General features: G+C 38.0%; 8 protein-coding genes and 1 long non-coding RNA gene across 26 annotated transcripts in view; 6 read left to right on the top strand and 3 right to left on the bottom strand.

Annotated features, from left to right (window-relative positions):
• rxraa (retinoid X receptor, alpha a) overlaps positions 1-3,732 on the top strand; it is a 131,949-nt gene extending 128,217 nt beyond the window's left edge. For all 7 annotated transcript variants that reach the window (XM_043221653.1, XM_043221655.1, XM_043221650.1 and 4 more), the window contains 2 exons: positions 461-566; positions 770-3,732. In XM_043221653.1, the coding sequence (XP_043077588.1) occupies positions 461-566; positions 770-917 (254 nt within the window). In that variant the 3' untranslated portion in view covers positions 918-3,732. The remainder of the gene's footprint in view (positions 1-460; positions 567-769) is intronic.
• A 1,025-nt stretch (positions 3,733-4,757) lies between these two features.
• LOC122326258 lies at positions 4,758-6,744 on the top strand. Its single transcript, XR_006247456.1, has 3 exons — positions 4,758-4,793; positions 5,981-6,304; positions 6,612-6,744. It is a non-coding gene; the product is annotated as an uncharacterized LOC122326258 (long non-coding RNA).
• Positions 6,427-12,286, bottom strand: LOC122326699 (dynein axonemal intermediate chain 1-like). Its single transcript, XM_043221804.1, has 11 exons — positions 12,156-12,286; positions 11,925-12,042; positions 11,793-11,836; positions 11,468-11,715; positions 11,071-11,160; positions 10,908-10,989; positions 10,508-10,581; positions 9,626-9,771; positions 8,125-8,230; positions 7,392-7,574; positions 6,427-6,703 (listed from the first exon to the last, which is right to left on the bottom strand). The coding sequence occupies exons 1-11, from the start codon at positions 12,175-12,177 to the stop codon at positions 6,623-6,625; spliced, it is 1,194 nt and encodes a 397-aa protein (XP_043077739.1). The 5' UTR covers positions 12,178-12,286; the 3' UTR covers positions 6,427-6,622.
• Positions 12,287-15,445: 3,159 nt separating this feature from the next.
• On the bottom strand, positions 15,446-21,464 carry wdr5 (WD repeat domain 5). The gene is made up of 14 exons (XM_043221143.1): positions 21,270-21,464; positions 20,160-20,294; positions 19,846-19,954; positions 19,250-19,323; positions 19,068-19,157; positions 18,866-18,955; positions 18,698-18,781; positions 18,532-18,587; positions 18,363-18,409; positions 18,134-18,209; positions 17,979-18,012; positions 17,808-17,882; positions 17,608-17,695; positions 15,446-17,122 (listed from the first exon to the last, which is right to left on the bottom strand). The coding sequence occupies exons 2-14, from the start codon at positions 20,238-20,240 to the stop codon at positions 17,022-17,024; spliced, it is 1,005 nt and encodes a 334-aa protein (XP_043077078.1). The 5' UTR covers positions 20,241-20,294; positions 21,270-21,464; the 3' UTR covers positions 15,446-17,021.
• Positions 21,465-22,402: 938 nt separating this feature from the next.
• Positions 22,403-30,832, top strand: brd3a (bromodomain containing 3a). 3 transcript variants are annotated; one of them, XM_043221140.1, is made up of 13 exons: positions 22,403-22,508; positions 22,764-22,861; positions 24,390-24,765; positions 24,944-25,081; positions 25,187-25,322; positions 25,419-25,609; positions 25,712-26,083; positions 26,189-26,317; positions 26,417-26,623; positions 27,014-27,082; positions 27,961-28,178; positions 28,270-28,553; positions 28,669-30,832. In XM_043221140.1, the coding sequence occupies exons 3-13, from the start codon at positions 24,565-24,567 to the stop codon at positions 28,773-28,775; spliced, it is 2,052 nt and encodes a 683-aa protein (XP_043077075.1). In that variant the 5' UTR covers positions 22,403-22,508; positions 22,764-22,861; positions 24,390-24,564; the 3' UTR covers positions 28,776-30,832. The 3 variants fall into 3 exon arrangements, with proteins under 3 accessions (XP_043077075.1, XP_043077076.1, XP_043077077.1); XM_043221141.1 differs by lacking the exon at positions 27,014-27,082; XM_043221142.1 differs by lacking the exon at positions 27,014-27,082 and having other exon boundaries at positions 26,417-26,608.
• Positions 30,833-32,090: 1,258 nt separating this feature from the next.
• On the top strand, positions 32,091-159,444 carry vav2 (vav 2 guanine nucleotide exchange factor). Of its 10 annotated transcripts, none has more exons than XM_043221682.1 (30): positions 32,091-33,290; positions 66,891-67,007; positions 114,771-114,829; positions 122,930-122,998; positions 133,730-133,835; positions 133,982-133,996; positions 136,146-136,244; positions 138,395-138,463; positions 138,682-138,782; positions 145,116-145,215; positions 147,276-147,371; positions 148,077-148,145; positions 148,329-148,415; positions 149,574-149,659; positions 149,756-149,888; positions 150,283-150,297; positions 151,142-151,251; positions 151,343-151,444; positions 152,659-152,747; positions 152,860-152,873; positions 153,104-153,125; positions 153,413-153,540; positions 153,967-154,038; positions 154,186-154,247; positions 154,591-154,707; positions 154,811-154,898; positions 155,799-155,922; positions 157,002-157,088; positions 157,344-157,498; positions 157,588-159,444. In XM_043221682.1, the coding sequence occupies exons 1-30, from the start codon at positions 33,087-33,089 to the stop codon at positions 157,633-157,635; spliced, it is 2,643 nt and encodes an 880-aa protein (XP_043077617.1). In that variant the 5' UTR covers positions 32,091-33,086; the 3' UTR covers positions 157,636-159,444. The 10 variants fall into 10 exon arrangements, with proteins under 10 accessions (XP_043077617.1, XP_043077618.1, XP_043077619.1 ...); XM_043221683.1 differs by having other exon boundaries at positions 157,005-157,088; XM_043221684.1 differs by having other exon boundaries at positions 149,577-149,659.
• Positions 159,445-170,935: 11,491 nt separating this feature from the next.
• LOC122326143 (dynein axonemal intermediate chain 1-like) lies at positions 170,936-187,189 on the bottom strand. The gene is given in 19 exon segments (XM_043220835.1): positions 170,936-172,772; positions 176,081-176,263; positions 180,078-180,177; positions 181,389-181,537; positions 183,485-183,561; positions 184,084-184,165; positions 184,245-184,334; positions 184,613-184,674; positions 184,677-184,859; positions 184,948-184,991; positions 185,083-185,200; positions 185,325-185,409; positions 185,529-185,657; positions 185,744-185,803; positions 185,994-186,242; positions 186,351-186,431; positions 186,539-186,634; positions 186,707-186,775; positions 187,019-187,189. Coding segments are annotated over 19 exon segments (1,980 nt in total). The 5' UTR covers positions 187,061-187,189; the 3' UTR covers positions 170,936-172,691.
• A 741-nt stretch (positions 187,190-187,930) lies between these two features.
• Positions 187,931-191,177, top strand: stx2a (syntaxin 2a). The gene is made up of 9 exons (XM_043221735.1): positions 187,931-188,038; positions 188,281-188,346; positions 188,468-188,567; positions 188,720-188,794; positions 189,128-189,201; positions 189,289-189,397; positions 189,617-189,690; positions 189,771-189,905; positions 190,419-191,177. The coding sequence occupies exons 1-9, from the start codon at positions 188,009-188,011 to the stop codon at positions 190,581-190,583; spliced, it is 828 nt and encodes a 275-aa protein (XP_043077670.1). The 5' UTR covers positions 187,931-188,008; the 3' UTR covers positions 190,584-191,177.
• Positions 191,178-191,811: 634 nt separating this feature from the next.
• LOC122326660 overlaps positions 191,812-206,878 on the top strand; it is a 99,895-nt gene continuing 84,828 nt past the window's right edge. Inside the window, exons 1-3 of the mRNA XM_043221736.1 lie at positions 191,812-192,157; positions 193,843-193,971; positions 198,614-198,757. Of these exons, the coding sequence (XP_043077671.1) occupies positions 192,002-192,157; positions 193,843-193,971; positions 198,614-198,757 (429 nt within the window). The 5' untranslated portion in view covers positions 191,812-192,001. The remainder of the gene's footprint in view (positions 192,158-193,842; positions 193,972-198,613; positions 198,758-206,878) is intronic.

Genomic DNA, 206,878 nt, shown 5'->3' on the forward strand with positions numbered 1-206,878 from the left:
AGTCAGAAGTGTGTTTCTAATGATGAAAATCTATAGACGTATAGCTTTAGTTCTTGAAATCAATATTGTAGGCAAATTCTAATTGCCCGTGATGTTCTCCTGATCCCATGTCCAATGATTCCCTGTCAGTCTGATTTTTTTAAACACTGGCCTTTGTACCCCAGAGTAAACAATCCCCCCCCCAATAATGAGAAAGACAGGCCTCTCTTCTGTTCCCTTCACTTTATAGAGGGGGATAAAAGACAGCTCTCATTTGCCCAATTAGAGGCCCCTTCCAGAGTACCGGATTGAGTTGAGAAAGAATTAGTCTTAGGAATGTAATTCTGTATTTTGAAGATATCGGTTAGGTTCCATTAGTGTTTTCGAGTTTTATCGGCTGCATTGCTCTTCTGGGAGGCTGTTCTGGAGCGCAATAGTACAGTTTCTCCTCCAAAACTTTGTTATGCATCTTCTGTTTCAGACTCTAAAGGCCTGTCAAACCCAGGTGAGGTGGAGGCGCTCAGAGAAAAGGTCTATGCCTCTCTGGAAGCCTACTGCAAACAGAAGTACCCTGAACAACCTGGAAGGTACAAGAACCACTTACCTGCAGGGCCTGAATTATATATACTGAGATATGATCAAAAAGATATTTCTGAAGAACAGCTTCATACTTAGGTCTTGTCTGACTTCAAAGGCTGTCAGGTTGTCAGAGTTGTATCAAGCACAGATAAGAGCCATCGGTTTAATTGTGCATCCGTCATGTTTTGATCATGTGTGTTTTTGCGTGCAGGTTTGCTAAGCTGTTGCTGCGGCTCCCTGCCCTGCGTTCAATTGGATTGAAGTGTTTGGAGCATCTGTTCTTCTTCAAGCTCATAGGAGATACGCCCATCGATACCTTCCTCATGGAGATGTTAGAAGCGCCCCACCAAATGACATAATGACATAACGTCCTCCTGTCGCCGGGGGGGACACAAGGGTCTGCCACCCCAAAGGCCCCTTAGAAACTGAACACGTGACACCATTTGCCAGAGCAAATTAACTTTCAGAACCAATACAAAGTCATGGCGTCCATGGGTCTGTTTTATACTTTGTATAAAGATATAAATATATACACGCAAGAAAAAAAGATGACAATGGACTTCAAGCCCACAGACAACAGTGGACACGGGTGTATCAAACTATCCTTCACATATGAAAAAAAAAATACGATAGATTTAGTGGAGGTGCAGTAATTGCAGGAATCTTTTATGCAGGGTCGTGTACGTTGGGATATAATGGGTCTAATGGGAGGGATCCAAGGCTGTAATCAGCCTCATTCAGGATTGGATAGGGCCATCCTGGGCTGGCGTGTCTGGGCACATGAAGACTTATGGGAGATGATGATGATGATGATCGTGGAAATGCGGGTAATAATCTGGGTTTCTAACACAAACATTGTGTTTTCAGTCCCTGGTGGGAGTTTTTGCGATTACAATCCTGCTCGAATTGCCGTTTTTTTCCCCCTCAAGCGGGCTGTTCCTGATAGAATGTTCTTGTAATTACTGTCATTTAAGAAGCCAGTTTGCTCTGAACCAAGTGAGCATTATCTGTGGTGTGTGGGAGACGCAATAAGGACGTAACTTCAGGATCAGACAGGAACGGGCCGCCTGAGGTCGATGGGAGCAGATCCCAGCATCTAATGAGCCACCCTGAGCTTTGGATTATGATCATTCACACTTTTTCATTATGCACTCGAAACATGAGCTTTTAAAAAAATCAAATCTGCCTGTTCTCACAGAAACCCGCGATTATGATCAACGTAAACGAAGGACGCTTATAGCGGACATCCTGCCACCTGTGAGCCGCCCACATGTCCCACTGTGTCTCGTCTGTATACCAATACACCTCAAGTGGTTTTCCAAACGAGCTTGACACTTGTACAGTTTATTACAACCAATTCAGTATTGGTATCCTGTATTTTTTTGGAGGATTTTTCAAAATGCGTGACGTTACCTCTCTTTCGGTCACTTTTACTATGGTGTAGTCTTTTGTGTCCCCCATCCACTCCTGTGTCAGCCGTTCACACGAGCCGCCTCATGCATTCAGGTCTTGCAAATGTTTGTTATCATTAGGATGTTTCTAAGCACTTAACCTCATGTTTCAAGTCCCATTGTTGTGTTTCTGGGGCTGCCTTTTTATTATGAGGTATCATCTGTTTCCTGGGTCTGTAATTTGCCATCTTCCGCATTTTCTTTATTTTCTGTATGCTGCTGCTGCTAAACTATGCATTTAGCATTTTTCTTTTCCCAAAGACTGTCCATGGTGAGGTTGATTTTTTTTTTTCAAACTCTGGCAAGGAAAGACCACATGTGAACAAGGTTACACCGCCAGGACCAAGATTCGGGTCTCCAGCAGTATATAGAGAGCTATTAGGAGTGGAGCAGTACTGGTTGAGAATAATACTGAGGCAATGGGAGAGCTGAGACTTCCACCTAGTGGTGGAGATACAGCACTGCAACATTACTTGAATTTTGTACAAGTATTTAATTGGATAAAAATGGCACTTTTACGTGATGTTATCAATGTTTGTTTTTGTTTGAGTGCAGTCTCAAAGGGGTCTTCAGCAATAGCTTGATTTAAATCACTCGATTTGGTTTATCCAGAGGGAAGCCCAAGCAACTTCGGTCCATGCCGTTTCTTTAGGATGCGTCTCCATTTCTGAAAATCAGCTTTTCGTCCTCTTACCCTCATTTCCTTGCGTGGCAAATGAATTTTAATGGCTTCGCTAGACTTTTTAATGAATGAATATTTTGGATCACCGGTGACTTGAAGCCATATTCAGGTTTGAGATCAAAAACTTTTCTCCTGTTGGAAATGGAGCAATGCAGAAACGATAACCTAGATAGAATTAATACATACGCAAATGCTTTATAACGTAAAGCTATATTTTGTCTATATGTAAATGTGTGTATATTTCTAAATATGAAAGTATATAAATCCATTCTTTAAATGTTTCCGAAACGATGTTATTAAGGGAGCCAAGCGTTTTTTCTTAAATTGACTAAAACCAGGCCTAATTGCACTGTTGTATTCTCAAATGCTAGAAATGTTTTTAATTGCTGAAGCTTTTGTGTTCAGCCTTGAATTACACACACAGTTAAATTTTAGACTAATACCAGCAGTTGAGAGCCCTAAGAAAAGATCCTACACCAGCTCCTTGACTTATGAATCATTTTATGTTCGCAAAAACCTCAAACAAATGTCTCGTTGGTGGAAAGAAATCGAAAGGAACCCATCGCTTAGCCACTTTCCCCCCCGCAATCTAAACTAGAAAGGATAAACTTTGACCCTGACACAGTCACCGCTTCAGTCGTCACAGAGACAGGACCTTTTAAAAACGTTGAGAAAACTATAGGAAAAAAATCTATTTTTGTACAAATGTAATTTTATCCCTTGCTTATATATCCTCCCTTCCTTCCTCTTTCTGTGGGCTGTTGTATACATTGTGTAAGTGTTGATTTGAAGTGGGGAAAAATTCAAATCGGAGCATTTGAAAGTGGATTGTGTGAGGGATGATGTCAACTCCGACACCTTCACCCTTTTCACCTCCACTTTGCCTTTTGGTTTCCTTCTTTCGCCATCTCAGAGAGAAGGACTGTCCTCTCATCATATTTTGTCTTATTTTTACGGAAATGAAAAAGTCATCTGTTCTACTTTGTGGGTTGTTCTTTGATGTTTTGTCTTTCAATCAAATTAAACGTCTAATTCAAAATATGGTATGTGTTATGTCTTCACTAAACTTGCTGGACCTACACATTTTTTAATACATTTTTATTTCATTTTAGTTTCTTGCCACGTGGGATAGCAAATAATGCAAATACATGTTTTATTTGTCACAGGTTCGGCTGAATTTTCCCACTCTGATGTTAATCCAACCATATTTGTAACACTTTTTTTCCTAGTACAAATATTACCGACGTAACACTACATGAATACTAACTCTAAAGGAAGGTCTGCATGAGTAGAGGGATGCAGTGCCTCCTCGAACTCTTATTGGATGAGTACAAAGTACAAAAATAAAACTCAAAGGTATGGAAACATTTAGTGAGTGATCGGCTTGGTGAAATCCTCTTTATCTGTAACCACAATGACCTGCAGTGTTTACAGAGCACTGGTGATACAAAATGAAAGGGACTATAAAAGAGTGGCTTGACTTCTGTTCAGTAAAAATAACTGAACACAACTGAAATGTTCCGAAACATGCACACATGAGCATAATAAGCGTTGTATTCACTTGCATGCATGCATATGCCTTGTGATACTCTCTAAAGCCATAACCTGGGGGACAAGTAAAATTGAGTAAATTGTTATTTTTGTTTTCTTCGTGCTAATAACGTTTTTTTTTTCACATGGACTGTTTTACCAAGGCATTCACTACGTTTCTGGGAACATTTCAGTTGCATTGCCGTCTACGGAGACTCAGACAGCTCTCGGATTTCGACAAAAAAATGTGTTCAGAAGATGAACGAAGGTCTTACGGGTTTGGAACTACGTGAGGGTGAGTAATTTATGACAGAATTTACTTACAGGTCACGGGACTTGTGACATCCATTGTTGTTCCAATTATCCGACCTAATAAGCTTATGCATATCCTTAAACATCTGTAACGTTAGACAAATATTTGAAGGTGCGCTGTGTAAATGTTGGCAGCCTCTGGCGGTGAGATTGTGAATTGCAACAAACCCCTCCCTTTGAGGAAGCTACGGTGGCCGATACAGAAATATGTCGTCGTTCGAGAAAGCGGAGATGGCTAGCGATAAGGTTTCTTTACAAAGGTAAATTCATTCTTTATATTTACATAATTATTTGATCAATCGATATGTTATTGCAAATGTATTATTGTTACTTGTTCATCATTGTGTCAGTGTTGTATTCGCATGAACAACATAGTGACTAGACGCACTGTATTTGTCCTCTGTCGGTTACTGTACAAGCATAATGGCGACTTCCAGGTAAAGGGGACCCGCGGTACATGTAGATATAAATCGCTCTAAACAAAATTTTTTCAAAATTAAATTCAACCCATTTTTACAAAATAATAAAAAATAGACTGTTTCACGTCTAGATATTTTAACTTGAGACGATGAAAATTAAATAACTTGCCCTACACAATATTTTCTATGTCTATATTTACTGTATATTTTCTGTCTATAGTTTCTAGATGAAAACAATTTTTCTTGCTAAAGATTATTTTTACCTAAACACATATGCTATTCAATGCTAATCTGATCTGTGCATTAATTTGAGTAGTGACTGATATTATTGGAGTAATAAAAAATATATATAAAGCCTCTACAAACGCTAGATATCATGAATATAAATAATTGGGAATCATGTTAAAAAAATGAAATCAAATAATAATGATAGCCAATGTGGCGATTGACCACACATAATCCAGAGGTTAGAGAACCATTAACTGCCAATAATGCAAAGAAAATAGCTTTTTCATTACATGAGATTTCATACATAACAATATCTGTATGTCACACGGACCTACATGACTAATGAGCTCTCTTGTGAAAATGTACAGCACGCAGTGCTTGAATTTTTCTTTCACTAATTCATTCAGCAGATGCTCCAGTTCAGCCCTAGTGAAGACAAATAGCACAAACCTTTCAGCACAAAGTCTTTAGATTTAGACTTATTTATTTTAAAAGGTTGCAAACTTGGTGCACAAAAAGGAGAAGGAAATCTAAGTAAATGTAGTGCACAAAAAAAGGGAAAAGAAATGTTCTTGAAGAAGTCAGAAGCGGGCGGTTATGTAGTACAGATGTAGTTGTATGAAGTGTGTGTGTAACAATTGTGCTGAGAATCTTTGTATCCTTTTCCTAATACTTTATATATGAAGCCGTTTGTAGAGAGTCAGAGGAGAAACAGTACTTGCGTTTTTTTTTAATTTATAATAAATATCTAGGATAAGAAATGCACTAGGCATTTCTGATCATGGATATATATTTCACAGGTCACGGATCAGAGCGGTGTGTTCTGGGGCTGACAGCTGGTCTGAGGGAGGCCGTGTCTGTGTCAGCGATGCAGCTATGTGAATGGACTCCATCTCCACTACGGGACTGTCCACCGCCGCAGTGGTGGCCATTAGTGTATAGCTCATACTGGTTTTGATATTTCTCTCCAGCCAGGAGAGTGTGCCAGTGCCGGCTCTAAAGAACTCACATCAAAGGAACAAACAGAGGTTCTTGCTGACAGCGTGAGTGAGAAAAAATTGGAGACGGAATGCTGTTTATATTTTGTACTGCCTGCAGCGATCAATTGCAGACTGAGCAACAAGGTTTGTCATGAATTAATATTTTGAAAACATCATTTCATAAAAGTTTCTTTGCTGTTTATAAAGGCCTCCAAACGAAACACTAGAGGACAGTGAGTTTGCAGATGCAAAAACAGAACAGTGCCTGAGAGGAATTTAATGTTTTATTGTAATTTTTGGGCTTAAATCGTATTTATGATTATGAATCTTTAATAAATAAAGTGAAATATCTTTTTTTTTTTTACATTTTACAGGTGTGCTGTAAGACTAACTCATATTTCTAGACAAAAGATAGTTCAAATGTTTCAATAAAATTTTTGCTGTGCCTCAGTTCTTCCCAGGCTATCTCAGTGAGCTCAACAGTTGCTCCATCTTTGCTATTTCCACCTCCGAACTCATCGGCAAGTCCTGACCCTTCTTGTCCTGTGGAGCCAAAGAGAGAAATGAAGAGGCCGAGATGAGTCAGCTGCTGGTAGTGAGAGGACTGAAGCAGGGGTGCCACTAACAATCACAAACACTTCTCAGTGTGAAGCTCCCATTTAAACGTTTCCATCTCGACCGGCGGAGGTAATGAGAGAGGTGTTAGTGCGATGTTATTTCCTCCGTGTGCCGCGGCGGAACAAAACCGTCAGAGATTCACTCTAATCTCGCATGACATTTGTCTGATACGATTACAGTGACACATTGGTGAGGGAGAATAATCAAAGATCGCCATGGTTACTGTCCGTGCCATGATGAGGACCAGATGAACTTCTTCCTGCTTTAATGCTCTTGCTCTAATTAAATGCTATCCTGTTCCTGTCAATCATTAGGCAACATTTTAAGCAATTACAAGTCTAGCGATCACTCTGAGAACATCTGCTAAATGTGTTTAGCAGAATGCTAAAGTGCAGATACTCACAGAGTGGAGGGATCTTCAGTGAGCTCTAGTAAGCAGTTCAGAGTTACAGCTATTAATATAATCAATCAGATCCTAACTTGGGAGGGCTATTGAGTGAAATCAATTTGCTATATATTGCTATTTGGAGGATTATTCACATCACCTGACTGTCACAGATGCGGATACAGCATTTCAGCACATGTAGCATAGCACTGATCGATTAAGAATTACCTTAGGCTTCTTGCGGAGGTTGGGAGAGAGCTTGAGGCTAGTGACATGGCCGCGGTCATCGCCCACGATGATGATGGGATGGACAGGGTTGAATTCAATGTGCAAGAGCTTGGTCTTCTTGGACACCACTTTTTGCTGGCAGAGAGCCTCATATTCGTTAATGCTGAGGTCGAACACATGGACCTGAGAGAAATTGAGGAGGAGGCAGTTTTAGACTTTGCATTAATGTTGCATGAGTTTATGGTTTGATATTTTCAGTGTAATTAGCACCTCTATATTTTTTTTCTCTTGCAGTCATCCAGCAAAAGATAATGGATATTAAAATGAATAGTAATCTCATCGTCCACATTGGTATTTATGTATTATGCTGCCCTCCTAAGAACAGTCTCTGCTCTGGCTGGATCCAGTGACAGAGGATACATTCTAAAACACTTAATTTCTCAGACATTATTGTTAGTATAAGTGGTTTGGAAAATGAATGTATAGCTGATCATTTCATTTTTTTGTTATTATTATCAAAATAAAATTTGTCTTATGCTGATAATACATGAGTCAACTTTTTGAGCAATGTTTTTGGGTAATTTTAGCCAATGTTGCTGTCACCAGGCCAAAGACTGATCTAAGTTATAAAGACAGAAATTTAAGTAATTTTTCCATTCTCAATTGAAAAATTGCTCAAAAATTTGCCCTGTGTATCATCAGCCGTGTTAGAATGCAGAATTGTACTCTTTACCTTTCCATCAGTGGTGACAGCGGCAAAGACAGTAGAGGAGTATGGAGCCCAGGCCACATCTGTCACTGCAGCTCCAATTTCCAGTTCAAAGGTGAACACGGGAGACCTGTGAAGATACATTTATTGTTAATTTCATATCTACAGTTCAGTTCAAATAAAGCTCTAACAGAAACTATAGTGCCACCATTCTCAATTCAAATGTGGGCTGTTGGAGTAACTGATGTTTAATTGTCTAATTGTGAAAACTAACAGAGGCACGCCTGGGCTATGCTTTAATGGAGCACTCCAACTCCCCCAGAGTCAATAAATTGAGTTTTACCACTTTTTAATCCATTCAGCCGTTCTCTGCTATCTCCCGATAGCGCATAGCTTAGCATAGTTCATTGAATCCAATTAGACCAGTAATTGCGTGAAATCACTGCGCCTGCTGCGGCCATGATACGGCAGCAAACTTCCTTGATTATTACACCAGAATGGGAGTATAGTTCCTAATCAAATTAGCCTAGAAAATAGCAGCTTTTCACTTTCCGTCGGTCTTAGTACACAATATAACTACAGAAGGGTCAAATTTTAAATAGGAAAAAGTATACTGACACTCTTGTCTTTTTTAAAAGTGTTGCTACTGGTCTAATGGATTTAATGATCTATGCTAAGCTATGCTAAAAGTGTTATCGGCTGGGGGAGTTGGAGAAATTCTAATAAAAAGTATTCTGTTTAAAGAATCAACAACACTGTCACAATCAGTAAGAATAAGAGAGAATCAGCAGTACCACATAATCCCAATTATTAAAGGAGAGTGCTTAACACTCTTGAGGTAACGGATGAATTTATCCCCTGGCGTTTGTTTGTACACCAGATTTCATAATACTCTGTATATCACTGCCTGCCTGCCACTCACTAAGCTTGTGCCATAAGATTAAAGTAACACATATTTTTTAGCACGGGAGGATTAAAATACACCGCTATATAAAAGTTTAATGTCTGCAAGATTTTTTGGATGTTTTTGAAAGAAGTTTCTTACACTGACCATATCGCAGAATTAGAACTTAAATGAGAACTGAAGCCAAATTTAAATGGGCCAAAATGTAACACTGAAAAAAAATGTTTTGGACAAAAAGGGTACTAAAAATGCCTGCCAGTTATAGTCAGTACGCAGGATTATCTGTTGGTGCAAAATTTCATACAAAGCTAAACTGTATATCAACAACTAAAAACTGTATATGAGAAAGACAGTTCCTATGTCAACAGTTTAATGAACAGAAAATCCTTATATAACGTACAGTGGCCTAATAAAGAGTTAAGAGTTTTATCAATGCATCAGAATTATACACGCTGTGCTTGTATCGATTGTAAAGATACAAATAGATCAAACATTTGACTGATTTTACATTTAGGTAAAATAATTGTAAATGTAAAAAAAACAAATACATGTAAAATTCATATTATTCAAAATGGTGACAGACTAAAAAAGCGCTATCGACATAGCGGAATATACTAATACTTCATAGTTTGATCCCAAATTTTGACCATCCAGTCCCAGCCACAGGAGATGAAGACATCAGGATGGAAGGGATTCCACCTCACACGAGTGACATTCATGAAGTGGGCATCATATGACTCCACGAACCTATTATAGAGTTTGGAGATCTGCGAAACACAAACATACTTGTTAAATAACATTAGAAAAGCACAGCTCTCTTGCTCCTGTTATACTGCTAAATTATCCCCTGGTCCTTTTTAATAAGCAATAGTAGTAGTGAGAACATCTGCTGAAGTAGCAGTGACATTTAAAACATTCCTTAAGATGAGATTGACACCATTTGTTCTTGTATTAATCCTGCAGCATCTGTTAAACTTTAAGGGATGCTGACTTAACATTAGCATATATATTTATATAAAACGTGAATAAAACAAAACTGTCTGGTCTGGTGAATTGCATAATTTGTATGCTAGTCTACCCCTGGCTGGAAAAAATAAAGGAGAGACAGAGATAGAATGTTATCAGTCGGTGCAGAGACATTATAACCGAACAATTTATAATTCGCACTTAAGAGAATGTGCAGTTATCATTTTTCCTCATTTAGTCTCCCCAAAAGGGGTGTACTTGTTTTACTACTTAATTTAGTGGATAGTAATTATTTTTCTATCTTTACTTACTACTTAGTAATAATACTTCCTTGTTTGATGACAGGGATATTATAAACAGTGACTGATCAGCATTAGACGAACACAAAAAGCTTCTCCTGCCCGATTCAGAACAACACATGACTCCATATCTTCAGAGAGCAGGATGTTTACAGGGTATTTGTTAAAGTAAAATGTATACATAGACAAAACGTTTAGTTGATTAAGCGTATGATTGGCCTTGGTGATGGTAACTGACCTTGTGAATCTTTCCATACTCGGTGCCAACAAGAAAATTGTCCTTTTGTTTGTGAAAGTCCATTGATGTTCCAACTAGTCCCATAAAGAAAATGTCTTCCATGAGTAAGCTAATAATTAAAGCGCATATATATATATATATATATATATATATATATATATATATATATATATATATATATTTAGTTTGACATTATTCTGTTCTGTGAAAAAAACAAAGTTAAATGCAAATACCAACTGCGGCAAAATCATATTTACATCTGTATTACATTTAGGAAGGATGGGTAAAGTGATTGTGAATGTGACTAGTTGTGCAATGAAAGCTGCTAATAACGGAGCATTATTAAATACTTGTATTACACACTTGTAATTACTGACCAGTGCGGTAAGGTGGTTCATACCTGTAGAAAAGACATCCTTAAGGTTATCAGGAATTGTGTCTGGGACTGGGAGCTTGATCGTGTCTGTAAAGACTAGTTTGTGCTAAAATTCAAATGACTGCCATCAGACAGCATACAATAATGACTTTCTTTAGAATCAACCTTTAGATATTTCCTTCTGTACCTTTACGAGAGTCCAAGACACCACTCGTCCATCCGCAGCCACAGAGATGAAGTTATGATTACCATCCAAATCATCTTTCTGCCACTTCACCTGTAATGAAGACAATGACTGTCTCATCAACCGATCATCACCGGAGTGTATATTTATGTAAGTATTTTAAAGCAATAGTATAATATATAGTATATTTGTACTGTACTGAGAGATCACAGCATGCACATTTCGGTAGATAGTAGACACCGTAGACAGTACTGTAATTATTCCAAATTACAGTAGTAAGAGTATACTGGTACTTATTCTAAACATTGTATTAAACATACAGCTCCACTGTTATATTTTCAGTAGTGAAGGTTTACCAGCACTGTTTTAACTGAGTCCATTGTCACATCTTCATCCATACCTGTGTCACAGCACCTCTGTGTCTGCCAGGGCTGGCTCTGCTGTTCCAAAATGGCTCATCACGCTTTTTCTGTAGATTATAGACTGCGACACAGCCGTCAAACAAACCTACAGCCACTAGGTGGGACAGATGTTCATGGATATCTACACACGTTATGCCTGAGACCGTGTTAAAGATGAATTCTGGGTAATTGGGGTTCCCCAGGGTGTACAAGACAAGCATACCACCCCCCTGCTGAGTAAATTCATCTGAAAGGGAAAGATAAACATTTCTGAGCCATTTAGATTACAAATGATTGCTTGTGTACGGTAAATAGTAAACTTACCTGACCCAAAGGTGACAGCAAACAAATCATAGTGTTTTTGATCCCTAGAAATAAAAATAAAAAATACAAATGCCACTCAAAGTGATTTTTATTTAACTTATGACTGCCTTTTTAATACAGTGTAAAACTCACCAGCAGAGGGCAGTCACAGACAGACTTTTGCCTTTTTCGTACTCAAATTTCCACAAAGGGAGCAGAGTGCCCTTCTCTCCTCTGAATGCATCAGATGCATCCTCAAAGTACATGAAATCTGAGGTTTGGACATTTACATAAGAAAAAGACATGCTCTTTTTAATATCTGTCCATCTCTCTGTAATCCAAAAAAATGGGTGTAGTGTAATAATTATTTTATAAATAAATTACCATATAAAATGTCTGCAAACATCCTGTGAAAGACCTTACCCTCCAGGTACCTGGCTAGCCCAGCCAGATGGGTTATATCATAGATCTGTAACCACAAGAGGGGATTTTATAAAAGATCTTTTCTAGATGAAGGTATATGCACTTTGTTACAACACAACCTTCATTTGTGAATCTTCAAATTCCTCCTCTTTTATGGACTGATGGCTTGATTTGTCCCGGCTCTTAATTTCCTCTTGATAAAAATCATAGATTTCCCACTACAGAAAAAGCAGGGCACACTAACATTGCACATGTCCATATTCACTGTAATACATAATTCTGTTTCGCAAAATTTTGATCAAAATGATTAACCAGCAAATTAAACTATTTTCTCACCTGGCTGGCTGTAGCACTGAAGTTGGTGTACTCTGGTGGGCTGGTTTGAGTTGCTTTGTCCTGCAAAAGATTGATTTTAAAAAGCGAATAATGTTGTAATCATAATTAATAACAGTAAGAGCAGTCGTGTAACCCATAGGACCAAGACTCCGCTGCTGAAAAGAATCTGAAATCCCAATGTCCAGATTAAACTATAGATATCATGTTTTTTTTAAATCAAGGATGATGTGCAGACGATATGGCACTGGTTACACGTTTATGGAAAGGCTGTCAGTCATGAGTTGAGATGGAAGTAGATTTTGAAAGTTTAAAAGTTTTAAGGTATAATGCAAAGAGAGTCTCGGAATAATAATAAACAATAAATAAGTCAGTAGATCAGAATAATGAACAAAGTTATGTCTCGAGCAAGCCACGACTCTCAAACTCCAAATGTAAAAAAAATCACAATCAAAACAGATACACGTCTAGCTATTTGTTCTCAAGCCAACAAAAAGTCTGTTCTGTTCATAAAATTTTATTTGCTTTCATACCTGTTCAGATTTCACCGTCCCAGTTTTGCTTTCAACTTTTGCAGACATTTTTGCTTTCAACCGCTCCGTCTGCTTAACCGATCCGATCTCGGAAACTGCGTTGTCAGGGCAGCGGCATGTGGCTGTCATGACAATAACGCGCATGCGCATAATGAAGTGTTGCGACAACCTATACTATTACTGTATATTAACTGAAGTGGTGTGATGCTTTAAGTGCTCTTTGTATTTATCTCGATGTACGGAATCACTCGTGTTGAGAAGCTCGACTCATTCCTGCGAATCGGTTCTTTTGAATAACGCCAGTTCGTGGACGAAGAGGTTCAGAATCTGAAAGTTGACCCTCTGTATGGGAGACTCAACTGCGTTGCTTCAGGGCAGCGGCATCTGTCTGCCTGGACATTAACGCGCATGCGCATATTGTCCTTCACCTGCCACTCATGAAATGTAGAAGCAATCCTTTTATATAATTATCGACTGTAAAAAAAAAAAAAAGTTTAAAAGTAGCGGAAGATAAATGAACGCAAGGACCAATCAGAGGCGTCCAGATTAGTCATCTCTGAAATGCCAGAGTTTCAGTGCGCGTGCAAATTCTACAAACAAAAAATTCTATAAACATTGTTATAATTTTTTAAATTAGTCATTCCTGTTATGCAGTAACTTTTCTGTCTCTGTAATTTACTTACTCATATTTTCTATAAAATAGTCACATATTTATAGGAAATTTACTCACCTTTTTATTGATATATGTTAAATTTGATCATGTCCTCAGTTTAATGTAATCAATTTCCACTAGAAATATAAACCATGAAATTATAAAAACCTTAAAGATATCTTTTCCCTACAATTTTCTTCATTTGACTGTCCCACAGGAGCAGCCATGGCCTAATGGATAGAGAGTCGGGTCTGTTGTGTGTGTGTGTGTGTGTGTGTGTGTGTGTGTGTGCACCTTTGATGGGTTAAATGCATAGCACAAATTCCAAGGATAGCCCCTTTCTAAAGTCATTTTCCACTCTTTTAGGATGTACTTTCTCATCTTCCAAAATAGACTACAATTCCACTGAGATCCTTTTCAGGAAGTGAGATTGTTTATTTTTAGCTGCAATTTGACTCTCAACAACTCACTCCTACTTTTTTAAGTTTTGAGATGTTCTCCTGCTTGTCCCGCTCTTAAAGTTCCACCCTGTTAGGCTATTTTATGGAGAACGTTTGACTGGTCAAAAAAAAAAAAAGTCTCTTATTATGTTTACTATTATGTCTGAAAACTTATGTTCATCTGATAATTAGAAGATTAAAGAGCGAAAAACGAAATCTAATTTATCTCAAAATTTTCCACTCTCTGAAAATTCAAATAGAATGAATAGTATTTATCATATACTTCTTTTGGCATTTCGGAAGCAGTACTTACCACCTGATTAAGATCCACCAGCTTGAAATATGAATACTTGATGAATATGAATATAATGTTTCCCCTGGTCTGAAGATTTTGTTCATTATGGCGTAGTGTAGCATTATGGCGTATTGCTCGTTATTCTTTAACATTTACATTATTAAAATTTTGTGACAATTATGCATGTCATGATAACAACATGGGTTTTTTTTCTACCTTAGATGTTTTGACCCAGTGTTTGAAGAAGTGGCTATAAATCCTGTGATGAAACAGCCTCTGCTAAATCCATACACAATGTATATGCAAGAATGGTTTTGAAAAAGATTACATTCTCATTCTGGAGTATTCACGTCTTTGCAAGAGTTTGTGCGAATTCCTCAATGACAACATCAGGTAGTTATTATTATTTTTTTCTCTGAAAAGTAAGCACTGCTTGAGTTTTTCGTTAAATGTCCAGATCCTCCAAATCAGTCCCAGTAAGGCAAAATAGCACAAACCATCCGAGCTTATAGTTAAACAATAAGCAGCAAACCTGGGGCCTTATTTATAAAATGTTGTGCAGAAACCATCCTAAATTTGATCTCGCGATCATTTCTCCGATCGTGATTTAGCGCAAATGAAAGATTTCAGTTGCATGCCTTATTAATGACTCCTAATTAATGTCATTAATAAATAAAATATTAATCTAGAACAGCGAGCTGCAACAACAGCTTAAATTAAAACCGGCAGTACTCAATGAAAAGTGTGTACGTCTGCAAACTACTAAATTGTTAATTACTTTAAATTGTGAGCAGCCATGGCTCGACTAATTACACTTTGAAAGGAAACAAATAATGATTTCCACCTTATTTCAAAAGTCCTTATTTTCCTGTGGAACAATGTACGTTTGATAAAAAATAAATTATCTTTTCTATAAACCTATATACCAATGCGTCAAAACAACATTGTTTTTCAGAACTATATCGATTTAATAAGTTCATTGATTAAACTGTGCTGTGTACAGGTAAAAAAAATCTTTATTGAGTCACAGGTCATGTCCAAAGTGACTAAATGCAATACAGATAAGAGTTCCTCATGCGGCCCTTGTCATCACTGCAGTGCACTTGAAATCCGGTCAAGAACAAAGGAACAGAGAGAGAGTCCAGAGGCAGAGGATGGGTTGATGCCAAACCATCATCCACGTTGAGCAGGAAAAATAAAACACTCTTAAAGTACTATCACCTACTTGACACATAGTTAATAAGACCACAGAACAGAGGTAAACGTATCAAAGAACAGAGAAGCTGCAAGTATGTACAAAGTGTCAGATACAGAAACATCTCAAGGCCCTAAATACATCCAGACTGCTTTTGGTCACAAGATATAAGGTAATGGCATATTCACAGCAACACTCCTCCTTGCATAAGTTCTGTAATTAAAACCGCATAATTCGAAACTGAACGCGTTTTACCAGATTGTAGCTGGTAAAAATCTTTTTTTTGTATTTTAGAGTCAACATTTGCTGCTTGTGTAATCAGGTCTACTAGAAACCTTTTCTTTTAAGTGATACTTTCTCCGAAAGCTCGGACCAAACTGCTGTTCCATCCAGATATATTGTACAGTTTTATTTTTCATAAGCACCAAGACTGATATGAACAGGTAGTTACAGCTGCAGGAATAAAGAGAAGTTTTGGCATACATCATGTCTGCGACGGCTATAGGCTTACATAACAAAAGAGAGAGTTTGTTAGCGCTGCCTAGACGACATTGAGCCACTGAAAGCCACTGAAAACCATAAGCAATGTCTGACAACTAGCTTAGCAACTATAACACAATGAATTGCTTTTAATCGCTGATATAAGTTGCATTTTTGTGCTGTACAGAAATAAACAAAACAGCGGATGTTCGAAACACCCTTTTGCCAGACAACACGTTTCATACACAGAGGTTTGATTTTACGTTAGTAAGTCAAGGTAAGTGTTCGAGGCATTCACAACTGAGACGTTTTATGAAACCTCTTTTCGGCCAAATAATGGAGTGAAGCTGCAAACTGCTCGTATAAATGCCACAAATACAGGCAGAGAAATTTTAATACTCCAAACATTTGTTAAAATGGCCACTTAAAATGTGCCCAAGGCATTCTGCTGGCATCAGGAAGTGTGCAAACCACTGATAGCGGATAGATGTTATTCTACAAAACTTACAGAAAAAACAACAAGAAAACAAAAAGACAGGAACACTCTCTTTGTCCTAATAGGTCTGTGGAGTTCAAACAAAGCTGCCTAAATTTACAGACTGGTTAAACGTTTCGCTGGATGCTTAAACTGATGTACGAGAGCCGGCGGCAGGGTAGAGAGAGAAAAAAAAGTGACCGCTTTAGTTCACGTGAGCTGAGAAAGGTGTTAGGAGAGGGTGCTGTGTGTCAGGCTAGTGCTCTTTTGCCAGTCCTCTTGCTGAGCCTCGATTTCTGGGTGAGTGGTCTAGCTTGACCTTTCAAATGAAAAACAAACAAAAAAAAAGTCCCCCCACACAAAATGAATAGTACAAAATAAAAAATAAAATAAAAAAACTAATAAAGTAAAATAAGCTTGAGGCTTAGCAATCGCTCTTCCAAAGTTTGATGGTTTTGTCGTTTTCTAGTGCTGCTGATGCAATGATGTTTTCTGTGGGGTGACATGCGGTTGAGATCACCACATCTACAAAGCAAACAGGACAAAATTATTAGAAGTGAGCTTACACATATAGGTAAAAATGAATAAAGAGTTTAATAAATGAAGTGCTCATTCGTTCACGGTAATTAAGACAATAAATAACAACAGTTAACAAATGTCACCTTATTGTAAAGTTCTATTAAATAAATAAATGACAAATTATAACAAAATAAATGTCACATTTTGTACTGCACAGCTGGAACGATTTGCAGAAAGTGTTCAAATGGTCTGTGACATCACATGTTGTTTAATAATGTCCTAACTACATTTCTGTGCTTTGACCATGGTAGTAACCGTGCTGTCTATGGAGGGTCAGAGAGCTCTTGGATTTCATCAAGATGTTCAGAAGATTAACGAAGATCGTACAAGTTTGGAACGACATGAAGGTGAGTAGTTAAATGACAGAATCTTTTTTTTACATTTTGGATAACTAATCTTCCAAAGTTAAAAATTCAACTTCTTGTTCCTACCTGTGTGCCCCTGTAGTTTCTGTACGATCTCCTTGGTCTGTAGGTTCCAAATATAGACCATGTTGTCCTCTGAGCCGGAGACGATCCACTAAAAAGAAAGCAAATCTTTTAAAACCCTTTTTCACCAAAATGTAGACATTTCAGTGAACACTTGAGAAGGAAAATAACAAAAATAAAAAAAAAACTAAATCAAAAAATACCTTTCCACCAGTGACAGAGAAGTTAGCAAATATGCAGTACTTCTCGTTTTTATGGCCGGTATACGTTTTCAAACACTAAACAAGAAAAAAAGATACATTGTTATACACAGATTAAGCATTATTTTTATGAATTAAAACTATGCTCCAATTAAACAGAAAACTAAATCTTACCTTTCCTTTGCTGTAGTCCCAAAGCTTCAAAGTGCTAAAACACAAAGAGAATGCAAGTGTCTTTTCAAAGGCCATAGATGAATAGAAATGACTGAATTACTACTTTTCTTAAAGAATGAGCAACATAAAAGAATAATAAGGCGGCTCTGACTCACTTATCCAGAGTGGCAGCCAGAATATATTTGCCATTGGGGGAGAACTTCACAAACGACACAGGTGGGTTGTCATCATCTAATGAAAATTTGGACATTTAAAAGGTCATACATTTTGTTGCATTACAATTTTTTTTGTTCGGATAAATGATAAGGACAAGTTTCATATACACTTTTGCTTTTGCAACAGGTCTGAACAAGTAGTTTTGTGTAAATGACTGGTCAAACTTACCGATGAGTGTTTTAAGGCACTGCCCGGATGCTGTGTCCCATATACGGCTGTATAAAAAGTCACATATACATGTATGGTTATTAGTTACGTATCCCTGATATATTTATCCACCCTTTGTCTCAAAAAAATGTATAATAAATGAATAAAATCGCAATCAAAGGGTATTTACCAAAGTCCATCATAACTGCTGGAAACAATCAATGAGCCATCTCTGTTGAAATGAACCTAAAACAAAGCAGAAAGGAAAAGATAGTTTAAAATACATCACCCATTGTACACATTTTTTAAATAATCATTGCTTGATCATCCTATAGGTCAAGTATAAAAGCACTCACCGCAGAGACAGGGTCTGAGTGCGCTGGCAGCGTCTTGAGACATTTCCCTGTTTTAACATCCCAAATCCTCACACTCTCGTCAAACTGCCACAGAGAGAATAATTAGCATGCTTCTTTGCTTTGAATTACCAAAACGGTGGAACGACAGATGGTTGTGAATGTACTTACAGATCCAGATACGATGAGGTTGGACTGAGGGTTGAAGTTACAGCAGAATACATAGTTGCTGTGACCTTTCAGTGTCTTTAAACACTTCCCCTGGAGACACAAAAAAGTAGGAATAAGAAAAAGCCCTAAATATCATAAATTGTGCTGAAATATTTTCTCTATATTTCATATTCAGACGTTTTGGCTCGTGCTGTTGACTTACAGAGCTCACATCCCAAATTTTCAGTGTCTTGTCATCGGAAGCTGAGACCAAGAGGTTGGAGTCAGAGGACCAGGCCACGTCCGAGATGCCCTGCAGGTGAGGGATAAACCAGAACAACATCAGACACCTCAAGAAGTAAAAGCAGCGCTGCTCTGAAATTAGGGCTCTTTTCAGGAACTCACCAGTTTGTGTCCAGATATCGTCTTTTCAAACTTGCCATCATACGCACCCCATATTTTGATCAGCTTATCAGCAGCTAGATGAAAGAAAAAAAAGAAAAGAATCCGAAACGTATAGCTTACCCAAATATGACATTTCTGTCATAATCTACCCGTGAGACTTTGGTTAATCTTCATAAAACAAATGAAGACATTTTTAATGAATCCTGAGATATTTATGTCCCTCCACTGAAAGTCCAAGTAATTGATCCATGTCTTATGAACACATACCAATACTTTATGCAATGAACAGATTTAAATTTAAGCTTTTAATTCACATCCAAACATAGAGCAAATGAGAGATAGATGAAAGATGTAAAAAATAAATAAATAAAAATAATAATAATAAAAAATCAAATAAAGTAACTGGATTATGTTCCTGTGAGGATTCTTTAAGAAATCTTACTTTGTGTATCGAAGAATGAAGTAATATAGGTTTAAAACAACATCCGTATGAGTAAATAATTAAAGTTTTTCCCATTAAAATCTCAAGAGGTATTTTTTACATTTCGGAAAACCCCGTTTTATAACATAACTACTGTTCTAGTACAAGTACTTACATGAGCTCGCGAGCCACTCCCCACTCGGACTGAACTTGACAGAAGAGACTGCTTTTGTATGGCCAGCCAATGTGAATTTCAGGGTATAGTTTGGCTTCACTGGTGCTGACTGAGATAGAGCAGAACTCACATCATTAAAGACACAGTGAAAAGAGAAATAACATTGTCACAGATCATATTAGGTACATTTCTGTAGTAAGGCTGCTATACCATTTATACCACAATTATATCCGTTGCACGATACAAAAATCATCCCAAAAGCAAGCAAAAAAAACAAACCGCATCGCAGACGGGCGTTCCCAGTAATGTTTTACCTTGCTCTGGCTGGCAGAGGCAGCTGATGCCGGCTGTGTTTTAGTAGCCTCTGTGTCTGGTTTCTTCTCCTCAGTTGCCATGGCGACCAAGTTGGAGAGAATGGGTTTACAGAAGCAAGTTCAACGTCAACCCGACTGTCCAAAAGAGAAGCACTGATGAGTATTTGCATGATATTAGCCTTCAGATGACATAGAAAGCTTACATGTAAAACTAGTAACTAAGCAGTATTTGTCAGTTGTCACTACATCTTTTTAATGTAAATATCATGCTAATGTAGTTCTGCTATCTATAGTTGTGATCGCGTACAAGTCTCTGCTTTATTAAGGGTTGTTAATCTGCCCTCTGTAAAAAAAGCATCCAGGTGCAGCATTTCGCTTTCCCATCATGCTCTCTTTTAATTTAAGATCCCTTCCTTTACCACTCAGGACTCAAAGACGGCTATTAAGACTTAAAGGAGTCACTGATGCTGGAGGAAGCAACGCACAATATAAAGCATCAAGGGTATGAAAAGAAAAAATGATCATTCATTCATAATAATAAATCATTTTTATAATACTTTCAGAATATGGATAAGTTATGTAAACTGATAACGCACACCTGTACATTAGAACACACATATTTCGTATACGCCACGTGAAGCATACAATATGATATTAATATACAGTATACACATAAAAGAACAAATATATATATACTATTCTGATAAAACTGTTTCACCCGCACAACATTCACGAAAAGACTGACGGCAATTGGAAACTGACTAAAGTCTAAAAACATTTGGATAAATACCAACGCTAAAATCTAGATATCATTTACAGAGCTCGTGTCTGTCAGGAAGAACTGTAAAAACACCATCACTGTTAGCAGCTAGGCTACTCGAGAGACGCAGGGCCTCGGAGAAACGGAAGATCACCTGCAACGCATTTGTCCACGTAATTTACACATCTTTGTGTCAAAAGTCGTGGTTTACCGCGATCGTTTCAGGCATCCGTCTCATCTCCAATACATTAAATGCAGTAAAGATTGACGGATCTTTTCTCTGCACACATGCCTCTCTTACTCTCTCCCCATACATTCAGACAACAAAAGCAGCGAGTAAACTCACTCACCGGCGGCTGCTGAGGGGGTAATAGAAGCTGCTCTTAGCTTCTGGGACGAGTCCACTACTGGCTGTGTATAAAGATTTGTTCATGAATCGCGCAATAGGCCGTTTTGGTCATGCAGTGTGTTAGTGATCGTGCTAAATACGATGGTGGATCAGCGCCTCTCTACCGCAGGCTCAGGCGGTAATGTGGCAGTAACAACTACTCCGCATGCGCAGATCTCAACGGCGGACCAAGAGGGACATTTTTTCAAACGCTAAGACAGACTGTACCGTACACCATGTGGCAGCATCAGTTATTATAATGAGCCTTTTAGAAGGTCTTTTATATTTGTATTACTTATAAGCAGATGTACCAGATTCTTGTTTTCTTTTGTATTTTGTACATAATATTATATATATATATATATATATATATATATATATATATATATATATATATATATATATATATATATATATATATATATATATATACCTCTTATAATAATAACATTTTATATATTACATTAAACATAAACTTATTATTATTATTGTTCTAAACAATTATTAATTATTATTCTAAACATGGAGCTATATCATGACACCTTATACAAAAAGAGGCTAAAATATATATATATATATATATATATATATATATATATATATATATATATATATATATATATATATATATATATATATATATATATACCTCTTATAATAATAACATTTTATATATTACATTAAACAGAAACTTGTATAAGAAAATGAATAAATAATTCTGATATAATTTGTTCTTGTTGGTAGGAAATTGGCATGCTGATAACAGGCCTGGCTATGAGTCTAATTTAAAGTCTAGGATGTAAATTGTGTCTTTTACAAAAACCTGAAATAAAACTTAATAAAAAGAACAAATAAACAATGCATTTTCCTCCAGATATATATGGATTTCAAACTGGGAGTCGAGGGCGCCGCAAGAGGGTGCTAGGAAAACAAACGAAAAACTTCAAATGACTGAATGAATTGAATTGAAATAAATAAATAAAAATATCAAATTGTTCAAATGAAAATAATAATAAAAATAATAATAATAAAAAAGGTTAGACTAGTACTAAAGAGCAGATGGTTTGGCGTTGGACATAGCGCGCCAATGCGCATGCGCACAACACTCCGTGTACCTCATCTCTGTGCTGCTGCCCAGCCTCCAAACAAGCGACGAGCCACTGGGATCACCACACGCTATCCCTTCTTCTAAAGCCCCTGAGTGAGTAATGAGCTACGTTTTTATTTAAGCAACACATTTTAGCGTAGTAATACGGGTTTTATGTCAATATTTCAATAGAGTTCGCGTTCAATTAGTGAATCTCACGAGAAGCCGTTAGCGAGTGGCTAGTTGTTTTCAACAAAGCGACAGTACAACAAAGCCTCGTTGAAATAACATGGCCAAATTCACTTGTTTGCCCCCCACGCCCTTGTGTGCTACTTTATTTATTCGCAATCTTTATTTCTGTATATCAAGTTTGGGTGTGAGCGAATTCTATGGACTTGGAAAGGTGTTGAGACGGTCAGTGTGGATGCTAACTCGGTTAGCCAGCTACAGCTGCGCGCCATCTTTACGTGAGTGACTGACTGACTGTGCTAAAGCTAATCAGCTGCTCAGCTCAGCGCGCCCGCTTTAATTCCGTCCACCACATGTACAAATACAACACAAGACATTTATTTCACAAACATGCTATCTTATGGTTATATTTATGACCGGAGCCTGGAGCAATAAGAAGGCTGTGCTGGAAACAATTCAGTTTGATTAATTGCTCTCATAGTTGTGGTATATGTGCAGCAGTTAGATCCAGTGTAAGATATAGCCTTCTAGATTTTAATGCTTCAGCTTTTTAGTTTCTTTTTTATTTCTTTCTCTCTTTTAAAAAAAAGTGTAAACCGCTAATTTTATTTTGTAGTACGTGGAGCTAGTCCGGTGAAGCTCGATTGTTTACGCGGTAAATCTACTGCGGTTTCAAACTAAACGCCTGTGTTCTCATTAGCAAATGAAAATGTAGTTTAAATATGGACTAGACACTATCGTCATCATTTATTCATATCTAGGTGATCTAAACTCGTATGACTTTTTTTTTTCCTTCTCAGAAAAAAAAGTCTGAGTCACCATTTACTTTTGAATCTTTGTTTTCTCTGTATAATAAGTGAATGGTGACTAAGGCTGTCATTCTGCCTATGTTACTTTTGTTTTCTACAAATAAGTCATACAGGCTTGGAACAACCAAAAGATTGAATCACAACAGAATTTGAAATAAATGCATTCAGGGAAGGATCGGAAAATAAGGTGTAATTTGACATGTCAATAACAGAAGCCACCTGTGTTTCCAGCTCGGAATGAATTTTTGTTACTTGTGAGCTAATTTTTTAGTAGCTCTGTTTTTACACACAGGATTGTTTACAAATTGAGACCCAGCTGAAGAGCATGATCTGACATGAAAATACACCATACCCTTACAAATAGGCCAGTATCCATGCAAATGTTACTTTTCTCCCCAAAATATCATGCGTTGTTCTTCAGATGAAATTACACATTTATGCTATGGAATCGATTCATCTTAAAATCTGATTGGCTAGACTGTGTTTGCTCAGATATTGCCAGAAACGTGGAAGTGTTTTTTCTTATGTGCAGCCAGTTATGCATTTGCGCATTGTTGTTATTGTTGGTATTTATTCAGGATAATTGTGTTCAGGTGTTTTATTCTGTATTGATGGCATTGAGCATATAAAAAATTGCCTTGCAATTCATAAAAGTTCTGACAAAAAAATGTAAATTGAAAATGGGATTTATGGTGGATTTTACAGGCATTTTATTCTGCTTAAACCTTGTCCTTTTCACACATTCTGCCACAAGCTCACAATCAGATCCGTCTCCATCTAATCAACAACCTGTGGATAGGCCCGTGCTTTTTTTTTTTTTTTTTTTTTTTCTGGTAACTTTCACTTGAATGTACTTCGATAGATAAAATACACCGATGTAGCCGCTCACAATTCATTGTGAATTTTAGAATGATTTTAATGCAGTTGCAGTATTGTTGTGTCTTCAGCTTAAACGGCATAATGCATTTATGACTTATGTCATGTTTCTTGTTTTTAGGTCAAAGGTTGGGTCCTGCAATGGGATGTGGTCCCTCTCAGATGACTGACGAGCTTAAAGAAAGAGAAACTGAAAAGCATAAAGAGAAAGCACATTGAGAATCAAAAATAAGTCTGCCCGTGGATAATAATAAATATCCCTTCCCCATTAAGCTGTTTTCCCCCTTTTCTCAAAAATGTCGACTGTCACTTCAGCAACCCCAGAAGCTCCTGCGATCAGCAATCCTCCTCCCCCTGAGGTGAACAACTCTACGAAACCTGGCCGCAAGACTAACCAGCTCCAGTACATGCAAAATGTAGTTGTCAAGACACTGTGGAGGCATCAGTTTGCGTGGCCTTTCTACCAGCCTGTTGATGCCATTAAACTTGGTCTTCCGGTGAGTGGATGTGATTCAACGTAATATAGCTATTTTACATTCAATCATTTTGATTAAAATGAATAATTTGCCAATTTTGTTAATTTAACTTTCCTTTGAGAATGCGAGCTGTTGTTTTATTAATGTTTTATATTAGTATGTTGAAGCTTTGGTGTGTCTTATACTTTTTGGTATCTAGGACTATCACACGATCATAAAGAATCCAATGGACATGGGCACCATCAAGAAAAGACTGGAGAATGTGTATTACTGGAGTGCAAGCGAGTGTATGCAGGATTTCAACACAATGTTCACAAACTGTTATATTTACAACAAGGTATGGATTGGCACAATCTGGTTTGATACTCAACATCATTACACCGTACAGGAGAGGTACCTTTGGCAAATGCAATCCATGTTTATTCCTTGTTGGTTTTCTCAGCCAACAGATGACATTGTGTTGATGGCACAAGCGTTAGAGAAGATCTTTCTTCAGAAGGTGGCCCTGATGCCTCAGGAGGAGGTTGAGCTTCTTCCTCCTGCCCCAAAGGGGAAAGGCCGCAAACCAGCAGGGCCTGGTAAAATATAAATAGTTTGCATCACAAATTGATCAAGATATGCTATATTCATGCATTAGCAGAAAACAAATCATTATTTTTCTATTATGAATGCAGGTCAGCAGGATGGTGCAGTCTCTTCTGGCTCGCCCACTTCTGTTTTCCCTGCTGCCGCCTCACCAAGTTCACAGACAGCGGCGGTATCTCCAGCTCCAGTGCCCACCATCACTCCTAGCGTACCAGCTGTACAGAACACAACCACTGCCGCCGTAATACCCGGCATGCCTCCGTCGCAACCAACGATTAAAGTTAGTTGTAGGACCTCTCAGAATTTCACATAAATACAATGACATTGCCTCACTTTTGGCTTTTTGTGTCTCCCTGTGTATTTTGTTTTTTTTTTTTCCTAGAAGAAGGGGGTAAAAAGGAAAGCAGACACAACCACCCCTACTACCTCTGCCATCACCGCCAGCAGGAGCCAGTCGCCCACCCCTCTGTCAGAAGGCAAACAGGGCAAGGTGGCATCCAGGCGAGAGAGCACTGGTCGCCCTATAAAACCCCCTAAAAAGGATTTTGAGGATGGAGAACTAGGTGTACACGGAAGCAAAAAGGGCAGGCTTTCAGAGCAGCTCAAATACTGCGAGATCATCCTTAAAGAAATGCTTTCGAAAAAACACGCTGCTTACGCCTGGCCTTTTTACAAACCTGTCGACGCTGAGGCTCTTGAGCTACACGACTACCATGACATAATCAAACACCCCATGGACTTGAGCACAGTAAAAGTGCGTTGTGTTTGCACACAAAGTTGTAATGCCTTTTTTTTCATAACTTTCGTTGCAACTAGATGAACCACGGTTCCTTATCGAATCCATTTTTTTTTCTTGCAGAAAAAAATGGACAGTCGAGAGTATCAAGATGCACAGAGTTTTGCTGCAGATGTCAGATTAATGTTCTCAAATTGTTACAAGTACAACCCACCTGATCATGAGGTGGTTGCTATGGCCAGAAAGCTGCAGGTGTGACCCCCTGCCTCATGTTTCAATGTTTTCTTTATTAAAATTGAATTGTCCAATGACAACAGCATTGTCTCTCTCTCTTTCTCTCTCATCTCTCAGGATGTGTTTGAAATGCGTTTTGCGAAAATGCCAGATGAGCCGGTGGAGGTGCCCGGGGCAGGCGGCGTAGGCGGGGCCGGTGTGGTCAGTAAGAGTACTGTCAGCAGTGAGAGCAGTGGCGACTCCTCCACCTCTGACAGCTCCGACTCCGAGGAGGAGAGGGCCACCCGGCTCGCCGAGCTGCAGGAACAGGTGGGTGCGGAACAGGTGGGTTTCAAAACAAGGACCAAGTACTATTAACCTCTCCACGCTCAGAGATTTTTCTCTCAGCCCTCTCGATATGTGTCAGCCCTTCTGATTATCCTTTTCTCGCACCATACCCACATATGACTGCTTCAATCAATGTTCATGCTCTGAAGGACCTGGAGGGGCCTCCACTTAAAATAACCCCTCCTAATCTTTCACAGCAAGCACCTTTCTGTGTTCTTGTACGTAGAGCTGTGTTTTAGCCCTCTACCGCAACCAGCTAAATATACTGCTTTGCATTAAATCCCAGAATGCCTAAACGTAGATCTAGTAGCATTTTTTTTGTGGCTTTGTTTCTGTCTTATTGGAGCTCTATATCATACTTTCTTCCCTTGCCATTTTCTTTACCAGTGTATCTCTTTGGAGCACCCCAATGGTAGCAGACAGGGGATAAAAAACGGGTGCACCAAGAATAATCAGGTGATTTTACTTTTCATTTCCCTGTCCCTGCCTATGAACATTGTGTAATAGCTGTACAGTTGCTTTTTTATTATTTGTATTAGATGATCAAGCATATGATATGGATTGTGAGATCAGCGGTAGAGGGTTAAAAGCAGCAGAAAAATACTGACTTTGTTGGGTGGTGTTGGGAATCCAGCTGTGTATGTTTAGGATGGAAGTGCTGAAAGTTTTGGGAATGAATAGATAAGTGTTTGTGGAGCGTGTATGTGAACTTTCTTTGTTCATGTTGGCTTGCTTTGCATTTAGACAAACACTTGCAAGTTCCAGAAAATAGTGCACCGCTCTAAGTTTATCGACATTTCTTTTTAACATGCATTTGTAAGGACTGTTTTTATAGCATGAGACCCTAGTCTGGTGGTGTTCTTCAACGCTTACTGTTATTTGAGTGTAAAGGTCTGCTATTGTCACTGTTTTGGTTTGTTTTGTTCAGTTACACTGATATCTGCTTTTGTAAACTGGCAATAACAGCATTATAAGTTTAAATGGTTGAAATGTACTTTGAGCCATATTTATTAAATGGCATTGCTAGGCACATAATTTTTTTTGTAGTTTACTTCTAGTTGTGAAGGTCAGAATTCTTCTGTGCTTCTTAAACCTAATGTCCTCTTCTTGATGTTCTTTTCATTCTGACATGCACTCTGTTCTTCGAATTACAGATAACATTCATGCATGACTTTTGGTTGTCCAGATGTTGTAGTTGTTTTGTAGTAATTGAATACATTTCTTTGGCACTGGAAAACCAAAGTGAATTAAGTTCGACATCAAATGTAAATGTCATGTGCAATAAGTGATGACTTGGAGCAGATCGCTAACACCCCCTTCTTGGCTCTCCCCAGCTGAAAGCCGTCCACGAACAGTTAGCTGCTCTTTCTCAGGCCCCTGTAAGTAAACCAAAGAAAAAAAAGGAGAAGAAAGAAAAAGACAAGAAAAAGAAAGAGAACAAGCACAACAAACCCAAGCCAGAAGAGAAAGGCAAGCCAGGACAGCCACCGAAACCAGCACCGCAGAAAAAGGGTCCTGCCAGAAAGGCAAACAGCACTGTTCCAGGCAACAGGTAGGTTTTTTTTTTTTCCCCTCTGTATTCTGGATTTGTTTTATAGATTTGATCTGAAACAGTTTCTGCTGTATGGATGAAACCTTCACAGGCAACCAAAGAAGGGCGGCAGAGGGCCAGGCTACGAGTCTGACGAGGAGATGTCACTCCCAATGACGTACGATGAGAAACGGCAACTGAGCCTCGACATCAACCGGCTGCCTGGAGAGAAGTTGGGCAGGGTGGTCCACATCATTCAGTCCAGAGAGCCTTCGCTGCGGGATTCCAACCCTGACGAAATCGAAATAGATTTTGAGACGCTCAAACCTTCCACTTTGCGTGAGCTGGAGCGATATGTCAAGTCCTGTTTACAAAAGAAACAGAGAAAACCTCCACGTAAGTGAACTTCTTGACCCACGCGCGCATAAATGTATTGCTAATCGAGTTGCATTTTATGTCACGAATGACTTTGGTTCAATTGTGTAACCGCTGCGTCTCTCTTTGGTCTCAGAGAAAGGAGGCTCAGGCCCCTCTCGGCTCAGCGGAAGCAGCAGTTCCTCAGACTCGGGCAGCAGCAGCTCCAGTGGTTCCACTTCAGATAGCAGTGACTCCGACTGAACACTTTTTATTTACTTTTTTTAATTTTTTAAAAACATTGTATGCAGTCAAGGTTGTTTCCCCTCTGAGACTTTTTATAAGAAAGAGAAAGAAAAGAGACAATAAAAATGCATCATGTCAGAACTTTTTTTTTTTTTTTTTTTTTTTTTTTTTTTTTTTTGGAAATGTCATGAAGAAAATTTAGAGCTAAAAAGCAAACTAATAAATTGCTTTTTATTTCCACTGACTCTGAAAGGGATGTCCAAACTTAAAAAAAAATGCAAGGAGAGGAAGTCTTGAAGCATACTTTACAGTTCAAATTCTCTTCCCCCGGCATCCTGGTAATGTTGTATGTTACCATTGCAAACACAAGCCATCCCATCTCAACAGAGAGAGCGGAAAATTGGAAAGCTCACACTCTTCTCTCCAGATTTGATTTATGTACCAGTTTGTTGTATTTATTGTTTTTTTTTTTTTTTTCTTGCTGTGGCCTCATATTTTCCCCGTTGGACACTGTGCCATTTATTGATTTATTTCTTCTTTGTATTATTGTTCTCGTAAATTGAGAAGTGTCTATGAAAATCATGCCTTTCCCAATAATGTCACAACACTTAGGTAGTCTGGGGAACAGATGGCTTTAATTAGGCATAACAAGCTCTATTTTTAAGTTGCCCGTTATTATAACTGTAGAACAATATTAAAACAGAATCCTATACTCTTCAACTAATACATGTATGGTTTAGGAAAATATTTTGATGGGAATCAAGTAGATTTGGTGGTTTTGTACAGATGCTTTACAATGACGTGAACATGTAAATCAGTCAGCTGGATCACATGCAGATTTCCTGTCTTATTAAATGCCTTGGTCAGCAATAAATATACAGATTTCCAAATAGTCACACCAATGACTGACATTTGTACATCACATCATTTTAGATAAGGCCAGGATGCTGACACATGAAAGCAGTAAATGTCATTTTTATCTTGATCTATACTGCCATATTATAATAATGCTAATTATGCATTTCTTGATGGTAATTTCAATTGTTTTGACAATGGTAGTTAAATCACAGTCTTCCTCTTCTCACTCTCTTGCAAAATTGATTGATGAATGTAAGTCTACAACAGATCTCATGAATAGTACGCAGTCCCAATCAGATGGGGTTCAAACAAGTTGCTTTTCTTTACGGGGTTTCCCAGCCATTCCTTCTGTGGATTGCTTTACTGTCCCATATCTCTTAGAATAACTATGCGTTTGATTGATTGTTTTCTTAAGTGTTTGTAAGATATTGTAATGTCCTCTCTAATGATTTTATTTTATTTTTTTATTTTAAGAGAAAAGCTTGTAAGTGTTGTAAAGGGAACTGATATCTGTTGAATTTTCTGATGCATTTTGGTTTATGGACAGGTCTTTTGAAGACTTAATTGCAGGAACACTTTTTGTAATCATTTTGATAAAGCTAAAATTCTTGAGGGACATGTATCTTTCAGAATAATTAAAACACTAATAGGCATAGTCAGAACGTAATTATTTTAAGGTTAATCATGTTATTAATGATTTTGTTGTCTGTTGTTTGGGTGCGCACGACTACAAAGCTTCCCTAAGTCATTTTTGAGTGTCTGATACAAATATTGATCAAGTCCTATCTGATTTCTGCAAATGATTTCTTTTAGAGATGGACTGAAAAGAAGAAAAAGTATATGACTATATAGATAAAGTATATATATAGATATACAACGTAATTTCATTTTAGGCCCTGATTTGAAAAGAAAGTTCCTTTTATATTTAAAGCAAAAAGTTTACTTTTTATTTTGACATGCATGCTGATTTATTGTATTTTTCTTAAAAAAGAAAAAAAAAAAAAGATTTTGAGCTGTTTATAGTTATACTGTAAATGTCAGTCATGGAAACAACAAAATCAAGAATACAGTGTGAGTAGATTTAGGCTTGTTTATTGCGATACGGGCCGGTGGGTTGGGGCAGTGGTAGAGGCTAACATTTGATGTAATTGCCTACCTGGAATGTCTTGTACACCGGGTAATTTTTTTTCATAAAATAAATGACAAATTGCCTTTTATTTTTTGTTTACTTTCCGTTTTTGCTCATTTGTTTTATGTGGACCTGCCATCCTCTGCAGTTTACCATAAAAACGTATTCATAGTTCATAATTTGATTAGTTAAAACAATATATATATAAATAAAACAACATAAGAATGGTAATAAACTACATGCATTTATTTTGATATTTGGTAAAACTAGTCAATTCTTCCTATGCTGGAAGAGTCGTTTTGTGAGTATGGCGAAATACAATACCACCTTTAACCACTAGATGGTGTTAGTGTCCCATTCCTGCCAGAGCTGATTATGCCTAACAGGATTGCTAGTTTTTTTTAAATGTTACAGATTATAACAATCTTCCAAAAATAACTAGTGTTAGAGTCTTCTGTCTCTGGGTGTTATATAACCCCGGATGCATATCACATACATTTCAGTTCCTGTAAGGAAACAATTCTTAATAAATGCTGATTCTGGTTTGTAGGTTATAAGTGATACCGGCCCAGTCATTTATTCAGTTACAAGCGTATATTGTACATCCTAAGGGTTTATAATCACACTTTCTGAAGGGAGGAACATGTGACCTTGCTGTAGTGTTTAGAAGGTGGTCCCCACCAACACAATTCTGCAGAGAGACCAAGATGGATCAATGCTTTGAGTCTTGTGACAGCTGCTCACATCTGTCACAGAAAGCCATCTTTCATCCTAAATGTGCTTTAACCAGTTTTCATATTGGTCCCAGGGCAAAATAGTCAAACTGTAGCAAATTTTCCGCCAAGACAAGCAGAACATGCATGTCTCATGTATGCAAACGCTTTTACTGAGGGCCCTTGCTAAAATGGAGTAAGATTGTTACTATGTCTTAGGAATAATGTATTTGGACTGCATATGTGCTTTATAAATGACATTGCACACATATCAAGCTGACCAAGGCTGCATTACATGACTCCCAGGAAATCTTACCGAACCTATCCATATCAAAACAGCCCCGATTTCAGAGCAATAACACAAATATCATGTAAATTGTTACATATGTCAATATCGTTTAATTATTATGTAGTACTTCGAATTGTTTAATCTAAAAGGTGATTCAATCACGAATTAACGTATTTTTAAACGTTCGGTCATTTTTAGCAGTCACGTAAAAACACTGGAAAACATTTTAGATTTTCCTCACGCGTTCATATTTACTGTGACGTCTCCAGAATCGACTAATTATCAATAATAAAAAGGCTTTCGGGTAGTTATTTTAGCGAGACCGACCCTCTCCTCCTTCTCACACGTGGACGAGCGCGACCGGAACCCAGATGCAATCTCTCCGCCGCGCGCCCTTTCTCCTGCTCCGCGCGCGCTCACGCTTGCTCGCACTCACGGCTCACGCGAGCGGAGAAATCAAAACACTTGAACCATCTAACGTTACGCAGAGGTGAACTGAGAAACAACCGAGAAACCGTCGCGACTCGAGGCACGACTGTCCAGCACCAAGACCTCTCGGCGTTTCTCTTTCCGTGGAAGCGAAAGGAGCAGGGCGAACGACAGTTTTCGCGTTAAATACGCCAGAGTTTGTGCGTTTCACTGAACGCTGTGATATTTCCCTCAAGAAGTTTTTAAAACAAGTTTGGACCGGATTCTGTTTGGAGTTGGACGTTATTTAACGTTAACTCTGGTACACATCCCGCCTGGCGCGCGAGCGCTTGTGAGGAGCTTTCTGCCGAAGACTACAAAACATGGATTTATTCTTTATTTTAACGGTGAAACTTTGACAAACCGCCCGAAATTGCGTGCGACGGCTGCTCTGCGGTCTTTTCCAACGTTTATTGTTAAGGAACAAATCTATTGTAGTCCTGAGAGACACATTTTTTTACTGTGACAGGACGCGTTTACGGAGCCAAATATGTCAGTCCACGATGAAGAAGAGGAAACTCATTTGATTCTCTGAGGGGAAACTCATCTAAATAATATTTTAACACCGCGCTGCACGACATTTCTTCGAGTTCTCCTTTATTTTAAGCTTAGGAATTGGATTGTTTCGTTATACAAAGTCCAGAAGCGCTATATAGCGGATAGCACTCGGCTGGGCTTAATTCTTGAAAAAGTTGTTAAGCGTACATCTTCGTGAAGATCGTTCTCACGTAGTTGACCGCAGGGACCTTAGACACTTCAGTGCCCTTTGGACCAAAGGGGAACTGGGATATTTTCACATCGGCATTATCCTTGTACGTGCTGTCAGACATATAGTTTCATTTTTGCCAGCGTTCTGCATCTTTTGTGTCAATATGGAGGAGTGGAGACAGTGCGGTCGCTGGTTGATAGACTGTAAGGTTTTGCCCCCCAACCACCGGGTCGTTTGGCCCTCAGCGGTGGTGTTTGACCTGGCCCAGGCGCTCAGAGATGGGGTGCTTCTGTGCCAGATGCTGCACAATCTGTCTCCTGGATCCGTGGACCTAAAGCAGATCAACTTCCGGCCTCAGATGTCACAGGTAGGTTAACGTTCACGACTGTGCTTTTTAATGGTTGCGTTTTAAGTCTTGTCACATATATGCGGGGATGATAGATGATGGCATTGACAGCCGGAGAAAGTGCTGTGTTGTTTTAATAGGTTGCCACTCCGATCCGTGTCAACAGGGGCCGTTGTGGAGCATTAATGTCTGAGCAATTACAAACAGAAGTGTCATAATCGATTAATCGAGAATGTTATCTGATCTAAACCTTTTGATGTTTTGTAGAGTCGTTCTGGTTGTTTGAGATGTTGAAATCTTTCTCCTGAAAGCTTATTAAGTATCACCGAAGGGTCTCACAAACAGCAAGCAGTTGAATGCAAAGCGCACAGGTGCCTTTTTCAGTTTTCATTTGATAAAAGCATGCAAGTATACGTAAATCCGTATTACTCTGCATGCTGCATAGAGTGTGTATAAGTCTGATCATCTAAGAGTAAGTATGTAAGGTTGTGCAGGGCTTAAAGGTGAATGTAAAGAATGGGCCAAGGCTCTTATCTCTGTAAACAAACCAGGAAAAGCAGCAAGTTCTTTGCGGGTTTCAGGAATGTGGCTTTCAGCCAGTGCTCTTTGTGAAGGAATTTGTGGCAAAGGCAGTTCCTACCCGTAAATATGACGTGGCTGAGAAGGATGATGTAGCCATTTGTAAGTGTTGACTGTTCTGAGAGGTTTTAAACACACTTCTCACGGTGTCTCCTACCCCCTCTGCATGTCTTGTCAGTGTTGAATTACGATTTTTTTTCTTCCAGAAATTAAACCCTTATGTCACGTAGTCTACATAACTGTGTTTTGAGGATTGAAATTTGCATTGGTAGCTACTCTTAAAAACAAATAAATACTAAGATAAACATTTATCCTTATTTTATGCATTAGTTTTTGCTTCCAAATCTTTAGCATCATGAACCTTCGGTTTAAATTCTTGCAGTGCTTTTCAGATTTATGGGTGATTGACAAATACTTTTGAATGTTTAGACGGCATGCAGTATGACAAGTTATACTTGATTTGAAACTATTTGAAACCTCATTTTGTGAATTTTTAAAATGTTTTAAAGAGTTAGATTTTTTGCACTTTAACTTTTGTCTGTAGAATTGCAGTTTGGAGAGATTGGTTGAATGTATGACTGTATAATACAGTACTAATAAATAATAATAATTATAATCATTTTAAATATATGAAATATTTAAATTGCAATTCTATTTATAATTTTGATACTTAATTTATGGACACTTATCGTCAAAAGTTCGGGAATGTGCGTGGTGATATTTGATTCAAAGTCAGTGGATGTAGAGATGAGTTTGCAGGAAGTAGAATTTGCTGTGAGACGCTGACAAAAACAGATCAGGAGCTAATTGCGTGTAAATTAACACAGTGCTGCACTTCACTCTAAAACATGCAGCACATATATTTATTTAATTCAGTCGTAGCCTTTGTGATTTCATAATTATTAAGGGGTCCTTCAAACAGAACAAATTTTTGATTTGAAAAGAGCAAGATGCATTCAGTGAAATAGGATAAATACGCAAGCTTTCGAGATATTTTTAAATATCATGTGCGAGACTCTGACTGAAAAGACACAAAATGTATGCAATGGACAAATACATCCATCTAAGCATGTATTTACATAAAAAAAAAAAAGTTACACAGTGGAATGGAAAAAACGTGTTGTTTAAAAGCCATATCACGATTTTGGTTTTATTTTGGTTATTCGTGCAGCCCTATGAATGTTTAAAATGGTCATTTACATAGTGAACTCATCCCTTACAGAATAATATAAATCTTGACCTAAAATCTTAATGTTGATTTAAAAAAAGTTGACGCACACAGCCCTTTGCAGATACAAACCTTTCTTTTCGCAGGAAACTTGGACCAGATATATGCTAAGCACATAAAGAATTTTATGGCCTTCTTTTACTGACCGTGGCGTGATTACATGTAGATGTTGCCATATGACTGTATAACTGTTTCACCCAGCACTTACAGACTTTTGTTTTAGCTGTTATTTCTCGGGCAGTCATTGGGACCTTTGATCCTTCCACAACAGTAGCTTCCTCAGCATGGAAGGGTTTTGTGTGGTATTACGTTGTGACAAATTGGTTGAAAGGGAGATCTGGCAGCACAATGGAAGCTGTGATTTATACGCAGCAAAGGTCACTGTGTGCTTTGATACACAGTGGTTGTTAATTTACTACCTCCATTAAATCAGGATGAAGTGATTATGTGGGCTGTTTGTGGTAGATGTTCATCGATACTGAAGCTTCTGTTCTGTATGCTTCACATGCTCCTCGTTTTAGTTCAGCAGGCCTTTTTAATAATCGCATTCTTGTATTCTTATAGCCTGCTGATTGGCTGTAGTTTAAACACCGGTAAAGTCTGGAAGGACAGCCTCAGGTGTTAGTTAACAGACAAGTGTTTCCAAAAATAATTTTAGTGAGCAAACACTTAGGCTTTGTACATGCAAAGAATGTTGTAATAACAAGTAAGTCAAAGCCCACGTGCCAGTCCTGTTGGTATCAGCCACACAGAGAGATGCTTTTCTTCTCTCTCAGATAATAATTGCTTACATCACATGTCCATGAATGTTTTATTTGTCTGTGGAGTACAAGGGATTTGCTCCCTTTTCAGTGAAACAAGTACTCTGGAAATCAGTGCTTGTGTATTTTGAGAAGATGGATTCTGGTGTCTGACTGAAAGGTTGTTTCAATAAATTATCTCGCATAAAAATGAAAATGCTATCATATTTTTTTTGGTTGCTGTTCATGTTGTTCCAAACATGCAGTCAAACTTTAACTTTAAACTTTAACATGCAAAATAGCATGTCACATTAAATTAGGACACACCGTTTTGGCCTTCAAACAGCTGCTGTATAGAAAGAGCTCTGTTTAAAGATTCTTCAGGAATTGATCCTTTTTTTGAATTACATGAAGACTTGTAAATAATGACCCATTTTTTTAGTTGTGGGTGAATTATTCATTTAGAAAAGATATTAAATAAAAGTATTTAAATAAGAACATTACATAGGTATTATGTGGATTTTTACAATTTAGGCTGTATTATTTGTTAATAGTACTATTATGTTAAATGATTGTGTGTTATGATAAAGTATAGCCATCAACACAATGCGTTAAGGTGGATTTGAGGTCTTAAAAAGAGGGGCAGTTCATTTCCTCTGGCTCTGTCTGACAGACATAGCTTGGTGGACTTTGAATTTTTGAAGTCTGCATTGTTCTTATATTTCCCCCCGCTTTTATTTACCTCAGGTGGTTGGTAGCAACTAATACCTTAGAGATGATTCAGCCGCTAGTAGTGTGTGTGTACTTGCCTGCAATACCTGTGTGTTTAGTTTCCATCACCTCCGGCTTGGCCCGGGGACTGTCTTGGGACCTCAGTCTTAACAGTAAGGTCTGGCCCCTCTCTCTTTAGGGCTTTAGGGAATTCGCAATGTCTGTTGTTTCCTCTCAAGAAAATGCAGCCTGTTTTATAGCACGTACGCAGGACAGAGAGAAAGGGAGTCATTGCTCACTGTAGCATTTTTATGCATTTTATTGTACTCCCCATTTGCCTTTAACAGCCTATTCATTTTGGCTCTGTTTTTAGATACGTTTATTCTCATAACTCTTGTATTTCTGTAGCAAGGATAATGGGTTTCATCTTTGAGATTTCTTTCTGATTTATTACACAGAACCACCCCCACTCTCTCTCTCTTTCTTTCTCTCTCTCTCTTTCTCTCTCTTTCTCTCTCTCTCTCTCTCTCTCTCTCTCTCTCTCTCTCTCTCTCTCTCTCTCTTTCTCTCTCTCTCTCTCTCTCTCTCTCTCTCTCTCTCTCTCTCTCTCTCTCTCTCTCTCTCTCTCTCTCTCTCTCTCTCTCTCTCTCTCTCATACTTTTGTTTGCTCTTTTCAGCCAGTTACTTTTGTTTTCAGACATTGACCACACTTCCTGGTCTCTGGCATGTGTTGAAGATCTCTTTGTGCTGGATCCTGGTACTTTTCTGTGGATTTGAGTGGTTATTTAAACAAGCTGAAGGAGCAGTATAAAGATTAAATACACTAGCAGAAACAATCATCACAATAATCATGCATTCAAAATAGAGAATATGGGCTTTGATGGTCAAATTCGAGATGAAAGTGAATGGATTTGTAGCATAATGGTAGGGTGAGTGTTTGGAGGCATTGCTGTTAGCACTTAAATGAATGCTGAAAAGACCATTAGCTTGTCAGAATTAATTTGGAGGCACTTAATTGATGCTCAATTCACAAAACTGTATTACACTGATCAGAGCCTAGCATTTCACAAGGGAAGCTCCTAAATTCAGTATCAGTACCAGCCTTTTTGAGGCTGAGAGGTGAATGTAATGTGAGGTCAGCCTTTCTCTCACTAGGTTAATTTAATCTATAAGCGTGGCCTTTCTCTGAACTTTGACCCCTGGCAGCTGGGCGCAGGTAATTTAATCAATAGAGCTTGTTAGGAACACTTCCTGCTCTGTGCAGTTGTGACCAGCTGCATCACAGAAAGTGAATAGAATTGTAAAAGGGACAGAAATATGATACTACTCAATTAAATTGCAATGTACTCAAATCCAAGACGGGAGGTTAGACAAATACAGTGTTGATCTGTGATCGCCAGGGCTTGATCTTTCAAGTCTGTGTGCTTTTGTGATCCGTTGGGTCTGTTGGAATGTGTGGAACGGTTTACTCACTGCTGGTTCCTGTTCGTTCTTTAGGGAGACCCTTTATTAAGCAACAGAGAAAGCAGTTCACAAGATGAAGCAAGACCTCACACCATGACCAGACATGTTTAGGAGTCCAGGCTTCACTATATGTTTCAGCTTGATAAATTGAGCTCATGAGGTGATATTATTGTGATTCGCGGTAGCTCTGCTAAGCCAAATTGCTGTTGTTTAGAAAGCAGATCATGTTGAAAAGGGCGAGATATATGAAACCTTTCAAAGGAATTCATATCCAAGAGCACAGTGGGAGGAGATCGTGGCATGGCATCCAATCAACAGGATGTCTGCATAAGATTTATTTATTTTGTGTTTTGGTCAGTTGTGATATTGCAGTAATAAAATTCCATAACAATGTTATGCATATGCAATGGGTTGTCTAAAGAGTTATTGTTAATAGCTATAAAATTAGGGCCCTAAACAGTTGCATTATGTTTTAAACTCTTGCAGCAAATATGTTCTCATTTTAATGGCCAGATCATTCGCTGGCCTTCGGTCTCAATACTTCCAGGAGGAGATGGCATGCCTGCAGGGATTTTAGATCGCAACTCCATCATAAGTGGCATTCTGTTACAAAACGAGATATGAAGTAAAGAGAAACGCATACAGGGAGCTTATGTTCGTAAATGAGACCCCATCTGTGAGCAGTTTGTTGTGGAATATTAACACTGAGGAGCTGGGCAGTCAGTCCTGACTTTCAGAGCGCATTGAGCCGGGCATGAGTGCACAGGGCCCAGAGGCTTAGAAGGGCGGCAAGACCAACATATGGTTGTTGTGTTTTTTGACAGGCAGCATCTTCATACACCATAGTCGTCTGTATATACTTCTTGAAAACGTTTAGCCTGTCTTCTCGCATTGTCTCATCTTCTCAAGCTCCTAAGCATTCTTGATTCCTGCCTCAGGTTAAGGCATAGAAACTGTAGTTGTCAATGCTCAAAAGACTGTCTTTTTCACACTCTCACATTTCTCTCTTGTGCTTTTTTTTTTTTTTTTTTTTTTTAAACTCCTGTGGTATTTGCTGAGGATTGATTTTTAGCTTCTGACTGGGGTGGAGATGATAACCATCAGTATGGAGTGGAGAGGAGAAGCAAAAATTCTCCTGCTTCTCCAACAACACTTCCTCCAAACACTTCCTCCTGCCAGCTCCGCTCAGTGGGTATGATGATAAGCTTCTTTTTCTACTATCTCTACCAACAGCGTCAGAACTACGATTGTCTCTAGAGACCCTGTTCCTTTGCAGTCCTTGTTTAGGATGCACTGATTTTCCCCACCAACACAAAGCTAACCAATATCCCATTACTGACCAGAATTGATCATATCACATAAATGGCTTTGGAACGGGAGGAGCCGTACAGAGGTAGAAATTGCAACATTAGAGAGTCCTGTAAAAGGCTGCGGTGTATTGATCTTATCTCCAGCTGGCAAGCTCATTAATCATGCAAACAGGAAGTTGTGTATCGTTTCCACCCTTCCCCTTGTTGCTTCCCTGTGAGCAGATTCTGGATTAGTGGCTATCTGTTGTTAAACTGAGCTCAAAATAGAGAACTAGAAAATTTGAGTTTACATCCGCTAACTGTATTCTATACATTTCTAGCTCTGTTTTAATAAATTCAATAGGCACAAATGGAAAAGGAAAGGAAATTTTAAATGGGATCTTTTAGCAAACAGATTGTGGTAGGAAATGCTACTTTTCTTATGATTTGCCAGTAAGTAATTAGTGAGTAATGAAACATTGCAGCTCAAGCTGTGGGTGTTAAAGCATTTTTTTGTTAACAAGAATATGATTGAGTGGGGCATGGCTAACTTTATTAAAATTAAATAACATTCACTTTGATAATTATTTTCAATGTGTGCAATTTCTGTCAAATTAAAATGATATACTGGTAATGGTTAATTATTCTGTTGAGTTCCAGACAACGCTGGATCTTGTACAATAACGTTAGGATGCAATGATATTATCAATCTTGTGATATTGGCTATTATGCTTTGGCACAGTATCGGCCAAACAAACTAAAACTGAAATCAGCTCGTGATCTGGTGTTTTGTGTGCGTCAGAACAGCCCTGTTTACAGTGAATGGATGCAATGAACCTGTTTATTGTTACACGGTGCTGTGAGCTTTTGGGAATGCAACAGTCACCAGTTGCACTGACAAGCTACGCAATATCACTTTTATAATTGAAGATGATTTACATTCAATTATGAACGTGATGTTGCGTAGCTTATCAGTGAAATACAGCCCTGTGTAGTAAACGGTGCTCCATTAGAAAACAGGTGATGGACATTTACTACTAATCACAGAACCGGCTTTACTGATGAGACATGCATGACAATCGCATGCGATTTATAGTACAGCCCTAAATAAAATGACGCCGTTTTGGGTCTTACAGATTCTTAATATTTATTTATTTTTTGATTAATCGGGCAGCTGTTGTTTTTGGTTATGTCACGTGTGATTATAACTGTAGGTGTTTTCTTTTCCAAACAAAGCATGACGGAAACCTTTCTGGATCAGGAACTTTGTTGCGTGTCATCATCATCTGTTTTGTTATAAATATGGAAATACAGTACGAGTTTCATCTCTGCTCTCAGTCTGTTGTGTGTCAGTAGGCAAATGTTCCTCTTGCTGGCCAGCTGCTGGCAAAGGAAAAAGACTGTAAGATGCAAACATTTTTGTCAGAGAGAGACAGAGGTTATGCATATCAATAAGGATATAGGAGAATATTTTTATGAAAAAGAGTCCTAAACAGGCTTAAATTACAGATTGTACATAATAAAAACATCTTCAGAGTGTCTATAATAAACTACACTGTACTTGTCAGCTGCAGGTGATTGCATGTGATCACTATACTTTGTGCTTACAGTTACCTCACTCATGCAGGCTCTATTCAAAACAGTCATCACAGATACTAGTGCTTATATTCATTTTCTCTCACGGAAAAGGCCACGTAGCCCTGCACGAGATAATCACCTCTCTCCACAGTGCATGATGGGTTATCTGATCATGTAATCATGCACAGCGTCCGGTTTGATGGGCACAGCGTTCATTTCACTCGCAAATTGGATTCCCTGTAGACAAACGAAGGGAACGTCTTACTGAACAGAGCATGTTTAGTCACAGTTGTTCAATACTGATGTCTATCATTTTATACCATTTTGTGATGAATTAATAATGATTGAAAGAAGTTTTCCCAAGCATGCTTTTGTTGTTAAAGCGGACCATGTGTCCAATCTTGACGGATCGCACCTGCAAAAGCAATTTCCTGGGTATTGGAAGAAGACATTGTAACAGCGGGTATGATTATGGAGAGATTGTTTCCATTAAGGAGGAGAAAAGTTGAGAAATGTGGCAGCAATAAAGCAGGCTGGTAATGAAACCGACCGGCTGTGAAGCGATTAGAGCTGAAACAATTGAGAATCCTGCAGGAAGCAACTTGGATGGAAAAACAACAAAAAAAGCAAAAGAACTGGTGAAGATCTAATGTGATCTGAGGTGAAACTGTCTCAGAGTATTCAGAATGAAACCAAACTTTCCTCCTTGATCGGTTTTAAGGAGGTTTTTTTTTCCGGGGATCTCAGTGGTTTAGTAAAAAAAACATAAACAAAACACAGATCAGCACAAATCAGTAAGCCTGGACTTCTCAGGCCTCTGGTCTTCCGGCTTTTCTCTACACCCATGGAGAGGAGCTAGAGTTGTATAACCTCTCCTCCCTCCTCTCATCTAGACAACAAGAAACATCTGGAAGAAGAACAGAGAGTTCAGAACACACCCATCCCCACCCCTGAGGAGCTCCAAGATGAAGAATGCTCTGAAAAACTGGACACCATTGTGTCTGGAGGCTCCTTTCTCTAGCTTCTCTTTTTGGTGGAATCTGTCATAATAACTTTTTGTAGCCAGGAGGATTTAATCTTTTAGCTCAAGCTTAGATCTTTTTGCCACTGTCTCTTTCTCACTCTGTTACATATGTATGATTCCCAGACACAAGTAAAATGTCAGGGGTACTTCAGTGCTTTAGTGTGTTTTTTTTTCTTTTTTTTTTTTTTTTTTTTTTTTTTAAGTGTGTTTTTGATCTTTTAAGGTAAATGCATTGGTTCACAAACTCCTCATTACAAAATCTGTCTTATCTTAAGTGTCCCGTCTTAATCCTGTTTAATCTTGTATTTGCAATGTTTGCATTTGTAGGGTCATATGAAATAATTTTTTTTTTCCAAATTCCCCACGCTGAAAATACTCAAAAAACTATATCATGATCTGACTGAGGTGTACATACTTTTGATTAATTATGTGACATTTCGCGGTAAACTGTAAAATCTGTTTTTATGGCTGGATTCTGCGTTTTTTCTATGCATTTTCTGCATTGTGAAAACAAGCAAAACAATATATTCCTATCTGGTTGTGTTTGAAATTGAATACTAATAGGGTTGTGACAGTTAATCGACATGACAACACTGGTAATACCGGTATGACCGTCGTGGGGGGACGAATGAGTTTTCCATCTTTCCCTAACTTTCCTTTGCCTTTAAATAGCCTAGTTTAAAAAAAGAACAATGCACATTTTACTTTCACTTTTTATGGCAGTTCAACATCAATTGCTTGAATTCAGTTCAAGAAACAACAAAATACAATATAGAGCATAAAACACCATGCTATATGCCTTACATGAAATAACAAATAACTTACACAGTTTAAATAGGTATACAAATATTTTAACAGGTGTTTTTCTATTTAATTTCTTCCATCATTGTTTTGTCTTTTTTTAATTTCTTCCATCATTGTTTTGCCTCCTTGTCCAGCAGCTCGACTGATAAATGTTATTTTTATCGTTCGTTTTGTGTGCTGCATCAAGTAGCCACGTTCAGTTTTAATTGTCTGTTCTTTCACCTCACCTCACCTCACTAAATAATTATTATTTTTTAATAATAATAATAATAATAATAATTATTATTATTATTATTATTATTATTATTATTAAAAATCTAAACAACAGTGTGGGACGGTGGGTAAGTGACTTAACCGGTTTTGCGGCCTAACACCGGTGTCACTGTCAACATTGTTTATCTCAGCAAGCCTAAATACTTACATAGTACTTGCTGCATTATAGTTCACATATCAACTATAAACTGTTATTTTTTTAAAGAAATCATTACATCTTAACATAATTTTGCTTAAAAATGTCAAATCTGATGAACAAAGATACAGAATTTATGTGAAAAAAATTAAGCTCATTGTACTTGTACATGTTATTGAGTGCATTGCATTATGGAATATGAAATATTAGATTACTGTGCATACAGAAAATCGATGTACTGAGCACAACACTTTAGAAATGAGCAACAGTATTGTAATATACTGTACACATCCACTATCAAATTCATGCAAGAAATTTCCATCTTTGAACAAGTCTTTGAGTTTTCATGACATTTTATAATACAAGTTTTTGTAAATGCCAAGTGCACATTTCTGCAGGTGCAACAGCTTAAAATAGCTCTCTGAGAATGAGCAGTTCTGCTTTTAGTCTAGGAAACTAGTGTTTCTATCTTCAGTCATGTTTTGCCTTGTCCTTTTTCTTAGGGAGATTTCACTGCGGACTCTCTGGGTTAGACATTCATTATTCAGAAACTGCAGCACAGTGTAGTTCGGTGCCTTCATTTTATGACAAAATTATAAAGGTTTTGTTTTGGACAGAAAGCACTCATCGGGGAGGCTGGAGATTTAGACTTAGTGTATTTCTCCAAGTGAGAACAAAAGCATTTTATTTCCCTCCTTTTATTAGTGCTGGATAGCACCCAGTGGAGTATATTCCTGGTGAGTTTCTTCTGTACTATGTATCGTCCTTGGCAGTACACACCAATCTTTTCACCATAAAGATTCTCTGTGCCGAGGAAGATTTGTTTTCATTTCATAGGATTAGGTTGTCTTTGTGGTGTTTCTCAGCCCCCTATTATGTTACACCAAGTTCTATTTTTATATGGATAATATTCAGCTCTTGTTGTCCAAAGGAAGAGTTTGACACCCACATAAACAGTCAAAATAACAAGATAAGTCTCTTTTCTTAGTCCTGCAGCTAGACTGCAGACAGATTTTACTGAATTACGGTTCAGGTGTTTGATTTGTGTGCTTTTATGTCTTCACACAACAGAGTTGTTCATATAAACGGAAAGGGATTTTGATCAGTTGACAGGAATGCAAATTTTGGAAATGCTGAATGAAAACACCGCCTCCTAATTTGCTTGTAACCGCTCCATTCGTGTGTCCTCCGATGCATATTGTTTTTAGGAAATACAGTAGGCTATTTTAAGTGAAATATAGCATTTGAGTTTGTCCTTTTAGCATTGAGCCTTAGCATATAAACTTGTTCCATTAGTTCCGTTGAGCAAAAGTAAACATTTGTGATTGTACAGGATTGTCCTTGTCCCTCCGTTCTGTTTCATTTCACTGTTCTGCTCAGATTTCACACTATCATCTTTACTCTTTTCTTCTGTGACCTTGGCGACGGAGCATTGCTAGAGTCTGGAATAGCATTTAGCCCGACCAGTACTTCCAGACGGACTCCCGAGATGATGAACTGCGGAGCCTGGGCACATTAATCTTCCTCCCAATGCTTCATCTTTCTGCTAGACCTCACCCAGGCCCGCTGCCGCATGGCATTACAAACAGACACACTTGGCTAAACCAACATACGTCACCCTTATCCTGTATATCTCAGCTCATCCAGATCACTTCTGCAGAGCTCTCTCGATGATTCGCCGCATCGTGATCGGTCGCTTTCATACAATGGGTTTCTGTAATATGCAAAAGAATGTGGAAGTATCTGCTAAAAAAGTACACAAATATTTTTCATCACTACTTTAATTGGGTATGAGTACAAAGGACGCAAGTAATATTGTTTTAGAATTTGGCTTAAATGCAGCCTTATAAGCTAGAGTGATTACGTTGTCTTGTAACCTGTGTTGACTTAAAATGATGCTTTGATAGGCAACTCCATTGTGTTTTGGAACAGTGCAATTGTGGCTGCCTAACAGTACATAAAAATCATATCCATCATAGCTTGGGGAGTCATCAGCAGTGGTGTAGTGTGATGATTTCCCTTCATTCAAATACATTTTCCTGCATTTGTATGCATGTTATTGCGCACATGGAAATGAGGATTCAACATTCTCCAACACTAATGTCACTTTGTGCCACTGCTTCACAGGGATGTTTGCCATATCTCACTGATGTTTGATATGTTTGTTTAAATGTCAAGCACAAATGCCATGATGAGGTGGAGCTATTGACCGTTTCACACTGCTGCCTTGTTTCCATGCAAAGGCCAAAATTAGGCCCTAAATTTAACCCAAACATCCCATTGGAGCCTAAAAAGAAGCATTTTGATTAACTTTTGCTGCTTAAATTAGTCTGTAATCAACAGAACCTTTACAGGTCATTTAGCATCACCTGTGCTTAACTCCAGAGGAAAAAAGGAAAAGCATCCATATTCAAATCCCTCCTCACCTGGTTTAATGAAATTCATTTGGCCTGTGATGCATATCTCTCTAGCGAGGCCTCCTATTAAGAGTTCATTTCCCTACTGTGTGCATGCCCTTATTAATGGCTAGAATGAATCTAGTCCCTAGGCTAGAATTAGTCTTGTCGGTTCATTAAATCAGTGTGTTCTTTGTTAGCACGCCATTTTTGACTGATTATGGTATTGTGTTTTATTTTGTGTATAGGCAGACATGCCTCATACCATACAGGCTGCTTTGTCTGCAGGGGGGTGGGGTTTTCAGGGCTCTGGTTTACACCCAGTGTCCTAGCAAGATAATGTAATGAAGTGGCCTCTCAGACACAAAGCCTCAATGCAAGCTGACATCCAGATGTTAGAAATGCCTGACCCCAAACTTTTGCTGATACCCCTGTCTCTTCTCACTTGCACTTTTCAGTAATTAGACATAGCCAGGTTAAACTGAACCTGCAAGGTTTTCACAGATTTAGGACAAAATGTGCAGAAGTTCTGGGTTGTTTTATAGTAGTGTGTTAAACAAGCCAGAGATTTCTAGACTAATTGATCGATGAAAGCATAATCAATTCGAACAAAATACTTCTGACCGTCACATTGGTGCCAAAGTCTTGAACGAGCTGGAAGAGTGGGAACATCAGTTCTTTCACAGATCTGTATGCTGATCATTTGAAAGCATACTTATTCAAAAAGTGTGCTGAGAAAATTTTCACCAGGCATCACAATGCACATCAAATTAAGTATTTGCTTAAAGGAAAACAACTTTGCTTGTGCCAGTAGCTTCAATAGCTTAAAGTGTTTTTTTTTTTTTATGTTGTCCTTGTTAACTTTGTTGAATGAAAGCTTAAGGTATTTGTAGGATTTTGTCTGTTTCTGTGTGCTGCTTAAAAGCAAGTTTAGCCAAGATAATTAGGTAAGTTAATTTGTTACACTTTAATGGAAATGAATGAAATCCACAATCTCCTTAGAATAAAAAAAGACAAACAATGGTGGGAAAAATATATCTTTTAGTACAGTTTTAACCTTGAAATTCCTAATTAAAACCATGTCCACGGGGCTCTTTTAAGAAAGCATCTGAAACATTAAAACTGATCCAAACAGAAGATGAAGACAAAAATATTTTTACACTCTTTTTTTTTTTTTTTTTCTCCCATTATTCTGTTTCATAGCCTTGGGGAGAATGGTAATGAAGAGATTAAAATGAACGTTGCAACAAAGCGTTTGATAGGAAGCTGGTAAGAATTGCTCCTGGTTTCCCTGTGAGCTGATAAACTGGCCCAAGACATTCTCCGATGTTCCTTCTGGTTACTTTGTCAAAGTTAGCTCCTTCCAGTCAGTTTGTTAGCTCTTAGTCTAAGTATCAGAGAATCTTCAGTATATGGTCACAGCGAAACAAATTTTCTAAGACAACTCCTATTTTATTAATTGCAGAAAGATATTGGTTTGACTGCGAGGCCAGAGTTTTCTCTAAGTTAAAGCGAGTGAGTGATCGAGTAAGAGAGACAGCCAGGGGAAGAACAAACAGGTTTACATGATTTTGCTCTTCACTTTATGGCACAAGCTTATGAGTAATTCATTGAGCCAAAAATCATCATAGCAGCACATGCTTCTGTCCCTAATATTGAGCACTGACATGTGCATATACACCTGCCAGACAAACGTCCCTCAGGTTTAAACTAAGTCTTATAGTTGGAAAGAACCCAGAATTAAAAAGTAACAAGAAAGTTTGGTTTGATCAAATACGAGTCAAGAGTAAATTATGCTTACAAGCTCAGATTTTTTTAGATTCAGGTAAACTAAATTATTATTACTCATCTTGCACTTAAAGGAACTCTGATTAGCTCGTGTTTTGATCGCACAACCACACACACATACACGCACAAAGGTCTGTTTGCACTTGCACAAGGGATTGAGGTTTTCATTTGGTGAGTATTAAACCCATCTGTTAGTCTATGTATCCCTCAGGAAGCATCAGTGCTTTGTCTTGTTCATTGTCTTCTGTGTTTTCCAGTCATTAAAAACCATGTTAAGCAGCAAAGAGCCTTATTAGATTAGTGCTGGAGGCACACATGAAAACAAGCATTAAAACAGCCTCCGTACATCCAGTGAAGCTAGTGTAGGCGGACTTTTACTCTTCATCATCACCATCCTCATCTAATTTAAAACCATGTAACATGTACATAAGTCCTTGGAGATTTACAAGTTATATTATTAAAGTGCAAGGTGAAGTCACATTCTTGTAAGCCTATTAACCCTTAAGGATCTTTAACATGAGCTTCAGTGCACATCTGTGTCTTTTAAAAACATTGCAGTTATTATCACAGAAGTGTTCTTCATAGAAGTGTGCTTGGTGGAAAAAAGTGGTATTTTCTGTGTACAACACATGATAACCTTCTTTATTACGCATGTGTTTATTTCTGTTTCGCTGTTTCTGTCTTTATCAGTCAGAAGTTATACACAGTTCAACAAAACCTGTTCATATAGATAGATAGATGTTGGTGCACACAGGATCCCATATTGTTCGTGATGCCTTGGATATGCAAATTAGTGTAATGTTGTAGCTTAATATGTCTGAATATAGTCTTCAGCTCGTTGAGGAATGCTGACAGGAATCATGTGAAAAGATCTTACAAGGCTTTACACAATAACTTTCAACTTGCCATGCTGCGACCGTTTTGGTTGGTTGTCTAGTAATGACTGATGGCCTCTATATAGAGGGTTTTGATTGGTTGCTGCTAAAGGGGAGGAATGTTAGGAGGCTGATCATACAGTAATTATGGTGAGGGATTGATCGGGAACTGTCAGTTTGGCGGATGGGTTGTTGAGCACAGGACCCTAAAAATATATAATACATTATTTATGAGTAGGTGATGATTCAGCACAAAGCACTGCTTCCAGCTTGAATGATTTGTTTTCAAAGAATGAGAAATTACGTCAAATTGACTCCTTTAAATCGAACTGTCTACGTTTGTATGTTAACTTAATACTTTCCTCAGAAATTTGCAAATACTTTTGCTCAGACAGAGAGCCTAAAGTGGTTTGATTTTAACTGGTATGTTTAGGCTGGGACATTTTGTGTTGCATGATTTCAATGCATCCTTTCCAAGACAACAGCTTATGTAAGTTTTTTTTTTTTTGTGATACAGTCCCTTCCCTAAAAAAAAAAAAAAAAACGAGAAATCTCCACATTTCTTAAATCTTGCCTAATAAGCCGGGCCCTCATTCCTGACTCACAATGACTGAGCTTTAAAACACATTTAGAAAGCCTAACTGTTCTTCACAGACTTATAAATGCTCTGAGGCCGTGGAATTGAGAACGAAGGGCAAATAACGAGAGGAAAGGTGGCTTTTCCCCTGTTCCTCTCAACAGTTTCTCCCTCATTATGAGACAAATCATTTGTCACAGACTGCCATGTGGCCGGGATCTCTAACTCTTATATTAGCTTATATATTCTATTAAGCACAATAAATTATGGATCCTCACAATCCCTGGCTTTTGCGGAACTGGCTGTTAGAGCTTTCCCCTCTCTTCACTGCCGGCTCAGCCATTACTGGATACGGAAAGCCTTGCACCAGGTCTTGTTAATGGTCTAATTTAAGGCTAAAAATACTCCGAGATATGGAGAGAAGGAAATTGGTGGGGGAAGGCAGGGCAGAGAGCAGTGGACAGCATGACTCTGGTTCAGGGCAGTTGTTGCAAAGAACTAACAGCTGAGCCCAATAGAAGACTTGAATACACTGGGAGGGAAGGAAGTGCACTGATTGGGAAGATTGCCAAGAATTCTTGTGTCTACATTCTGCATGAAATACAGGATGTTAAAAGGTTTATTCTATTTAATACAGGGGAAGTTACTTTTTTCTTTTTATTCTTTTTAATCTATGCCCTAAAGTGGAGGGCGCAATCCTTATAGAGAATTTAAATCTGTCCCTGTATCTTTGGATAAAACTTGTGTGTCAGTGTATGACCTTTAAGCATTTTCAGAGCGTCTTTTGAAGGGTTCAGCAATAAGGATGACTCACTGGGTAGTGCTTTAATTCTCAAACATTTGTGTTTTTATGTGTTGTTACTAATTGAGTATCGTTGCAAATTGTGCTGAGTGTTTCCCACAAGATCTTATGAGATTTAAAGCAGCAGGTGACATCTCGAATATTAATTTTAAATCACATAAAGTTTGCGTTTAGACGAAATGTGGCATACACTAGATATGGTATCATACACACAACATGTTAGCAGATTAACAACAGCCAATGCTGCAAAAGATTTTGATGGAGTTACCCAGTGCTGGAAAAGCTCATTGTTTGTTGCAGCACTAAGATGGAAACTTAATCAGTTAGCATTATTCAGAATCTATTACTGCTACCATTTCCTCTCCATTAAGGCTTATTCTTAAGTGGTTTGATGAATAGTTCTACTATTCAGGTTGGGCCTGGTGAAGTGCTTAGAGCAGTCATTGGTCATATCCTACTCTGCATTTATTAACATGATGTAAGTGTGGTGCAGTTAAAGTTGCAAAGGCCGTCAAAAAGGACTCTTGGGATGGGGGAAATCTGTTGGCAGTTTAGGATTAAAACAGAAAACCCCTCCCCCTGCCAGTTTTAATCCCATCAATTCCTTGTATTGATGTAGGTCTCTGAGGGAAAGAACCAGACTGGCCCTCTGGGTGTGGTATAAAGCAACGGATGTAAAGAACATTGCTGCTTGTTACTGATTTGAAACCATAATAGTGTTTAAGATTTGGAATTTACGTCAGAAATCAGTTTAGAATAAAGTCTTTAGGCAAGCTTGGCTGCCACATGGAGAAACTATTATTTAGAAACCTATAGAATCACTTCTCACTTCCCCCACCAGATTTTTAGTTCTGCCCATTGTTATTGTGCATCCCATGCTAATCTTTAGTTCTGCATACTTGTTGCAGGTAGGGGTGTGCGATATTGACAAAAAATTATATCTTTATATTTTTTGGGATTTTATCGATAGCGATAATTAGAGAATATTTTGCTGAGTCTGTTATTGTGCTGGTACCTTAAGGACTACTGTGGACAGCTGGAGTCAGTTTTCGAGTCTTCGTATTCTGTGTGGTGGTCACTTTAAACTGATAGAAATTAAGCTTTTCTGATTTGTACAGATTTTTACATCTTATGGGCTTTTTACCTTTTATAAAGCCATTTTTTCTAAAAGTGTACATTTGTCTTTTGAATACTGATATTTGAAATTGTTTAAATAATAAAAGACACTCTGACTGTGAATTTAAAACTGCCAGTAGGTGGCAGAAAGTCACTGTAAATACGTGAGTCATCACGCTTGAACCAAATCATTTGCAATGATTCATTCAGGAACAAAACAAGGTCATGTTGCTCAGAGACACAAAATAATGCTGCGGTTGTGTTTGGAACTATATTTTTGTCGATATAGCGCAAAAACAGGAAATATGGCATGTAAAACCTAAGTCTCTTAATTAACTTAATACTGAACTGCCGTAAAAAATTAATATCATAACATTTAAAAAAAAATACCACTTTGGTGTGAAATTGATGAACTATACTACATGAAGTGGTATAAAAATATACATTTTCTGCCCCCATGTCTTAAATTTGGCATTTAAAGGCATTTCATTAGAATGAATCATGCAGTGAAAAAACACATTGCAAACGGGAACGAGCACTAGTCTAGACTTTACGTATTGTATGCTTGCACTCTGTAGAGGTGTTTTGAATGTTATTTGCAAAATACTCGATAATGTCAAATCACACATCATTAAAACAATTATTACGATATTATCACAGACAATATATGTCGCACACCCCTAGGTTTAGCTCGGTGTACTAATCGCTTTGAACCTTGAGATTAATGACTGTAAACACTCTTGACTTTAGACAAGATAAGCTGTCATTATGAACTGTTGCTTGTGGCTCACATATGCAAGAGCCATGGTTCTGTAACATTGAATTCCATAAAAAAACAGTTGAACACATTTTAGTTACAACATGCAAGTTTATGTGGGGCCAGGTGACATTAAAATGTAGTGTTCTGCAAGTATGTATGTTTGTTTGAAACTAGTGTTATATTGCTTATTTTGCCCGAATCATTGTTGTCATGAATAAAGTCACACTTGTTTCAACTAAGCTGTTATTTTTATGGATGCAAATGCAGCAAGTGTCGCTGTGTATTTTTACCATTGATCTAAAAAAGTTTGGTTAGTGAAGTTTGTAATGTGGTTTGAATAGTCCCATTTTACCTATGCGTATACTCCTCGGTCTGCAGTCCGTGCCAAATTTTAATTACATCCTTTTACTGTGCATGTCGCATATCGGTTTATAAAAATATATAGCATTCAAATGCACCTGTGAAGCAAAACCACAAGTTGCACTTGCCACTGTAAAATAACGTTTAGTCTAAATAAGATAAATACCTTAACGGCTTAGAGAAACGTTGATAGATTTTTAAAAAGTTTTTAGAGCAAACTTGACTCACTCAACCTCTCTGAGATGGCTGGCCTTCACAAGAGTCTCTTGCACTCTTTGTACCCTGCCGGTGTGCTGTAGTATTCTCCCAGACATCAATATTGAATGAGAAGTGAGTCTAATGCGTGTTTAATGACTTGGGTAGGGTAAAAAGTAAGTTGAGTCTGCAAAAAAAACCAAACAAATTTAGGCCTGAAACAACTCAAAATACTACTTCTAGAGTCAATCAATGGACAATTGATCATAGAGCGACTGGCTCTAGCCCTAGAGTCTTTGGGTGAGTTATTGATATCAGATTCTAAGCAGAACATTCCAACTGTGTTTAAAACGATCCTTTAATTGTTGGTTGAATAATTAAGTGGTCTGGTGGTTAGCTTCTCCTCTGTTACTTTTGCATTTAATTCCTGGTGTGTTTAAGACTCACTGTTGATTGTGAAAGCACTTTGCTAGCATGTGTTTAATGCTGACTCAAGTGCAGTTGAGTCATGGCTCTCCTGCTGGGAGGATTTGGGATGTTATAAGAGCTTATTAATGTAATCTGTCATATTTCTGTCAAGAGTTTTAGGCTTAATAGACATTAAGATTCCAGATTATTTCAGAAGTTTGTCTGAACAAAACAAGTTAATGTAACGTCAGAAGTGAGGTCAGGTCACCTTTTATTAGCACTCGTAAACGCATATTCATAGGGCAGGGACGGTTGTATGGCTGATGGGGCTCTTTTGTTTGACCACAATGACTCATTTCCTCCCATGCTGTACACATATAGATACCTGCATTAGAAACCCGTCTGAGAGAGAGAGAGAGGAGGTAAAAATTGTGAGAGTGTCACGGCCATGCACACAGCAATTTAAATTTTAATTGCCTAGATTTATCTTCCCAGCGCAGTGTGACGGACTGATAAGTGGAGCTGATAAGTTTCAAACTGTTTGTAAAGCTCTGCCACCAGTCAGATACGTGAGCTCAGAGGAGGAGGAAAGCACATATTGTTACCGTACTCTGCTTGCAGCCTGCAGCAACTGTAAATGACTCCCAAACCTGCTGTCTGTGAAGCTTATAACTGTACATTACTACATTTTGCGAATATAAATATCTTGGGTAGCTTTTCAAGAAAACTTTGCATTGTAGATGCTACGTGAACTTACTCATGTTTAGACGGAAGGGCTTTGTTTTTAGTCAGCGACTTACAGTACAATGTTCTATTTATTATTAATTTCGTAGAGCCTAATTTTTGACATTTAATTGCATAAAATACCTTTTTATGGTATTTTAATTCATTTAATTTTTTTCTGTCTGTCTTGGAGAGTGTTTTTCTGTCAAACTCTCATATTAATGGCAAAAATTATGAGATCTCATTTGTGACCTACATAAACCTCACACTGCAGATTGTCACTTATTAAATATTAAAATGACCAAGTTTTAAAGTGTACCAAATGTCTCCTACCTTAAATGACTGTGCCTTTCAGCTTCATGGCTAATATTTTAGTAATCAGCTGCCTCTTATACTGTCTGTGTTTTTCCCATGGACACATTGACTGCTCCGGCCTGCTATCGGTTTAGCACTGTGATAAGCTGAAATGAATATTAAGTGTGACAAAGCACTAGCCAGTGCATTCACTCTTCGCTTCTTGTGATAGCTGTCACTAGATTTCTTTCTTTCTTTTACTCACTTCCTCACCCTTCGCCTGCCAGTCAATATATCAGTACCGGATTTTTTTTTCAAAGTCTAGGCTGTGTTCCCACACTTTCTTTTTTTATTCACAGGGCTTCACTCAGCAGGCATTGAACCTCACACGGCTCTAATGAGAAAACCACAATGCAACCTCCTGAACACATGCTTCTAAAGTGCTAATTGAATGGTACACTTTGGGATGCAACCTGGAATGTCAGCACTGGAATACACAGAATTTCCCATTTCCTTTCCCCGTAGTGTTGCACATCAGCCATCGTCTCCTTCAGATCGCAGCATGTTCCTCCTCTGCCTCATTAGTACAATATTCACCGGCATGAGTGATGATGATGAATAGTTACAGTGTGATTTAGTATTTACACCCCCCTTCTCATTTTTTTGGCTTGCCACACAAATGGCAATTAATCTAGAAAAATGTACTTAATTAACCAGTACAATAAGAGCTTAACTATCTGTTATTGGGCGGTAAATGAAGCATGCTTGGATGCCAAAAACCCAACAAAAACTGACTACTGCATCAATTATCTTCACCCTCTGCTCATGGGAAGCATAGATATGGGTGGGAAATTATATTTAATGATAGAAGCCTACCCATTCTACTCCTTATTGCAGTTTTTTTGGATGCTTAATATGTTTTGTAACAGTAGGGTGCCTTTTGTGTGATTATTCAGATCACTATAAGTAATAAATAGATTGAGAGGAATGTTTTCCACTTGTCAGACTAATTAGATAGTTATGTCATGTATTTTTGTTTTCTGTATCTCTATATACTTGCATACATTTTTACTAATCGCATTATTTCTGACCCCAGCTGACTTCACAGTGTTTTTTGCATCTCATTTAGTCCTTGCTCTGCAAAACATGTTGTTCAGTTTTTTTTAAAGAACTAATTCTACTGCATCATTGCAATTTTTTATGTTCACATGGAATATATTTATAATTCACGCAAGCCCATAAAATCAGTGTTATTGCAGTGTTTTTCTCTAATGGAAGGAAATATGTTCTTTTAGTAGCTTGGAAGTGCTTTTATATGTATGTTCACGTCCGGCATCTACAAAATGATTGATGTACAGACAGACGGATGGATTGATGGGCGTTCTGCTTGCAGCCCTTACCCCCCCCTCTGAGTCCACATAATTATCTCTCTGTATTAATGGCCATATAATACAGCCTCTGCCGCCGCTTCTGTCTCTTTGAAATGCAGACCAGCAAAAAGTCACTTGGATAGCCTTTGAAATGGTATACAGCTTTGCTGAAAGTCACTCACTGTATTATTCATGTCCTGTAAATGTCAGGACACTTCAGAGGGGTTGTCACCTAGCCGTGCCATGGATTTGAGTTGAGTCCCATATGGACCCTTTTCAAGTGTGTGTAGCGTTGAGGTTTGAGTAAGCAGAGCAAGGTGTGGATTGGTTGTTGGATTAAGGGCTTGTGGAGTAGTTCAGATAGTGATCCATTTCATGGACTTTTAGTGCTAATATTACTGCAAGTCAGCAAGATGCCAGTTTTAGACTGTTTGTCTTCAACCTAATCTTTTCTCCAGCATGAAGTGAAGGAAAGTATGAAAACTCTGCACGTTTTGTTCTGAGTAGGAAGTACAGCTATTTTCATTGTGTCAATGTAAAGATAAATTATATATATATATATATATATATATATATATATATATATATATATATATATATATATATATATATATATAAAAAGACTTGTTTGTGCCAGGCTAGGAAGATGTCATCAGATGGCGACAGCCATAAAAAACTCACAGCACTTTGTTTTGTTAAGGCTTAGTGAGAAGTGTCTTATTATCATGGTAAATCATCAGATATTTTGTGAGTCATGCAAAATACAGATAAATATCACACAGCTTGTATTTATATTTTGCCTCAGAGGAAAGACCGCAAACCAGTGGAGGTGAGTTTTCCAGCTCAGCCCAGAGTATTTATAGGCTCTCCCGGGGCATTCCCACATACACTGCAATAAAACAGGTCAATTATATGATGAGCGATTCCAGTTCCTTTCACTTGCTAGATGGCAGGGAGAGAACCCTATTTTTTTTTTTTTATAATTTAAAGGGAAACAAAACTGTATTTGCTGTCATCTATATTGTTTGGTCTTAAATGGATGGGGTTTCCTTGCAATAGGAATACCTCAGGGCGTGAATCCTTTATAGTTTATTGTCAATCTTGAAGGGTGAGTAATGGCTGCGACCCAAAGAAAATGGATATAGAGGTATACGAGATTAGATCATCCAAGACTTTGGATAATACTGCACCATGCAGTGATTTTATTGGCGGCGGCATGTGTTTGCTTTGTTGGAGGAATCTCCACAAGTTCAGGCTGGAATAATATAGGAAAAGGTTTGTGAATTGTTGGGATTCTTAATGTCCTCTTTGTTCAAATTTCAAAGTGTAGGTGGAAATATGAGCAGGATATGCAACATCTCACAGGCATGCGCTTATTTATGTGCATATTTAAAGATCAGAGCTTTGAATTGCTCATTACTCAGTAGTGATAGAAGATAATGTACGGAGGCATTTGCTCATACGCTCTTTGTTCATATTGATCAAAAGTTTCATTAGGTTGCACACCAGTGTGTTATGAGTACAAGATAAAACATGTTCAAATAGTGTTACATTGCTAGTTATGTTCCAAATAAAGGACATGCTCCGTGGCCTCTAAGAGCTTGTGATGGATTTGAGAGGAAAGAACAGGGGCACACTGTTATCCTACTTTGCAAATCACTGGCACAGTCAACTCTTTTGTCACACCAGATGAATTTTAGTATAATAGAATCTTTATTTATCACCACATGACCAGAACTGGTGGAATTAACTTCCACAAAATTTTATGATGTCTCCAGAATGGTGCTGTGAATATATCAAGATATGAATGGGCTGAAGTGGGAATGAGATGGAAGTTATGGTGGGGGGGTGGGATTTTCAACAAATAAATTCTTGCTTCAATTTTGGTCTGCTCCTCTTACTGTCTGTCATTTTTGGAGCTTGATAGTGTCATTCTCCATTGGCTTTGCCGTCTGAACATTCTGCCAAATGTCTTCCTTTTGTTTTGATGACAGATTTTTTATTTTTGGATGAATTAACCCTTCAAGTACCCCACTGCGCAAGAAACAGACTTGAGAATGGCAACTGCTCCCTTCAAATTGGCTAAAGCTTGAAAGGCTTGTTTGCTGTTTTGTTCAGCATTTTGTCTCATTAGGATAATTCCCCACAATCCCTGAGAGGCAGCCTAAAATGTGCAAGTTGTGGCATAAAGTGAGCTGCATTTAGGCGATGACAACGCATTGAGGAAACACTCGGCAGATGTTGAAAACCTGTCCGCTTTTACAAGTTATTGTGTGTATGTGTAGATGAGATGCAATGTCCAGTAACACTTTAAAATAGGTAACACTTGTTAGCTATTAACTATGTCTATTCCAATAGTCAATAAATTCTTAATTTTCTGCTTATTAATTAGTTAGTAAGGTAGTTGTTAAGTTTAGGTATCGGGTAGGATTAGGGTTTTAGAATAAGGCACTATTTTGAGCTTAATTAGCACTAATAAATGGCTAATATTCTAGAGATATACATGCTAATAAGCAACTAATAGTTGTAACCGTAAAGGTGTTACCAAATTTCCTTCTTTATATTAAACCTTTTAGAATCGGGGAGCTCACTTGGCATGTTTGGGCTGGTTGAAGTGTGCCAATATTCTCCAAATTTCCAATGTCCTCTTACTCTTCCCTTTCTTTTCCTTTCTGGCCTGTAAGGTTCCTCCAGTATACCTCCATTCTCTTTAATCAAACTTGTTGCATTAGCATGTAATCTTCACTGACCAGTAACAATGTAACCTTGCTTGTGGTCATCATAAAATTATTTAGCTTAAATTGTATCAGCAGAACTAAAATCCATTCAGCACTGATCACATTTTTTCTCTCCTTTTATCTAAAGCATGCGTTTGCTTGTTTGGCGCTCTGCTCTGGCTTACTCTGGCTTAGGCAAAGCTTTTTTTTCCTCCTCTCTTCTTTTTTTACCATCTGCTTTGAAATTAATGGGCATGTTGGAAACTAGGCTAAATCTAGAGTGACATCTTTTTCCTTTTTCTCTCCACCCAGCCCCCCACCCCCCCATGCCCTTCCTTTTTCTTCTTTAAAGGCACGCCAGTGTGCTGGCGGCTCTGTCCGTCTAGTGACTGTGTGACTGCTCATTGCAGATAAATTCACACGCACCACCTCAAAGCACAATCCCTTGGACTTAGACTTACCCGGCACGCATGTGCCCTCAAAGTCATCGTAAGATCAACACCGATCCGCTTTACCAAGCCTACCATATTCCTCTCATCTCACTTCGAGTTCATGTGTTTTGGTACCATGTTGCATGTTTTCCTTTTTTGGCAGGGTGGGGTGCCTGTTTTAGCTATGTCACTTTGATTAGATCCAACATGTGCTGCGGTCTGTCGTCTCTGTTGTAGGATCACAACTAAAGGATTTGCACTTCAGTTTAACATTACGTCTCCTAAAGGCTTCGGATCATTAGCATTTCCAACCCTACCATCACAGCCTTTCACATTAAAACATTCTCTTTTAGTCTGGTTGCTTGTCCTAATTGAGCTTCAGTGTTAGAAGAGCAAAACACTCTCCTCTCGGGCTCCAGGCTCTCTGTCTGGGTCTGTATGTGTGACTGCAGCTCTGATCCTCCTCACCAGCCCCTGGCTGGATTTTCTGCCTTCTGATGAAAGTATGAACGCATCCGGTGAGCAGAAGCCAAAGCGAGACTGTGATCCCTACTCTCTCCCCCACCTCCTGCCTTTCTCAAGTGAGATCAGTGATAGGGAGTGCCTTTTTGATCCTGCTAGCTCATGCTCCTCTCTTCCATATCCCCCCTGACAAAGCCTTCTCTCTCTCCTACACTTGTTTTCTTTCAAGCGTCAAACACTTTCAGCTGCAGCATGTGGCTCTGGTCCAGACTCGTCGGATTTGCTCGTTATAACTAAAGAATATCAAAAAATTCTCAGGAGTTAATTAAATTACAGTGTGCCTTAATAAAAATGAGTGGAGCAGAGACATTTGTGTTTTGGCATTTTTTTATTTTTAAATTTTTTTTAGAAAAGATTGTTGTTGTCACGTAGAGAAAAGATAAACCTGCACCGCTGAGAGGTGTCTCAGGACCGCCCAGCCTATTGTAAAGTCTTTCCCTCGGCTGCTGGTATCTCCTGCTGTTAATTCCAGCGGCTGCTGCCAAAAATCTCTCAAACCAAATTCCACTGCATGTGTAAACAGGAAGTATGTCTTAAACAGGATATTGGGACCATGAATTTTGAGTGAGGGTAATTAATTATTTTTCATATGCGTATTTATAATTAATAATGATAACAAAATATGTTTTATCATATACTTTAGAATTATTATAAATATTATAATGCAATTTTAAAAATATATATTTATATAAATTCTATATTTCTTTTGTAATTAGTTATTGGCTTATATATGAAATGTAAATGGGTCACACATGTACTTTTGAAATAGTGAGCCAGAATGACTCAGTACTGAAAGGAACGTCCAAGAACTTAGGCAAGTGCTACAAAGTTGAGCTGCCCACACATGTGCATGGATTCATGCTAAATATATTAGTGTTTTTAGGATATAGGCAACCTTTCTAGATTTAAGAGTTTGCACTAAAATATTCACTGGGATCTCTATGAAGATGTATAATAAGGATAATCTTTCCTCTAAGCTTCTTTGCACAATTGTGAATATAGTTTTTGCAGTGTTTTAAATTCAGCGTTTTATGCAATATGAAATTCATTTTTTAAGAGTAAAAAAAGTTGTCAATCCTGTAAAACACAAACAATTATATTCTTCAGAGTTTAATGAAAAAAAGGGTGATATGGCCAGAAAAACCCCAAAACAATTATTATTATTTTTAATATCAATCGATACCGCTAATTATCACAATTTAAAATGGTTCTTTCTTTTAAGTTTAAAGGCAGATGTGTATATATACATAAATGATATAAAAGATGTATATATACATATACATAAATAAACAAATGTATGGAACAGTGTTTTCTTGTTGATTGCAACTGCCGTTTTTTTCTGCCAAACATTTGGTGCATACCTAGAAATATGACCACACAATCAAGCTGCTGTATCATTGATATCGCTATATGACGTTTTTTTATACCAAAATCTGTACTTTTGACAACACTAGTTGAAATAAATGCATGAAAGTTATAGCTTCATCTCACAAGAAAATACTATGATTATATTCCATTACTCCATTAACATGTCTACATGTAATAGAGTAAAATTCAAGAAATATCCCCCAGTTCAGCTACAATACCACGGTGCAGTTGTTACTACAGTAAATTCATGTTGATAAATGTTGGTGTATTGTAACATACAGTGTTTCTCCTGTTTCTCAGCACCAACTCATTTGTGTTCTTCGATGAATTAAAGGGCTTCACACTGGATCTCACAGTACTGTTAGTGATCATGTGACTGAGCAACATATCTGCTCTTCTGAGCTCGCTCTCACTACCTTTTGAACTTGGCCAGCGTAGCACATAGCATAGTAATAGAGTAACATGGTTTTGTTCCACTTTCGGCATGCAAACACTATATTAAACATTAGTCAAACTCATAGTTTTTCAAGGAAAATTGTATTATCATAATTACCATTATCGCTTTATCGCCCAGCCCTGTGATTGAATGTTAACAAAAATGAGCTAGAATTCGGCACAATGCATCTTGAAGCATCATATGTGAACACATAAAGATAAAAAGCAAGTTGCTTTTGAACAGCATTGTTTTAATTTTTGGGATTACATCAAGATTTACTTCAAATATTGACTCTTGTCCAAAATTAATTTGTATGTTATTCACTTTGTTTGTCTGGGTAAATATTCACGTCTGTGACTCTCGTTTTGCTTTTTTTCTTCTTATCTATAAACAGGCTGTTTGTCAGGTTATATAGATGTTGTCTCTGGTGATTGAGTGATGTCTTAGCCCGGGTGTGAAGATTATTATTTAAATGATGACATGCACAGAAGCCATGGAATCAACTGAGTGATTAAGAGGCCATTTTCTATGTTAATGACATTAGCTAGCTCTGAGATAATGGCAGCTAAGTGCTGAGAGCCAGCAGCTGCTCTTACAACCAGACATTAGCTTTGTCAAACACTCCTCATATTGCTCCTCTGAACTGATGCCTTTATTTCTGTAAAAATATTTAATTACAGTTTTACATGCAGTATATTTCTTGTTAGAAATGCAATGTGTTTTTTAGCAATGAGGGTAGTTGTGTTTGGCATTTAAAGTGTAAGTACTACCTTCAAGTTAGTTTCAGTGTCAGGTGTCTTGCCCAGTGACCGCTGACTGAATGTCTGATGCTTATGGCACTTCAGCAGATTTGAAGTTGTCCTCTGACTGGTTGAATTCCACAGGATGGTCTACCAGGAAACAACTAGGGGTGCACCGAATGTTCGGCAACCAAATTTATTTGGCCAAAAATAGCAAAAAAGCTCTTTCAGTGTTAAGTATGCTGATCGTCAGCTGCTAGGTAACATTTTCACGCATTTTAAAAGAAAAAAAGCACAATTTTATTTTATTTACTCAGTGGTTAAAAAAACGCCAAAATATATGGAGAAAAATGCAAAAACCTGTGTTTGGTATCAGCTTTCGTGGGAGTGTTTAATTTTGTTTGGCTTTGTTTGGCTGTCTGATCGAAGAAGAAAGTGATCACGTTTGCATAATTCATTCAACATTGAGCATTCATCAAGATTGCCAAAACACTGGATTCTATAGTATATGAGTTTCATGGCATAATATTGGTATTCATTCATTCATTCATGAATTTATTGGTTGCATGCCGTTCTGTTATTGTTGGGACATTTCCACACCCCTAAACATCACACTACCTAAAATTAAATGCGCCTTGTTGCTTTACCTGTCAGTCATATGGCCTCTTGGGGGACGGGGTCAATTGGCCATTCAAAGCAGCTACACAAGACAACTTATTATGCTGTCTTCAAGATAAGGGTTGGGAACTGAGAACCAGTTTTTATTAAAGGGGTCATATGATTTCTCTACAAGTTGCATAGATAAGTTCTAAAATCAAAGAGATATTCTTTATAAAACTTGTCCACGCCCTCCTATAATAATTTAATAAGAATTTTGCCGGAATTGGTGGTAGAAAAGCAACTTTTAAAATTCAAGATTTTAGTCCAAAGAATTTGTCTTGTAAGTCTAGAATAAGGTCTTATTTTTGTCTACCGCTGTCATTACAGATAACCAATATTTTTAGTTACCATCAACCTGACACACCCACTCAAACCATTTCATGGTTGTAGAATGATTTTGCCGCTGTAATTGGATTGGCTGTTTCTAAAGAGGCTTCTGTCGCTGATGGCACAGATGCGGTGGAGTGATGCTTTCTCTTTATGTGCGCCCTTCGGTTATGCATTTTTAAGGCGTGTAATAGGCAGCAAGCTGCACAGCATGGGAGGTACAAGATGATGTTTACAGAACACTTGCTCAGTTAAAAACGTTTGGCCTTGCTGCTTTGTATGATTATTTCAAATGAGCGTGTCCAATGCTAATGTCACTTTTCATATAAACAGAAGCATCCATTGCCTAAGTAAACAACACAAGAGAAACAGTACCTAGCTTCTTAGGTTGTGTTCAAGATGTCTTCTGTAAGAAGAATGAGAACCTACAATGGGGTCTAAATCACAGTTATGAGAAACCGCTGCCCAAAGAGAGAAATGGATGGCGGAAAATGAATGTGGCTCCCAACTCCCCACCCTGGCATCATAAATAACCTCACCATTGATCGGCTGTAGTCTGTGATTCTCCACAGCCCTTCTCTCCACATTCATCAGGCTTGCATCTGATGTGTTTGCCGGCTATTTAATCCTCCGATTACTCAGTTGGCCTTTGCCCAGTGTTTACAGCTCTACCTCTTGACTGTTTTTTTTTTTTTTTGCTGGGTACCCAGAATAGAGCATGTTATGAGGCTAATCTGTAATAAATCTAAAGTTATTCGAAAGTGGACAGCCCTGAAGTGATAAAGGGATTATACAGCAGCGTCTACTAACATTGCTCCCTTCTCCAGTTCAAGGATTAAAATTTTAAAAAGGTGTTCATACTCTAAAAAAAGTGCTGAATGTAGAATAAAAAAAAGAGTTGAGATCCTCTGGCGAGACTGTTTCATCCTAGTTTCAGAGTCTCTGTGTATTTCTACATTGTGAGAATTGAATTGATTTGAACAGGTTTCTCAGGCAATGTGTAGCCTGGCAACAACCAAAGTATATAAGAAAACAGATAGAAACAGGGGTAGCATGCATTTTTCATAAATGTTTGAGAGACAAAAAAAAAAATATTCTGGAATTTCAAATCAAGGTTTAGCAGAAATGAGGAATCAGGTCAGATTATGATAATAAAGATATTGACTTCCTTTGTTTTTGTGTCCGCATCTTCCACTAGATCAGACCGTCAACCATCCATTCATGCTCTTGCCTCAGTTGAAGGGAATCTGGACAAATGAGTCCAAATAGTGCTCTGGGGCACTGAAGAGCTCTCATTGTCTTCACACAGTGCTAACAGTAGACATGTTGATACACGGTTCTCTTTATCTTGCCAGGTCGGGCCATTTATTTTGTGAACGCTTCTAAATGTAAAGGGCTTGCCATTTTCCATTATCTGTGAGATGCTAGTCTTTGTCCCTCTGTGGAAGATTCCTCCGCTTCAGCTGGAAGAGGACCTTTTTTAGAAAGCCTGCTATGGTGAGGTCCCTGCCACTCAGTAGGGGTTTTGTGAATTGTTCTCGTTCGGTGGACTGGCCCAAAAAGTGGCTATTTGTTTTTGAATAGATTTTCATCATCACAAATGTAAATTAATATTTGTATAGAAGGAATCCTTGCAGAACACTTTAAAAGCAATCTTCTAGAGTTTTGAAGACAACTCAGCATTTTTCTGCTCTATTTTGCTTTTTTACACAGCAGATGGGGTTCCTATGAGGTACATTTTATTTGATTTGATCATGACTTAGAGAGGTTTCTGTGATAAATTGGGCCTTTTGGATAATCCTATCAGATTATCATTTGCATACCAGCATACATTATTCATTTAGTGTCTGCCTCTCCAATTAGTCGAAAGTCAGGTTTTTCTCCGGAGAGGTTTTAACATCTGTGCGACCCTAGAAATCCTGCAGGAGATTTGAGCTAATCAGCCACAGCCTCATCAGCTCTTCAGAGGTGTGTTTACTCTTTTTGCTTTTCATTCCCTCACTCTTTTTCGCTCTGTCTTGACCTGTGCTGGGCACCACGCTCCAGCGGGAGCTTTCTCTCTGTGAACGAGACAAAGGATCTGAGAGCTTGACAAAATGCCACTGTCATGCCTGTCAGTTAGGGCGGTGCCCCCTCACATCACCACGTGGCTCGGGATCGACCCTTTGCCAGTTTCCTTTTGAAAGCATGTTTGTTGCCCTTGCACCTGTATTCCACCCCCTTAACATCTTATCCGGCTCTCGGCGCAATGTATTGAAAACCATCCAGCCATTTATGTGATTTGTTGTTCTGACTGTTAGCTCTTATCTTTCATGCCTTTTTACTTCATGGCTCTCTGAAGACTTGCGCCGATTCATACCATAGATACAAAAGATTCTCTAACGGCTGTGTGACTACGTCTCGCCACAGTCTAGACTCCAGTGCTTCGCCCGCTGACTCGCTGTCTGCTTCTGTGCCTGCCTTCTTCCTGACTGACTGTCTTTTTGAGTCGCTGCTTCAAGGCTTAAAGCGCTTGACTGCTTGACAGATTGTTTGACTCTTTGACTTATTCTCTCATGTTTTTGAAGTGAATCATTGGCTGGATTGATCTGTGCTCCTCATGCCCCTATGGGGAGTGAAACTCCCTTGCCCCGGTCTCATTTTCTTTTTTTGCTTCTCTGACACAACAATCTTCCCCTAGGACTTCATTGCTTCCTTTAAACTTGTCTTTCTTTTATCTGTCTTGATTTATTTTCTGCTCATCTCTTACTTCATCAAAGGTTACATTTTTTGTTGATTTCGTTTATTAGTGGATGTTCTCACAGTTTGGAAGACACATCCTGCAAGGGTGGCGCACCTGAGGCGGAGAAGGGTTAATCTTTATTCCCTGAGTGTGTTCCTGTTCCTGAAGGATGAGAGCGTTAGGGAATGACAGCTCTTTGTAACCTAGTTTCTTCCTCTAGCTGTTTATCCAGGAGCTGTCTTTCCTCCTCCTGTTTGGTTTTTATTGAAAAAAGCAGAATTTGAGTGCTTGTGCTGAATGAGACAGGTGGTGCTATGATCTTTTTATGTAGTCATCACTTGAATCTTAATGCAAAGAGAGCAAGAGCCACATAAACATAGCCCGGGGTTGAGGTGTACACTCTGAGCATTAGATTTGCTCAAACTCCTGCTATGACACTGCACAGCCAAAAGTGATAGCTTTGCTCTTCCCATAAGCATTTGACTAAGGAAAGGCATGATTAGCATGAAGAAACAGTAGCCTATTCATCTGAGTTGGATGCAGCCAAACAGGGTGGAAAATTCATACTTTAAAAGCCAGTGTGTGTTTTTAACGGTTAGTGGGTAAAGAACAGACTGAACTTCTGGTCTCAGAGAGAGAGAAAAAAACTATGGGGAGAAAGAAATTACTGAAGCATCTCTTTTAAGAGACCGCTGTCTGCTCTAAAACAAGTTACTGCACATGTTATATGGGGACATTTTTCATATCACCTGGGAATAAAAAATGAGAACAATAAACCACATTTTTGTTGAGTATGCTATTTAGTGGTGTTTGCAAGGCACTTGTACCCAGTGGTCATTTTTAAGACAGTGTCGTAGCATTTTAGTTATTTTATTTGATCTTAAATAGCATCTGATTTAGATCAAAAAATTAATTTTAGTTAACTGAAGTGCAAGTGTATATTTTATATAATGAAATGATGTCCTTTTGTATGATTTTTGTTGTGTGATTCTCTTTTTTCCTTATCTTGGCATCATATTCTCAGTCATCCTCGGCCAAGCCATCTTTATCTGTTCTGATAAATGAACTGGTAGTCTCTTTGTGTGTCACGTACAATGCATAGCTACCCTCTTGTGTTTTCAGCATAATGCTGATCCTGACACGCTTGGGGTTGTCTTACAGCTCTCATTAAGGACTAGTTTTCCAAGTGTCATCATGGCTGTAAGAATTTAATCCGGCTTGTGTTCTAAGGGTGGTTATCTCCATTGTTCTGGCTTTAATGTGACAAATAGGCCTCCTCTGTCCCGTTTAGTATGAGAAACAGAGCTGTTAGTGGTGTGTTCACAATAGGGTTGTGATTCCTGCTGAATAATGGTGGCATGCTTGTAAATATCTCTAGTTTACTGCCCCCTTCGCTCCTGAATCATTACTAGTATGGAATGCGCTGTTCTCCTAAAGTGTACTGTCTCGAACACAGCTACCAGTATTTGTGGAGTTTCCACCGCTGTCTCCATAGAAATGCGAACCCATGCACATAATTGAATTATATCGAATACATGAATTAAACATGAGACATGATTCATTGACATTTGGTGGGTGGAAATAAACAATGACAAAGTTGTTATTGTTTTGTCCCTGTTTGTGTGGTTGTATTGGTTTCACCCAGCTCAAGTCAATTATATTAGACAAATTCTCATTACAAGGAACATTTATGCGTGAATTCTCTGAAACAAATAAGGAGCAGGAGCCAGCATTGTGTCATACTGGCATCAGTGTTACTAACAGTAATGACTGTGCAGTGATCAGGAAAGAAGGTTTGCTTTAGAGACTAGGTTTGTAGACTGGTAAGTGAACAGTGCCTGGGGTAAATCATGCCAGGGGCGATCCGTCAGACGCTCATTGGCTTATCTAAGCCAAGCCTGGGACTGAGGATCCAAATCGCTATGTGTGATAACTGTTTGCTTAATCACTGGTACAGGAAGAAGGAAATGAGCTGACTGTCAATAGGCTCCAGGAAATTAAACATGCTCCACACGCTGCAAATATGAGATGGTGTCAGAGTTCGCCATGCCTGTGAAGTGACAGTGTTTTAATGCTGTTGAATATGGAAATTTGTCCATAGTTTTGTAGTTATTTTCCAAAACGGCTTTTTCTATTTGTATTTAAAGGTTAAAATCAGAATCTTACTAAAATGATCTGACATTCTTTATTTGTCTCCTTCTTTTTCAGTTTCTGTGTCTGAAGAACATCCGAACATTCCTGAAAGTGTGCCATGATAAGTTTGGCCTGAGGAACAGCGAGCTGTTTGATCCCTTCGATCTCTTTGACGTGAGGGACTTTGGAAAGGTGAGAAACAGTGGTTTTGCTGAGCACAGAGGTTATCTAAGACTATTAATCATTTTGCACCATCATGTTTAAGTCTCTGCAGCTGAATGACATTAATGTTGTGTGCACTTTTATGGGAGATTAACACATAAGTGAAGCTATTATGCATAAGCTTTGTTCCACTACTTACAACACTCTTACACACAATCCATTAATGCTGGGGATATTATAAAAGTGTGTGCTATCCTTAATCGGCCCAGTGTGGATTTCTTCCCTCTAGTCTTATCGTCTTCACTCTGCGTCTGAATATTCACATGCACATTTGATCACACACCTCGGGGTCACAAGCATGCCTGTGTGTGCCAGTGCGTGCCAGTGCATATCTGTGTCACTACACGTGTGGTTTGCGTGTGTGTTTATGCATGTTACCAGGGATTTCAACAGTACTCGTTTTCGGTGACTGATGATCAGCTTTTCATGTGATTGAGTTGAGTGGGATAGATCTCATAACTGTTCACAGTACCATCCAGCCCAGGGTTTTTAAACTTTGGTGCCTGGGATCCACAAATGTGATACTCTCTTGCAGATGAAAAAAAAAAAAATTGACATCTTTCCCAGCTTTGTCCACACCCTTAAAAGGCACATTTCTCTAGTGTGTAAGCGCCCTTATGCTGACTTTGCTCTGACGGTCATCCAAGTATTGGAGAAAACGTGATGTCTTTAAGAACAACTGAACCCTGATCTTTATATCACTGTGACAGTTTAGTCAATGCACTGACCTCCATGATAGAAGCTCATTGTTAATTCTGTTTCTTAGCACTATTTCAGCTTAATGTCTACCGTTTATGTTGGGTATGAGTTCTTCCTTATCAGTATAGTTTTAATAGTTATTAGTGGGGAAAAAAGTGCTGTACAGATTACTGAATTAAAGAGAAGACAACTTCCTTGATATTGATCGTTCCGGTTGCATGAATTGATTGTACTTCATGAAGTATTTACAGGTGCAAAGCACTTGTTCGACCACTGAAACATTTCCAATCCAATAGTTCCAGTTAACTACAGCTCAGCAAGCATGTCTGGACATTTCCAGTGCCTCGGTCAGGAAAGAAAGGAGCGGCAAGACAAAAAGAGCGTTTTAAAGTCTCAAAGGGAGGACATAGACAGTGAGATTAAGCCTTTGCCAGACGGTGAGCTTTAATGGATAATGTGGAAGACGGTGAGTGAGAGTCAATGAGCACACGGAAAACAATATTAAAACCCTCTAGCAGTCAGAATCAATCACACACACCCTCCACATGTCAATGTGTAAATTGCGTTTGCGTCGACTCGAAGGTGACGGGCTTGTCCAGTCATTGATTCTCCATTAAGGGCAAGCAGCGCATTATAATATATTGAAGTAGGCAGCTCGATGTCAGTGTACCATACATGCAAATCGTCCACCTTCTTTTAAATGAAGAGAGATGGATGCTTTTGAAGCTGTAAAGCTGAAGGATATAGAAAGCATTTTTAATCTTTCAGTAGTGCATACATCGTTGAACTTTCACCTCGGGCAGTAATATATCTCTCTGGCCTGTCAAGCTCAGGGTGCCTTTAATTGGAATGGACAGTCGCAGTCCTTTGTGTCCTTGCAGTTGGTGGGACGTTTGATGTTTCTGTGGCCATTTTCGGGATTAGCCCTCCTAATCTTAAAAGAGACGAATCTTGAATGATTCGTTTCCAGCTTTGTTTTAGAAGAGAACACAAATCTGTCTGTTTAGCGTGAGTATTTAGTCTCTGCATGCCCTCTATTCATCAGCACTTCATTACTCTTTCCTGGGTTGAACAGCTATGAGACACCTGTCCCTCCTGATGCTTCAGGTAATTGCCTCTCATCCCTTTCTCCATCTTGCTGCTTTTAGGTCTTTTAAACAGATGGCTCACCCCCACATCACTCACTAAATTCGCCAGAGTGCTCCTGTCAGTACTCCGATGTTCCATGCCCTCCTCTATCCCATCAGCCCATGGGACGCACCCGTACAACAATCACAGATGGACCCAGATTCTCCTTACCATTCCATTTTCATCATTACTCATAAACACACAGCTCTCTGGGGTTCGCTTTTGGTTTAACGTGGCATTCAATCTGAACTGCTTCTGTTCTTTTCCCTCTAATTGGATCTGTATGTGCAGTTGTTATCATTTAAATGAACACCACAATCACTTTGGTTCACGTCTTTGCGACAATTAGCATGATGACACTCCACCTGTTCAAAGACTATTTATAGATTTGTGATTTGAATCAGACAGGTTGAAGATGATTTTGATTATCGTGGGGTAAATCACACTCAATTGACCCCATGCAGGCCAGTTTTTGACATGGCTGTTCTACAAAATTTTATTGACCTGGTCTCTTTTGTTTAGTGTTGTCGTAATTATCCCTCGTCTTTATTCAGAGTCAGGGCAACCTCCCAGTGGGCTCATGTGGGTGTGCTCTAAATTAACAGTCGGTTCATCTGGGGGCATGATCAGTAAAATAGCTTCTTGATTGACACCACTGGGGCCTTTTGGAGACCACTGGGAGTCAAATATTATTTCCATACGATTAAATAAGAACAAAGAATGACACTTTTTTTTTTTTTTTTTCATACATGCACAGATTCAGTTGTTTTTGTAGTAAAGTAATGTGTGTGGTCTGAAATTGACAAATCGGAATTTCTGTTAGTATTCATAGGACTTCCTAGGTCAGATCAGATATAATTATATGTCCAGAATAATCTGATTTAATAACTAACTATACATACGTTTTATTTGTTGTATTTTAATAAGCCCCATATTAGCATTTAAGGAAAAAAAACACATTTTTTGTTGAGTGCCCTCATGTTTTTTGAACGTGTTTTTTGTTGAGTGCCCTCTCCCTTTCAGGCTTCCTCTCTAGTTTCTCAGTATTGTGCTAAAACAGTCTGCAGCAGAAGTGCAGCAATTCTTTTGAATTCACAATTACAATTCAGTGACCTATTATGTTTGCAGTTACCATGTGCATACATTTCTCTGCTCAAGTATACTTGGGCTTCGCTCCTCTTCTGTCCTCTCTTCTCTAAACGTTGTCTCAAAATAGCTGGTTGCCAGGCGCTCTCTACTGCAGCAGAGTACTGCTCAAATACCTGTAACACACTGCTTTGAGAAAGTTGCTAAGGAACAATGGTAATATTAAAGAATAGACTCTGTAAAGGTTATTGCGGTGGTTTTAACGGCACGGAGCCAAGCTGAGACAGCACTAATGCATTCCAGAGTTGGCTGAGGTTTTATATCAGATGGACCTGCTTTTGTTTTTGTCAGTGGTGAGGTCAGTGCCCTTTTGACCTAATGAAGCGCGATACAGATTGACCGAACAAAACATCTACTGTATCTCCTGATGTTAAATGGTTTGAGAAATGTAAGGAGGAGGTTTTTGGCTGCTAGCTAAGAACATGATTCCTTTGCATCTATACAGAAAGGATCTTTTACAACATTTAAAAACTGTGAGAAAATGTGTCTCTTGACAAACTGCTTCATCTTAGTTTGGGCTTAACCCTAGGCCATAAAGTGCTTTCAGTAGCAAATAGCTTTTTCGGAATCAATCTTGTTTTGAAAGTTTCTGTTCAATCTCCGAAGGCATCCTGTTGTGAATTAAACGGTAGTGAGACAATAAAATTTATAGGCTATATTTGTGGTGAAAAGCCATTTTGCCTTGCTCGGATCATTAAAGTGAATGTTCTTGAATGCGAGGAGCTTTCCTCCTCCTCAAAGCAAGTGACATGTGCCTCTATATCTCTGTCACATGCCGTTCCCCAGTGACTACTGTCCATCAGGAGCAAGGCCGCATGTTTTAACATAAGCTGCCAACAAAATCAATTATTCATTCAAAACGCCTCTCTCTTGGTGATAATTCTCCTGCTATGAATAATTGAAGGGATGTACCTGCTTCACTTTGGACCTTCCCCTTGCCACTCTCTTCCTCAAAGTGCCTCATTAGGTCTTACCACATTGAGGTACCTGCTGAAACAGGTGGCTGTCAGGCATCATCTGTAAACTGAGCCAGCCATAATAATTAAATGTGTCATTCTCTTGTTCTTTCTCATAACAATTAACATTTCTATCATGTTTTTAGATTATATTCTAGAATATTTTAAGACAGGAAAGTAGTGTTTTGGCTTTATATTTATAATCTAATTATATTATTTATTTATAATAATTTTAATTAGCATTACTTTTGCATTAAATTTTAAATAACGCAATTAACACAGGGGTGGAGCGATGGTTGGCTACAACTCGTTGCTTCTGCCAAGCATGATCTCCCTCATCTGACAGACCTAATTCAACTTAATTGTGATTTCAGAAAAAATGTGCAATTGATTAGTTATTATTATTATTATTATTATTATTTATTTTTTTATTTGCTATGTGTCCATTTTTAATCAATGTGGTGAAAAGAGAAAAGCACTGTTGCAAACCAAACTCATATTTGCAGTGTCTTAGAGCATGTGCCCTTTTGTTCACATGCTCTTTTTTCCCCCCTCTGCAGTACAACAAAAACCTGCCTCCCTCAACACAACCACATCTGTATTCTACTGCTAGTTATTATGTCAACAATAAGTACAACATCAAATTTTAGTCAGCACCTGAGCTGCAGACATGTAATAAGTTCCGCTGTGTATCCAGCACAAAAGCAAAACGGGAGCAATATTTCATAAATCTGCCGAGACTGTTTTTCCAGAATCAGCTCTTTGTTTTTCTGGCGATTCTGTTCTCTGACAGGAGGTGATGACAGGCAGCAGCGTTTAATTCTGCAGGAAGGAAAGTGATGAACTGCTGAACACATTACACGCAGAGACCAAAAGCGCCCCGCACAATAAAATCTACATTGTGGAAATAATTGCTGCTCTTTTGTCTTCCTTTTGAGAGCTTAACACTGTGGCAGAACTACACAATGGCCACTGCCGGTTTTCTGTTTGAACATTTGCTGCACTTTGTCTCACCGCAGAGTCCAAAACACACTCAGCTGTAGTGTAAAGAGTGACAGAAAAAAGAAAGTGAGTTTTAATGCGCTTGCTGGTCTACATCATGCAGTTTGGTCTGTCTCCGGCGTGCCATGGCAGTAAAGAGGAGTCATCCAGAAGAGCAGCTCTCCTCCAGGAAGCACTTCCACATTCAGCTCCAGCCGTGAGCAGCGTGCAGAGCACTCTCATTATTTTTCTTTCTCTTTCTGTCCTGCTTGGTTTCTCTTGCCCTTTAGTTTACTGCAAACCTAAAGGAATTCCTCTGATAGACAGGTACAATTTTTTTGAGTTCGTGATCATGAATAACTAAACCTTGAAAGCGCATATAGCATATTTTTCCTGCTCCATGAACCTGAGATTCTGTAGCCTATAGGTGTATGTGCATGCTATGTTTTGCTTTTGGTGACCTCTCTGCCCTAAAGCTCAATGAAGGTGTAAACAGGAACACTGCAATCCGTGTTAATCCTTTAAAAATGACTCTGGCAGCGAATAGCCTGGCAATGACCCCACCTCATAGGGATTTCAGAGAACAGGATGCTACGTATTAAATTCTCAGAGGTCAGGGGCAACATTCAAGGTGAATTCTACTTTAGACTTATCCAAACTTGCTGCTAAATCAAAAGTGCACCAGGATTCAAGCTGTGACCTCAAGGTCATGAAAAGTGTCTGATCACACGGCGCATCATCTAATTCTGTTAATCCAACCAAAGCCAAGCCCAGATTTGAAGGGAAAATAACAAATATAGAGAACTGCATCTGAACATTTAAGGTGCCGCTTTCTATGCTCTCTTTGGTGGAAACTCTGTAAAGCAACCCTAGGAGTTTTGCTTGAAAAATGATCAACTCGTGTAAATGTCAGTGGGTGTGCATTAATTCCTCTGGTGCCCATTAAAAGCCACTATCTGCTCCTCACTTTCTCTTTCTCTCTTGCAGTCGAACTAATCAGGAACTCTGCTGTATAAAGCCTGCTGTGCCACTCTGGGTTTCAGGCTACTAAGAGCCATAAACGTTGACCACAAGTGGATCTAATCTGCTTTCATATTCCATATCAAAGACTTGTCATATGTAAATTGGAACTAATGCATTACATGTATATTTATTACTCCTTTGCATGTTTGTTACACGACGAAGACCGAAGCCTTGGCTTCTGTTTGCAGGAGTCATAGCACCTTTTAATGTAGAGAATTCATTAATCTGACATGCTGAAGTGTGTCAGCAAGGGGTTTTAACTACAAACCTTTCTTAGTTTATTATAGCATAAGAGCTCAACAGTGAACACCCACTCCCATAAAGTCCTGTAATATCCAACAAATGTAGTGCATTAGTGTCTTTCTATTTTTTCATTGGCTTCAGTTCTGGAAGTCTTTTTTTACATTCTGGGTTTTTTAAGAAAAGTGTTTGAGTTACAAGCCATGAACCAAATAAAACAATTAGGAGGTAAATCATAACTTTACAATTTTTGATTTGAAGAAAAAAGGTATTTTAAAATCAGTGGAAGATTTACCATCCCATGAATATTTGTAAATATGAAACTATATGTAATATTTAATACCTAATCAGTTTTATATTGTAGGATAAATCGGGTTTGATTTTATAGAATTTTTTGAGATTTTTTTTTTTCCTCAAGGTTTTCTCTACATGACACAAGGTAATTTGATACGGATGATAAATGCTAGTCCTCTCTTCTTCTGTCTCTTTCTCTTTGACTTATTGAATCTTGAAGATGCCCTTCCAGATGGTGTGAGACCTCATGCTGTGGGTGCTAAACTGTGTCCCACCTTCCTCCATCGCTGTTCATTTCTCACCCATAGGTTTGCTGCTGCTAGGTAGCAATAATAACCACCGACTGCTATGCTGTGTTAGCGAAAGATGGCACAAAGCACCGTGTAAGCACCTGTGTCCCACAGAGTGCTCCTCGCTAACTCTATCAGCTGCAGGCTTGAACCCTGTTGGTTGACAGCATCGATTCACAAGTTCACAGAAAAGTAATGATATTTGTTTTTAATGATCTCAGTTAAGCTCATGAATATAATATTTTGACCGAGGCAGATAAGTGATAATTACTTGTAAGTTGTGGTTTAATTCCAATAAATGGCCAATGTTATCCACTATATAATATTAGAAATGCACCAAATGTTTGGCAGCCAAATTTGTTTGGCCAAAAATAGCTGAAAAAAAAAGCTTGAAAATAACCGGAAAGACAGAATAAATAGTTTCAAGTGTTTCATTTTCTTCAGCTTTGGCAAACGATTTTCATATTTGATAAAATATATTATAACATAACCATATATTGTGTATCCCTCATTACAAAAGTTTGTAATAGATTTGCACAGAAAGCTAAACATTTTTGGCAAAATCTCAAAAACATTATCTTCTATTCTGTTATCGTAATCCATGAGCAGTGTGTTGACAGTTGATGCTGTGTTGCATAATTCCATTTTGCAAGTGGAAAGGCAAAATTATAGTTTGTTCTGTTCATTTCTTTCTGCTTTCAGTATATCAGAGATCCAGGATAATTGGTTGTTAACAGGCTAACTCATGATCACTGTTGTTTTGTTGTCCTACTGATTCTTTCCATTTTGCTTCTTGGTTGTAGATGACAGGGAGATGGAGAGAGCTGAGATACCAGAGAAGAAAATAACATAAATACAAGAAGAAAGATTAGAAGGACTTTCACAGTTTCAGTTTTGGACATGTTACGACTCCCTACTCTTTCATCAAAGAGAGTGGTCTTGGCCAAGGATGTCTGTGTGCATTGATGCCAGTGTATTGAGTAGTGAGGGTCTGACGGTTTGTCTCTGAACTCTCAATTACCTCAGCATGAGAATGAATGGACTGCCTCTTTTTACAGTGTGTGAGCAACATCAAAGACCATTGGAAAGTGGCGGGTGGCCATTGTGCCGCTTGAGAGGCTTGTTGTCCGTCAGAATGCTGGTGTAGCCAGAGGCACTGCAGAGTTTCTTTTCGATGCTGGATGATTCTTTTCTATTTTTGTGGATGTTAACCCTTCACAGGGCCCTTGAGACCAGTCACCGCTTTGTGATACCATGCCTAGTGAAAGCATATAGACGCCAACACCCTGTCCAGATGGTCAGGCCAGACTGTTTGCTTTTAAATTATTTGAATCTTGCAGAGTCATGGCTGATTCCCTTGATTAAATAATTATTTTTGGAAGGTTCCAATTTTGTCAAAATGAAATGAGACCATTACCTAAAAAGCCCCTTTATTGCAAATTAGTTCACTCAACTGCTGTCTTGGCAATGCCTCTGGACAGCTGATGTCCTTGCAAGCCCTCCTCTGATCGAATAGGCAAAGACTGAAATATTCAAATGTTCATTTAAATATTGGATGGTAGGCTGGGTAAAAATATGTTGATCTTTTAATTAAATTTTTGTGAATCAAGGACATACAGTATAACTAGCGTAGTCCGATTCACAAATAAATGAAATGGTTTATTTAAAAGGCTTAGTAAAATTCAGGACAGATAGGATATTTTATATGTACACTGTGTAATGTTTTATGTTGTGTTTTGGTTAGCTATTGTGTATGCATACTAAAGAGTGTGGTGTGTTGACCAATGAGAACATCCCCCTTTCTTTAACATTTTTTGCAGTACATTATGCAAGAGAAGCAGCTTAGGGAAATTTGGTTCCTCTGAAATACCATTTGTGTACATGTTGTGTTCTGAAAACACTCAGGGTATGGTTTATTGTTCTGATTTAAGCCTCCAGCCATGTGTTCTTGTATTTCTGCACTGATGTAGAATAATAAGATGTATTTTCTTTTTTACAGACCCGACTTGGTCTATTGGCTTTTTTTTTTTTTTTTTTTTTTTTTTACAATTTTTTACACTTTCTTATGCTTCTTTTTCTTTCTTAAGTCATTTTTTTTGTTGCCCTAATTAAGTTAGTACCCCTTAGCCAAACTTGCTCTGGTTGGTGAGCACATCCCTAAGATCAGCTTTCTTGTGTGGGTGGATTGGAATTAGCTATGTGGTGTGGGATTTAATAACCCATTTCTGGATTGCATTATTAGTATGTAGTCTAGTCCAAACTCTGCTGTGGAAGCATTATTTCCTGTTTTCATGCTGCATGCTATGCTCTGTCCCACATATGTATGTATTCACACCATCTTGTTCTGGTCTGCCCAAGGGATGCATTCTCCTTTCTCAGATTTCCCTACTTCTTTGACCTTCGTGGGCAGACGAGGCCTCAAATGCGATTGGTGTTATGCAAGCTCTGTGGCGTTCTTTACTCAGACTTTGTCCCTGTTTGACTCTCCAAGGGCTGCGGGAAGAAAGAAAGTTCAGCTAGTTTGAGAAGCATCCAAAAAATCTTCCAGAAAGAAGATCAAAATGCTCTCTTCATTTTTTTTTTATATTGGAGAGGGAAACTAACATTTATAAAAAGTAGGATGAAGTCACCCATCAGAAATGCAGATGGTAAACTCCTTTTACTAAACGAACCACACTGGGATCTTGAGGTTCCTTAAGTAACCGCTAAAGACCATCAGAGATGGAGAGCTTCTCAAAGAGGGCCTTAAAATCAAGCTTCATTCAAAGCTTACTGGTGTTCAGTGAGCTGTTTTTACCAAAGCACAATAATAACAGCCTCACTTCACTAGCATTACTCAGCTCTTTGATCTGAGAGCCATCTTGTTTTTGTTTTGGCTCTTGCCAGCGAGACACTGGGGAAGGAAAGTAAAGAGATTTCTGCTGCCAGAGGCAACAGAATGCTTTCAGGTACAGTAAACTTTTAACGCCTGGTTCAAAATGGATACCCGTCCCCATCAAAATATTCATTTTTTTCTCATTCTCTCAAATCCCTTTTAAAGGTGAAATGAATCAAAAGTCTAATTATATTAGATTTATTAAAACTTGTTTTGTGTCCCGTCATTTAGCTCCCTCTTTTAAGTGGCATCTCCTGCCAAAAAGTCAGTATTATTTCCGTTTCCTCGTGTGGCACAGGTGGAAATGGTGTATCGCCTGACCTAGACGCCAGCTCTTGTGTGTTTGCACAGCCGTCTGCTCACAAACATGTATCTCGCTGTCATTAATTCTGGCATCAGAACGATTCATTATGCAGTTTGATTGCAGCTGCCAGACCTTAGCCACTAATGCTACATAATCTGCAGTCTCCTCCCAGGAATCAGCCTGGGTAGCAGACCCCGCACACCTGCTGAAGGTCAACTCTGGATGTGGTCTGGAAAGTGTGGATGCGATCACCTGGCTGAGCTCCTCACCTGTGGTGATGCAAACAGCTCAGGTAGCTGCTTGCTTCTGTCACTCAACATTAATGCCACCTGAAGAGGGGATCTTTACAGAAATTGACATTTCCAAACCAAATGTTTTTACACACATGTAATTTTTGTAGAACAGCTTAACACTGACTTGTGCACAGGACTAAACCCTGTTGCACACCACTCTCATGCTCTCAGGTGAACACTGAGACTTGTTTAGACCCTAAGACCTGTACGCTTGAATTGTCTCCTCCAATCTTGGCTCTCTTAGCTTTTAGTAGCTTGTAAACCAATACTTAGCTATAGTACTTACAAATAATATTTATGTTTTAATGAGCTGTTCACCTTTAACCTTAAAGGTCAGTGGAGGCTGTGCTAATAATAATAATAATAATAATAATAATAATAATAATAATAATAATAATAATACATTTTATTTATAAAGAACTTTTACATTAACAAAATTCTACAAAAAAAACCCAAGAAATAAAGAAATAATATAACCCAAAAATAAAATTAAATACCAACCGAAAAAAAACACAAAAGTAAAATATTAGACATTAAAATGGGAGCATTGCCATAGATTCACTGATGTGTGAGGAGGGAGACTGTATTCAATGTGGGTATAACATGGAAAGCCATTGTAATGATTAAGGAATTTGCGTGATTTGTTCATATTTACGAACTCATCAGGATCCTAGCTGCACTATTTTGTATATGCTGGCGTTTCTGAATGCCGGAGGTTGAGATCCGGATGAGAAGAAAGTTACAGTAATCCAATCTGGAGGAGACAAATGCGTGAGTTTCTATAATTAAGTTAATATAGCAGATTTGTTTCAAGAGAGAGTAGATATAAAAGTAATACTAATGATATCTATATATAATGTGTGTGTGTTTGTGTAGATTAATAGTAGTAATAATACAAGAATGTTATACTATATTATTATTTTTACTCGTAGTTATTTATCCTCTACAGTTCTTAAAAGGAGTTTTCCATTATGGCAGAGGCTTTTCCAGCACCTTAGCATTAGGGGCCCGATCTCTCTCTCTCTCTCTCTCTCTACACTATATGCATTTATGAAACAGCGCCTTGCAGACATGCATTTCCTCCTTTTATCTTTACTCAGCTCACTGGAAGTGAATTAACGGTTAATCTCTCCAAATGTAAGTTATTGCAGACATAATATTATTTGAATTGAAATGGAATTTCAGTCACAGTCTGGGTGTTTCTCTTTGTGTGTTTGGGGGTGCAAAAATTGTTTCTTATCTTTTAAACCCCCCTTCCTCACTTGCTTGTCGCAGAGCACAGGCACAAAGCTCTTGAAAACCCACTAGAGCTCTCCCACCTTCAGATAGAGTCTCTCTGGATTTGTAAGTGACACAAATATATGCAAAGTCAACTGAATACTGAGCGGGTGTTTTCTGGTAACGGTGCTGCTCTCGACGTGTATTTTGGCATGTTTTAAATGTTGTTTTTCCGTTTTTTTAACTAACTCTACTCGTTGACAGTTCCATCTGCAGTATTCTCATTATGTTTTTGTAGACCTACATGTAGACGATTTGTTTTGTTTACCTTTTTTTGCTGAATCTGTAGGTCATCACTCCAAAATTCAGTGTGTTTACTGGAGTCCACGATGGTGTTTGTGGTTTTACCAAATCAGTGGGACACATCTGAAAAACCCTCCACTCAGAAACAGGCACGACCAGCTCTCAGCTAATAGACATCACAAATGATATGTTTACGGCCCTCCAATCATCGTACACATGATTTGCCCAATTGGCCCTAATCTGCTGTGAATGGAGCCTTTCCTCTTGGGAGCTGAAGCAGGCAGACCGTGGTGCCTGGTTGTAAATTGCAATGCTAATAGAGGGACTCTAAGCGGCCTGTGTCCCTGATAGAGGCCCTTTTAATGGAGATATTCAGGGGATGAGCATTTATCAGACTTTGACAGACAGACGGCTCTCATCCAGATGAAAGAGCGGCGAGGACCCACCCCCACCAGCTCAGAGGAAGTGAGGCGTGTCTACAGGATCTGTTCAGATCAGGTCTAAACAATCACATGCAGTATGCTACAGAATTGGCCCCAGAAGGATGAGTATAGCAACATTTCCTTAAGATAACTGAATTCATTTGCATGTGCTGCCACCCATGACAGCTCCACCTTTACATATGTTCGCTACATCTCTCACTTCTCCTTTATGTCAGAGATTTACTTTAGGATGCCAGTTTGTACATTAGAAAGCTCAAGTAGAAGGGGGATTTGCTGACACGTCTTCTTTAGGGTCAAAACAAATGTCTATTTTGTCCTCCTTGTTCGTCCTTTGACCCAGCTCGACCCGTAGAAGCTTGTTTGCCTCCTTTTGTCCGTCTTTCATTTTACAGCCATCCCTCGAGGCTCCATATTCACATCCGTCTTTCCTCTCCCCCTCTTTCTCTCTTCCAGGAACTGCTGATTTAATGAAGGCCCCTGTGGTCAACATTACAGTCATTGGTAACAGGAGCCCCTGGCTCCATTCGGAGCCTGTTTGTGTGTTCTCATATAAAAACGCATAACTATGATCCATGTTCTTTGCATCTGTGTTCATGTTGTGTACAAGTCTGCTGATTTATTTCAGTCTGTTGCCTTTTTGACCACAAGTTTATTACAAAACTCCTCAACATGATTCCTTAAGTCTGAGCTTCCTCTCACCGGACAAATACTAAGAAACAGAAGCTGCGGGAGCGTTTTTTTATAGGTCTGAGTCGAGCAGCCTGTGGAGCGCCTCATTAAAAAAGAAAACAGCTCTTTTTCTGTCGGATCAATCTATGTCTGATACTGTTCTTTGCCTTTGTGGGAGAAAAAGAAACAAAGAACGTTATAATTCCTCATAACTGTTGATTTTGTTGCTTTTTATATAATTTCAGGAAATCCGACAATTGATTCATAACCAGTGATTTTCTTCAAAGACTTTAAGGTTTTTCTCTGCAGAGCAGATGTTATCACTGCAGATCTGGGTTGTCATGGCACCAGTGGCAAATTTTAGTCTCTGAACATTACCCAAACATATCTGCTCTATTGTTTTATTTTAATAATGTCCTGCTTTGATTTTCTTTAGCTGGTTCAATCCTGCTGTTTGGATAATGCTTAATTATTGGAGCAATGCGACAGGCTAATGAGGTTCTCGGTGTTCAGAGAGGCAGGGCATAGCAGATGCATTTACCTTTGTGCCCATTTGACTCAGCGTATTAATTACCACGATACTGGTGCATCAGACGCTCCTTGTTATAGCTGCTGGTTGCGAGGCCCTGCCCTGCAGAGGAGCATGTGAAGGGGCTTTGCAACTGGATCTCATTAGCATTAGCTTTCTGATATAGAACTATCATCAAAGCTTCTGTTATATAAACAGCAGTTGTTTTGACAAATTGTTCTTCAAAAAGTTCTTCTTTTTCTCCGTATGCATTATGTGGTCGATAATTGTAACCATTATGTGTGTGTTTTTCAGTATTGATCCAATAATTAAAATTAGGTCAAATGATTGTGGAATCTATGTTTAAACAGAAAGAAAAGAACCTGTATTTTTTTTCTTCTCATCTTTTTTACATAGCACATAGGCATTCTGTTTCCTTGAGTGTTATTTGAAGTACACCGAGATCTTGATTTTGTAATTGTTTTGATTCTGATTAAACATATAAATAATTTCTCACTAAAATTGTTCACCATTTTTTGAGCTTGACAGTCACCTTGACAGTATGTATCAATGCTAATTTTTGATTTGTCAACACGTTACCCCTGTCCACCCATTAAATGTGAAATGTCATGTCCTACAGTCTGTAAGTGCAAAGATATGCTGACACTTGTCCCACCATGCACATCATTGGCTATATATTCTTTGACCTGTCACGTTTGGCCTGTTCTTGTGGAAAACAACATTTTTCTGTGTGAAACCAGCTATGCTTGGTCCTCATCAGGAAGGCTTCAGGTTCTCCCTGGCAGCCTCTCACGACTTTTTTGCCCTCCTAAATGCCCCAGGGATTTCATCCTAACTCTGACAATCCCTTTTTTAAAACATCCCAGATTCACCTGCTCATTCTATTGGCAAGTCTGACTGACAAAACCCTTTAGAAGGTTTAAAGTCAGCGCCCATTATTTTGCCCCTTCCTTTTTACGCAGCTGGTGTTATTGCCTTAGAGGCACCCACCAGTGTCTAGTGCCTTGACTTCTTTGCAGACAGACTGGGTGACGAGGCAGTCTTGTCAGCCAGAAATCATGCCTAATGCCCACAGGCAGAGAACTATGACTGCTGCCATTGGCCCCTGTGCTCCCGTCGCAGCTTTCAGACAGGAAGTGTCTTTCCAGCCAAAATTGCTGTAGGTCAGCACTCCAGCCAGATGTGTACAGCTGTGAATGTTGTCACCAATCTGGCGTACTATCCATCCTGCATACAATCTCCCATGTACACAAAATCATGTCTGTAAGAGTGACAATACAGCCATAACAGCATGTCTCAAAACATGTTTTCATGCTTCCTGCACATGCTAACAGTCATGTTTTTCAAATAAAATGTAATTTCATTTTTTTAAGAAGTGAGTCCTTGTTTTGGCATTAGCGCCGTGTGATGTATGTGCGCCCATGTCGGGTCAGATCACATCAAGCGTATTGAATTTTGTGTTTCTCTATTCCCAGCCTCTCACAGGCAGGACTCTAGCATAACCTTGTATGTGTAACTGCACAGTGCGTATTAAATCCATAATTTAAATGCTGATTAGATTAGACACCCAGAATTGCACCAACTGAGGCACTAAGATAGGCATTGATGGGGAGAAGGGAAAAAAATTGGTAAAAGAATGAGAATGAGATACTAATACCCCTCAGCGGGGTTTTCCCTCACACCGAACAGAAGGCCAGATTGTTACACCTCAAAAAAGGAAGCAATTGTTTCCACAGTGACTATTGAGCGGAAATCAATATCAGCTTCTAATTTGTTGCGTTTAGCAAAGATACGCATGAAATTGATTCTCCTGTCGTCAAGAGCTGTGGTTAAACCAGTGGGCAATTGTGTGTGACCAGGCATAGCAGTCTGCCACTTTCACCGGCTCAGCTGAGACCAATAAAACATTATGCACATCCCATTTCAGCACTGCAGTGTCATAGGTATTGTTAAAATTACTAGATGGATATCAAACCTACGTCCCAAATGTTTCCATGTTCATTCAGATGATGCTTTCAGTGTGACTCTTATAGGTCTTTGGGTTGTTGTCTGGCTCAGGTGAATCTGTTGAGCAGCTGGTGTTTGGTGGACCAGAAGCCTCCTGGCATCTTTAGGACAGGTCTGTGGACAGGGATCTCTCTAACTCAAACTGTTTTAAAGCTTTTACTGTCTTTCTCCTACTGAGAAAGGATCAGGCCATGGCTCTCATATGTCACAGCAGAGTCCCAGTGCAGTAATACAAACGCATGCACAATGAGTCTGAAGCCTGAGGCTTTTTAAATGTTTTCTCTTTTATTAGTCTGAACAAATGGTTTTATAGGCTTACATAAACCTTTAATTCAACATTGAGGTCTGAGCGGCATCAGCTAGTGTCATGGAGTCACTGTAGAGTTTACTGCTGTTTTGGCATGCACTTTATGAGGTCTCGTGTAACCACGAGTTGAAAATTGGTGGACAGAGTTCAATAAAGTTATGTCTATCTGTCAATCTAGCTGCTTATTACCTTTATGCATGAATCGAAAATGATCAGCGGGAAGATAATTTGGACAGACTAAAAGGTTTTTTACAGTGTGGTAACGTTGCAACCAAGGAAAGAAGCTAATATTCATATTTAATTGTACATGTTTATTTCTGACAATTTTACAGTTAGATTCTGAATTGCAATTTATTTTTAAACGTGAAGTTATTTGTCAGTCATTGTCCATAACAATGAAAATAATTCTCACATCACTGGCAATTATATGGCAATTTTAATACTGACACAGACCTACTAGGTCGACCCCCAGTGATATAATCATATATGGTAATATGACAGAATGTAAGGAAGAAAGGAGTGTTAATTTCTCTCTCTCTCTCTCTCTCTCTCTCTCTCTCTCTCTCTCTCTCTCTCTCTCTCTCTCTCTCTCTCTCTCTCTCTCTCTCTCTCTCTTTCACACACACTCACACACACACACACACACACACACACACTCAGTCACATGCACACATGCAAAAGGCATCATTTTTACATAAAAACAGGTTATGGGTTGTGTGCATTATGCTTGTTGACAGCTTTGTGCTGACTTAGTAAAACATGTTTTATTTAGAGTCTGGTGTAGAGGGTTAATGTATTGCTTCACAAGCTTACATTTCAATGCCAGAATCACTAAGGGAGGATGAACCTCCTATTAGCATGACTCTCAACCTGAAATCAGAGACATTGACATCTCCCAACACAAGTATGCCTTTAATTTCTTCTCAGTATGACACAGTCAATGAGACTCTCCACACTGCAACATTAATGGATCTTCTGAATGTGACAACATGCTCACATCTAATGAGAGGCAGAGATGGGGGGTGGCCATCTATAGATGTGCAGATGGTTTGGTAAGAGGGAAAATCCAAGGGGGTCTGGCACTTACTGAAGGCTATCATGAGATCCAGAACCTCAAAGCTATTAAGTCTAGGGCTGCAACCATTGGCTATTTTGATGATTAATTTCTCAATGATTTTTGGATTCAGTTCTGTGATTATTCAGACTAGAAGTATTTTTTTGTAGATTGCTGTTTGGCCTGTACCATTTTAATGTTTACATTTTTAATAATCTGTAGAATTTGTTTTACTTTTGTGAAATGTCTGATTGAAAAAAAATATTATCAGGTATTTAAGGGGTAATTGGATGATCCTTTTTTGAACATAAATGTGTGTTAAATAAATACAGTGTTTGTATACAGCTTGTGGAAATTTCACATCTGATGACCCTTTTAAGCAAAAAATTGTACCTGCATAATTGCACACATTATCTTTCTGTTTTTATATTGTACATATTCTGTGAGACTAAACTTTGTCAACCCTCTTATCATTTTCAAATTATATTCTGGTTTCAGTTTCATATTATTTTTTCATTTTAGTCTTTCTCTCTCTTTCCTCTCTCGTCTCTCATCAAAGTGAGGTTTATTGTAGATCAAGTACTCTCAAGTATAACATCAAACTCTTTTCTGCCCTTTATGTGTAATTAGCTATGAGGTTAATTGGACAAATTGTACTTTCTTTTGTTCTGGATCAACGACTCCACAGGAGACAAGTGCACTTGTAGATTGTGTGCGTGTGGGCGGACACCCTCCTGTGTTTGCCTTCAAGCGGAAAGCTGAAGTTGTTCTTTGTGGTATGTTTTACTACTTTTTGGGTTTATGTGGTAGTGGTTGTGCACAAAAATACTAGTGTTTCTATGTTTATGTGAAAACTAGCACAAGACTTCATTAACTTCATGTTGGCCTCAACAGCTCCAGAATCAGCAGGTCTTCTGGACACTTATAGGTGACCCAGTGGAACCACTGCGTTATTGCATTACTGCACATAAATTAGCTGTTATCGTCCAGAGTGTGCGTCTTTTTAAGTCTGTTATCGAATGCAATTGATTCCTTTCTGTTTGCTGTGTGCGTGGACCAGTGTTCTGTAGGTAGCCAGGATGAGCTCATTTATCTTTTCTTCTCTCTCAGGTGAGAGAAAAGATAACAGAATGAAGCAGAGGGACCGTTGTAGAGATGATGGAAGACAGCTGAGATGTGTAGGGTGAGAATAAGGTTAGCAGAAGAAGAAATGAAAGAGAACTTTGAGGTGAGATTGAGAGGACTTCAGCTGCACCACACGCTGCTGCTCGCACATGCTGGGGGTTTGTCCTCTGCTGCCTCCACCTGTGACGACCTTCAATTCTTCGTTCAAGCTAACAGCTAAAGAACCTGTATTTAAAAAAATTGCTAAATTTAAAAGGATAGGCCTAGTTCACCCAAAAATCTTATACAGAAAAATTTGCATTTTTGAGCTCATAAAAGTAGTTAATGCTAAGTTTCTCTTCTATAATAACACATCTTAATTAATTAGTAGTCATGCTATATTGTGAATATACTACAGTTCACAAGTTTAAAAGATGTTACCAGAAATTACTACTACAAATACTGATCTTTGAAATTTCATGTTCTAACCAGCACTACTGTTTTCACTGATAATAATAAGAAATATTTCTTGAACACCAAATGAACATATTACAATTATGAAGAATCACCTGACACTGAAGGCTAAAGTAATGATGTTCATTGATATTTCATGTTAACTGTCGCATTAACAGATGTTAAAGTATTGAACCTTAATATATGGTAGCTTTTTTAAGTTTTCTGTCAGAGTTCTGATTCAAATTTAAAGCTCATCTCTCTGTATTCTTTTCCTCCCACAGTCCTCCTCCCACTCATTCCGTATTTTTTGCCTCTTTATCTTTTTGTTTCTCGCCTTGTTCTCTAACACCTATTGTAGATGCATCGATCCATGTGAATGTGTGAGGTACAGTGAGTGCAGTCCTGTCAGTCTATGTTTGAGAGATGAATGTAAATCAATATGATCTGTGGTCAAGGGACACGTTAGAACCCTCTGCGTCATCCACCTTTATTAGCCATGCTGTATCGCACTCCTGCTCCGACAGTCCGTGAAACCCTCTGCTCTCTACGCTGAGCAATGACCAACGATTTGTCACTGTGGCTCTGGTGGTTTGAGCTAATAGGATTGGATTAGAGACGCTGGCTTTTCTTTCGATACAGTTCTATCAATTTGATCAAGGCTTCAGCTCTTGATTTCCCATGACTAACTGGATTTCTGACAAGGCTAGGTCTGATTAAAAATAAAAAAGAAACAACTTGGATAGTGCAGTCCCCAGGTGTCTCAGCAGTGTAGCCCACCTGGTGAACCACGGTTGATGTCAGGGAATGCCAAATTCAGTTTTACTCATTGCACTTTTCCGTCTGATTCACTCATGGTTTGCCAAAGCAATGTTCCACGCCAGAGAAAGTTAAATTATTTGGAAAGATCTGTGTGGACACAGAGCGAAAATGACAAAAAGGATTTCGCTGGAGATTCCTTTGAAAAATTTCACCGCGTCGGCTTCCACTGTTTCAGGATTTAATCTTAAGAATAGGAGATTTAAATGTTGGAGTGATCTTTTTTCAATGGAGAGATGAGACACGTGAAAGTCATTACCCAAATTGAACCAAGCTCCTCGCTTCACAGCCAGTGCCTCACTCATATTTTTCTTATTAAAGCAATTAATGGGAAATGAAGGGCATTTAATGAAATCATTTCAACGGATGATTTAACATCTGAAAAATTGGGGCTTGTGAAATCTAACATCATCCTTCACTCCTGTCTTTGTCACCAAGACTTGAAATGTGTGCTCTTCACCTTCACTCCCATTTTAAAATTGGCGAAGCTCTTTACAATGTCATTACAAGATTAGTTTGGCATCTCATCCAACATTTTCAGCAGATATCTGTCCTTCAGTCCTGGTTTAATGTCTCATGTGTTTAATTCAATGGCTTTTGTTATTTTAACACTCTATTTATAATTCTTTCTGTCATTCTAATATTCATCTGTTGTGCTGTCTGTCGTTCAGTTGCTATGTGTGTCTCATTGTCGTTCTGTCTGTCTTTCAAATCTTCTGTCTTCCAATGATTCTAGCTTTAAATTCGAATTCAAGTATTAAAGGGCATTTAAAAGGCATTCTCAATTGTAAATGGCACATAACCCTGTTTTGCACAGTTTTTTTTTTTTTTTTTTTTTTTTCCATTTTCACGAGCACTTTCTTTCATCTTTATTATAGCCTGCCCTATGATCTTCATCGAATGTCTAACATCCTTCTCTTTGTTGTAGTCCTCATTTACAAGTCCCAAAATATAATAGTGTTTAAAAAAAGAAGCTCAAATACACAATTTCACTTTTAGTTGATTTCATTACTTTTATTGTTGTGCACTTTCCGATTTCCTAGCTAGAAACCTTAGCTGTCTGTGGCATACACAACTCTTTTTCACATGGAGGTCACAACAGCATGTGATGTTTTTTTTTTGGAAAGTGCATTGACTGAACTATGCCACTGTCAATAACATCAGGGAGGTTATGTTATAGATTGTCAAACTGAACTATTCTTGCTCTCTTTCCCCCAACCCCATGATTATTCAAAGGTCATGTCCGACTTTTTAGCTGGGATAGAGTCAAGGGACAGGCATATGAGGCTTGTGGGTAAGTGGCAGCTCCACAGGGCTGCTGTGCCAAACAGAATCATCTGGGAACCGATTCCGAGACTGGCTGTGATTTATTTATTTATTTATTTTTATTTCTGATAGCTGTAATATCATATCAGATGACTGGATTGGCATCCCAGTTGTGTCTTGAAGAATGGACAGTTACAGAAAAACTGAGAAAGTTGCAGATGGCTGACTGAGATAACATGTAATTTTTCATACCTGTGCAGCTGCCTCTGTCAGGCACCATGTTTCTCCTTGGGCGTTTTCCAGGTTCGTCTTGAAAAGAGAGATTTTTTTTTGCAGGTACATGCTGTGATATTTCTCTGACTCTTACAAAATTGCAGTTATCCATTGTGAATCTAAGAGAAAAGGGTTGTTTTCAATAATATATCATATATCAAACCAATTTTCCTTTATATTTCCTTCCCTACTACATCGTGCATCGGTACATTGTGCACATGTGTGTACATTACCACTTATTATTCCTGTCATTCAAATTCTAATTCAGCTTCCTGTAGGTTGTGGCCTGATCACTGTCATCTGTTTGGATTAGGAAGGGCTCCAAAGGCTTTCACAGTGAAGATGCACAGATGTTAGCACACCAGCATCACAAATCTAGTGGACCGGCAAAAAATGGTAGAGCTCATTTACCATCATCACCACATCTGCACCATTTGAATCACGTGGGTAATGTGGCATGGGGAATATGTGGCTCTTATGGGTATGAGTCATATGTTTGCTAGTAAAAAGACTTGCTGCCTCTCTAGTGAAGAGGTTAATGTGATGGAGCCATGCTTCCCGCTTTCCTCCTGCTTGGTTGATTAGACTCTGAAGAATAGCTTTAACATGTGGCAATGTGTGATTTAATTCTGTTGGATTGGTTTTTATTTGAGTTATAATGCTCTCATATCTAATAATATTCTTTGTTTACTGATGCTTTAAATTATACATGGTTTCAGACTGATTCAAACTGCCATTGTCAATGCCTTTTAGTGTCATTAAATAGAAAATTCTTTTGTTGATGAATCAGACTAAAAGCTATTTGGTGGTGAATCCAAGTCATTTTTATGACTGGAACTATACAATTGAGTGAGTTCAGCAGAGTGACATGAGCCACTGAAAATAGGAAGACAGTAAAGGAATACACCTTGATTGTTCAAATGGTGATGAATCAAAAAAATACATAATCTTCGAGGACTTAGATATATACAGTTCTTCAAGGAAACAGGCTTTGCAGAGTACTACGCTAAGTACCTAATTGGTCCTTGAAGAAGCTTCAAATCTTCAGGAGGACTGGCATAAAAAAAAGACACAAGTGAGTTCTTCATAATCAGAGATGTTTTTTTTTCCTGAGGTAGTGAATGTAGTCTTATCTACTCTATGCCATCCTTTTGGCTTTTTATGTTCCTCAGGATATTAAAAAGGTGCTATGTCAATGTTCTCACCCCATCAGTGGAATTATACAGTGCACACAAACCCTTCTGTCGCTGCTGTGATGACAGTTTGAGAGATGGGAGCGGCAAAACTTGTAGAGGGACTGCATTAGCATTCACCACAGGTTTGGAGAAGGCTCTTGCCTCAGGGCTACACTTTTTCTGCCATGTGGAGCAGAGGCAGAGAGAGGGAGATGAAGAGAGATATGCTCGACAGGGTGGAGTCCTCGAACAGGGCCTCTAATCATTGCTCCGTAACCGCTTAGGGCCTGCCGGTTCTCTCCGGGCAGATCTAGGGAGAGTTCAAGGGTTGAATGCCTTTGGGCAACTGACAGTTCCAAATGGCAATCTGTAGATGCAGCATAGGCTTCAAGGGCCTCTGGCTTTCTTAACTGTGCTCTGTCCCCTGCAGACTGCTTGCTTAGTTGCTGTTAGATTAATGAATAACTAATACTAGCTTTTGTAACGATTAACTTACAGACTAAGCAGGAAAATGCAGGTTTGACACGTTTAGGATCACAGTCTCTCTGCTGTGTTTTCTTTTTAGCTCATTTTAGTCTCACAGCCTTTGTTTTATTAATGTTTTCTAAGGCAACTCACTTGTGGGATTTGAATGTTTCACTGTTCATTCTCTGGCTATGAATAATGTCAAATTCATTCCTAACCTAGCAAAAAGTTTTTTGTCTTTTTTCACCTGCAAAGACATTTTATTTTATTTTATTATTGTATTTTATAAGTTGGCTGTTTAAGGTTTTATATTTATTTATTTATTTATTTATTTATTTATTAAAAAGAGTTTTATTATATTCAACTTTCTTATCAAAACGAATCGCTCCCCATAGCTCGTACTGGACAATATATTGTTTTTATGCCACTCAAGCATCACAGCATTAAATTGACTTTGACAAAAACTATGGATTTTACATTTGAGCTTTTGTGAAGGTTTGTGCTTTTACTTGTTCCTTAGAAGGACATGTTCTTTAGGTTTTATTATGGAAGAATTAATATTTATTTGACTTTTTCTGATACTTATGCTGATTGAGTATTATCGTCTTGTCAGAAAAGTAGAAAAGCTAATTTCTATAATTAAAATGCTATTTTCATAGTATTTTAGTTTATATATATATATATATATATATATATATATATATATATATATATATATATATATATATATATATATATATATATATATATATATATATATATATATATATATATATATGTATATATATATATATATATATGTATATGTATATATATATATATATGTATATGTATATATATATATATATATATATATGTATATGTATATATATATATATATGTATATATATATATATGTATATATATATATATGTATATATGTATATATATATATATATGTATATATATATATATGTATATATATATATATATATATATATATATATATATATATATATGTAATTGATTTTAATGTGTTGATAGCTAGTAGAATAGGGATTAGGACATGTGCAAATCATACGAGACATTGAAGCTATTGGCATTTATTGGTAGATGGAGACAGAAGCACAGTACACCGATCAATCAGCTCTCTGGTTGAAAGCCCAGCTGTTCCAAGACACATTGTTGGCTCAAACCGAGATCATAATACATTGCCATGGGATCATATTTAATCAAATTGACCCCATCAGATTAAACCGCAGTTTAGGCACAATTGCTTTTTCCTGGGCATGCCATAGGGTTTGGGTAAATGAGATTATGGATTGATTGATTGATGTCTTTATGCGTTAAATCTGTAATTTTTGTGAATACTGTGCCCTTGAGCAAAGGTTTATGGCTATGTGCCATGCTGCTGTAGACACATCCATAATGATATGCTGACCTTCCCTTGCAAGAGATCGCTCAATTTTCTAAGTGCTGTTGTAATAATTGTTTGTATATATACTTTTTATTTTCATTTATTTAATTATTTTTTGCTTTCTACTGTTTTCCATCCTTTTCATGGTTCTTAGAATTGAACTGTTGTGAGACTATATGTAATTTTTTAATTATTGTGGTGATTGTAGGGATGTGGGTTTGTTCCCACATCCAACATTTTTCTTTGACCTTTCCATTCTTCAAAGAATACCAAAAAATTATGACCAAAAGTTCTGACCAAAGTATTAAACAGCACAACATTTAAAAACAAGGCAAGTTTCTTGAGCACCAAATCAGCATGCCGATTTCTAGATTTCTGAATGATTATTTTTAGATTTTTAGATTTTGATTTTGAAAAAATTTTTGCCTCGGGTAGCATAAGAGACTTTTTTTCAGAAACATTAAATATCTTAACCCAACCTTTTAAATGGTATAGCAATAATCCAGCCCATCACAGAACACATTTACATCACGCCATTTCAAAGGGTTTTTTCTATTCCTGCCTGATGATGTATTTTTATATGACCTAAAATATCTAATATATGTCTTTCTTTCTTTTCCACTCTATCTCTGTGTTTTTGTATATTTGAGCTTTAAAGTCACCTAAACCTAAAAAACTTACATCCTTACATTTACTCTTCGTGCCGTTCTGGAAACTGCCTGATTGATCCATTTACTTCCTTCCAAGTCCCAATCTAGTGCCTCCCCTTCATAATGAAATACCCAGCCTTTGTTATCAGAGACGGAGCAGATCCACAGAATCAATGAGCTCCAGTCCTCCACACTGGCTAATCACTGTTCTGCACAGCGGAAGGAGCCCTGCTCTGAGCTCAACCACCATCGATCAGAGCCTGATCTGAGCCCACCAGCACTCAGAGCCCATCGCCACAGATACCGCCCTCCCACGGGCTGTCCCTCTCCAACTCCTCATCGCCTAATGAGGAAGCTCATTTAAATCAGAGAAGCTGTGAATACATAATAAGGCGCAAGCTTGCTTTCAGCTGACTGTAGCACTGATACCAGAGTGGCGTATTGATCTGTTTACTCTGTGCTCTGCGTCCCGTTCTTAAATATCAGTGTTCAGAAGGAGGGCTGAGCTCTGAAGTAAACACCTGCAACAGGGAGTTGAGTCTACTGGATCAGTGCAGTAATCGAGTGCTTTGTCCAATGTTGCTCCAGCACTGTTTACAGATTTAGACGTATATACAATGCAATTTTTTTTTGTTTGTTTGTTTCTTCTTTTTTAGGAATGCCAGAAGATATTTATTTATTTATTTATTTTATTTTTTTCTAAATAAATGTTTTGGAATATAAAGTCAATGCTCATTATGTGCACATAAGATTTTTTTTAATTCATTTTATTATTATTTTTTGTGTATTTTTATTTTCCAAAAAATTACTTTCTAGAATGAGAACATCTTGTGTTCGTAAATTAGAAATACCTTTTTAGAAATACCTTTTTATTTTCCTTTTCAAAACATTACTTTGTTGTGTAGGAAGTGCTGGATTTTTAAGACTCAAGGCTATTTAAACAGACAAGCACTTTTGTTTTTAACGTCCCGTTACAATAAAAACAATGTCATTGTCAGTGCTTTGCAAACCATTTCTTCAAAGGTCAACTATGTTGGGAGACGGTATTTTAAAATTAGGTCTAGAAAAGCAAGTTGTTGTTTTTGATTGTGCATTATTTTATAAGATTTAAATACAAGTAATTTACAGATTACATACTTAATCTTTCTGAATCCTTTTCATTCATCATATTAATGTCATTACGTAATGCCGTTGATGTTCTGTATGTGTCAGCTTTAGTGATCTGAAAAGGCTGAGCTTCTGAATGTTTACAGTGTCACAGCTGCGTGGGTTTAAGGGCTAGAGCTGCAACCTTGCTAATGAAGTTTGTTACATTAATGTAATTAATCAGAGAGTTACCTTGCCAGACAAAAGCTTGCCTAATGGATCGAAATTCAAATGCTACATCCACATCCCTTGTGGGGGCACACTAAATCAATCTTCACTTACATGCTTGTAAATACACAGCTTTAAGCTTTAAACATAGCCTGCATGCTTTTAGCTACAGTTAGGTGTTGCATATTAATTGTTTGTTTGCCTTAAACTTTAATAACTACATTAACTGTCATCTGGTGTTTGATTGCCTAAGTGCAGATAGTTTGTTTATTAATATTTGCTGTAAACATATGCTGCATGTGGTGACAGATGGTTTTTTAAAAGGCTTATTGAAATGCTCTCTCTGGCCAACACTATGCAGTCCATCTAGACTGCAGATGAGCTTCTGTCACACCTAGCCATCCCATAATTCCTCTCTCTGCCCTAGAGTGTAGAAAGGGAAGCGTCTTTATCTTCCCTGCGGCCTACGCACACTGTATTTCTTCACTAAATTACTTTTTCTGTGTCTGTGATGGAAGAGGAAAAAAAAAAACGATCCCAACGAGTGAAATGTAGAAATGATAGTTCCACAGGAAGTCTTTTCTCAAAGGAGACTTCAGAGGAAAAAAAAGAGGCCGTCCTATCGAAAGTCTGAGCGTTATGAGATTGATTGGAGTGGATAAGGATTTTATTTCTCATAGCCTGTAATTCAGTCATTCATTTCTAAACCTGACCTTTTTATCTAAAGCTACATTTTAGATTGATCCTGTTTTCATTCACACTAGCATGAGCAAATGTCAATGGCTAGAAACTTCACAGACTGATTTAATGTAACTTGGTTTTATTTATTTTAGACATAGACAGGTTTCCTTTCAAACTGCAGCTTTGCTGCTACTTGAGCAGAAAAATATCAGAATGGGCTCTTTTTGATTCATTACACAGTTTATTTTGAGTAAACATTCAGATCGGAAATGTGTGGAGGAGTTTATGCCAGATTAAATCCAATTATGGATGCTTGTTTGTGTTTTTTCCTGTTTATGATTTTGTTATCAGTAGAATATTGCTTTGGAGAGTAAATAGAGGGGCACATGGAGGTTTAAACTGAACAGACCTCGCGATATAGACATGTTTGTTGTGGCTGCAGCTTACTTTGTAGTACTTGTGGTGGATAAATTGACCAAATGGAAAACACTGGGCGTACCAAAGGGGCCAAACACTTTAACCTATAGCCCCCCTCTTGTAAATTTTTTTTTATATATATATATATATATTCTTTTTTGCTGGGAAAAGCAATATTTCCTCTATAGTCAGATGCAAAAAAACAACACACTCTGGTCCCCTGAGGTGAAAGTGAAACATAACAGCTGCCTTCCTAAGTTCTTTTGAGCTCTGCTGTTGTCCAAGTCCGTTAGGGGGTGATTTTGGCCTCCCACATTGAGGTGGGATGTGGGAGAAGGGAAGCTGGGTCTCAAATAAATGCCAGCAGATACATCTCGACAAGCTCACCTCTGCCATGTGGGCCAAAGCAGAATCACTAACAGTGCCACCAGGGTATTGGTTAGATACCAGACTTGGTATATAGTCCATGCATATGTTATGTTAAGTTAAACAGATTGTATATTGGAATTGAACGTATGCGTTTTTATATATTTATGCATACTTTACAAATAAAATGAACCAAAGGTTTAAGAAATATTGCATTAATTTTGTAACATTTAAATATTTATCATAAAATATACAGTAAAAGCCTGAGCTTATGGAGTCATATTTTTGTTAATAATTTTGTTAGTGATAGTCAGGGTGTAACCTGTCTGATTATCTCATGGGCTGGGAAGCTGAATGCTGTTTTCACAGAAGAGCCGATGAACAAACAAATGGCAAATGTGTGATTTTGTTTAGCCCTGCTGTGAGTTTACCTTGTGGCCTGTGTAACTGCTCTTTACCAATCCCAGAGTCCCTTGGCAGTATGCGTGCGGAGCAAGTAAGCACATCCAGCAGGGTTCACATCTTGCTTTTCCCTTTTGCCAGCAGGCTGGACCATGAAGCCGGTGTGTTCAAGCGGAGCTCAGGGCTTTCTTAGATTAACAGCACCAACTCAGCCCCGGGCTATTTCAGCTACAGTTAGCTGGCTTAATTGCTTTTTGACTCGCGAAGAGAGATGATGTGCTTTTCGCGTTACACCAAGACACTTAGTGTAGCATATTTCATCCACACGAAAATGCCCCCACATACAGATGCATGTGATTTGTGATTTGAACATGGAGTGGAAAACATTTTCCTTATGTAAAGTGCAGCATTTTTTATTTTCCATTTTTTCTGTAATGTTGAAAATGTCATCATAAAAAACTACTTGTTTTTCCTGTTATATGATAACACACTGCATTTAGAACTCACAAGCTTCTGAAATGTGCAATTGAATTGATCAAATTAATGAATTTAGGAAATTCATTCAATATTAAAGGATTTTAAATTCTAATCATTTTTCACAATATTAATGTTTTCACTGTATTTTTTGGTAACACTTAAAAAAATGCAACCTTGGTTGAAATGTGTATATTTTTTATTTCGTATTTTGTTTGACTTTTTAATTCATAATGCAACTTTATATTTCATAAAAAGACATTTGGCGTTGTCTCACAATGTGACTTTTTTTTATTATAAAACTTTAAACTACATACCGGACACCCTGTGGCTGCCTCTAGCAGAGATTAATCTTGAATTAAGAGATGTAAATTGTAAGCATTTGTGATACTGGATCCAATAGAGATAAGAGGTCATTCCAAGGTACATTTCAAATTTTTAGCAAAGCTGTATGTGCTATTTTTAGCAGCACTAAACCCAAGGGCTGCTCTGCTCTGGTGGAAGACCCAGTCAAGCTGGCTTATTGTCATAATGTTGACACCCAGTCCCACTGTCCCTGTGTATAGAGAGGAAGATGAGACGTGTCAGTGGCCAAACCGAGGTCAGATCCATTACTGCTCATCAGCGCTCTCTCCCTGTTCCACTAGAGATGTTTGATCAATCCGATTCGTTCAAACACCATAACGATTTTTGTGTTTTCTGTATCTCCCCTTCTGCTTCCTCTCAGAGCACTGTTCATTTATATTTAATGGAGCCCCACTGCGGTGGTGGCCACAAACACTTCCTGCTACAGTTATGCAGGCCAGAATATGAGGAAGAGGTTTAACATTGGCCTCTTTAGAGCTTTTTGGCCGGCTGAACAACGATAAGTGTGGTAACTGTCAAACCAAAGAGGCTCATGTCTGTGAACTAGACGGAAGGTCTGGAAAGAAACTGGACACACACTCCTCTGTCAACTGTTCCAGGGAACCGCTCTTGCCACTGCTGCCCACTCACTGTAGACAAAGCAGCTTCTGTGTTTGATTGAAAATGAAAGAGAGAAGGAGGGAGACCGTTACAGCTCTATTAAAGACTCAGAACGTCTGAGTCACTCACTTCAGCGCAACACAGCTCAACTTTATTCGATCCAACTTTTAGGATGTGCCCATTGACACACAAGCATATAGTGAAAACTCATCCTTTTTCTGTCCCCTCTTCCTGCTTTTTATCTGTTTCCTTACTGCGTGGCCACTCAGTAGCTGGAGAACGGAGGCTCTGTGGGTTTGGTGCTCTGAACTTGTCAGAAGAACTAAAAATCAGCCAGATTCAGATAAAGAATGAGCCTCTTTCCTAAGCCTCTTCGCAAACCCCTGTTTACTGGTGCAACACTGATTATGACTTCCAATTATATGTAACCACTTCATCCTGTAGCCCAAATCCTGTCTCGTATTTTATTGTTACAATGACACACACAACATAAATGATGCATATGAAGTTGCATGCTTGCAAGGTTACTCATTGTGTATCTTTTTGAGAATTCATGGCAATTCATATTTAAAAAAAAAAAAAAAAATTATATATGTGTGTTTGGGTTTGTCACTACTGCGCAGCTTTAATGCTTCTAGATATTGATTTGAAAAGGTCCACAGCTTAATAAACAAACTATTTTATAACAGCTCTGAGTGAATGTCTGTAGTAGTTATGTTTTATTGCTTCTTCTTATGTAGTTATATTTAGCATTTCTCTTCCACACAGCTTCTGAAAAGAGATAGTAATTGCGATCTCTAGAGTAATTGTATTCGTCCAGTTTCACAACTACAAAACCCCCAATGACCTTTTAAGTAGGTAATCACAGTTTTAACATTTCATCAAAGTTATTGAGTGTTCAAGCGCTATTGTTTGAGTCCATCATTTCTGAGCTGTAATGCTTCCAGTTCTAATAAATTTCTTAGAGCAGTTGAAAAAAAGGAAGGGAGGGGGAAAGGGGCTCATAAATGAATAAACCGTCTGCAACAGATTAATGTGGTAATAAAATATGGGGTGTCTCATCTTTGCAGAGAAATCTGAACATTAGATTCAGTGCCATTGGTGTGCTCTTTCGCGGAGATTAAACTTTTCCTTTTCTGTAATCCTCTGCAGATGGAGATGAGGTCCGTTTGACCTGGTCACTGTCAACAGTCTAGTCTGTAGAGGCTGACGGTGATCCTATAGACAAAAGAGGGAAAACATTATTACTTTGAGTCATGTGTTCCAACCAGAACCTTTTTTAGAGAGATAAAATATGAGTACATGCAACATGAACATTTGACTTGACTATCAGATTTGTAAAAAAAACAAATTAGTTTTATGAGCCATTTTCTAATGAGCATTTATTTGGAAACATTCTGGGCTTGCACGTAAATTCATATTAGCTATAAGCAAATAAACATGGCTCATCTGTCACGAATGCACAGGCTGACTATTTAATCTCAAATGAAAAAAACTATGGAAATGACTGGCAGTGGTTTGCATCTCTGACATTCCAGAGCAAAAGGTGAGTAACAGGAAACTCGCCCAACTCCGAATCAGGCTGGCAGGCGCTAAAAGATCGAGACTTGGAAAGAAATGTCAGTATGAATAAAATGAGGAGACATAAAAGTAAAAGGCCAGAGGGTAAAGCTGAGCACTGAAGGGAGGCAGACAGGAACAGCAAATAATGGAGTGTGTCAATGTTTTTTTTTTTTTTTTTTTTGCTTTTTTTTGGGGACTCTAGGCTATTTTTTATAGACCGTGCTGAAACACTGTCTCTTTGTAGTCATGGTTACAAAACAGTGGACAAATTTTGTTCCAGCAATTGGCACTGCAGTTTACATTCATGTAATGTCATTTAAAGCTGCGATCTGATATTTTTACCTACAACACATATTCAGTAATGTAGTTGCTTAATGTAATGGTTATATGGTTGTTTTTTGGCAGTAGCCTTAATCCAGAGTGCTGAAAATACTATGCATGACTGTAACACTCAAATTCAGACTTGATGATCTCCACATATTTCAGAACAGTTTTCCACCACCAGTTCACAGACTGGCATTCCAAACATTTTAATAGTAGCATATAATACTATTTATAACTATATTATAAAGTTTTTAGTAGTTTTCTTCATTGTTTTTTTTCAGTTTCCTATGTTAGATTTTTTAAGCTTATGTTTTAGTTTAATGGGTAGCATGATTAACGCATAAAATCATTTAAAATGTTTAACATTATTTTACGTCAGCTGTTTTTTTGTTTGTTTGATTTGTTTTTAGCTTAGATTGGTTACTTTTATTTCAGTTAGTGAAATATTTGTTTTTAGTTTTCATTCCAAAAATAATAATACTGGTTCAGACTCTTGGTCAGACTCTGGTTTCCATTCTCTTTGCTAGAACATCCGGTATTATCTTGGTGAACAGATGGAGGAGGATGTTGTTATATTCTGTAGTTAAATGCACAGTGTACCAGTCGTCCATCCACACACTCCTCAAATGCCTCCTTCACTCCTGCATGTTTGTCAAATCCTATTTCCTCGAGTGGACTTTGGCTGATCTGGATGCAGGGGCTCAATTTCCAGAGATGTATGAAAAACAAGCACCAACCAACTTTATTTTCTTTTCTGGCAAAAAAAGGAAATGGAGAAAGAGAGAGGTAGAAGGAAAAAAAAGTAATTTAACCAGCATGTAGGTCAGCGATCTAGAAACTGTAATATTGCTTTTATGTTCGGCCCCATCTGCCGTATCTCCTATGGCGGTGGCGTCTTCCTCCCATTCTCTCCCTCGCTGCCTCTCTTCTCATTCTCTCTCTCTGTTCCCATTCTCTCAATTGCATTTAGGCTAATGTACCGTTATATGGACCAAACACTATGCCTGTTTCAGTGCAAGTAAATCTGTACTGCAGGTTAGCCTCTGCTCTTCGTTCTAAAAGCAGTTTGTAAGGGTTAAGTCACCTTTGGCACATGCGTCCTAAGCTGCCATTCTGGATTGTGTGTGTGTGTGTGTGTGTGTGTGTGTGTGTGTTTGTATATGTCACCAGTCAGAGATGAGATCTTCAGAGCGGAGAGAAGCAATGCCAGAGGCACACAGAAGGTCAGTCTCCCCACGTAGCCAAACACAGCACTGCAGGTCTGGTGGAACAAAAGAGTGAAGGGATGCATTATCTTAATGGCTTTTTCTGCTTCACAGTGAGGTATTAAAGAAATTACAACACCATCTCACTAATGTGAAGTTGCAAACAACAGGTGGATGCTTTTGAAAAGGGCAAGCTCGGATATTTTTACTCCAAAGGAAGCTCTAGACATTTTGGGATTTGCACAGCAATGTTACTACTTAAACACTGCCCAAACTCCGTTACATTTACTCATTTAATGATGTAATGTCTCATTCGGAAAAGTGATTGATCAACTAGTTAAGTGTTGTGACAAGCGCTGTGGAATGAGAGATGAGGTTGAGCCGAAAGCTTTTACTCCGTCTGAAGAGATGAGGCTCAAATCCTCTTTATGAATCAGATATGTTTGGATTAGCGAGCGTCCAGAGATGCTGAGGTCAGCGAGGTGCTGACAGGGAGCAGGCACACAACTTCCATCCCAAACACACCAGCTATGTGGTATGTCAGGATGCGCCTCTGGGGTGTTGAACGTGATCATACATTAGAGATGTAACTTGAGGAAAAACACTGTACTGTTTAGTGGTATCTGCCTATCCGCTCTTATTTTAGCTGTGGTTTTGGAGACAGTCCGCCCATGTTCCTGTGTTCCCAGGCGGTTTACGTCAAGCGAATGGTGGTTGTGGTTGACTAGCGCCACAAATGCTCCTTCAATCAGATTCTGGCCCAGAGTGTTCTAGCACACAGGCGCAGCGTCACAGCTTGGCACGCGAAATTGCAGTGCGTAAACATAAACGAGCTGGAACTGAGCCCACGCGTGGAACGGGCTTCTCTGCTGCATGTGGCATGCTTCCATTTTCACACTCCACGGTCAGAAAGTTCACATCTCACTTTTTAGAGTCTTTTGATTAGCTTGTTCGGATAGTTGTGCTCCAGAAATGCTTTACTGAGATTTTGTACGATCAAGAAAGAAAGTTTTTCTTATAGTGGACAGATGGTAAATAGCAGCTGTAAAGCAGTGACTCTCTCCTCAGATGCCCAGCTGATGAGCTGAACTTGACCCCAGCTTGAAATGCCAGCCACTGTGTGCTGTCCCAGCTTGGCATCGATTCAGGCCCCCCAGCTGAGATTGGCATGGCCTCTTTCTTTGTGGAGGTTGAGCTGCATTTCCTCTGGGCTCACAGAGGTTTGCGTGTCTGGCTTCTTTTCCGGCAAATGAACAGCAGGCCGAGCAGAACGTACTGAGAGTGCTGCATTCAGAGATGTGAATGTATCACATCAGGCATGCAACATGCCCTCTCTCAGTTATCTGAACAAAATTATCTCCCACAATGCCTCTCAGGTTTGTGATTAAAAAAACAGGGCATTTATGCACAATATATCACCACTGTAGTGCTTACTGGCTGATATTAGTGTTTTGTATGGCTGATATTGGATATATATCCCTCATATGCCTTGAATTTTTTTTTTTTTTTTTTTTATGAAAAACTATATAATTTGTACTTAGATAAAATAGTGTAGAATTATTCAGTTATTTGCTGTAACATAAAATAATAAACAAAAATAAAATGAGTCTTAGTAATTGTATTTTTACATGCCACGTGTATGGTATTTAGTTTACTTTTTAATTGGCTATTTGTGTAGTTTTTTCCCCTTAAAATTTATGCAGAGTGTTAAGGGCACTTAAAGTTGAAAGTTGCTGAAAGAGGGGTGAAAGAAGTGGTAATTTTAAATTGATATGACTTGCCCTCAGCCTGTGGGCATCTTTTGTGTATATGTGTATCTCTGTGGTGTGTCTCTTCTCTAGGTTGCTGTTATTTCTGTTAGCATAGAGTGATCGAGGTCAATGTTGTCCTGAGAGGAAGAAGACATCACACTGATATTAAAAGCGCCCGTCAAATTGCATTGAATCAGAGAGCAGAGCCTTGCTCTAGTGAGAGGACAAAGGCCTGCGTCCCCAACAGAACCACTGAGCTGGGCTTCGGGAGCTTCACAGGAAATTGCCTTTTTCGGGACGGGAGTGATTGTTTTGAGAGTGTATGACAATATTTAATATAACATGCTCAGCTTTTTCTTTTTAAAAAGACACCATGTAGAAGCTGTAACCTAGCCTTCAGGAAATACTGTCCATGTTGGTAACAAGTTTAAGTCCAGGTCATGTCATTTCCTGGTCCTGTTATATTTTGCCCCCTTTTCATTTCCTGTCTTGTATAGTTGATAAAAGTGGTAAAGTAGCAAAATAAAATTTTTATTTTTATCTATGACATGTTTAACCCCAAAAATCTTTATTTATACAAGATTTAAAAAAAGTTTAAAAGGTGTGTATGAGAAACTGCCCTGGCTCTCTTTTTAAGGTGTGTTTGATTTGCCAAAAAAAAAGAAGTCTCATTCTAAATTGGTCTTAATGTAGGTGGGTGTTTCACTAAAATGGCTCATTTAATATTTTGTGAATGAGCTGTTTGTTTTTGATTCACTTTGATTTCCTTAAAATAATTTTTTTCAGGAGTTAAAGTAACGCCTGTTTTTGATTTCACTAGAAAGTACTGATCATAAGTCATTTTGTTCGGTCTGTCACAGAAAAGAGGGTGACGAGATTTGTTTCAAGCAGGCCAGCTCATTCTTAAGCACACATGCTTTGGAAAAGATATCTCAGCATAAGTTAGCCTTCTCTCTTTTCTTTCTTTAGCAATCGACATCTCAATGGATTTCCCTAACGTTGCAGAGAGGGAAGAAGAGAAAAAGAATTGGTGTCAGATTCATCACTTTTTTTACCCAGTGAATGAGCTCAAGACTAAAACAGCAGTTGCTGGTTTATGCAGTGTCATGGTGTTTTATTCTCCTGTCTCTAATGGAAGCACCAACGTTTCCATCGGCAGAGTACTGCGGCGCTGCCACGTCAGGTCAATCCTGCCACAAGACAATATCCCTAAAACACCACCAGTTTCCTATTAAACACTGTGATGATGAATCCACATGAATAATTTGATAGCTTCTCTATCAGTAAATTCGGTTGACTGGAATGTAAATGTAGACATTTTTACAAAAATTATTATTAGTTATTTTAACAAAAATTCAAAAAAGTTTTCATATCAATACTAACTGATGGTCACAGATTCAGAAAGCAGCAGTAGTGAGTTTCTGATGTCTGACAGGCTCAAACATGTCCATTGCTCTGGCTGTATGCTGTGCAGCACACCATCATGAGCAGGGATTGAGAGGTTTCCCTAAAGACTGCATAATCATTCCAGCCAGCTCATTAGGCCCCAGAGCAGTCCAGTGGCCCTGCTGGGTGTACGCGTCGATCTGGCACTCAGCCCACACGTTCAAGGCCAATCAACCTACTCCACAAGGAAAGACGGGGGAAAGAGATGCAGAAAGGGAAAGATAACGAGATACAGCCAAGGAAGGATGGAATTGAATAATCAAGCTTGATCAAGCTGTACAGCTGTACTCACAAAGGCTGACGTCTAACATCAGTGTAAACAGAATCTAGTACTCATCCAGAGAGTAACTGTGACTGGAACAAAGAACTAGTTCTAAAACCTTCCAGATCAACTTGAGATCAAGTCACTATTTGTGTATGATGTAACACTTGAAGGGGATTAAAACCTTTCTTCAAAGTTGTCCTCAAACCTAAAACCAAAATGCAGTCTTGACTTTTCTGTGAGCATCAGAGTTTCTTTCTTTCTTTCTTTCTTTCTTTCTTTCTTTCTTTCTTTCTTTCTTTCTTTCTTTCTTTCTTTCTTTCTTTCTTTCTTTCTTTCTTTCTTTCAATATTGACCATGTTTTAGGATAATGTTCATAACCCGAAAATAATTATTAGCTTATTATTATCTGAATTAATTTTCTATGTTTGTGGAGGATTCAAGGGATTCAAACATGTAGATATAAGCCTGTTAAATTATTCTATGTGTTTTTGTTCATACAGAGCAGGAGTGCACTGAGATTATGTGGGAAATTATGTAATTAATATGGCAGTATCTGCTTCCTGTATCACTCTTTCCCTCTTCCTGTTGATTCAGCCACAGAGCTGTGCAAATGGAGCAAACCAAAAACACCATAGATAGTATATTTTAATCTTATTTTTTTTATTTTTAGCTTTGCCTTTTACAGTCTAATTTTTGTAATGTGTGTCAGTAAAGCTGAAACTGAAAGTAATTTATGTTGATGGCCAGAACTGTGGATGCCTTGGGTTGTTATTCCCTTGCTGAAGAATGTGTAAGCCTCTCACAGGATATTTGAGCTGAGACAGGTGAATTGTGATAGCCCAACAATAGAGATTGTGTGCATAGTAGAGCCCTGAATCACTACTGAGAAATGAGAATGAATCATCTTCTGTGTTGTATGATCTCCATTACAAAAGAGCCGGATGGATACACTACTGTATCCACAGACAGAATAGACTCCACATGAACTGGGTGCTGTCTTGGATGGGTCCGTCTGGACATGTTCCTAGCCAGGGGCTCATTCATCAGAGACTCCAAAGTGAATAAGCGAGTGTGTGTGTATGTGTGTGTGTGAGAGGCTCTTGCAGACTCTGGTGACAGGCCGAAGAGATGAGTACAGGAGATTTATGACCCTGATCTGAGATCCATGATGGACTGAATGTGGAGCTCAAACCCTTTTGATAAACTCTCTTTCGCCACCACTTCCTCATTCAGTGTTAGACTTCAAAGAAGCTGAGATTGATTTAGAGACATGTTCTGTACCATAAACTTTTTGTCTTTTTTCTAGACTACAAACTACGTAACCTTAACTCCACCACAAAGATAAAAAAGGTGACTTTTGTCGGTAAGATTTTAATGTTTTTGAAAGAAATCAACCGAAGGTGCATTCGTTTGATTAAAAATAAAGTAAAAATCTATATAGTGGAATATTATTATAATATTATAATAAAATTAAATAGATAAAATATTGCTAAATAAAAGTACTATTTCTGTTTTTTGTTTTTGTTTTTGTTTTTGTAATGTTACTGACTCTAAAAATGTGAATTAAATTTTTATTTTAAACCTTTTACTTTTCATAACCAGCTGTTTTTGTGTGTCATATTTTATGACATTATTCACATGCTTTGTGGCTCTTCTAAGCCACCAAGATTCATTGTACAAATTTCACATTTCACCACCCAGAAACAAATGTGCAGACAAATCCATTAGACGGCTTGTAACTTCCACACAGCGGTGTTCAGAACAGAGAATGTTATTTGTGTGGAATGGTTGAGTGACACATCTAAGCAACGAGAAGCCTATTTGCACTTTGCATAAGAGAGAATTATTAACCATCTATGCCTCGGCCACCAAACTTTGATTCTCGCTCTCATTAGCATTATTGGCGTGTCATTTTGAGGTGGTAATCCTGCCCGCGGGAGAAACCATCATGGCATGCAAGCCTGAATTTACTTTCAAACAAGCAAGAAAAAAAGGGGAAATGCCATCTCGCACCACATCAGGGTGTGTCTGTTGCCTGGGAAGTATGCTAACACCCTGTGATGTGTTTGGCTATCTCCAAAGGTTAACCACTGAAGAAGTCACCAGCCCAATTTGACATGACATCCCCCCAAGAGTTTTTGGAGGGTGTCGTGTAGCACTGCACCCTCAGATTCCCTCAAACGGTATTGTAATGTTGTAACGCTTGTAGCATTTAACATTTTGTTGTTAGTGCTTTATTTATTTAGTTTTCCTTTTTGTTATATTCAAAGTCAGCATTTTAGTCCGGCGTTCGCTTTCAGTAATGAGTGGCTTGACGTATTTGCTGACTCCACAGACAAAAACCAGCGTATGTATCTGGTGAACTCTGCAGAAGAGGTCATGACCTGTTGAAAACTGTCACAGTGAAACATCTCTGTGAAGTCGGGATATTTTTAATGAAGACGTAAGCCTGTGCTTTTGATCTCGTTTCTGGAGAGGTTGGCAGCACCTATTTCTTCACATCTGAGCGAGTTACGGGATGATGTCTCATTGGGGTGATTCCAAATCTTTTATTTATATATATATATATTTTTTTTTTGTTCTCCCCGGCTTCAAACCCACCTTGTTATTTTGAGTCCCCCCAGCTGCGAGAGAATAATGCAACCTGACAATCTTGTCACAATCCCTTCCACCACCTCCGTCACACACACACCCACATGCTCGATTTTGTACACCCCCTTCCCTGCGTACTGAAGATCAGAGACGAGAGTGGATATATCCGTCAGTGAGTAACACGACTATCTCTCTGTCAGGATTGAGTGTCAGCTTTGATGAGAAACTACTAGTGTCGACTCTTTGTTTAATTGCCATCATCATTATACTTCTTAGTGGAATTATGTTTTGAACGCTCATGGCAAATTTATAAATTATTAGATAAATGGCAGAGAGCTGTACTGGCTTTCTCTAATAAGCTACTTTATTTGGATTGGTACAGCGCTACCTATGTGTGTGAGAATTTTCAATTTGTCTATTGTGTAGTGATATCACATACATTTCTTTTATTAGCCCGTGAGGAGCCAAATTCAGCACTTAGTGGTAAAAGATCTGGTTTGGCAGCTGAGACCAGCTCTTTTACACTATTCTCTCAGACATGTTTTTCGGTTTTATCCTCCTCCTCTGTGGTTTTTTTTGTCAAAAAACCCCCTCTTTATTCTTGTCCACCGGGGCATTTCTCCACTTTTGTAAAAGTGCATGCTTAGAAGTTGTTGTCATAATACAGTTCTGTCTTGAATCCTCAAAGGCGCAAAGTTAATTTCATCCCTAAGTGAATTAACTTTATTTTAGGCCATTATACTGAAGAATCCCTTTTTTAGACTGTAATACTATTTTTATTGAATTGTGTCTTGTGAAATGGGTATTATATTTCATGTGCAGTGTGATACTAACACCATTGTGTTATAAGGTAGGTGTGCAGTTGTTAGATATAAAGTCATAAATACAGGACTTTTTTTGTTTTTTTGTTTGTTTATTTTGAGGTGTTTTCCGTAGATGCACCTGTTTAGATAGTTGATAATTATTTTATGTGCAATAAAAAAGGTAAATATGTATGCTAAAACTACTAGTCTTACCAATCTTGTCCATCCTTGAATATAAACAGATTTTGAACTCCAGTGGCTTGAAAAAGATATTTTCTCTCAGTGGGGAAAATCTTTCCCCTCTGCATCCGATGACCTTATTGGCAAAATCTGCAGCAGCAGTGTCATGTGACTCTGCCCTCAGGTGTCCATCATAGATGTTGCGCCGACACAGAGCGGTGTCGCCAATTAGGCCAGTGCTCCAAATGGAAGGCCTTTGTCCTGCTGTCACGTCAACTGCGACTGGAGAGACCTCCCGCGGGCCTTCATTTGACTCCCACAGACACTCTTGTACTGTAACAGAGAGAGCAGTAAGATCAGAATAAGATCATTCATTATGTCTATCCCATGTCCTTTTTTACTCTCTCATTGTTCTTCCCTTTAGCTAACAGACAGGGTCACTTCTCACAGCAAGAACATGTTGCAGTGAATGTCCGAATTCTCTGGAAGTCAGTAGTTGTTTAGTTCTGCTCACCAAGGTTTAATTTATTTGGTCAAAATTAGAGGTTGACCAAATTTTACAGATACCGATAGCTAGGTTAGACCACACTTACAGATAACCGATTATGTACCCAATAGTTTTTAAATGAATACTGGATAAAAAAAAAATTAAAAACATAACACTCTGAAATAGTACTAAACTTTTTACCAAAATGGAGGTGGAGGTGCTACCATCCTGAACATGTGCACACTTGACATTTTCTTTTTCCTGAGAAATTCTGCGTTGGGTGTCTAGTTATGAAATGGAGGAATAAACATCTTTAAATTATAGAAAACTTAATTTTGTGGCAAATAAATGGAATTTACTATTCATATTAAGACATGGAAGAAATTGTTTGATCGCTACTTAAAAATATACTTTTTTTTTTTAAATAATTGTTTTAATAATTTTAGTAGTAACAGGCTACAACAAAATGAACCAAATTTTTACTTTGGCAGGTTGCAGCAAATAGCTGTACAGTTCTGTGTGACACTAGTTTTACTCAAATGAAACCGTAAAAGACTGCAGAAGTGCAGAGCGGTTCTAAAGATGTTTTTCATGTATTTATGTCCATAGTGAGCCGACAGACGCTGAATCGTGTGGCGCCTGCTATAGTATGGACTAAACAAAACCCAGCATCTCCTGCCTTGCCATTCATTCATTCGTTCTTTTATTTAGTCATACAGTGATGACCGCGCAATGAGTTAATGCTTATCAAATGAGTTAATGCTTATCTAGCTTCACTAGACACAGTGGATGGTGGGGGGTACAGGAACTTCTTTGTCAGATGTGCAAGTGTTTTAATTCCCGTTTCATTTTTCTGCCACCACAAATAGCACACAAGCTTAGGTCAAATTTATGGCAACAATCATGACATTAACCACTTGGGTCGGACTTTTTTGCCACATTATTTTAACCGGTTGAAGTACTGCTAGCTTCCTCAGCAAACAAACTGCTGTTTCTTCTTCAATGCAGCATCTAGTCAACACATGAATTACTTTATATTCACATGAAAACATGTACTGGACAAATTTTTGCAGTGTAAAAAATAAATATGACTTTTCATTGTGGAAATGATGTTAACATGCTGTCCCTTAATCTTTTGTCTGTCATAAAAAAAATCGGATCAGTTTGTATCAGTTTATATATATATCTGTATATCTTTGTGCATTGATACCCTAGAAATAAAAAGTGTTGTTTTATTAGTATTCACAAAAACACTCATCTTATCAGAACAGACATGATGATCTCTTGTAGTATAATTTTGACAAATACAAGATGAATACATGGAGCTGTAGTTTAATTTAATGGATTTTCAGTGTCTAGACCCATGGGTGTTTAGCTTAAGTAGCCACTCTGTACTTGACCACTGTGGGCCTTGTTTGAATGTAAGAGAGAGGCTCTGCATGGCTGACCTGCCACATTAGAGCGCTCTGACCCCATGACTGTGAGATTGGATATGGAATAAATCCATCTACTTTACAGAGAGAGAGTATCAGTGCTCTCCATCTGACTGAGATGGATGAAGCAACGCTGCTTCTCTAATGCTCTGCATTTGCTTTGGCTCACTATGAAGAGAGGCCTGGGTTCGATTCAGGGAAGAGGATCTGTGCATCCTCGCCAGACACAACAGTCGATGTCCTGGGACGGTCTGGAGGACAGAGTCAGAGGGAACATCCGGCCATTTATTCTTCCCGAGCTCGCTTTATCTCCTCCAGCGCAGAGCTCCATCCCTGGCCCTGCTCACCCACCCTTGGACACTCAGATTAAACCCAAACTAATCCCATCCACTCGTGCAAGCTCAGAGGCGTGAGAGCCTGCCCAACGGCTGCTTCAATCTACCCAGCATCCCCTGATGTGTGTCCCTGCAGGTGCCCCGCTGATAAAACCGAATGTAGAGGAATTAGTTTCAACTTCAAAAACACAATGCTCTCCAAAGACACGCCCTTCACCCTAAAATCTAAACATCCAGAGGAAGTAGAGAGAGAGAAGGAGCCTTGGATACAGTTTCTAGGGAGTGAAAGGACACTAAACTCATATCATTGTCTTATAATCCCTTTGTGTTCTCGGATTCTTTGGATTCCAGGAGTAAAATCCCTCCTTCGCTCTGTCTTACACGATCCATTGTTGTCATAACAGCCACACTCGCAGTGATCTTTTTCAGCTGAACATTTCTCTGACCTTGTTCTTTTCACTAAACCCATCATGACCTTAACCTATATTTTGCATCAGTAGAAAATGATTACAGTGGTTCCAAGGCATCATTGTGTTGAATTGTTTCTTTCTTTTTCGTTTTGTAAGACAACCATCTTTACTGATATTGTTTGTGTTAAGGGTTAATGATATTATATATTTAAATGCAACATTTAAGCATTTAGCAGATGCTTTATTTTTCTACTGTACATAGCATGTAAGGTCAAACTGACGACTTGACTGAATGAGATACAGGAATGCTAAATATTAAACTTATTTGAATTAATTAATTGAATTCTTTCATTCAGTTAATGATGACAAAATTGTTTTTGTAAAATTGTAAAAAAAACTATAAGTATGCAAATAGGACAAACAGAACTTTAGGAAAACTGATTGATGATTTTCACACAATAAATAATATTGTTTAATAAATTAAATTGTTTACCGTTTTTTAAATGTTTATTATAGATTCTAATAATTAAAAACCTATTGTATAACCTGTACACCTCAAAGATGGTGTGACCATCTTTATGTCGACAGAACACTCTCTATGTTACAAATTTAATTTACCGGCTTTGTAGTTCTGAAAATGCATATGTGGTTTGAAGTTCTACCTTATGCTGTATTTTCAGAACAGGACGAACTGTCTGCAGCATTAAACTCTGTGGGTTTAAAGTCAGTCACATTTCGCATCGGACCAATCAGCTTAAATAGCTCCAACAATTTAGCCGCTTTATAAACAAGCATCACATGTGGTTTTGACTGTGGCGTCTGGCGCTGAAAGAGCGAGAGATGGTAGGGTATGCTTGGCAGAACACACCTCTCATTTCCTTTGTTAACTTACGAAACAAACCATAGGCCTTTTGTCTGTGTTTCTGGACTTGATATGAGTCAAAGAGCGTAAAAGTGTTTTAAAGCTATGTGTGTGGCATAAACAGTTCGTTGTGTTTTCTATATTATGCTTTCTGTGTGCTTTCCCTTTTAAGCAGAATGCATTACAGCATGTTTCATCTGTAATCACAGATATTACGGCTCTGTTAAAGCTTTTCAGGGAGCAGAGCCTACGCAGAAACATCACTGTTCACTTTATGTGCGTTTTCCCTGTGGAAAGGAAGGTACGAGACAGGCGGGTGTTCACAAGTGTCTGCGGTTTAAGTAAATAGCCCTTTGCTTGGCTAGCACCATTGCTTGGTGAATTTGTAAACACAGGGAACCAAGCCAAGACCACAAGAGCCCTCCATCTGATAAGAGCCATGTAATGATTTTCAAATGGGAATTTATGCTCCACATTATTTGAGGGGCCACTTTTGTCTGGTTATGTACGCATAATATACCACATACATAATGTGTAAAAACGATTATCTGATTATATTTTATTAAATTTGTTCATTTAATTATTGAAATCGGTAGATAACTGCAATGAAGGAATTTAAAGTTTATGCAGGCATGCTGTACATAGTCATGTTTATTATATGAATGCACATATAGATCTTTGTATCTTTATGTATTTATTTTTGTTTATTTAGTAGTTGTTATATGTATTGATTTCTGTTATTTTTTATCGCAGTTCATTTAAAAAAGGAAAAAAAAGGTTTTCTAAATAACATCTGAAACTAGAATTTCTCGGTATCCGATGTCGTAATGCATACAAATGTGAAAAGAAATACTCCACCCACCCACTGATGTGGCAGCGTAGTTAGTTCATGATATTATTAGATAATGTAGTAGATCTGTTTTTTGGCACAGAAGCTACTGTAGTCGTGCTCCGTGTGAAAATGACCACTGATATCCATTTTTCTTCAAGTCTTTCTCATCTTCTTTTGTGTTCATACTGAAGCATATGTCATCCTTTCATGCTCAGGAGCCGGAGTGGGTCTTTGGGGCAGCGCCATAGACATTTGGGTCACAGCCCAAGTTCCCCTCCCTCGTGCAGTAGGGTTGACTGTGGAAAATCCCTGCTAAACACACAGCAGCTGGAGTCCTCTGAGAGGATTCGGCTCCGGCTCAAACTCTATTGCCAGCATGTTCGTCATGTCACCACGTCAGCTGATACCCCATACCCCGGCACATGCACACTGAGTGATGACATCACTCCTCAGCTGATGTGAAACAGAAGGCTGTGTTGGTGATTGTGTTTGTTTGTCCTTTGTTATGTTGGTTAAGCCTGTTTCTGACTTCTTAGCAAACTAGACCGACAAACAAATCGTACCCAAATCAAACCCACAAAGAAACACCACCAAACAAGACATTTAGAGATATTGGATTGTGAAATTTTCAATGTGTATCATATCTTAACAGGGAGAGCGAGGGGACTGGTGGTGGATCTTGTGTTTGTGTGTGTGTGTGTGTGTGTGTGTGTGGCCAAGTTTATTTTGAACAGTGTGAGTTTGTGCTGTTTGGTGTCATACTGCTGGGTCCATCCTAGATGAGTGCCAGGACTCAGTCTTACTCACTGCCATCTGTTCACACATCTCCTACCATACTCAGCTCCGCGCTAAAACTCAGAGATTTGCTCAAAGTCTCATTTAGAGTGCATTAGTGTAGAATATCACATTTAAACATTTGTTTATATTGCTGCTTTTCTCATCAGGTTTATTTGGAATCACTTATTTATGAAGTTGACTCAGAGCAGCAACACTTTTTATTATTTCACTGTTTGTGATGTTTGCAGCCATGGAGGTGTGATCTTCGTCTCTTTCATTCCCCTGCTTATACTGCTATAAATGTCTACTGTAATTAATACTATATTTCACATGTCATCTGCTTTTTTCACTACTGCTGGTGTCTTCTGTTTATCATTTGAACTATTATTAATTTTCCTTATTTTTTTCTATTTTTCATGTCTTTTACTACCTCTTCTATCTGGTTCAGGGGGTTGTGGAGGGCCAGTTAAACAGAGTTTAACTGCCTCAGTTCACTTTCCTGAAAGTATGCCTAGCACGACCTTGAATAGCTGATTCAGGTGTGTTTAACTAAACTGTGGCCTAGTATAGCCCACCAGAAAGTACTACTTCTAATATCACCTTTTATTTTTGCGTATCCTCAGCTAACTCTTCACTTTCATCTAAAATTCCTTATATAACCTACTTTTTGTATCACATACTTTCTATCTTCTCTCCTCGTCTGTATTAACTCTTTTTTTTCCCTTCTGTCTCTTCTCTTCTTGTCTCGTACTACTTTTCTCCTTGATTTTTCCTCCTACTACTTTCCATCTTGTCTCGTCTCATCTCATCTTGGCCCATCTCTCACCTCGTCACGTCTATTCTTTTGTCTTCATCTCTTGTCTCCTACTTCACCTCTCCTAGATTTGTCTCACCTTATCTCGCCTTTCTTTTTTACTTGTCTTTTCTCTCCTGTCCTCTCCTCTAAGTCATGCTGCGATACGTTGTTCTGCAGGACAGGTGGATTTGCCTTGTGTTTGGAAACCCTGCACACATAGATACAATGCTGGCATGTCTTCACCTCAGATAAGCGACCGTATAACATTAGTGAACAATCTACAATTCACTCTCTATCTTTTGCTGCTATTGTGGGTGATGGACAGTATTGTGCTGGTCTGGTGAGGTGATGCATGTTGCTTCCTCGCACGAATCCGACGCTTCTCATATACACCGAAGCACTGAGATGAGGGAAAAATCAATATTATGAGACAACAGAGCGAGAGCTGTTGACCTGACCTGAGGGAGAGATGAAGAATGAGAGACTGAGTACAAGAACTAGAAACGCAATCCAGAGAAGAAAAAGCCACAGCTTTGATGGATGAGTCACATATCATCGCCGCAGGTGATGTTGTGCTGAGGCTCCATGAATATTTAGACACATTAGCAGATGAACACAAGAGCAATACAACTAACACATAGACTAATTTAGCTGCATTGATTCCTCAATCATCTGTTCTTCTGCCTGGACTGACTCTGCCAAAAAATAGGTGTTAGAATATCTGATGCAATGCGCTATGGTCTGTCCTTATGGCATTAAGAGAGAGATCCCTTGTTTATATATTTGAGCAGATATGCGCAAGCCCACGTGCAATTCCCGCTCTCATTTAGGGGAAAAATTCTGTGGATTAGATTTGAGAACAAGTTGTAAGTAGTACAAATTTAGTTAGTAGCTGAAAACATGATCAAATTAGCCACAATTTTTTCAATGTATAATTTTGTCAATGACAGGCATTGCAATTCTGCAGAGATGTGCTGAGTTGTGTGTGGAGCTGCTGCTTCTGTGCGGGTACATTTAATACATATAAAAGATTGTAGCATTATATGACAGAAGTGCTGCTACAGACTAGCTTGTTCTTAGAGAGCTTGTACATCCTTTACTAAAGCTCACTGTCATTTATGTCAGCAGGGCTATAGCATTTTTTGTTTTCATTTTTTTTTTTTTTTTTTTGGTCTGTTCCTGATTCATCACTGGTTTCCAATGGTAAATTTTTTCGTATATCTCATATACTTAGAACCTTAAAGCTCCATGCACATCTGCACTAAATGTTTCTCTGACTGTAGAACAACTAGTGTAACCATGGCAGCAGGCTGGCTAGATAAAAACACGCCCATGAACATGTAATGAGGCGACACGGCACCATCTTCACTTTGAATATGCTCTTGTGCCTTCCTGTTTGTGTGTGTGTGTGTGGCTTTTGCATTACAAATTTGAGACCCTCTAGCACACCATCTGGAAGCCTCTAGAAGGGCCACCAATAAGCCTACTCACATGTGACTCACAACTGGCATTAAATCAGTGTAAATACCGCACGCGTTTAACCCCGTTACCCGGCACTAATGCAGTTGAGTAGAGGAGGGGCCTTCACAAATCTGTGAAAAGCTTTTCACGTCTGTGATTTTATTGGAGCGTTTCATGCCCCATGTCCATTAATATCGCCATTAGTAGTGCAGCATGATCCATGAGTGAACACAACCTGCTCCAAATCTGAAAAAAATACAAGATACTCTGTATTGTTGCATATGATTATTAGTGGCATTACTTCATTTTTACAGTTCTTCAGCATTATACTTTTACATTATACTTAAGTTGCCTCACAGAATTTATGCTGTAAACCAAAACAACACTCTGTTGTACTGATTTTTTGTACATGTTGTTGTTTTACTTGAATATGCCTAGTTCAATACAATACAATTCACAGTATTTATTATTTTTTCTTACAGAATTAAAAAAATGACCAAAAACTGTAAATAAAAATAGATAGAAAATGATTTATGGGTCAAAGACAAAAAGGGTTTACTAAAAGAAATAAGTGTAGTACTGCTTTAAATTATTGTTGCCCAAATTAAATGGTTTCACCCAAAATACTAATTAGTAATATTATATCTTTTACATTTACCACCATTGTAGGTTTTACCCATTTGTCAGTAAGATTTTTTTAAGATTTACTAATTTAAAACACAATAAAATGTAATATGCTTATAAGCATGCGTAATAAACATTGAATGTTGCATAAATATTGTCACACTGAATGACATTTTTTTCAAAAACTTTAGAATTTTTTTTACAAATTTTAAACCTTAAAATTAGACACTTTACTTAGATTTAAAGTGCTTTCTATGGAGATTAAATCACTTTTGTGAATTTCTTTAATGCGGATATCTTAACGTTTTTTGACCAATATATATTTTCACATTGTTCAAATGTTGAAGGAACTGTGATGAAACATGTTTGTTTTAGGCAGTTTACTTAATTTAGCTTTTTCTGATAAAATAAATTAATACAAAATAGTCAACCAGAACTACAAAACACCTTAAATTATCATACCATGTTTTGCACCTTTCAGAATATGTTAAAATCGAATGGATATCGATGTATGTTTACCTTGACGTGTTAAAATCTAGTACATCTTTCTGTAACTTGTTTAAGTGACATTTCTTTGGCTAACTCAAACCTTCTCTTGTTCTCACAGGTGATCTCTGCTCTGTCCAGAATCTCCCACAACAGCATCGCCCAGATCAAAGGCATCAGGTAACCTTCCTCCACACATGCTGACTGTGTTTCCTTTCAGTTTAGCGGTGCGCCGCGAGTCTTGAGGGATCTTTCACAGCACTCTCTCGGGCTGCACCTTTTATGTGACTCCATTCAGAGGGCCTGGAAGGGAGAAGCAGTTGGCACAGACTGCCGCATATGTGTGAAAGCTGTGGGCCAAAACCCGTGAAGCGTGTGGTTGTCGCTCCCCTCAGGTGTTTTAGCAAGGAGGGAACCTGCTTCCCTGCTTTACAGGCGACTGGGATCACTTCCTGTCTCATTATTTGTGCAGTCCATTCGCTCCACTCCGCAAATAAAGCCTTTTATCCAAAGGGGTAATGAGCTGATGGAGCGAGCCATTAGGCGTTTTGCCAGAGCAGGGCGGAGGCGAGACAGGTCTGCCATTAGTCGGTGCGGCATAACCGACTGAAGGGTGCCTAAATCACTTCCTGTCCTCACCGGGTACAGAGAAATGGCCAAAATACCGCCTGTTGATTTGTCAAAGTCAGGACTCAGTCATTCGAAGTGGAAGAATAAAACGATTTTTTTATCGTAAATGTTGTCTGAAGTAATTAGAAGGGAAGATTTGAAGATGGATCCTGGCAGCAGACGCATCTGCTGTGACTAATTTACACCCCTGAGCAAGTCTTCTGTACAAGCCGTTTTAAGTGCACTGGTTTTTGGGAGTTCGCATAATTTCCTGGCTGTGTACAGGAAGCAATGAAAGGTGGCTTTGTTTTCATCGAAGCCGTGGCGTGTGTCTCAGCTTTGAGGGGGGAAACAGCATGCCTCTTTTGTGGTTAGACCGCCCGTAACCCATATTTCTTTAAAAGTCTTTTATTTTAGTCTATTGTTGGTGGTGTGTTTTACAGTTTTGCGGCGTGGAATGAAGGATGCATAAAAAATGCTGTCTGTTTTATTTCCTCACAAAGCAAGAAATATCTGTTTTGTTTGGGAACATTCCTCGCACAGCCTTTAGGATTCGTTTTAAAGCTGCACACTGATGTTTTTCTAGACAGGGTTTAAAAAGCAACATCCCGGAACGCAAAATGCTAATCAATATTCACAAAACTGGAAGTTACTCGTAGCGCAGTTTGGCTGCGTTGTTTTAGACCCTAGGGAGAGATGCCTCTGTAGCATCTTTTAGCCTTTTAACCTCTGAGCCAGATTGGTTAATGGTTATTCTCAATGCCTGTTAATTAATTAGCCATCAAAAAACACAGTGCTGTTACACACAGCACCTCTGAGCTCTTAGTCAGTGATTGGAACTCACGTGCACACTCTGTATTTATTGTTACTATTGCACATCTGCACTGTTTAAAGTCCTGCATACCATTAAATGGAAACCGCAGCTTTTACATACAGAGGTCCCGCTTCTATAATAAGGTTTTTACTGAGTAGCAGGAACAAGGAAGGCCAAAGTGTAAGTCATTCATCATGTTTTCACTCTGTAGTGCAGCACCTGTTGGCATGATCTCTGGATTCTGCTTTGGTGTGTATCGAAACCACTGCTTTTTCAGATGTTGTTCCATAGCAAGCGCAGTCATGTTTCTCACAGTCCGTGAGTTCTAATAACCCTCCTTTTAATGTATTTTGGGGCTGAAGTGCTGTTTCTACATAAAACATCAATGTTTAACTTTAATGCTGCAATGCTTTGTTCAGCAGTAGGAACATAGTAGCTCTACTGTCTTTTGACTACCTAGCTTTCTCTAACTGAAATGAAACTTCATAAGTGACTGATTTGTAACAGTCTGCACAGACCAGAAAAGCATAGTGCAAATAACACACAAGAGACTCGACTCTTTTGACAAGAGATTTGGATGTTTCAGCAAGCATGTATAAATATAGTAAATACTTTTTTATATTCTGCCTGCAAAATCGGCTTTCTAAGCTATTGTGTCCTCGTTTCATAGGTCAGATTGTGGGTTGTATGTGTGTGTTGTTCTAAATTAATGACAGTTTGGCCTACAGTAAGCTTGAGATGTGAAACAGATGCTTATAGTGACTTAACAGAGCAAATGTCATAATGCTCTTTTTTTCCTGCTCTGTTATTCTTTGACATTTCAGATATTTTTATCTTTAGTGGATTATATTTGCATGGAAAAAAAAGTTTATGAAAGTAGATTTGATTACCAAAGAATTTAAAGCATAAAAGAAAAAAAATACAATAGTTAACAATAACGGAAAAAAACGGAAAATAAGTTTCAAAAGTTAACACACATATTATATATATATATATATATATATATATATATATATATATATATATATATATATATATATATATATATATATATATATATATATAAAAGATATAACTGTTTAAATGTGTAAATATTTAATTATTAATTTAATTATACTGCATGTGTGTGTGTATTTATTTATACATAATAAATATACACAGTACACATGTATTATGTCAACAAAAAACGTTTTAAAAATTTTTTTTATATCAATGGTGTGATAGAAATATGTTGAATATAAATATACATATACATTTTTATATATTTATGTACTTAAACATAGACATCTACAGGATGTCACTTACATCAATTATGTCATACTGTACACTTTAAATATGCACTAGCTACATGGACTAATGTACAGCCAGTCATGCTCAATTCACCTTGACCTACTTACACATGCAAGATCATTGCTGTGCATTACGAATGCATACACACACACATTCCATGAAAATGGTGCTGTCATGTTTCATACAGAGACATGCGTAACGGAGCAGTGACAGAAAGCATAATGTATATAACACAAATAGTTTTGCTACTGGAGTTTGATAAAAGATTAAAGCTGCTTGTAAGCATCAGATAATCCTCTGCAGCCACTCAGCACCCTGCTTTATTGATTTCTCCGGTGATGGGCACTGCTCTTCTATGTATTGTGCAAGTGTTGTATCTTCTCACTCAGTCTTTATCAAGTCCTGAGAGAAAACCCGAGTCTGTTGCTGGTGTGATCAGATGGATGTTCTCCTCTGATTATTCCTCCAGTGATATTCCAGCATGAGCCAGACAGGACCAGGTACACTCAGGCCTGCTTTTGATACAGAGGGATTAGTGAGCTCCTGCGTTTTATAGAAGATCAATATAATCATATGATTGCAGTTTTTTCAGATGATGGGAAATAAAAGTTATTTGATTTCTGCTAAGAGACAGAAAAAATAGGACAGATTTAATCATTTTAGTCAAATTAAATTTTAAAGTGCAGTGTTTTATTTTTTATTAAATTAGATTAAAATTAGATTTTAGCATGTTTTCTAAACGAATATTTCTAGTCTTATTTCACAACAGTGCACGTTATTTTAAAAAATACTTGCCACTTGTTTTTTTCCAAAACATCCACCATTTTCGTAGTTTATGATCTAGTAACCCTTTCCTAAGGGTAAGTATTTTTCCATCTAATGAAGTAAAAATCGAATCATATTTAGTTTTTATTTAGTTTTTTATCTGTATGTGCAAAATACATACATTATTCAAATAATTACATATAAATGTTTCTTTTACGTACAAATAAAATCTAAAATAATCTCTGAAAATCTAATTTAATGAAACACCAGGACTAATTATTGTATCACCAACAACAACAACACATTGTCATATTAACATTAATGTTACAGTCTGTAAATGTATTGTATATTTGTAGACTCTTTCAGCATGAATGAAGAGCTGGTTTTGTAATCAAACTGCAGTATGTTTTCTAATCTTCTGAAATCTAATAGAAAATGAATGAGTTTCACATTTTTCTGCCTGTACATCTTTCGTTCACTTCATGGAGCACACCGCTGAACGCTTCAGATGTTTCAATATTCTTCAAGCTCTTCTGAGCCATCGCTTTCGGAATAGAGAGCAAATATCTGTTTCTGTGAGATAAAAACCCAGGGATACTGTTTACTTGGACATAAATGAAATTGGAAAGAGACTGATGTGTCTGCCAAATCCAATTAAAGCGCATATTGGCCTGATGTGTTTCAGGCTGTAATCACTGAGGGATGGGAGCAGCTTTCATATTATTCTGATTTCTAATGATCAGGTTTGTCACAGCTCCTGAGTTTGTGTGTGGGAGAGTTTTCCTGTGTATGTTTCCGTGCATTAGCGTGTGGATTTGTTTGATTGTCAGCGCACAGCGTGTCTATGTCTGTGCTGTTAATGATGCCTGGGGGATTATTAAGAAGTGAATGGTTTTGGCTAAAACAAAGACTTTTAATTGATCCTATGTGAATGTTTGACGTCAACTAATTAAGCACACCGCAGTGGGGTATTGTAGCCTGATCTCTATTTAGCACAGCACCTGCAACAAAGGTTGGACACAAATTACTGATGGATGGAGGGACGGAAAGATAGATTAAACAGAGTTTACTGTATGTCTCGAAATATCACAGAATTGACCACATTTCCCCCAATGGCAATCAAAATAAAGGTTTGGTTTAACTTGAAAAAATTGTGACAGAAATATTACTTAATGTAATGATATTGTTACTATTCTTAGAAAAAAGGAAAAAAACTAAATTTCTTATGGCATTAAAATGTATTTTTCGTTAAGCTTTAAATAAATTACTGTTTAATATAGTACATAAAAAAATGTTTATTAATTTGACATGCTTTTTCAAGAATAAAATGCTGAAATGTTTATAGATTAAAACAGGAAAACTGTAAAAATGTAAAAATGCAAAAAAACAAATGGCATCTAGAAAAAAAAATTGAGGGGGGTTGGGGGATAGATGATCAAATAGTGTTATTTTTTCAAATTGTGATTAATTATATCTCAAAATGCTCTTAAATGCTGGAAAAATCCACAGAGATGCAGTAACTAGCAAAGGGTTTACCATTGCTTTGACAGGAGATGTGCAAACAGTGTTTAATTCACGTGATTAATTAGCGTGACATTTTTGAGCAGGTTTAACCTTCTTTTATTATAAACGCATCTGTAGCAGATGAGGAGGAAGTCCTTTTGAACTGAGATGTTTAATTAGCGATTCATTTGATGAAGCCTTGTAAGCAGGCTAATTATTTTGCTATCAGCAATTATTCCATCATGCGATACAACATCTTTGTGTTACGAGTTCAGCGTGGTGATAGTCACTCATCAAAATACATCTGAGTGGAACATTTACGCGTTCACCTCAAAGACGTAATGCATCCATTTAGAGGTTGTTTTCTTGCCAACAATGACTGTGATCCATTGTAATAAGGAAATAAAAGTGTGGCCACCATCTACAATTGTGCTTGTCACGGTGACATTTTAAAATCTTTTTACCTTTGATTGCATGTCCTTAGGTGGTCCTCTAAGTGCATGCTTAAATGCAACCCACACAGTAAAGCATAGCACTCTATTCGTGTCTTTTTTTTACATTGGCGTGTATTTATTTGACATATATACGTCTACATGGTATGTATTTGTCTATAGGGCTGACAGGAAGCTGCTTTAATGTTAAGTGTAATAGTGATGTGCTCTGTTAACTGTCAGAGAGCATCTCTCTTCTCCTGTCTATCAGAAGACAGCATCCGTGAGTGTTGTGTTGTTGGGAGGTGTGAGGTGAGCAGTTGGTCACAATGTCAGGGTGTATGTGTGTTTATTAGTCTTATATTGTGAAGATGAGGATGTCCGATGTCAGCATTGGTTAAGTAAGGGGGTTCTGTGTACGCCTGACCTCAAAAACCCCCCCCCAAAAAAACCACAAGTGACAGTTTGCTTAGATCATGCGTTAAAGCCAGCTAGTAATATGACTCAAGGTCAGAGCCTTTCCTACCCTATAGCTCTATATTTCTCTCTCTCTGTACTTTTCACTTTCCATCAGTGCTGTTTGACAGCTCCGTAGGGACAGGAATATAGCGTAGTTATGATTGAAGAGATGGCCTTCTGTCAACATGAGGTTGAACTTGATTTTTACATTTTCTGAAGAAAATGTCAACAGTCCATGCCTGTGCATAACTCGTCGGGAGCGCCTGTGATCCTCCAGGGGGGTGCAAGATAACTAAAAAATAAAATATCATGAATTAACAAATTTAGTGATTAATATGTTAAATAATTGAAATGTATATAAATATACAGCACCACTGTCTTGTACATATTGGGTGATATTTTGTGTTTCGGAGCGGCAAAAATGTTGTATGAGCATATTCACAGTTCACACCTAGATAATAGAAGTCATGGTTGTGATGGATGATGATTGTTAAGGTGAAGACATTAAGCACACGCTGCCTGTTATTATTGATTCTCAAACGAATGTGTGCTATCGCCAAACTGACTAAAAAATATGTCTACTTCAACACAGTTCAGTATATTCAAATGGTTATCGAATTAAATGTACAAGTTGTTTACTTGTTTAATGTATGATTTCATTCATTTTAAAAAAGCTTAAAAGTACAGTACACATTTTACTTTCATTTTTGAATTAGTGGCAATTCAATCAACAACAAAATACAACAACTTAGCCTATATATAAATCATAGAACTTTTATTGAAAAAGTCGTTCATAATACATCATTCTATAGGGTATGCCTAATATAAAATAAATATGTATGCAAAACTGAAAATCACTAAACACTGTGGAACCAAATAAATAAAAAATGTAGAACGTTTATTACCAAAACGAAGAAAGCTTGGAGGCACGATGTACACCGTGATGTCAAATAAAATAAAGAAATGAATGTATTTTTTTTTTCTAACTCACCTTAAATAAACAGCAAAATATTACCAAACAGAATCTTTTTTGTAAATCATCTGCCGTTGTCTTGTCTTTCTCACCTCACTCTTCTTGTCAGTCAGCTCCACTCACTCTCCTCACTTGATAAATGAAATCTGATCTGTGATGCAACTGTTGTTCGTCATGCTGCATTGAGCAGCCGCTTTCAGTTTTTAATTTTAGTGTCTGCTCTCTAACTAAACAAAATGATTTTTATTACAGTCCAAAAATCAAAACGACGGTGGGGGACGGTGGCACGCTGGGCAAGTGACATAACTGGTGTTGTGGCTTAATAACGCTATCACTGCCAACAGTCTTATTGTGGTGTTATTGAGCATATACACTAGTCAACATTTGGATCAACAAGTGGATCAAAACCTTTCATCAAAGTTGTCCTAGAACCTAAATGCGTTCTTGTCTTAGGACAACTTTAATGAACGTTTTTTGATCCACTTCAAATGTTGACTACTGTATAAAATAACATCTATGCTTTTAGGTCTCTCTAGGGTATTTGGGTTGGGTGGTTGTTTATTGAAATCTCTCATCAGCCATAATAAAAAAAAAAATATGGAAGTGAAGCCACATAAAAGCCTGTGTTGTGCCATTTATTGACTGTCAAATGTGGCATATTAAATGCATATTTAGCTCATTTCATTTCACACAAGAGCAGCAACAGCAGCTAAGTTAAGAATTGGCTCTTTCCAGTCATGATGTGAAGAGCTCCATAAAGCCATGATGCTTTGTGCTGCGGTAGAATGTCTGCATTATTCAAAGGTGTGAATCACGTCTATTAAATTGTAGTGAGTTTGAGGCATACCCTATACACGCTAAAGCAAAAGTGACAAGGCTTGCCTCAAAATCACTTTATTTTCCATGCCTCATGTTTTTTGCATGCTGCACAGCACCTTTTGCCCCACATAATGTGTGAGATTAAGTGATTTGATGAGATCTCTGGAGGAAGAGCCATGCCATTAATCGAATAATTGATCGGTCCTCCATTTGCAGCTTTCTAATTGGCTGGTGAATGTTCATGAGCCCTGGATTTAAAACCCCAGTGGGTCGGCTCTCTGAGGAGTCTGGAGTCTGACCCGCAGTTATTAAGAAAAGGGCTAAAGTGTTTGCGTTTAGGTGTCTCTGTCAAACCGCAATAGCCTGTGTCATTCAGTCCTGCCACGGCCTTTTCACTGTGCCTGCTGTATTCTGTCAGAAATCAGATAAGTGCCTTTGAAACATCTGTCATATTGTTACAAACGTCAATCACAGAGGAGGTGGAGGGCTCATGAATAAACCCACCTGTTGAATTATGGATGTTATAGCAGTCAATCGTGCTATATTCTTTCCTTCTCTGTGTGCGGTGGCTAATGCTCTCTTTCTCATCTCTTCTCTCTCTCTCTTTTTCTCCCCAGGCCCTTTCCATCAGAGGACACAGCGCTGAATGAAGATGATGTGTACCGGAGCTTGGAGGAGCTGGCAGAGTAAGTGTTTTAAATCACAGAAACGGAGTATAATGGAAAGGAATAAATAGTCTCTCATTTTAACTGTTCATGGTGTGTTTTCAGTTCACTGGCTATTAAGGTTCCCTAAGGTGTGGTCATGTTTCAGTAAACTTTTGTGGGCAAAAAGATCCATTGTCCGTTATCAATAGCATAGAGAGATAAGAAATCGCTTTTCAACCAAGAAGCTTTCTGTTGGTCAGCACTGCAATTTTGTGACCAGTGTAAATAAGCATTATCTACGTGGGGAACTTTATTGCAAAACTGTGCACTTGGATTTCTATTAAAACGGTAAATGTTGTTTTTTTTTACCTTTAGTGACATTAATTTAAATAAAATATGCTCTTCTAAGGTCACACACACATGCCATAGTCACATAGTACTTGATATTTTTCTCAGCCGTGATTGGCATGAACCAACAGCATTAGGTTGTGATCACTAGATAAAGATTTATTTCCATTTGTACGTTATTACTAATCCTTGGAATTAATTTGATTTAAAAATGATACTTTATAGTGTGATAATGCCACAAGGAGGGTTTTATATGCATTATATGCAATCAGTGATTTTTCCAAGCTCTTGTGTGCCCAGTTGAGGAAGACTTTAGCTTTTGTGATTTATAGGAAATAGGTTGTTATGCCACATTCAAGACAAAGTTGTCAGAAGTAGCAATATTCAAGTAGAAATTTCCTGCTTCTAACCCCTAAGCATTAAAGTCATGCTACTTGGAATTCTCTGACTTGACTTGGCTTTATTTGTTGGCATCTTGAAAATTGTCATTGAATTTGCCCAGGCTAAAGTTGAATGTCCTAGTGTGCTGATCCAGTGATGGTTTTAGGTGAAGTGGTAGAAGTTTAGTGTTTATGGAGTGCTGCATTTATTAGTTAACTAACTGAATGCAATTGGAATAGAATGGAATTATTTAGAAGTCACAACTGCACCTTACCCACCTAGTCTCTGACTGGTCCAGTGACCCTGGTACCAATAACCAAGTGATAAAAGCGCTTCCGGTTGCCATGGCGATGCCATGCCATGCTCAGAGCGTGGCAGGATGGCAATGTGGGCGTTAAGAGGAGTGAGGGAGAATGAGGGAAGGGGTTGTGACAGTGGTGACAGGCCCGATTCCTCGCTGATTAATTGTGAATAATTAGGCAGCTGGGCGGATAGGTGTCATTCATCAGAGGACACAAGCGTGTTAGTGCAGACTGCATATATTAAACCTCTCACAATGCCTGTTACAACTTTCTTTGGAGCAGTAAATGGAGATCAGCTTATGTCAGACCTCAACTGACTGTCTGCATTTAAGAAGCATAGCCTGTGTGCGTGTTTTTGAGCCATTATAAAGTGATGGAAGACAATCAGTACAAATAAAAACAAGGTCGTTAGGATAGAAACTGTGATCTGCCCTGGTGGTACACACCTTATTGTCACAACATTATTTTGTTGGAGGATTTTTATTGGGCATTGCAAAGAGCTTTAAAACGCTGCCTTCAGGGGCAGCATTCCAAGACAGGAAGGCATCAACGCATGTCCAAATCCGAATTCTGGTTTACTTCCTGTCTCCAGAGGTACCTTCTACTTACTGAATTTTGAAGGCAGCAGATAATATCCCACAATCCTGTGCATTCTAATCCTTGACGGTTGAGCTAAAAAATAAAGATGGAGTCTTAAATTTGCATTTGCTGGCCAGTTTGTGTATAAATGTATATTTCTGACTGGCCTTTTTGCACTTTTGATGTTATATAATCAGTATTATAGTTAAAGTATTATAATTAAATATTAATTTAGTCATGAACAAAAAAAATTCTATTTTGTTATTTATCATTAAACCGTTATGCTGCCTCAGAATCCTGTCCGAAAATCAGTTTCATAAGGTACCTTCCTGCAAAGATGCCACCTTCAAAGTCATTGCCTCCAAAGGCAGCAAGGCAACGAGTCAGCTGCCTAGGCATTTGGACATAGCCGAAGATATGGCAATTGAGGATCAGGCAGGATTTGAACCTAGGATCTGGACTACAAATTTTGCTACAATGGATCCTTTTGTAAACATAAAGGATGAACAGAACTGCTTTATACTATGTATTTACACATGTGATCAACAAAAAACATGATTAATAATTCAAAAAGATGAGAAACTTAGAGGATACTGATAATGTTTGCAGCAGTGTCATGGTGTGGTGTGGAAAGGAGCGCACGAAGATGATGGATAACCATTGTTTTAATAATCAAACATTCCATACATTCCAGTGACAATCATATATTTATTGACTCTTAAACTATGGTATAAAGGTTTTATTAGATTTATTCTATAGTGTTGCTTCAAATGTTGTTGATTCGTCACTGAGAAAGTTGTGAAGCTGGGCAACATAGAGGTTGGTAGAAGTGTTTATGGATTTATTCCATCTCATAGAATTTTTTAGTCTGTCAAGTTTACATTATTTAGAAAAACAACTTGCACTTGTACACAACATGGGTGCCACCGTCTTGCAGTACCACAGTGTGTGTTCGCTCCACTGCCCAGTATAGCAATATAGGAATTTCTTTATCTTTAGAACACTAAAGAAGGAAGGAAGTTGAAAGTACTGTCGAGTCAGTAATAAGTATGATTGTCTATGTATTTGAGCTGAAACGGTGATGTGACCAAGTAGTAATAGTGTTAGGGGTTGAAGAAGTCAAGAACCTGCTGGTTTGGTGTGCAGCAGAATTTTGTGTGCATTTGCTGATGAAGGCTGATCAATTTGTTACTCATCTGCAGTCCATCTTGCAATATGAAGTGTTTGGGAAGATATATACAGTTTGATCTTTTAATATTGACCCAAATTATGGTGTAAACCAAAATGTTTGTGTGTTAAAATAACATTTGCATGTTCAAAATGTAAAGGGCTTCTCCCCTAATGGCCCACAAGTATAACTGTGACTTTAGGCAGGTAAGAAAGAATGTGAGGAGATTTAAAACTGGCTTTTTAAAATGAGTTGTATTTTATCTAAGACACAGTATAATTAAAACATACATACTGTAGGTCAAAGACACATTATTAAGCACACTTATCTAACAACAGAGATGTGAATAGACTTACTGAAAATGTGTGAATGAGTGAAGCCATACTTGATATTTAAGTGTTTGCTGCTTCTTTCCATTGATTCAAGAAACAAAAGAATTAGTAGTGAAGCTTGTTTTACCAGAGAAAACAACAAACATCTGTGAGCATTCTAATATTGTCATAGACCCACGCATGCTTTTTATTATGGTAAAAAGGACATTTTATATACAAGAAACAAATTATTATTATTATTATTTAGGACATTAAACATCTATAGAAATATATTTATAAAATATAATTACGAATAGAGTATTAATAATAAACACGATCTAAACATTCTTAGATTCATTGCATTCATTTTGAATTCATATCACTTTTATATCGTATTGTTTTATATCATATAGAACATGGAAACATCACAGCGTCTTTATATACAATAAAGTGTCCATTATATTCAAAATTATACTCAATTTCAAACATTTTAGTGAACTAATGCTAAACATGACTTATTCGTTTGATTGATTTTCTCCCTGGCTGGGTTACATCTTGAGGCAAATTCATATTTATTTCAAATGCCTTTTGTCTGTTATTCCACAGCGTGTCTTTACTGTGGTAAATCCTGAGGTATTTAAAGTGGCAAATCATATGCAGGAGTCAGCATATATTAAACACTATTAAAACTACACAGCCTCGACATGATTATGATAATCAAGATTTTGTTTTAGTAAGAGTTTTGTATTTTAACTAGGGGTAATCAAGTGCTGCTTTACCGAGCTCAATGGCTCTGGGCCGATGTGAAATATACAAAACGGCTTTCTATAAAAGGGGGCTCAATATGTCCCTCCCTGTCTTGCTGTTTCAGTTGAGATTTCATCACCATATGGAACGGCGTTGCGTATTCAAGGCACTTAAGTTTGCAAAGCATAACAAAACACTACGAATATATGTAAGAATACATATTCTGTTCTGTCAAGTGACCCAAAACTTTCTTACACTAACCCCAGGCCTTTGAGGCACCTTTACTGTTGAGTCCTTGTATATGTGAGGCCATATGTGGACCTTTGACATTTCCACTGTTAACGGCCTCTTGCGCTGATCCGTATTGACTTCGGACGCTGCCCTGATATAGCCTGAAGTGATTGCTGACCTCTTTCAATGTTCTTGATATCTCTCTGCCATCTGACCCCTCTTTACATGCAGATTCATGTCGAATCACATTTCAGTGTCTAATCTAATAGATGTTAAACCCACGCCCAACGCACAAGCACTCACTTCACCATCGGTGATGGAACAGTGAATTTGAACGGATTAATGAAACTACCCATCCATGCGGACCCATGACCTTTTGCAGTCGTAAATATGGTTCAATTCCACCACAACGCTGCCATCTGATTAATGGAAAGGTCCCCGATATGATGCGCAGGGACACGGTTTAACAAGCACTTTCATCAGGCTGCTCGGAGCACTCTTAATTGGACTGTGATATCATTGTCTGCTTTAATGGAAATGTGCATGAAAGGGTGTGCTGCAGTGCTACTGAACCTCAGGAAGTCATGTGGCTTCAATAGGTTTATTCACATAAACCCTGTGTCTGTTTCTATTAGATTGGAGATGTTTTTCAACATTGTGCCGTAAATGGGGCCAAATGCAGTGCGAATGAGAAGACTGCTGATTGTACTCAATAATAGTGTTGTATCTTTCGTTTATTGAAGTAAAGAGCGCGGTTCACTTCAGGAGATAAAAGGTAGAAAGTGCTAATCAAGGCGCTTTTGTGAAAGGTTAATGGTGTTGAAGAAGCTCTTTGGTCGGGCTTACTCTTGAATGTGAGAAATGACTGAGACGCTCCTCTTCAAAAGAACATTAAAAGACATACAGCATTCACTCATACTGCTTACGGCTAGCAGATTTAAAGAGACTGTGAGGGTTGAAAGTACAGTCAGTTTAGTTTGTCAGACTTTCTGAAGGTCTTCAGTCACATTGATTTTTTTTTCCCAAACTGAAAATTTCAGAAAGCTGTATTTTTAGCTGTTTTTATAGTTATATTTCTTTGCATTTTATGTGAGTATAGGCATTGACAGACTCAGTATGATCATCTGAAATACTACATAGAACTGTTTCTGAACTTAAGATATTTCGTAACTATCATAAAATATAAATGCAAGTGTTTTTTTGTTGTTGTTGTTGTTTTCCACAACCTGTAAAACAGTGGTTCAGAAGGGGTGCTCTATCACAAACTATTGCATAAATTTTCCACAGACCTCTGTGTTTTGACATGTTAAAGGTGCTGAACCAGGTACTATGATCTCGAGTGCGGTGTATTCAGGTATGCACTCATCCGAACTGACTGCTGTTGGTAATTCGGTGGTATAAATGTGGCAGGGTTGTTAATTCTGATTTATTATCTGTGAGTAATCTGCAAGTTCGCAACCAATCCAGTCCTATTAGATTTCCAGCATCATCATCTCTTTCCACTATATTTAATGTGTTCATCCAAAAACTGACAAAGCATGAAATTGTTCAATTTTAGCAAGCAGACTGTGTCCCTTTCTCCATCAAATAACAATCATATGTCTGGATGTACATCATGTCAGCAATGATTTACTTCATTCTAACTGGTTGCTGCTATGTTACATTCTCACCTCAGGCATTGTGGGTAGCGGAGCCTCAGGCTAAAGCACTCTGAGCTTCCAGGAGGGACAAATGACTGCCATTGGCACCTGTCTCTCCTGGCACCTCAAACTGAACTCAACGACCTATTCACTCAAGATGATGGACTTGTTTGGAAATTTGTCAAACATTCAGTGGAATCCTCAAATAATGCACAGAACATCTCAACCAAGTAGCTTGGCTGAGTATTCAGTCCTCTCCAGCCATTAACAGGTACCCTAAAACCAAGATTTCATTAAAATTATAACATGGCTTGATTTTTTTTTTTTTTTTACAAATATAAGTATACAATACATATATTTAGGACATAATATACTTATTCTCACCCCCCAAAATGTAAATACATTTAGTTTCTTTTTCTTTGGTTTTTGGTTTTTGTATTTGATTCAAGTCCCACTGGAGACTAATGGAGTATTTTTTGCCAAGAACTGCAGTTTGTTGTCTTCAGAGAGATGCCACGAGACTTAAGGTCACATCTGACAGATATGCAAAATGCTGCCTGTCTGATAACATATGTACAGATCTTTGCACCATGTTGGCCTCTTCTAGTACACAAGGTCAGTGTGGCTGGGTCAGTGTGTCAGGCATGCAGAAACAGCATGTGGTCCTCTTTTCTTGCCATGCCCTAAGTCCATATGTAGCATGTTCTGCCAGTGTTGTGAACTGTTCCCAACTCTTCCCTCTGATTCCTACATCCCGGGTTAGTGGGATCAGTTTTAGTTTGACAGTGTGCGGTGAAGTTAACTTTTATTGACATACTGCTATGAGTTTGGGATGGATCCTTTGCGCTGCTCTAAACATGGTTTTCCCTTTCTGGGTTTGTGGTTAGCTAAGCGAAGGAAACAGTCAAGAATGCTGTTACACAAATGAAATCAGCACTTGTGAGTGGTTTTGGAGCAACCTCTGTGGTCCTGATGGTTTAGACAGCATGAAACCACAAAATATTTCGTAATTTCAATGAATTCTTGGTTCTGGCCCAAATGGAGTCGTACTTTGGTATGAGAAAGAATCTTTCCACACTTTCAATATACAGATTACAACTATTTACACCATATTGAATCATATACCAGTCAGGATTTTTCCATTGGCACACATAGATGTATATGTATTTTATCATTTTGGATCAGCCTTAATGACGTTCATTTAACAGCAGAGCTGATCTTTGATTTGTTGTATTCTTATATAAAGAAGCATTTTGTGATCTTTCCATGTGCCGATACGGATTATGACCGTTGTAATTTTATGTAATGGTACCTAATGGGGTCATGTCATTGCATGCAAAAGTGGACAAGCTATTATTGCAAGACATATTTAAACAATAATGAGAAAAAATAACCATAATCTTCCTTCATCCAACACAATACACACAGAACCTCAATCCACTGTACAGATCACTGCATCTCACATAATGCAGCTAATGCTTGTCCTTAGGGATTTAACGTCACACGATAGAGCCTTCAGAATTCGTTTTGCCTCAGTTCCTTTGCAGTTTGGGACTAGTGTGATTTAGCGGGACGATGTGTTTTCTTTCTTTAGTCCACTGTGCTGTGACAGACAGCAGCTCTGCGAGTGTGGAAAGTCAACTCAGCTAATGAGGGAGGACAGCAAGCCATCCGTCCTTCAGGGTGAACTGTACAACCTCAATTAATACTTCAAACAATCCCTTCTCCTTGTGGACACAGTGCTGAATGTTAGATTGAGGCCAGCACCTTTCCTTTTTATTAGCTTGTCCGTTTCTACCTACTGTTCAAACATGCATGTCATGTTTTGTCATTTTGAAAAAGGAACGCTGTTTAAACCATGTTCAAAAAGGTAATTATTTTGAATTCCGCAATTTCACAGTTCTCTCAAAGGATTTTCAAAGTAAAGGTAGTCCTATCCGTGTACTGGTCCTGCTGTAAAACACAGTTTTAATGAAAGACGCTTCAATAAACTTTTCACCCTTTTTTGTAGTGATCGCCAGAACAGTTTTCGCCAGGAGCTTACAGGAATTACTGTAGTTATATTAATATATCAGTTGCTTTTGTTTCAAATGTTTTATATGTGTGGGAAATAATTATTAAAACGTTTTGCTGTCAAATGATTAAGTATAAAGGTTTTTGTTTGCATTTTATATATATATATATATATATATATATATATATATATATATATATATATATATATATATATATATATATATATATATATACAGTATGTATTAATACAGTATATATTTAAAAATATATAAACTAAAGTATAAACATTTATGTATTTATATTCTTATATATAAATATGTTTAATATATAAAATATACAGTCATGTGAAAAAATTAGGACACCCTTTGAAAGCATGTGGTTTTATTGTAACATTTTTGATAAATGGTTATTTCATCTCAGTTTCAACAATACAGAGAGATAATCAAATAAGTAATCAAACTAAACAATGAAAACTGAAGAAAAGTCTTTTCAAGATCTTCTGTACATGTCATTCTACAAAAATGCCTATTCTAACTGAGGAAAAAGATAGGACACCCTTGCCCCTAATAGCGAGTGTTACCTCCTTTGGCTGAAATAACGGCAGTGAGACGGTTCTTGTAGCCATCTACCAGTCTCCGACATCGGTCTGAGGAAATTTTACCCCACTCCTCAATGCAGAACTTTTTCAGCTGTGAGATGTTTGAGGGGTTTCTTGCACAGACAGCCCTTTTCAAGTCACCCCACAGCATCTCAATGGGATTCAAATCTGGACTTTGACTTGGCCATTCCAGGACTCTCCATTTCTTCTTTTTCAGCCAATCTGTATTACTATAAATATATTAAATATAAACTTATTTTGGATGCAATTATTTGACAACATCATTAAAATGTATAACATTTATGTATGTAATAGCACATCAGTTAATGTTACTTATTCTGAAAAGCAATTTAAGATGCAAGAGACATAAACACATGCAGCAGTCTTTGTACAGTATAAACAAATGCTCTAATAAGACCTTCTAGCAATACATCAAATTACCCACAATGCCCCAGGAGATCTAATAGCAAAGAATTCCTGAATCCACACATTGTTCACAGGAGGTAGCAGTGGATTTGCTCTTATTCAGCAGCCACAGGCACGAACCAAAGAATTTCAGTCACTCAAATAAATAAAACACTCAAAAATTATACTCTTGAGTATTATTTGTTCTGAAAGCCATATAAAATTGTGCAGCTGTTTTCTCTCATTTATATTTCAGGCAGCTGTTCTAGATGTGCAGGTATAGAAGGTCACACAGATGGATTAACACCCAGCAGCTCTTGCCAGAACAATCCTCCAACTATTGGCGACTCAGTCTGGCTGTTTTCCATTCATCTATGCCCGTCTCGTTTCATACTCCAATGATTGAGTAAAACACTGCTGGATACAACTGGATATAACATGATGATGGCTTAGATATTTGTGTAGTCTAGCAGTACCAACTATACTTTACAGCATGACCAGCTGAAAAGTTCCCTAAATCCCTTTTTAAACCAGCCAAAGTATCAGCAAACCAAGTTTGGCTTGGGTGTTTTTCCAGCAGGGAAATGTTGTGCTCTGTGAGAAAAATTTACCACATTAACTTTCAGTTTGTTGCAAATAAATCGTTTTGGCAAAGGATTGCTGCAGCAAATCAAATCACACAAACTCCCTGAAGCAAGTAGGATGTGGACCAGTAATTTCTTACCTTTGTTGTTCCCTTAGCAAAAATATTTCCTCAGTATTAATCTACATTTGCATTGAAAGTAAACATGTATTCTACTGAAGAACGTGAAGTGTTACATAATAGCAAAGTCATAGTATATTAAAGAATGGAAGTAATGCTCTTACTGGCTAATTAAAAAGCTGGGAACATGGCTTTCCAGAGTATCCTAGAATGCTCAAACAAGTTGTTAAATGCTAATTAGGATCTCTATGGCACACTTCTTTGTTATCAGCTATGTATGTATATATATATATATATATATATATATATATATATATATATATATATATATATATATATATATATATATATATATATATATATATATATATATATATATGCAAATATAAAGCAAGTGTTCAGTTTATTATCACTTGTTCTAGAAGGGAGGGCTGAAAGAAAGATGGAGGGATGGGTTTGTATGTCTGTTCTCCATGAGCCGATGAGGCAGTGAGCTAATCTCCTGGGCAGGCGTTTGATTCAACTCGAATTAGTTTTCACACTTGTTTTACCCTGCAATTGGACACATCAGCAGAAGTGAGGAAGGAACTTGTTGCTGTGTGGTTGTAAAGCCGTTTGGTGTGTGTGTGTGTGTGTGTGTGTTATTGAGAGAGTAAGGTCTTCTTTTAGGGAGGGATGGATGACTGATTTGATTGTTGCTGTGAGACACAGCTGGGACCAGGACACCTTCTGTGATGGCAACCCGCTTTATTTCGGCCGTTCCTTTTCTCCCCTGAGAAAACAACGGCAGAGTGTGCAGTGATGTATGGCATCGCTGCGGTCCCAGGGCTCTTTCGATGTCTGATAAACACATACACAAGCGAATCAGGGCTGCAAACTGTATGTGATGATGCTGACTCTGTCCCAAGTATTTAATAATTCTGTCTCAGGCGACACTTTACAAACTGTCCTAACCAGGAGCAATGTGATGAATCGATATTATGTTTTTTTTTATGTTAATCTGATTTTATCTTTGGATATTTTGTTGGTTGCTTCCAATATTTGATACGCAGTGCTAGATATTTTATTGCATTATTTTGTCTTGTTGTTTTGAGTCAAATAACTTCGGACAGGGTAGATTGTGAATAAGTAATATTTGATCAAAATATAGTAAAAACTGCAATATTGTGAATTTCCACATATTCCCATAATGGCAAAGCTGTAACATTATTTATGCATTTAATATTTTGATAGTTTTTATCAATTTAGTTTGTTTTTGATTATTTAGTAGCATAAAAGTATATAATAATAATAATAATAATATAAAATAAAAACTAAAATTCTTTTCTTTTTCTTTCACAGTGAGCATGATGTGGGAGAGGATGACATATATGACTGTGTCCCCTGCGAGGACGATGGGGATGACATCTATGAGGACATCATCAAGGTGGAGGTTAGACAGCCCATGGTGAGTGAGACACCATACGGACGACGCTCATTGGTGCGTGTGTGAGAGAGGTTTTAGATGGATTGTTTTCCTGTCATTTTCCCTCGGCTGTGCGCGAGTTCACTTGCTCTGCTTACATTTGCTGCTTTGCCTCCTTAATGCTGCAGATCAGATACATGCAGGTAAGTGTCACGCTGAACCGCACATGACTCTCTTGTGCCCCTTCAGTGGTCCTCTTTCCCTTCCTTTAAATGTGTCGACACAAGCCCTTGAACCCTTAATAATGAAGCATATGTAAAGAACTTGCTGAGCAGGATTTACTCTCCTTGAAAGTTCATTGAACTTCCTCAGATTTATTTATTAAAGGAAGGTGACCCAAATCTAGATAAAAATATAAAATGTTTTGTCAGTGAATAATTTACCCTTTATTTTGTTTTAATAAATGCTTTCGCTGCTATTTGTCATGCAGTGAAAGACCTAAAAGAGTTACAAAAATCTTATTTGTGGTCAAATTTAAACATTCCACTTTAAAGATACTGCATGGCAGACCAGTCTGTTTTTTACGTAATCAGGACAGACCAGTTGGCATATGCAGAAACATTCAACCCCTTTTATAAAATGTATATTTTGTTCAGATTAGATCCCAGATACCATCAATTCTAGCCCCTATCACAGTAGCTGACATAAACATGTGTACATCAACTGTAGAGCATGTTTACATATACTGATCATTTGGTTAATTCAATACTGTTTATGAAAATAAATTTGCAATATGCATTAATATAAATATATGTGCAAATTAACTCAATTTTAACTGTTTTTAATAATTACAAAACTGAAATTTGTATTAATGACTTACTTAAAATGATAATTTATGCCCACCACACAGAATGTAAAGAAACTGTAAACTTAGGTTTTTGGTCATTTTTGGAGCTTTACTATGGAAGCCCATTTTCACCAATGAGTAAAAAATACAAAAAGGTAATTGCGACTTTTTATCTCACAATTATGACCTTTTTTTCTCAGAATTGTGTGATATAAACTCACAGTCGGGAGTTGTACAGTCTGAACATTCTGAAAAACATCTGCTTTTGTGTTCCACGGTTGAAAGGCATTGGTTCCAACATGAGGGTGACGAAACAATATGAGACTTTTGGGTATTTTATACTTTTTAATATTTGGGATATGCTACATTTATTATCATTTCAGTTACATCATATTTTGGTCATAATTAAATTCACTTTGCAATCTAAATAAAAATGCTAGCAATTTTTTTATGGCAGGAGTGTCTTCCTTTTGCTAGAAATGAAAAAGGAGGGAAGGCTGACTCAGTGCCAATGTCCATCTGAATTTAAGTGTGCTGTCACACCGAGTGAGCTAATGTTAAGTTATTTTAAACCCACAAGGGAGGAAATCCCTCCTGCAGACAGAAAAAAAACTGTTGGATCCTGCTCTCAGAGAGATACACACACATAAAACACACACACACAATCTGTATCATCAAACTGTATCACAAATACTTGATCTTCTATATGTCAGACAATTTTCAGATTTACCACAATAGCCATTGGAGTTTCACATATGCCCCATTGTTCAGTGAAAGTCACAGATGTATTTGCCGTTCCCAATCTTGGCTGCTTTCAATGTTGCTAGGCGGACATTTGGAAGGATTTTATCCCCATCTTACTCTCTAACGAAACAATTGTTTGTGATCTTGAATTTCTTTGGATGTGGGCAGGTTTGCTTTGGCCTTGTGCACCGCCAGGCCCAGATGTTTAAATGTGTGTTGTGATGTGATGTTCATTCTAGCTCTGGCCTTCGGCTGGCGTGCACCTTCCCCCGGCTCCAGCGTTATCGCCACTTTCTTAAACAAGCTTGCAAACCCGCTCGCATTACACCAAGAGCCAGTGATTACTCTTAATCAAATGCATCATGTTCTATTAGATCATTTTCTGTTGTTATTGTTTTGTGAATTGACCTCATTTAGTTACTCAACCCTCATCAAAACCACATTTATGGCTTTCCTACAGTTGTTCTTTGTGCTTTAGAATTAGACGTGTGTTGTTTTGAATGAATGAAAGACTGATTTCTTGCTTGAACCTCAGCATTTTAACCTACAGTCCTTGTGAACGTTTCCCTTGAGGTTTTGTTTTAAAATACTCTGTCCACTTCTGTCTTTTGCTGTAAGTGTGCTTTGGCCATCCTGACTGTGACCTGAATTCCCTTAAATTACAGTTCGGTACCTTGTGCAGGTGTTTAAAGGTGCTGAGCTGGCATTCTGCAGGAAGATACCAACATGGTTTGTGTGTCTTTTTCTTCTTCCCATAACAGAAAATGGGCATGACGGAAGATGATAAGAGAAACTGCTGCTTGGTGGAGATTCAGGAGACAGAGGCAAAGTACTACAAGACACTGGAGGACATTGAGAAGGTGAGTGGAGAGCGTAAAAAGATTTAGAGCTGGAGAGAGTGGAAATGAAGGCCTGGAATTGGGTCAAGGTCTTGATGGGGTTCTCTGCGGATAGTGCGGTAACTCAAAATAGATGGAGGGAGAGGACAAAAGATGAGAACTGAGCTCTAGGTGACAAGTGTTCTTAAGTGGCCTGTTGAATTATTCTACTACTTTAAAGACAACTTGAAATTTAAACTGAACTTTCACAATTATTAGGCAAATTGATGTGATATTTTTTGCCTAATAATTTAGAAAATTTGACCAATTTCAGTCTTAATGACTAATATTTATTTAATCATTTATGTTTGATATATAATTGTAAATTAAGGCTGGAAATAAAAAACAGTGCATAATTATTTGGCATGTTTTCCTTTACAGATAAAATGAGCCAAAAAAAAAAAACTTTTACAAATTCTTAAATTAAAAAAGAGAGATATTTAATACTAATGCAATACTAGAATTTGCAAAGTTACGGCATGACCCTTGGACAGCGAAATGTTTCAGAAATGGGTCAGAAAAAAATGGAAGAGAAGAAAAGACGTTGTTAACTGCAAAAGAACGAAGAATTAAGGTGAAGAATTAGGTGTAAATCCATTGGGATGCATTTTCAAGTGCAAGGTGTTTTTTTTTTCCACAAAATAAATGACTTTCAGAAAAGTACAGTTTTTGACCATTAATGTTGTATGACATGATTTAAATAGGCAAAGTTTTTAAGAGAAAAATAAAAATCATGATTAAAAAAACCAACACTTCTTACTTAATTCAACTCATACATACATAAATACAAGCATTTTTGGGACACTGGATTACACAGTTTTTATTTTAGAAGGCTTTTTTGTTTATACATGCACATATTTACCCGTGCATGCACAAGCATACAACCATACATTTACACAGAAAAAGACTTGCTTAGCCAAAGTCTAATCAAAAATCATCTTAATCGATTATTGTGCTTTTTACTCCTCCTTCACCATGTTTTGTTTTGTGTTTATTATTTTATGCAACCCAACATTGTGCAATCCCCATCTCTCCATTCAAATTCGATCTTCCTGCCTTCCTAGAACTCCACCGTCATTTGCCAACGGAGAGCAAGAAATTACCATAAGCGATATATTGCTAAAAAGCACATGTTGTCTGAATGATTTGAATGATTTTGATAGTGGTTGAAGAGTTATAGTAAGTTTGGTTTAATGTGTCGGCGCCAACACAGCTAGTTTAAAAGGGTTATTAATATTACCATTCAGAAGAGAGATTTTTTTATAGGCTTTATGACATAAGTTGAGATTGACTCTTGAGGGACCAGCATCATGTCCTCTTGTACAACTCTTTCAAGAATTTATCTTCCAAAATCTGGCAGCAGGTTTTTGGAACTCATTTTGCAAGACAGAAGTGATGGACTAAAAATGAACCCCTTTGCCTACAGCAAAATCGTACTTGCCTTTAGACAGGGCAGAAATGCCATGTACTGTCCACAAAGTGAGAAATCGTGTCCGTTTTATAAATCAGTACCGTTGGCATGAGATTGAATCTCACCCTGGAGCTACTGCATGCATTCATGCTTGTATGTACAAATAGTACAAACTTGAATGTGTGATGTTTTCTTCTGCCCTGTTTCCAATTGTGCAGTCACACACTACACACAGAATTTGAAGTGTGGCAAAATAAGTCAGTGTACCGTTATTAGAGGTGATGAATCCCTGTCAAAACAGTGAGAGGTCACGCCGATTTCATATTCCAGACAGAGGCTTTGTTTACTGATTATCACTTGATTCATTTCTTCCTAATTAAGCTAAACGTGTCAGCGTTGCTCTGAAATCCCTTTCTGATTTGCAACTGACACAAATAGATGCAATTTGCCAGGATTTTCTCAGGATTCATTGTCTTTGTACAGCCTGCCCGCAGCCGTGTTAGACAAATAGTATTTGACTTTTGCTTGTCAAAGACAATTAGCAAACAAGCAGCAAGGTGTAAGCAGTCTTATTACCTGTGTTTGATTTTATGCTTTGACTTTTGAGAACATTTAATAAATAAATGTAATTACATGTGCCATTTCAGGATTTCAGTTCTGAAACAAATTTTTGCTCAATAATATAGGATATTTATGATTTTCTTGTCTTTTACCTTTGTAGAATTATATGATTCCCCTAAAGCAAGTGTTAACACAGCAGGATATGGAGGCCATATTTGTGAATTTAGAGGTAAGTGATTATTTACTGTATACATTTACCATACTTTTGTAATAACTTAAATGTTGACTTTACTGATTATTATGTATGTGTTGCCTTTCATTTTGTTAAGATAAGATGTCATTTAAACATTTTTAGACAGCAAATTAGTAATTCTGATAGGGCAAAAGTATGGCACAACAAACTGATAAGTAATGATAGGCTGACAATTCTTGGCATGTCTTATACAGGACATCATCAAGGTCCATTTTGCTCTGTTGAGGTCCATTGACCTGACCATGGTGAGCGGGGGAAATGGCTTGGGAAAGATCTTTCTGGACTTCAAGGAGAGGTCAGTACCTTGATGTGGAGTATTTTGGTTTATCACTGTCAATACTGTTAAAACATCTCCCCTTTTTTTGTCAACACCTTAAGCCTCTGTTGGGCTAAAGTGACCTCAAGTGAAGGAGGCAAAGTCTTGCTGTTGTCGCCCACCCTAAGAAAATCCATCACACCAGGCCTGACTGCAGCAACTGAGCTATTTTAAAATAAATCCTCGTCAGAGCCCACAACCCAGAGGGCTTAGAAAGAAAATAGACCTGTCTGCGAGAGTCTGCTGCTTTAGAGCTGAAAGCTTCCTGTTTTGAGTGCTCTTTTTGTCTCCTGTAGCTGCTGTATCAAAAATCAATAACCAGATAATAGAGAATGTTTTAGCTACTTTATCCACAATGGATGACAGATACCCAGGGGCTCTAGTAAAATCACAACACCATTTCATCTACCAAAGGATTTAGCCAGCTGCTATACAGTCATTTTTTACATTTGTCATGAAACAGCATGACCTTAAAGTAACGGTTTACCCAAAAATTCAAATGATGTCATTTACACAACACTGAACCCTACTGACTTTTACTGAAGGAAAAAAAAACCATTGAGACACTTCAAAATATTTTATTTTGTGTATGCCTTGAATACTGCACTCTCATTTACACAGCGGACAATATTAAGATTCAGATGAGTCTGTCATATTCTCTCTGAAGTTTGAATGAGAGTGGCTGTACCCGGTGTACTCCAGGTCACTGGTCTGGGACCGCTGCTGATTCAGCTCAGTAATGTGCAATTTCCCTCCAGTTCCCTTTGGATTGAGAAACACTGAGGCCTGACTAAGTGACAGGCCCTGTAACAGTCAGCTTATTCTAGTAATGCTACACAGCATTAAACTCTGTGTTATCAGGCATTACTGAGACCCTCTGAATCCATATTTCTGTATAAGAGTTCTGCTCTTGCTGTGCTCAGCACAATTGCTGTTTTTTATTCCAACTGGGACCTACTTAATAAAACCAAGTAGGTGTAACACAAAATTATGACCTCACAGCAATTAGAGTCCCTGCGTCCTCAGAGATGAGAACTTTGGTCTAGTGTTCTGGTTTATTAAGCAGCCAGATGACCTTGCAGTAATATCTTAGGAATTAACGTTGCTGCAATTGTTGGATCATGATCTCTAGAGGTGCAGTGTTATCAGACACCATGGTTATATAAATTGTCTTTGTTATACTTGCAGATTTTGAGCAAGTCAGTGTTCTGGGCTTGGAGCAACTTTACTTCAGTGGACATTTCTGAGCTTTTAAATATAAGAAAAAATATTTTAAACTTGCATCAGATGTGATAATAGATCTATGATTTGAAGTGGACATTGGATGAAAGTAAAAATAGTAAACTCCAAATATAAAAGAGATTAGCACAAAATGATTAAATTGACTTTAATAATCATCATTGGCAACTAGCTGGTTTAGTTCAGCCTCAAGTGGCAGACAGCAAGCTTCCAAAATGTCCTTGTATTTGAACCTTTGTTCACTTAAAACTGAAAATACTCATCATACTTTACTCATCATCATGTGGGGAACATCTTGTATGAAACACAATTCAAAATATGTTTGTGTTCCCCAGAAAAAATGAATACAAATGTTTGGAATAATACAAGAGTTGAGAACTGTAAATGATGATAACATTTTGCTTTAAGGCTACTAAATGTGGTTTGTTTCAAATTTCTAATAGTCAAATCTTACATTATTTGCTTTTATTGCAATAACTTGCATTGGTTTAATGTGCAAGATACTTAGTGTTTATTTTGTGTTGACTTTAAAGTTCTCAGTATGCCCTTTATAGCAGCCACTTGTTCTAATGCACATTAAAGACTTTGTTTCTCTTTTATCTTCCTCTCTGCTGTAGACATCTAATTTAACCTCCGCTTGAGTGCTTCCATAGATAGATAGATATCTTATCTCTCGGGTGGGTAAATGACTTCTCCTGATGAGAATTACAGTATAGGCTCTTGTGAGAGGAACTGAGACTTTGTTCAGCATCAGATTCATTGAATACAGCAGCTGCGGGGGGCATTTGCATTCTCACAGTGAGAGGCTGATCTCTACATTACTGTCATGTAGGTAATGATAATCACAGGTTCGTTTTCAGTAAAGACAGCATGCTCTGTTGAAAATCTCTCTTAAAATGTTCTTTAGGATCTCAATGTTTTCTTTAAACTCAATTTAACTGAAGCAAGCAAACTTAAAATGTTTATATGCTTATTTACAGCTGTTTAAGTTGGAGACTGGGATTGATCGCTTCCAAAAAAAGCACGGAATAGAATAGGGATTGAGGAGACAGCCCTATTGTTTCCATTTGTCAGTTTGCATAGGTAATTGGCCCATTACAAGATTCTTCCCTGAGCCCAGCGGGCAGCATCACGCAGAGTCGGCGTGACAGCACCGCCTCTCTCGCCCGCACTCTTTTGTTTATGTAATTCTGAGCCTGTCATCTCATTGAGCCAGTCTTCCGTGGGTGCTCGCACTAACATGCACTTTGGCACGACAGTGCAGTGGTGGGGCCCTGTTCTGACACGCATGGCCATTTCTCTATGCCTTATCTCTGTGGACATTATTTCTTTCTGCTTGATTTTATTTCTATATTGCACATCACCTTAAAATAATTTTATTTCATGCTCACTTACTGTCAGTTGTCTTTGAATGAACTAATTCTCAGTCTCAAAATAGGAGGAATTTGCATCTAATAGGAAAAAATATTTGTGAAGGAGACAGTGCGGCTTTTATTCGAAAAGTTTTCATCACAATGAAAACTGACAGGATATATTTACATTTGGTGACATTAAGCATTAAATAACGCTGAGTATTTTAGGCAAATTATTCATTTCATTAAAGCAGGGCTGCGTCATTCGCCTTTGCAATTTTTCATCTGATTGGCATGTTTCTCTTTTTTATTATGGGATGCACAGTCCCTCTCCCTTTCCTTTCAACAAAGAGAGAAATGGCCAAGGGATTTAGCCGTTGTGTGGCTGCTATCTTCCCCACCTCCGTCCATTGCTCCAAAAGCCCAGCTGCCTTTAATTAATTTTGTTATCTCCACTTGTAAGTCCCTGTGACCTTTTGCGGCGCTGCGTTCCATAGAATGAAATAATTGAGAAGCTTTTCAGAAGCTGTTGACACTGTGAAGGGCATATTGAAGAGGGAAAATACCATCTTGTTTTAAAAAAAATCATCAAGCTGCTTTCCAGCAAAGCAAATCACAGCTTTTAAACTGTGATGGAGGTCATTAAAGTCTCAAATGAAATTTTGTTTTGGAGTGTTATTTCCAAACTAATTCATGTAATGCTGCCAGAATGAGCTCAGAGTAACTGAGGAACATTATTAGTTGGTTTGCGTTGAGATTGAGCCGCTCTTCACTCCGTGCGGGCTCTCTTAGAGTGAAGGTGAGGGGTGTTCAATGCCTCATGTCAGAGACTATTACATCTTTTACCGGCCTGTCACTTCCACTTTGCTTTGCGTTTTCCTCCCTGGCCTGGGTCTTTTCCAGTGGACAGATAGAAGCTGGAAGCAGAGCGTCTATACCAAATTGTATTTTCTGTGAAATAACATGCATGACAGCTTCGCCATAATGAGAAAGGTGGTGCAGCGGGTGATAGCACTGTAAGAGAGCTGAATTCAAAGAGCATGTGTTTACACGGCAATGGCGCTGGTTTTCACCCTGGGGAATATTCACACTTAAGAAACCCAGGGCTTTCTCTCTCTTTCCTTCTTGATCACATCCCACCCTCATAGTCTGAAGTGCCATAGGAGGAATCCAGGATGAACTTTTAGACAAGAGCCTGAATGGCCTTGACTGTTTTGCCGTTGCAGTTGTCAAGATGTTGCATGTCTTAGGTTGGCTGGCGTCAGAAAGCCAACGAGACAGTGGCAACACAAATTTCAACATTTCTTTTCATTTCAACACCTTTCTTTTACAACTCTGATGCCTTTGGGGAGGTGGAGGCCAAGTGTTTAGCACTCCAAGCTGGATCAGTCAACAGAATTGTCTTCATAAAGAGCACATACCTCGAGGCTGCACTGCTTAATGTGCTTTGCTTTTGGTTGTTAACATGTTTCACTTCTACTCCGATTGCATTTAAACACACATAATTAATGGGTCATTAAAGAGTGATCTCCATTGCACACTAATGTATGTCTTGTGTGCAACTGTGAATGAAAGAGCATTTGCAGCCTTTCTAATCAAATCTGGTCAGTGGATGTGTACGCCACACTTCACAACATTATTTCTAGTGCTTGTAAGTTTCTTTTTTCATTGTTAATGTGATGTAAGCTAATTTAGTACCATTAGAGGCTCAGCACAGGTAGACAAAGGAAGGTCTGAGTGCTCGCTTGAAAGAACATCCATTTGAACACCATGAATGGGTAATGGAGATGGAAAAATCTAAGAACAAGGAGATGCAAATGAAAACTGGATTTGGTATTTGTGCATCGTTTTCTTCTCACACTCTCAAAGTACATAAAGAGGGCCTCAGCGTACAGACACCCAGTTGAGTTCTTTTTCTCATCTTCTTGAGCTTTAATAGGTAGATACACACAAAATTATATATATATAAAAAAACCTGCCTCTGTGAATATCTGTTTTGTTTAGTTTTTTTCCATACTTTGAAAGTCAGGGAGGACCAGCCACTGAAGGTGAACTACTTTAAACCACATATTCAGAGAGAAAATCATTCACTGCCCCTGACTTAATAACTGTTGTAGATTTAACAGATGCATCTAGATTTATTTTATACAGTGAGGACTATGCAGTTTATGCATCTAAATTCTGCTGTTAGAATTATCTGTATTTTTTGGTGATCTCTTGCATCATTAGTAAAAAGTTATATTGTAAAAAAAAAAAAAAAAAAATAGTTGTGGCAAATCAGAAATAAAAAAAAATATCTATATTTTTTAGTAATGATATTGTATGAACATTGTAATGTAAAATGTAAAAGTTTGCATATAATACCTTTTTAAAGCTTTATAAAACACTGTTCTTCGCTTGCGTGAAGATTCATATTCCATTATTCTTGCATTGTTTCAAGTGTCCTACATAAAGCACCCTCTCTCCCTTGCAGTCCATTTTACGAGGCACCTGAAACATTTAATCTGGAAATTGCCTTGTAAAGAAGACCTTCATGTTCAATTATGCCTGTGACATTTGTTATTACAGCTAATTCCCGACACCTGCTCCCGCATTTTCAATATGCTGTTGAATGTGCGTTTTGGCTCATAATTGAGCGGGGCCACCATTAATCTCCATCAGTCTATTTCCATGAGGAACCAAGCTGCCTCTCTTGTTCCAGATTAGCCTTTAATCAGGCCTGCTTAGTCCAAGGGCACGGAGGCCCAGACATTGAACAGAGCAGCAAGGGAACACCCTTTTCAGCTTCAGACTACAGTTTGAGTTAGTTTAGCTTTTCTTACAGTAGCAGATCCTAACCGGTGACATGCATGTCAAAGTATAGAGAGGTGAGTCTTGGAGGCTAAATTGCAAACCATCAAGAAGATTGTAACACTTCAGAGACCACACTTAATGAGCTGGATTTGACTTCATCCTCATCCTTTGATTCATTCGACCTCATCCAGATGTATTTTGCTTTAGAGGATAATCCAGTTCAGATTTAGATAAGACGTATCTTGCTTTGATCTGACCACTTTTCTTCTAGATTTCATCTTTCTTCTTTGGAATTCTATAGGATTACAGGCAATTTCATTCTTCTCATCAAGGATAACCGAGTAATGAGTATATATTATAAAGTGAAATTGGCTTAATCAAGAACACAGTTAAGAGGCAGGCAAGCTGAGAGCATCCAATGGTTTGAGCTTGCCAACTGTGCCAGTGTCCTACTTAAATCAGAGGCAGAAATCTGTGCCACACGTGGGGCCATCATCTAGACAAGATGACTTTGAGCTGCTTCCAGAATGTGCTGATCACTATCAGGAGTCCATTGTGAAATCTAATAAATGTGTCTTGATGTTCTTAGGGGCCCAAATTAACTTGTACACAATCCAGAATCCACAAAATGCTTCGCTCAGATTAATTAGATAAAGAGCGCACAGCAGATGTAGCTCTATAATGAAATTATGTAACGCTAACTATCTGTTCATCACATGTAGCACAGGTTTTTTTAATAGTTTCAAAGATTCAGGTAAAAGGTAAAAAATAAACCTCTGTGTAGAAATTTAATAGTCTTATTTGCTGACAGTACCTCTGTTGCTTTTTGTAATGAAACTATTCCTTTTATATGTTGAGAATTGAATGTCATTGCAAAGTCTTTTGCATGTCTTTCTAAAAATGTATGTTTTTGATCTTTATTTTGTAGACTGCTGATCTACGGCCAGTACTGCAGCCATATGGAAAACGCCCAGAAGACACTGGATGAGCTGATTGCCACACGGGAAGATGTCAAGTGTAAAGTGGAGGTATGCTCTTAACATTTTTCTTGTACATCTTTAAAGTGTTGGTGGGATATTGATGTTTCATGTAAGTGGTATTGAACATACACACTAGCAGTTTGAAATAATTAAGATGTTACCATGGCTGCATTTATTTGATGAAAACACACATTCAAATTTTAGTCCATTCTGTTTCTGTGTTGGCAAACATGAATTTTTAGCAGCCATTACTCTTTACAGTTATCATTTTGTCAACTATTTAATATATTGAATTATATTGAATATATTTATATAAAATATAAGAATATAAATATAACTGTTTTGTGGCTTGTAGAAGACAAGGAGTCAGATTGGCACATTTTATCATTCTTGTTTTCTGTTTGAGGGTGATGCAATTAATGATGCTCAAAATCTACTAAGCAAAATGCAGATCTCACTCTCTGACTGAAATTGTACTTCTCATTAGGGACACCGCCTTAAAGAGACTCTTTTAACAGCTCTTTCTCATAGAGACCGCTTCAGTGGTCAGCCCCAGCACAGCGTTCCCTCTCAGCAGACTGCTGTTGACAGTTTTGGGACATGAACTAATTTTGCTCTACTAATGCTGTTCAGGATGCAAAGACTGCAGGGCTGTTGTTTTGCCTGCCAGTCTGAGGCAGTGTGACTTACTTTAATGACTCCAAAAATAAAGACTGGCGAGTGAAGCCAGTATTTCCACACAGGATTAGTTGAGATTACAGATCACAGCAACGTAATTCTAGACATGCTTATTGACAAATTCACATGATTATTGTCCTGTTATCTCACACATAAGAAAAGCCCTTTAATCGGGTACAGTCCATTCAGTGTGTGGTTATGAGACCTCTTTGAAAAAGATGAGTGGCTCTTGTAGTGGATTAGTCAGAGATTCTTCATAAGGAGGGACGTGGAGTCACTGACAGTCATAGAGATGATGAACCTCTTCCTCAGTCTATTCTGAATGTCAAGCATGACATTTGAGTAGTCTGTCCTCCTTGCTTATTTGTCAGAGAACAGAGAGGATAAAAAATGAAGTGATTAATACATAGTGAAGACTACAAATCATGCAGGGCAATGGATAACATCTGTTTGTATACAGTATGCAGTTTTGATCTTATTGTGTGTGATCAGGAAATATTGTAATAGAAAATGTTAAAGTCCACTAATTACATAAAAAGAGAAATTAACACTTTGATTATGTAATCTGTTCTATAATCACTGGATGCATCTTTGTTACATCTATTTTCTAATTATATATCTTTTAGGATATAATCACTAGTAGAATATGATTATGACGTTGTTTAAGAAGAATGAAATCATTTCTATATGTGACAGCTGCAGGAGTAAAACAACATTTTGTGTAGACTTTATACCAGGAACAGTTTGATAAGTTGCATCAGTGCATAAGATTGGGTGATGTGTTTCAACCAATTTTATTGGTCAGATCGGGATTTTTGCGACCTTGGAATGTACACTTTTGACTATAAAGACTCTGGTCAGTAAGCCTCACCCTTGTCTCTTTGCTCACAGACTCAAGCTGTGTGTAAATCAGATCATTCTCTGCAGAGAAATAAAAGACAAAACAGTTTTCTCACGATTAGTTTATTACTTTGATAAATAAGAAATTCCATGACACTATCAAAGCCTGTTTCCTTCTCAGAGTTTCAAAAAAGAGAATTGTGTTTAAAATCTAAAGTCAGTGTGAGATACAGAGAATAAAAAATATAGTTGAAATTTGTGAGATATACATTTACAATTTTTTGTTTGTGGATTTATTTAGGGTGGAAAGGAATTTCCATATATATTTCGTATACAATGTTTCTAAGAAAAAAATATTTTCATAATTGCTAATAACATTTTTTAGAAAACATTCACTAACCAATAATGTTGTAAATCCAGTCAAATCTTGATGGATAACATCAAGTCTTGCCTTTTTATTATTAAAATATTTTTCACACTTTACTTTTTTTAACAATTATATCTTTCTAAATTCAACTTTTGTTGTTTTTATTTGTTCTGAGATTGAGATTGAAAAACTGCTGACCTGTTGAAATAATCTTCGTCCACAGGAATGTACCATGAAGGTCCAGGAGGGAAAATTCAAACTGCAGGATCTCCTAGTGGTCCCTATGCAGAGGGTCCTCAAATACCACCTTCTGCTTAAGGTGAGAGCCACCATCAACATTACTATGAGCTCACTGAGCAACTTGTTCAACTTCCATTTATTCCAATTTAAAGTTTGAAAGCACCAGAACAGGAGTACCTTGTGAACCCCAAAACCTTATAAAACATTCAAATCGTTTTACCTCATCCAACAAGACCCATGTGGCTCTCCACTCTGCTCAGCCACTGCTAATAGAGATCATGTATAAAACAGGACACCCTGCATGATACAAACCATCATTAATTCACAACACACATTAATAATGGATACGAAGAGAAAGACTGTGACGTGTGACAGACGGCCAAGATACAGTGGAGAGGGAATGAGCATTGGGAGGTGGATACAGTGACACTGTTTAAATCAGCCATGCTTAAATCATATTATCCGCAGCCCATTTCATACACTCAAACCCAGGGAGTGTCGCTGTTTGTGAGTTGTGCTTGAGATAGCGTGTGCTTGTTCTTAAAAAGTTTGCTCAATCTTAAAAAGACCATCTTGAGACATCCACGTTTGATGTTTTTTAAAAAAAATGTTTTTTAGAATTATAGTTACATACATTCAATCACACTTTTTTACATGGCATAAATATTTGTGTGTGTATGCACACCATCAAAATGTCTTTTAAAATGAACTACCATCATAAACAGGCACAAGTCTTGTGTCAGGCCTAGTATGCGTGATTTATCATTATGTTGTCTGTCCACAGGAGTTAGTAAGTCACTCTATGGACCGCCCGGAGAGACAGCAGCTTAAAGAGGCACTAGAAGCCATGCAGGTTTGAATTCTTATCTTGAATTCTGTCATATACAAATAATGGCTTAATACAGTGTTTGATGTCAATAGTTAAGTTGTATTATCATTTTGCGTAGCATAATGTTTAATGTGTAAATGTCTGATTTTGGGAGAAGAGCTGTTTAGATCATTTATGTGGTTTGCCTTTGTCTGTTTGTCTGTGCAGGACCTGGCGATGTACATCAATGAGGTGAAGAGAGACAATGAAACCCTGAAGAAAATAAGTGAATTTCAGAGCTCTATAGAAAATCTAGTAAGTATTCATGAAGTTGTGTGATACACTGGCATGATCTGATAAATGCAATAATTAAAAGGCCATTAATACTTATTTTATTTCCCGTTTGTTAGAAAGATATTTGCTTGTACATTAAATGATATTAAAAGATATAATTTGTATTTAGTAGCCTACCTGTTTCTGTTGATGTACCCGTGTAATTTTTAATGTGGAGAACATGGTATCAGTATTTAAGCATTTTGCTATTGACTCGATGCTAATGCATGGTGGCTTTACGAAAAGCTTTTATGAGGATCGCAAAATTAAAGTTGCTTTTCTCTACTGTGTCAATTGAAAGACTTAGGCTGTCTGAGAATGTGCACATTTCAGCATTCTGGCCAATTCTTCTTTATCCCCAAACATTTCGATTTTTTTAACAAGCCTCCACCTGCCCCCGTCTGTCACTTCTGTTCAGTAAAATAAATCCTAAAAGCCTCTAGGCCACAAGCACTAGCAGGATGTATTTAGGGTTGTGTTTAAAGGGGAATGAAATCAGTGTATCCTCTCCCGGTAGCTAATGTAGGAGTTAGCGTATCAGTTCTGATTTATTTATGTGAGAGTCTGTGGTGCAGATGACGCCCGCGGCTAAACATCAATGAGCCAATGAGGCATGCCACTTACGGACAAAAGGCATACACTTTAGACTTTGGCTTTAATAGCTCTTAATATAGCGGCAACTGTAGTATAATAGCCTATATATACAGTTGCATGAATGTACCTTTTATTTGACATAAGCAAAAATTGCATAAAGTATACTTTAAAAATACTTTCTTCAGTATGTTGTTTTCTTCTATTTTAAAGCAACAGTTTGATGCATACTTATTTATGTTAATACAGAAATGTTATCACAACAAAAAAAAAGCTTTTAAACCAAAACATAAATGTTAGTGGAAAAATAACACTTTCAGGAAAACAATCATTGGTTCTGCTTGCAGAATTTTTCTTGGGATGCACAAAATAAAAGAAATAACTCCCTTTAACTATCCATATTTTTGCAATTCCATTTGACGCATTTAAATGTAACTTGTATTTGCCTCTAATATTCCATATTGCATACAGGAACAAGTGACACTTAAATTTGTCACGGATTAATGTATAAAATTTCTGTGTCTGTGTGTGCGATTGTGTCATTCAAAGCAGGTGAAGTTAGAGGAATACGGCAGGCCGAAGATAGATGGAGAGCTTAAAGTGTGCTCTATAGTTAACCGAACCAAACAAGACAGGTATTACTGGACATTTATTATGTTTTCATATGCAACAAAAATGGCCTTTGACATCTGCTACTAAACAGAATGCCTTTTTCTGTTGTCTGTATCTAGATACATCTTCCTGTTTGATAAAGTTGTGATTGTTTGCAAGAGGAAAGGCTACAACTATGAGCTAAAAGAGATCATTGAGCTTCACTTCTACAAGATGTCTGATGACCCTATGAATAACCGTGACATGAAAAAGGTGGGAGGCCATCAGGCCCGTTTCAGAATAAATATACATGATTATATTGTTGCTTTCAAATTGATTCAGCCAGTGATCTTTATGCATTGCGTGTGCACTGAGCAAAGGCAAATGGGACAATCGTTTGCTTGGTGAATAGCACAGATGGATTGCGTTCATTACACGCTTGTCCTTGAGTGTTAAAGCATGATGCTCATAATTTCATCCAAACAGAGTTGATGCACTGCTCTCTTCGGTGCTCTAGCATGAGTAAATGCAGAGAATTGAATGCATTCTCCATGAATCTAACAATTGGGAATTTTTGCATGTATATGAGAATGCATGTGTAACAGGGTGTCTCTCTCTTTCTCTCCTTTTCTCTCTCCGCCATTCAATCTCTTTGCATGCCCACCAGTCGAGTGGAAAAATGGTAAGCTGAATGCTCATGTTCTTTAAGCATTGAGGTGCTTTTTACTGATCTGTTCTCTGTCATCTCGAGAGTTCCACATCAGCTTTACAGTGCCAAAATGGAATAATCATGTTTATAAATTGACAAATTAAGATTTTCCAAAGATGTTCTGTAGAATCCACTTTTCACGTTTTTTTTGACGTTACGTGTTAAAGCATTAGTTCACCCAAAAATGAAGACTGTTATCATTTACTCACCCTCATGCTATTTCAAACCTGTATGAATTATTTTTTCTTGATCGCAAAGAAATATATTTTGAAGAATGTTGGTAACCAAACAGTAGCATTGACTTCCATAAGATTTTTTCCATAATATAGAAGTCAATGGCTGCATTCTTTAAAATATGTTATTGTGTTTTGCAGAAGAAAGAAACGTACATTTTTGTGACTTTTGTCCACATCTGTTATCTTTGAGGGTTTATGATAGCGTAGCATTGACTAAATTAATTTCACATTCAGCAAATGTACAACACTACTTTTTTGATCCAAACAAATGCTTTCTAGAAATGAGAATGATCCTCTGACTAATGCTGTGGACTAGCAGTTAATAAATTGCTATTGGCAGCATGATGTAACTAAAACCTTTTGGCTATTATCAAAAGGTTGGGACAAGGAAAATAACCCATCCCAACATCCTGTTTCAATAGAAAAATTGTCAACACAGAATATGTGGCCTTTTGAAGCATTTTTAGCATGAGATGCAGTGGAGAGGCAAAATATCTGTATACATAGACTAAATTAACATTTAAAAAAACAGTTATGTGAATAACCCCTTCCTCCATCATCCACCTTCTCCCCATCCATAGTGGTCCTATGGCTTCTACCTGATCCATCTGCAGGGGAAACAGGGCTTTCAGTTTTTCTGCAAGACAGAAGACACAAAGCGCAAGTGGATGGAGCAGTTTGAGATGGCCATGTATGTTAGAATTACATCAGTGTCAAAATTGTACAGTATTTTGAAATTGATGGCCATATGATGTGTTGATTTTTTTTTTTAATCCACACAGATCAAACATCAAACCTGAAAGAGCCACTGCCAACCAGCACAACTTCCAAATGCACACATTTGAAAAGAACACCAACTGCAGAGCCTGTAAAATGCTGCTGAGGTGAGGGCTCACACACACAAACGCCACTTCTCTACTAAATTACAGTGGTAGCTCAATGGACTGAGACCCATGTTACTAGGCTACTGCTCTGTCCTCTATTACATGAACTGCTTCACTGATTGGCTGTATTGACTCGTGTGAAATCATAGTGCACTGACCTAAATTTACCACTCTGCAGCACAGGTCAGTGTGAACAATGGCTGCTAATTATAGCGCCTTTGCATTTCAATCGGTGTGCAAACTGGCCTGGGATTAGTTTGGATGTTGAATGTTGCCGCTTAGTTGTGCTGACATACGGAGTCACATGGGGTGATTGTTGTGGTTCTATTAATGCATCAAAGGGTTGGCTTCCAAAGCCAAGCATCACTGTTACAGTAGCTCATGCCTAGAATCTGAATAAGCCTCTAAATAGTGGGCACACCCACAGTGCTGTGGACATCATTGATACCTGGAATTGTGCGGCTTGTTGAATTACAAGCAAAAGCATGATTTTGGACCCGCGTATGGTAAAAAAGCACTTACATTACAGTTACAACTTGCATTAAAGTCACGACCAGAACATAAGTCTTTTGATGCTGTACACATTATAATTGGTTTTCAAATATCTTTAGTACTGACTGTCTGTATTATCAATTGATAAAATCTGTTTCTGGCAGTGTTATCAATATCTAATGTATCTGTTGTAATAATGATATTGAGTGAAAGTGGACTTGGAGCCAGCTTTGATCAAAAGAACGTAAATGTTCAAAATCTCATTCACTATAAGACTTGTTCACTACATAGTGAATGTCACAGTTCACAGTATGAAAGACTAAGCAAAAATGAGTAAATGAGTCAAAACAGGCATGTAGACGTCAGCATTCTTGTATTTTATTGCTGTTCAGACTACAAAAAAAAAAATCATGTCTGAATTCATGTCTGAAATTTAGACATGCAGCAAAAACTGAGTTTTGAGAGAGGGCTCTATTGATAGGGAGCAGCTAGCAATATCTCCAAAACACCTCAGCAACTGCTTAATGTTCTTAACAGTCTAACAGCGTAATGCTGAGTTATGCATGGACGAGCATCATTCAAAACCATAACGGAATCTACTTGTTTGGATGAATTTTAACTTCAGTTGGACCTCAGGAAATATAGACATATTGTCGTATATTGCCATTTTTTATTTGTCTCTTTTTTTAATTTGTACTCTCCTTTTATCCTTCTTTCTTTAGGGGTATTTTCTACCAGGGATACTACTGTTCACGCTGTGGGACTGGCGCCCATAAGGAGTGTCTGGAGGTCATTACCATCTGCAAAATAAGTAGGTCTTTAACAGAAAGCTGCTTCTCAAATACCCACATGTATATTACATCTGCCCTAATTAAAGATATCAGACCACTGACCATGCTTTCTCTCTTTCATTACTATTTCAGGCCCTCATGATTCGGTGAGTTTTTAGTGCCCTGTACTAATAAACTTCCATCTCTCCGATAAATTAATAATACTATCTCATTGACCTGAACCAAACTTTACTTTTTGATTTAATCTTAAAGTTTGTCGTCAACTTTGGAAAAACACTTTAGGGATGTCTTAAATGATGCCTGATCTGCTTATATAAAAACTATGAAGTACACTTTGAAGTGCATTAAATCATAAATTCCCCTCTGTATTTGACAGGAGCCGGGGCTTCCACAATCAGGTAAAAATATAAGTAAAATGTGATTTTTGTCTCCATCTTCGGTGATCTTAATGTGGTTATGTCAATATGAAAAATTTAGATACTGCGCACAGCTTCAGGCTGTTAAACTGAATGGACCACATTCAGAGCTCATGCTTTAAAGAAATCATACATCAGCTAGCTGCTGCCATCTAGTGTATCGCTAACGCATGTAGTGTGGGTGTGTTCTAAGAATACGAATGATAAGCGTCCATGCACTTTGTTCTTTGCGCTGCTCTAAGCTTTTGTTCTCTCGATGTGTTCTTAAGGTCCAAAGATGGTGGCCATAAGAAATTACCATGGTACCCCTGCCCCACCAGGCAAGATGCCTCTCTGCTTTCAGACAGGAGAAGTCATTGAGCTCTTGAAGGGAGATCCAGACACATCATGGTGGGAGGTATGATATTTTAAAATGAATATTTAGCATGTGTACATAGATAACCTCTTCTGTGATCAAATTTTACACTTTTCATGTGCCATATGATTGTAAAACTAGCTGTGGTGAATACAATAAATGGAGTAATTGGATAGTTGGCCCATTTTAGAAATGATAGCTTTTTTTTAAATGGTTAAAATTGCAATACATAAACAGCAGTCACTCTCTGATGTATCACAATCACAAGTTATATTAGAGATACAACCGAATCAGAAAAACAGTTCCAATACAGGTAAGAGATATCTATAACCAGTATTAACAGGTTATCTGTTAACTCTGCTCATACTTAATGCAGTTTGTCAAGTATAACCTGAAGCCTTGTTTTTGGGGGCTTGCTTTCCTTAATTCATTAATCTTTAGTTTTCATGTGTTGCATTTTATTCTCAGGGCAAACTCATCCAAACCCAAAAGACTGGCTTCTTCCCCAGTTCCAGTGTGAAACCATGCCTAGACCCAAAGGTACATGTTTTTTAAAGTAAATTTGAATGTATAGATTTTCTTAAATTATTTATAATATTCATGTTTCTCAAATATATGCATACTGTGTGTTCTTTGCTATAAGAACCTTGTTGTCTCATAATCTTTTGATGGTTTTCTTCTCCACAGCCTTTCCAGTCATTTTCCAGCCGTCAGTCCTCCAGAGAGATGGATTACAACGTTTATCCCTGGTATTCCATCCTGTTATAAAACACACAGATTTGTTTTCATTCTTACCCTTTACATTGCCAAGATACTACAAGATTTTGGTTGTTTGTAATACACTTTTCACATATTAAACATTAATAATACAATTAACTGCTACTGTTGTTTGACCCTGTCAAATTTGCATGGAATTACATGTGTCTGGAATCAGTGATGATGATTGATTAGTTTTAGTGTAATTGTGTGTAGAGGCATGTTGAATCGTTATTGTCTTTTAATGAGGTAACGACCTCTGTGAGAGTTGATATAATGATGTACAGGGTATTGAACGGTCTCGTGAATGAGGTGTGTTTTCCCTGTGGGCTTCAGGTTTGCAGGAAACATGGAGCGACAGCAGGCCGACAACCTGCTTAAGTCTCACAGCAGCGGCACCTATCTGATCCGAGAGAGGACGGCAGAGGCTGAGAGATTCGCAATCAGCATCAAGTGAGTGTTACGGGGATGACTTGTATTCATGACAAGCATAGAACATTCTGTCTTTCTTCTTTAAGTATTTTGTCAATCACCATTGCTATGCAACTTTTAACAGGTTTAACGACGAAGTGAAGCATATTAAAGTTATTGAGAAAGACAACTGGATTCACATCACAGAGGCAAAGAAGTTTGATAGCCTCCTGGTAAGAGAAAAAATTCACAGTTAAAGGCTTAATGAGATTTTAGCATGCTTGCAGGGTGAAGACTTCATGATTAACTCACTTTACACAATACACTTGAAGCATCTAAAGGACCGATCTTTGCAAGTTTTACATAGTTTTATGTATTTTCTTGTAGTGTCTATACATTCACACTATCATTCAAAAGAACATATGTATATAGCTAGCACACATTCATTTGATAAAAAAAAATTGTAATGTTAGAAATATTTTCTATTTCAAATATATGCTGTTCTTTTGAAGTTTCAATCACAACAGTTTTTAATGTGAATGTTAGCGGTAGGAAATGCTACTTGAGCACTTTGCCTGTTAGAAGGATTTCTGAAGGATCATGTGACACGGAAGTAAACTGAAGCTACTGGAAATGTACATTTGCAATCACAGGAATAAATGACATTTTAAAATACTTTATTATTTTATTTTAAAATAAAATATTTGTTATTTTAAATATTAATGCTATTTCACAATATAAACTTTTTTTTAATAATAAATGCAGTCTTGGCCAGCTTTGGCATAATAAAAATATTTTAAAAATGAACCTTTGAACAGTGTTTAATTTGCGTATGAATCAAAATGTAAAAAGAGTGATAATGTTGTTAGAATATGTAAGTACTCACTTGTGATGATTTTTTTTGTCTGTTTATAGCCATAAGCTGCACAGCTGTGTAAAGCTAATTTAGCTCTGATGCTGCTTTTCACACAGAACCGTAGCCTAATCTAAACCTACCTAAAACTATTACTTGTTTTCTAATCAGATACTGGTATTTCTTCTAGAAATGCGGTTTCACAATATGTTGATAAAGATGAAAACGTCTTGAACATCTAAGTGCTGTAAGTAACCTCAGATATGATTCTTTGTTACAGGAGCTTGTGGAGTATTATCAGAGTCATTCACTGAAAGAGAGCTTTAAGCTGTTGGACACGACATTACGGTACCCTTACAAATCCAGGGAACGCTCAAGTTCTCGCACCAATACCCGTTCACCAGGTAATCCTCAGAAGCTTTTTATGTCTCTCTTCTTCCGCTCCCTTTCCCTCTCCCTTTTTTAATTTTTACTCTTCTGCTTGCTTTTTCCGCCACACATTTTTTTATGGAGCCCCCACCAGTCTGGCCAGCAACGTTCCACAATTTTTGGACACACTCTGGAAGTCTGAACAAACAAACCCTGCCAGCTGGTCCCGCCCTCACATTCTGTATGCCCCGCCTCCTGCTATTTCAAATGTCAGTCATCTTAAGCCGGGTTGTCAAGGAGCCGCCCACTCTGGCTGAGGCTGATGGACACTTCTGGCTCCTGCGGCCATGTTTTGCACAGCCAGCTGAATAGGTTCCAATAAACAGATGCTTCATTAGATGTATTATAAATGATGTGCCTTTGTTCGTTTTCCAGTCAAGCTTAACTGGTGTTTTATGCAAGTAGAAAAGACAATGTCTGCTTGTGAGAGGCTGAGAATATCCCTTGAAGATCTCCATATGCAGGAGCCATTCACCCAAATTTTGTCATTCACACACACTAATGTTGTTTCAAACCCACGTGACTTACTTTTTCCATTGAATGGAAAAGGACACTGAATGTTCTTTTCCATACAATAAAAGTAAATGAGGGCTGATACACATACCGTTCAAAGGTTTTGGGATTTTTGGAGTCTCTTTTTGTTCATCGAGACTGCATTTATTTAATAAAAATACTGTAATAAATATAATTAAATATTATTATTACAATATATACAATAGTCTATATAAGTCTCAGTTTAATGCATCATTGGTAAAATAATGTATTAATCTCGTTAGAAAAAAAAAGTACTTACTAACCCCAGCCTTTTGAATGGTGGTATGCAGTTTACCTAAGTCAGTTTTTTCCTGTTGATTGCGCATGTCAGAAATGGTACTTGTTTACAGAACGCACTCTCACACACACATACAAACACCTTACTGACTTTGAAACCATGTCCTTGAACTTTTTTTGCCCTGTAATTCTGTTGTCCCCTTGCTCTTTTATTTGCTCTCTCTCTCACTTTCTGTATGTCTACCTGTCTGTCTATCTCTCTCTCTCCCCCATGCTGTCTCAGCAGCCACCTGTGCTTCCTACAACTTCTCCTTCCTCAGTCCTCAGGGCCTCAACTTCTCCTCTCAAAGCTCTGCTCCCTTCTGGTCAGGTACTGCGCCTCTAGCTTGTTTGCGCTCTTGCGTCATCCATGCCACCTTCCCCAGTCCCTTTTCACGTTCAGCCCTTCATGTTCCCATCAGCAAAGTCTTCCTGGTCATGTTTTCATCATCATCTCAGTGCTCCAGACATTCATAGAGACCGGCATTAGTCACAAGCTTTATTTCATTTACATCTCGCTCACAATGTCATAAAGTCTTCATCATTTTACATACGCTAATCGTGGGATGTTGCTGGCCTTGTACAGTATTCACGCCCAGGGTAGTCAGCACAGCTGTGGCGCGATACAACTTTGCTGCCCGAGACATGAGAGAGCTGTCCCTGCGAGAGGGAGACACTGTCAAGATCTACAGCAAGATCGGTGGAGACCAAGGCTGGTGGAAAGGAGAAGCCAACGGAAGGGTAATAAAGCAAGCAAATGATTCGAAATCAATCTTCAAGTATTAATATAAGCAATATAAATTGACAACATTTTCTCGTTTTTCATTCAGATTGGATGGTTCCCCTCTACATATGTCGATGAGGAGGGTGTGCAGTGAAACTCTGGGGTCAAAGACCATCCAATCAAATCCACAACCCTTTGATTTCCATGGCAACATCTCATGGAAGACTTTTCGCTGGAAACATACTTTAAAATGAATATTTGTACTTCTGTCTTCTTTCGTCATGTACGAATATGCTTTTTTCCCTTTCTCGGAATGTCTGTGTGATCTCTGTGAAGAAAACTGCTCCGAGTCTGTTCGTTCTCAGAGGTGGGAGAAGGAAACTGTGAACAGAGCAGAACTTTGCCTTCAAGTGGCCAAAGGACAAGCATGGCTTTAAGTTTGTACAGAAATACCTGTAAGGTGCGCTGGGGTATAATGGGGAGTGGGTATGTATAAAATTATATATAAATATAATTTATTAAAGAGATATATCTATGATTAAAATGCAATGCTGAACATTTGTTCAACGCCAGCAGCGCAAAGAATATAGTATGAGAGCAGAAAAGATGCACTTTGCATTTCTTTACAGAGAGAATTTGCCTTAGTAAATGGTAATGCCTTTAGAGGTGGAGGTAAAGAGATGGATTCAGACTCATCTTGCACATACACACTCGTACATCTGCCCTGTCCAGAAATACGGTGCCTTTTTGTACATGTTCTTCACTCCCAACAGAGTCTCGTTTGAATAGCTGCTGCATTATTGCCCTGTTCGGTAGCGGTGTACTCTCACGACCCTATCCGCTCGTTCGGCTGGACGCTGCTCAACCAGAAGACCGTAAAAGAGACCGAACATTTCCTGAACTGGAACGAGCAGATGACCAGATCTGTTCATCATCTCACTGGAACGAAGGGGCAGCTAACCGAAAGGTCATGGTCATGGCTGCAATCGCTTGGACAGTGAAGGATACGAGCACCATCACGCAAAAGTGCAATGGAGTATCGGGACGAGGTTCGGTGAACGCTGTTTCTGTGATTTCTACGTTCTCAGTGGTCTGAATTTGGACTAAAAAGGGAACGCTGAATGCTGTTCCGTGCACTGATTTTCATGAATACCCAGAGGTTTTCTTGTTGTCTTCTACAAGCACAACCATTTTGCCATTCCACGTTTCTCGTCTGCAGCCTTCCACATTACAGTATCTTGCCTTACTGGTGGACACAGCTTGGTGCTACAGTGCTACATATTGAAATCCCTGAGTTAGGGCAGAATTTTCTTTTACGCTGTTGTGGACGAGGAGGCCCACTGCTGAAGAACCTCAGCCATCAAGTGCACTTTATATGTCCAGAGACCTTTTAACACAGGACACCACACTGCAGATCTGGACATTTAAAATTTCCTATTATTTAAAATTGTTTTTGAAATGTCCTTATTTTTACCTCTGGGAAAAAAAAAAAAAAAAAAAAGTAAAATCCTTGACACTATGAGCAGCGCTCCCTCAAAGTTGAACATTACCTGTAAACTCCGTAAGTGCATGGATGTGTCCCTCATACAGTCCTTGAAGAAAAACCTTTTGCCGTTGCCAGCCATTAGAAATTGAAGCAGTAAATGGAGACTGGAGAGTGCCAGACTGTAATAAAGCATCGGACGTGTTTTAGCTGCGCTCTAGGCATGAGTACAGCTGTCTGCAGCTCAGGTCAAGGTAGCGCTGGCTTTGGGGCTTAGTACCTGTTTGTGTAGTGGACAAAAAAAAAACCCATTGCATGTGGTCATAGATATTACAACTGCTGTCTGTGAATCCTGAAAAAAAAGATGTAAAAAAAAAAAAAAAAAAAAAAAACTAAACAAGAAATTGTGTACATTTTTTTGAATGGTCAGTTATTTGCAAACTGAGGTCTATCATGAAATAAATATTTCTTTTTTGCCTATTTGAGGTGTCCTGTTATCATGACACTCCGACAGTATGTGTTTAGAATCGCCACCAGAGGGAGCCAAGTTACTTGCTTTTTCATGACTCATAGAGGCTCAGTCAGACTGCTCTTATGGCTTGAACCTGTGACCATCTACGTCTGTTCTGCCCATCGACCAATTCAGCACCTATTGACAGAGGCACGAAGAAGCGTGGAATTATTATAAAATTAAAAAGATCTACAGCAAATGCGGCAGAAACAAATAGCCAGTCGTACTGTGATTAGTCTTATATGAGATGATCATTAGCATTGGCATCCAATTAAAAGAGATCTCCTCGAGAACAGCTTGCGTCATGCCCAACTCTCCTGCTTTTTTCTAATCATCTCAGCTAGGTTGAGATTTATCAGATGATTTATCAGCTGCTTTCCAGATATGAGATTGAGTTGACACTGATGTGTTTATTAAAATGTCTATGGAGAATTTTATGTAGAAACGAGGTTTAAAAAACAGTTACGAAATTACAAAAGAAAAAAAGCCAAAAACTAATTTTACATGAAATATGAGCCCATTTTATATATATATATATATATATATATATATATATATATATGTGTGTGTGTGTGTGTGTATGTATGTAGTATCATGGTATAATCTGTTAGCATGTATAATAATCTACCACTACCATGTTGCCACAGTATTTTGTTGAGACTGCGCATGTCTTATTTTGTTATTTTTTATTTTCTCTTTTCATGCGGATAAAATGCATTCAAAATGTTTGCATTTTGCCTTAAAGCCATTTTTTTGTGTGTGGGATCTGGCATAATCGTCAATACCAATCAAGGGTCAAGTATTTAACCCTTTTCTCAATTTACATTTACGATCCGCAACCTCAAGGGGGTAGCTGTGAAAAACTGGCAGTTCAGACAGAAATCCCGAAAAGAGCGAACCGTTTCTTCCCCATTATATCCTTTAGTGCTATACTCGCACTAAAAAGACACGCATAACTGCAAGAGAGGAAGTTATCATATACAACTTGCATGCAATATATCTGGACTACTTGTTTGAGTACGTTTCTGATCCATACATTGCCCTGTAATCAACACATTCTGTGTGTCCCAGACTGTATTGATAAACATTTTCTCTAATATATGGGAAATGTACAGTTATTTAATTTAGACTCAATATAAGTGCGCTCGCGTGTTTCTGTAAGAGAACGTCTTTTTGTACTTTAATTGTGGAATACTTGACCCGTCGTTAAAAAGCACCGGCTACGTTTAGGAAAGGGCGCTGTTTCGATGACACGAACGTGTATTTACATTTTAACTCCAAATTGTGATAACGCTTTACCTAATATCGCGCTATTTTTAAACCCGATCGTTTTCGCCGCACGTCCTCGCGCGTCCCGTGTTTTAGGGACTGGCGCGCGGAGCTCCGCTCATCTCGTGCTGCTGCTGCTGCTTTTGTCGTCTCACACTCATGGATCATCACATCCCGACAGGTTCCTGGGAACGCTCTACTCCTCGCCAGCGTCGCGCTCGTGTTTGTCGGGTGAGTCTTTAAAGTGTTTATTTGCTCCGTGATGTTGATGTAGACCGAGCGGAGTCTCCGGGTTTCTATTTCGACCTGCTTTTTGTGTATTATTTTCTGAGCGTGTGTCTCCAGAGATGCCGCTTTTAAAAGGTTTGCTGTCGACGTGAATGTAGGCGGCGTTTTTGCGCGCGATCTTTCGCAGCTAATTGCGTTGTTTGAACGGTTTTTACGATACAAATAAAAAAAAAAGTATAAACCGACGTAGTTTACCAAAAAGCTCAAACCAATAATCATTCAGTGGCTCATTTAACACCTAGCGAGCCGTGTACGTTGACAGGACACCGTCCGCGTTATTTTTATTACTGTTTTCTATATTCGCGCCATAAAGAAAGCGTAGCGTTTAAGTAACTAGTTCAACTTTCAGAAACGAGTCTAGAGACTGTGTGCACTATGTAGGTGGGTTTTAAAAGCAAGAACGCGTCTCAGACAGCATGTTTGGAGAATATAGCCCCCGTATGTCGAAACACAAAAATATAACTGAAATACATTTGAGTGGTTGTGTATGTACAATGAAAGTCACTTAAAATAGCAAATATCTTCCATTGTCTTTCACAGATCAAAGTCATACAGGTATTCTTAGCCTCAGTCGTGTTATTGCTGTTATTAATTAGCTTCTGTCATAGTGTGCAAAGGTACGATCAACTTTAGTGCGAGTAAATGATGAGATTTGTCATTCCTGAGGCTCTCAGAGTGCTGCTAGGGGACCTGACTTATACCGTGTCTAAAAAAAAAGTGATTGGAAATGATCTCGGTTACCTCAGAACAATATGGTATGATGTGGCATTTTGATGCAGTCCATAACGCTGCATTTAATGTCACGCTTTGCCCTTTCCTCACTTTGTTTGCCATTTGTTTTACGTCCATCCTTCCGTTAGTCCCTCTCTTTAAATGTCAGAGCTCTATTACTGATTGCAGTAGTTTCCCTGATGATGGTGACGGCAGGGCTGTACGCTAACTAAGGTTGAAAGGTTTGGAGCTCGGGCCACACGATTGTGGCGCAGGTATAACAAGTCTGCTACTATCTCTGACAACAACCAGTAATCAGTTTCATTCATCACTTAGGCCTAAACCTGTGACATTCACGTCGAATACGGTTTGAGAAATGAGAAAAGTATCTTCTTTTCACGTGCATGTATACTTGTAGCTTAGTAAATGCATCTTAGTGTTATAGAGAAGTGATTGGAGAATACAATGATAGGGATGTTATAATGACGAGATTGAACAATTTGATATTAAATGCAGAGACGGTCTCTGTAATCAAATCAACGATAATCGCTAGAAAGTAACTGTCCTCAACTAAGCAAGCCAGAGGGGACGGCGGCAAGGAACCAAAACCCCATCCATACAGAATGGAGGAAAACCAGGCTCAGTTGGGGCCAGTTCTCCTCTGGCCGGATGCCCAGCACTTGATTTCAAGTTCAGTTTTAAACGCAGTTGCTGAGTAAATACATCTACACTGAAATAATTGCTGTGAATTGCCGGTATATTTCACGTTTGGCTGGCAGGTGATCTGACCAATCATGACAGAAATAGCCATTTTTGTCCGACAAACAAACCAGACAGCAGACGGTGGACTTGAACTTGAAACAAGGTGTGTATTGACGTCTTGCAGTTGAAACAAGATAGCTTCTGATGTTCATTCATGTTTATGTTATGCTATAACTAGTATAAGATACGATCGGTTCATGTATTGCTTGAACCGAGGAGATAGAGCAATCCTTATAGCTTTAATTTGTTTAAAAAAATTCCCAGTTTTGAAAGCTGAGACTTTGTTTCATGCCAAAAGTAACCAGTTCTGTTTCATATGCCGGCCTGTTGTCAGTTTCCTCTTTGCTCCTCAATGTATTTTTCACGGCATGACAGCAATTACAAAATAACACACTGAATTAAACAAGAAGTATACATATTAAAATCGTTTTTTTGTGTAAAATATACTACAAAAATTTTTTTTTTATACGGTTTCGAAAAATGACAGTTGTACACGTCGAAAAATGTAATTGGAAACATAACTGCAGCGTATGTGTCCTATAATGTTAATTAGTGGAAGTAATTGTGCAAGGACTTAGAGGTCCCATGTTGTCAAATCTGAAATTTCCAGTGATTTGTCATAATAAGCGAGGTCTAGGGGCTGTGTAACTACCATGGAAGCTTCAAAACGGTCAATCCACAGTAAACTGCACACATCCTGCATAAAGTATCTGTGATATTTCACGAGCCGTTTCGTAAAAACGTGACATCAGATCTATTAGTCAGCGCCTTCAGTCATCGCCCAAGCACTGCCCACCACTCAAGCATCTATGACATTACTGAGCAACAACAACACAGAAACATGTCGAAAAGGTTAACTTTAACAGACGAAACCAGATCGATGGACGATCTGAGGACTCATACTATGAGGTGAAACGCATCTAACGTGTTTAGCTCACTGTGTCCATCTAGTCATAATGAAGATGTATGTTATTATTTCAGCTACAGTTAACAAAAATGCATATATAAGACAACGATATTTTAAGCTTCTTCTTCTTATTATGCAGCCGAATCTGCGCTGTTTTGTACGGGCCGCCTCTAGTCTTCCCTTTTCCCTGTGAAACATTATGCCATCAATACATTTGATTGGCCTGCTCGTGCGTCACTCAGAAAACAACAGGCCAATCAGAAGAGAGACTCGTGAATAGTAATTAGACTGGCCAAAATCCAAAAAGAAGGAGCTGTCAAAACACACTGAGATGGTTTTTGTTACTTATACTGCAAATATATATTCTTAAGGACATCAACACTGAAAATAAATTATGCGCGGAACCTCTAAAAAATCTAAAAATAAAAACTCCATTGTATATGACAGGGAGCGATCACACACACATATATGAGCTCTCCTGCTCAGATGGTTGAGGGTGTTAACGTCTGTAAAAAAACTTCACACAAACTTCTCATAAGCCCAGAGTCCTTGAAAGTGGCCACTGCCTGCCAATTCCCCGTCTGTTCAGATGTTGTGTGCTACGAGAGAAAAAATCAGGGAGCAGGCCCAGCGCAGGGTGACTGACTCATTGAAAATCATCTCAGATGGATGGCTACCCAGTCATGCATTGAGATCCGAATGAGCTCTGTGCCACTCTGGCTCTGCCTCATGGCTGGATTCGATGGCAGTGTTAAATCCCAGCAGTCAGGACGCAGTGATGGAACAGACATAGCAATGGTGCTGGCGCAGGTGTTGCCAGATTTGCGGCAGTTGGTGAGGTGGTTTGTTGGTATATTTAATGATTGGGTTCACGAGTTTGTTTTTCATCAATTCATCATGTTTCCTTCTTTGCGTGCCTGTCTAGCACCAGCTGTTAAAGTGCATCGAGCGACTTATGCATCTCCCCGACTTCTTATTGAATGCGCAGATGAGTAGTCTGTTGCTAACCGCATTAAGCAGTACTTCATTCATTTTCGCCGGTGCAAAGAAGTTCAGCAAATAACGTTGCTCTCAAATGCTTAATCCATTACCCATAATTCAGCGGAATTGATCATATTTGGAGCTCTTTTTACCGCAAGCGGTTAAATCGAGGATTTTTGTTAGTGATGAGCCACGCAAGCTCATTTGAACGCTTACGAGATGCACGCGGTGTTAAAATGTCAAGATGACTGAAAAAAGTTCATTTAAAAAGTGCAGGGGAAATGATCAGAACAGCTCTCGGATGCGCAACAGAGAACCCCCACCTCGCCCGAGGCTTTACTACAAGCTATAATAACAATCAAGGGGAAACACGCCTCATGAGGTGCAAAAATACTGACGTTTTATATTATACACCGTGGCTGTGCTGTATGTCACAATAAAAACAGGGTCTAAATGAGTAGCTACATAGGAAGACGTTGCACGTAATGTAAGGCGTTATTATGAAGGTCTTATTTGATATCTCACGCGCACACCGCTATGCCCATGACTCTTTCCATCTGGCTTTGGAGAGCTGTCTTTCTGGGTAGCAATCTGTGTGCATTTGTGCTCCTCCACAATGAAGGGGACATCTATTTCCTGTTCTGCAGCTTGACGCTGAATTGAGATGGGATGTCATTCAGGGCTCTAGACTGCACCTACACCAGAATGCACATGGTTGTCATAAATGTGACAATAATTCAATCTAGTCGCTAGGAGAAAGACCGGAAGATATCTTTTTTTTTTTATCTATATCTATTTAAAAAGGGAAAAATGTTCCTTTAAAACAAACACTGCGTTTCATCTGGGGCTCTGGATGTGTGTCTTCAGGGAGAATTGATATGACCCGCTATCCGCTGTGTGAATCATCAGACTAATGAAAAAACCCATGTGCAAGGACAGCGTGTTTTGTCCATTTCATTTCCCTGCACCCCACACAGTGCTGCCCTTTTTTGCATGAGTACGTTTTGCATTGTAAAGTCACAACCCACTTAATTTGCTTGATTTCAGGCAAACAAACTCTTACGATAAAGAAGGTTAGGAATAAAGTGCCCTTTCATGTTCGGCGTCTCGCGGCAGTTTTAGGTATGTTAATAAACGAGAGTCACCTCAGCTAGGAGACCCTCGGGAGGTTTGCACAGTTATTTTGTGGAAGCCGCCCACCGCTTGCAACGAAATGAGTTCAGGATAACACGCTGGCAGCACACACACACACACACACACACACACTTCCGCTCAAATGACACCCAGAATAGTACTGCTGTTCTTCTCTCCAAGCATCTTGGTTTTAATATGCTGGCTGGCAGTGCATGTGAGGCACGTCGAGTGTGGGTTTATGGGTAAAAGTCATTGTGTGTGGTTGACAAGCACTTTTGTAACGGACTCGTTATGGGGCCTGTGTAATTACACACTATGTTACACTCGCCCCTGACAGCTTTTTAACATGACCCCCTTCTTCTCCTTCCCTTTGCTCTTTCTCCTTGTCTGGAAATGAGACCTCCGGCATCCCACCATTATTTCCCTAAAGCGAGGCAGTGAAGCCTCCCTGTGGCATTGTAAACACACACAAGCCTCCCTTTAGAGCTCGGAGGACAGACAGGTGATTCACGGCCGTCTCAAAATTAAACTCCGATGATTAGAGGGAAGGTTGTTGTGGATGGGGATGAATTGAATAAGAGCTACACATGTTGTTGGAAGCTTTTGTTTGTGTCAGAAACAGCAGATACTGGCGAGTCTTCACCCCTGCTGTCAGCACCTCGCTGTTATTCTTCTTCCTCGTGTGACCGGACAGAAGGTTGACTCGTTTAGTTGGAAATGGGCCTTGCGGAAGAGTGTTCGAATCTACTTAACGTCTCCTTTTAGACCCACTTCATGTGTTCACGAGCTTTGCGAGTCTTAATTTGTGTGTTTGTTGTTGTGCATTTAAGGAAATTCATTTACTCTCTGTTTTGTCATTCCAAATGTGACTCTCTTCACCCATTTTTTTAATATTGGTAAATATTGAACATTTGTGCAGGAATTCCTTCCCATTTTTAGTTTAGCGATCGTCAATAATATTGACACAACCTTCTGAATTCAAAATCGATTCATTTAGATGTATATCAGGTGACATAAATATCAAATCTTAAAAAAAATGTTTAGGTTTTGTTTTGCCTACAAAATTTACATTTGTCTGGGAAAAAAAAAAGTCTAAAATATGCTCTGTACATTTACAGCAAAATCAGAATGCGGGCAGTTTTAGCTTAAAATGAAAGAATGTAATCAAAAATTATAAATTACAAAAATTTGAAAACCAATTTTAAAACCAATTTGAAAAATATTGCTAGCTGATGCTAATTGGCTAGCTAACTAGCTACCTGATGCTAACTTGAGGTAATTTTTTTTCTATTCATATATATTTCTGTTCAACCATTTAATGTTCAGAACAGAGTGACTCCAGTAATAAAGTCTTGCCCCCTGGGGGTGTTTTACCCCACTGACAAGGTTTTGAAAAGAAATTTTGTCATTCTGAAAATATAAGGTCTCGTCCTTATGTTGATAGCTCTGCCCCACACAGAAGTACACAACCCAGGCAACGATTTTGGCAAAACTCGAACTGCTTCCGTTTTCTATTTATCACAGTATGACACAAATATGAAATGATTAAAAATGGTCGCTTTGTCCCGTCCAGTATGGACAGACCTCAGCTTTTGTGGTGCGGGGCGACGTGATAACTGATACAGAGTAGAAACTGTGTTAGTTCTCTCCAGTGCTGGAAACCTGATATTTACACGGGTCCTACTTCTTGCTTTACTTCTTGAAATCTAAGATTTCTTTTTTCCACAGATGCACTGAGCACTCTCTTCTTCACACCGTGAGTAAACACGCCCCTTACTGCTGATTGGCTACAAGTTTGTTTTGGTACTCAGCCCGACTCTATAGCATTTTTTTAAATATATACACTGCACCTTTAAATATCACCAAAATTGCATTTTTTATTTACCTTTTTCATTTATTATTATTTTAATTTAATTTAAAATCATAGACTTTTATATCAAAACTATAAAGAAAATGATTAGGGCCAAGCAATGATGCAAAAAATAAAACCACCTTGATTTATAAAATTTAAAAAAACAAACATATATATATATATACAGACGTGGACAAAATTGTTGGTACCCTTTGGTCAATGAAAGAAAAACTCACAATGGTCACAGAAATAACTTTAATCTGACAAATGTAATAATAAATAAAATTCTATAAATGTTAACCAATGAAAGTCAGACATTGTTTTTCAACCATGCTTCAACAGAATTATTAAAAAAAAATAAACTCATGAAACAGACCTGGACAAAAATGATGGTACCCCTAACTTAATATTTTGTTGCGCAACCTTTTGAGGCAATCACTGCAATCAAACGCTTCCTGTAACTGTCAATGAGACTTCTGCACCTCTCAGCAGGTATTTTGGCCCACTCCTCATGAGCAAACTGCTCCAGTTGTGTCCGGTTTGAAGGGTGCCTTTTCCAGACTGCATGTTTCAGCTCCTTCCAAAGATGCTCAATAGGATTGAGGTCAGGGCTCATAGAAGGCCACTTTACAATAGTCCAATTTTTTCCTCTTAGCCATTCTTGGGTGTTTTTAGCGGTGTGTTTTGGGTCATTGTCCTGTTGCAAGACCCATGACCTGCGACTGAGACCAAGCTTTCTGACACTGGCTAGTACATTTCTCTCTAGAATTCCTTGATAGTCTTGAGATTTCATTGTACCCTGCACAGATTCAAGACACCCTGTGCCAGACGCAGCAAAGCAGCCCCAGAACATAACAGAGCCTCCTCCATGTTTCACAGTAGGGACAGTGTTCTTTTCTTGATATGCTTCATTTTTTTTCGTCTGTGAACATACAGCTGATGTGCCTTGGCAAAAACTTCGATTTTTGTCTCATCTGTCCACAGGACATTCTCCCAGAAGCTTTGTGGCTTGTCAACATGTAGTTTGGCATATTCCAGTCTTGCTTTTTATGATTCGTTTTCAACAACGGTGTCCTCCTTGGTCGTCTCCCATGTAGTCCACTTTGGCTCAAACAACGACGGATGGTGCGATCTGACACTGATGTTCCTTGAGCATGAAGTTCACCTTGAATCTCTTTAGAAGTCTTTCTAGGCTCTTTTGTTACCATTCGGATTATCCGTCTCTTAGATTTGTCATCAATTTTCCTCCTCCTGCGGCCACGTCCAGGAGGTTGGCTACAGTCCCATGGATCTTAAACTTCTGAATAATATGTGCAACTGTAGTCACAGGAACATCTAGTTGCTTGGAGATGGTCTTATAGCCTTTACCTTTAACATGCTTGTCTATAATTTTCTTTCTGATCTCTTGAGACAACTCTTTCCTTTGCTTCCTCTGGTCCATGTCGAGTGTGGTACACACCATATCACCAAACAACACAGTGATTACCTGGAGCCATATATATAGGCCCAATGGCTGATTATAAGGTTGTAGACACCTGTGATGCTAATTAGTGGACACACCTTGAATTAACATGTCCCTTTGGTCACATTATTTTCAGTGTTTTCTAGGGGTACCATCATTTTTGTCCATGCCTGTTTCGTGAGTTTATTTTTTTAAATAATTCTGTTGAAGCATGGTTGAAAAACAATGTCTGACTTTCATTGGTTAACATTTATAGAATTTTTATTTATTATTACTTTTGTCAGATAACAGTTATTTCTGTGACCATTGTGACTTTTTCTTTCATTGACCAAAGGGTACCAACAATTTTGTCCACGTCTGTATATATATATATATATATATATATATATACAATTTTGAGAGAAAAAAAAACACGTTTTTTTTTTTTTTTTTTTTTTTATTTAATGATTTTTTCCCTTGTAATTTATGGAGGAAATGACTTTAATCTCAATCATCAGTTTATGTTGGTATTGTCTAGAATTTGAATCTGTGTCCTTCACCACACCACATTCGGACCACATTGCAACATACAAGTCAGATGATAAAATTTTATTCTAAATATTACCTCTCTGCTGTAGCTTAATTTTTTGCAAGTTTTATTTATGCATCCATAACATTGTGCAATCAGTGTCAAACTTTCTGAAGTGTGACACAAGTCACAAGTAATTTATTGCTGAAGGGCCGAGACTTCACAGAGGGGGTCCTCATGCAATACATAACACTTGGACCCCTAGCAAAACATCTGCTCCCCTATTTCACAAAAGAAAAAAAAGTGTTAAAATGACATTAGGCTGAGTAAAGAAAATGACAGAACAGTGCCCATCATATTCTGATATAATGGTGATGAATTATTGATGTGACTGCATGTGTGTAAGCATGCTTGTGGAGGAGGAGCCCCTCTTCAGAGACACTCGCTGCACCCTCTCTAAAAGCTGAACTGTGGAGGAGTGGGCCTGCTAGGACTTCCCACTACAATCTATGAGCTACACAGAACAGAAATCATTTACTGGCTCAACACATCCTCTCTTATTTGTTATTTTACCAGAACTGACTTCAGAATGCTTTTTTTTCCAGCTGGATCATAAGCATATAGTCTTCTTTTTGTATGTGTGTGTGTCTCTAAAAGCGTTGCCAGATCCATTGTGCATTCAAACGGGAGTTTCAGAGACCGACAGTAACCAGGCAGAGACTAGTGAAGGCTTCATTGAGCACACCAGGAAAGGAATGAGATTTTAAGGCAGTTCCTTTCTCACACCACTGACTCCTCTGTGAATAATTCCAATGACATTCTTGCAGCTATAATAGAAAACTAGAACAAAATGCAGTGGCACACAATGCAGTTTACCTGTTTAAATATCCTTGTTCTCTCTATCACATAGGAAAGAAAACCTAAGACGAATCGTGGAGATAGCCTTCAAGACCTCATCCAAAAGAAAGCCACCCTTCTGTTCATTTCCATCTACCTCTGAGAACAACGTTGAGCCCGACATAAGAAGAATATGTGCACCAGTGAACGACAGCTATGTTGTAAAGTCATTTAAAATCTTAAAAATCTCTTAAAAATCCTCAGGCTTTGATCTTGATCCATCATCAGACCAGTTTCAAAGTCTTCCTCCAGAACCAGAACACAGTGTGTCCTTGATCTGCGAACATAAGAGATGTGAAAAGTAGGACGCGCTTGTTCACACAGGATCAGACGGTCAAGAGGAACTCTGGGTGACGAATAATGACAGCAGAGTGATGGTGACTTCAAAGCGCTGAGCTTCACAGGTCACGGATCAGAGCGGTGTGTTCTGGGGCTGACAGCTGGTCTGAGGGAGGCCGTGTCTGTGTCAGCGATGCAGCTATGTGACCGTGAAGACTCCATCTCTACCACAGGACTGTCCACCGCCGCAGTGGTGGCCATAGCATGTAACATCCTGGTAGCTTTGCTCATCCTGGCTCTGATACTGATCCTCTGCAAAGCATGCAAGGTTCCCTCCAGCCAGGAGAGCGTCCCAGTGCTGACTCTAGAGAACACGCGTCAGAGGAACGAGCAGAGGTACTTGCTGACGGCGTGAGGGGAAAAAAAAAAAACTTGGAGATGGAACGCTTGGGTATATTTTGTACTGCCTGCAGCGATCAATCGCGGATTGGATGACACGGTTTGTCATGAATTAAAACATGATTTCATAGATGTTTTATGCTATTCATAGAGGCATGCGTAAGTGAGGCGTCATGTAAAAACACTCGAGGATGAGGAGTGAGTTGGCTGAGCGTGGGCTGCTGGACTGTACCTGAGCTCTCTTATACTATACCACTCTGCCTGAGGGTTTTATGTAAAGGTAAAGAGACTCTCAGTCGCCTCTTTAGAGTCATTCAGTAGTGCCTGGCAATGTCAGTGAAACCCCACACCTGCAGCCAACCAGCTAGCAATCAGTGTTATGCTAATTAGCACAAAAACAAATAAACGCTCTAGTGCAAGAATTAGATTTTAATAATGAATTGTCCTGCTTTGTGTCTGAAAGAGAAATTTTAATAAGAAGTGCATGTTTTATTGTGGTTGTTTGCTTGTGCAATGGGCCAGAGGGACCGGTGCACTATTAACAGCATCTTTTCTTGAGAATATCAGAGAAAATTAAATAGTAGTTAAAGTAGATTATGAACATTTAATAAATACGTTGAAATATCCATACAAATCTTGGTCTTTTTTTGAACATCTTATAAATGAGCTACCTTATTTCACATATTAGATGTGCCCTGGAATATGGTAAAGGCAAACATCAACAAGTGGAGACAATGGGGTGCCACAATGCGACACGGCAAAAGAAACACAAAGTCACCTGTTGTTAAAAACAAGATGAAAAGTTATTAAGGAGACTGCCAAGAGAACTAAAGTAGCATTAAAGGAGCTGCAAGAATATTTGGCAAGTACTGATCACTTGTTGCATGTGACAGCGATATTCTGTATTCTGTAAAGCATCTGGCATAATGACAATAATGAGGCATAATGTTTAATGTTCCAGCAAAACCAAACTGAACTTTTTGGTCATGATTTTACAATGTGTGTTTGGCACAAAAACTGCAGACTGCACACAAAGATTGGTCTATTACACTGGGCACTGGGATAGACGTTTATAGTTCGGATAATAACACTCATGTCTATGACAGCGATCAAAATGAAGTCAATCATCTTTTGAAAGTAATTTTTGCTTCAAATAACGCTTACTGATTACAATGTTGATTACATTGTTTTAGGCAACTGACAAAAATGTTGTAATTTAATCATTCATTCAAACCTTTTTATAATTCATTCAAATGAATTAAACATTTTTGAATAGAATGAGGATATTATAAATGTTACTTTTATTTTACGTTTAGAATCGTTATAAAATCATGATCTCTATTTAAAAAAACCAAAAAAACAGCATACTCAGTTTATCCAGAATCGTACAGCTCTAACTCACAATGAAGCAAGCTTGGGTCAGTATCATTCTATAGGGCTGCTTCTCTTCAGCTGGGACTGGGGCAATAGTAAAGATAAAGACAATCGTGGATAGTGTCAAATACCAGACCATATTGGCACAAAGTGGCATTTCAACCAAATATTAGCTGAGGGGTGTTAATACTTGTGCATTCAGGATATTTCAAGACTTATTTTCCTAGTCTTCTTTCCTTAAAAGTTTCTGTTTGCTGTTACATGATTAAATCCATTAGATGCAATTTTATTTAATTTAATTTGACTGTATATTTTAAGTTGTTTGTAATGAATTTGTAGTATTTGCATTCGTCCTGGTCTTACTGTTCCTGAGTTCTTCTGATTGTTCCCAGGCTATCTCAGTGAGCTCAACAGTTGCTCCATCTTTGCTATTTCCACCTCCGGCCCCTTCGGCAAGTCCTGACCCTTCTTCTCCTGTGGAGCCAAAGAGAGAAATGAAGAGGCCGAGATGAGTCAGCTGCTGGTAGTGAGAGGACTGAAGCAGGGGTGCCACTAACAATCACAAACACTTCTCAGTGTGAAGCTCCCATTTAAACGTTTCCATCTCGACCGGCGGAGGTAATGAGAGAGGTGTTAGTGCGATGTTATTTCCTCCGTGTGCCGCGGCGGAACAAAACCGTCAGAGATTCACTCTAATCTCGCATGACATTTGTCTGATACGATTACAGTGACACATTGCTTCCTCGGGGGAGAATAATCAAAGATCGCTATGGTTACTGTCCATGCCAGGGTCGTAATGAACTAAACCAGACCAGATGAACTTCTCTGCAGAAATATTCACTTCCACTAATTAAACACTCTCCGGTTCCTGTCAATCATTAGGCAAAATTTTAAGCAATTATGAGTCTGGTAATCACTCTGAGAACATCTGCTAAATGTGCTCAGCAGAATGCTAATGTTCAGATATTCACAGAGCTGCAGTGGAGCGATGAATCTTCAATGAGCTCCAATAAGTAGCTCAAGGTTACAGCTATTCCTAGAATCCATCAAATCCTAACGAGGGAGGGCCGGTAGGGAAATACATCTGGGAGATTGAAAAATGTCAATCAAAGAGACTTTTTTCTATTTCTGATCAGCTGGACGTTGTTTTTTGTTCTTGCTACGGAGCTTTCATGCTAGACTTTGTTTTAGTTTCTGTAACATCAAGAGAGGAAGTTATCCTACAGCAAAAAAGACCTACAGCATCTTAAATGACCTTGTTATTTTGCAACGTCGAATTAAGCTATATGTAGGTACATACAGTGTATATATATATATATATATATATATATATATATATATATAAAGTAAAGAGGAAGATTTTACTGCTATTAAGTGGCTCTATTGCCATGAGGACGTCTAATGTCTCTTGTAATTGCAGTTAGTGTTGTGCAAATAAAGTTTATCTGGTGACCCTGTTACTTCAAACCAGCAAAGCAGAGTTTTGGGGAAAGTTTCTGACTGTTGAGACTGTTGTGGAACAAAGTAGATAAGAAAATAAATCAGCAGCCGAGACGACAAACTGAAAGCTCAGGAATGAACACTGACCTGACTCTTCATGCGGTGAATATAAAACAGTCTTTAAAAAGAGATCTAGCTGCAGGAATAATGTGGATACTGTGATTGATGAGTCACAGGCACAGAAAGACATGGAGGAAGGCTCATGGGAGGTGAGACGTGTGTGTGTTGGTGTACTGTCCTAACCTGGAAAACAGCTGACCGTTTCCATTGAGTTTGTAACATGCTGTTTTTAGTCACCGTCTCAAACGCCACCCCATGGGTCCCACAGCTTTAATATATAGCTTGTAGACAGGTATACATGTCTGGCTTCAGCCAGCATTGACCTACACTCACATTAGCACAACTGGAATCCTGCAAAGGTCAAGCACTTTATCCAAATAATCAATGTCATCACAGTGCTTCATAAAGGTTTGTATTCTAAAACTTGTTTTTGTTTTCTTTATTTTGTGAGACTATTTTTTCATGTATTGGATTTATATAAAGGTGAGATAAATTTTGCTCATTGAAAAACGTAACATTATAAATGAATTTAAGTAATTTTATATATAATGAAAATAAGTATTTTTAAAACATCTTATATTCAGAGACATAATAATGCATTCAAAATTTGACTTTCCAAAGAATGTAAATGCACCTTATATGCATGCCAACCTGTTAGGGACTCCCACAATTCAATTCTGAACCTAATATATAAAATAATTTCTTGTTTCATAGCTTATATGAGTTTATTGTTTAATAGTTGTGTAATTTATGTTTACTCCTAAATTGTTTCTAGTGTGTTCTTCTTTGTTTCCCTAGTTACTGATTTAGTTGCTCATTTATTTCTATATATTTATACAATTATACAAATATTGACTATTGGGCATTTTTACATATCAATCTATTTAAAAAATGGGAACAGGATCATCTGCAATATGGTGGGAAATTTACTAGTTACGTTTGCAGTAACGTTTTGTGCGGAAATGTACACTTTACCTTTAAATAAAGCAATGTGCAATGCAGATCATCCTCTTGATGAGGCAAAACAGAAAGTTTTAAATGAATTTATCTAAGATCAGCCACTGCATCAGGGGTAATTGTGCGCTTTCAGAAGCAATAATGACATTAGGTTGTTGGAAAGCTGATGATTAATGACTCGAGGATACACTGAATGTGTTGCATTTCTGAGTATCATCAGTCATATTAAAAGTCACTGTACTCAGCAGTTTTCTCTCTGTTTAAGACAAATACAGCCATGGCAGCAATAATACAGCTTTCTTGCTAATCAAAAGCATTAGTGGACACAGCCACTCAACCTGTGACACTGTGTGCCATTAGAATGAGCCTTTTCAGCCAATCAAATATAATGACTGTCACCAACAAAACACATCAACACTGAGCGCTGACACTGACTGAGATCTCCAAACAACAAATTAAACATTTCACAAGTAGAGGTTTGACAGACAGCAGCTAGTCTGTGAGGCAGAAGAATTTTAATTATGTGCTGCCATTGTTATATACAGTAGTATCTGACCGTTAACTGAGGGCTCAACACATAATCAGGTTCCTCTAGAAGCCTGAATGAAAACAACGGCACCTTAGCCTCCAAACTTTTCAGGAACAGTGTACATTGAACATTAAAGGTGAACTATATAATTGCACGGTTGCTGAAATTTTCTCTTACTCCACACTGATGTGCGGAGACAATTGAAAGCATACATTCAAAACCTCTGATTGATCCCGATCAACTAAAAATTGTAAAGGGGGATGACTGTCAGCGATAACACTCTTAACATTTAATTTCTGAGGAGATTTATCTAAAATTATTTTGCAATCACTGCAAAACATCAGAAATCTTTAGTTGGATCATGTGTATTTCCGCATCTTGTTTTTCCAAAAGCACTTGTCCCACAGTACAGTCTGACTGATGTCTTAAATTACCATTTTAATGCCTAGCAAACAAATGATACTTGAATTTATGTTCAGCATGCTGCGTTAATGTGGTTCCAAAACATTCTCATCCAATGTCAGTAAATTGAGATGTGCGATAACTCTGCTAACAAATGATTTTTCTTTGAACTGCTGTGGGTTCTGCTGTAAATTTAAGTCTGAAGCCGTCACAGAGATGCAGATACAGCAGTTCAGCACATGAAGTATGTGGCACAGTACTGATTTAAACAGCACTGATCGATTAAGCATGTGGTTCATCGGAGGCCTATATGTAATATGAGCGCATTTCCTACCTTAGGCTTCTTGCGGAGGTTGGGAGAGAGCTTGAGGCTAGTGACATGGCCGCGGTCATCGCCCACGATGATGATGGGATGGACAGGGTTGAATTCAATGTGCAAGAGCTTGGTCTTCTTGGACACCACTTTTTGCTGGCAGAGAGCCTCATATTTGTTAATGCTGAGGTCGAACACATGGACCTAAGAGAAATGGAAAAGGAGAAGGCAGTTTTAGTCAATGCATTAATGAGTGTTGAATGAGTGTCTGTTTTGATGTTTTCAGTGTGAAGCAGACATTAGCACCTCTATAATGTATTCTCTTGCTTTGGCTCTGAGTGTCAGTTAGCCTAAGATGCATTCGAGTTTGTGTGCGCTTGTATTTTAATATATTCATATGTATGAGCACAAGAATACGTGTGATTGTGGAGGTGTAAGAATGCAGACCATCTGCTAGAGGACACTATTATTTGTGCGATAGTATGTATAGAGGGTAGTATAATTATTTTCATTAATTAATTAAATAATATATAACATTATATGTTACATTTTATAACATATGTATTATATTTATGTGTTTTTAGAAATATTTTTAATACATATGAAGCACGTTTGCTGTTTATGAAAAGTTTAAAATGTGTTTATGTTTGTGTCTCTAAGAAATACAGATTAAGAATCAGTCTCAGTGCGACAAATGCAATCTGTGGATGACAGTATCTCATCTTCTGCTACATTCAGTAAAAAAAAAAAAAAAAAAAAAAAAAAAATCCAAATGATACAGAGAGAGTGAGTGAGGGATGGGTGATTAGAATTCCCATCATCCTCATTGTCATTCATGTATCATGCTGCCCACCTAAGCATAGGCAGATGAAAGACAGAGATGGGAGATGGGGACACAGGATACAGGCTTGGATACTCATTAGTAAATATTTGTCAAGCAGCATGGCTCATAATTAGTCAGCGAGTGTGAATCTATCTTAACAGACCGATGATATTCTGGGCAGCTGACGCAGTGATGCAGAGGACACGCACTACGTCAGTACTAATGATGCCATCTGCAAATGCAGGAGTAACACCAGATCTAACACAACATCTTTGGCGCTATGAGCTTGAAGGAAGAAAGCCCCTTTAAAGATTAGAACTCATGCAGTACAGCCTGTGTTTTGATGTTTCAAGATATGTCAGCAATATTTATTTTTGTAGGCTTGCCTGCAATGAATTTCTTCGTGGCATTTTGAAATAGCTGAGGCAGCCGACTGGCAGCAGAGATCTGGACCCATTCCAATACTAGTGTGATATTGGCAAACATTAAATCACATAGTGTGTCCTATCTACTGAGATAAAGAAGGAAGCCCAAATGAGCTTTCTCTCTTTGTTATTTTACAAATAATTATGTATGTATTTAATATAATTTTGTTTATTTGTTTCATTTCGTTTTTTGTTTTTTTTTACTGAATGGTGTACAATTTCTGCAGAAAATGTCTGTCAGGACCTGAGTGGTACATACATTTATAGTTTCAATCAAACCCTCTTTATCTTCAAGACATATTGCTCTCAAATAGGCTCTAAACATTCATGTTCCAACATTATTTGACGCCCAAAAATCAAATCAACATGTGCAAAATCTTTTATTAAACCAATAAAGATTGCCTGTAAGTGCCTAGAAGCTTCTGTCATCTCTCTACTGCAAACTACTGCCCATTCCACACTTCTAGATCATTAATAATCTTTGGTTTTCATGTTGCTACAGCTTCCCCAAGTTCCACCAAATATTTTCAATGAGATTTAAATCTGAAGATGGAACATTTTACTCAAGAACATTCTATAACCAATCCCTGAACAAAACCTAATTAGATTTAGATGTACGTTTTAAGATGGCTTTCCTGCTGGAAAGTCCATTGATCATCAAGCTTCAGTCTCTGCATTGAAAACATCCTAATCTTTGGCAAAATAGCCTCCAAAGAATCTATGATGTCTTTCATACAGTCAACATTTCAATTTCCTGCAATAGCAAAACAGCCATGGAGCCATGTTTGACAATGGAGATGGTGTTCTTATGTTAATAAGCTTTTTTTTGCACCAGACATACTCCTGATACATAGTTCAGAAAGTTCCAGTTTGGTCATAAATCATTGTTCCAGATCTATCCAGGTTTTTTTTTTTTTTTTTTTTACATTTTCTCAATTTTTTGTGATAGTTTCTAGAGGTCTTAAAGACTTGACTTAAAGTGTTAGTTTAGCCCAAAATGACTAAGGTCCGAGGTTCCCAGGTGAAGAAATGTAGTAAATACATTGGTAAAACAGTCCATGTGACATCAGAGGCTCAACTTCAGTTTTGTGATACTACAAGATTTTTTTTTTTTAAATACCATAACTTCTAATGATGGAAGACGTAACTGGTTGAGTAAATTATGTTATTTTTGTTTTCTTTTTCACAAAAAAGTATTCTTGTAGAGGTTGCAAAAGTTGAGCCACTGATGTCACATAGACTGTTTTAACAATATATTTTCTATGTGAGCTGGGAACATTTCAGTTTTGTTGCTGTCTTTAGAGGGTCAGATAGCTTCATCAAAAATATCTTAATTTATGTTCTGTAGATGAATGAAGGTCTTAAGGTTTTGGAATGCCATGAGTAATTAATTAATGACATTGGAGTAATTAATGACAAAATTTTCATTTTGGGGTGAACTAACCCTTTAACAACAATGTTGAATAGGGGTTGAATAATTATGAAAAAATCTCAAAAACATGACATTATATGTTACATTGATACTTATAAATATATTACATTTATAAAGTTGCAATTCTTTAAAAAAAATGGATGTTTAGAAATGCTACTGTCTCTGCTGGATGTATATGGAGAAAATAAACTGAAATTTGCTTTTAAAATCATTTGGGAAAAAAACACCACTTTGAAACTATTACTTTAAAAGGAAACTACATTCTCAGAAGTTGCTGACATTGTACCTTTGGCATTACAGTAAAGCAGCATTCGGGTTATTTGGTTTTGTTGGAGAACAGAGTGTGGTATTTATTGGAACAAGCTGTAATGGGTTTCCTGTAGAGGGCAGGTGTAATTTAGCCCATCAGAGTTACGGTGTTAGCAAATAACAGTGACAGCCGCCACAGCACGGCAGTTTAAACCTATCAGGACTGCAAGACTGACAGGTGAAGCCTGAGGCTGCCTGAGACAAGAGCTTGAGACCTGCTGTGTGATTTGAGACTAATTGCCAATGAAGGGACAGCATAGTGTATGTGTGTTGGTTTGTCTGTGTGCTGCAGTTTACAGGTGCAGTCGAGCACTGTTGGTATAGCATCCCACTGTCTGGCTGCTACTATTTTTCATTAGCAATTATTACATTCATCATAAGGGGGCGTGTGTGTGAATATCCCTTGTGTAAATCACACATGCACAACTGTCAGACAATAAGTGCACTGTGTCATGACAGTTACAGTTTAATGCAGCACTTCTTTGCTGTTTACTGAGACCTTTTAGTGAAATAGGTTGATGCTGGGGAGGTATTAGTAAGGCTAGTAAAGGGGACATTTAATAATTCCCATTATGAACAATTCTCATATGAACTGACCATTCTATTTCCTGTTTGTGAAGAACATTCTATTGCTGTCATCCAGTGTTGGAGAGGCTACTTTCAAAAAAACTGCTTAAATAAAGAAGAACTAAAATGTTGTACTGAAACTTTCACACAAGGTCTTTGTTTTTCTTAATCATTCAGTTACATAAACATTACTAACAAAACTACTCACTTGAATGAATCGGCTGTTCAATACTATATATGAGAGAGAAAGGACTAGCTGGTAATACTGTTGTTTTAAGATAAAGAATAATTTTTATTTATATTATTATAATAATATGGTTTGGAAAATGGAGGGATGGATGAATGGGTGGATTATTATTATTATAGCCACTTAAGAAGCCTTAATCTGATAACATCAAAAATTAATGTAGAACTTGCGGACTTTACTGTTGTGTTTGTATTAGAGTTGGGTAGGCTCTTTACCTTTCCATCAGTGGTGACAGCGGCAAAGATAGTAGAGGAGTATGGAGCCCAGGCCACATCTGTCACTGCAGTTTTCAGCTCAAAGGTGAACAGAGGAGACCTGTGATAGACATGTACTGTCACTTATATTAGCTACAGTACGATTCAATCAGGAACCTTCCACTTTTTTTGGAAATAGGCTCATTCTCCAACTCCCCCAGAGTTAATAAGTTAAGTTATACCGTTTTTATCTTTTTTTTAATCTATTCAGCCGATCTTTAGTAGCACCACCAGTAGCATTGCGGTCAAAAATTACCAATGAGCCTATTTACAAAAAAGTGTAGTGTTCACAAACTATAGAGCTCCCATTCTTAATTCATCTAATGTAGGCATGCTAAAAAAGAGATATCCAGAACCTTTGTTCAAATGTGGGCAGTAAGAGTAACCAATGTCTGATTTTTAAAGGTGTAAAATGTACCAGAAAGGCTGCATTCATTTGATCAGATCCTTTGATTATTTCAGGAGGTAAAGCTCTAACAAAACCAGACATACAACAGGAAAAGAGATCCAATGCTGTTTTACAGCAAAGCACAAGAGCTCTCTGTTGGTGAATTAGGGATACTGCATCTAAAAAATCCACTAAATCCACTAACACTTAAACAAAATGTGCAGTCAAAATGACAGATTAATTCATTATTATCAACCCAAGGATGTCTTTTGACAACCTAATTGGTTTGTCAAGTAAAAGCACTGACAAACTAATTGTGTTTATTGTAATTGGAAGAGCAATGCATGCATAATTAAATTAAGAAAACAAAGGCCTGAAATTCACAAAATGGCAGTTATTGTGTATAATTTTACTAATCCCACAAAGTTCTGTAATTACAATGCAGGAAATTCCCACAAATATGTATTCATAGTTTTAATTCTAATGCTATGAGAGGGTGAAGACTGACACTCTAAAATCTACTCAAATATCAAAATGCTGGCGCTCGAGCACAACTCGAGGTCTACAAATGCAAAATTTATATTATTTATTACAATTATATGGGAGTATGAAACAGTACATCAATTATAGTCATGTTGGGATGTATCTAAATTAAAATATTCAGCCAATAATTGCACCAACTGTAAGAGAAAAATTAGTTCTGTAATCAAAAATTTAGGTGGGATAATTTTTTTTTGTTAATGTTGAAAATATTGTAGTCCTTTATAGTCTTTTTTCTGAAATGAAATTCAGGCCATGCCAACTGAAGGATAAGTAACAGGATGCTATTTTTAGAGGCTGGAAAAGGCCGCTGTAGACAGCGCTGTAGGGAATAGTGCTCATACTTCATAGTTTGATCCCAAATTTTGACCATCCAGTCCCAGCCACAGGAGATGAAGACATCAGGATGGAAGGGATTCCACCTCACACGAGTGACATTCATGAAGTGGGCATCATATTTTTCCAGGAATTTGCTAGAATAGTATTTGGAGCCCTGTAAAACACAAACTCATTCCTGGTTAGACTAACATTACAAAATTGCTGTTTTGTATACAACACTCTTGCTCCTGTTATACTGCTTAAATATCCACTGGTGCTTATGAATAACATTTGCAGAATTAGTAGTGACATTTAAAACATTCTTTGCAAAGAGAAAAACACAATTTTTCTTGTTTAGTTTGCATTGTGTAGTTCAGGAGAAGTGCATGATGGATCGAATTCATTGTTTTCCCTCGGGCAGTGCATCACACAGCAGAAGGGCTTTGAGTTTAATCTGAGAGATAAATCTAAAGAACACAGAGCTCTACATCAGCTGTCAGTCTTTAGGGAGACAGGGGCCAGTTTTTGCCCAGCGGTATGTCTCTAACATTCTAGCATTAAATGAGCCTCCAACACAGCTGCCCAACATCTTTGCCAATCTGTAGAGGATGCTAGGCAGATCTCCTAAAACAATCAGGAATGTTTTGCTCTAAGATCATTTTATTGCTTATTATAGCATACAGAAAATTGGTTAATCAAAAATGCAGTTTCTATGAGTACTGCATTACTTGCAGTTGTATGAGTATTACAGAGAAAAAAAAACAATAACACTAAATTAACTTTTAAAGATTGAAACTACTAAGCACATTTACACAATTTAGCATTTGAGTTTCCATTTTACTTAACTTGCTTATGATAATCCATCATATCCGATGATGAAACTTTAATCTGTGTTCTTTCAAAATACGATTTGAGGTGCACATGATTTATTGCATTGTGAAGTACCTCTACTGTAATCTAATGTTCTGAGCATCTTCATCTGCTGGACTCTTTTTGTGTTTTGGATTTACCTTGCATTTCTTCAGTAATGTATTTTTTTCTGACCATCCACCAAGAGCCAATTAGCCATAGTATATATTTGAGTAAAAGCTGAGACTTTCTAACAAAAGGCCCAAACCAGAGCAGTTGCCGTTACCATGGCTTCTATGCTAGCAAAGCTTGTCTCAGTATCAGAATTACAGCTGAAAGCATCATCAGATAACATTCTGAGTCACTTTAATTGAGCGGCTCACAATTTTGAATAGAAAATGATTTTGTAAAGAAATGTCAATTTTATCTGAAGGTCAAGAATTTTAAAGGGAGTCCTGGTGTTGTGACCTCTAATCTCTTAAATAAAGGTTGGCAATGTGCTTCCAGACTGAGAAGGTCTGGTAATGTCAGCGATAAGATAAGTCCTGCAGCATCTGTTTAGCATAAGGGCTGTTGCATGACACATTCTATAATTCGTGCACATGGCAAAACATGTTTTTACAAGGTTATAGTATATATATTTATTATATTCACAAAAAATAAAGGTATATGGACCCCATTTAGACAGTTATCTAAATTTGAGTATGTGTTTTGTAAAAGTGGGATGTTGGGAGATTTTGGAGTCAAATCTAAATGGAAATCATTTTAAAGAACATATGTTTGCATGTGATGTTTGTAATTTAGAGCAGAACAAGTTATGGAGTACAGTGCGGCATACAGATGAGAAACAAAACTGTCTGGTCTGTCAAAATGAATAGTTTGAATGCTAGTCTACCCTGGCTGGCAGAGTGAAAAATATAAATAAAGAAGGAGAGACAGAGACGGAATGTTATTGTAGCTGCTGCGCCTGCGCTGCCGTGATAGCAGTGCAGAGACAGGCAGCTAATAAGAACACTTCCTCTCTGTTTGATGACAGGGATATTATATAAACATTGACTGCTCAGCAGGAGACAACAAATACAACAAGCTACTTTTCCCAGATTCAAACCCAGAAGAATAATGAGATGTGAATAATGAGAATAATGAGAGTGCAGATCTCTAGAGGGGCAGGATGTTCACAGGTCACTTGTTAGTGTTAAAAAAATGTTTGGTTGATTCATTGTATGATTGGCCTTGGTATAAATTATGATCTTGGCCGTGGTATATGACTGACCTTGTGAATCTTTCCATGTTCAGTGCCAACAAGAAAACTGTAGTCCTTTTGTTTGTGGAAGTCCAAAGATGTTCCAACTAGACAGAGAAAATAACTTCAGTCAGTATGATAATATTTTATGCATGCGTTTTTCTTTTTTGCACCATTAGCACATTTATTCAATTTGACATTATAACTGCTCATGTGTAACTTCTCGAAGAAAAAAAAATCTGAATATAATTGAAACCGAAAAGAAGCTCACTTAAGATATACAATAAACCCAGATTCAAACATTTAACAAAAGTCATTTGTATTCTTTATATGATGAAACTGAATTATCACTGTTATGTCTCAACAGGTGAAATACAACACATGAATGAAACCCTGTCATAGAAAGCTATGTCGCCAGCAAAAGAAGCAACTGATTACATTCTTTGTACTGTATTGTGAATATATATACAGCTGAAGGGCTCCTGTCCTTATACTACAAGAAAACCCCACTCACATCATCATTGCATGTTTTCATAAACATAATTTTTTATATAATAGTGTCAAATTAATGTATTAAATCTAAAAAGTTGTAACATCTGACTAGTGTGGTACTGTAAGGTGACACATACCTGTAGGAATGACATCCTTCAAGTCATCCGGAATCGTGTCAATGACTGGGAGCTTGATTATGTCTGTGAAGACCAGTTCATGCTAAAATCCGAATGATTAGCATTAATTAACCTCATACAATAATGAGGAAATAATCAACTTTAGATATTTCCTTCTGTACCTTTACCAAAGTCCAAGACACCACTCGTCCATCAGCAGCCACTGAAATGAAGTTATGATTACTGTCCAAATCATCTTTCTGCCACTTCACCTGTAATGAAGACAATGAAATAAATCTACAATGAAACTAGTCACAAAAACTATATCCTACAATCACTGGGTTTGTAAGATATTTTTTATTTTTTTAAAGAAGTCTCTAATGCTTACCAAGGCTGCATTTATTTAACGGAGCAGTAATTTTGTGAAATATTATTATAATTAAATAGCCATTAATCAATACTGCATATTACGGCACTAGTAGGTATTAGTAATAGTATTATTGTTATATTATAATTTGTATATTTTTGGTCACTTCCTCCTCATTTATACCTGCATCACAGGACTTGTGTGTTTGCCTGCGCTGGCTCTGCTGTTGTAAATAGGTTGATCAGTCTTTTCTTCAGGTTGTACACTGCGACACAGCCGTCATATAATCCCACAGCCACCAGGTAAGACAGACGTTCATGGATGTCTAAACACATTACTCCTGATGTTGTGTTAAAGATGAATTCTGGGTAACTTGGGTTTTTTAAGGTGTAGAAGACAAGCATGCCACCTCCTTGCTGAGTAAATTCATCTGAAGGAGCAGATGAAACACATTTCAGAGCACATTTCATAATCTAACTTGCAAATTATTCTTTGTATAAGATAAATAGTAAACTTACTAGAACCCAGACCGACAGCAAACAAATCATTGTATTTGTGATTCCTAGAAATAAACAAAAACACAATATGTCACTTAAATGGTCATATTTCTTGTGCTCAAAAATGACTGCATTTGTTTTTAGTGTGAAACTTACCAGCAGAGGGCAGTCACAGACAGACTTTTGGCATTATCATACTGAAATGTCCATAGAGGGAGAAGAGTGCCCTTCTCTCCTCTGAATTCATCGGATGCATCATCAAAGTACATGAAATCTAAGGTTTGGATATAATGGCATTTACATCAGTCAATTGCATGCTCCTTTTTGAACACTTTGAAATGTCTGTCCATCTAAAATAAAGGGTGTGGCAGTAAAAATACTTTATTTTTAATAATTACCTTGAGCAATATCATCAAATATATTTTGATTCGCCATACGCTCAATGATCTTGACCGCCTTGGCTAATTGGGATATGTCATCATTCTGTAAAGCAAAAGGTTATAAAGTTCCTTTAACTCTCGTCTTTTAAAACAAATCAATCGCTTTCTTGAACTAAATGATCATTTTCTTGATTATACTGTACATATTTCTTGTCTAGCCACCTGAGTCTCAGCTTGAATCATCTTTTTCTTGCTCTTGTCCTCCTCCTTAATTAGGAACTGGCCTTCGTGCTTCTCTTTACTTTTCTCCCGCCTTTGAAGCTCCTCTGTGTAAAAGTCATAAATCTCCCACTACAGAAAGAGCAGGGCACAGTTTTAATTGTAATTGCTGTAATTTTATACAAATAATTTACAAGCACATGCATAGAGTTTCCCACCTGATTGGCTGTAGCTGAGAAGTTTGCACGAGGAGGAGGCTCAGTTTGACAACTCATGTCCTGCAAAACATAAATTAAAAACTAAAGTGGCTTATGCATAAACTGAAAGTACACAAAATTAAGTCTGTCTATGAGCTTTCACCATTGTGTCCATGTAAAAGAGAATCTGCAAAATCACACCTGTTAAACGACTTAGCAATAAACAGAAGGCAGATAAAACTTCAGAAATGTAATCCATAGTTACTCTTACTCTTGGAGCATTGTTTAGCGTCTGAGAAGCTCTCTCGTTAAAGTTGAATTGGTTGGTGAGTTTCTGCTCTCTCTTGCCAGCTTTGATGGCCACATTATCTGGCCTCTCATCTCCTCCGCCGTCATCCACTTCAGCTTGTTTAGCCATCAATCTCCGACCTTCATCAGATTCTTTGTGCACAAGATTCCCTTCTAGTTCAAAGTGAATAGCCATCTGATCCACAAAGACAATTGGTTTATAGCAGCCCTCCTGAAAAGACAACAGCTTTTAGTGATTTGTTACGCTGATTTTACATCCTTATGGTAAAGGACCATCATTTCAATAAGTTGTAGAGGTGCTGCAGTGTTTTTATTTTACTTTGAAACTGTATCTGACAACGTTTTGTGGAGCATTTGGATTGCTTGCTTTTAGTACTCGGGTAATCTCTTCATTCAGCTCCTTTTGAAGACAAGAAATACAAATGTGTAAGTAATGATCCCAACATTGCTAAAATATGACATAAAGTAGGCAGAGCCAGACCACAGGTCCTCTCCAGGTTTACACACTGCTTCAGTTAAGTCCAGCTGGTCTGGAGGCTTCACGAGAGTTTTCCCCTGCATCCATTCCTCTCCTTCAGCCGTGTCTTGCCCTTCCTCCTCATCCTACATGACAAAAGAGGCTACAATCCCTGTGCGACAAAACATTCATTCCTATCTCAATGAAAATTGTGTTACCTTCTTCTTTCCAATGGCTTTGACACCCTTTGCCACAGCTGCCTTTTGGTGGCTGTTAATATTAGGTGCCTTCATTTTAAGAAAGAAAATATAAATCTTTGGGTCTCTATCAGTGCAGCGCAATTCTTAAGTGAAATAGCAGTCATTAACTAGATGTTGACTTGAAAAAGCCTGCCCTGAAAATTTAAAATGAAATTTAGCTTTAAAATGTAGCTTTAAAGCGGAGTTAGATTTGTTTGCTGTTAAGTTTTAAAAGTAGTTTAGAAAACAATTATTTATTAATTAGCATTCTTGATAATAACATAGGCTTACCTGTTTAGATTTCAATGTCCCAACTTTGTGAGGAACTGACATTTTTTTGCTTTTAAATAAGTGGTAAATAATTCAAATTTATCGGTATGTAAGCTTAAAATAAGTTTGTATTGATAAGATAAAACTAAATAGATAAAACAACCGCTCTTTCCTCAGCACTGCGAGTGTGTTTGTGTATATATACGTTGTCATGGTAGCTGCAGCTAGCTAACGTTATGCGCATGTGCAAGAATGAGCGTGTTTTTTGTTTTTTTGTGACAGCGCCATCTACTAGTCAACTCTACTACAAAGACTAGAACTGTTGAGATGAATGAATATATATATATATATATATATATATATATATATATATATATATATATATATATATATATAAAAACAGTTACGCATTTATAATGTATTTTATTTCAGGCTTTCCGCTATCAGGAGCTTGCAGTTATTTAAGCTTTCAATATATGAGGCTCATTGTCATACAGTACAATAATTCAAATAATAAGCTATAAAATAATGTAAACAACAAGAACACTCAAAAATATATAATAATAATAATAATACTCTGCACGACAACTGTAAACCCACGCTTTTGTTTTCTAAACAGTAACTTTTATTCACACTGTTTTACTTTTGTTTACCTTAATAACAGAAGTGCTGTAACTAATCTCTAATCTGCATGCGTATATAATATAAAACGAGAACGACGGTGTTTATTCAGCACACCTAGATGTACGGAAGTAAAATAAGGCGGGGCTGTAACCTGTCTTTTGTTTGTAAAGTCCGATTCGCTTTTCTGCGAATCGGTTCGATCGAACAGTTCGTATCAATTCTCGGTACACATCAAATGAATCGTTCAGCGCGATTTTGTGAATCATTTCAACTGGATCGCTGAAGAGATTCAACTCAAAAGAACGATTCGTTCACCTCAGTTTAGCAACGAATCATTCTGTCATGCTGTGCGTAGTGTAGCGGGTGAGAAATTAATTTGAAGTCGAAATGAAGGACCGTCTGGGCGATTTAACAGCCGTGAGACTTCACATTATTTCCTAAATTTATGTTATTTAGATATAAAAGACTGTGATAGTTTAAGATTTGTGTATGTATACTTAGTTTCACTATCGTAAATACAGCTTGATAACATGCATTGATTATTATGTTAAAACAAAGTTTAATTCGCTGAAGCCAGTGGTTCATACGACAGAAAAGTTCCAGCTTTCTTCCTGACTTTTTTATAAAATTAGTTTTGTCTGTGACCCTTCCCTGATCAGCTCTGCCATGACATTATCATCGCTCCAGTAGAGTCCAACGCTTTCCTAGAGGAATTCCTCCCCAAGGTCTGTATATGTGCACTTTAAACATCTGCACGCCTTTTTATGCGTGGAACTGTTACTTTATCTTTGCATTTTTACTAAAAACTCGAAGAAGAAATTTACCCGTGCATGTTCGTGTGTACAGGTTAATGAGGTTCAGCGACTTATACAGAGAATTTCCCTCTGTGTGGAAGAAGTAAAGCTGAGACATAGTACCATTTTGACAGAAATCAACCCACCAAATTGTGAGTACAGTATTACAGTATTATGCATTAGACACCTATGAAATTTGGGAAATGTAAAATGTTTTTGTCTTATTGTTCAAAAGGCATGAGAACAGTTCACTTCTACTCTGTGTTTCTCTGTACAACATTTTTATGTCTATTCTTATTAACAGATGTGAGAGAGGAACTTGAGCAGTTTAGCAGTGACATCAAGCACACAGCCGATGTAATCAAAGCTAAAATAAAAGGTAATTTTATTAATTTTTATTAATTTCAAGAAAAGGTGGATATACAGAGCTCTGAAATGAAAGATTTTTAGGGGAAATTATTAAGGGATGATTTGACTTGCAAATAGTGAAGCTTGCTTCTGTTGTGCTTTATTGGACATTTTGGATTAAAGTGTTTCCTCTTTTTTTAAGGAATTGAACAAGTTATATTTTATCTTCTACTCTATCGTCTTTGGGTTTAACTTCAACTGAAGTACACCGTCTTGACCAGTACACCAAAGATTGTAATGTTCATTCTGTCACTGAATCTTTTGTCTCACGTTTACAAACACGATACTATGATTGTTCATATAGATTTAGAAGGAAAATTCTCAGAGTATGAGAATGCTAACAGCAGCTCCGTGTACTTTCGCATCCAGACTACTCAGGTGAGATGTTACTCTGTATTACAAATTCAGTATTGTTCTTCAGATACTTGTTTTATTAAAACGTGTCTTTATTTTGTTAATCTATAGCACACAGTGCTTTCACTAAGGTTTGCAGAAATAATGAATATGTACAACGAAGAACTGCTATCTTTCCGGACAAAGAGTAAAGATCACATACAAAGACAGCTGGAAATCAGTGAGTGAACTAACTAATGCACGCCAGAACAAATGACTTCGGTCACCACTGCCCAGTATATTATATTATATTGTATTGTATTATATTTAAAATTGTATCTAGTTTACTTTGGGGTCAGAATTTATACTTTTATTCAGCACGCATGCATTAATTTAATCCAAAGTAAGACAGTAAAGACATTTAAAATATTAAAATAAATAAAATTAAATGTTTTTAAAGGTGGCCAGGTTGTCACCGAAGAGGAGACTGAGGTTTTGCTGCAAAGTAACAACCCTGCTGTGTTTACCTCAAATGTAAGTTTCAAGGTTAACAGCTGAACGCACTTTTCCACATGAGGTTCCCTTCAAATGTTAATACAATTCTTTGTGCGCAGATCAACTCCTGCATCACGACGAGGCAAGCACTGAATGAGATTGAGTTACGGCATATGGATATTCTCTCTCTGGAGGCCAGCATTCGAGAGCTGCATAGCATGTTTATGGATATAGCCATGTTAGTCAATAGCCAGGTACTGTATGTTTGCTGGGAGAGCTCAGTGAATTAACCAAAATAAAAGATGCACCATGCCTTAGAACAGTGGTTTTCAATCCTTCAAACTTGTTCCTGTGGGCCCACCTGCTCTGCACCTTTGCATGTCTCCTTATCTGATAAACTCAACGGAGTTTATGGAGCTGATGATCTGAATCAGGTGTAAATTAGGGACACATGCAAAATGTGCAGAGCTGTAGGTCCCCAGGAAAAAAGTTTTAAAACCGGGCTGTCCAAACTCGGTCCTGGAGTTTAGCTCCGACTTGCCTTAACACACCTGCAGGACACCGGCCCTCAAGGATCGAGTTTGGACAGCCCTGTTTTAAAACCACTGAACGTTATTAAAATTATTAAAAACATTTTAGTGTATCTAGGAAGAATAGTCGATTTACACAAGTGTCTTATTAAAATGCATGTAATGATGAAAGTATTGTGCATAAGCGCCATGGGATCTTGCCATATAATAATTTTATGTTTCGTCCCCCTTTAATAGAGTGAAATGGCAAACAACATAGCAAAGACCGTGATGCGAGCTGGAAACTATGTAGATCAAGGGAAAGAGAACATTGAAAAAGCTGTTGATTACAAGAAGTCCTGGAGGATAAGACTGCCTATATTCAAGAGCAAAGCAAAACCAGCTACTAGCAAGAGCTCTTGAATGAATCTTGAACTTTTGAATGTAAGCTGCTTGCGTTTGAGTTGAAAAAGAAGGATGAAAGTGAAGGATTCATATTCCTTGCCTTTTCTTTAAAATCCCATTGTGTCACAGTATTTATTCAACACCCTGTATATCTTTTTGCTGGTCAGATCATTTGTAGCTATCTTTGGGATTTGCCCATTTGCAAACAAACGGCTTTTATTTGTTTCTGCTTAGATGGTTAATGATTAAGCTTGCTCTCAGATACATAGACAACACTAGCAGAATTTTTCTGACGCAATATGACTACGATCACGTGAGTGTCAACAGGTGTGTTTAGATGGACTAATGTTGCTCATAGGGAATATTCACGCTATATACATTCAATACATGCTTAATTTATTCCTGTTCAGGTCTACACCTCCTCTTTCCCCTCTTTCCATCAAAGACTGATTAAGGTGTTCACATACACGCTTTTCAGTCAAACTGTACCTTCTTTTTTCAATTCAATGGCAGTTGGGAAACAGACATTTTGTGCATTTCAACTAATGCATCTGCATTCAGAATAAGACTTTCTGACCTGGTTTAAAAATGAAATAAATAAGTCTAGTTACAGAAAGTTGCTTTGCTACTTTTTTATTAAAATGTTTGACCATCACGTTGTAGTTTTATTGTAATATAGAATGTAATCTAAAAAATTTCTTTTTTGGTAATATATGTTAAAACTGATGTATTACATTTAGCTCACTGTTGACAATGCTGAACACCATTTTTCTCTGCCACGATTCTTTTAATATCATTTTAATGGCCTTGCTGCTCAAGTAATATTTCTTCTAATTATCACTATAGATAGATATTTAGCTGAAAGTCTGTTGGTTTACCTTATAGCATGTGTGTAATCTCAGGAGGAACTGATGCATTCAAAACATTTTCAGTCTCAAAATTAGTCTTTTCCCACATGCAAACATGAAGATATTAATAGTTCTTCAGTCCTGACAAAGAAAGAATAGCTAAGCGGGAACAAGTCTGTTGTCTCTAAATATAGATCTACATTTGACTCCGACTAGCCTCGTTATGCTATAGGTTTTTTATTATAGTTCTCTCTATATTTAAACATATCAAACCACAGTACTTCCGTCCATAGAAATACCTGCAGCATATGTCTCCTGGTTCATTTCTTCATTGCCCATTTTGACTCATCTCTGTCCATCTTTACTCTGCCATATGGTCACTCAGCAAGTAGCGACTGTTGTGGGAGCTGTAGGAGGGGAAGATTTAGACACACATACTCTCTGTCTTTGCTGTTTGTGTTACAAAAAGCAGGTCTATACTGCATCTTTCAGCAAAGATACACACTTTGGAGAAAAGGCAGTTTCTCTCTCCCTCTGTTTAGTTTTGCTCTCTTTCTCACATTCGCAGCTTGTTATACCTTGGAGAAAATGTCATGGTCTTACTTGCACTCAATCTTTCTGTTAACTTGCCAGAATGTAACAGATGTAACAGAACATACAGTTTTCCTTAACATTAAGTTGGGCTGCTGTCAACAGGGCCGCAGTACGAGACGAAAAGAAGACAAGAAGACATCAAATAAAAAGGTAAGGAAAGAAATACGGTATTGGAAGAAACATAATTATGTGTAATTTTAAGGTTGTAAATTATGTGTAATTATTTGTTTAGAGGTTATTCTGGAATTTTGTATCAGTTCACGGATGTATTTCAGCCTCTGGCTGTGCTATTTGGCTATCACTGTCCCGGGTCACCTGTCACCTCTAATAGCTGTTCACTGCAGTCTAGTCTGAATAGGTGTCTGAATATGTCAGTCTCACAGCTGCCCATGGTGAGGTGCTGAACTGTATGCAGGTGTAATGTGTTTCAGTAGGGATCTTAGGAGCAGGGCAAAGGGCAAGAGCAGCCATTTTCTTGTCACTAAAAAGCTGGGGTATTTCTCAAACCTCTCTTCAAATGTGTATATAAATGTGTGTGTGTGTGTGTGTGTGTATATGTGTGTGTATATATATATATATATATATATATATATATATATATATATATATATATATATATATATATATATATATATATATATATAATGTATATGTATATATGTATATGTATGTATATGTATATGTATGTATATGTATATATATATGTATGTATATGTATGTATGTATATGTGTATATATGTATATGTAGTGAGGAATATACTGAGAATGTTTGATGTATGTGTTTTGAATACTTTTAAAAGCAGACTAGATGAAACTGAGGAAATTGAGTTGTTTTTGTGTCTTCAAAATCAGGTTTACAGCATGAACTTAAGAGTTTCTAAAAAGTCTTGGCATAACAGTTAGTTTCAGTAATCGCAGCAGATTGATGGTCTATAGTTCATTATAGCACACTAGCAGCATCACCTAAATTATGATCTATTATGGATTAGTAACTACTATTATATACCTATTATAAATATCGCACGATTATGACATATATAAAACAAACCGTGTATACCTGCATATAGAGTGGTGCATCAAACTAAAGTATCTAATTAAACAGCTCTGTGGCAGATGTCATGTGATGCCATGATCAGTAAATATACACAAACATACCGGTTAAATAATATTTTGTTCATTCTGCCAGCAGGGGCCACTCAATCAGTGTACGGCGTACATCTGAGTCAAGAAAGAGACGAAGGGAAGTTGAGGGAAAGGCAAAAAAACCCAAATCATTCACTTTTAAACGCAACAACTAACCAGTGTTACCAGTTTTATCAGCACAGTTAGTGGAGCTAACCATTCCTAGGCTATAGTAACTAATTCAACTTATATCAATTATCTACTGGTATGTAAGTAAATGAAACAAAACTGCTAAACCCAAGTTGGTTGGTTTAGCCGGTCTCCACAGCCTGGTCTTTGCTGATTTAAGCTGGTCGGCAAGTTGGTTTTAAAGGAGTTTTGCCAGGCTGGTCGTAGCAGGAAGACAAGCTAAAACCAGCTACCTCCAGCCTAAACCAGCTAAGACCAGCCAACCAGCCTAGGTTTATCAGGGTTTTTTTCATCAGGGATATGACATAACCACCCTCCCAGTGTTTGCAGTTTATTGCAAATAATTCCAAATGGCTAAGAATATAAGAGTTCATTCTGAGAAAACCTACCATCATTTATGTTTATAGTTTTTTTCCACTAGCTGAGTTTTATACTTTACTTTTTGGTAAGTATGACCTAAATGTTCAGATACTTTTAAAGAGCACCATTTGTCTGTTTGTGCATTCATTGTGTTAGTGTTGTAGGAGATGCGAGGTCAAAGAATTGACGTAGAGCAGCTTCTCAGGCAGTCACAGACTGAACTGCTGTGGATCCAGCGACAGCTGTCAATCATAGCAGCAGGAGATGCCAATCGTGCACGGGCCCAAAAGAAGGTGAGTAGTCCTGTTAAATCCCTAATGGTTTCTCACACACAGTACGTCCAGTAGAAATGATGGTTCTTTTACACAAGGGGGCACTATTCTGCTACATATACATTCACGCAGCCTCAACATCCTCAACTACCAATCAGAGTACAACGAGCCAGCACAATCAGCCCCACCAGCCAATGGAGGGTGTGTTTGTGTCATGTGAGGAAATGACAGGTGATGCACGTAGACAGAGGGTGTGGTTGCAATGCAGTGTCCTATCAGGATCATCTCGAAAGTGTAGGCCTGGTCCCCTCCCTTGAGAATAGACATGCCATCTTAAACTGACGCATTTGTAGAGGACTGCCCCAGTGCTGGGGGGTTGGGAGGAGGGGGACAGGGCACGCAGCACTACAGGAGCAGCTGGGGTTGCTTGGCAACAGAGCTGAGGAGACTGTAACACATTCCGTATTGGGAATCTGTTTTTTTTTTTGCCTCCAACAAGACCTGTTTCCTCAGCGCAAAGAGTGGCTAATGGCTGGGATGTGCCTACCATGCTGTCTAAGTAATCCCTCTTAATGCCCCTGTGTGCATTAAAATCTGATGTAACTGTGTGATATTCCGAGACGGTGAACTTAATTTCCCCTTGTTTGGTGTCGCTGTGGGATGAATGGAGCAGAACGCCCTATTTTTTTCCTCTCTGTTCCTTGAGATAACGCTAACAAATCACAGTAGGGCACGATAGCAATACCAACATTTCTAGGTGGCATATGGAGAACAAGATAACCCAAGATGCAGTATAACCCATATATGTGAAACATTAAATATGGTGTCCATATTAAGCTTGTGAAGAAGACCAGGAGGAATATCTTGCTACAAATTCTCTTATATACTTAAAGCCTTTATAAATTACAAATCTAAACCTGTTTATTATTCATTCAAATGGGAGTGATGGCTAATGGAAATGGCACACGTGGGAATAATTTATCTATATTCAGTACCTAAAGTAATAAATAAAAGAGTTGTCAGTAGAAAGGTCCTGAGAAAATAGTTCAAAATTTAGATAAATAATAAAAAGATGGAAAATAACAATAAAAATAATAATTAATAAAAAAGCTAATAATAAAAATAAAAAGTAGTCATTTACAAAAATGACAAATTGATAATGTAATAAAGCAATAAAAATACTATTATTAAATTCTACTAAAAATCTATTATTTTATTGTAAATATATTCAGAAACATACAGTGTCGAGGTTTTTATATAAATAAATATTTAAAAAATATATTTTAAACATATCTATATTATGTGCCTTTATATATAAGGAAGGGTATCATCATATACGGGCCAGCAAAACCCCAGATTATGTCACTTAAATAATACTAATAGCATTACAGCAAATGATTAGATGCATTGAATTGGCTTTTGCAGCATTAGAAAGGCCAAGCATGAAAAGGCAAATGATTTACACATCAGTGATGGGAGTGGCTCTACACTTCACTGCTCACCGTGTGTGCAAGAGTAAGGATACAGAGAGAAAGCCTGTGTGTGCGTACTGTAGGAGAGCAGGAGAGAGTATATCGAGGAGCATGCGCAATTCTCTATGACCGTGTGTGTGTGTGTGTGAGAGAGACGGAGAGAGAAAGAGAGCAAGAAAGGGAACACACCGTTCTGTTGCACCACTCCTAGAGAGCCTGGAGACGCTCTTACACTGTCTGACTCCTGTTCCAGCTCAGGGCTTCTGCAGGGACACACATGCACGCATGAGCACAGAGCCACACACAAACACACACCACAGACGTGTCGTCACTGCCACTCCTGGCAGCCGGTGATATAAGGGAGCGGGAGCGCTAAGGAGAAGAAGCAGAGGTGGAAGCGGCTAGCGTTAAGGTACAGTACGCACACAGATCATGTTTGATATGAATGAGATCAGTAGCAAAGAGGATGTGTGTGAAATGCTGTGCCGTTATGCCTACATGTCGCCCTTCCTTGGCTCAGAACAGAACGTGCGCTGGTTCATTCCAGCTCTGGAATACTGCAAAGAAAGGCAAGAGAGCATTCTACAGGATATGGCACGATCCAGATGTGCAGGGAGACATTTGACCTGGCAGCATCTGGAGTCAGGTGGTGGATTGCGATGATGTCTTGTTGCTTAGTCTTCTACAGGAAGTTCAGAGGATGCAAACACGCAGATAACCTGAGGATATGAGTTGATCCGTGTTAATGTTTATTTCTGGGGCTCTCGGGCAACAGCTGGTCAAGGTCATGGTTAAGTGTAAATATGCACATTAGGTCATACATTAGGTTTTTTTTTTTTCACTCCCACCGCAGTCGTCACAGTCCCCAGGGCAGTCACCACACAGCTGGAGTAAAAAAGTGTTTCTTCAGTTCATTTTCCAAATGAACCTGCTACAATGGAGCTCCTTTTGTTAACAGACATTACTCTTTTTTTTTTTTTGACTATCGGCTTGATTTGTTGTCTAATGGCTCATTAGTTCCCTGGTTAATGCCTCCATCCTGCTTGCAGTGCTTTTCACTTGTTATACATGAGAAGTTGTATTTATTAAGCTGTGTGTTTGAACAGTCTGTGTTTCCGTAGCTCTGCTGGCTCTGGTTGGGTTGGTACTGATGGGGCAGTAGGTTGACTGGCTGTGACTGAATCTGCTAATGTAGTGTAGCATGCAAACCAGCTGGAGACCTGGCACATACACCACAGTGTGATTGGTAGTATTACTATTCTGATACAGCAGACTGTTTTCTGAGATTATGTAAGATCTCTCAGTTAAATCCACACAGACACACAAAACAGACGCGAGAGCTTTGAAACACACATAATGTGATTGGCAACTGTTGTGTTTCTGGCATTGATACTACAGGCCAAAAGGCTGGCAGTTGATTTGAGTGTTTAAAATGTGTTTAAGACTTAATTGTATGTGTGCCTCATTATTAGTGATGCTATATTTGATCCACCAACTGTTATCGGTGTTGGCGAAACACATTTAAAAAGGCTAGTAATGCTTTTATTGTTGTTGTCGTTGTTACACTTTCTTTAAACTGAGCTTCCTAATGTTTCTATCCAGATACAAAAAGCTACATTTGAGATTTTTTTTCTGTTAATTTTAAATCTGAAAATCTGAAATATGATGATTATGATAAAATATAATGTGCTGCATTTTGTAGGTTGCAGAATGCAAAATTATAAAGAGAAATGGGGAGAGAGATATGATGTCAAATGAACAAGGGCGGCTTTTCAGGTTGCATTTATGTGTGGTATGACCTTAGCTTAGCTATATCTTGCTTTTACAGAGTAAACTTTTCAGGGTTCAACAAGAGCCAAATGTAATGTTTGCCACTATGTGCTTCATGGTCAGTACTTATCCTAAAATTTTAACATCTGACATGTCACATTAGTTCATTTTATGTAGCAGTAACAGATTAACTAATTATGTGCTTTTTTAGTTTAAAATGTCCTATAGAGACTTTGGCACTGTGTACCTCAATTATGTTAAGGTATAAAAGTATTTCTCGAGTGACCATGAGTAGGTTACAAAGTCTGGTTTGGGATCAGATGGCTTCTAATGCAGTGCTTCGGCTTTGTTACAGTGCTGTGTTTATGTCAGCACCGCACAGTTGGCAAGTATGAGAAAAAACAAGCAAATGCTCGATAATCTGGGCGTGATTCTTTGCAGCCTAAATTGCAGCAGTGTAATGTTTAAGTAACATTACAGAGATTGATTTTTGTGACTAGAAGTCTTGTGTTGACGCCTACAACAAAGATTTTTTAAGGATTTTCCCCATGCTTATTATTTAAATATGAATTTCAGATGTTTGTTATATAATAAGTCTTAAACTTTGAAAAATGTACTTTGTAATTTTTAGCGATAAAAACAGTTACGACTGTTTTTTCAAAGAGGTTTCCTGAACCGTCCGATAGTCCCTCACACCACTGGCTGAACAAAAGTTGCATCGGACTGCTCAAATTACTGCCAAAACATCTAAAAGTGCCACAGAGCCAAACTATTTTACATGGAAATGCACATGAACAAGTGGTTTACTTAAAGTTGAAATTTCTGAGATGAGAGGGATCATTTTAAAATAAAATAAATCTTAAAGGGCACCAGCTATGCAAAACTCACTTTTACACGTTGTTTGAACATTAATGTACGTTGGCAGTGCGTGTACACAACCAGCTATATAAGTCCAGCTATATAAATTCATTTTTGTGGCTTGTGTGTTTTTATTTTAACATAAACTGACAGTTTAAGCACAATAAGAGATGAAAGAGAGCTTAGTTTAGTACTGACATGCCATGTCAGAGCCGCTTTCAGTGCATGCGCTTCAGAAGTGTGCGCTTAGAAAAACATATATCAGAAGTTTCCGCTGTGATGGAAAGGTACAGCCCTGTTCTGAAAACGTGGGTGGGGAGCTCATTGGCATTTAAAAAAACTTGCACGAAAATAGCATTTTCAAAATGATAAAATAAATGATCTCATGGGTGTTTTGAGCTGAAGCTTCACAGGCACATTCTGGGGACACTTGAGACTTATATTGCATCTTGTAAAAGGGGAAAATAGATGCACTTTAACTTAGCACGCTGGATTGTGTCCTCTGTGTTCATCCTGAAAGTTTGCTTGTTAAGTCACTGCCCTGTCTGCCCTCTTCCCTGCAGCTGAAGCAGGAGGCCCAGCCGTTGCACCTGGCCTCTCACGCAGCCCACCATGTGAACCGCTGCCACCTCTTAGAGGAAAAGAACAGAGCTCTTAAACTTGAGCTAGCCACTCTCAGACAGCATAAACAGCAGCACAGATCTCTGGTAAGTCCGTTTCTGCTGTGTCTTTGTTGCTTATTTGTTCAGTTTTTTGGCAACAGTCACACTTCTAGATTTCAGCATGTTGTCTGAAACTTCTCTTCCCTGGTGAGAAGCTTAATGAGTGATAGCAACAGTTGTTTTCTGTAAGGTAAAATGCACAGGAAGTCCCTGAATTGTCTGCTGTGGTGTGATGCTGAAGCTGTTGCCCTGGCAACAAGCCCACTGGTGAGGGAGGACAGGTTGGTAATGGAAAACTGACAGACCATAATAATGGCTTTTGTTATAAGCCTCCGGTTGCAACAGATCAATTTTCATTCCGCTGAATGGAGATGGAAGTGACATGCACAAATTTAACTGAGCTTGAGCACTGCTGAGAAAGTTTGTTGTACTTTAGAGCATACTTTTTGAATTTTACCTGAAATTAAGCAAGGAGTTTTTTTAATTGTATGAGGAAAGGGATGAAAATCAAGTCATCACTTATTACTATCTTCTTTGCATCTTTGAAGGAAACTGATAATCTTCCCTCCACACACAGTTGCATTTCGATTTTTCAGTTAGTGACTATCAGCCTGATTCAGACCAGTTTTCTGAACTTGGACTCTGAAGAATGATTTGTTCACTGAACCAGACATTGCAATATTTTCCATAAGAATTTTATTAAGGAGAGTTTGAGCGGATGGCTCAATTTTATGTTCTAAATTCCACTTCCTTTCAAAAGTATAGGCTCTGTAATATTTTTTAAGGCTAATGTTCATTGAGCAAGGATTAATTCAATTCAAAAGCTGCAGTAAAGAAATCTAAAATGTTACAAAATACTTCCATTTTGAATAAATAATAAATGCAGATTTTTTTTCTATTTATCAAAGAATCCTGAAAAAGTATCAACAAGTTTCAACAAAAAATAGTAAGCAGCATAACAGGTGCAACTATGAATGCACTTTTTATGCCTTTGACCAAACTTTAGTAATAAACTTAACACACAGTTAAATTTTCTGTGCTGTTTTAATGCAAACCTGCCTGACGTCCTTTAATTGAAAGAGAGAGAAAGGAATGCCAAGTCTGCCGAAGCTGGCATTGGTTCAGATTTAAAATGATCACACCTCTTCATTTATTAGCTTCAGTTGTGATAGTGTTAAACTAGGCGAATATGCCGTGACAGTCATTGCAGTGCGAGTCCTGTGGCTGGTTGCCAGGCGACCATCTCTGACGGACAGCGCAAAGAGTGAACCTGTGGTGAGGAATGACCTTCTGTCTCTAGAGGAAGTGTCTCACGCCTGCCGCTGCCTAGGACCCGCCCACCTCATCTTTATGGCCCTGCCTGTCCTGTGGAGAAAGCAAGGCCGTGGAAACACCTGGTTGTAGTATAATTAGTTTAATGAATAACAGTCATGACTATAATGACAAAAGAAGAGTAATAAGAGTCCGAACAGAGGCACATCTACTTAATTAGCTGAGCCAAAGTATGTTTCGGTAGAGAATTTAGATGAGTGAAAGGTGTACACAGTGTTTTTCTGTGAAGATGTTGCCAGTCAAGAGAAGATAGGGCTGGGCCCTGACTTGGGTTGCCATGTCCTCTAATAGAATTACACTGAGACAGTGATCTCTTAGCTGGGCTATGCTGCCTGCTTAACTGTATTTTCCTCTCCATTGCATCGACCGCTGGAGTCATTTGGAGCAGGAGGTCCATTCCATTCCAGATCCTTGTCTCAATAGTTAGACTGGGACAGGAAGCATCGGCTCCAGCTGAATATGTGCCCACTGAGAGTTTGTCGTTAATTTTGTTATTAGCCATCTTGTGCTGAAATGTGACCGCAGTATAACACTGTATTTGCTCGAGTGTCATCTGAAATAAAAACACATCCAAAATTCTGTTAGGAAATTCTAGATGAATAGATTCTGATAGGTCTAACTCAATCTGACATAATGACATCGTTGTCACATGGCACAGCTGATTTCTTCTTTGTATCAGCAGCCAATAAGCTTGCTGCTCAACATTTAAGAAACCCTTCAGTTCCGCCTTCACAGATCCGCTATGGAGTCATTCATTTTATATTATATATGATATGGATGTATTGGCAGTGGCAAGCAGCGGCATAGCATATTTACCATGACCAACAAATGAACACATTGTCATGCTCTTTACTTTGCTGAACGCTCTGAAGGCTGTCATGATAGAACTGTACTTGAAAGTTAGATTTCAATATGCACAATATTAAAATTAATCTGATACAGATATACTTATTCTTGTAATGAATAAATGAAAACTAAATTCAAGTAAGTTGTTTGTGGTTGTAGTGAATTGTGGTATTATGTAATTAAAGAGAATAATCATTTTGAATTCTTACATTAAATGATTTTATTAGATTATTACTCTTTTTAAATATTCACTTAGATTGCTAAAAAATTAATTACGATGTAATGTTTGTTTAAAACTAACATTAATGGGCTATTAAATATGCAATATAAATGATAGTGATTTATTAAAATATCTTTAGTAATTGATACTGTACTGATATCTAACCCAGTTAGTTTTGAAATATTTTGTGTAAACAAGAAACATTAATTTGAAGTTCCTTCTTTAAATTACAGTTTTGTTAATCACTTGCCTAATTTCTTAAAATCCACAGCATTATGTGAAAGTCATATATTATGAGCATGATTGGCCGTGGGGAATAATATTGTGACCTCAGTCTCTGAAAGCAATTTTCACAATTGATTTCTGCATGCCAGTTGCCAAAACAGAATGAATCACTGCCTGTAAACTAAAACCTGGGATTAATATTTATTCCTCTGCTGCTTGTAAATTCCCATTTTAGAGTCGTGCTTCTGTGACTTGTATGGAAGGGAGAGCAAAAACAACAAAAACACCTTCAGGAAGATATTCGGTTTAGTTTCTAGAGTGAATATCCCTTCTGCTGTTCCTCTAATTGAAGCATCCCAGAGAGATACTTACAGTCAAGGGTTTAAAACTAACCAGGTCTCTGCTATAGTCATGTTAAAATCAGCAGGGTAACGGTATTTTCCATATTCAATTAGATATTTGAGATTTTATGTCAAGAAAACTAATTTCCAACGTGTGTCACCACAATAAATATAGTTCAGCAATAAGAATACATTTTTGCGCGCACTTGATGTGTCTTACTAATGTCTGTCTAAAGTTATAATCTTAAGAGAAGCTTCTGTCAAGAACAAACCGTCGAAGGAAATGTAAATAGTAACCATCCTAACTCTCCCAGACCTCTCTGGAGAGTGACTCTACACTGTTAACCTATCCTCATGAAATACTTGCTTTTCTTTTTAAAAAGATTGAAGACTGCAGATGATTTCTAGACACCATTACACTTGTATCCATTTTTACCATCATGGACAGTGAGCAGTGAAGTAGTACAGTGACCCAGTGTAGTGAAGGACTTTTTCTTCACCTTCTGAAGTGAATTGAAAATATTTCATACCATCAATGAAACTAATTTTTCCCTGCCCATTGGTAACAAAGAGAAGAAATCCTTATTTTGAAACTTCAGCTGCCACAAAACCATGACACAGTGTTAAGTTTTAATATTCAGTGTGCTTGCCTTCACTGTTTCTGTAATGTATATGCACTCCTTTTAACTGGAAATCTATATAGGCCACCCATACATATGGAATCCCACAATTTTTATCGGGCGCTTAAAAGCTTTGTGGTATGATGCTTCAGTATCCATTACACTTGCAAGCTCTATTTCGGCACGGTGTGTAGATCTCCCTCTTAGAGCGAGCCGAAAGCCGCATCCTGCATCATTTTATACCTAGTCATGTTTGCAAGCAGAGGTATCAGTCTGCCTGCAGGGTTTCTCAGATGTGGGACTCCCTTAAAGCAGTGCTGATTACAGCAGACAGGTGAAAGAAAGAGGACGGTACCTCCAAGCAGGGTAGCGAGAGCCTCTGTACATGATGCGACATGATATGCAAGTTAAAGAGCATAAAACAGAAATTATTGTTTAAAATGGAAAGTTGTTTCAAATAGTTTGAAAGGGTAAATCTTTTATTTTCTGGAAAACAATATCAGATTTACTCTACAATTTAATTTTAGTTGCAATTGATCTGTTGGTTTTCTAATGTTCTGTAAATAATTTAATAAATTATTAATAATTTATGCATGTGTACTGTGTATATTATGTATATATAAACACACACACACACACACACACACACACACATTATATAATTTCAAAATATTTACATGTAAATACATTTATATGTTTCTATTCAAAAAAAAAAAAAAATATATATATATATATATATATATATATATATATATATATATATACACATTTTGAATTTTTAATACATTTTTTCAAATATATTTCTTAAATATATAAATTTATATAAACATAATAAATATACTAATTTTATTCTAATATTTTATATAATGTTTCAATACATTAATACTGTTAAAGGGATACTTCACCCAAAAAATCTACATTTTGTCATTAATTACTCACCCTCATGTTGTTCCAAACCTTGTTTGTCTTGAGAACTCAAACATTGGGCATTCATCAACATTCAGTCAACATTAAGGCCAACCTATTCTTACGGGTACATAAGCCAAAACACATGTTAAAGATTTTTCCCAATTAGCTCCACCTACTCCCCTGTGTCTGCTTCACTTCTGCATGAAGGTTTGGCACCGGCAGGGAGGATCACGGTTTTAGGAGTTGCCGCCCACTCAACAGCCTATTTCATAATTTCCCCTCCCACTTCCTCTCTCCTCCACCCGCATTCAGCATCAGTCACTCAGGGGAGGGGATGGAGGGCAGACTGAGAAGTGTATGGTGGGGAGCACTGTGCCTCTGCTTCTGCAGCATGCAGCAGGCCTTGTAAAGAGAGGAGGAGAGCGAGAAAGAGAGAGAGAGAGAGAAAGCTGCCGTTACTGCTGTCTGACATTTGCACGCCCAGAGAAAGCAAGACGGAGGAGGAGAGGAAGAGTGCAAAAGGGAAAGGAAGGAACATTTTCTTGAGGTTTAGGAGTCTTTGGAACTGGGAACTGAGACGGTAAATATTTCCCTCTTTCATTTATCCCTTTTGCTGCAATTTTCTGTTTCATTTCTCTCACTTTCTTCCTCTCTCCTACAGCCTGGCTGTGGGGATTCCAGCATGTGTTTCTGCATGAGGAGATGTGCAGCATAGTAATCCTCTCTCTCTCTCTCTCTCTCTCTCTCTCTCTCTCTCTCTAAGTATACATTCTCATAGCTAGGTATTGCCCCAGTTCATACATCATGTATTTTCATACTTTTAGATGCATGATGAAGGATGATGCAAGAACTCGAGTGATTTTTCGCAAGCATGATAATAGATCAATGGTTTCTCTTTAAACATGTGTATCTATTATCAAAAATACACACACATGCACCACCTGCATTGTTACTCTACTGCATTTCCATGAATTTTGAGGCAGCGGGTTAGAGATTTTCTAAACTGTGTTTTTAGGTTGTTGTTTTATGGGTTGTCCTGGGTCAGACTTTTAAAACTGGAATGCCCGCTTTCCCACCGCATCTCGCAGATTGTCATGGTTACAGCGAATCCCCCGCCTTAGCTGAGTGACACTTGCTGTTCAATAGTTATTGATTTATTTAAAAATACCCCATGCCCTGTGTTCTCCTTCTGGTCCTCTTACAATCCACTCAGACAGTCATGTGAATAAATGCATTATTTGCTTGCTTCCAGTATTAGAATATGTCAGTCAGCACATTGTCTCAATTAAATGTATCTTCATGCGCCACTACCTTTTAAAACGGATGTTATTATGTGAAAGACCCATAATAGTCCTTTGTAAATGTACAGTACATCATTAGTTTTGCATTGTATATTCCTTTGGAAATGTAAATCTTAATGTAAAGTCCTCCGTCTTTGTCTTAATTATGGCCCTTTGCTTCATGACATTTTCAAGAGTTATCATCCAAAGAAGGGCTTCCTAATACATTAAGCTAGTGTACATTCAAAGTCAGTCAGGATGTTCTCAATGCCAAACGAGCCTTGAATCTCAGCCAGATTCATCACTGTTTCTTTTAGGATAGTGGGGAAACAGGCTTAAATGACAGTACTCTAATACCCAGCTAACAAGCTATCCTGAGCTGCCTCAAAATCCATGATGCCACAAAGTGATTCAAAGTGGCCTATTTCTAGTGATTAATGCAATATAAATGTTGAGAGAAATAATAATTCTGAATAGAGTGCTACAGGAATGTGTCCTAGAGCCTGAAAAAAGGAACTGGTTCCATTGTCTCAAAGTCAATAGATTTCTGTGGTTAAATACCTAAAATAAGGTCTATGATTAACACAAGCTCAAGATATTTTTCTTGCTGTACTTGGCCATGTTTTCTGCAGATTTTGTTTTTATGCTTTTGTGTGTCTTTAAAAAAATGGAATTCTAACAAGTGGCTAATGGGATTACGGAGGCTTTCAACTTTTCAGTTCAAAATTGACTTCTGATGATTATCCTGACAAACCAAAAAAAAAAATATGAACTGTAAACCTTGTTTGTCACAGAGCTTATTTTTTTGCAATTATACAACAATTTTTTGTGGGGAATCAGAATGGTGTTAACTTATGGCTTGGTCTGCAAAAATATGTCAAAATACGGTAGTATGGTAGTACCCAACAAACATGGGTTCAAAACTGAAAGAAAAAAATGTCATACAGGTTTACAATTTGTTACACATTTTAAGTGAACTATTCTTTCAAATTTAGTTAAAAACAAAGAGATTCGCTGATAATCACAGCCTAACCAACTCACAGGCTTCTTGGCACCAAGAGTCTTAGGACGGCAGAATGCAGAGCCAAGAATAAATCAATCACCATGTTGACATCCTGAGCACTGTAGCATCATTATCACACCCCATGCATATATCTCTGGAGTTCAGTAGAGGAAGCTTCTCCACCACCATATAAGAGTGTCTTGAGAAATACAGGGAGTCTCTGTGCAGCATTTAACAAATGAGTTTGAGATTTCATTTAATTATTTTATCTTTAACTTGTTCTCTGTGCTTAATAGCATCCAGTTCCGTTATGACGTTATGAAGCACAGAGGAGGCAGGCACACAACAAATGTCTATTTTGAATTCCCATGCAGTGTCCCTTTAGTCCCCCACTCCAGAGATTATCTCTCAAAACGTGTAGGAGAGAGTCCTGAATAATCCTACGCTTCCCTAGAAACCCTTTTTCAAACACAGACCCTCCGAGGCATCTCTGCCCCCATTTCATGATAAGACAGATATATAAATTGATAACGTGGTTAATGGAGTCATAACGGTATCTTATAATGATAGGGCGTTTAAACCCGAGATTTCCTTCCCATAGAGATGCACTTCCTCCCCTGTTGAAATGTACCACGTCATGGTGATTCCTTTCAGGGTGTACAGTTACACATGAACCATCTTGTATTTTCACAGTCTTGGAGCGTTTCAAGTGGAGGGAGTTTGCAGCACTTCTCCGCGAGTTTGGTTTAACAATGAATTAGAATGAGTGCCAAGCAGGCTGCTCATTCTCATGGTTAACGTGCTACCTGGATGAGTAGGTTTCTATAGCAACCCCAGAGTCCCCTCCCCACTGTAAAACGCACATGAGTACGCAAAGCAATGCATACCGCTTTTGACTTGCCAGGAATGATAGTGTCATTTTTGCCAGTCAGCAGCACGAGGATTTACCGTATTGGTGTTAATAGCCTGTGATAAATGATCTGCGCTTGTCGTCATCTCATTTAATAGGAGGTGTTGTCTTGTGTAATGAGATTGGTTTGGGTGAAAAGCTCCTCGGTTTAGGAAAGCTCAGCTGTGTAACATATGTTGACACAGATGAAACGGTTGTTACTTCCCACACCACTAGGTTTGAGCTCCCAGCTGGTTCTTCTATGCCCCTGCCTGAAGAGCCCTAATGCTACGCATGGCTGCTTTAAAACACCCAACGCTAGGTGTCGCACACCCTCACACACTTAAGAGAGCTTTTTTCTGGCATACCATGATGCATTCTTTTTCACAAATGTTCTATCTGACACTGTTCTTAAAGTAATACTGCTCTCGAATGATTAGTATGTACTGGGATTGAACAAGATGCTGTAAGTTTATTAACAGTATCTGCTGAGGATCAGGA

Source organism: Puntigrus tetrazona, chromosome 21 (genome assembly GCF_018831695.1).
Source record: "Puntigrus tetrazona isolate hp1 chromosome 21, ASM1883169v1, whole genome shotgun sequence".
Taxonomy (NCBI): Eukaryota; Metazoa; Chordata; class Actinopteri; order Cypriniformes; family Cyprinidae; genus Puntigrus; species Puntigrus tetrazona.

What these genes read in the sequence shown, in the direction of transcription:
- LOC122326699 (XM_043221804.1), bottom strand. Translation starts at nt 12,177, where the DNA reads ATGTTTGCAGACATTTTATATG. An exon ending in TCTGTGACTGCCCTCTGCTG is followed by an intron (nt 11,837 to 11,924) that starts GTGAGTTTTACA and finishes TTTTATTTCTAG; the next exon opens with GGATCAAAAACACTATGATT. An exon ending in AGTATGGAAAGATTCACAAG is followed by an intron (nt 9,772 to 10,507) that starts GTCAGTTACCAT and finishes TGTGTTTCGCAG; the next exon opens with ATCTCCAAACTCTATAATAG.
- wdr5 (XM_043221143.1), bottom strand. Translation starts at nt 20,240, where the DNA reads ATGGCAACTGAGGAGAAGAAACCAGACACAGAGGCTACTAAAACACAG. An exon ending in GGAGTGGCTCGCGAGCTCAT is followed by an intron (nt 19,324 to 19,845) that starts GTAAGTACTTGT and finishes TCTTTCATCTAG; the next exon opens with CTGCTGATAAGCTGATCAAA. An exon ending in CGATATCTGGACACAAACTG is followed by an intron (nt 19,158 to 19,249) that starts GTGAGTTCCTGA and finishes CCTCACCTGCAG; the next exon opens with GGCATCTCGGACGTGGCCTG.
- brd3a (XM_043221140.1), top strand. Translation starts at nt 24,565, where the DNA reads ATGTCGACTGTCACTTCAGCAACCCCAGAAGCTCCTGCGATCAGCAAT. An exon ending in AGCACTGTTCCAGGCAACAG is followed by an intron (nt 28,179 to 28,269) that starts GTAGGTTTTTTT and finishes AAACCTTCACAG; the next exon opens with GCAACCAAAGAAGGGCGGCA. An exon ending in GAAACAGAGAAAACCTCCAC is followed by an intron (nt 28,554 to 28,668) that starts GTAAGTGAACTT and finishes CTTTGGTCTCAG; the next exon opens with AGAAAGGAGGCTCAGGCCCC.
- vav2 (XM_043221682.1), top strand. Translation starts at nt 33,087, where the DNA reads ATGGAGGAGTGGAGACAGTGCGGTCGCTGGTTGATAGACTGTAAGGTT. An exon ending in AATACCACCTTCTGCTTAAG is followed by an intron (nt 147,372 to 148,076) that starts GTGAGAGCCACC and finishes GTCTGTCCACAG; the next exon opens with GAGTTAGTAAGTCACTCTAT. An exon ending in AGATTCGCAATCAGCATCAA is followed by an intron (nt 154,708 to 154,810) that starts GTGAGTGTTACG and finishes AACTTTTAACAG; the next exon opens with GTTTAACGACGAAGTGAAGC.
- stx2a (XM_043221735.1), top strand. Translation starts at nt 188,009, where the DNA reads ATGAAGGACCGTCTGGGCGATTTAACAGCC. An exon ending in AGAAATCAACCCACCAAATT is followed by an intron (nt 188,568 to 188,719) that starts GTGAGTACAGTA and finishes TCTTATTAACAG; the next exon opens with ATGTGAGAGAGGAACTTGAG. An exon ending in ACAAAGACAGCTGGAAATCA is followed by an intron (nt 189,398 to 189,616) that starts GTGAGTGAACTA and finishes ATGTTTTTAAAG; the next exon opens with GTGGCCAGGTTGTCACCGAA.